Raw genomic sequence first — 288,358 nt, forward strand, 5'->3', positions numbered from 1 at the left:
GCACGTGCATTTTTATCGTTGCTACGCAACAGCGCAGTAAACATTTGCTAAAATAACGACATTATTCTAACGGTTATTTTACCTCACTTCCGACGTTAATTATAAAAAATCTAAAGCCTAAATCAAAATTCTAAGAATGCTATAGCCTATTCCTATCCTTTTTCTACAACCCTGCTAAAAATGGCGAGGTTTCAACTCCATTTGCGAGCTGGGTTTGATTTCACCAGAGGGTCATTTTGAGGTCGATTTTCGGTGTTTTTTCTTCTATGTCCCCGTTGCCGGGGAAATTTTGTCAAGTTTAAATTATAGTATAGATATATAACAATGGTCAAAGTTTGTATCAAAACATTTAAATGTTAATACATAACTGATCGCGTTTTATAATTTGCCACGCCGCGCATTTTCAAACGCTAGGCAGAAATCTTTCTGTAGAATCGAGCGCTACACCATTTCGTCAATAATATTTAACGTTATGACTGTGTTTAACTTTGCCGTTGAATCGAATCGGCTGGTATTCATATTAGGACGACGAGCAGCATGTCGACCGAATTGAAATACGGTGTATCTGCTGTTATGTTGCTGTTATGTTGACGTATTGAATGTCATTGTGCAAATCGGTGCAACTCTCTACGGTCTTTCAAAAGATATAATAATATAATCTTACTATAAAATAATAATAATAATCTAAACTTTTATATTATAGTGGCACAACAACTTAAAATGCACAGGTGTGCCACGAAAACAGTTCAGGATACAATAAAACCTGAAAAAGCAACCCACATTTATATTCTAAACCAGATAAGGGTGATTAGACTTGATTCACTAAATAAACAATAATGTGTATGTGGTATGCCTTTTACAGTATAACCAAATAGGGAAAACTAGGATTGAAAAATATTAAGATACAATATTATGAGCACGTTTGAAAAGAAATGTTTTCAGATACACTTTAAAAGAGTCCAATGTTGTACAATTCTTAATCTCAAATGGTAGTTCATTCCATAATTTAGGGCCAACTTTCTGAAAAGATCTTTCTCCATATTGTGTGTGCACTCTAGGTTCAGTCAAATAGATAAGATGATTATAGTTTGCAAATTTAAACATTGTACTTAAATAATCTGGTCCCATGCCATTTAGACATTTATAAACAAGAAGTAATAATTTGTACTGAATTCTGTAACTGATAGGCAGCCAATGAAGGTCTTTCAGAGTATCTCCTAAATGATCATGTTTATATAGTCCTACTATTGCTTTAGCAGCAGCATTTTGAATGACTTGAAGCTGATGGATGAGGTAGTCACTGATTCCAAAGATATCTGATTCAACACATGAGGTGAGGCAATCACAAGTATTTGGGTTTTTCCTGGGTTGAGTTGTAGGCAGTATTCAACCATCCAGCGCTGTATGGTCCTGGCGCAATTTACAAGTTGAATACCCAAAACATTCACCTGATCACAAGGTTTGAAGGTTTTGTATACCTGGTGGTCATCTGCATATCCTTGCACGTTGAATCCAGATTCCTCTATAATCCTATACAGAGATTGGATGTATATGTTGAACAAAACTGGTCCTAACACTGAACCTTGTGGTACACCAAATTCAAGAATGATTGTATCACTTGTCGTGGAGCCTACCCTAGTTCTTTGAGTACGTCCTACTAAGAAGCTTTTAAACCATTTAAGACCAGTTCCTCTGATATGTAACTCTTCAGAAAGAATCTTGAGCAACTTTCTGTGTTCTACTGTGTCAAAGGCTGCAGATAGATCAAGCATCATAAGAACAGTGGAGGATTTGCTATCACATGCCAGAAGTAGGTCATTTGTTGCTTTCAACAAGATGGTCTCAGTAGAGTGAAACTTTTTATAGGCAGATTGTTGAGGAACATTGAGATCGTTTTTAACCAAGTTCTCATTTAACCTTTTTAGCACAACTCTTTCGATCAGTTTACCAAGAAAAGAGAGGTTGGCAATAGGTCGATAGCTCTTGAAGTCATTAGGATCAAGTTTGTGGTCTTTAATGGTTGGTATTATATCAGCCGTTTTCAGGCCCTCAAATGTACCCTTGGTTAGGGACTGGTTGACCAGTTCGCATAAGACAGGACTAAAGTTTGTGATGTTATCTTTGAGAATCGATGTTGGAAGGAAATCAGATGGTGCACACTTGATCCCACTTTCCTTAATGATGTCAGACAGCTCTTCCTCTGTGCATGGATTTATCCATGCCATTTTACTGACACTACGGCATCAACTTTAACGCAAATTTCCGCAAAAACCATAAAAGATGTACAACTGAAACTTTTTTGACTGGGTCAAATGCTTTAATGGCCTCCAAATCAGTATGAAAAAATAAAAAATTGGCCAAGAAATAGGAGTTTTAGAGCCCAAAATTTGGTACCCCAAGTGGTGTCAAAAACGCTAATTAAATAGGTAATAATTATTTTAGTCTCTTGAGCCTTGACACCACTTTATATTAGGGTTAGTGGTGTCTAACTAGTCCTGCTAGTATAATATAAAGTTTAATATTAGTTTTAGTTTTAAATATTAATATTGATAGTACGAAATTTGTAGAATGTAAAGTGCTTTGTACTTTAAAGATGGATTCTGCAAGTAAGAATCCTACCAAAGATACTCCTCATACAGAGATCAGGAAATAACTTTTACGAGACAAGAGTAGGACTGCCCAACGCGTCTTTTGTGAGTAAAAATGTTTAAATTAAACATGCTTTATCTTACATAATTTTATCAGTAATGATGATTTGGTGTTTTGACACACTCTTGTACTTTAAACGAACAACTGTAAAAACTCTGTGGCCCATGTCTATGGTTGAAATATCATCTATGCGTGATTAAAATTCCGGTACTCTGACCGCGGTAATGCTCTTCATTGATTTCAAGAAGGCCTTCGACAGCGTGCACCGTGGACTCCTCATAAAGATCCTCCTGCCATATGGAATTCCCAAGGAGATTGTAGGCTTGATACAAAGAATGTATGCAGATACATTTGCTCGTGTGATTACCGAGGATGGTCTGAGTGAAGCATTCTTCATCCTAGCAGGAGTGATGCAGGGAGACACTTTGGCGCCCTACCTATTCATAATCGTAATTGACTACATTATGAGGGTGTCCCTAGAGGGTGGGGACTTTGGGTTTACTCTACACCCTAGAAGAAGCCGTTGCTATCTGGCAGTCAAGGTCACTGATGCGGACTTTGCTGACGACCTTGCTCTTATAACAGATAGTGTTGCGGAGGCACAAGATTTCCTCAGGAGTCTGGAACTGGCGGCCAACTCAGTTGGACTCCAACTCAACGAGGGGAAAACTAAGTACATGGGAATCAACATTATAGGAGATGATGATAACCCAACTCTGGTTGCTGGGAGTGGGAAGAACATTGAGAAAGTCGATGACTTCGTATATTTGGGTAGTAGAATGAAGAGTTCGGAGAAGGACTTCGAAGTGAGGAAAGCTAAGGCATGGGGAGCGTGTCACCAGATGAAGCTTGTATGGAAGTCGGATATGCGTAGAGATCTCAAGATACGACTGTTCCTGGCTACAGTCGAGTCCATCCTTCTACAACAAATTTTAAAATCCTGCGGCACAGGATCCTGTTGTTTTCCTACTCTGCCTCTCCCAAACCCCTCTCCTTCTCCTTTCTTCAGGTTTATTCTTCAATTTTTTAAATTAGATAGCAGATATACTTTCTTTCGAATCAGTAATGGCATTATACATTATTTGGTATCGTATGTATGTTGTGTTTAGTGTTTGCTAACTAGGTATGTCCTGTATATTTTGAGGAATTTTGAGGCTCACGACGTCTCGTCCCATGGGTTGAGTTGTAAGCTGAGTATATGTTCAAATCGCCTTACTTCGTATGGTGAAACATCGACAGGTTTGCCTTAACCTTTCGGACGAGTGTTTGCCCACCGGGGATCGAAAAATATGATCACCATGAACATTACTTTGACACGTGAACTTATCAAACGACTGTAATGATTCCATTAAATTTTCTTAGTATATTTAGCTAGTTTATAGTAGATACACACGATCACAGAATAGAAGAGCACAATTGGGCTCTTTGTTCTGCGACCGTGTTTCCTCGGTGGGCCGACAGGTTTTTGTTGTGTAGTAGTGCTGGGGAAAAAACACGCTTTAAATATCAATGAATGTAAATATTGTTAATTGACATTAGTGCCACAGTTTATGTGGTAAAAACAAATTTATGGTCAAACATTATATATCGTAGAAGGGCATGATTTACCCACATCACTAAGCATCTGGATGGATAATTAGCACACAAGGATAAACTGACCTTTAAACATGACCACCAGCTACACCACGTAACCATAGCTCCAAAATAAATAAATTGCTCTACATAGAAACATCTGGCCTGATCTTATCACATTGTGGTCCCCTGGGGTTCGGTAAAGCCCTTACAGGCAACTGGGTCCTTTTACCAGCCACAATAAAACTAGTCATGCCAGTACTGTCATAAACTGTAACCAACTATTTAAAAATAAGATATCTTTTGCTAGAATTTTAAATTTTAAGCCATAGAGCAATCTTCTCAATTTTAAAATTTAAAAATAACATTTTACCCTAACTATGATGTGGTGGCATTTCATACTTAACTAAAATTCAACTTTGAAAGTCAATAGATTATTAGTCACAATGAAATTATAGTTTAAGACATCCATTTTGCATTGTGTTTCCAATATTAGAATTTATGATATGTATTGATTGAATAATTGGTAATAAATTTAACTTTTGTTTTATTAACTTTTGTTTTATTTCTATATGGCTCTGAAACATGGACTGTCAGCCAGACCCTCGCAAAACGTATTGATGGATGTTATACGAGAATGATGAGGATGGCACTGAACATTGACTGGAAAGAGCGGCAGACTAACGCCAAGGTGTATGGACACCTCATCAGAGCATCTGATAAGATAGCTGCACGGAGGATGAGACTCGCAGGTCATTTAGCCAGACATGAAGAACTATTGATTCAATATTCATCAACTTCTCTTCTGGGAACCCCTTCAAGGACATCGTCGAAGGGGAAGACCACATCTCACATACATTGACATCCTTCGGAAGGACACGGGGCTTGGCGACAGCAAAGAGATTAACAAACTCATGCTGGATAGACAGATTTGGAAGAAGACTATTTCTGTTCGGACGCTGAAGCCACCCTAATTCGAGTAAGTCGTACACACACGGATCAAAAATACAGAATATTGCCCGTGTTCAATAATAATAATAATATTCCATTTCTGCTTCTTGTTATTCAGGCTGAAAGTCTATCTTTGGGAGAAACCTCTCTGTCTGGGATCAAACATAAGTTGAAAAAAAAAACAAAAACACACAGGAGAGAAAACTTATTCTTGCACTTTGTGTGATTACAAAGCAAGTCGATCGAGCGATGTTGCTCGTCACAAACTGACACACACAGGAAAGAAACCCTATTCTTGCAGTTTATGTCATTATAAATCAAATCAATCAGGCCATCTTGCTCGTCACAAACAACTGACACACACTGGAGAAAAACCTTATTGGGGGGGGGGGGGGGGGCAACCATATTAAAGTACATTAAATACATTAAAGTATATCCCCGGGTCAAAATCGGAAAAAATCCTACATTTTAATATACATTAATATACCTACAATTAGAAGATTTATATTCTTCGTTAAGATTTACATGATGAACTATATTTTTCACTCAGATTCGCAAGATAAGCCTGTTTTAGGACTAGTACATGAAGTTCCATCCAGATTGGTCAAAAATTGGCTGAGCTATGAGCTTTAAAAAATATGCCCATATTTGGGCATACGCTTTTGCCCAAATTCGCTTTTGCCCAAATTCGATAAAATTTCAATATTTTTTAATGAGACTAACTCTATGTGAAAGATATAACTCAGTGTTTGTTGAATATAGTGGATACTAAGTAAAAAGACCTCCATGAACAAAATTGGGAAAATTGCACATAATATCTCGGTTCGGAATACAAGCCAAAATGATTTCATTAAAATTGAAATAACTCCATCAGTTTTCAATATTTTTTCAAGAACTTTTTGGAATCGATTAAGAATTGCATTTCAAGCTTATTTTGGGCAACAATTTTTGATGTAGGCCTCCAAGGGATATATTAAAGTATATTGTAGGTATATTAAAGTATATTAAAGTATATCCCCGGGTCAAAATCGGGAAAAATCCTACATTTTAATATACTTTAATATGGTTGCCCCCCCCCCCTTATTCTTGCAGTTTGTGTGATTATAAATCAAATCAATCGGCAATCTTGCTTCTCACAAACGGACACACACCGGGGAGAAACCTTATTCTTGCAGTTTGTGTGATTATAAATCAAATCACTCTTGCAATCTTGCTTCTCTCAAACAGACTCACACTGGTTAGAAACCTCATTCTTGCAGTTTTTGTGATTTTAAATCGAATCGATCGGGTAATCTCGCTTCTCACAAACGGACACCCACCAGGGTGAGAGAAATTCCGGAAGAAAAATTTCGCTAGTTAATACATTAAATTATTATAGAGCTTATGTTTGATAAATTTACTTCGACAGAATTTTTATGACCATGGTTAATTTTGATAGCTACAATTTGTGGCTTGATTATAATATATTTTATTTAATAATTTGATGATTGAAATTAGTTACCAATTATAATACACTAGTAGAAACTCGCTAGTTGAAAGCTTTGTTCAAGGACATCTTAAAAATCAGTTATGTTTAATTTCTCTTTATCATCAAGCTCTGTTATACTACTCCTATGGAAAGTAGGGATTTTATTTGACAATGACAACAACGTTGAATTTTGAGATAATGATAACTTTTATTGACTTAGTTATTAACTTAGTCAACCTAATTTAGACAATGTTGTAAAATCTTGCAACCAATGAATTGTTTGAAAAAGGAAGAAAATCCTTATTTAAATCAGCACAAGCAGTTTCACTTCATTTTATCGCTGATAATTTCAATTATTGTCGATAACTTCCAAAATCTTGTTGGTTATCACAAACAAATATTTGACCAATATTGCAAACTTTAGAGTGTACTCTGTTTTTGGTTTATTGCTCAATCAAATTTGAATATATAATTTATTTGGTATTTTTCATGATTGAGTCGTTACAAATTATAGTAAATAATCTTGTTATTTTTAATTCTGTTCGCTTAAGACGTAAAGAACATTGATATGCAAACATTTTTATCAGGAATGTCACTTCTAAAAACAGAAAGGTTTGAGGGGATTGATATCAAAGAAGAGATGACAGACGACCAACAAGTTAACACTACTTCAACCTGGTCATCATCAGTATGCAATTGTAAATGTGAGGAAGACGACGGAAGTAACAATCTGAAAGCTGAAGCCGTGCTGTGTAATCAGCTTGAAGCTAGTTCAGAACACTTCAAGCAAGTAGGCGAAGTTGTAAAGATTGAGGATGTCAGGATTTTCCGTGATGTCCCGCCTAAAGATGAACCTTTGGACTATAAAGAACGCTGAAGCCACCCTAATTCGAGTAAGTCGTACACACACGGATCAAAAATACAGAATATTGCCCGTGTTCAATAATAATAATAATATTCCATTTCTGCTTCTTGTTATTCAGGCTGAAAGTCTATCTTTGGGAGAAACCTCTCTGTCTGGGATCAAACATAAGTTGAAAAAAAAAACAAAAACACACAGGAGAGAAAACTTATTCTTGCACTTTGTGTGATTACAAAGCAAGTCGATCGAGCGATGTTGCTCGTCACAAACTGACACACACAGGAAAGAAACCCTATTCTTGCAGTTTATGTCATTATAAATCAAATCAATCAGGCCATCTTGCTCGTCACAAACAACTGACACACACTGGAGAAAAACCTTATTGGGGGGGGGGGGGGGGGGGGGGGGGGGGGGGGGGGGGGGGGGGGGGGGGGGGCAACCATATTAAAGTACATTAAATACATTAAAGTATATCCCCGGGTCAAAATCGGAAAAAATCCTACATTTTAATATACATTAATATACCTACAATTAGAAGATTTATATTCTTCGTTAAGATTTACATGATGAACTATATTTTTCACTCAGATTCGCAAGATAAGCCTGTTTTAGGACTAGTACATGAAGTTCCATCCAGATTGGTCAAAAATTGGCTGAGCTATGAGCTTTAAAAAATATGCCCATATTTGGGCATACGCTTTTGCCCAAATTCGCTTTTGCCCAAATTCGATAAAATTTCAATATTTTTTAATGAGACTAACTCTATGTGAAAGATATAACTCAGTGTTTGTTGAATATAGTGGATACTAAGTAAAAAGACCTCCATGAACAAAATTGGGAAAATTGCACATAATATCTCGGTTCGGAATACAAGCCAAAATGATTTCATTAAAATTGAAATAACTCCATCAGTTTTCAATATTTTTTCAAGAACTTTTTGGAATCGATTAAGAATTGCATTTCAAGCTTATTTTGGGCAACAATTTTTGATATAGGCCTCCAAGGGATATATTAAAGTATATTGTAGGTATATTAAAGTATATTAAAGTATATCCCCGGGTCAAAATCGGGAAAAATCCTACATTTTAATATACTTTAATATGGTTGCCCCCCCCCCCCCCCTTATTCTTGCAGTTTGTGTGATTATAAATCAAATCAATCGGCAATCTTGCTTCTCACAAACGGACACACACCGGGGAGAAACCTTATTCTTGCAGTTTGTGTGATTATAAATCAAATCACTCTTGCAATCTTGCTTCTCTCAAACAGACTCACACTGGTTAGAAACCTCATTCTTGCAGTTTTTGTGATTTTAAATCGAATCGATCGGGTAATCTCGCTTCTCACAAACGGACACCCACCAGGGTGAGAGAAATTCCGGAAGAAAAATTTCGCTAGTTAATACATTAAATTATTATAGAGCTTATGTTTGATAAATTTACTTCGACAGAATTTTTATGACCAAAATCTTGTCGGTCATCCCAGAAAATATATTTAAATGATATTGCAAACTTTAGATTGTTCTCCGTTTTTTGGTTAATTTTGATAGCTACAATTTGTGGCTTGATTATAATATATTTTATTTAATAATTTGATGATTGAAATTAGTTACCAATTATAATACACTAGTAGAAACTCGCTAGTTGAAAGCTTTGTTCAAGGACATCTTAAAAATCAGTTATGTTTAATTTCTCTTTATCATCAAGCTCTGTTATACTACTCCTATGGAAAGTAGGGATTTTATTTGACAATGACAACAACGTTGAATTTTGAGATAATGATAACTTTTATTGACTTAGTTATTAACTTAGTCAACCTAATTTAGACAATGTTGTAAAATCTTGCAACCAATGAATTGTTTGAAAAAGGAAGAAAATCCTTATTTAAATCAGCACAAGCAGTTTCACTTCATTTTATCGCTGATAATTTCAATTATTGTCGATAACTTCCAAAATCTTGTTGGTTATCACAAACAAATATTTGACCAATATTGCAAACTTTAGAGTGTACTCTGTTTTTGGTTTATTGCTCAATCAAATTTGAATATATAATTTATTTGGTATTTTTCATGATTGAGTCGTTACAAATTATAGTAAATAATCTTGTTATTTTTAATTCTGTTCGCTTAAGACGTAAAGAACATTGATATGCAAACATTTTTATCAGGAATGTCACTTCTAAAAACAGAAAGGTTTGAGGGGATTGATATCAAAGAAGAGATGACAGACGACCAACAAGTTAACACTACTTCAACCTGGTCATCATCAGTATGCAATTGTAAATGTGAGGAAGACGACGGAAGTAACAATCTGAAAGCTGAAGCCGTGCTGTGTAATCAGCTTGAAGCTAGTTCAGAACACTTCAAGCAAGTAGGCGAAGTTGTAAAGATTGAGGATGTCAGGATTTTCCGTGATGTCCCGCCTAAAGATGAACCTTTGGACTATAAAGAACTTCGGTGTAATAACTGTAATCTTGCGCTAACACCATCGAATGTAATACCTGCGAAAAGAAAGTCTTCTTATTTTCCTATACCTACTGAGTCTGATTGTGGTATTCAGGCTGAAACTCTATCTATTGGAGAAACCTTTCCGTCTGGGACTAAACAGAAGTTGAAAAAACAGAAACAAAAACACACCAGAGAGAAAACTTATTCTTGCAGTTTGTGTGATTACAAAGCAAGTCGATCGAGCCATCTTGCTTCTCACAAACGGACACACACTGGGGAGAAACCCTATTCTTGCAGTTTGTGTGATTATAAATCAAATCAATCGAGCTCTCTCGCTCGTCACAAACTGACACACACCAGGGAGAAACGTTATTCTTGCAGTTTGTGTGATTACAAATCAAATCAATCGAGCACTCTTGCTTCTCACAAACTGACACACACCGGGGAGAAACCTTATTCTTGCAGTTTGTGTGATTATAAAGCGAGTCGATCCAGCACTCTTGCTCGTCACAAACGGACACACACTGGGGAGAAACCTCATTCTTGTAGTTTGTGTGATTATAAATCTAATCAGTCGGGTGATCTTGCTCGTCATAAACTGACACACACCAGGGAGAAACCTTATTCTTGCAGTTTGTGTGATTTTAAATCGAAACGATTAGACAATCTTGCTTCTCACAAACTGACACACACCGGGGAGAAACCCTATTCTTGCTTTCTTGCAGTTTGTGTGATTATAAAGCGAGTCGATCCAGCACTCTTGCTCGTCACAAACTGACACACACCAGGGAGAACCCTATTCTTGCAGTTTGTGTGATTATAAATCATATCACCCTTCCAATCAATTAAACAAATAATCAATTAAACAAATAATCAAAGTTTTAGCACATTTTACAGCATAAAATTTAAACAAATGAAAACATATAATGCTCTTAGTGGTAAATGGCCGTTTGTTCTGAGCTGTATGGTTTTTTGACTATCAACTAGTGGGGCAAGGAATGTACTGGCTGGTAGCTTTTGTATACACCAGAACGCTAGTCTGGTTGATTAGTGACCAAATTAGAGGCGTTGATAGGAAGGCAACATAATTTGTGGGTGTAAGAGGGAATATTTGGCATGCATTATTCTAGCAGCTATTTTGTAACAAATGGTCTTTACGATTATTAAGGACGGTAAGTATTTTGGGTGTTCAATACTAAATCATGGCTAAATGTCTAAGTGGGGGCTGGGGGTTTAAATTTAGGGGAGAAAAAGAAATGAATATTGGGTTATAATATTAATCATAGATGTCAACCCTGATATAACTATTGTACTAAAAATTTGATCATAATGCTTAGGGTCTTTATTAGAATTCAAATTGGATACAAAAATAGGATCTCTTTACACTACACTTACTCACTCACACATCATATTTAACTTGACAGAGGAATACCTGGCAGAGTAAGTCGATTTGGTCATGAAATTTTGGAGGTCAGGTGGAATCCCTGCAGGAGCCTACGAAAATGTAAGGTTACAAATATCAAAGTCTTTATTTGTACAGTCATACACGGCATGACAATGCTGGTTGGAAAGTAGTGAAGATTTCAGTTTGGATTTCAGGCAAGAAATACTAACAAAGCAATCAAAGATTTTAAGGTTAGGGGTCATTATATTCCATATTTTCGTTGACCTCGTGTTATGGTTGTCTGGGGGATCCGGTTTATTGATAATAAGCATTGGTTTCCTGGAAGAACGAGAATACTCTTCATACATAGACATAAGAGTAGACAACTTCATGATCTTGAATAATTCTATGTAGCTATGGTAAGTATAAAGATTTTGTACAGTGAGTATCTCGTTGTTTTTAAACAGAGGTTTAGTGTGCTCTTTTTTATAAAATTTACTATCAAGTTTCTGGTCAGTAAATGGTTTGGTTCGAACACACGTTTTGAATTTATCCAGGTAGGCTGCTCTATCACCAAACAAGACCCTCAGACAGTACTTCTGTGCAGTGAATATTGAGCTTATACGATTTTTAGCTGCCCCACCCCATGCTGATATGCAGTACGACAGATGGGATTCAAAAAGAGTGTAGTATAACTGTCTGTGGAGAAATTCTGGGAGGGAGCAGCGTAGACGACACAGAGTTGAGGTGGCATGGTTAAGCTTTCGTTTTAGAGCTATTATATGTTCTTCCCATGTTAGATTTTCGTCAATGACGACTCCTAAAAATCTAGCTGACGTTACTCTTTTAATGGGGTAGTTGTCTATATTCATTATGAATTCTTCTTCAACGTTTGCTTCAGTACGTGACTTAGGTCTAAAGTGAATGTAGCAGCATTTTGACATGTTTATGCGAAGCTTGTTAGCCCGCATGTATGTTTGAAGGTTTGAAAGTAGGGCGTTGCTGCGTTCATATGCTTCTTGTGCAGTTTTACCAATAACAAAAATGTTGGTGTCATCCGCAAAGGTAACAAACGATCCCAAGCTAGAGCTATTAGAGATATCATTTATGTAAAGTAGGAATAAAAGGGGTCCGAGAATTGACCCCTGGGGAACCCCAAATTTTATTGGAAGTAGGTCAGACTTTTCTCCTACAACATCAGTGTACTGAAATCGATTAGTTAGGTAGCTCTTGATCCCAGGTCAAGATCCTTAACTATCTAGCCATCTCCAAGCCGACCAATCACACAAGATTGCCCAGTTTGATGTATCAAACTTTTGTTTTTATTAGTTCCATACGACCAATAATTGGTCGTTCACACGCAAATAATTTCCAATTAGCAAATAAATAGTTTTTCTGCCGCGCTAGTTTTTTATGGTCGTATGGCGACTGAACGACCATATTTTAACTATCTAGCAAGTGCCGCGCTAGTTTTTTTTGGTCGTATGGCGACTGAACGACCATATTTTAAATTTGGCGCCAAATCTAGCTAGTTAAAATTGGTCGCCCGATTTGACCAAATTTACTATATAAATCCGCGATTCTGTAAAAACAAGTTCAGTTGTCATGGTGACGACCAAAACTGGGACAAACAATCCCTCTCCAGCTATAGTGTCTGGTGAATGGTGATAATATAAAGCGGTATTTTAAACTTTAGCATTCAAAATTGTATGGATTCAAGTTGGTTCCTTTAGTCTAGATTCATTTAGAAAATTCTCTAAGTTCGAGTGGTACAGTATTATTAGGGTTTGGCTTAAGGAAGCTTCACATCCGAGACCGATTTTCACAAATCAATTTAATATTGTAGCTACAGCTGTCATTATCCTTTACCATAATTACCTTTTAATTCCCAGGATGTGCTCATGAAATCATCTTGAACAGTGCAAGTGGGAGGGAGGTGAGTCCAGCCACATAAGGGAACTCATATGTTCTAGGTGAAGTAAGCTTTGCATCCTAGAATCATCTAAGACTACAGTGCTAGTGTAAACACCAACAGTACTTTATAAATGCATTTTCAATTTGCTTGCTCCCGCAATGTATTACAACTCACCATTCGGTTTCACAGTTGTTACATTTCGCCCGGACGTTGTAGCATCAACAATTAATATCGTTTGCTTACAAGCGACATGTCTAAAGCAAGCTTCAGATTCAAAAGTCGCACACAAATTCTCAACATAATGCCGAAGTCACTTCAAGAGTGACGTATCATGCAGTATACTGATGTACCAAAACGTGGCCCTCAGTCGATTTAACGAGTTGTAAGGCGCACATGTATACATGGTGGTGGCCTATATAAACTGCTTGAAAAATATATCCTTGCGTTTCAAATAAATCAAAGAATTATCAGAAATTTTTTATCTAATTTCAAAATTTACAATTTCATACTCATCTGGTAATTATTTCAATGAATACACTAAGCACTGTTATACTCTAGATGATTCTAGGATACGAAGCTTGCTCCCCTGCACGTGGCTAGACTCACCTCCCTCCCGGATCCCTCTGGAGAAACTAATAATACTGACACTTAACCATCGGTATCATATGACATATCACTTACTGTGCCAGTTTATCAAACGCACTCACTGCCTAGTGCCTAGTAATAAGTTTCTGAATGTAATAATGTACCATTAGTCGTGAAACTGAAGAGATGTCGTCTCATTTCACGACTACTCAATTAACTTGAAGTTTAATTGTTTAACTGATATCACTCTCACGAGGCTGAGCCAGCCGAAGGCTGGCGAGGCCGAGATTGAGAATGACTTCACTCTAACGAGGCCGAGCCAGCCGAAGGCTGGCGAGGCCGAGTGTGTAAAAACGACCATCAAAAACGCCATAGGCGACCATTTCAAACTAATCTTGACCTGGGCTCTTGATCAGATCGTTTGCCACGCCACGGATGCCATACCTTTCTAGTTTGGTAAGTAATGTTGAGTGATCTATAGTATCGAAAGCTTTGCTGAGGTCGATGAATATGCCTAACACATGGTGCTTCAATTTGATGTGCTTAGATATGAGGTCAACAGAGTAGTTTACTGCATGGGAGGTGGAGTGCGATTGCCTGAAACCAAACTGAGTCTTAGATATTATTCCCTGTGAGCTGACTAACGAATAAATCCTAGAATATATGATTTTCTCAAATATTTTGCCAAATATGGACAAGGTGGATATAGGACGGTAGTTTTCTATTTCTTCTGGATTACCTTTTTTGAAGACGGGTGTGATTCTGCCAGTCTTAAGTATATCAGGGAATATACCATTTGACATCAGCTTGTTTAAGTATCTGCTGACAATTGGTGCAATAACGTGGGACGAAGTTTTGATAACGGTTATGGGAATATCACTGGCCTTTCCATTTTCAAATTCTTTGATTATTCTTAAAACCTCCTCAGGACTGCTGTCCTCTCACATAATAGATCGAGAGTTACTAGGGCTAAGGAAGTCATGGAATGTTTTCATGGGGAGAATTGGAATACCAGAGGACAAGTCAGTTGTGATAGTTGGGAGCAATTGATACGAACCAGGAATTAAAACCATTGGCAATTGCTCTCCGGTTCAAGATTCTTTCATTATTAATGATGAAAGGTGGTTTGGTTGTTTTCCTTCTTTTGCCCCTAAGCTCATTTATTATCTGCCAAGTTTTCTTACTGCTTTCAATGTTTTTATAGATTTCGTTACAGTAATAGGAGCGTTTGTATAGTAGTGTTGAAAGTATTAAAAATCTAGAGTGAATATTCACTTTAGAAACTAGAAATAACTCATTTCGACCAAAAACTTACAAGTTGTTGGAAAGCTTATAGTCGCATCTTTTTGAACACCAGCAAAGTTCATTCTGCACACCTCATCGAAGTAGTCTTGTTAAACCTCAGTGAACACATATTTCGGCGAAAAACTATTTGAATGTCACATCAGTTCTTTAGTTGTACTTCGGTTTTGAAGGTTCTTTCAGGAGGTGACCGGGATTCCCGGTTCCGGGAATCCCGGTACCGGGATTGGCAATTTTGAGCTATCCCGGTCCCGGTCCCGGTCCCGGTCAAATGCTGATTTATTTATTTATGATCCCGGTCCCAGTCCCGGTCCCGGTTAATTCGGGATTCTTGGTCCCGGTCCCGGTCCCGGTCAATCACTCCAATTTGCCGGGATTTTGACCGGGATCTTTTACATAATTTCATTCACTGTGATTTTAAGTTTTTCCTTTCATTCATTGTGAATTTCATCTTCCTCTAAACATCCTCTGAGCCAAATACAACAATGTTTAAAATTGCTAAACAAGTTTGAGTAATAAATTATGATCATGAATTAACCAGTAATCGACCGCAATTCCTGGTACCGAGAATCCCGGTACCGGGATTGGCAATTTTGAGCTATCCCAGTCCCGGTCCCGGTCAAGTCACATTTTTCATCCCAGTCCCGGTCCCGGTCCCGGTAAATTGATAATCTCAGATAATCTCAGTCCCGGTTCCGGTCAAGTCACATTTTGTATCCCGGTCCCGGTCCCGGTCAGGCCTGAAATCATGTCCCGGTCACCTCCTGGGTTCTTTGCTATATTATCCTTGTTTAAATCTATTATGCCATATGATTAATAATGAGTATGAATATTTGGGGGTTTCCAATGTTGAAAAATGGTGAAATGGTACGATTTGAAAACTCGATTCACCATAAAAATCTTTCGCCATTTTTCCCCATTTTTCACGATTTGAATGTTTTGTTTCGAAATATCAAATTGAAATATTAAATGTGTATTCTGGTACTATACGACATACTGAGAGCTCAGTTGTTTCGATGTACCTTAATCGCTATGATCACCAAAAGTTACTACTTTTGATGACCTTACTCGCCATGATCACCAAAAGTTACTACTTTTGATGTACTTATGTTGTAGGGTCATTTTGGCATTTTCCAAAATAACTATTTTGATCATAATCTAACCCTTTATTACAACAATGAATAGAAAGGACCGAAAAGAAGGAAGTGGAGAGAGGAGAATACAGAGATAAGACGAAGGGACGCGCAGAGGAGATCGCGAGAAGTGGAGCCCTAATGGCAAGGAACTCGTTGGACGGTTTAGATTCTTATATAGATTGGCGTTGGGTTTTATATCTTAAGTTTATATGCATGACAGTATTAGTCCAGTATTTAAGGGTAGTATTTTAGGGCATATATTTTTGTACGACATTTAGTACAGCAGGGTAGTGCAGAGAGTTTAGTTTAACACCTCTGTTTTAGTTACAAGGAGGATAGTTAAAGATATTGTTAAGAGCAGAGAGTTTTAGGGAAACAGAAAGTTTATTTTAACATCTCTGTTTTGGTTATCAGAGAGTTCAATTTTACACCTCTGTTTTGGCTATAGCAGGAGAGTTAAGGAAATATTTAGCACATAGAGTTTTGGACGAGCAGAGAGTTTATTTTAACATCTCTGTTTTGGTTATCAGAGAGTTCAATTTTACACCTCTGTTATGATTATTGGAAGGATTGTTTAGGAAATTGTTTATAGATTGCTCGGAAGAGTGGGAGATTGTTAATACTTTCTGGGAAGTAATGATAATTGAAAAGTTCTTAAAACGAACAATGATTACTTTTTGATCGTGACACATACTGTTGATCAATCATAAGTTTCTTGTCAGGGGGTTTTAGACTCATGGAACGTCGTAGAATGTCTTTAATGATATATGAGGTATTATGTAGTCGAAGGGAAAGGAGAGTATAGTTTTTTAATGTTTTCATTCGACGTTCAATAAAAATGGCTTTCTTAATGTTAGATTGTATATAGATTTCTATTTTTTGGACATAGGATTTATTCGCTCTGGAGTAAGGCTCTACATATATAGGTTTTCAGCAGGTTTCCTCCTTGTACGCAGAGGTTATTTTGAGCGGCTGCCAACATTGTAAGGATAGTCATTGTTTGCATTTCTATACAATGTGTAGTTTGGCAAATACAACAGCTTCATGCTGTGAAAGGACCTCCAATTTTCCCGTGTGCAAAACTTCGCACAGTTCTCCAGAGGCGTTACTGAAGCTTGTTGCCGTCACTAACTTAAAGAGTGCGAAGTAATCTTCATCTTCGGGTTGAACCTGAAATCGCTCTAATCATCAATTTTTGATAATGTTGGGTGCTTGCCTTTTTTAACCAGTACTGGTTTATTTGGGTAAGGTCGTACTTTAAACGTTATGTTCTTCCTTAGTTCTCTATTATTTCATGAATTGTTCTCCTGTATCTCCAATCGTGTATGTCCATCCAACGTGAAAAAGGACAAAGAGTGTAACCTCTCGACAGCGAGATCGGGTCTCCTTCAGCAATTTTACAAGACAACAGAAATGATTCACAATGGCACGGTTGCCAAGTTCCTATTTTTGGATGTGATTTCGTGCAGCTGTACGCAAGTGATTAGCTAGGGTTTTTAGCCATATGCCATACTCAAACGAAACTCAGGCCAGAAAAATTGTCTCCACAATTCGGTTTATCGTGGCTATGCGCTCTATTACCAAATGATCGGCCTTGAACTTTTTTCATCTTTTACACGACCCTCCCAAAACCTGTCGGAACTGCTGGGTGCTCCAGGACTCCTGTCACTTGTCTTTCTGAGGACGCTGAGTCACAACTCGTTGTTTCTCACAGTCATGAAGGTGTAAGGTTGCAGTACTTTGCAGACAGAATAACGGGGGAGTCGAACTGAAGGCATCTCCACAAAGCACAACGTCTACACATCAGCTTCTGTTTACTCAGACGGTCGCATATTCCCTCTTCCGGTCCGGGTTACAGTTGTATATCACTTGAAATAGCCACGTTTTAATATGTTTATCAAAAGTTGGCCTGGACAAGGTTGGTAGTTCCATTAGGTTCCAGAAGGTGTGCATGCTTTGAAACCGTATTCCACTATTATAAGAGCACATGAAGTTTTTTACATTTATAGGGATGCCGATTTGATGGGACCAGAGAACAGGTTGAGTCGATCTCCATAAAGTGCACAAGAGCAAAGTAATCTATTGACACGCCATTCACAAACCTGGGTTTAAAGCACGAGATTTGGCCTCCACATTTTATTCTGTTAGAAAGCAGTCCATCACTTGGGGCAAGTCAAAAATACTTAGTATCAGTTGCATCAGTTTGGTTCTGGTCTCCTCCGCGGACAGAGCCGCACAGAGATTCATTTTCCAGTCAGCTGTTCAATATACGCAAAATCTTCTCTGACCTCTTGCGGACGGTTTGCAGAACTAGAGCACATTCTCAGCGATTTGTGCCTGGCCCAAAAAAAAAAATGAAGTCTCATCTCGAATCTGGTTCGATCAGTGTTTGGGTCCGCGTCGTCTTTCAACATTATTTGTTTCTTCTTCAGCGTTTCGAATCTGATTGTTTTTGCAAAGCAAAAGATTGGGATCAAAAATCATCATCTGCAAAATGATCAGGAGCACACCCTTGTAGTTCGTTTAACATCTTCGGCCGGCCTTCTTTGTCTAGTCTCCATTGCAAGAATAGTTTTTTTCATTTTCTCTGGTCAGGCACCTTGTAAAACCTCACAAAATTGCGACATACTATTCTGAGCCCATTTTGAAACGAGCTCTTTCTACCTGTGCATGGCTGTTAGTGCAATCTCCTTCGCCGCAGTGGACCATCGCTTTTACAATTGTATCACTGGTGAACAAATTTTTATTTAGCTATACTTACCTACGTTAATTGCTTACAATTTTATATTGTATAAAACCAATTATTACGTGTTGTGGTTGATAATGCTGATTTATACACTTTCTGATCGGATTTAGTTGTGCAGGAGACACCATTTGTCTAGTTCGGTTACCAAATGTCAATCCAATTTACGATTGATAGCCTTTCGAAACTGGCTCATGAGCATTATGAAGAGTTGCTCACTAACGGTACTAATTAAACTAACCAGAGGTTTAACATTTTTATCGTCTATTTCCCTTAGAAGGGGAGAAACCACTTCTTATTTCTTTTTGTGACCTGAAATTCCTACAGCAATGTTTTCAAGCAATCAGGAGGTACCATCAGAGGACAGCTTCGAAGGGTTGACTAGTGGTGACGAAAGTGATGAAGAAACTTTACGCTGTATTAACGACGATGAAATTTATCAGGACATACGGTTTTGACCAAAGGCTACTGTGAAGTGACACTAGAGCGATGACGAGCCTAGCACGAGGGGATACAATGACGGATACGATACGGACGATGATAATATATCTGCAGTAGCTGAACGAAACGATTGTGTTCCGAGGACAGAGCTTGAGGAGGCTTATTGGTGTAAATGTAGCAACTGTGTAACCATGGGGTTTGAGATTGAATGCTACTGTTGCCGAGAAAGCTCCCTTATTGTTGACTCCGTGTTGAAGGAGACGGACAAATGTGTGACAGAAATGAATGTGTTTAGAAAGATGATAGAAGACACTGAGGTCTTGGAAGTTCAGTCATTTGGTCAGCAGGGAGTTTGCCGACGATATGGAATGGCAAAAATTAAACCAGAAAGCCTGAGACACATTGCTTACGAACTTTTTTGCAAATTTGCTTGTCTTAGGATTATCGGAAAGGGTCGGAGATATGCTCTCCATCATGTGTTGTGACGAGGATAAGAGAACATACCCTTCACCAGACGGTCATATGCTGATTTTCAGGCAAGGTGTAATAAACCACTAGGGTTTAGGATGAGCAATGTCAGTATTTACGGAATTATAATTTTACAGTGTTTATAGTTCGCTTCATCGAACTTGTCACCTCTGCAAATTTTCTTTATTTTTTACTTCAGCACAGTTTCAAAGAAGTACGAAATAAGGACGGTTAACTAAAACGAGGATACAGGCAAAAATATACATCGTTAGGGTATGAGGGCCACAATGCATTATGAATTGATTATAAACTTAATAATAGTGAAACCGGCAAATGACTTAAGTTTTTAATGCAGGAGAATTCATATTGCTGACCTTGCTGTACGGCAAGGACGGAACCGAGGGGTTCCGTTTCGGCCCCTTCACACTTTGTTTCTGTCTGGTGTAATATACCGTTACAATAATGACTTCAAGATTAAGAGTATTTAAAATTTAAACGAACTTGGAATCTGAAAATGCTAAAAATAGTTAATAAGCAGGCCACAAATCCATATCGAAGACTACAGTAACACGTAGACTAATTGTAGGCAGTTAGAAAGCGGGAGACACTTGACGTTTCGATGATTAGGTAAGCAAGCGATATCTAGGTAATTGTGTGCTAGAAGTTCGTTGTTTGATGTAATTATCTTAGGAGACCATTCTCCGGACAGAAGATCCCTCCCAAGTCTAAGATAGTCCCCAACGGAGCCGGACAGCCAGCCCCCTCCTGGGTGGTTCACGACCGGCAGGTTCTTCGTTTCAGTGCTTTCTTCCAGGAGGCAGTGCACGAGAAGAGGGAGGAGAAGTACAGGATCAGAAAGTGAGTTTTTGTGTAATCGTAAATTTAGTGTTTTCGTGTTTCTCTTGGGTAGTAAGGTGATAGAATAATGACGAACTCTTTACTTAAAATTCGGCAAATTTATTATTCAAAAAAAGTAATTTGTATTTATCTAAGAATTATGTACAGCCACATAAAATCAACACCTCACCCTAGTTGCACGATACTCTACTACCTGGAAGACGACAGTATCCAAGTCAACGAAGCCCGTCAGGAAAACAGCGGTATTCCTCAAGGAACGCTGATACGCCGACACCGCATCTCCCAGCCACCACCAAACGACGATCAGTTCTACACAGTGGAGGCGTTTAATGTTGGCAACGCGGTTACTCTTTACGGCAGAAACTTCACCATCAAGGTACTTTAGTCTGAAACTGGTGTTTTGATACATGCTGGATAGGCCACATTTTTGTGGCTCCTAAAATGATCAATATTTGTTTGAAATATCAATCTGTTCTTTGGTTCATAGTTCATTCTTCGGTTCATAGTTCATACACTGTATATATTAACACACTTCATCCCACAGGACTGTGACGAGTTCACCCGTAACTTCCTAACTAAAACAGGAGCTAAAGTACCGGTGGCAATGTCCACTGAACCTGCTGATCCTTACTTTGTACACAGGAAGAACCAAGCTGCCACCATGCAGCCTCATAGGCCTTACGAGAAGTGTGATACACTCAAACAGGTTAAGAAAACTTCCTCTTCCATTATCTGTGCTTTTTCCCGTTTAGTATTCCTTTCTCTTTTTAAATCATCCGCCCTGTTTGTTTTGTTTTTGGAAATATCATGTACTTTTCAGCTTTGATTATCTGAAAGTCAGAATGAAAAAAATTAAAAATAATCATAACATTAAAAATTAAGTTGCACTAATATTGCACTAAAGTTGCACTGATATTGCACTAATATTGCACTAAAGTTGCACTAATATTGCATCGCTGTTGTATAACATTTCCACTTTCCAGTTCCTGGACAACGACAGAAAAGTACTGCGATTCTACTGCATCTGGGATAACTCTAGCGAGATGTTCGGAGATGTTAGGGAACTTGTCCTCCACTACTTCCTGGCTGATGATACTATCGAGATACGCGAGGTGATCAGAGCTAACTCCGGCAGGGACGCCGCTCCTAAGTTCTTGAGGAGGAGTAAGGTTCCTAAGGTAAGAGTGACGAGGAAATTGGGCTGTTACACTATTTGCTCGACTTTTAGTTGATGGGATATTGTCGATACCAACTTATATATGAGTTGTATTTTCTATATGAATGCCCATTGCCCTATCGAGAAGAACAATGTGCATCATGTGCCTTTATCATGTGCCTTTATGCTGTTTATAATAATAACTGTTTGCACGTGCAGGAAGTAGGCGCGCTGCACAAGCCCGGTGAAATAACAGAGCGAACAATCCTGAACGTATTCGGCCCCATGGGACACGGAGGACGATACATCCTGGACTCTCTAAAAACAGGAGCTGTGGACAAGTCCTGTTACACTGATGCTGATCTGACTATTGGAGCTAAGGTTAACGTGTGGGGCAGGGAGGTGACGGTCTGTGATATGGACGAGTTCACTGCTCACCATTACGCCTCTAAGTTCTCCGTTGGTGAGTTTATTTAAATTTATGTTGAGATTGTAGTTTTTAATTAAGGGAGTTGTTCATTGTTTTTCGGATGTTGACATTGTAAATATTAAGAATTAAGATATGTACATTATCTGATTTCTCTCAAGTCCTCTTTCGCTCATTTTTCCCTTAATGAAGTGACCGCATAAAACTGTCTAGTGTATATTTTCGTTTAAATTAAAAACGACCCATCTCTCTCACAGCAAAGAACACCCCAATCCACTACAAACAGACGGAAGCTGCTAAGATTGAACGTGAGATTCCACCTTACAATGGCTGGGGATCCGAAGAGGACTCCAGAGCTAACTGCCTGAAACTCATCGCTCAAGCTCCTAAACGAGACTTCATCAAATTCATGAAGAAAGACAGGTGGGTCACTGCAGATATTTCAACTTAAGGGGGCCGGGGGGGGTCTTCATCAAATTCATGAAGAAAGACAGGTGGGTTGCTGCTGATATTTCAACTTTAAACTGATTATGATGTAAACAATAAGTATATTTAAATATTGATTTAACATGCATGTTGAGAAACTGTATTTCAATAATCTGGTTAATGTGCATATAAAGTGAGTAAATAAGAATCCAAATAAGGACACGTTCAAAAAAAGGTGGCACTAGAGATTAATTTTTTAAAATGCGTATTAAAAATAGTCATTGTTCTTTGTTGGTTGATATATCTATCTATACCTTTAGAAATTCGATTAAATTTCATGATCCTGAAATCACGGAGTCTCTAGTGCTTATATCACAGGAGTTATCGTTATTTGTGTGCCAATGATTCAAATATCACACAATTAGAAATGCAAGATGAATCAACACTAGATAATCTGAAAAGTACTATTCACAAAGACGCCAAAATTGATATGGTGATTATAATGCATGTATGGAATGGAATGTCTTATCTGAAATTGTTATTGGTGCCAAAATGATTCAAAAATCACAACTTAAACGTTGGAAATGAGCCTATTTTGAACAGTGATTATTGAATCATCTTACGTTTTTATTGGCTTTCTATCATTTTTTAGGGTACAAAATAGTATTAAATAGTATTAAAACCAGTTAATATGATTCAAGAATCACATTTTCGTTAAAGGTGCGCTATTAAGTCACACTATAGTAAGCCTTAAATTAAGTGCACGATATGACAATTCATATCCATTCTATGGACTATGATTCTTATTATGTGATTTTTGAATCCATGTCTAAGCTTATACCATATTGAAGGCCTTTGAGCGATAATTTTTGATCTCGGTGCTTAAATGATTCAAAAATCACACAAATCTGGCTACCAAATATGTAATTTCCTTTAAAGTGTGATAATTGAATCATACGTAATGTTCAAGTTGTAATGACATTTTGAAAGTAAAGGTAATGAATCGATAATCACATTTAAAAAATCCGATTAAGTATTATATTAGTGCTTTTCATGCAACAAGTAAAACAAATCCTTTGTGTCATGTTTCCAGGGTTTGGACTGGAATTGCCTGCTTAAAGAACCTCCATCGCATTACATTACATAATTTTCTGAAACATATATTACATTTACAATAAATTATGCAATATCACAACATTACAATCAACAAAATAAATTTAATCGCAGAATCTCAAATGCAAATAATCGTAAATTAAACACAAAAAACAAATTAAACATGCAATAAATGAATATACGAATATACGAATGCAATCATATGTTACTGATATGATTCATTTGTCACATTATGGCGACTAAATTATCATGGCTTGAGCTGTAAAAGTACTTGCCTAGTTTACCCTGTTTAAAATCAGTGTTTGTGATTATTGATTCCACTATTACTCTAATAACGAACTTCTCCATGACCATAAACAAGTGTCACAACAAATCACTGCAGATTTACTATGAATACCAACCTGATATAGAGCCAAAAAGTGATAGATTCCCCTGATACAGCATCATTACAATACATGCTCATTTATGTGATTTTTGACTCATTATTGCACTTTTAACCATCTAAATTCTCTAAATATTAGTTAGCATGCTATAATTGTGATTGATAGAGTTCATTGTTACAATCGTTCCGTTGATATTCATATCACATTCATCATTATAAAACACTTAGTCAGAATTAACCCTGTGTGTGATAATTGCATCGTAACTCCACATTTAACCGGTGATTCTTTGCACTTTTAACACTCAACTATCTCAAAAAGGTTCAATAATCACATTGAGAAGCAGGACACACTCACAGAATGTAAATTCATCATTAGAGGTGCAAGAAATGAATATTTTGTGATTTCTGGCTCATATCTGCACAATTAACAGATATAAAGAGACGAATGACTTAATTATGTGATATTTGAATCTTTTTGGACCACATATTAAAATTTGGTTAACTTTCATAGCATACTCCTTGAGATACAAGTATTTTAAAATGCTTCACACAATTTTGGCAGTGAAAAATCAATCTCTAGTGCCACCTTTTTATGAACGTGTCCATAAGCACATAATTTTAGTATGTTTTTGTTTAAGTAAGATATTTTTTAAATGTCGCTTCATCATTAGAGCCACTTTCAAGTAAGAAATAATCTAACCCTCACCTTTTCTCAGACAAGGACTAGACAGTCACGTGTTACGCTTCTTCGCCAGACTCGACACCAACCGACCCATCGACATGGACCGAACCTTTATCATTTCCTTCTTCCTGTCTGATGATACTATCTCCGTGTTTGAGCCGGAAAAGAGGAATTCTGGTATTGTACACGGCAAATTCATCGAGAGGAGCAAGATAATGAACCCAAGTGGTGGATACTACCAAGCTGAGGTGAGATAGGATTGTGAGAGTGAGATTTTATATTTTGCTCATCGCAAAATTATTGGTTTTTAAACCTTCAAAAGTTGTTGATCATTGAAACCGTTACTACTCTACTGAAAATAACTGCCGGAAAATATAGAAATATTTAAACTGGATACAGAACCCAATCATTCTTAGTCTTAGTACTACAATTATTATTCTCAATTTATTATAAAAGTTCTACAAAAGTAACCTACCTCACATTTCAGGATATTTACGTAGGAGCCGTGGTAAACTTCAGATCGCACCAGTTCGTTATTACCGATGCTGACGAGTACGCTCTTTCTTACGCTGAGCAACACAAGGTAATTAGCTAATTAATTAATAGCTAAAAACAAAGTATTTTGATTATTTCTAGTGGTGATATCTCGTAGATAATATCATGCCCAGCTAGTAGTAGCACATCCCACAAACTGCACTGGCATATCATTGACACCACCACATCCTACACACCACCACATCCTACACACCACCACATCCTACACACCACCACATCCTTTACACCACCACATCCTTCACACCACCACATCCTACACACCACCACATCCTACACACCACCACATCCTACACACCACCAGTCACCACATCCTACACACCACCACATCCTTCACCACCACATCCTACACACCACCACATCCTTCACACCACCACATCCTTCACACCACCACATCCTACACACCACCAGTCACCACATCCTACACACCACCACATCCTACACACCACCACATTATACACATCCTATACTACACACCACCACATCCTACACAACACCATATCCTACACACCATCACATCTTAAAAATCACCACATCCTACACACCACCACATCCTACACACCACCACATCCTACGCACCACCACATCCTACACAACAGCACCAACTTCATACCAAGAGCAAATGTTTTATGGACATACGTTTTCAGGATTGATGAACTTAATCGAGATGCTGAAACTTCAAAATTGAAAGACAAGAATTCAGGAAATTCGGTGTCTCTCCCTACACCCAGTCAAGACAGGAGTGTTCTTTCTTTTCCTTGTCATTTTCTTAGAATAGTAAATTATTTGTCATCGACGTGCTATCAGTTGAATGTTTTGATTAAAATGTTCCAATAGTGATTTCAACTTAATCACATATCACTTAATATCTTTGTGAATGTTCACACACTGAAAGCAAAATTCAGTTTTTCTTTAAACCAACGATTCTTAAATTTATGTTTTAAAGCTTTATTAATTCTACGGGCAAAAAACCTGCACTTGAAGATGTATTACTGGGAAAATACTGAGAACTGTTAATATAATGTAAATATATTAATTAAATAATGAGAGCATCAAACTTTGTTTATATGATTTTATGAAACCTGTGTACTATCTGAAATGTATGTGTACATACAATATAATTAGAGTTTTCAGAAAATGTGTCTATTTTTTGTCCCACTTGCTTGTCAGACGACGTAAAAAGCAAGCAGCAAATTTAGTGAGTGCTGCACGTCCTCCTTAGATCATCCTCTAAAATTTACATGATTCAAACGCTATTTTTAGAACAGAGGCCTATGAAAGAGTAGCATGAATTTATACAAAGCTCCTGGTAAATCCAAATGTCATATTTTAATATCTTGTGTCTTAAATTTAATAAACGGGAAGTTCCCAGAAGCTGATCTGACGAGAATAATGGACGCTCTCTGCGATAGTATCCCAGAAAATGTTCTTAACGAGGAGTTTGCACAGAAAGAATCTGTCTCTTACGTTGACTTTGTGTAAGTTTATTATTTTCTCTCTTATTTTTGCCCTAATTATTATAGTTTTATCTTTTATGAGAGATCAAATTAAGTTTTTTAATCGAAAATTTGGTCAGTTTGAGTCTGAACTAAATCTAATTTGTTAGATCCTGCATTTCCAGTGATTGTAACTTTTAAGTACAATAGTTCAAGGAGTTAACTGTTGTATTGGTTCAAGTTCCAGGTTCTCAAGGTACTAAAATACTCATTTGTTCAGAGAGTTGATAGAAGCGAGCAGTCACATGAAGCTATCACAACACGCAATCCTTGTTATAGCACGCAAATACGCTAACGAGAGTGCCCTGAAGATAACCTATGATCTGGTTCTAAAGCTCTGTCGTTATAGAGTAAGTTTTATAGAGTACTTAAAAAGTAAGTTTTAGAGTACAGCTTAGAGGATATCAATTTGTAAAGTAAGTTTTAAAGTTTATCTTATTTTACCCATTTAAGACACTTTTTATGAACCATGTTGTTTTAGGACAAGTACATGTTAATTTGCACCTCTGTAAAACATCTAAATGTATGTTTAATTTTTTATGACGTATTTTACGTCACATGACATTCTGTTTAATATCAGTATTTTAACATTCACCACAATAATCATTGCAGCTGCAGAAGATGAACTTTGACCGATACGACGAGCTGCGGAAAGCTTTGTCACAATGTCCTTCCGAAGATAACGATAATCTGATAGATCCCGCTGATGTTTATAGAGTGTGTGCTGGTGTTGGGCTGCCTCTCAAAAACGATCTTCTCACAGCTCTCATCCAGAAGTCAGTTTTTGTTAAGCTAAATAGGCGGGTCTGGATTTTTTGATGAATTTGCCGATGCATAAACTGTTTTTTGGTCGGGTTTTGGGTTCACAAAAATGTATTACGTAATAATACCATTTGTTCAATTTTCAGAGTTCCAAAGCCGAATGGTCGTGTTGATTACAAATCATTCGTGGAAGAATTGAATTCAATAGAAGCTGCGGGTGAGTTATTGATGATGATATTTTTTGCTTCCACTCTCATTACCGGACAATCTGCCCCATGTCTACTGTATTATTCCGTGAAAATCAGTTATTTGCGTCGCGCGCTGTAATATTTTATCAATACAAGCACAACTTTTCATAACTAGTAGAATCAAATCGTGCGCGCGTTTCCTTGGTAACCAGTAAATCTCTTAAGCAGCCATATCATAATGATTTTCATCCAGCAAAAGATCAAGTGCCATATTACATAATGTTGTGAGAAACAATTGAGTTATTTACAAACAGCCCAGGCCACATTGGTAGTCTCACATTTCCGTGAGGTACTACAACTGTATGTGACAACTTTAAAGCAAGATGAGATGGTCGGTTTCTCGTGTCTCTTGCTACACTTTGTATACCTCTTCGGCCGCGAAAAGAGGTATACACTATACAGATTACAGCGTGTGTCAACGTGTCTCCAGTCTCTGTGTTTTTATTTTATTTCATTTTTGGTGAGAGGCTTAACCTGGTTGGCCCATAAGAGGAAAGCATAAAGATGCTTTGCCTACCTCTGGGGTGTGGGAACCCTCCAAGGAGATTTTTTTTATTAAATACTTTTCAAATTTTACAGAGTACAGCAATAGATGAATATAAAATAGAATCGTTCAAAATATCGCCCCCATCTGTAAAATATGATGGGCACCCAAACACGGTAAACACATAGTGAACTATGTCCGCAGTAACTTGGACCCATTACATCGAATTAATCTAAATCCAAAAATTTATGAAAAACTATTTAATAACAAACAAATCCATGGTGAATAACTGTGGATATAGAGTCAAAATTTGTATTTCAATACGTCAAATTCCAGATACATTAGATACAGGTCTAAAATGGTCATTAATGTGTGAGAAGGTGTGCGGGTGAAGTGTGATATGATGTTGAAAGTATAGGAAGGTAGATAAAAAAATTAATAAAACAAAAATAATAATAATATGGGGAGCAAAGAGACTAGGCTAGACTGTTGTTTCACTATCCAATAAACATTTCCATAGATGCTTAGTGACCTCAGCTTTGAAAAGATTAGTAGACACAATCTGTCTTACCTGTAAAGGGAGTCCATTCCACAGTATATGGGTTCTGTAGAAAAATGATTTTGCCAGTGGGCTATTTGAGGTACATGTGGTGTGTGAATTCTGACTTAACTTAGGTAAAATTGATGACACAATAGACAGACTGTCGAGGTGGCAACGTCTTAGTCGAGAAGTGCCCTGATATAAAGAGAGATAGCGAGGCAGCGAAACAGGAATTAAATTGTTAAGAACTTTGTGGAAAAAAATAAGATCATTCAAGTCAAACTTTTGAGACAAAGGGAGAATGTCGACAAGCTTGCACTTTTTGACATATTGCTCAGGTGGATAACTGCGGCCCTCTTCAGACAGAATCCATTTAATAGCTCTCTTTTGGAGACTTTCTAATTTATCACTAAGTGATTTATTACAAGGGCGCCAGATTATTGAACAATTTTCGAATTGGCTACGAACCAGGGAGAGGTAAAGCGCCCGGCGACGTTTCTGATCAATGACAATATGGCCATCTCTTCTGACCATACCAAGTTGTTGGCAGGCCTTAGTATAAATTCTGTCGCACTGACTATTCCAACTTAGCTTAGGAGTAACATCGACTCCAAGATCTTTTTCTGACTCTACATACACAAGAGGAGAGCCATCAAGATTATATGCGAATGGAGGAGATAAAGATGGTTTTCCTGAAACAATAAGCACTTTACATTTTGCTGGATGGAATCGCATTTTGTTTCTTAGTGCCCAGTCAGAGAGATAGTCTATATCCATTTGTAAATTAGTATTATCAGAAGATGAATGTATTTTACGCCAGATTTTTGTATCATCGGCATACAAAACAATATCAGTATTATCCGAAAGGCCAAGAGGAATATCATTGATAAACAATACAAAAAGTAAGGGACCAAGAATAGAGCCCTGGGGGACACCAGAATTAACTGAGAGGGTAGATGACATCTCATTACCAATAACCACTCTTTGGTAACGGCCTTGAAGGTAATTGGTAAGAAATTTGAGAAGTGTACCATCAATGTTATATAAGGTCTTTAGCTTATGAAGAAGAATATCATGATTTACAGAATCAAATGCCTTAGCAAAATCAAAATACACAACATGATTGATAATGTTTTCGTTAAGAGACAATGCCAGGCTATCACAAAAGTCAACCATATTGGTTGTGCATGACTTGTGCTCTAGAAAACCATGCTGCCTGGGATCAAGAAGGGTACTTGTCAAAGAAAGCAGTTTACGTTTAACAATGCGCTCAAAAACTTTCATGACTAAACAAGTAAGGGATATTGGTCTATAGTTTTCAACCTCACTTTTCTTACCTTTCTTAAATATTGGGACAACATTTGCAAGTTTCCATTCTTGTGGAATGTAGCCGCTGTTGTAAGATCCACGAAAAATGCATGTTAGAGGGTAAGCTAAACCTACGGAACAATTTTTGAGAATTTTACCGTGTATGCCATCTGGTCCCTGGGCTTTATTTGAATTAATATCTGAAAGAAGCTTACGAACATCCCGATGATCGAAGTCAATATCAAAATCAACATCATTGACATAGGAGATGTCAGTGTCATAAAGTGAAGGATCCGAAAACTGGTTATAAAAGAAAGAATTGAAAAGTTCAGCTTGAGCTTTGGGTTTGAACCGAAGCTGTCCAGAATAACTAACACAATTAGGAATACGGCAGGAGTTAGATTTATACTTAACATGTGACCAAAACTTCTTAGTTATAAGCGCTGGATCATCACTATTGAAAAGATTGTCTCTTATTTTGGCTGATGAAAGCCTCTTAAAATCTTTACGGCTAGTAACAAACTTTAACTCATCAGAAATAGAACCAGAAATTTTAAATTTAGCTCTGAGTCTATCTTTTTTACGGCATGAAGAAAAAAGTTCACTATCGAACCACGGGGGTTGAAACTCTGATTTAATAGTTACTTTAGGAATATGTATATCAACTAAATTCATAATGCAGTCTTTAACTAACTTCCAAGACGAATCAGGATCTAGGCATTCTAGGACTTGCCAATTAATCGAGCATAATTCACGATTAATCATGTCCCAGTTTGCTTTCTTATAATTATAGATGTTACGTTTAGGAGTTTTCTTGCGGGAAAAGGAGCTTTTAATTGAAAAAGTGACAGGAAAATGATCAGATTTACACACGGAATGAGGATCACAGACATTCAAGTTATCGATTGTGTTATCATAATTACTGAGAAGAATGTCTAATGTATTACCACTTTTATGGGTGGGTGATGTGATCAACTGGGAGAGAGAAAGATCACTGAAAGAATCTATGAAGGATTGCTCAATAGGTACGGTACTGGATGAAGATAGCCAGTCTGTATGGGGGAGATTAAAATCACCAATAACATAGATTTTAGGGGGATTCTTTTTGGAAACTAGCTTGCGAATATAACTAACTATGACATCATGATTAGGTAACCCAAGAGTTCCTACTCTATAACAAGTACAGATTACAATACTCTCTTTGTTAGGAAAAGCAATTTTAACGGCAAGCATTTCTGCACCTAGGCTAACTGGTAGTCGGGTTGTAGTGGCATCGAGATCAGACCGAACAGCCAAAAGAACACCACCTCCATTTTCCCTAAACTTTTTAGGGTTATTAGGATCTTGAGGATGAGTCTTTCTCGTGCGGTCATTGCGGAAGATTTCATATTGAGAAGAAGGAAAGATTTCGTTGCTAGAAATAGATTTTTTGAGCCAAGTCTCATTTAGGGCAATTATGTCAGGCTGCTCTATGTTAGCAAAGGATTGAAGTTCGGAAATCTTATTGCCATCAAGAAGGGGATGGGAGGAGCTTAGGTTACTGAAAGGAATAAGACCTTGGACATTTTGGTAGAGTACAGATAGGGAGTTGGGACCTGGATTAAGCATAGAAGGATTAACAAGAGTTATCAAAAGAAAGTTAAGAGAGAAAACCCAAAGAATGAATAAAGATACTAGACGCCTGAGGCGGCTGGAATACTTGACTCTATTCATCTTACCAGGGAGAAGAACATTTCTTATAAACCATGAGGAGATAATTACAAAGAAAAGTTTGATGTGGGAGCAAGCAAGAAATGGTATAAGATAACGTGGGCTGTCAAGGAGTAGAGAGGAATGAATATAAGAATCTAGGGGGAACACGGTGTTCATGGACCTAGTCGTGGAGAGAAGAATTGGGAGAAGGTAAGTCATGATGAGAGAATAGAAGAGAAACATATGATTATGATAATTGTAGTTGATGTGTGGGGTGCATGGAGAATTAAATGTGTAAATTTTGTTAGGTATAAACGTGTTGATATGTATATGTGCATTTCTTGACTGTGTACGAGGCCTTTTGCATGCAAAAAGACCTATTCTAAGTCTAAACGATTCATTGTCTAACATATGGGAAAATGGGCAGTGACCGAATGTACCTGAAATAGGAGGCATAAAATTGAGAAAAAGATTAAATCAGAGATTTGTTTGAGTTTTAATTTTAGGCGCAACGTCTTAATCAAAATATTAAATGAAAGAAAAGATCAAAGATTTAAATTCCCAGAAGATTATTTACAACCCTGTCAAAACTGTGTTCGTTTACAACAAACTTAAGCCAAGTGGAAAGTAAACCTACTCCTCTCATGTTGAGATGAAGCCAATCATGGTATAGAAGTTCATTACAGGATCTAAAGTCTCGAGTTAAAAAGTCTGAGAAACAGTCTAAGAACACGCAATTATTATTTAGGCATAAGTCTTTAAGTAGATTATTAAAATCTAGAACATTCTTTGCTATGTAGGAATATAAACACTTAATAGGAAGACAACATTGGATAATTATAATTGCAGCGGGAAATAACTGCTTAGTGGTGTCAATTAAGTCATTAAGATACTTCCTAAGGAACTGAACCCCATACTTAGAATGTTTTATGTCATTTGTACCAACACTCAATATAATCTTTTGAATATCGTCAGCTTCTGCAGCTGCATGAGTTTTATGAAAATGCTGAATATTTTCAGTGATATCTCTAATTTTTGCACCACTTTGGGACACATTGATAACTTTCCTTCCCCAGAATCCCAACTTATTTGTCCGTACGAATTTTGTCATTGACGTACCAAGCAATTTTGCCAGCGAAATCATTGGGAGGGAGGGGTAGTGTGGCTGGTCGATTGAGGGATGGAATGCCTGGAAGCCGAGACGTTAATACCAAAGCAAAATGAACTAGGCCACTCTGGTCTGATCCAGTGCTTCGGGTACAATAAAACGCTTAGTGCAGTTGGAAAAGTGGACAATATTAATTAGTTAAGTTATATGTTAATTGTTAGTTGTCGAAGATGTCGTTGAGCAATCGCAAATTCGGGACGGTCTCTTCTTCCGCTCCCACTTAATTGCTCGCCAAAATTTTAACACAATTCTTGTTTAAAGGCTGTGTGTGTATGAAAGTAATCATGTTGAATTGGGTGTATTTTTGGAAGCTGATTCCGAATTACCCCCCATGACGTAGGGTAAAAATGCTTCCCTGGAGAGTTATGGGTAAAAAACTGGTTTGGTCACGTGACAGGCTAGTAAAACACGAATTCGATTGTTTAGGGTTAGGGTTGGTGTTAGGGTTATGGATAGCTTCGGGGTTATGGTCAGGATTAGGGTTGGGATTAGGGTTTATGTAAAACCGTTTTGTTCGGCTGCAAAACCATAAAAACCAAAGTCACGTGATAATTTTGGGGCGAGTGAATTAGTATTAGAGCCCTCAGCCTTCTTCTTCATGATCAAACAAGACAGGCACTGGTGCTAAATTTGCAGATGGTACGAAGGTGTTTGTTTTAAGCCCACAGTTTCCAGTGATACGGTGCACTGCAGCTCTGTATTTTAGTCTGTTATTATTGAGCGGAGTGTAGTGTTTTTGTATGATGGTGGCATGTTTTCTCCCTGACCCTAGTGTCATCTTGGTGTGTCTAGGTTCTTTATTGAACTAATCTATATAGTTTAGTTTGGCGACTTTTTCGTCAATCAAAATTGTATTACATGTTACTGATTGGGTGAATAATATAATGTGTAGTGGGCATATTCGTGATATAGCAACAACCAATCCACCTTTAATATTGGACACGTGGGTTAATTACAAACACAAATGACAAAAGTTATCATATTTTCAGAGGAAAACGTCCCATTTATCCCTGATTCTCGTCTCACAGTTCCCGATGAGGTTAGTTTCAAGAACTTTTTAAACTTCAAGATGATCGGGCTCAAAAGCCAAAATATCTAAATGTCTTTCGACACGTACGGATACACTTAATAGAGATAAATTAAAAGCAAGACATTTTTAATTTTATCTAATTTCTTCCCACTTCAGGAGAAGAGTGGCTGGTTTGGACTCCGCAATTTCCACTGTTCCCCCGATGCTATACCGGGTGTGAACATCAAAAGTTTCTATGACGACTTAGTGGCTCTCAAACAGGCCCAGGCACAGTCTCTGTCTCCTAAACCCAAGTCGGTTCACTTCTCCTAGTCAACGTGTTGATGGTGTATCAGTTTTTCAAATCCTGCCGGCTAGGCGTCATTATATTCGACTCGAAATTTGTATTTGGTTTAATTTTAATCAATGTGCTGACAATTAACTTAAAGTGTTCAGATTATTTCCAGAAGTATCCTTATAATTCAGGATAAACCATATTAACCGTGCTGTTTGATTTATGCATGACTTAAAGACTTAATCTCAGACAAATTGTAACGACACAGTCACAATTCTTTTATTAAAGCCGGGAATAAATGGCGTAATAAAAACGACTAGGAGATTTTACTCTTACTAGAAGAAACTATTTTGATGAAACATTTTATGTAATTTTCCAGGCATATTTGTCACTTGACCACTGTCAATTTTAGCCAGCTATGACCTATGTGTATCTATTAATATAAACTTTTTTAGAGGTATATTTGTGGGGAAATTGTAGGATTTAGAACTTGTACCGGTGAACCTGGCCCCAGCTTTTGTTATTCTTGAGCTGTTTATCTGCAAGAGACACCACTATTTGGGTAATTACATATTCTCTCTCTTATAAATGCTAATTGTAAAATTGAGCTAAAGATGGATCATTATTATGGATGAGTAATGAGTATCGATTGTAGATTTTGACAATATTTGTACCACAGATTAAGACCTATTTATCTCGTTTCACTTGGTTCTCAACAAAATAAAATGCTAACTTCATCATTTCCAAATATATCAATTTCTAATTTAAATAATGTTCCATATTCCCAATACAACGCAAACGTAAAGACGTGAGCTATCGTAGAAAAAGTTAAAGCAGAGTCTAATGCAGTATTCTGTCTAGGATCACAACGCTGTAATCATCAAATAATAGAAAGGCGATTAAAATCTCAGAGTGTACCGTGTACGTCATGTCCAGATCATGATCAGTATAAATAAATTGCAGTTTATCCGGAACATCAAAATTGTCTATTTACATAACTTGACAAATATGAATCCAAAATGTTGTCTTTAAATTCCCAAACTGAAATCAAGTTTTACGTTCAATTCTTGGGCTTTACCAACGATGTCAGATAGTTTCACAGCCTGAGGATGATTGATTGATTTAGTTCAATTTTCAAAGTGATGAAATAAATAATTGGCGGAGATTCAGAATATAATAGAAAAAAGCCGCGTTCAGTGTTGCCCCGGAGACTGCCATTCTGAGCATTTTTTAGGACAATATTCATTTTTTGTCTTTTTCGTTCATTCCATGAACCTGGGTAATTTATTTGAGTTTTGATGGCTCTTAGCCTAGTTTTTTTACCTATATCCCATCCTTAGAAAACCGAATTGAGGCTTCCCCAGCACTTAAATCCAGCCAATACTTCGATGTGCCCCGGTTCCAACAAAATCTGGATTCCTCAGGAGGATTATTTGACAAAATGGAACATGTTGAACATTGGTAACATCCGGTTTTCTGGACATGCATTGATTCCCAAACTTTGGTTTTGAGTGGTCCTAGACTAATAAAACACTTTCCGACCAATTTTAAAAAACGTTTCTGAGATTTTTAGGACAATATTTATTCATTTTTGTTCATTTCGTTCATCCATGAACACTGGGTAATTTTATTTGAGTTTTGATGGCTCTTAGGCCTAGTTTTTACCTATATCCATCTTAGAAACAACCGAATTTGAGCTTCCCACACTTACATACGCCCAATACTTCGATGTGCCAAGTTCCAAAAATCTGATTCTCAGGAGGATTATTGTGAGAACAAAATTTGGAACATTTTGAACATTGGTAACATCGGTTCGTGGACATGCAGTGATTCCCAAACTTGGTTTGAGTGGTCCTAGGACAATAAAAACACTTTTCCGACCATTTTAAAACCATTCAGAGCATTTATAGGACAATATGATTTTTGTGTTCATTTTCGTTCATTCCATGAACCTGGTAATGTTATGCTACTTTCGATGGCCCCTAGACCTAGCTTGCAAATAAATCCATCATTTACAATTATTTTTGGCACTATTTAGAGCTCCATTAGGCAAATAAATGCATGGCACACTTTGGCACAATTTGGCACATGTTCCAAAAATGTTCCAAAAGTTCAAAAATCTGGATTCATCCACTCAGAAATTGTACTCCACTATTTTATTCGAATTATAAAGAAATAAATAATAAATTCTAAACAGTTATTACACCTTCGACATTAAAATATACCCAACAAAGATGTACTTTTAAGTCACTCAAGCGAGACTCAGTGTTGAAATACCAAGATTATGGACTTTTTTAAACAGTTCAGATTTACACTTAATCTACAATATTTTATTTGATTTACACGGTGTCCGTTATCAGTAATATTAAATATAAAAATACTAGTCACTGCATTAGTCGCGAAGGCCGTGTTGGCGTGTTGCACTAGCTTCGGCCGGATTTCACATCGCAGTATAAAATTCACATTGCTGTAGAATATTTTATTCGATTTACATGTTTTCCGTAATCAGTAATATAAGAATATTATAGATATTATGTCAATGGAGGTACTAATAAGAATATTAGCTACAGGTGACCACTGCACTGTCAATGGAGGTACCGAACTGCATCGATAGCCCAACATAATGAGTTCTAAATGAACAAGGGCGAAGGAGGCCCCCTCCTCCACCAGCCATTATTCTATCACCTGTACTAGGTGTTCATAAGTTAATTTGCAGTAACTACCGTTTAAGTTCCTACCACATGCCCTACCCTACCTTGAGATATACTGGTTAAGGTTTAACGGTAGTCTTTATCAAACGTTAACAATTTGAATAGACCGCTCAGAATTTGAACTGTCTGTACCGAATTGCTTGATATCCGTACCACCAATATTGGTCACAAGTTAAGAATGTGGTAGTTGATTCCGATGAAATGTTCCGATACCCACTTTATTTGTTCACCAGGTGTCTGCCCTTCGTGCTCCGTGATTCGTATTTCAGCCTAATTTATCTATTTATAACATACGTCGGAGATTCAAGTACCATTAAATGATCGGTTGCTGAAAGCGGGGACCCAGTGCAGTTCTGAGTGCAGTGCACCAGTTGCAGTCCTGAAACCAGCACTAATGTTTTGTCGCACAATTTTCTGTAACTTCATGATTTTCCAAAGTTTGAACTTTAGCAGGAGTTATTCTCGAGGCTTTCACCAACATAAAATCCTCTAAGTGCATTTTACAGAGAATTTTGTAGTTTGTTACACGTGACAGTGATTAAGGGTTTTGATTGGTCAATACTGGGAATACTGGAATCGTTGCCACGTGTCAGAAGAAATATGGTTCACAACTATCTATACTCATTAAACTGGTGGTCAGCTGGTTCAGAGACAAGTTATTAGTCATATGGACATTTAGGAGCTTTAGAGTACAGTCAAGGACCTTCAAGAGCCAGATTGGTAATAAATCACGGCACTGCTCTTTGATTTTCTGATCGTTGCTTAATTAGTTTTCCGATTGACCGCAAATAAGCTTATATCATCGGTCCGAAGTTTTCCATTCCGAAGCTTTCCGCAAAATATACATATACAATAATTGGCCCTTCGCCAAAAATATTATGTAACCCAAAATATTTTAGGAAATGGCACACTACCAAATTCCTTTACGGGTGATAACAATCCTCATAGATGTCATCGGAATAACTGCAAACAGTCTCTCACTTTCCTACTTCTTTAAAATACAAAGTAAAGGACTCGGAAACAAGCTGCTAATATTGCTCAACTCATTTGACCTGTTTGTCTGTGGTTCCAGCTTGGCGACGTCAATATCTGTGCAGTTTTACTTACCAAATCAATTTATGGTTGGATATAATATTTATAAAACCATTTACCTCACCTTTGCCTTCCCCTTTGCTGTATCTTATGATTGTACAGGATTCGCGACATGTCTCATAGCGGTGACGAGAACAATTAAAGTTTGTCGACCTTTCTATATCATCAAGGGTTCATTAACAGTTAGTTTCATATTGTATTTGCTTTATTCGTGTATAAGGGAATTCACACTATACTACTTCGGCTATATTAAGCCGACGGGGAACATGGACAGATTGGACACTGTAAAAAGTTATTACGCAATATTCTATCCAATGGGCACATTGTTGAGTGTCATTACAGTTGTTATTTCAACTGGCATAACATCGTATTGGCTGTTGCGCAAAAATGAACCAGAACGCAAAATAGAAGGAAGCAACGGGAACAGACGCGCTACGATAACAGTTTTAATTCTTTCAGTAGCATTTTTCGCTGTCAACGCATTCATGATATCTGGCCCTGTTATCCAATTTTGTGTTAAATTTTATTTAATTGAGGATAACGCATTCCTATATGCTTATCGAGACATAATTTTCTCGTTATCGACGAACCGCAGCTCAACAGTTAACCCGATTTACTTGACCAGAAAAAGAGAAATGAGACAATTTGTTTATGATATCCAGGGAACGTCAAAGAAAGGCTATCTAGATCTGACCCAGTAGTCAATGTCACGTGTTCTAACGTCACACCACGTGTTATGATGTCACACCACGTGTTATAACGTCACAACATGGGAGTCAATGCTGTGGAGCTGACAATGAGACGTGAAGACAACAACACAGGTAGAGATGAAGAAAACAAGCCCTAAATGAGGAAAACAAGCCCTAAATGAGGAAAACAAGCCATAAATGAGGACAACAAGCCATAAATGATTTTAAGTTGTTTCAAAGTCACCATAGTATAGTCATGAGCATCAGCCTCGAGTGGAAAAACCTTAAACTCTTTGTCTTTTGTCATTTATTTATAAAAGTTGGACGATGTATCTTGATCACCCAATGATCTGGCTGGCTCCGTTCTAGTTAGTGTGTACTTTCTAGTATAGTAATACTATACTATTAGCATGTATAATGTTTTATTGGTTTTAAACTTCAAATTGAATATAACACTGCTATGCATACTGCATAGCTCTAACTGTTATTTCCAAGTGTTGTTATTTCCGCGAATAAATTTTCAAACCTACCTTCATGCCAACAGTTTTTAATTATCACAAAACTCACTCTATAATATATTAATTTATTACTTATTAACTTATTATAAATCAACGATTTATTTATTTAATCTTTACATAAATTACAATATCAACGGGTTTTTGGCAAGGTGATCTGTTAACAATTCTGATTGGACTATTTTGACAGCTCGTAGAAGCCTCTTTAAATTATTATCAATATCATATAATTGTATTAATTGCTAGTAAACTTGATTTCAATTCTAATTCAGATCCTGTCAATTTTATTTACAATTTGTATTTCCATTCTTAAAATTACAACCGCCCATGCCCATTATGAGCCTATTTTTTATCCACCCTTTACTACTTCCCAACATAAAAAATAAGGGCACTAACCTTGTAGTCTAACAATAAGAGGAATCTCAAGTTCGAGGTTAATCGCGGCCATCAAAGAATACTTGAGCATAACGTCCGCATCATCATACTAACCACCAAAAATGTTGACCAATATCGCTTTCACCTGTTCAAGGTAATGAATCACTTATTTAATAATACAATATATAAAACAATATTCAATTACTTAGACTGTATAGATATCCTGAATATCGCCGATCAAATTTAAATGAATGAAAATATAATTGAACTCACAATTTAGGCGGATATAAAAAGCAACCCCGCATACCTTAGGATCAGATGAGATAATTTTGAAAGCCCAGTGGACTGGCGGCGGGTTGCACAGGCTCCACATCAATGGGAAATGGCATGGGATCTCCAACGGGCGTGTGAGATGATCCATTGGTAGGCCATTGCTAGGCGAAGCGTGGACGGCCGTTTACTGCAAAGAGTTATAGTTTGATAAGACATTGATTTAGGTTCCATTCTGCCTAACTATAATTATCCTTGATAAAAACAGAAAAAATAACAAATTTCTTAAAAAATCCTATCAAATTAGCTGAAATTCTGACTATACTCCTCACATATAGGACTGCTAGAGGACGTAGAAGACATACTGCCCAAAACACCCGATACTGCGTCTAGGAACCAATGTAGTTTTGAGTCCGGTGGGGGGGGGTTGGTTATGTTTGCCTCAACATCCTCTGGTCCTCCTGGGTCCAGTCTCGCTTCTTGAAAAGTTCAGGGTGTCGGTACTCAGCGTTATCGTCAAAGTTAATCTTGCAATCCAAGCAGAGAACTGAATATAGATTTAAATTATAGTTTGAGAGAGAGAGAGAGAGAGAGAGAGAGAGGAGAGCGAGAGAGAGAGAAGAAGAGAGAGAGAGAGAGAGGAGAGAGAGAGAGAGAAGAAAGAGAAGTGGAGAGAGAGAGAGAGAGAAGAGAGAAGAGAGAGAGAGAGAAAGAAGAGAGAGAGAAGAGAGAGAGAGAGAGAGAGAGAGAGAGAGAAGAGAGAGAGAGAGAGAGAGAGTGAGAGAGAGTCTATAGGAGAGAGGTTAAAGTTAATCTTGCAATCCAAGCAGAGAACTGAGTATAGATTTAAATTATAGTTCAAGATGTTTAGAGGGTTTTATTGGATACTAGATGAGATTTATGAAAATATAACTTGTATAGGTTTTGATAATCTTGTGTTCATAATATAAACAAGGGCATGACATGGGTCCAGCCAAAAACTATAAAGTAATCCCAGAAACAAGTATTTCACGAATTCCAAGATCACACAAATAATAAACTACACCAAACCTCGACCATCAGTCAGTTCAGCCAGAGGGTTAATCTCCAGAAGTGTTCCATCGTACTTAACAAACAGATTATAAAGTCTCTCCACTGCGAATTTACATTGGTCTCTCTGTTCGCCGCTGAGGCCCAGTGCGTCCGCCACTTGGCTAGTTTCTGCGTCTGATATTCCTGGAGAAGTGTGTGATGAAGACAAAGTTATCAACAATTTAATTACCATCAAAAATAATTACCATTAATTGATCAAATAATTACCATTTATTGGTGAACATGGTGAACGGTCCCAGAGTTTACATGAAAGAACAAGAAGTTCAACTTCTTTCACTGTAGATGTGTAATATAATCTCATAATATAATAACATTATCTCATAATATAATAACATAATCTCATAACATTACGCCCTGAATATAACTTAAAGTGATAATAAAATAGAAAGTGCAGATAAGGATAACATACCGTTATTAATATCCACGGGTACTCTAATTATAGCGTCAGGATTGTCTCTAGCGACGTCTTCGATGTTCATTCCCCCCTCGGTACTGACTATCATACAGGGGCCCTGAAATTAAGCCGGTCATTTAAAAGCGTCGTCTTGTTGTGGCCCTTACTTGTAGATTAGCTAGTAAATTGATGCACATATTTTGTATAAGTGGCAAATTGACTCAAAATTGTTCAATGAACAATATTGAAGTCGCAGATCTCTTGTCGAACTTCAGTACGTGTCGAACTAGAGTCCATGTAGTGCACTCTAGTCGACAGAGTCGAACTTTAGGGTTTGTCGAACTACAGCTCTACAGTGCGTGTCAATAGTTGTAAATACTGGCATAGTAGGAATGTGAACCATTCTTGACACGTGACAATGATTAATATGGCTTCTTTAAAGCTGGTATCTGATGGGGTAAACCCAGTCACATGTGATTAACCTCCCACTAGTTATAGTATCCAGATATCTATGAAGCTAGGGGGGGGGGGGGAGTTTTAGAAGTTACTTACGTTAGTATCACGGTCCATGACTATGGCGAAGTAGAACTCTTTCCTGCAGTAAACTCTCTCACAGACCATGACATCATTACACGGTCTTCCTTGTTCACCTGCAGAAGTTTTAGTTATAAGGGTGATTTACAGCTCTCGTACCTGTAAACACAGGCTCCTAAAGTTGGGGCTTACAGTCGGTTCAAGTTAAAAGTATTATCCTTATTTTGGAATAAAATTTATCTAAACCTCAGCTGCTAAAGTTGCAATAGAGTGAGAGACATTGAGAGCACGGGATTTAGAGGCCAACTCTTCTCGATGAGAGATAATGGGTCTCAATTACGAGTACAGATCCATCACTTACCAGTATGTTTTGTGAACAAAGTGTGTCCTAACATTTCCTCGGATGTCTTGACTGCCTCTTCGATACTGAATATAGAAGTAAGGGATAGGATGAAGATTGTATAAAAATCCAGGAACTACATTAATGTTATAGTACAACTAAAGTTAATGTAATAAATACCAATTTTAACTGAAGCGGTCTCTGCTGAATATAAACCTGTGCTGTAGCATAATTTTGATATACAACTAAGGAAACAATGATACTGCAATATAAGTTGCATACTGTTTGGCCGGAGGAGAACTTTAGAAAAATAAACTTGATTATTATAAAATAATTAAATATTAATTATAAGTCTGCTGAATATAAACCTGTAGCAGATCTGAACTCCTCCTTTGAGACCAGAAGAGAAGTGGCCTTTGCCACGACCACCAGCCAAAACTTGAGCTTTTAACACAGCATCTGTCAAACCTAGTTGGAGTGTAACTTTCAGATTTTATTTAAAATATGACGAAAAATTATCATATTTTATACAGTAATATTGTGTAATACTGAGAAGAAAGTACAGTATGGTATTTTATGAGGGGAATGTATGTAAAAGTTTTGGTGGCAAGTGTGTTTTGTGATGAACATGTGTGATATTCTTCTGCCGTTTTTCATTCAAAAATGGAAAATATGAAGCTTGAACAGTATTGAGTTAAAGGGAGTGATAAAGTTATGCAAGAATGATCAAATGGTAATTTTTTCCAACAAAACCGATGTAACATTTTTACAAAAAATATTGATCAGCCATGTTAATACTCCACTTACCATATCCGTCAATGACAGATCTAACTTGAGCAGGTGAGCTAGCGACAGCTCCACGTGGTACAGGTACACCTTCCTCATCTAAAAGTCCCAATGAATAATGCTCATGGAGGTTCAAGGATCGTGTTTGCTGAAACGTTGCGAATAGTTTATTGATTATTAATCAGAAAGAAATTAAATATTTTCAAATTTTATACTTTTAAAAATCACATTTTTGAAATACAGAATTCATACAACAAATAATAATGAATCACGAAATAATGAACTAACAGTGTTGAGGGGGAATTGAAGTTTGGCGGCCAACACACGTCTGCATCCAGACAGCAGATGTCGAGAATTCATTGCTAAGTCTTTTCACTAGTCCTAACCACAACACTTGCTAAATAATGGAAAATATTACATTTGATGAAATATTTACATGTTTATTGGAAACTTTTTGAAGTACAACAATTATTTATATGAAATTTGTATCAAATGAATTCTTTGTACAATTTAAAGAGTTCAAGCAGTGGCCTGACCTTTCATGTCTGAACACATTTTCCGGGTTACATGGCAAATAAGAAGTTTGTGAAGTACATACATTATATGCACATCGGTTTTAATATTATTACATGGTACTTTTTAGGAATTTCGATTATGTAACTGACAACTGTATGGATTATTATTATTATTTTTTAAAGATTGAATTAACATTGTTATTAAAATGCTCATTGTAGCCATACATTTTAGATTTTCATCATCATATGAGTGTGATCCTTGTCAGCTTAACAATTGGAGACGGTAGAAATTGAATAAGACTAACTGATTTGAATCTTACCCCCTTAAAATACTCACAATGTAATATCATGTAACGAAACTGTTAATTATTCAAAATTACTAGTAATCACATACATACGACAAGAGTAGATACAAGTCAGAGGAACTATTCAAATAATTTCAGTATCAAGCAATTAAGATTAAGAGTAGTGAAATCAATAAAGAACGATGCTGCATGTAGTCAGCTACTGCAGGATAAAAATATAATAAAAACAATGGGAATTAGTATAGTAGTCAGTGTAATAAGCGCCAAGCGCGAGCACAGAACTTTTTTTCGCTCCATTTCGATAAATTTGGTACCAAAAGTTTCTAAAAATGTGAATAAAAAAAATTTTTAAATCCACCGTGTAGCATTCAGCTAAAAATGCTATACAACGCTTGTTTCGCCGCGCGTTCTTTTTTCGCGCAATTTTTATGTTCGGCCTATCACATAATCATTATGGCATCGTAATCAGCCATCGAGACGAAACATTAGTACTAATATTTTAAGATTTAAAGGAAAATTCTTTTCAAAATTTAATCTGAAACACAAGGGTCCCCCCCTTCGTGAAATTTTTGAACAAATTCTTGCAACCTTTTGTGCTTCAAAATATTATAATTTTGAACTAAAAGTGCGTTCTGACTAAGTTCATTACGATTCTGTATGAATTATTTCAACAATCCAATATTTTAGATTTATAGGCATTTTAAGCAATAAATTACCCATTTTCGGTCCTTTGAACAACTCTTGGCGAGGCACAAAGGCCCACATACAGCTCGACGTTATCGTGCTACACGGTGAATTTTCATATTCACACTTAGAGGGCAACTTTTGGTACCAAATTTATCAAAATCAGAGACAAAAAATTCTGTGCCAGCTCATGGCGCTTATTACATGGACTATAGATTAGTTTAGCCCCCTTCCCTCATTCGCGAGGACACCTGAAAAAAATCGGATTAGGCAACAACACAAAAGTGACATGTACAGTATAGAAACCCAGTGGCGTAACGAAAGGCCCTGCTGACCCCGCTGTGCAGGGGGCGCCGTCATAGGGGGGCCAACTCGTCGTTTTGAATGTGGGACAATTTCGAAAACTTAACTAAAGTACTAGCAAAACTGCGCGTTTTGCTCTAGTACACACTTTTTAGAGAATTACCGCGTAGTCTTTAAAATCACCTAAGTTTTCAATTTTTAGGGAGGGGCAACCAAAAGGGGAGGGGCGCCACTCAGTGGGCGCTTTTTTCGGCAGGGGGCGCCAACAGGCAACGTTACGACGCCACTGTAGAAACCCTGTAGAGTGTAGGTGTTAGGAAACAAATATTAGTGAAAACAACAAATAAAATTTTTATCCTTTATTTTACAATCATAATATAATAATATTATATGCCTCCGTTTGGAAAGTTTTAAATTTTAATATATTCACATATGTTGCAACAGGAAACGATATCACTAAAGAAATTCTTGTGAATTTGAGGCAGAATTTGCTTTAGCGCTCGATTTTCATACTACGGTATAAATCTGCGAAAATATGCGCGGCGTAGTTAACACTGAAAATGTTAGTTCATAGTTACAATTTTAAATGATTTCAATCCGTATTTATATTAAATACATTATAGGATTAATATTTTCATGAGATTTACAAAGAATGTGTCCACATACTGCATTACATCAAAGTACCAAGAAATGCCAAAACTTTTTTGGGTTTTGGAATTAAAATAATATTAGATGATAAATATACAATATTAAAATTTTGATTTGTTATCGTATCGGCAGTGTACAATATTATAAATGATTAATGATTAAGGTGTCGATTTGTCATCGTATCGGCAAATAGTACACGCGTGTGAATGGAAGTAGAAAACTTGTCAATTGCGTTACGGAGCGAATAGTTAGCATGGGCACATTAAATGGGCACATTAAATGGGCACATTAAATTGCATAAACTTAAATTTGAGAGCCGCACAAAATAAAATTAACGACAAATGTTGATTCACGATGTCAATCCTTCGCAGCTCGGTGAGGCACAGTGGTGCATCTTGCCGATCTACCGAAGGTTGCGAGAAGCATTATTGGATGCGCGCGCGCGACCCAGTAGTGCATCGCGCTACAACGACAAATGATAATAAAAAAATTTTATTTTCCTTGGTAAAAACTTACTTTTATTTGTTTGGTAAACTTTATAAAAAATTAATTTAAATAAATCTAATCCATTATTTATAAATCTAAATTATTTAAAAATGAAACTAGTACTAATTTTATGTCCGCGCGCACATTTTTGCAAATTCAAAGTAAGAAAATCGAGCGCCACAGCGAATCCTGTCATAATTTCACTTGAGTCGTCACTGAGCGGCGCTCAGCCTGTCGTTCTGCCACACCTTTGGGCTTTGTGAACAGAAAAGCTAGAGGTCTTCAGGTAAATGAGTCGTCCCGTAATATTGTTTTATGTTGGAACTCTTACAACCTCTATCACATATTCCAGTTTAGTGTTGCTGCCTAATCTGATTTCTAACCATGTTTTCATATGTCCTCTCAGTTTAGTTGTCCTCTCCGTATAGTTGAGGGAAGGAGGCTCAACTATAACTAGTCTACACTAATTCCTTGACTATATAGTATTTTTATCCTGCTGCCAGGTCTTCTCTCTGATGCCCCTACAGCTTTTTGTACCCCAAATATTTTCAACACGACGACCAAACGTCAAGTCGGCTAGAATATGGAATATGCCATTAGGGCTTTAAATGTCTCGTATTGCGATGAGATAGGTACTCAATTCACCACAAAATGTGATGTCATTATATTGGTATAGAGAGACCCTTATATATTATGACGCAGTGAAACTATCGGACTACGATGTATGCAGTGGCGTAACGTTGCCTGTTGGCGCCCCCCAGCGAAAAAAAAGCGCGCCCCCTGTTGGCCCCCCTCCCCTTTTGGTGCCCTCCCTAAAATGAAACAAATTAGGTGATTTTAGAGAATACGCCGGTAAAATCTCTAAAAAAGTGTGTATCCGAGAGTACAAATGCGCAGTTTTCTAGTACTTTAGTTCAGTTTCGAAATTGTCACATTCAAAACGACGAATTTGGCGCCCCCCTAAAGACGCGCCCCCCCGCACAGCGGGTCCGCAGGGTAGTCCCTTTCGATACCCAACTGGATTATGGGGACTTGCCACCCCATAGCAACATTAAAATATATCGACTTCGTAACATCATTTCCTATATTCTTATATTCATTTTAATATAGAGGTTTGACTAATAACTTTACGACATGCATCAATATTCTTGAGGAACTGAATCAAATCAGAAAGACTTTATTTTCATGCTGCTTAATTGCTCTTTATCTGTGTTTTAAATTTTCCTAGTTCCACTCGTCACTTTACCTCCTTCATCTTCCTATAGATGTACCCTCCTGGGGGCCATGGGGTTACCACATCCCAGTGTAAGCCATGCTATCCTCTTGTGGGTTAACCAGGTCCTCTGGTTCAGCCTCTCGTAATAAAAATAAACTCCTGCGAAGAACTGCTGGGTAGTTAAGAAACAGTTATCCACAGGGGGAAATATTTATACTATATTATCTTCAGATATAATTAAGATGCACAATTTAGGGATGCCTCCAAATGTTAAGAAGAAGAAAAAGCAAAAGAAGAGTAAAGTATCATCTGCTCTTGAGCCTGCTCCTTCAGTACAGGTATTTCTGCAACTTCTTTTGAACCTGTTGACTAAAATGTTTTTTTTTTGCATTCATCTGGGTTTCTTATTTTCATGACTTCTTCTAATTCCGTTTTGATTTTAATGACTCAAAACAGCTGTTAGTCGTAGTCTACAACTGGCCCACTAAATAAAACTAACTATACTTGATAGTTTTTCATTCAATTTATTACATAGTACATACACAGACCATTAATATTCCTTGTCACTAATTTCTCTCAGGTGAAAGCTCTATTGAAAGCGTACCAATCCAGTGTATATGGCCATTCTACATATGTTAGCCCTTCTATTGAAGAGGACTTGAGACAAGGCATCGACAAGAACCAGTTCGTATCAAAGGTTGGTCGATATTAATTGCTAAATTGTTGACAATTGTCTTGTATAATTACTAAATTTTCAAAATTTTGGCATAATAAAGCGCTTAAATTTTGTAGTTTTTGGTTGATGCCAAGGTGAATATAATTTACTCGGATATAATGATAGGTAAATTTCAGTTTGTGCTGTCAGGTGGTCCTACAAACAAACCTGTTTCCCTGTCATGTCTGATACAGGCCTTACGTGCCGTTTGCTATATGAAGGTAATCTTACAAATTCTTTGTTGGTCTGCTCATTTACTTTACATTTCTCCTTGAACATGATTCGTTAATAAATGAGCCGAGGTTTGAAGTTTTGTTGCTGTTATATATATTCGTTCTTATTAAATGTTCACAGCTAGTAGCTTTAAAATATTTGTTACTCTTCATGTTCTAACTATTTATTTAATAATAAGCTTTTTTATTCAGATTCGAGAGATTTACTGCTGGAGAACACCAATATCAGACAGCGATATAATTGATATGGTCAGTTACCTCCCAGTTACCTCCGCCCAGTTACCTTCACCCTGTTATCTCTCTAGTTACCTCCCAGTTACCCCATAGTTACCTGATACCTCCCAGTAACCTCCCAGTTACCTCCCTAGTTACCTCCCAGTTACCCCATAGTTACCTGATACCTCCCAATTACCTCCCAGTTACCTCTCCCTTCTTTAAGTACCATTCTTGTTTCATCCGATTAATTTCAGCTGTACTGTGTTTAAAATGTCCTTCAACGATGTTCTATCTGCGTTTTCCAGCGAATCCGCAAAATTTGTAAAATATACTGCATGCCGAAACCGGGATTGACGGCGGTTTTACTTAAACGGAAACATTTAAACCATTATAGTACATAATCGAATACGTGAATAAAGATAGGAAGCAATGTAGCTAAATACCGTCCGTCTCACGATTAATGCTATTTGCATGTAATATGTATCATTTTGATACATAACTTTCTTTCCAGGCTCTACTGTTAGAGACCCCTTGTTGGAAAAATGTTTCTACAATAGAACTAATCGATACCGGTCTCTCTGACTTCGCTTTAGGCCGTCTTAGCAGGTTGGTATTTTATCATTTAATATCTGTATTTGTAGGCTTAAAATCTCGTGGTTAGGTTAAACTTTAAAGCAGTGGTATGACCTGTTTGTATTAATTATTAATTGGTATTTTTTGTATTACCACACTTCTACATATTATCATGTCTTGTATGGTGTGACGATGATGATAATAATTCTGTAATCTACAGATATTTTGTATGATGTACTGAGAGGTGTGTATTGTAATTGTTTTTTGTGTTATCGGGTGTTTTTGCGTGCAAGACTGCAAAACTGCTAGCTTGATTTCACGGACACTCTTCACGTAATCAAGCATTGAAGACTAAGGACACATTAAAAGATTTACCACACTCACAACAGTTTAACCTCGGCTCAACCGTGCATGCTACCGTAACTATTGTTTGATGTACAGTAATTTCCAGAAAGTACGGCGGTCAAGTACAAGTCATATTCTGTAATGAAGAACAACCACAGATAATTATCTCCCATCACATTTTTTAAACACTTATTTATAAATTCTCACATCTTTAATAAACAAATGTGTTATAGCCCTCCAAAATGCTCCAATGGAATGTCGTCCGCCAACAAAACGTGATAACTTCGCGGCTTACATGCGACAAATCCATCATGTCAAGAATGATCCACTTAAGAAAATAGATATTTGCCGTGCAGAATGCATTAGCGAAATTAACGATGGCTTTATCATTTGCTTGAAGTACAGGCAGGATATGTTATGGTAAACTCATGAATAACGTATACAGTACACCTGAAGTGGTTATTTGATTGCAAACAAAATTAAGTTCCTTAATTTGTGTATTTTTAACAATTTAAAAACAATCAATGATCGATTCATGATTTGTTGGGCTTAGTTTCTGGCGATAACATTAAGCATGCTTATTGCTTATTATTATTATTGCTTATCTGTTAGCTCTAAAGAAATTTTTAAAGTTTTTGTTTTCTAAGTTGTACATAAACATTGTAGTTGTACATAAACATATTAACCCACTAAGTTTCTGAAGTAAGTTATATATTCAAAATGTAATAACCGACCACATAATATTCAACATGCTTATCACAAAAGCAATTTGATTACGTTGTGCTATTGAGTCTGCATTCTGATCCAATTCACAGTAACGTAAGCCGTCATTTATATGATGTTATAAAGGAGATTACTAATTACTTATCGTAAGTTTATACGTACATATAAACCGGCCTCTTTAGTCTTAACTTAATGTTATAACGGACAACGATCCAAAGAAAATCAAATTTCCAAAGAAAATCAAATTTACATCCACGTTAAGTAATGTAATTCAGGCATGCGACCATATATCATCTCCTTAGAGGAGTTATCAAATAACACGGAATGGTTGTCATGGCAACATATTATCACAGTAACCATCATAAGTTAAGACAAGTCACAGGTGTCGAGTGCACATAGTGTTGTAGGAGCAGTACACTATAAACACTATGATATTACCTGCCAGGTATCTACATTCTACAGGAGCCAGGAGCATGTTGTATAGACTATCTGATGTAGATTGAGTAAAGTAGTAGGGTAGATATCAATTAAACGATTAGAAAATACCATAACATTAATTTCCATGATCAATAATATTTGGACACCCCCCCCCCACAATACAGAAGTTGCTATTAATCCTGAGACCTACCAGTATTTTGCACAGAATGAATTTTAGCCAGATAGATAAAAAGTTATTGAAAAATTACATCCTTGCAAGACTTCTGAACCATCTTCAGTGTGTCTTTAGTTAATTCATCCAGCGCAGTAATTTCCCGCTAATCTTATCAATTAATTCATTGCAGGACCTTTCCCGTTGGAAGATTGAAAAAGCTAGTGCTCGATTACAACAGGTAACTAAATACTCTATAAACTAATACCTTACAAGACATATTTTATGGCGCCTAATTTGCGACCGACTGAAAAATATGGCGATCCGAAAATATGCGCAATGAACAAAAACCGCAAATTCGGACGTCACCAAAAATAAGGGTATCTTTTCATCATGTTTTTGTGTGAACAGTATAACAGTAAGGAAATTTCTGAAATTTCGGTAAAATCATGTTTCAAACTTAGGCAGTATTAAGACATGTAAGACTTTCATGTTGCACATACAGTATTTTTAATGCAAATTTTAAACTGTATTGCTTGACATTCAATTCGTCATGGTTGTGGTGATAATTTTTGTCCCAAGAGCCCAGAATTTAATTATTTTATTTTTACTTTGATATTACTTTTTAGAAACGAAATAAAGCAGTGCAGGCAAAGTCATTGAAATAAGCTAAAAGATAATGCGACGATCTATACGACGACCGAAATTTTTGGCGGTCCGAAAATATGGGCGAAAATTTCGGAAAACCGCCACATTTCGTACATATAAATATTCTTGTACGGTATATCAGTTCTAATAATCAGTTCTTTGTTAACTTATGTAAAACTATTGTAACGTTCCAGTTGAATAATTCCAGATTAATCGCGCGGCAAGAACTGAAGTTTGTTATGCAATGCTTGTTTTGAAATCTTTAAAAATCTACATGTTTTGCAAATAAAAGCAGTTTTACGTAGGATAAATCTATTTTAAAACACTAAAGTAATGAGCATCTGGTCTGCAATATAAAGGATTAAGGATAAAGAATCTCCTTAAAAATAACAATCGAAATGCGGCCTTAGCGCTGTAGCTGTTAATAAAATGAACTTCAAAAGAGCTAGAATATAATTGATTATTGATTATTAGATAACATGTTATTCGGATTAATAAATACAGATGAAATGTAAAATGTAAATATTATTATTCTGATATAATATATATCATGATAGTGTAAGTTATAACTGTAATCAGCCTTTGTGCTCCTCGGATGTAACCAGTTCTAAGATTCTAGATACTGGTGAGGGGGGGGGGGAACCACGTGACAATGATTATGGGTTTTGATGTTTCAAGGCTTGTAGCTGATTGCTAATCACTTTATTGGTCGGCGCCCAAAGTGATCTTTCCATAAAACGCGACAAAACGTTTCGCCAAATGTGGAAAAACTCGAAGTTTTACTTTTACTTTCCACATTCGAAAATTTGACCGGGTTAAACTCAGGGCTCCAATGCTCTATCATGACCACAGCCCCCTACGAAGAAGAAGAATCACCTCCCCACCAGTATCCAGATCTTTAGTTGTGTGCCATTGTATCAAGCCAGACCCCTCTCCTCCTCCGTCAGAAAGTTTACACACTTTTATAACATTACTCCACCCAGACCCCTCTCATCCTCCGTCATAAAGTTTACACACTTTTATAACATTACTCCACCCAGACCCCTCTCATCCTCCGTCAGAAAGTTTACACACTTTTATAACATTACTCCACCCAGACCCCTCTTATCCTTCGTCATAAAGTTTACACACTTTTATAACATTACTCCACCCAGACCCCTTTCCTCCTCCGTCAGAAAGTATACACACTTTTATAACCCCACCTCATATAGTGATTAGTGACGTTATGTGAACAGTAATCATGTCAATGTCATCATTATCAGAGCTATGACGTGATGTTTATCCTTAATGCATGCTGCTTCCATTTCATTGGCTCATTGACTGTAGTAAACTAAAACTTGAAGGATATTGAGCAGAGATTGCTACTCAGACTCACAGCCAATGAGCCAATCCAATAGTATATTGTAATAATTAATAATATGTATTTATAGTCTTATCATCATCACGCTAGCTCCATGTTGACCAAATGTTGACCACACTTCTGGCTAAAAACAACAAATTATAGGCCATGTGCCCGTGCATACTAGATAGCTTATATTATATAGCCACATTGCTGTGTGCTATTAGCATGAGCAATATGTCTCATGTTAGACGATCAACTGAACTGCCAGTAATTTATACTACTTGCCAAAAATAGTATATGAGTATAAGAAGTAGGAGCATAGAAATACTTTTAGAAGTATAGGAATAGTTGTAGGAGGCAGGAGCCGATGTTTTTGTTGGACTGATAACAAATCAAAAAGTAGGTTGATTTTATCAGCGCTTCCTAAAAGTGAATACTATTTGTTATTGGTCAGTGGATGTAGTAAATTAGTTTTGACTCTACTTCACAAAGCGTATAACCCGTGAAATCCAAATGTATCACACAACACAAACCTGGCTTAACAGTTAACACATCACGTGACACTACATCACGTGACACTACATCACGTGACACTACATCACGTGACACATCACGTGACACTACATCACGCGACACATCACGCGACACATCACGTGACACTACATGACCAGTAACAAGCAAGCTGCATCAGCTCTACAAGTTGGTCTGACCCCCGGATTGGAAACAGGTTTATCAGTGCTCCCTCCCGGGCTGAAGTGAGGTGTGAGGTGTGAGGATACATTTCCTCGCATGCTACATCTTATCACGTCTGGCAGTGCAGAGTTACTCGGTCAGTGTCCAGTGACACGTGCAGTGACACGTGCAGTGACACGTGCACTGACACGTGAAGTGACCAAGTATTTTATGATATGTTCTGACGGGGAGAAAGGGCCCCGGGTTTTCAACCCCATTTTAACGAATTTCCTTAATCCAATATTCATCCCAATGTTTCCCTAAAAACAAACTTAAACTTGAATGTCTGTCTCGATTCTCCCCCAAAACACTTACATTGCATTTAAATGGCTACCGGACACCCATTCTACTGGGTACTGCTCTTTTAAGCTGGTTGGTAAATTTATAAGCTCTTCATCGCCTCCCTACTCCTCATCCTAGAAACCATATTACTGATGTGTAATTGCATTGATCAAGTTTTAAGACCGGTAATTAATTATCTCCCGCAGGTTTGGGGACGAAGGGATGGCTAACCTGCTGGTTTGCCTCTCTGGTAACACCGAACTAAAACACCTTTTTCGGTGAACTACTGTGATCTTACCATACCTAGCGGGGCTCTCATTGCTGAGCTTCTCACCAAATCTACTATAGTGTGAGTTTATTAAACACGTCCTGTAAATCACCTTTAAATATTTCTTGTCAGAAAGATGTTCAAACGACATTTAAATATCACGTGACTTTGTTCAATGCCACGGTCGCATTAGGAGCGATTTCTCAGAGCGCAGCAGTGCGTGTTACCTGTGCGGCCGCGGCCTGCAGTGTGATGGTACTGGGGGGGCTCAGCTAGAAGGATGTCCTCTGTAGCCCAGGTATTTTTTTAAAAAATGTTGGGGGCAGGGCGGGCGCGCGCAGGGGTACCTCCCTATTGGAGGCTAACCGTCCCGTCATTAGTGGCTTACGTCTATTGGGTACCCAGGTATTAACTATAGATGTAGAAAAATTAAAGTTGACTCAATGGGTCGTGATTCTGGTGTTTCATTGGTCTAAATTGGTTCAATTTTAACTTGTTCTCTAACTGCCTCTTCTTTTTTTTTCTAAAAATAGCCCTTTAGGACCCCCCCGGCCCCCTTTACATTTACATTGGCGATTCTAACGTTAACTTTATCTCGAAGACACGTGGTTTTGAATATTATAAATCAGAGATTTTTGACAAAACAGCTAGTATTTCACATCACCGTTACATTGCGTCATATAGACGAACAAAATCAGAACGCCGCATATTTCTAAATAAAACTAAATAAAACATATTAATATATATCTATAATATCTAAATATAAATCTGCGGTATTTATTTAATGAAATTATTCTACTTATCCAGGATATCCCGTTGAAGAGCTTACTAATAGCTGATAACGGTATTGATTCTCACGGTAAAGGCAACCAAAGGGTCCCGACACCACACACACCACCACATCTCGTATCTGGTACTCAGAGTGGGGAGGTAACTAACTACACAACCAGATAATTGAATTAATATAGGGGTACTGCTGATTAGTTATCTGATTAGTTATAATTGACAGAACATCCTAAGGGCAGGGTACACAGATTGAGGTTAGTTCTACACATGAGGCTACACGATAGTTATAACTGATTAGTTATAACTGATTAGTTATAACTGATTAGTTATAACTGATTAGTTTATTGTGGAGCGTGAAGTAGTTGAGAAAGCATAGAGCTACCTTATTATAACTGATTAGTTATACCGGAGCGGAGGACGTGTGTGAGAGAGAGCACTGCGAGTTAATTGTATAACGTGTGTATCTCCTCTATTCGTCATGGGGTGATGGGGTAACTGATTTGAGTTTATAAACTGATTAGTTTATAACTGATTTGTAATAGCTGATTATTGATTAGTGAATGGTTATTTTAAACTCATATATCTGGATGGTCTGGCGTTGAGAGGAATACTTAAGACCTTTATTTGACTTACAATTACTAATTGCTAATTACAGAGAGAGTAGAGTCTCGATGCTCGCAGTCCACATGCTCTCTAGACAGCGTGTGTGATTTAAGTGTAAGTGAGGTGCGGTCGGAGATTTGGCCGCCAGGGAGCTTATGGACGTCCTTACAGAGAGAGCACAGTAAATTAATTAATTAATTAGTTAATTAGTTAGGCACAGGTACGGGAATAATTAGTTAAATTATCAATAAGTTGTAAAATAAGTTAAATGGGTAATTAAATTGTTAAGTAAGTAATTTAGTTGTGTTGTATTTAAATGATTTATTAGATTTATTAGAAGATGTAAATGGAGGACTAGATTATTTATTTATTGAAGTATAACCAGTAAACGATCAATTAAAAAACTAACTAATTATTAATTAAATTACAGCGGGGCTGAAGAACATACAGTTGTTGGTGACATGCAGAATAGATGCTGTCATCTACAAAACAATTCAGAGTTTGGCTAAGAAATCAAAGGGTGGTTCGAAAAAGAAAAAGAAACGGAAAAAGGTAATTCTATCTTATCTCGTAATTATTAAATGGTAACGTTTACTGAATCACTTCATGGATATGAACTATATAATGTTGATGTGGATTCTGGTGGAAAGGTGAGGCATGTTTTTTTGACACGTGACATTCTGGGGTTTGATTGGTCAATAGTGGAAGCTGATTGGTTTATTATTTAGCCACGTGTCAAAAAATATGCCTCACCTCCCCACAAGAGTATTATACATAATACATTCTAACAAATGACCATGTTGGTTATAACTAATGTTGTATTAAGGCTTTTCATACAAAGTTACAACAAAGTCTTCATGTTAATGTATCCTGGGTTTGGACAGGATCTATTACCCGCTATTAACATATTCCATTCGCGTAAATAATACTCAATAAATGTAATAGATTTGTAGTGTTGTAATGAAGCGTGAGGAGGTAGCGAGCGGAGACTTTATTAATTAACGTCTTTATATTTCAGAAGTAGTTGATAAAAAACAGAATCCAGTAAAGAGATTTTACACTGCAAATAGTCGCCACCCTAGCTGTAGAACCCTACTATTCGGGCTACCATTTCTGCTCGTACTTCAATAAAATAGATGCATCGAACTATAAACCCATTTTGTGAAACTATATAGATTACGGAACTCTGTGATTTATTAGTTCAACGCTACAGAATGCAGATGAAACTTTTTAAACGAACATGTGACTGATTGCTTAATTAGGACTTTATTAGGAAAATTTACGATTGATTAATCTTTTTTTGGTGAATATTCGTGAATATAATAAATGTGAATATTCTTTGGTTTGTTGACTTTTAGTTCTATTCCTTTAATAAGAGTAAGAAATAATGTTAAATGTTGGGAATGTTGGGAATCTGATATTTTGCCAGATATTTTACCAATAAATTCTCTTTTGGTGACAAACTTAAAGTCGCATTTCTACAGTCGACAAATTGATTTTGATAAGATTAAAAAAAAAAAAATTAAACTGAATGCTGATGTTTTGAAAATGAATAAAGTTACGTAAGTAGTATAGTTAAAAAACCTTCTTATTATCGACTTTAATTGTAAATAATATATTATTAAAGAACTCAGACTCGATTTTACTGTAAATATGCTGTAAATGATATAACTTCGTATTTTTAGAATGTTCTTGAGACACAAATATGCAAAGATTGTGTAGATTATAATATTCCAGCTTTTCATTTAGAATCAAAACAAGTCCCTCATTTTATGGTGTTAGGGTGTGCTACTAAGGAGTCATCACAAATTAAGGGTCACTGTTTTTGGAAATACTTAAGTAGGAGCACTGAATTTTGAGTTCCCAAAATTCTTAAAATATCAAAAATACATAAAATGATAGGGTACGATAAATAATCATTTGAAATTATCCAACTTAAATGCAACCTTTCCTCAATCATTCCGTCCGTAATCTCCCTTTCAAGTACACACTTGCGGGACAAACCTCCCGAATGTCCCCTGACCTATCCGATTAACCATTCGTCTCTCCCGGCTAGGATCACAATCTACATGTGGCAAGGCCACTTTGCCCATGAACCTATTTCCAGCTCCTCTCACCACCATGAAGCTCCCCTCCAACTCTAACTTGATAATCAGCGCCTTACTGTTAGCAGTGAAAGGGAATTTCTCACAAAACGACAGAAACGGAAACACGTTATCTGCTAGGTCTTCCGTACATGCCCCCTCCGCCCCAGTGATATCAAAACATCCACTAGGGTCCATTATATGCTCGAATTCCATGTGCATGTAGCCCGTCTCCCCACCTCAGTAGCGAGAATAACCCGCATATAGAGACTTAGGATGTGGGTTTGGTTGCTGTACAGTTTGAGGTGCTCGAAGTTGTTGAAAGCGATGTGTTTTGTGCCTTCTCTCACTCCGTTTGTGGGGAACACAACGTAGCCGTAGGGGTTGGTTTCTAGGTCGAAACTCTTGACTCTTCCTCTGTTTGCCTGGGTGTTTTCATGGTCGGTGGGAACTTTGTTGGGATTTAAAATATGAAATCTTTAAACAATATTAAAGAAACAGGAATAAATAAAACATATATCTGAAGCTTTTCTTACCTTGCTGCAAGTTATCCGTGCATAAACAACTCCAATCAAGGCAGAGTATACCAGAAATATTTTAACAAAAAGCATAGTTCACAACCTCTGACACTGTCCAACGAACACTGATGAAAATTAAGACAAGGTAGTCATAACATAGAGTACGGAGTTATTAGTGGTATAAATAGAGTTGAGGTAGCTAGAGAGGAGTTTTGAGGAGATCTTTAGTCGATAAATTCAATTATCATAATGACTTGATTTCATCTGATCCTTAGTGTTGCCGGATTCGGCCTCCACATATACAGAATATGCAATAAATTAATGAAGTCAACTCCAGTTTACGCGTGACTACCCTTTTAGGTGCTTGTTGTTGTATCACACAGTAATTCCCAGAAATTCCTCGCCTGTTTACGGGATTACTCTAATGTTATGTTTCTAGAAGCGGAATTAGACTTTTGCAAACAAAATGATTGCAACTTAATTAAGTTATGACTCCAGGTTTGGCCGTTCGACACTGCCTGCTGTCTGCTTCTGTAGAAAAATATAAGACACAGTCTTCATCTATTTATAAACAACAACATTATATCAGCCACATATTCTGGTGGGGAGCATACACGTGACAGGTTGAGTGGTCAATAGTCGAAGCTGATAACGTGCAAAAACATGTCTTACCAGTATCAAGATCTATAGTCTACCTCATTTTCTGCAGAAACTTCAATGGTTAATCAATCCCCTCGGTGTTAAATCAAGAAATAATGGAATCAGATTTGGCCTCGCAAATGCATCCATATTAGCTACGGTATTAGCTATATTATTTGGGTTCAAAGTATAATTGAAGAGTTTGTAATCTTCTGAGGTAACAGCTCTTATTTGCAAGGTGGTGAACTAATAATTATATCAAGCTTGTAAGATAAAGATTGTTTTCTTTCGGACAAATGCCTCTTACTGCACTGATTGGTTTGCAGTCAACTGTTTGTTTGAGTAATCAGCTTTAAAAGGCTAAAACGTTAGAGGCTTAATACGAGTCCTGGGTTGTGTTGCCGAGGTGATGTTTTCGCTAAATTTGTAACGAAATTGTAATATTATTATCATTTTTGTAATATTATTATTGTTATATGCCCCCATCATAATCTGACCGTGCCTCAGTGGCGTAACGTTGCCTGTTGGCGCCCCCCTGCCGAAAAAAGCGCCCCCCTGTTGGCGCCCCCTCCCCTTTTGGTGCCCCTCCCTAAAATTGAACAAATTAGGTGATTTTAAAGACTACGCCGGTAAAATCTCTAAAAAAGTGTGTATCTAGAGCAAAACGCGCAGTTTTGCTAGTACTTTAGTTAAGTTTTCGAAATTGTCCCACATTCAAACGACGATTTGGCGCCCCCCTAAGACGGCGCCCCCCTGCACAGCGGGGTCAGCAGGGCCTTTCGTTACGCCACTGCCGTGCCTATCTAATAAAGTCTCCTTGGTGAGAGTCTTGGTAAAGTCTCCCTTGCTCGGTCGGATATACGTAATCGAATTATGAATGCCAATGACTGTAGTCCAAAGGTCCACAGGTTAGTGCAAACAACAATACGAACCGTGAAATACACCATCTAGAAACCATTTATTCTGTTATACTCTAATACTGTTAGTGGAATAGTAGAAAGGACGATAAGAACCGCAAAACAAACCATCCAGAAACCATCTTAGGGGTTTTTTAATCAAATATTACGAAATTGTAAAATTTTCTGCCCCCATAAATATATATAATAATGCAGATTCAGGATGGGGGCAGCGATACAACTCAGTGAAAACATCCTCTGGAGTTGCCACCACATGCATGTTTAATGGAATGCGCTAGAAGATTTATGATGTTCTCGTTGGCGCAAAACATGTCCCGACCATAATATATAAGCGCGCATGCGCTGCGTGCATTATCATAAGGCGCGCTTATGATCTTTACTTCGCTTGTTATGTCAACAAGCTATCACTGGGACTGCCAACATAAGTTGCGTACCTAAATAATTTTGGTTTAGAACGACCTTACGAAGCACGGTGTGTTGTCAGAATTTGTGCACATCGAAGTGCACGCTCAACTTACAGACGAGATCGTGGGGGGGGGGCTGTCTGCCCAAAAGAACAAATAAAACAGCATTTAAACAACTCTGGAAATAACTGGTTTGGCAAACTGTATGGAACAGCAAATATTAAATAAAGAAAGAACCGTAACTGTTATTTTCTATTGTGTACTCAATACCGGGCATTGTTATCTCACCAAATCTTTTAGCGCGGATAATGAAGTCCATAATAATATTGCTCATGGAAATAGTTCTGTTCAAATGTACGAGTTGAGCTATACCTTACTGTTGTCACCATCGTCATCTTATCATACATATGTATGTACATGTCGCTTTTCTATATCAAACATGAATTGGTCGGTGAGATTTTCCATTATGTACTTTAAATTTAAAAATGAAATTTGTCCATTTATAATGTCCGGCAAGGTTATTGGTCAGCATGGCTTTTGTCAAAGATCTTAATACTCAAAATATTACAACTTTAAAGTTGAATTCCGTTTTTTGGTAAAATACTCTGGGCAATATTGGATCGTCTAGAATGTAAAGAATTTGACAGACGAATCAACCAAGGATATAACAGATTCAAGTTAACTAATGTGAAATCAGCTTTAAACAGTTTGAAATGGTGTTACTTTTCGGATACAGTTAAAATTAGGGGTAAAATAGAACAACTGTCTCTCTGCCATCACGCTGGTTCTTGTTTTCAGAAGTAGTTGGAGTTAGGAGGAAATTAGTAAGGAGTGTAGTGGCTAGCTCGACCTCTGGATCTGAACAGACAGTTGTTTTAGATAAAGAAAATTCGGATATTTCTTTCTCTATCAGGGGATTTAACAATATGTTAATTAGTGATAATCACTATATTCTACGTAGAGACATATATCGAAGTAACGTTAATAATATATCAATTATCAGTAAAATGGTAATTTAAAACAAAGAAAATAAATTGTTAAAAATATTAAAAATGAGTTAAGTTTTCATAAAATATTCTTGTTTTTCTTTTTTTTTGGTAGTTCAACATTCTTTTTTGATCGTTTTTCATATTTTGAATCGTTTTTTACTTTTTTTGCTTTATTCTTTATTCTTTTGCTTGTTGAACTCTTTTTTTGTCTCTTTTTCCACACTAACTAAAAGTGACGTGATATACTACTCACAGTTACCATGGAAACAGACACTCACGCTAGGAATGAACCTCGGCTGCGTCTAATGTTGTCATGAACAGGGCTAAATTTGATAGTTTTCACTGTTATATTACTATTGAACAGGCTCCACAATTGCCCTTCGTTTCAATCCAAAGTAATTTACAACTCGAAAAATAAATGAAGCTCTTTTTCTCCCACACGCTATCTAAGAGGATGCAACGACCATCGGTGAATATTTTGAGTTTAACCTAGAAAACCGTTATATCTTATAAGAAGTTTGATCCTAATTAATGAGGTCTTAAGTCAGATCATCCTCTCCGTGCCCTTCCTTTGCGCCTACACAATACATTTTCATCCTGTAAACATTGACCCAGAAAGACGCGAGACAACAAAATTTCGCGCTGCTGATTTTAAGTAACTCCCTGATTTGTACAGCTAAGATTAAGAAACATACCTTCCCCGACTGCCTCGATAACTGGAACCACCATATCCCGACCCGAATCCAGACATGGGTACAGGTACGTACATCATACCACCGGGCCCCATGAAGCCCATACCACCTCGCCCGAAGCCTCGTCCCCTTCCTCGTCCTCGATTCATACCGGGTTGATTCGTTCTCTTCACTGATACCTGGTGAAGGTTTGTTTGAGTTTCTGGTTGCGGCTATACAGAACAAACGGTATAAAGTTAAATCGTAATTGAATTACACCTTCGTTTGGGTGTAATTTCCAAATACTCAAGTAGCAGGAAGTATTCATGATGGCCGGCAGTGTTACAACTTACACTACTTAAAACTAAAATAAATTTATAGTGATACATTAAAAGCGCGCGCGCACGGCTGTTCTAGCGTGGATTCTAATCCGATAGGATTACGCCATTCCTGGTTGGACCACTGGGAGACTTTGGGGCCGAAAACTGATCCGGCCCCCAAAGAGGAGTCAGATCACGTCACCAATTAGTGACGTATAATTAGTGATGTGATCCATCTGTAGAATTTAATTGGCCCAGAAATAGGCTAGATATATGGTGGATCATATCACTTCGGCCCCAAAGTCTGGCAGCCGGTTGTCGAACCATCACAGGAAACAGATTTTTCTGTGGGGTTTCGACAACCACTCATGGCCTCAAACCGAGTCCGTTTAAAGAGAACCACAACATCAGGACCCGAGAGAGGGAAATATGGCGGTAAGTGAAGTAATTATGCTCACTGCATTTGGTCGATATATTAATATATATATTTATATTGATGATGTCTAGGGGTCGTTCATATAAATACTGATAGTTGGATAACCGGATATTATCAACGAAATAATACATAAGTTCTAATTTATGTATTTCACAGTTGGCTGATGCGGCAATTGTCTCGGTACAGCCTGGAGATGACGAAAGAGAAGAGCGTGAGGATCTCCACGCTGGGGAGGGTGCTGCCCCGGTACCTCAGGCTGGACAACGGCAGAGGGTTCTCCTGGATGGAGTTAGAGGAGGTCGACCTGAGGTACCGGGTCAGATCCTCCAATAGGAGATACGACCGCATGAAGCGCGCTTGGTCAATAAATCCTGACACTCTAGTTGGTTTCTATAGGAAATACTACAAATAACTAGCAATAGGTGCAGTGCGCACGACTCAGGTTCGCAGTGATACCACGGAATCACGAACAAACATTTCGAGAAGCCAACACTTACTTTTATCTGTCGACCTTTGAACAAAGATTCGTGAAGTGCTACAGCGGCCTCTACTGATGCCTCGTCTGAAAACTCGATATAAGAAAACCTGAAACACGGTAAGTTAGGAGATCCATGAAATTGTTATCATAAGATTATGAATCAAGAAATTTTAGTTATTTTAAGTTACTGATTATGTTATTGATTCGATGCATTTGAACTGCCAAAAATAACCAAGATTGTTTGTTTGGGGTAAATTAGATTGGGCAACTCGTGTCCGACAGAGACACCTGCCCTACTCCGAAATTAGGGTTTTCGGACAATAGTCTATGTCGGATCCTACCATACAATTTTTTCCAAACTTTCCATAAAGTATGATGGTTATAGGACGGATAATCTGTGTAGGTTTGGGTGAATTTCTATGTGCCAAATTTGAGATATCACTTCAAACACAAGAAAATAGTGCTGTCGGAGTCGTGTTAACGGTAATTTAAATTTAATTATCACTCAATGTCTACCCCAAACTCCAAAGAACTGTACCGCAGACTTGGTGGTACCATTTCCGGTTTCAAGTTTCATTTGGCAACGCTTATTATGTAAGCCATGAGACAATACTAGAAAACCCCCAATTTTAGGCAAATTTTCTAAAAAGGTTGATTTATCTGGATTGAAATGTAATTGAGGGGAGACTGCAAACAATAAATAAGGCAGTCGCACCTTTCTGGAAAATTAAACTAATAAACATAATTTGTTTTCAAGGACTCTTGCATGGATCTGTTATCAGCCTTATCTCAGCATTCTACAAAAAAGATAAAACTCACCCTTTAGGATTGCCAGTGAACTTATCACAGAGAATTGTTACTCTGTTAATAGTGCCACACCCTCTAAAATGTTGTTCCAGCTCCTTAGCTGTTGAACTGTAATCCACGTTACCAACATATACTGATCTTCTGTCTGCTTCTTCTTTTTCTTCGGGGGTCGGGAACGCTGTAAATACAGGATTAAAATTATCATTACTCATATCTTTACCACAACTTACTATTTTTAAAATTTGACAGTCATTCCCCGATCATCTTTCATCATTGAGAGGGGGTATATTTTTGTGAGACTTGATTTTGTTGACCAACAAACTAGGACCGATGACCGAACTTTTGAGGGGTCTTGAACCCTTACCGCCCACAGGTGCCCATATTTGGTCCCAATTATGCCCAAATTGGCCAAATCCCCCGAACATGTCCAAAACTGAGGTTTTATGTGCTCTACTTGTAGCAGTAGTGGTCTCCTGAACTTTAAATATATAAATTTTCATCCAGATTTAAGTATCCAGTGTAGATGGTTATTATCTCTAGCTTTAGAGTTTAGTAATGTTGAGAGAGTTTATATAAGTTACCTGCAGCTGTAGGAGAGGTACCATTACTCTGCATTCCCATAGTTTTCTCTGTTTCTGCTTGTAATTCCTTCAGCTTCTCCGCCTCTTCTTCCATCTCCTTCACTCGAGCCTGAAACGTTAATACGTGTATCGGTGAGTACAGTGAAATAAGATTATTATTGTGTTGTAAAACAGTGAAATAACAGTGAAATAAGGTTAATGTGTTGTAAAACAGTGAAATAACAGTGAAATAAGGTTAATGTGTTGTAAATGATAAAACACGTGCAGTCTTAAGTTGAGAAATAGTACTGACTGAATTACAAGCTCGCACATCCAGAAAGTCACACTGGATGTTTCTGTGGCCTGCCTGCATTCGAACTGCCCCCACTCCAAATAAAGATTTTCTCAACAAATTTTTAGAAATTCAGGTGTAAACTTCCTTCCTGTTAGGTACCTAGGATTTTCTCCCGAACTAAAATCGCTCCAAATCCGACTCCAGTGTTAATTAGACCGGGAATAATTTAAATATCACATTTAAATACACAGGTTAAATCTTCATTTCCCAACTATGAGATATCACTTACTAGAAACCCGCCAGTCGAAAGCTTTGTTCGAGGAAATTTAAAAAATTTGTTATGTTTTAATTTCTATTCATCATCTAGCTCTGTTATACTGTAGAAATTATGGATTTTTTCGTCAAGTTTTAAATATCAATAGACATATTCTCGATAGTATTGCCTGAATAAATAGTATCTGGAGAGAAGATTTGTAGGATACAATATTTGAGTAGGAACAGTGTGCCTCGTAACGTGTAAAGCTGTAGGTACTTCGCACGACAATAGCTGGATAACGCAACATTGTTCAAACACGTTTCGTGTACCTTCTCAGCTTATCAATTACAGTGAATGGTATATTGACTTTGAGTAGGGAATGTTAGGGCATGATTGGATCTTGTGATATGAAGTAAGAATAGCTCATCGCATGTAATCCTCAACAAGCTAGTATATTTTTACTACAAGCTGACAGGAAAAATGTTTCATCCTTTTATTTTATGCTCGATAGACTCGGCCTGGCCTGGGTCAGCTGCCTTACAGATCGAAACATATCTATTCATTCCTATAGCTCATCGTATATGACTCATATAACATATTCACGCTGTTATCAATCTACCTTTTTGTTCGTATTGATTCGTGATCAAAGGGACAGTTTCAATATTTCGTATTATTACAACCTGTTCCTGACCATACATTTTTCTCGCACGATTTTAAAGCTTTTTGCGAGTATGGGTGTTGTGCCTTATAATATGGTAAACACTAAGTTATCTGCTTACTTAGCTCATAGGCTTTCTCAAACCTGTACATCCGCTAGCTGAAGGCTTTATTCAAGGAAATTGAATATCAGTTATGTTATAGTTTTATATAATAGTTTCTTGCCATCATCTATCTATCTATGATCTAGCTCCGTAATATAAATTGTATGGATTTTTATTTGCCGACAACGATAAGGTTTTATCTAAGTTTTCCCTAATCGATACTTTTTACCGCATCAAAAAACATCAATCACAACCAAAGTTATGGATAGTCATAGCGTAAATTGTAATGTGAGCTAGTTATGACGTATCATAGAGCATGGCAACACGTGCACGCGTTGCTAATCTGTTCTTGCTCGCGCACGTGCAATCTCTTGAAGTAGCTATAATCAGCAACGGCGCAGGTAACCTTTGATGAAATTACGACTTTCAAATCAGCTGATGGATCGGGACATATCTAAAAACTTGAAGCCTAATAACAAACCTGCTGAAACTCTATGTGAGGAGATGAAAGAGTTTTTCAATGATAAAGTGGAAAAGATTTACTCTGCCATTAACAATGATACTGCAGCTGACATTCTTCTTGACCACTCTGAACCATTTCAAGGTGAAGCCTGGAGCCAATTTGAAACCATAAGCGACAATGATCTCAAAAAGATTCTTTCTGACCTTAACAAAAAAGAATGTGAAGAGGATCCCATCCCTCTAAAACTTCTAATTCAGTGTTTTAATGAAGTTAAACCAATTGTGTCATTTATTATCAATGACTCACTTGTCACTGGAAAATTTCCGTTAGTCCTAAAGAGTGCTCTTGTCAGACCAGCCATCAAAGATGATAAAGGAGATGTCAATAGCTTCAACAACTATAGACCGATTAGTAACTTACCTTTCCTCTCGAAACTCATTGAAAAGAGCGTCCAGAAACAGATGACCAAACATCTTGACTATCACAATCTTCATGCTGAGCATCAAAGTGGTTATAGGTCAAATCATAGCTGCGAAACTGCGACCCTTACCATCTACAATGATCTTCTTTGTATCAGTGACATGAAAAGTAAGGTTATCCTCCTCCTTTTGGACCTCAGTGCTGCTTTTGATACTGTAAATCATCACTTGCTCCTAAAAAAACTAAAAAAGGACTTTGGTTTTGAAGGTACTGTTCTCGAATGGTTTACATCATACCTTAATAACAGATCCTTCACAGTAACTATTGATAAATCAAGATCAAAGAGATGCTTCCTTAGAATTGGAGTCCCGCAAGGTTCAATTCTAGGTCCAATTCTGTTTATACTTTACACAAAGGAGCTCAATCAGATCGCAAAGAGACATGGATTTAACATCCACATGTACGCAGATGACACTCAACTGTACATTGAGTTTAACCCACTATTTCGAGATCTCTCAACAATCGAAGAGAGAATAACAAATTGTTTTGAAGATATTAAGACCTGGATGACCCAAAATAAACTCAAACTGAACCAAAACAAAACAGAAGCTCTTGTAGTACAGACCAAGAACAGTTACTCTTCATGTCCAGTCGATTCAATACAACTTGACAATGCAGCTGACCCTGTGGATGCATCCCGCACAGTGAAAAGTTTAGGTGTCCTATTTGATCAATTCCTAACATTTGAAGACCAAATAAATTCAATTATCAGTTGCTGCAACATCCATCTGAGAAACCTTCGAGTTATAGGCTCAAAGCTTAACTATGATCTAAAAAGACAGCTCATTCACTGCTTGATCTTTTCAAAACTAGACTACTGCAATGGACTCTTATACGGTTTACCTGATCTTCTAATAAAGAAACTCCAGAAGGTACAAAATTCCTGTGTTCGATTCTTGTTTGGTTGGAAAGCTATCAAAAAATGGGTCAGTGTCACTCCATTCCTGAAAAAAGCCCATTTTCTTCCGATACGACAACGAATAGAGTATAAGATTGCTCTAACCGTGTTCAAATGCATTAACAACATAGCGCCGGAGTATATCATCAAATGTATTGACATCAAAAGTCAACCTGTACGTGTACTAAGAACTGAAGAAGACTATTTCCTCCTAAATGTTCCTCCTATTTCAAACTATAGTAAAACCGAGAGAAGTTTCAGCTACTGCGGACCCTCTGTTTGGAATAAGCTTCCTTATCAATTGAGAACACTAACCGATATCGTCTTATTTAAAAAGAAACTAAAAACTCATCTCTTTGAAAACGTATTTGTATAAGTATCATGTATTACCTTTCTCATAAAATCCATACTTCATAAAAATAAGTTCTTATGTACATGTTACTCATGAGTCGCTTTAGATGGTTTGAACTGAATCTTTGGGTTTTGAGTTCTTTATGGCTATAAAGCGATGTATAAATTCCTACTTATTATTATTATTATTATTCTTTAAACCTTTATTTTACCTCACTTCCGAGGTTAATTATAAAAAATCTAAAGACTTTATAAAAATTCTAAGAATGCTATATTCTGACTATTCCTATCTTTTTTTACAAAACTGCTAAAAATGGCGAGGTTTCAACTCCATTTGCGAGCTTAAATTGGTGACACCAGAGGGTCATTTTTAGGTCGTTGCCGGGGGGATTTCGTCAAGTTTAAAATATACCTTACAAGACATATTTATGGCGGCCTAATTTGCAACGACCGAAATTTTGGCAGTCCGAAAATATGGCGAAATTGAACAAAAACCGTCAAATTTCGGACGTCACAGAAAATAAGGGTATTTTTCATCATTTTTTGTGACAGTAAGCAATAAGGAAATTTCTGAAATTCGGTAAAATCATGTTCAAACTTAGTCTGTATTAAGACTGTAAGACTTTCATGTTAGCACATACATGTATCTTAATGCAAATTTAAACTGTATTGCTTGACATTCAATTCGTCATTGGTGTGGTGATAATTTGTCCCAAGATGCCAGAATTTATTTATTTATTTTACTTGATATTACTTTTTAGAAACAAAATAAAGCAGTGAAGGCACAGTCATTGAAATAAGCTAAAAGATAATGCGACGGATTCTATTACGACGACCGAAATTTTGGCGGTCCGAAAATATGGCGAAATTTTCGGAAAACCGCCACATTTCGTACGTTATAAATATGTCTTGTAAGGTAGTATAGATAGGTGAAAACTGTAACCCACCTTGATAGCCTCCAGCTCGGCATCCTCCACTGAATCGTTCATTAAGTCATTAGTGTCGTTAAGTGTGTCGTTTGAAGCATCGTACTGCTCTGTGTCAGACATAATGTGGCAGCTATAAAATGGTTATAGGTTAAAATTGTGCATGTTCAACAGAAGTGATCTTAATGTAAACGACTAAATAGAATTTAATGAATACAGTTAAAAACCTCTCAAATATACCCTTTATTTTCCCTATTAGCCCGTGTATTGATATTTCGCAGAGGTGAGGTGCTTACATTTGGTGGTAATGACAGTACATTTTGAGCTGTATTCCATTGCTAAGATTAAGGAGGAAAATTGGTTAGTGGAATGATGAAGATTTAAGAAACACCAATTGGATAAAACACAGAGATAAAGAGCTATTACGCAGCATGAAAATAGGCATAAGGTCTCTCTGATTTGATTCAGTTCCTCAAGCACAATGTTGCCAAATTACTGCCACGGTCCTCTTGAAGATAAGCAGGGCCACTCATCATCCTCCCAAGGATTGACCTCTGTCCCAATTGGGATTCCACCCCTTGAGATATCCTACAAGATGGTCACTATAAAATTGAAAATGAAATCACTTACAAGTGACCCATTTAAGGAAGGGCTCATCTTGCAGCTAGAAGAGGCAAATGCCCACCGGCACTATATTAACGAGATTCGTAAGTTTCTAACGTGAACATTGGACAACTAGGTCCAATGAACTGAACTAGAGCAAAATATACCTTCTGACAAATGTCCAGGAGCAAGGGTGGCCAGCAACTGCGACCCTCAGTGTCCAAATTGTCAGGTATTAGACATCAACTACCACATGAACTGCCAATGAACTGCCAATGAATATGACAAATCACAAGGAATATTTATAAATGGACACAAAATTGTCAAGGTTAGCAACACCAAATTTCTTGGTGTAGTAATTGATGAAAAACTTAGCTGGGGCCCACATATAGAATATCTAAGAAAAAAAATTAGATCCACTACAGGAGCACTTAACAGGATTAAACATTCAGTTCCAGGGGAACACTACCAAAAAATATACTCTGCATTATTGGAATCACATCTTGCTTACGGAATAAGTGTTTGGGGCTCAGCTCTCAAAGACCAACCAAACGATAAGCTGTTCATAACTCAGAAACGTTGTATAAGAATCCTTTTTGGAGACCTAAATGCATACCAAAACAAACATGCCACTTGTGCACGAGCCAGACCTTATACAAAACAGAGGTTAGGAGCTGCTTTTTTCGAAAAAGAGCACACCAAGCCCATTTTTAATCGACTAAAATTGCTTACTGTTCAAAACTTGTACAAATACCACTGTATATCTGAGATATTTCGAATTATGAAATTTCGCACTCCATACTCGTTGTATTGTACTATAGACTCATCAAAACGTGATACAAGCAATGTCATAATCCTCCCAAGAAAAACCAACACTTTTATTTATATAGCCTCCAAATTGTGGAATAGCATACATAAACGGATTCTAAATGAGAATGGGGAAATCCTCACTACTTCTGTATCTTTGGTTAAATTACGCTGTAAAAGTATCATCCTGGGATCTCAATCCATCAACAATAATAACACCTGGACTTACCACAACTTTCACATCGCCCCTCACTCAATCACAGACCAAACCATCTCATCACTCACTCACCAAATTGCCGACCCAATATCTATTGAAGTGGCGAAAATTTTCTAGACAAATGATATTTCGATATTATTGCTGCAGCAGATACAAATACCAACATTATTATATTCCCAAACGTTTGAACCTTTAAATTAACTAGGAAAGTCAATCCTCAACTTGACTTTTACTGTTTTAAACAGATATGATGATATTAACTTAATTTATTATTATTATTTTTTTTTTTTTTACATACTCCTTCTTAGTGTGGTGACTTGGGGTCCATAAATATAACAATACAAGCTGATAAACCAAAAAGAACAACTGGGGTAGGTAGGTAGCCCTGGTGGGTGCGTAAACTTTACGGTCTGCTCTCTCCAAGATCAGCCTGCTTCTCCATTTTACCGTGAAGCCTAATTTCTAGTTTTTATAAAATATACAATGCAAGTGCAGGTTTACTAATCTTAATCTACTTAACAACTCAATAGCCCAAGTCACCATACCCGTAGTATATTCCATGGTAATAGAAGAGCTTTAAAGTTTTTCAAATTGTTGCTATAATTGATTTAAATAAAAATTTGTTGTTTTCTTGAAAAATTTGTTGTTTTCTTGATAATCTTCTCCTGTCCACTGTACAGTTGTTCCTAGATAGAAAGCCTACAAGAGCATTCCTCTAGTAACCAACCATGTTAAGAGATGATAGTGATGACAGCATCACTACCTTCCGCTCTCAACCACAAATTGCAATTGATGAACTATCACAAAGATGACTATTATAGTGCTCTCCCTACCCATCTCCTTGTGACATTACTTCCCCTTCAGTACTGCCTCATCTTCTGGACGTCACTATCCTTAGCTTAGCTAAGTTCTTAACACCCACTTTCAAGTCGAGTACTCTCGACCCCCTTCGTCCACATGCCTTGCAAACTTACAGAACGGTATTTGTGATAGTCCTAAGTTCCTAAGTTTGCCAAAGATGGTTCCACTATAGTCAATCGTAGGAGAAGAGAAAGCTTAGCAGTTAGCAACAAACTGTGTGGCTGCATTTTCTTTTGATTTTAGTAGGTCCTAGTATCAATGTAGTAACGTTATAGTTGTGATTCAAGAGGGGAGAAGGAGGGAGAGAGAGCGAGAGTGAGAGAGGACACACACACACATATACATTTCAGTATCACACTTGGGTCAAGAAATGATGAATTAAACCGCTTACCACCTACCACCTTGATCATCGGGCTTGGTCAGAGTTTTATTGGCGCTGTACCAAAAAAAACCAGACCCTGACTGTTTTCTTGATTAAGCCGCTCGGAAATTGCACGCGAACGAACAGACAAGCACACACCTTGAGATAATTGGTATTCATTATTATTGTGAAATTATGACAGAATTCGATGTAGCGCTAGATTTTCACACTACGGTACGAATCTGCGAAAACATGGGCAGTAGAATTACAATTTTAGTTTCGTTTTTAAATGTTTTCGATCCATATTTATATCAAATATATTTAAATTAGTATTTGTCATGATATAAGATGTACAAAATACAAAAAATATTTTTATAAAATTGCACTTTTTTTCCTTCGAAACAATAAATTCAAACAATAAATACACATAATATAACAACATATAAAAATTCAATATAAAAAGTTAATAAAAATCTTAGACAATTTTATAAAAACCTTTTGTAGAAGTAGTAATATTAGCCAATCCAATTAGTAGGCTCTAAATTAATAGCTAAATCTGTTATCTGATATTTTGACTATATTACCACATTTTTATTCCTCTTTCTTCTTTAAAAGCAATAATTATCGTTATTGGAGGACTTTGCCGCTTCGACGCGCCGCGCGAACTAGCATTCTTGCTTCGCATCGTCGATCGTTGCTCTGCTTCGCAGAGCAACTTGTAGCTCGATGCGCTACTGTGCCGCGCCGAGCTGGGATGAATTTTGTCATACGTTGTATGACCCGCCGCGCACGGGTGCGCGGCTCCCCTGTATCGTCGAAACTCTACAGTTTCGACCGTGTGGTCACCACGTGATACAAAATGAATTGACATCGTCAATTAACAGAGCAACGATCTCGATGGGTCGACATCGTCAATCAATTGTCGTTCTTAATGAGTTTGACGGATGTTACTCGTCTAAATTTCTTCGAAGTAGCGCGCGCCGCTTTCTTCTCAAAATGTTAGCCCGATGGCAAGTGCTACGAAGTAGCGCGCGTCGGGCCAGATCATTAAAAATGCAATGGTCAATTAATGAGTCAAATCTTATTCTTTTCCTAATAAGAGTAATTGCTTCGCTGTATCTTTAACCTGATTTTCTAAATATAGTTGATCAACTAACTTTTTGAAAAAATTGCACTTTTTTGGATTTTTACAAAAAATATTTTTGGAGGACTTCCCCGCCTCGAAAAGTGGCATGCAACGTATGTCAACTTAATCATGCGCCATAGAGCAAGTTTTCAGATACTGCCAATTTTAGGGGGTGCACGATAAAAATAAACTTGCTCGGATTTTTAAAATTTTTGTACCATGATTGTTTTCTAGAGACTGTAAGAATTTTCACAGTACCAAATTTGTTTTACCTTTTTGGAAAGATCAGTGAATTTCGCCTATCGTTGATTTTTGTCGTTTTATTCTGTCATATCTTAATTTGGTTCATTGAATGAGATCATTCTGAAAATTGGCGAAGACCTTCCAATAGGGCTTTCACAACTGTCCGAAAAATATGTTGGATATTGGAGCTGGAGTTCTAGTTGATATAGTAATGAAAATAGGGCAAAATGGGGCAAAATACGCTGTTTTAAGCTGTAACATAATGTTTAATGGTTAGATATGCTTTAAATTTTTCGGACACTTTCCTTGTAAGTTTATATATAAGCTCTAGCTTACCAATTTTTGTTTAAATCGGATCGAGGAAAGGTTACTCAATACGCATTTGTTTCAAGAATTTTGTGCTGGCCGAAATTAGCGCTAAAAAACCATGCTACAGTCGGCACGCGAGGCTCACTGTCGATGGCGCACTACATACCAATATAAGTATTAAATAGTCTAAACACAATCATCAGAGTATTATTTCGCCCTTAGGGGTCGTTCACTTTTAAATATTACGTAATCAGTCGAGGGGGAGGGGGTTAAGTTAATTGACCATTGATAATTGACGATATGATGTCAATTCATCGCAGCTCGGTGCGGCACAGTAGCGCATCTCGCCGATCTTTGTCGTTGCGAGAAGCATAATTGAGTGCGCGGCGCGGCACAGTAACGCATCGCGCTACAAGGGAGGGGGGTTCCCAAATAAAATGATTACGCTAGTGTTATTTTAACACAGTAGCATTAGTTTTGTGTAAAACTGATTACGGAGGGGGGAGGGAGGGTTTAAAATTGTCCAAAAAGTGATCACGCAATTGTGAACGACCCCTTATAAGCAGAAAAAGGTATTTAAGATAAGTGGAGAGAATTCAGAGTACTGTACGTCCTATAGGCCAGGAAACATAGAAAAAGTTTGTCCCGCTATAATGTTAACAAATGAGTTAGGCCTATTTATATTATTTTGTAGGTTCGAGGTTGGACTCTAATATTTGAAACAAATATTTTACGAGTATCACCCGTTAATATATTGTTCTGAGATCTCACACGAGTGTTCTCCTTTACTAAGTGACATGGTAGGTGTCTCACTACACACTTTTATATCCAGCCCTTGATAACCGATCTGAAGGATTAGTCTGAAGGATTAGTCTGAAGTTGTAGTCTGAAGTTGTAGTCTGAAGTTGTAGGTTTATAACCTACCAAAACGCGCCAAGTTGGACTCGTCGACGGTCTTGAAGTCTGAAGGCGAAGAGATAGGGGTTAACTTAACGGGTGATACTCGTTAAATATTTGTCAACCGTCCACGAGTCCAACTTGGCGCGCGTCTTGGTAGGTTATAAACCTACAAGGGTTAACCACCGGACCGATGTAGGTTAGCCACCATGATATTATGTGAATGTCGTATTATACTTATAGAGTGGGGAGGTAACAGTTGTGTTCTTCGTAGAACTAGAAGTGGGAGGACTGGGTCTGGTTCAGAATGATGAATATCATGTAGTAGGGGATCCAACTGTTTGGGTGAAGAGGGTGTTAGGAATGTGTTTACTTTTAGTATATTAATACGTACGTACCTGGAATTTTAACTGTAAAATATTGTGAACATGTAAAATATAGTGTAAATGCAGGAAATAGCGTAAGCGAGCGACCGATTTCATTCTCTGTACCCAATATTGGGTTTCGGTGAAAATATTTCAATACTAACGTAGGTAATTACTCAAACTCAAAGTTGGAAATTTGAATACAATAAACAATAAAACATGAGATGAGTTTTTTTAACTAAACGAAGAGAGACGAGAGTCATTATCGTCAAACGTTTTTAGAGCAGCTGTTTTTGCAAAAGCTGATCATCTCTAGAGTTAGAAAATGTTCCTGCTTTTCCTCTTCTTGACAAGTTCCATTAGTGGTAAGTTATTAAGTTATATTAATAGGTCAAACTATCTAATTGATTCATTTCTTATCCAATTAATTTTATGTTTCTTCAAATTGGCTGAATATGACTGGTTGGAAGCTAAAAAGGATTCAATGAGTAAAAACTATTTTAGAAGTCATAGGAATTTTAAGCGAGAAATTGTTCATTTTTCGTCTATCTAATATGGGTTGGTCTGATACTAATTGCGGGAGAATCCGAGAACGGAAAGCCCAATTAAGTGTCCGGGAATTCCACGGAAATATATTCAGTGAAATTCCTTATTTCACGGAATCTCCCGTAATTACTATTAGCGGTTAGCCTCATCAGACGCAAGTTGAAAGGTTGACTAATTATCGTCTTAGTACAGACAGATCCGTCTGAAAAAAATCGATCTACCGACACAAGAAGCTTTTTAAGGATTTTTGACGTTTTTGAGTCTCATTAGGTGCCCTTTATGGCTGACAAAATTTTCCAAACCTTTCCACTTTTACCAATTAACTGATTGTCTGACGTAAACATTACTTTTACAAAAGTAACTTTTCCTCCTGATAAATGAACACCCTCGATTAATCCGCAAGCTTTTACGATGTTCAAAACTAAAGATATTCGACAAAAAATTGAACTGTAATGTCTTTTCATCTCATCATTGTTCAATCATTGTACAGATATCTGTACAATGATCGACCTGAGACGAAGAGACATTACAGTTCAATTTCATCGCTACATGTTTCTGTGGAATTCCACCGTAAGTTTCGCCGTAATTCCAGGAATTACGGAGAAGTTTGGCTTCTCGGTTGCTGCCTACTTCCTTATCTTTTCGATTGAAAGGTTATAAAATCTAGCTTAAGCATTAAGATGACTAACCTTACAATAAAAACTGTGACCACTACAATTGTTGTAGATAGGGCTCTGATATAAACTGGAGTGAAACTCTTGTTGGCTACACCGTCACCGTTACCATGGTTACGTGCTACAGTCTCTTGCTGTCTATTCATGTTAGCCACGTGATATCTTATCACAAACAACACGTACCTGGAATTTGAACTGTAAAATATTGTGAAAATGTAAAATATAGTGTAAATGCAGGAAATAGTGTGAGCGAGCGACCGATTTCATTCTCTGTACCCAATATTGGGTTTCGGTCAAAATAATTTAATACAGTAATACTACTCAAACTCAAAGTTGGAAATTTGAATACATTCCATAAAACATGCGATGGTTTGAAGTATACTTAGTCGAAATATTGTGATAAAATTTGAAGTCGAAATTCGAAGTCGAAATTCGAAGTCGAAATTCGAAGTCGAAATTCGAAGTCGAAATTCGAAGTCGAAATTCGAAATCGAAATTCGAAGTCGAAATTTTGCAGTCGAAATTTGGAGTCGAAATTTGAAGTCGAAATTTTGCAGTCATAAGCTGTAGAATAAGTAAACGATGGCAGTCATTATTGTCATTACGATGGTAGTCATTATCGTCGTAGTCACGATACAGGTGAAACGACAATGGTGGTCAAGACAATGGGGTCACAACGTGATACAAAAAATTCCAAAAATAATCGATTTAAATCCCATTTAATTAAAATTAAATTGCGAATCCTAGTCCTTTCTGTTTCCATAGGGATTGCCTGGTCATGGTGATTCTGAAACTTAGCCGGAAGGCACTGCTCATCCTACCTATCATGACCCTGTGGAATTGCTCTAGCTCAATTGTTTTAGCTTCAGATGATGCACATTTTAAATTAGATAATACATTTTTTGTATATGCCCCATTTTATTCGCAAAAAATACTACAATATTGATATTATTTTACTTACACAGCACTCAGAGAAGGATTCATTATAAATAGACATTTCAGGATGATGATTAATCAATCTACACTGGCATGGACTGTCACGTGACCTTTTCAACCCGTTCTCTAGCTGGCCCTGAACGACTATTCGAAACCCTATATTATAAGCCTCTAACCCTAACCCTAACCCAATTCCTAGTGCCTAAGTGCATAGGCCTAACAAAAGCATATGCAACCCTAACGAGAAATTATACCAATTTCCTTATACGGTTATATCACGTAATCATGAGGGTGATTCGGATTCAGTGTCCGAAAATACATCGATTTAAGTTGGTTTTAGAAAAATCTCGAATCTCGAGTGTAGAGTGATTTAGCACGCTCGGCCGGACATTTCACAGATAAGAGACTAGTTTAGCACGCTCGGCCGGACATTTCACAGATAAGAGACTAGTTTAGCACGCTCGGCCGGACATTTCACAGATAAGAGACTAGTTTAGCACGCTCGGCCGGATATTTCACAGATAAGAGACTAGTTTAGCACGCTCGGCCGGACATTTCACAGATAAGAGACTAGTTTAGCACGCTCGGCCGGACATTTCACAGATAAGAGGCTAGTTTAGCACGCTCGGCCGGATATTTCACAGATAAGAGGCTAGTTTAGCACGCTCGGCCGGACATTTCACAGATAAAAGACTAGTTTAGCACGCTCGGCCGGACATTTCACAGATAAGAGACTAGTTTAGCACGCTCGGCCGGACATTTCACAGATAAGAGGCTAGTTTAGCACGCTCGGCCGGATATTTCACAGATAAGAGACTAGTTTAGCACGCTCGGCCGGACATTTCACAGATAAGAGGCTAGTTTAGCACGCTCGGCCGGATATTTCACAGATAAGAGACTAGTTTAGCACGCTCGGCCGGACATTTCACAGATAAGAGACTAGTTTAGCACGCTCGGCCGGACATTTCACAGATAAGAGAATAGTTTAGCACGCTCGGCCGGACATTTCACAGATAAGAGACTAGTTTAGCACGCTCGGCCGGACATTTCACAGATAAGAGACTAGTTTAGCACGCTCGGCCGGACATTTCACAGATAAGAGACTAGTTTAGCACGCTCGGCCGGACATTTCACAGATAAGAGACTAGTTTAGCACGCTCGGCCGGATATTTCACAGATAAGAGACTAGTTTAGCACGCTCGGCCGGACATTTCACAGATAAGAGACTAGTTTAGCACGCTCGGCCGGACATTTCACAGATAAGAGACTAGTTTAGCACGCTCGGCCGGATATTTCACAGATAAGAGACTAGTTTAGCTCTCCCAAAAAGGACCCCTCATCGGAATGTAATATTTACTGAAAAAGAAGGTCCCTTGAACCTGCAATATTGGGATGCAATATTCAACAAATTTATCATATTGGACTGAAGTAATATCATTTTGCGTGAGGTTCCTCTCACTAAATTTTAAAATCGACTTTTCGATTCCATTTTAGAATTCCCAGTCGTCTCCTTGTAAATAGAGCTCTGCAACTTCTTATCGCAACGTTTCCAATCGTTAAAAATCGAAATCGTAAAAATGGTTATGTTTTTGATGTTTAGTAGTAAACCCGCGATGGGGTGGCATGTGCCTCAATAAAAATATTACAATCATTTATTATTATATCAATTTATCATTAAATATTTCAAGAATATCAATAACTAAACGTATGGTTGATCCTTCACACTTGGTAAAATATATAAAAATAAAGTTAATCTACACTAGATTGTAACTGTTTGCGTCTCAGGTTTTCAAGACAAGCTACTCCGCTTCCCAAACGACCTTTCCAAAGATAACTATGTGATTATGAAGCCTGATTTCAGCGCTGTACAACGGGAAATCTCCATCTGCTCCTGGCTCAAGATAGGCTTTGATTACACACCCTTTTCAAGTAGATTTGCTGTACCATGGTTCAGCTACGCTGTTCATGAAGCCGACAACACAATACTTTTGGGGGTTGAGTATTTCTTTATGGTTAACTCCGCGGGAAATTCGTACCTAATGCAATTGCCAATAACTATCATACGAGATGAGTGGTACCACTTTTGTTTCACCTGGAAATCTGGAAGTGCAGATGTGTATGTTAATGGAGTTTCAGTGCTCTTTGATGAACAACGTGACGTAAGAGGACACATACCTTTAGGTGGAACTCTTGTTTTGGGACAAGACCAGGATGGCATAGGCTGGTTTGGGGATTATGAACAGGGCGGATCGTTTGCCGGTAATTAAAGAACATATTTTTAGCGAGGAGGCTGCTTCTGTTCTTTTTATAAGTGTCCATCCAAAGTTTTATTGACATGGTAAAATTTTTCTGAGACCTAACATTATATTGCAGGTGACATGTACCAATTGAATGTCTTCAAGAAAAAACTGACTGAGAAAGAGGTGATAGAGATGTATGATAACTGTTGGTGGTGGACAGATAGGAGCCGCAAACTTAACTCTGACGTTGTTTTTAGCTGGAACGAAATATTGAGGAAAGGAGCGATTAAAGGGAACATTACAATGGAGGAAAGTAAGTGTTAAACTTACTAGGTAGGGAGGTATGGAGGTAGGGAGGTAGGGAGGTAGGGAGGTAGGGAGGTAGGGAGGTAGGGAGGTAGGGAGGTAGGGAGGTAGGGAGGTAGGGAGGTAGGGAGGTAGGGAGGTAGGGAGGTAGGGAGGTAGGGAGGTAGGGAGGTAGGGAGGTAGGGAGGTAGGGAGGTAGGGAGGTAGGGAGGTAGGGCGGTAGGGAGGTAGGGAGGTAGGGAGGTAGGGAGGTAGGGAGGTAGGGAGGTAGGGAGGTAGGGAGGTAGGGAGGTAGGGAGGTAGGGAGGTAGGGAGGTAGGGAGGTAGGGAGGTAGGGAGGTAGGGAGGTAGGGAGGTAGGGAGGTAGGGAGGTAGGGAGGTAGGGAGGTAGGGAGGTAGGGAGGTAGGGAGGTAGGGAGGTAGGGAGGTAGGGAGGTAGGGAGGTAGGGAGGTAGGGAGGTAGGGAGGTAGGGAGGTAGGGAGGTAGGGAGGTAGGGAGGTAGGGAGGTAGGGAGGTAGGGAGGTAGGGAGGTAGGGAGGTAGGGAGGTAGGGAGGTAGGGAGGTAGGGAGGTAGGGAGGTAGGGAGGTAGGGAGGTAGGGAGGTAGGGAGGTAGGGAGGTAGGGAGGTAGGGAGGTAGGGAGGTAGGGAGGTAGGGAGGTAGGGAGGTAGGGAGGTAGGGAGGTAGGGAGGTAGGGAGGTAGGGAGGTAGGGAGGTAGGGAGGTAGGGAGGTAGGGAGGTAGGGAGGTAGGGAGGTAGGGAGGTAGGGAGGTAGGGAGGTAGGGAGGTAGGGAGGTAGGGAGGTAGGGAGGTAGGGAGGTAGGGAGGTAGGGAGGTAGGGAGGTAGGGAGGTAGGGAGGTAGGGAGGTAGGGAGGTAGGGAGGTAGGGAGGTAGGGAGGTAGGGAGGTAGGGAGGTAGGGAGGTAGGGAGGTAGGGAGGTAGGGAGGTAGGGAGGTAGGGAGGTAGGGAGGTAGGGAGTAACCGTACATCGTAGTACATTCTAGTAAGAATTTGATAATCGGACTATTCTTTTAGAGGAGTGCCTCAGCAAGACTTGTGAGAGTATAGATCCAGAATGGAAACAACGTGAGATACCCATATGCAAATTTAATACAACTTATGGCCGGTAAGCACATCTTTACAGTTTACATCATGCAAGTTGGTTCTTTTTTCATCCTCAAGTTGATGTGACTGCCCCGAGATATAATTAATAACGTTAACTCCAACCTTCACAAACTTTAATTATTGGTTTTTTGAATATCTCCTTTCTCAGAGAGATGGTGCAAAAGACAAGAGTTGACAGCTTTTTTGTTTTGGAGTCCCTTAGGCTCAGATCAAAGTATGGAATGAAAGATTATGCTGAACGATTAATACTGATATCCTGGAGTTTAACCGTTCTTCTAACGTCTTTGATAGGAGACAGTGTCATTCTCATAGCGACTATAAAATATAACGCCATCAAACATCACAAAGTCATAGTAGCCGTAATGCAGAACATGGCTGTTTGTGATCTCCTACAAAGTGTATTCATCGTGTTACCCCGTACTTTGGTATTGATGACAGATCGTTTGGTAATATGTGCATTTCTCTGCCACATAGAGGCGAACTTCAGATGGATAAGTTTTGCATTGAACGTACTCCTAACATGCAATTTAACTTCACTGAAGCTTCTTACCGTGAAGTACCCCTTGAAAACCGGTCCCTGGTCCTCCAGGTTAGGTTACAAAATTTGTGCTGTTCTAGTATGGCTTCTGGCTGTGGGAGTCTATGGCCCGATACTATTGTATAACATACTTTATTTAAGACATACTATCCACTTTAGTTACCATGACTATCAGTGTAACTATGATTACAACACAATAAATTTGGTGTGGTACTGGTGGTATTTGTTTGCCGGTGTAGGTTCCCTTTGTATAATTTGCGCAATCATTATCGTCTTCTCGTCAATACTTCTGCTTGTGGAGGCAAAAAGAGTAGCTGCTCGCTTTGGAGACACATTGCGGTGGGAGGGTGTAACCACGGTGTTGCTCACTGTTGAAGTAGTGACAATATCGTATCTCCCAAGTTTTGGGATAGCAGCTGCGGTGCAAATTTTGAATATGAACTTCAGAAACACAACCGTACGCCCCATAGTTTACCTGCAGTACTTCAGTATCATGTCTAACTTCTTTGTCTATTCGCTAACAGTACGAAGTTTTAGAGCGTTTTGAGAATGAATACACTCCAGTTTTTCTCCTTTCTCAGATCACCAATACAACAAAGACAAAGAACCAATCGGAGACCGATATGCAATCCAACAACACGATCCATTCCAAGAGGTCCCTCACAAATAGATCTGCAAGGTGAAATGTCCCTTACTCCAGCGATAGAACTACAAGCTGACTCTTACCTTACTCCAGCGATAGAACTTCAAGGTGAAATGTCCCTTACTCCAGCGATAGAACTACAAGCTGACACTTCCCTTACTCCAGCGATAGAACTACAAGCTGACACTTCCCTTACTCCAGCGATAGAACTACAAGCTGATACATCCCTTACTCCAGCGATAGAACTACAAGGTAAAACGTCCCTTACTCCAGCGATAGAGCTGAAAGGTAAAACGTCCCTTGCTCCAGCGATAGAGCTGAAAGGTAAAACGTACCTTACTCCAGCGATAGAGCTGAAAGGTAAAACGTACCTTACTCCAGCGATAGAGCTGAAAGGTAAAACGTACCTTACTCCAGCGATAGAGCTGAAAGGTAAAACGTACCTTACTCCAGCGATAGAGCTGAAAGGTAAAACGTACCTTACTCCAGCGATAGAGCTGAAAGGTAAAACGTACCTTACTCCAGCGATAGAACTGAAAGGTAAAACGTACCTTACTCCAGCGATAGAGCTGAAAGGTAAAACGTACCTTACTCCAGCGATAGAACTGAAAGGTAAAACGTACCTTACTCCAGCGATAGAGCTGAAAGGTAAAACGTACCTTACTCCAGCGATAGAACTGAAAGGTAAAACGTACCTTACTCCAGCGATAGAGCTGAAAGGTAAAACGTACCTTACTCCAGCGATAGAGCTGAAAGGTAAAACGTACCTTACTCCAGCGATAGAGCTGAAAGGTAAAACGTACCTTACTCCAGCGATAGAGCTGAAAGGTAAAACGTACCTTACTCCAGCGATAGAACTGAAAGGTAAAACGTACCTTACTCCAGCGATAGAGCTGAAAGGTAAAACGTACCTTACTCCAGCGATAGAGCTGAAAGGTAAAACGTACCTTACTCCAGCGATAGAACTGAAAGGTAAAACGTACCTTACTCCAGCGATAGAGCTGAAAGGTAAAACGTACCTTACTCCAGCGATAGAACTGAAAGGTAAAACGTACCTTACTCCAGCGATAGAGCTGAAAGGTAAAACGTACCTTACTCCAGCGATAGAGCTGAAAGGTAAAACGTACCTTACTCCAGCGATAGAACTGAAAGGTAAAACGTACCTTACTCCAGCGATAGAGCTGAAAGGTAAAACGTACCTTACTCCAGCGATAGAACTGAAAGGTAAAACGTACCTTACTCCAGCGATAGAGCTGAAAGGTAAAACGTACCTTACTCCAGCGATAGAACTGAAAGGTAAAACGTACCTTACTCCAGCGATAGAGCTGAAAGGTAAAACGTACCTTACTCCAGCGATAGAACTGAAAGGTAAAACGTACCTTACTCCAGCGATAGAGCTGAAAGGTAAAACGTACCTTACTCCAGCGATAGAGCTGAAAGGTAAAACGTCCCTTACTCCAGCGATAGAACTGCAAGGTGAAATGTCCCTTACTCCAGCGATAGAACTACAAGCTGACACTTCCCTTACTCCAGCGATAGAACTTCGAGGTGAAATATCCCTTACTCCAGCGATAGAACTACAAGCTGACACGTCCCTTACTCCAGCGATAGAACTACACGGTGAAACGTTCCTTAGTCCAGCGATAGAACTGAAAGGTAAAACTAAAACGTCCCTTGCTTCAGCGATAGAGCTGCACGGTGAAACGTCCCATACTCCACTGATAGAACTGCACGGATTACAGTCTGCAGTCACCGCAACAAATTCCAAAAAATTTGGTCACTTTGATTTGATGCGATAGCCCATGTAAAGTGTTTTCCATTTTTCAATTGAACATTTTGTTTACTTTATTCAATAAAGTTATATTTATTTGTTCCATTGTTTTGTAAAACAAATAAATTTGATACGGTATAGTTATTTTATTTGTTTTTGTATCTATGATTGAGTAATTTCATGTACAATTAATATCGTTAAACGTAATTGGATTTATTAATTGGACAAGTATTAGTAATTGAAATTCTTTCCCACTATTAAATGTTTTAATTGTATTTCCGTTTCGAATACTTAAAAGATGATCATCGCATCAAACCCATTTTGCTTGTTTCAACTTTAAATCAAGGATCTGAGAATATTCCCGTAGATTTTAGCCCCACTTTTCATTGGCTAAAATCTTGAAGTTTCATATCACAAAAAAAAGTAAAATCCTAATTTTTGCACCAAAATATACGTGGTACTAGTCGTACTTTTCAATTTACGTATTTAATATATACTTTAAGGGTCCATACTTCTCATCTAAGGATCGCAGTATCGTTCGTACTCATTGATCAACAAAACGAGGGCATTGCAGACGAATGGCCTAACTTTATGTTATACAATATAACGGGACTAAGGAAATCAGAGCGCAACATCAACCGTAATGCTAATAATAACTCTGTCCCATAAGCACGCCATCACAGAATCAATTTCACTGCATACCATCTCAGTTACACTGCCATCAATTCGCCAGCAAAAACGGCATGACGCTATGCGACTGATAACAGTCGTTAAATTTTAAAAACTTTGGAATAGCTAGCTAGCAGTAGCTATGCGCCTGTTTCCACTCTAACAACTCTAAAAGCATATTAATATGATAATTTCAACTAAAGGCAACTTTATATGTGCTCAGCTATGTTTTGTTCGACAAGCTCTATTATATACATTTTAATCGTTTTAATGAGATCTAATCTTGTATGAGTTTTGAGTTTTGAGTTTGAATTGATAACACTTATTATATATATTATTTTTTGAGTAAACATTGGCTGGTACTTCGGGCCGGTCCCCAACAAAACAAAAAAAATAGCTCAGATAGCAAGTATATTGCATGATTGTTATAATGGTGGATATGACTGAATGATTTATGATTATTCAGAATTATAATATGAATAATAAATATAAAATAAACAAACGATAGATTTTGAAAGATAAGCGGAAACTGATAGATATGATGGTTAAGAAATAGTAATAAAAAGCGGGAACTCTTCGTACGTTTTGTAATGGTTTGACCAATACGAGGTCGCGTCTTCAGTCACGTGGTCTCTCCACTAATATATAATAGGGAGCTCTATGTGGTGTGATTGGGCAATACGCTGACGAATAAACTCTCCGGAGTCCGGACAGAGTGTTTCCTGATATGATCCGTGTGCTCAGTTCTTCTTTATCAGTTTAGTTGACCGTTACTACATTACTACAGTAATGATCTCATAATTTTGTCGGAGAGTCTACGGTTATAACTATTAGCTCATATTTTCTGATTCTGCCTATTTCCTAGTATAGGCCTTTACCGACTCTATAAAATGTCCAGAAAATTCACGGGCTACTTATTATATTTATTATCATGTCGAATTAATATCTATTTTTGTTGTATTTAGCATTACAATTATTAAATTAATTTGGCAGTTGCGTGTCGTTATTCGTTATTTTCTTTATTAGTCATTTATATTATGTAAAGGTAAGATTTCTGTTTTTCTACCACAACCTAGACATTATGCTAAGTCAACCGTTGATTATATGAAAAATTTTCGATTTAAAAGACTTTTATTTCACTGAAAGATAGATAAAATGAATGATAACACATTCTACAGTAATTTCATTTTATAACATTACAATAACGAACAGTTAACTTTAGTTAAGTGGGTGAAACTATTTGCAAATTAACGCTCAATCTCTAGCTTAATATATTTGTATTGTTATCAGCACAGTGGCGCAATCGGTTAGACATTAGCCTTATTTCACTGTCTAACCCGGAGGTAGCGAGGTCGAGTCCCGACTGGGTCTAAATCTCAAAGTTTGCAAAAATCAGTTATATCGTAAACGTTCACTCATCACTGAGCTGTGCAGTCACACATAAAAGGCTTGTGTATACGTGTTTCATAACAATAGAACTAGTCACCCACTAACGTTATTCCAGTTTCCACCGTAATATAAAATCTAATACCGTATAATACGAGCAATGTTCCTCAGTTTATCTAACAAAGGTAGCATGTAAGGTGTATCGTCTAATGTTTTACCCATACCTGGGCACATAAAAACAGAGCAGTGTACACGTGCTCTTGATAACATTAAGTAAAGTCTACTCAGGTCATTCTCCTCATTGTGCTTCCCCAATCCGCACACGATTATCACAGCAGGCCACTCAGCTGAGTAACTATAATAAATTTTACACACTGAAATCTTACTACCGGTGTTATCATGTCTCATAGTAATATTGTTCTTAGCTAATGATACTGCATCACTACTAGTGACATTACTAGTTACTATACCTATAATATCAGAATAATTTAATTCATGTGTAGCACACAATCTATCTAACTCAATATTAAATACACGTACAATACTATCAACATTGTGATAATTAAAAACATGCATTACAGGTAATGGACCGTGTATGAAGTGTCCTGGTGATTGTGTGGGTAAAACTAAATCTAAAATATCTGACGAGGAGAAAAATAATTTAACAAATTGATCTCTGATTTCAGATAAAATATTCGATAAATCTAACGTATTTCTTAAGTTCATAGATAAAGTAGCCCTTTGATAAGGTTTTAATATATCAATGATTGAATTAGCTAAGTTCAAAATGGTTGATTGAATGTCAGAAATATACCAAACCTGAGTAAAATCACAAGCTATCCACACATTCTTATCTGCTGATAATTCTAATAACTTGTGAATCAGTACAATAAACTTTTCAGCTGTGGTACTAGATTTAATTATTCCCTGTATATCATCAACAAACAAATGATAACCCCTCAGTAGACTGAGTTTATCTGTTAACTGTTTGGTATCTGGATAACATGTTATCTCCACAATAACAACACTACACAAACTCTTTGTTATTAGATCAGCTAATTGTACGGGAGTGGGATTATGTTTTTTACTAGTACTTATCAGTTTGTATTTTATACTAGCGTTATCTAACGCACTTTGATAATGCTGCGAATTGTTTTCGTCTCCAGTAAACTTAAATACCACAACTTTATTGTCTTTATCAGATTGTATTAGCTGTATTATCTTACCACACAATATGACAGTCTTTCCGGTCCCTGCGGGTCCGTTGATCCACAACATATTCTCACTTGAATTAAACACACTATTTTGCTGTGTGGTTAAATTTAGAACCCCAACATAGTTGCTTATGACATCGGGAGCTTTAACAACCCCGGGATTTTGATCACGTCTGTTACTTTTTTTAGGCTCGAAAGTGATGCGACCTTCCTTAAGTTGTTTGTTGACATCCATAATACATCGTCCTAAACTGCACTTGGATTTATCACACGTGTTTCTTTCCGTGGCCCATATGGCTAACAAAATGTTCCGTGCTTTTTCATGAGAATCTTGATCTAATCCAGCTATTGGTATTCCTGTACTCGATACTGTTTTGTTAGAAACTCTTCTAATGGATGATATGCCCTGAGTTACATTGGTTACCCACCAAGCACGAAAATCATATACATCTTCTTCAAATATGATAGTCGACAGTTCATTATCACTTAACCGGAGTTCCGTCATCTCACTAAATTGAAACTCACTTTTAAACCGATTACTGAAATTAGGGTACGCTGTGAACTGAAGAATATTTGCGTCCTGGTCAATACATCTGATCAACTCCACTACCTTGTTTCTCTGTTTAATTGACTTCTGGAACGTACCATTCAATGCTCTCAACTGCTGTTCTCTGTTACACTCAGGTTGCCAGTCCTCGCCAATTGAACACAGGTGGGAGTCTGGTTCACATTCCACGATCTCTCCAACATTTTCCATGTTCTTTACCTCGATAACAATGAAACTGTCCACACAAATAATGAGAAAGTCACATTCCCCGTCCTGATCCCATGCCTTTTTGCATTTAGGACATCCTTTTCGAATATGACTTTTACCTGCACACAAACGAAATTGATGGTGAGTGTATTTGAAGCTGTGGAGAACAATAAAGTTTCCATCTACCTCTTCCAAAGCCCTATACACCTTAACTTCAGTCTCGTAGTCCGACTGATGTCGTTTTTCAAGTCTAAAGCTGGGACCAGGCTGATCTTCATCTGGGTATATATCTATGTAGGTCTGCTCTGGTGCTCTTGGAAGCATTGTGGGCTTGTAATCAGCCGTTGAGCAGTATTCTTCGTATATTTGTTTGCCATTTTCTAAATATTTATCCATTGTTGATCACTCGATATATCTGAAATGAAATCATCTATGAGAGGGATCGATGCAGATTGAAAAATAGAATATTCCAGGATATATATAGGTTCTTATAATATTACACAGCTCTTATAGTACATATTTATCAAACTTAATTTTTCAAAATTACTCACTCGTTCAGTGGTCGTTCAGTGGTCGTTTAGTGCCTTGAAAAAGTTCAATGTACAAAGTTTCTTGGGGTGATAATAGACGAACAGCTAAGCTGGGAACCACATCTTAATCATTTATCTTTAAAGCTGAACTCCAGTATTGTATCAATTAAGAGAATTTGCAAATTCATTCCCAAATCTGAATATTTGAAACTATACAATGCTCTTTTTATGTCACATCTTAGCTATTGTATAAGTTGCTGGGGTGGTATCCCTAAACATAAGCTGAATAAAATCTTTGCAATTCAAAAACGATGTATAAGACTGCTATTTGGTAACATTCCCAATTTTGATCATAAAGAATACTATTTAACCTGTGCACGTTCAAGAACTTATAACGAACATATGGCTAGCAAGAACTACTGTCTTGAACACACTAAACCGCTATTCACTGAGCAGAAAATTATGAACCTGGAGAATCTGCACATGTACCATACATTTATGGAACTATTCAAAATTCTTAAATTTGATGTCCCCCAGTCGATTAAAGATCTTTTCAAGTTCTGTCCTAGAAATGAAAAACTTCGTCTGATTGTCCCATTACTGAGGTTAGATATCTCCCAACAGAACTTTTTGTACACCTCTACGAAAATTTGGAATGACCTCAGCCCCTATGTATTCGAAATTTGTGATGCTAATAAGATGGGATAATAATCCCGGGTTCTTCCAAGAATTCAGACTTGTCAGCCTCGTCAGGTATTATTAAATCTAACCTTAAAAAGCACTTGCTATCCCTCCAAAATCGAGATGACCCTAATACATGGTAACTACTTTATATTATATCTCAAATTCTAAATCCGGTACGGCTCTGCACACATGATATCTCTCTCTGCCATGAAACATGGCTAACCTTTTAAACTATAATTTAAAACCTAAACCTAAACTAAAACTCAACTGGGCTCTCCTATGTCACCAAACTAAACCAATAAGTAATTTTATATTATTATATTCTTCTATATTTGTATAACAAGTATATTGACGTAGTGGATGGTTGAGGGGGTTTCAAGCACAGGTCACTCTCAAATCCTAAAGATAAGCAGTGGCCTTCGGCACTTGAAACCTCTTCAAACCTCCCCTGATTTATTTATTATTGATATTGTTTGATTGTGCCGTAAAAATAAATATTTGTTTTATTAAAATATTTGTTTTATTAATTCAATAGAGGGTCCGAGGTTTGTTTCAGTGGTTCGTTTCCTTATTGTCCTAACAGTATAGTTATAATAGTTGCGTCAAAAGCCAAATATTTTCGAATTATAATTAGGACTAGGAGTAGGAGCAACGTCTGAGCATCAAATAATAAGAGCTGATAAAATGTTTATTACTTTCTTGAAAAGAGACGATTTTTGTTTCTATAAAGCAGTGTGTTGATTCCAAAAATTAATAATATTATTTATTATGCTCCAAGGCAATTAAGTAATTTCATTGTTTTATTATTTGTAACTTTGTAACCCTTTTTCTCCAAAAATTGTGGCGCTTCTAGTTCTACAATAACTATTATACATATAGAATGTAAATGCACATTTCATCTCTATATATATTGCAATAAGTACATAAAATTTATTATATATATATGAGTCTCAGTCAAGTTACTAGCTGGTCGGATTGTCCCCAATTGTGAAATTGCCGTGTTGATTTTAGATTAAATGCTTCCCGGTTATAGAGTTTTCAGATATGAAATTTCTTAGTCCAGATCATTTTTGCTCAGACTAGTGTACTTTCATCATTAATTTAGCATTGGTTCAATGATATTTATTTTCCACCTGAACAATCATTAAAATTATACAAATGAATCATTCTATTTTGGTACCTGCTGTTCAGATCTATAGGATTTAGAGACTGTCAAGATGGAATATGAGTTGGTTGTATCCGCTATTAACTATTTCTTTGAACCGATACCTGAAATATACTCTCATGTTACTTTCAAATGCTTTTACTTTTTAAGCGGCGTATTCATGGCAGCTGTAGTTTGTACAAATATAACATTAGCCATGCCGTAATTGAATCGCAATTAGATAACTGAAATTTAGTATGAAATTGCTAATCAATAATGATTCACAGAAGGAAGATTATTTCGTCTAGATTCTATAAAACGTTTACAAACCTGATAACCTGGGTAGGAGAGTGTCTTCACAAGATAGACTACAGTTAGGAAGTAGTTGCTCGAGTAAGTTGGTTTGATCCTGTACTTCTTATCACTGAAATTTGATAAACTCTGCGTGAGTTTCTTTATCTTACAGCTTTAAAATAGCACGGGGCAGTTATATTCTAAAATGGTACTCATTTAGATGTCCCTCACATAAATCGAGGAATTAATTAATTGATATTAAGTAGGTAATTAAATAATCAAGAACAGCCCCGTAGTCAAGATTATCTGCCAAGGCAGGCGAGTCCCAACAGACAGCTAAGGAACAGACTACGCGGAGCCTCAGGAAACATTTTGAGAAAATTTAAGAATTTTGCCACATTATCTTGCATTCTTTCACGTACCTGCCAAGAAGTTATATAAATGTCTCGTCAACAAAGATGCGTCGATTAGAACAAGCTATCAAATCAGGCCAGGTTTTATAGTGTAAGCTTATAGTGTAAGCTTACAAAGGCACGAGATCGAGAATAAGAAAGGAGTCACAACGTGCTAACGAATTAATGCGCCACGTGCACTTCACGTAACCCGTCCGAGAGAGCTCAGAATACCGAGTTTATATCAGCAGGTAAAGTAACTTGATGAGTAGGGTGGCATTTCATTATATCACTGTGGTGTTATATTACATAATACATACCTACGAATGAGCTCAATACACATACTAGTAGACGGGCCAAGACGTCGAGTGCTATAAAAAGGAATTATTTGAACGATCAATACTAATATCGTGGAGTTTAACCGTTCTTCTAACGTCTTTGATAGGAGACAGTGTCATTCTCATAGCGACTATAAAATATAACGCCATCAAACATCACTAAGTCATAGTAGACGTGATGCAGAACATGGCTGTTTGTGATCTCCTACAGAGTGTATTCATCGTGTTACCCCGCACTTTGGTATTGATAACAGATCGTTTGGTAATATGTGCATTTCTCTGCCACATAGAGGCGAACTTCAGATGGATAAGTTTTGCATTGAACGTGTTCCTAACATGCAATTTAACTTCACTGAAGCTTCTTACCGTGAAGTACCCTTTGAAAACAGGTGCCTGGTCCTCCAGGTTAGGTTAAAAAATTTGTGCTGTTCTAGTATGGCTTCTGGCTGTGGGAGTCTACGGCCCGATACTATTGTATAACATACTTTATTTAAGACATACTATCCACTTTAGTTACCATGACTATCAGTGTAACTATGATTACAACACAATAAATTTGGTGTGGTACTGGTGGTATTTGTTTGCCGGTGTAGGTTCCATGTGTATCATTTGCGCAATCATTATCGTCGTCTCATCAATACTTCTGCTTGTGGAGGCAAAAAGAGTAGCTGCTCGCTTTGGAGAAACATTGCGGTGGGAGGGTGTAACCACGGTGTTGCTCACTGTTGTACTACTACTACTACTATGTCGGAGCTAAGTCCGATCTACGCCAGAAAACCCCCTCCATATATCCTTGTCCCGCATCAGGGTTCGCAGTTCCTCTTTAGAGTTTGTCCCAACTTCCTTCAGTAAAATAGACAAGTAGCTTTGTCTTGGTCAGCCTTGCTGTGCTCTACCGTGCGTAGGTTCCCATAAGACTAAATCACTGGCAAGTAGCTCAGGATGTCGGATGCAGTGTCCCGCCATTTAGTAGTACTAAAGCGAACAACCATCCCCCTGTTCGCTAGGGCCGTTACTGCAGAAAGCCTCACGTCTAGAACAATTGATCATTTGTCGCTCCTGATCCTAGAGCATCCTTGTCTCGTTACTTGTCACATGCACTTTTTCTAAAGAGGAACTGTATAATGATATACAGAAAGAAAATCTGGATTAGATGTTGTAGTAGTGACAATTTCGTATCTCTTAAGTTTTGGGATAGCAGCTGCGACGCAAATTTTGAATATGAACTTCAGAAACACAACCGTACGCCCCATAGTTTACTTGCAGTACTTCAGTATCATGTCTAACTTCTTTGTCTATTCGCTAACAGTACGAAGTTTTAGAGCGTTTTAAAGAATGAATACAACCAATACAACACCAATACAACAAAGACAAAGAACCAATCAGAGACCGATATTCAATCCAACAACACGATCCATTCCAAGAAGTCCATCACAAATAGATCTGCAAGGTGAAATGTCCCTTACTCCAGCGATAGAACTACAAGCTGACACTTCCCTTACTCCAGCGATAGAACTTCAAGGTAAAATGTCCCTTACTCCAGCGATAGAACTTCAAGGTAAAATGTCCCTTACTCCAGCGATAGAACTACAAGCTGACACTTCCCTTACTCCAGCGATAGAACTGCAAGGTGAAATTTCCCTTACTCCAGCGATAGAACTTCAAGGTGAAATGTCCCTTACTCCAGCGATAGAACTGCAAGGTGAAATTTCCCTTACTCCAGCGATAGAACTGCAAGGTGAAATGTCCCTTACTCCAGCGATAGAACTACAAGCTGACACTTCCCTTACTCCAGCGATAGAACTTCAAGGTGAAATGTCCCTTACTCCAGCGATAGAACTACAAGCTGACACTTCCCTTACTCCAGCGATAGAACTTCAAGGTGAAATGTCCCTTACTCCAGCGATAGAACTACAAGCTGACACTTCCCTTACTCCAGCGATAGAACTTCAAGGTGAAATGTCCCTTACTCCAGCGATAGAACTACAAGCTGACACTTCCCTTACTCCAGCGATAGAACTTCAAGGTGAAATGTCCCTTACTCCAGCGATAGAACTACAAGCTGACACTTCCCTTACTCCAGCGATAGAACTTCAAGGTGAAATGTCCCTTACTCCAGCGATAGAACTACAAGCTGACACTTCCCTTACTCCAGCGATAGAACTACAAGCTGACACTTCCCTTACTCCAGCGATAGAACTACAAGGTAAAACGTCCCTTACTCCAGCGATAGAACTTCAAGGTGAAATGTCCCTTACTCCAGCGATAGAACTTCAAGGTGATGCACTTCCCTTACTCCAGCGATAGAACTGCAAGGTGAAATGTCCCTTACTCCAGCGATAGAACTACAAGCTGACACTTCCCTTACTCCAGCGATAGAACTTCAAGGTGAAATGTCCCTTACTCCAGCGATAGAACTACAAGCTGACACTTCCCTTACTCCAGCGATAGAACTTCAAGGTGAAATGTCCCTTACTCCAGCGATAGAACTTCAAGGTGATGCACTTCCCTTACTCCAGCGATAGAACTGCATGGTGAAATTTCCCTTACTCCAGCGATAGAACTTCAAGGTGAAATTTCCCTTACTCCAGCGATAGAACTGCAAGGTGAAATGTCCCTTACTCCAGCGATAGAACTACAAGCTGACACTTCCCTTACTCCAGCGATAGAACTTCAAGGTGAAATGTCCCTTACTCCAGCGATAGAACTACAAGCTGACACTTCCCTTACTCCAGCGATAGAACTTCAAGGTGAAATGTCCCTTACTCCAGCGATAGAACTACAAGCTGACACTTCCCTTACCCCAGCGATAGAACTGCGAGGTGAAAAGTGCCTTACTCCAGCGATAGAACTACAAGCTGATACTTCCCTTACTCCAGCGATAGAACTTCAAGGTGAAATGTCCCTTACTCCAGCGATAGAACTACAAGCTGACATTTCCCTTACTCCAGCGATAGAACTTCAAGGTAAAATGTCCCTTACTCCAGCGATAGAACTACAAGCTGACACTTCCCTTACTCCAGCGATAGAACTTCAAGGTGAAATGTCCCTTACTCCAGCGATAGAACTACAAGCTGATACTTCCCTTACTCCAGCGATAGAACTGCTAGGTAAAATGTCCCTTACTCCAGCGATAGAACTACAAGGTAAAACATCCCTTACTCCAGCGATAGAACTTCAAGGTAAAATGTCCCTTACTCCAGCGATAGAACTGCAAGGTGCATGGTGAAATTTCCCTTACTCCAGCGATAGAACTACAAGCTGACTCTTACCTTACTCCAGCGATAAAACTTCAAGGTGAAATTTCCCTTACTCCAGCGATAGAACTGATAGGTGAAATGTCCCTTACTCCAGCGATAGAACTACAAGCTGACACTTCCCTTACCCCAGCGATAGAACTGCGAGGTGAAAAGTCCCTTACTCCAGCGATAGAACTACAAGCTGACACTTCCCTTACTGATCCAGCGATAGAACTTCAAGGTAAAATGTCCCTTACTCCAGCGATAGAACTACAAGCTGACACTTCCCTTACTCCAGCGATAGAGCTGCAAGGTGAAATTTCCCTTACTCCAGCGATAGAACTTCAAGGTGAAATGTCCCTTACTCCAGCGATAGAACTACAAGCTGACATTTCCCTTACTCCAGCGATAGAACTTCAAGGTGAAATGTCCCTTACTCCAGCGATAGAACTACAAGCTGACACTTCCCTTACCCCAGCGATAGAACTGCAAGGTGAAAAGTCCCTTACTCCAGCGATAGAACTTCGAGGTGAAATATCCCTTACTCTAGCGATAGAACTACAAGGTAAAACATCCCTTACTCCAGCGATAGAACTACAAGGTAAAACGTCCCTAATCCAGCGATAGAACTGAAAGGTAAAACTAAAACGTCCCTTGCTCCAGCGATAGAACTACACGGTGAAACGTTCCTTAGTCCAGCGATAGAACTGAAAGGTAAAACTAAAATGTCCCTTGCTTCAGCGATAGAGCTGCACGGTGAAACGTCCCTTACTCCACTGATAGAACTGCACGGATTACAGTCTGCAGTCACCGCAACAAATTCCAAAAAATTGGTCACTTTGATTTGATGCGATAGCCCATGTTAAGTGTTTTCCATTTTTCAATTGAACATTTTGTTTACTTTATTCAATAAAGTTATATTTATTTGTTCCATTGTTTTGTAAAACAAATAAATTTGATACAGTATAGTTATTTTATTTGTTTTTGTATCTATGATCGAGTAATTTCATCTACAATTAATATCGTTAAACGTAATTGGATTTATTAATTGGACAAGTATTAGTAATTGAAATTCTTTCCCACTATTAAATGTTTTAATTGTATTTCCGTTTCGAATACTTAAAAGATGATCATCGCATCAAACCCATTTTGCTTGTTTCAACTTTAAATCAAGGATCTGAGAATATTCCCGTAGATTTTAGCCCCACTTTTCATTGGCTAAAATCTTGAAGTTTCATATCACAAAAAAAAGTAAAATCCTAATTTTTGCACCAAAATATACGTGGTACTAGTCGTACTTTTCAATTTACGTATTTAATATATACTTTAAGGGTCCATACTTCTCATTTAAGAACAATAAATATAAAATAAACAAATGATAAATTTTGAAAGATAAGCGGAAACTGATAGATATGATGGTTAAGAAATAGTAATAAAAATCGGGAACTCTTCGTACGTTTTGTAATGGTTTGACCAATACGAGGTCGCGTCTTCAGTCACGTGGTCTCTCCACTAATATATAATAGGGAGCTCTATGTGGTGTGATTGGGCAATACGCTGACGAATAAACTCTCCGGAGTCCGGACAGAGTGTTTCCTGATATGGTCCGTGTGCTTAGTTCTTCTTTATCAGTTTAGTTGACCGTTACTACATTACTACAGTAATGATCTCATAATTTTGTCGGAGAGTCTACGGTTATAACTATTAGCTCATATTTTCTGATTCTGCCTATTTCCTAGTATAGGCCTTTACCGACTCTCAAATTTGCAGAAAATTGACGGGCTGCTTATTATATTTATTATCATGTCGAATTAATATCTAATTTTTTGTTGTATTTTGCATATTAAAATTATCAAATTAATTTGACAGTTGCGTCTCGTTATTACCGTCGTGTTTTTGAAGACAATAAAACACATTTTAAATCAGAACAGTCACAGATTATAAATTTTAAATTGATGGTACACTCGCAAGACTTTCACAATAACGGCGTTGAAATCGAATATATTAGTTATTCAGACTCAGTAGATCGGTCATAAAATTATAAACTTGAGAATTTCCTTAAATCAGGCCTGCCGTCAATACGTAATCTTGATCTTTCCGTGATTCTTTAGAAATCGTTAGCAGGTCTTTAGCCGGGATTTGGAATTTGAGCTATCCCGGTCCGGTCCCGGGTCCGGTAAACCGGTCAAGTCACATTTTTAATCCCGGTCGCGGTCCGCGGTCCGGTCAAATGCTGATTTATGTCCGGTCCGGGTCCGGTCCGGTTAATTCAGGAATTCTGTCCCCGGGGTCCCGGTCCTGTCCCGGTCAATCACTCAATTTGCCGGGATTTGACGGGATCTTTTACTAATTTCATTCACTGTGATTTAAGTTTTTTCTTTCATTCCTTTGTGAATTTCATCTTTAAACAACTCTGAGCCAAAATAAAAACAATGTGTTAAATTGCTAAACAATGTTTAGGTAACTAATATCGTTACATAACTCATAAGTGCAAACTAACATTCAAGTTTTTCAACTCGGGCTACGCCCAATTGTCATCAATTGGAATTGGAGAATGAAAAACTGTTGAATAATTTGAGGGATCAGATTGAGGAATGAGAATTGATGGTGAATTGAGTAAATCAGTACATGAAACATTATTGGTGTAGTACATAGGCCCATGCACATATGACGGGTTTTTTTTTATTTTTTTCAATTTAATATTCTTAGTTATTATTATTCAAATTGTTCAATTATTACTGTAAATGAAAGTTGCAGATTCCTATATGAGAATACCTGTTTGGTCCCGGTCATCCCGGTCATCCGGTCAAATCCCGGTCATCCAGGTCATCCGGTCACATACGTCAATCCCGCGTCATCCCGGTCATCCGGTATCCGGTAAAGTGGATTGTTGGTCCCGGTCCCGGTCCGGTCCCGGTAAGATAGACAAATACCAGAAAATTTATTGGGTCCCGGTCCCGGTCCCGGTCACGGTAATTGATAATCTTAGTCCGGTCCCGGTCACGGTCCGGTCAAGTCAATTTGTATCCCGGTCCCGGTCCGGTCGGCCTAAATTCATGTACCGGTCACCTCATGAATATGGAAAATTCTATGAATGCCGGTTGGGATAATATAATGTAATAATGACAAACTGCATATAATAATTAATTAAATCAAGTACGTATTGTTATAATCGTAGTTTACCTAGAATTACTAAGTTTATTGAATAAAAAACATTTGATAGGACCTCTCGATCAATCAAGTTTTTTATTACTGCTACAAATCTACCAAATTTCACTCGTATTTATTATTCAATTCATTTTCTGCTCTACGTTGTCAGTTTGGTGTTCATATTTTGTTATATATAGATATCTTTCCATATTATGCGAACATGGAAAATTAAAACAGCAGCAATAAAACAACTATCAAATTTTCAAACAATAATCGAAACCCGCCCCAACGATGTGTAGTCTCCACAATGTACAGTCTCCACAATGTGCAGTCTCACAATGTGCAGTCTCCACAATGTGCAGTCTCCACAATGTGAGTCTCCACAATGTGCAGTCTCCACAATGTGCAGTTCTCACATGTGCAGTCTCCAACAATGTGCAGTATCCACATTGTGCAGTCTCCACAATGTGCAGTCTCCACCCTGTGCAGGTCTCCACAATGTGCAGTCTCCACAATGGTGTGCAGTCTTCCACAATGTGCAAGTCTCCACAATGGGCAGTCTCCACAATGTTGCAGTCTCCACTTTGGTGCAGTTCAGCAATGTGCAGTCTCCCAATGTGCATTCTCCACAATGTGCAGTCTCAGCAATGTGCAGTCTCCACAATGTGCAGTCTTCACATTGTTGCAGTCTCACAATGTGCAGTCTCCACAATGTGCAGTCTCCACAATGTTGCAGTCTCCAACATTGTGCAGTTAGCAGTGTGCAGTCTGACAATGTGCTGGACTCACAATGTGCAGTCTCCACAATGTGCTGATCTCCACATGTGAGTCTCCACAATGTGCAGTTACACAATGTGCAGTCTCCACAATGTGTAGTTCTCACAAACAGTTCACTTTTAAAACTCAGGATAGGAGGATCTGTAGGGGAAGAGGAGGGAACTTTTTGGTTGTCTGTATTCTGAGTTGGGTGATACTGTACGTACCCACTGTTCTGACAGTGAAATATGTTCTTTGTCTTCAGCGGCTCCGCCTATACAGTAGCGGAGACAGGGTTCTTGATCTGGGTAACCTGAAGTGAAATGGTTCTGAGCTTTCTGGGGGGACATTGGCTATGATGGATTCGGTTTATATAAAGTTAATGAATTCAGTTAAATTGTATAAAATTTACAGTTTTTCAGTTTAAAGACTTTCAATTCAGCAAGAATTGAAGTTTTCTGCACGTTATAACAATTATTAACATACTAAAAAATGTTATTGTTACAGCAAACAAATCTCACCTTGCCACCACAGAGCGTATGAGGTCAATAAGGTCTGTCTGAGGAGGTGCAGTTTCTTATCACAAAGATCAGACCCAGTCTGCAAAACAGCAGATGGCAGCATTCCTTCTCAGCTCTCCTTTCATATGAGTTTTTCGATATGTCCAGATATGTCAACATTTTAATAAATATAATTTTAGTAATGATGGAAAATAAACATTAAACTTTTAAACATTGATGTCGTTGTTTAATATTATTAGAATCTTACCTTCATTATGGGGAAAATCAGAGGTGAGTTGATATTTGGATTCTTTTGCCAACTGGCTTTAGAGGTATAGAGTCAGTAACTAAACGATACCAGAATTAGGTTTGTATATTGTTTACTCTACCATTATTATTACATGTAATACCATGGTTATGAAATGGATGCCATAATAGAACTTAGAAGCTTATAAAAATTATATAAAAATTTCAACGGTGTTGATGTTTGGACGACTCGAGTTCCATAATTGAAACTTAATTTATAACTCACCCAATTTAGAGAAAGTACGTATGCCTCCGTTAATGATAGCCTATAACTAAGTTAATTGTTCTCTTGGGGGTACCATGATAAACATGTGAATGTGTTCTTTATCTACAGATCTAGATACGGCAGCGGAGATAAAACTTGCAGTGGTCCGGACCTCGCCTGGTCGTCTCGGTGGCAGATGGCGGAAGATAACTTTCAGTGAGGATAGTGGAATGATAACAATCTTATATTTTAACATTTAAATTCTATCAAAAAGTTCTTATATGACTATGATGAACTGATAAGTTTGAGCCAGAAGCGATGGTTAAACTAGTTAGGACTTTCACATGATGGGTATTGTTATTAGTCGGCAAGCTTATTTTTTTTCAAAAATTTGCACTCATATTTTAGCAATTAATTTCATTTTAGCAATTTATTTATTTTAGCAATTAATTTATCAAAAGTGGACTTGGGGCCTTGGGTGGAGATATAAAATTTACAAGGTTAATTATCTTACATTCTCGAGAAAACAGCCATGTTCTTGTTTCTCTTGCTAATACTAATATAATGCTCCTTTTCCCTCCTTGCTTTTCTCCTCTTGGAAGGTTTAAACTCTTAAAAAACCATGATTTGTTGGCTGTTCTCTGTCTCTGTATTGTTCGGGATGATTTGGGCCTGTAGTTTCGGTCGCAAGTGACAGTTTCTTTAGAGTTGTACTCACTACTGACCGGTCGATGAACTGAGCAAAAGCAGTGTTTTCCTCACCAACGATTGGTCGTGAGATGAGGTGGAGGTCAGTTTGATTAGGATTTAAGTAAGATGGGAACTACGTTTTTGTCGGGCACTGCCATCGAATAACTATTGTCTGTTTATCAGGATGGTTGGTCTACAATTGGAACATCAAACGAAAGAAGTTGGCTCCAAATTTTTACAGAGATGGAGAAATTTGAAAGGTATCTGGATTTTTTCTACTAATTCTCGTTTTAAGTGTTATCCCATAATTGCATCTTCTAGAGGTGTGTTTGGAGATGGTGGGAGGGGGGGAAAATAGGTAGAGGCATGAGCAGGTAAAATATTGTTTTTGAACATGGTAATTTATAATTTGCCAGTCGCATGTGCAGTTAGAAAAACACTATAATGCAATGCAAATCATATTACTTTTCAATCGTTGTTTTTGGCAGGGATCTAAGAACGGTTGTGTTACTGATGCCACCGACATAATAATTGATTTATCTTGTTTGTACATGCTCAAAGAAGGTGTATACAAATATTGCTCGGTACAGAAAAAATATCAGTAACTATACTAATAGCAATTAGCATCAGGAGGAATGATTATAAAAATAATTGATTTTTTAAAGAATTGGGTATAGTTACAAGAATTGGGAATGTATGTTCTTGAGTTGCTTTGTTTAAACTTCGGGATATTATGCAGTGAATGGCATTGAGTCATGGGTTGGTAATGAATACTTTTTATAAGTCCTCGTTTGGACCGATTTTTATTATGTTTATCTTAATATTATTATGGAACAAAGTTAAAAAGAAACAAAAAGAAAGGGAAGTTTTGCCTGATTCATTCGATGGAGTTGCATTACTATCTGATCTTCTTTTCGTTACTATAGAAACATCATGACAGCTGTATTGCCTTCTTAGTATTCTTTATCTTGTTGAGGGCTCTTGTTGAGAACCTGTTTAGCTGGAGTCTTCTGTATCTGTAGTCGTCGGAACAACGGTGCATTTTTTTCGCCTTGTCAATGGTTTCTTCACATCAGGAGTTTCTGTAGTGCTGTACTCACTCACCGAACATGGTCGGGGCTGTGGGAAGCGTTTTCTTTATCAGATTGTTCGTGCAACAGTGATGTCTCAGCAGTGGTAACATTGGGATTTTGTGCTAGGCTTTTTTGTTGGCTGGTGCATTACAGAACGTATTTAGGGTTAGTCCTTTTCATTCTACAGATTTTCTTGTATCATTGACGCTGTTATCAGATGTTTTAGTGGTCAAAAACACTTTTTGCAGACCTTTTGTGGTGCATAATATATCGCCGTCAGAACATCAACCAGATTGCTATGGCCGACCTCCATCTGATAGGTTGGTCTAAGAGGGGATAAATCGATTACTTGACATACTCATAGGGATTGTGGGGTTTGTTTTAGTGGAATCAGAAGTATTCGAAAGGTATTTAGGATTTGACTTCTAACGTCGACAGATCTCCTTGTACTATTAACACTATCCTCCGAACTTTCTCATGGTAGACCACCCGTTCGCGTTCTGGGAGACCTTCTATTGAGTTGTCATCAACTATATGTCGTCGAATAACTACTGGTGCCGGTACATCTAGATCTTATCTCTTCTGTCTCATTCAGGGGCTTGGTACTTCACATGTTTTTGTGATTTCTCCTGCACGGGAATGGGTATGATATGAATTCAGGATTTGGATCTCAGCCTAGATGAAGAGTGCCTGAGCGTTTGCTCAGTCTTTTGCTGGTTCGGAAGTAGACGTAATTTAGGGGCTTGCACAACATTTGAACTTGTTTACTTGTCCTTAGGCTGACTATTAGCAACTGGGAGGTGACTCACATTTTCATCTTTAATCGGTTCCTCATCATCATTTTAGGTGCTGATCTAGTTTCACATTTCACATACGTTGTTAGCTGGAGGAGAGATTTCAGTGAGTCGAACATTTTCGCAATGTTGTTTTAGTTTTTATGTGCAGCTGATTTTTTTGATTCTGCTACAATTTTTTCAGCTTAAAGCTTTTACTTGTTTCAGATTTCCGCTGTTTTCTGTCTCTCTGTTCGACTAGGTGGGAGATTTATGAGTTTCAGAGCTGTTTATCTCGTCATTATCATTTCTTGTGTCCTGGGCTCTAGAATACAGGGACATTATCGCTATTGTCAGTATAGTTGGGAGTTAAAACGTCAGCATTTTTGTTGGTGGAGTTCATCACACTGACATGAGCAGATTCTTGCAATCTCTTCGTGTCAGTTTATATTAGCTATCGTTTTTTAAATTCTGCCCACTTTACAAACCTCCATGGGTCTGCAGCTTTTACGCTTTCTTGGCTTTTTTCATTTCTCAACTCTCTGGCCACCTCATCATATTCAAAAGTCATGTCCAGAACATTTTTCTGTGTGTTTGTCAATTGGCAAGTTCTTCTACTGGGATTATTCATATTATTCATCTTCTGAATCACTATTAATGATCAGTTAAACCACCGCAGGAACTTTTTCATAGTTGCAATCTATTTGGTTGATGATGTTTGTCCACTGAATAATCAGTTCTTTCAAATGCTGAGTGCATATAAGAGGATAACTGACTGTCCTCCTTGGAATCACTTTCTTGCTTCTTGGAGACATTTTTAGAGATAACAAAGAGTGAGGTGGACTAGGAGCATGATTGAATTTGTCCGTCTTGAGAATTGCTTATTGAGCTGATCAAAAACAGCCAGACCTCGTCAGCTGGAGCCTCCCTGAGATACGGTTTGGGATTACAGACTTGTTAAAATCATAATATTAGCAATATTAGGTACATAACCATCAATAAATGAAACTGCTTCTAGGTGCCAATATCATGTAAATATTTCAATTTGTAGGTGTTTTAAAAATTATTTAATGCTTCATTCATTTAATTTTTCACCTTTTTTTTATCGACTTTCTTATATCTTTCACCAATTTCTCGGGGTGGGCAAGCTAAAATTGTTTTGAATTTTTCAATAATAAAAATATATGGCTTATTGGTTTTAAAAACTTGGACAAATAATGGACCTGAGGTGGGTGTGTAAAATTCAAAGTGACAATTTAATTTCAATCCATCCTTTGTTATCTCACCTAATTCATGCTTCACTGCAATCATCAGATGGTCTGGAGGCCCATGAGCTGAAATTATAGAACATGTCATATGTATGTTGTCTATTTTAAAAAGGTAACAATTTTATTGTGGGTAGAGAATTGCGGAATTTTCCTTATTCGGTACCTCCGGCCGGGGCCTTACAGATCGAAACATATCTATTCATTCCTATAGCTCATCGTATATAACTCATATTCACGCTGTTATCAATCTACCTTTTTGTTCGTATTGATTCGTGATCAAAGGGGCAGTTTCAATATTGCGTATTATTACAACCTGTTCCTGACCATACATTTTTCTTGCACGATTTTAAAGCTTTTTCCGAGTATGGGTGTTGTGCCTTATAATATGGTAAACACTAAGTTATCTGCTTACTTAGCTCATAGGCTTTCTCAAACCTGTACATCCGCTAGCTGAAGGCTTTATTCAAGGAAATTGAATATCAGTTATGTTATAGTTTTATAGTTTCTTGCCATCATCTATCTATCTATGATCTAGCTCCGTAATATAAATTGTATGGATTTTTATTTGCCGACAACGATAAGGTTTTATCTAAGTATTCCCTAATCGATACTTTTTACCGCATCAAAAAACATCAATCACAACCAAAGTTATGGATAGTCATAGCGTAAATTGTAATGTGAGCTAGTTATGACGTATCATAGAGCATGGCAACACGTGCACGCGTTGCTAATCTGTTCTTGCTTGCGCACGTGCAATCTCTTGATGTAGCTATAATCAGCAACGGCGCAGGTAACCTTTGATGAAATTACGACTTTATTCTAACCTTTATTTTACCTCACTTCCGAGGTTAATTATACAAAATCTAAAGACTTTATAAAAATTCTAAGAATGCTATAGACTATTCTTATCTTTTTTTACAAAACTGCTAAAAATGGCGAGGTTTCAACTCCATTAGCGAGCTTAAATTGGTGACACCAGAGGGTCATTTTTAGGTCGTTGCCGGGGGGATTTCGTCAAGTTTAAAATATAGTATAGATAGGTGAAAACTGTTACCCACCTTGATAGCCTCCAGCTCGGCATCCTCCACTGAATCGTTCATCAAGTCATTAGTGTCGTTAAGTGTGTCGTTTGAAGCATCGTACTGCTCTGTGTCAGACATAATGTGGCAGCTATAAAATGGTTATAGGTTAAAATTGTGCATGTTCAACAGAAGTGATCTTAATGTAAACGACTAAATAGAATTTAATGAATACAGTTAAAAACCTCTCAAATATACCCTTTATTTTCCCTATTAGCCCGTGTATTGATATTTCGCAGAGGTGAGGTGCTTACATTTGGTGGTAATGACAGTACATTTTGAGCTGTATTCCATTGCTAAGATTAAGGAGGAAAATTGGTTAGTGGAATGATGAAGATTTAAGAAACACCAATTGGATAAAACACAGAGATAAAGAGCTATTACGCAGCATGAAAATAGGCATAAGGTCTCTCTGATTTGATTCAGTTCCTCAAGCACAATAAGAATGTTGATGCATGTTGCCAAATTATTGCCACGGTCCTCTTGAAGATAAGCAGGGCCACTCATCATCCTCCCAAGGATTGACCTCTGTCCCAATTGGGATTCCACCCCTTGAGATATCCTACAAGATGGTCACTATAAAATTGAAAATGAAATCACTTACAAGTGACCCATTTAAGGAAGGGCTCATCTTGCAGCTAGAAGAGGCAAATGCCCACCGGCACTATATTAACGAGATTCGTAAGTTTCTAACGTGAACATTGGACAACTAGGTCCAATGATGATGTATCGAAAGGATTTTCCCTTTTTTACCACCTTACCATTTTGATTGATTTTGCACATGACTGACATGTTTTAACTGGAGAAAGGGTTCGCACAGTGGTAGTTTTATAAACCACTTTTAATTTATTGACCTATTATACCTAGTGGTAGTTTTATAGACCACATTTAATTTATTTACTTATTATACTTAGTATTTATTTTTGGTGACTGTATCACCCAGTTTTAACATTTGATAATTGTACAGTTTATTGACGACACATTGACTGAATGTTATTTTATATTAATTCATATTCTAGATATTTTATTTATTTTTCAACAGACGACAACTTCCTGTTTTTTCTTCTATATTAGTTACTCATATCTCTTGTACAGACTTTTTTACAAGGACATTGACAGATGATACTCACATTAGTCATTCATTATTGCATCTAAATTATTTCACTTGCATTAGGTTTAGAAATTCATTCTCTGGTTAACAGATTTCAAATGTTTAATTAATTTGTAGTATGACAGTAAGGTATCCTGTTTTTTCTTCTATATTAGTTACTCATATCTCTTGTACAGACTTTTTTACAAGGACATTGACAAATGATACTCACATTAGGCATTCATTATTGCATCTAAATTATTTCACTTGCATTAGGCTTAGAAATTTATTCTCTGGTCAACAGATTTCAAATGTTTAATTAATTTGTAGTATGACAGTAAGGTATATAAGAAGTTATTTAATTTTGCTTGGGCTATTATATTGACTAGGTATTGAGGTTTAATGATGATATGGAATTTGAATTCTATATAAATTTACACTATGTGGTTGGGGCATTTTGCATAGTAAATATGGTTACTACTCATATATATCATATTATTTGATTGGTATTCGATTTCTGATTATTTCTCTAGGAATATGATTATTATATCTCAATTTGGCTTTAGGTAGGGTGCCCCGCTAAAAGAACTGGATTCTTCCAGGAAGCATCCCGTGCACAGAGCTTGGTCTACATATATATTAAATTATTAACCATTCATTCTGTATGTGCACGAAAATTTATTTCAATCAATCAATATAAGAAGTTATTTAATTTTGCTTGGGCTATTATATTGACTATTGAGGTTTAATGATGATATGGAATTTGAATTCTATATAAATTTACACTATGTGGTTGGGGCATTTTGCATAGTAAATATGGTTACTACTCCTATATATCATATTATTTGATTGGTATTCGATTTCTGATTATTTCTCTAGGAATATGATTATTATATCTCAATTTGGCTTTAGGTAGGGTGCCCCACTAAAAGAACTGGATTCTTTCAGGAAGCATCCCGTGCACAGACCTTGGTCTACATATATATTAAATTATTAACCATTCATTCTGTATGTGCACGAAAATTTATTTCAATCAATGAACTGAACTAGAGCAAAATATACCTTCTGACAAATGTCCAGGAGCAAGGATGGCCAGCAACTGCGACCCTCAGTGGAGTCCAGTTGCGGCTCATGGAAGTTGGGGGATCATCTTGGAGCTGGAGAGAGTCCAGAGGCGGTTTACCCGTCTGATTGACGAGGTGGGTACTCTTCCATACAGTCGTCGACTGGAAATCCTCAATTTGACAACGCTGGCAGAGCGGCGAATACGTGGGGACCTCATTGAATCTTTTAAAATGATAAGTGGTTTGGCCAATTACGGAGCTGGTTTGTTCAGAATGAGCAGATCTGGTCTTAATGTGGTATCAAACAGTAGATGCAGTAAAAGTAGCAGTAAAATGAAGAAAGTCCACAGTTCTTTTCTTCCGGAGAGGGTGAGACCATATTGGAACAAACTCCCCTCGGATGTCAAGAATTGTGGGACTGTGTTAAGTTTTAAAATAAGATTAGAGGCTTTCAAAAAAGAGACTATTTTAAACGGATCCGTAAATGATATTCATTTTTGGTATGTTTCGGACGAAGTATTAGGAAAGATTGAGGGATTAAATTATGCTACTAATAAAGAGAAGCACAATGAATATCTTGTGTGTCATCCTCATGTTGCTAAGAAACGCTTTATTAACTTATATAGTAGTGGAAAGTATGTAAATTAGATTCATTTTATCTTGGTTGTTTAGGCCAATAGATTTAAGATATTTTTAAAACTTTAGTAGATATATTTTTGATGATGTGTGATGATGTTTGTGTCATTATATTTTGATTTGATTTGATTTGATTTTTCAGTGTCCAAATTGTCAGGTATTAGACATCAACTACCACATAATCTTCTCCTGTCCACTGTACAGTTGTTCCTAGATAGAAAGCCTACAAGAGCATTCCTCTAGTAACCAACCATGTTAAGAGATGATAGTGATGACAGCATCACTACCTTCCGCTCTCAACCACAAATTGCAATTGATGAACTATCACAAAGATGATTATTATAGTGCTCTCCCTACCCATCTCCTTGTGACATTACTTCCCCTTCAGTACTGCCTCATCTTCTGGACGTCACTATCCTTAGCTAAGCTAAGTTCTTAACACCCACTTTCAAGTCGAGTACTCTCGACCCCCTTCGTCCACATGCCTTGCAAACTTACAGAACGGTATTTGTGATAGTCCTAAGTTCCTAAGTTTGCCAAAGATGGTTCCACTATAGTCAATCGTAGGAGAAGAGAAAGCTTAGCAGTTAGCAACAAACTGTGTGGCTGCATTTTCTTTTGATTTTAGTAGGTCCTAGTATCAATGTAGTAACGTTATAGTTGTGATTCAAGAGGGGAGAGGGAGGGAGAGAGAGCGAGAGTGAGAGAGGACACACACGTCACACACACATATACATTTCAGTATCACACTTGGGTCAAGAAATGATGAATTAAACCGCTTACCACCTACCACCTTGATCATCGGGCTTGGTCAGAGTTTTATTGGCGCTGTACCAAAAAAAACCAGACCCTGACTGTTTTCTTGATTAAGCCGCTCGGAAATTGCACGCGAACGAACAGACAAGCACACACCTTGAGATTATTGGTATTCATTATTATTGTGAAATTATGACAGAATTCGATGTAGCGCTAGATTTTCACACTACGGTACGAATTTGCGAAAACATGGGCAGTAGTATGGTGGCCGAGGAGGGTCATTTTTAAAAATAAAATAAAAACCATACTCACGTGGCCGAGGAGGGTCATTCGGCCGAGGAGGGTCATTTTTTAAAAATGGCCCTGCTCGGCCATGGCCGAGCAGGGCCAAACAATATGACGAAGAAATGGCCCTCCTCGGCCATGGCCGAGCAGGGCCAAACAATATGAAAAAAATGGCCCTCCTCGGCCATGGCCGAGCAGGGCCAAACAAGAAATGGCCCTCCTCGGCCATGGCCGAGCAGGGCCAAACAATACGAAAAAAAAATGGCCCTCCTCGGCCATGGCCGAGCAGGGCCAAACAATATGACAAAAATGGCCCTCCTCGGCCATGGCCGAGCAGGGCCAAACAAGAAATGGCCCTCCTCGGCCATGGCCGAGCAGGGCCAAAGAATATGAAAAAAATGGCCCTCCTCGGCCATGGCCGAGCAGGGCCAAACAAGAAATGGCCCTCCTCGGCCATGGCCGAGCAGGGCCAAACAATATGACAAAAATGGCCCTCCTCGGCCATGGCCGAGCAGGGCCAAACAAGAAATGGCCCTCCTCGGCCATGGCCGAGGAGGGTCATTTTTAAAAATAAAATAAAAACCATACTCACGTGGCCGAGGAGGGTCATTCGGCCGAGGAGGGTCATTTTATTTAAATGACCAAAACATCGCGCGCGCAATGCGCGTCTTTTACTTCTTAACAATGTCACGCACAGCGGCTTACGTAAACAACAAGACAGCGTGGACATTTGCTAGAACACCTCCTCGGACTAAGTTTGCATAATCAATATTTCGGTTCGAATTATAGAACGGACATGTCATTGTCATCATCTTTATACTTGAAATCTTTTTTACAAAATGAAACACAGATGTAAAATAATGAATTTATAAGAGCATTATCCGAGAACCCTTAAACACTGCAATGAAACTCCGCTGAAAAATCTGTTAAGTAGGTGAGAATTTACCTACCATCGGAAAGTTCCAAAATCTGTAGCTAAATCCAAAACGTTTACAATCATACACTCCTTGCACCTTGAGATACGGAGATTGAACAGCGAGACGGAAAATAAACGATGAGACAGATATTGAACACTAGGAGTTGGACGGACATTAAATACAGAGAGAACTATTTAACACGAGATAGAGATTGAAAACTGAAAGACAGATATTAAACACTGCACAGTGAGACGGACAGTCAATACGCAAGGATACGGAGGGAAACACTGGGTCGGTCATCAAACATTGAGGGAGACGGAGAATCGAGAGAGTAAACACTGAGTGACATAAACACTGATGTGCATGATTGTTGAACTACTCAAACTCTTTCCCCATTCAAAACATCAAATAACAAATGCTGTCAGTAGCAGATTGAAAAATAACATTGCATTACTTTAAGATTAAAATTATAACCATTCTGAGCTGCGAAAGTAGCATTTGATGATTTGAAAGTGAATTTCAATCCTCCAACAAACTTTAGTAAAATACACGACGTCATATGTTTCAAAAGATTGTTATATTTTAAGCTACCCTTGCTTATTTAATTAACCTCGTGCTATTTGCTAAAGAGAGAATAGCATTAGCAGATCTAGTTCACGTCTTCATATTTTCATCAAGTCTGCGTGATCTGATGTAATTCGATGAAGCCACAAATCTCACAGAGCTACAGAATTCAGTGATCGTCTACAACACCAATAAAACCTGAAAAAAATGGAAGTTATGATATACATTTTAGAAACTCCATTGCAACATATTGTAATAGATCATCTAATCCGGGGTATAGTATGATGTGAAATTTGAAAAGTATTTAATATAAAAGCAAATTGTTTATCTCGTTAGGAAAATTTATCAAATAACCATGCGAATTGTGATAGCGTGCTACGACACCGTGATTAATGAATATAGTGTTCATCGTTTACTCACAAATCTGGATCCTAATTCTACCAGCTTCACGGAATTTAGAAAAGAACTTTCCTCTGCCACTACACGAAGGCCAACGCAGTAAATTTTAATGCTAAAGATATCTTTCTTCAAGAAGCACTTTAAAATTTGGATCAGAATAATAAACAATGAACCTTATGCCAAATTATTAGACGGAGATCGTCTACTGATATTTCTCCGGAGTTTGCAGTTCCACGACCGGAGACCATCTACGGTAATTTTGTTGATACTGTATGAATTAATCTCCGAGAAATTCCGGAGAGCTTCATCTCCGTCTAATACAGTAGACGGAGCCGGAGAATCATCTCCGGAGATGATCTACGGGAAATGGACCTCCGTCTAATAATTTGGCATAATATCCGGCCATGGAACTGGGGGGTAAACTGTTTTGGAAATATCTGTAAATTTTGAAAATGTTTTTTATAAATGATGGCAACGTCTCGACTAAGACGTTGCCCACCTCGACAGTCTGTCTATTGTGTAATCAATTTTACCTAAGTTAAGTCAGAATTCACACACCATCTGTACCTCAAATAGTCCACTGGCAAAATCATTTTCTACAGAACCCATATACTGTTGAATGGACTCTTTAAATTACAGGTAAGACAGATTGTGTCTGAATTATTATCTTTTATTCAGAGAACGTGTAGACTATATAATATATATTAAGTAACTGCACTTATACAAATTTCTGGAATCATTGCAGTTGTGTGATAAGTTCATGTTTTAACTCTTAAGTAGTGTTCATGGTGATCATATTTTTGGATCCCAAAACTTGGGAGGCACTCAACACACCAGGCTGAAGCAAAACTTTCCCCATTTCACCGTACGAGGTAAGATGATCTAAAAGTATGTACTCAGCTTACAACTTTACTCGTGGGACGAGACGTCCTGACTTGAGCCCCGAAAATTATTGAAATTATATACAGTTAGTAATAAGTATGCACTATGCATACATAAATATAATACCAAACAATGTACAATGTGGTTTGGCCATTGCTATATATTTAAAATAAAATAAATCTGCCATATAATTATAAAAAATTTAAAAAATAAACCTGAAGAAAGGAGATGGAGAGTACTGAGTAGTTTCAAAAAACATACATAGAATTAATTAAATGTTAGACAGAATAAATGCAAGCTTGTATCATTTTATTTTATTTCTCTAGCTCCCAAGACCCGTATTTTAGCCGTTCAATCTACTTTTAGTCATCATAACTGCCATTTATTTAAATTTCTTTTACTTTTACAACTTTACTCACTCCCGCATATTGTCATTCATCAGATCACTGTATAATAATGTGAACGTCTTTAACTAGAATTTCTCCTTCAAAAAATCAGAACTTGAGGTGCTGAAAAGATAAAGAAAACAAGGAAATCAAAGTCGGGGCCAAACACAATGAACAGTACAGCATTGTAGAGTAAAAAATAAACTCTTTAAAATTGTGCCCTACAGATCAGTACAATTAGTTGCACTGAACAGGTGGTATACAGTCCACTACCTCTTCAATCTCCATATCAAGAAGTATAAACAGGTGGCACTCAGTGATAAAGGAAAAACCCCACTAACATTTTTCCTCAACAAAAACAGGTAAAAGAAAATTAACATCACAGGTACTCACATCAGATGGCTAACATGGCTACTATCAGGACACCATCCCACTAGCATACTTCCAGACGGTAGCAAAACAACTCCAATTTCGAAACCACAAGACTGTGAACACTGCCCAGGGGAAGCAGAAACATCACAACACTTCCTATGTGAATGCATCCAGCTGATGACAACTAGAATGAGGATATTTGGTAAACCCATCCTAACAATTGAGGAACTCATCAATAGTAAACTCGACCACATTATCAAATTCGTGGAACAGTCAACAAGGTTTGAGACGATCTATTTGGATAGCATCTAGGACATACACAAGGTTCATTAATAATCATACACTAGACCCACACAGGACTATCTCAGATAGTGACACATATTCAGGTGTGGACCATGCTCGGAAGTCCCTCGCCTGCCCGCCAAAGAAGAACATCTGAAGTGGGGTTTGCTCTGAGCAAGGTAGTAACAGCTTCGAGACTCCAGAGGTCTGTTGCGTTGATATCTATTATTCTATGTTTTTGTATATACTTAGGGAGTCCTGGAGTGTGGCTAGCAGGAGTCACACTCTGTGGGCACGGCGAGAAGGCCTTCCTCTTTACTAGGTGGCCAGAAACCGTTGACCAAAACAGAGAGAGAGAGAGACAGTCCACTACAATTTAATAAAATGTCCACTGAAATCAGGAGCACAATAGCACCAGCTCAAGCTTGTTGACAACTTCTATACAATCATCATTGCTAAAAGTCGCCTAGGAATTCATAAAGCTGCAACATGCAGCCAACAATACAGCATGGACCTCAAGTGATTATGACACCGCTGTTGATTAAAAATAACCTCCATCAACAAAAATGAGTAACCAGAGTAAGTATCGCAAAACATTCAGAAATTGCCATTAAACTTTAGAACTACCAACAACTATTTACAGAATAAATGTTAGAAAAAAGGATAAAAAGTTATTCAAAAAGTACAACTTGTATGGTGACCTTTATTAAGAGGGAACTGCATTGTTATTAATATTAGATATAAATCCACGATCTACATAAGCACTATTACACTCAGGTACTAGCTCATAAATTAATGATTTTCTTAGTGAATAAATAGATACATTTACAGTATACGTAAGTATACGTTAAATTTCGGTTATTCACAAATCACAGGCCGTTAGATTCATTGTCTCCTAGAGTCCTAGTGTAATGTGTAGTGTTTAGCGTGTAAGGCGTAGTGTTTTGTGTCAAATGTGGATGTGTAGTGTTTTGTGTCTCACAGCAACAAATACAAGCGATCATTAATTGTTGGATTAATACGATTATGATCTCAACTTTAATAATCTTAATCATTTAATCAAAACTTGTTCAGTCTGCTCAGTAATATAAAATACTAGCAATAAATCAGTGTTTGGAGGAAAGCTTGAAGGTATACGATTAAAAATAACTATTATAACTAACCAGGTTACAAGTAAGACAGTCAGTATGTTGCAGACTGCAGAGGTTGAGAGGTACATTAATCAGTCACAGTGTGAACTAAAGCATCTGGCTTTGGTCTGACTTCGTTTTCACCGCACTTAGATCGTTGCACTGCTTCAAATCATCTCCTAAACAGTTAAAAACTAAAGCAGTTTACTGTTTAAACGAATAGTAACGCAAAATATTTTTATTAAGAATGGACCACATTAAAATCAATAAATCTTCGGCTGCAACTTCAAATTGCTACATCAATCAAATGGATACTTGAAGAGCCATAAAATGATGACATTATACAATAGACATTTTACAATATTATTTCCCATTATACCTTGAAAAAACTACACAGGGAATTTAAACATAAATTTCGAGATACAATTCGAAAGGTTCGAATATCCAGACAAGATATAATAATAATAATACTGTTAGGTATCTGTGTGTGCACACAAAAATTCTTACGACCTACTGACATTAAGCTAGTTTTTTATTGAAGAGTGAAAAATGTTAAACAGTATATATAATATATATACAATAAATTAAATCAAGTGATGCAATTGGCAGAGCACAAACGTTAATCCTGAGCAATAGATATCGTCTATCCTTCGTAGCTCTTCTCCTCAGGTATCAGGTTGAAGGAGACATTGGATATAGGGGCGGTCCATGCCTTCTTTGGCTTTCCATGTACACCTCTAACTGCTACTAGCACACTCCTCTTTAGTCTTTATTATATCCATGCTCAGGCGTGTCCTGATGTTACACATCACCTGGCTGTAGTCCTCCTTGGTCTTGGTGGCTATCAACACAGCAAGTCTCCTTATAAAACACTTGGCCTCAAGCTCAGGTGCCATTCCTCCTGTAGTGGTAAATACAGGGAGGACAAAAATGACCCTTTCTTCAATTATTGTAGCACACTGTTCATGCATACTGGTTCTATTTCTCATTCTCGTGCAGAGTGTAGAGCTGTGGCATGGTCTTTCCTTGATATGTAGGCGATTTAGGATTGAAAATACGCATGTCAAAGAAAGTCCTCTCAAATGTGCTCCATACTCCTCTTGCTGATATATCGAGCCTAGCCTTATATCAGCATTGTTGCCCTTTTGTTGGAAGTTGGCTGATTCTATAGGTGTTAACAGGGGCTAAATCCTCAGCTCACATCCTTGGTCACCAGCCTAAGGTATTCAGCAACAGAGTCTCTCATGTTGTTATGACGGTAGTTCTTACAGTTGAGGATATGATTGTGATCATTCTTGGCTCCATAATCACAGATTCTTGGGGTGTTAGGGATGTCCCAACCACACCAGAGATGAACAGCATCTCTGAAGTCTTGCTCGCTATAAGCATACCCTAGCTGTTGAATGGGGAGACATGTTAGCCAAGCTCCTGACCCATGTTCTTGTACCAGTTGCAGTGACTCCCTAGTATTCTCATCCACTTCACTCATTATCTCAGCAAGCTCCTTCTTCAAGCGTAATTCTTTAACTAACTTGAGGCTGTTAACTCTGCCCTTTATCTTAATTTTAACCAACTTCATCAGGGATGCTTCCTGGTCATAGATGAGGTCAACCAGCTCCTATGTTATCTTGAGTGACGTCTGGTATTCCTTTTCCGCGATCTCTACTGGCTCAACGCTACCAACCACCCCTCATCTTACAGGTAGCGCAGACATTCTCCTGTGCAGGTCAGTCACATTCCTACCAATAATTGCCGGAATGAACTTTTCTCTTGTACACTTCTCCAATGGGATGAAGAGGTATTAATAGTGTTCTGGATGGTGCGCATCACAAAGGTCCACCGATGACAGAGGGCTTTGGTATACAATGATAGGGCTGCCTGAGGTTCATCAAGAGCAATTTCTGACAACTCTTCTACAGCCTCCTCTCCACCTATCACTGTTCCCAGATGATGCTCCCCATCGCATGTGATATCTATACCAGTATCTCCAAATAAAAACATGGCTGCTGGTAGTAGCCATTTTGGGCCCTTTAGGATAAGAATAGTCTTCACTTTTTTGGGGAAGTAGCCTAACTTAGGACCGTTCAAACTGAGTAAATCCTACAACAGCCCGAGTTTCTTCAGAGAACCTGCTGCTGCAGAGTCATCCACACACCACGCTTGCATCAATTGTAAGCTAGTAGCCGGCTGTTACAGGCCAGTAGTTATCGGGTATAATCCACGATTCTGTATTACATTACCGATTATCAAAGTTTGGTGTGGGTAACTTCTCTGCAGTGGCTCCTAAGATGTACAAAGGACTTCCTGTTACCAGGCAACATATCATTTGCATTGGCTCAATCTTTGGAATCTTTTAAGACTCTTCTAAAATCTTTCCTATTTAGACTGTCCCTTATTCTTTCATCAATGTGTACTCAATATCAATGACAATACGAGAAAACATAGATAGTAATCAAATTAATCGTCGAAAAGATAACCTAATAAAGTGAATAAAGGAGGTTTGAAATGCAACGATAACACTAAAAAATTACTAAAGTATTCTTGTGAAAATATGGCAGTATTTGCTTTAGCGCTCGATTTTCATACTACGGTGTAAATTTTCGAAAATATGCGCGGCGCACCTAAAATTTGGTTCCATTAAGAATTAATTATTTTGCCAGAATTATACTTGATGCATTTAAATTATTTGTTATTAGTAGACATAGAGAGATGAATTTCGAAAATATTGTTATAGGTTATATAAATATAATATATAAATCATTATATGTTATAATTTAATAATCTCTACTATAATTCAAAGAATTTTTTCTGTCTGTATGTCTGTACGACCGCCCACGTGCAAATTCGGCAAAAAGCAAAAGGTTGAAAAGTAACCATGGTAACGGTTTCGTTACACGCACGTGCACGTGCAAAGATTGTTAAAACGGCATTTTTATCGGTTTTGTTGATATTACGTTGTATTTAGTGCGAGCAACATTTTAATCGGCTGTATCTTCAGTTGTGTAGGATATTTTGACGCGATTTAAACTCATTATGATTAACAAAAAATACTATTAGTTTCCTCCCTGTGACCACGGGTTTTCTAGGTATTATAATAATTTAATAACAATTTAATATAATGTATTAATAACCTACCAAAATTAAAATGCGCGCCGAGTTGAACTCATTGACGGTAAAATTTTTGGTTTTACTAGTATCACATGTTAAAATAGCACTTAAGGACTTAATACAAGGTCTTACGGCCAGGAAATCGTACTGGCAGCTGGCAGGGGCCTAAGGCATTGTAGCGCGATGTGTTACTGTGCTGCGCCGCGCACTAAATTATGCTTCTCACTAGTGTCTAGATCGCGGCAAGATGCGCTACTCATGTGCCTCGCCGAGCTGCGATGAATTTAAATCGTCAATTAAGCACGTACACAGTACAGCTGTTGTAGCGCGATTTGTAGCGCGATGCACTACTGGGTCGCGCCGCGCATCAAATAATTCTTCTCGCAACCTTACCTGAGGACCCCAGGCTTTAATGTTGGTAAACAACGAATAGAGATTAGGCGGAATGACAGGCTGAGCGCGGCCCAGTAACTCACAACCGTATGCAGATTGGCGAGATGCGAAGGATTGACATCGTGAATCAATAGCTCGCGATGCACTACTGGGTCGCGCGCGCATCGAATAATGCTTCTCGCAACCGTATGCAGATTGGCGAGATGCGAAGGATTGACATCGTGAATCAACATTGGTTACCAAAAGTTTAAGGTTTACCCAGTGATGCTCTTAAAATTCTTGCTTCAAATATTAAGTCTGTAATAAGAACGTCGACAAGACAGCAGTGAGCAGCAATTATTAGCTAGCTAGCAGTAATATATTTAATATTAGCTTCATATAACCATGTTGCATGTGCTAACTGTGAATTTCACGCAATGCAAATAAAAGGCTTTGGATAAAGCAATTGATCAGCAGTTAGCAGCACTTTCTTTGCTTGGAGGGCTTGGACGCGCCGCGCAAATTATCATTTTCACTTTGTATCGACAAGCGTTTGTTGCTTTGTGCTTTGTAGCGCGATGCGTTACTGTGCAGCGCCTCGCACTCAATGAGGCTTCTCACAGCGACTGGCTAGATCGGCGAGATGCGCTACTGTGCCGCGCCGAGCTGCCATGAATTGACATCGTTAATTAACTTTGTGCTTTGTTTGTTGTTCATAATTCGCAGAGTACCGATATGGAAAGTTTGACGTCGTAATTGTGAATTGACTGACGGACGATGTCAACCCATTGAGATCGTTGCTCTAAGAAGCAGAGCAACGATCAACGATGCAAGAATGCTCAATCGATGATGCAAGAATCAAGAATGCTAAGTCGACGATGCAAGAATGCTAGTTCGCGTGGCGCATCCAAGCGGCGAAGTCCCCCAAACAAAGAAAGTGCTGCTAACTGCTGATCAATTTCTTTATCCAAAGCCTTTTATTTGCATTGCGCGAAATTTGCAGTTAGCACATGCAACATGACATGGTTATGTGAAGCTGATATCAAATATATTACTGCTAGCTGATAACTGCTGCTCACTACTGTCTTGTCGACGTTCTTGTTATACACTTAATATTTGAAGCAAGTATTTTAAGAGGTTATCTTTTCGACGATTAATTTGATTACTATCTATGTTTTCTCGTATTGTCATTGATATTGAGTACACATTGATGAAAGAATAAGGGACAGTCTAAATAGGAAAGATTTTAGAAGAGTCTTAAAAGATTCCAAAGATTGAGCCAATGCAAATGATATGTTGCCTGGTAACAGGAAGTCCTTTGTACATCTTAGGAGCCACTGCAGAGAAGTTACCCACACCAAACTTTGATAATCGGTAATGTAATACAGAATCGTGGATTATACCCGATAACTACTGGCCTGTAACAGCCGGCTACTAGCTTACAATTGATGCAAGCGTGGTGTGTGGATGACTCTGCAGCAGCAGGTTCTCTGAAGAAACTCGGGCTGTTGTAGGATTTACTCAGTTTGAACGGTCCTAAGTTAGGCTACTTCCCCTACTATATTATTGCCCACGTTAAGGGGCCTGTTAATAATTTATTAAATTATTAGCTATTTTAGATTTAATAATAATACTTCCCCAAAAAAGTGAAGACTATTCTTATCCTAAAGGGCCCAAAATGGCTACTACCAGCAGCCATTTTTTTTTTAATTTGAAAATTCAATTAATCATTATATATATAAATCAAGCGTTACATTTCAGCCATGCAAAATTACAATGACATATTTTGATATACTAAATGATAAATGGTACTGCAATATAAGTTGCTTAATGTTTGGCCGGATGACAACTAACGAGAAAAATAAACTTGATTATATAATAATTAATTCGGCTGAACCAACACATAGCAAGAGCCACATTAACGTTGGGGCCGTCTACCAAATTTGAATGACAAACATTAACAAGAAATCAAACATATCATAAATAATTATAAGGATTTTGTTCATTACAATTCCGTCACAGCTGATAAAGAAAAAGAAAAGGACAAGCAGATAGGAAATTGGACGGACAGAATTGTAACCAACAAAAACAAATTTCTGAGCCTCATAAGACTGATGAGCTAATCTGGCCAGACTGTATCGGCAGCCCAGAGGTACTTGATCAGTTTGGCCTTAAAAGTAGAAATCCGCTCTGACTGCCGGATACATACTGGTAGACTATTCCATTTCAGCATAGATCTATGAAAAAAGCTATTTCGGAAGGCATCCGAGCAGGGCACAGTGGTACTCATGTAAGTTGAAGTATCCGACATATCAATTATTTGAGCATTGTGCCTAGTGTATCGGGTGCCCTCTGGACGGCATAGGACTATATATGTAGGGAGCGAAACTGGAATTATGCTATTCACTATTTTATAGAAGGTCATAAGATCGTTATAAATAAACTTCTGTTTAACAGGGAGAATATTTAGTTTCTTTTGCTCTGTAGCAAGTTTATCGTCATTATAACTGGAGTAAGGTTCACCATTGATCCATTTAATAGCCCTCTTTTGGATAGCAACAAACTGTTGAAGATGAGTTGCAGATTGAGGGGACCATATGACAGAACAATGTTCAAATATAGACCTAATTAACGCTAAATAGAACGATCTTTTCTGCCTTTTATCAGTAGTGAAATGACATGTTCTCTTAAGTAGTCCAAGTCTAGAGGTAGCTTTGGAAACAAGCGCTTTACATTGTGCACCCCAATTAAACCTGGAGTTTATTGCGACTCCTAAATCTGACTGAGAGGGCACAAAGTCAATATCACTTCCAGAAAGTTTATAAAAGAAGGTATTGAATGGCAAGTTATCCAGCACGTTTCTTTGCAGGGACACAGAGAGGGCTTTGCACTTTTGTGGGTGGAACTTCATTCGATTTCTCACTGACCAATCATAAAGTCTGTTGATGTCATTTTGGATTATGTGATGGTCAGGGTAACCAAGGATCTCCCTCCAAATTTTAGTGTCATCTGCATAAAGGGCGATATTGGTGCCTTCAGAGACACAGGAGAACATGTCATTTATAAATATTACAAACAATAAAGGGCCAATTCCAAGTATAGAACCTTGAGGGACACCAGACCGAACTGGTAGAGAAGAAGACGTTTGGCCTCCTATCACTACTTGTTGTTGTCGCCCCTCAAGATAGGACTTAATAAATTTAAGCATTAGTCCATCGACATTAAAAATATTCTTTAATTTACTTAAAATGAGGTCATGCGAAACGCTATCAAAAGCTTTCGCAAAATCAAAATATATTATATCAGTCCTGGACCTGTTATTCAATGCAAGTGCAAGATTGTCTGTGAAAGGTATCATTTGGGTTGTGCATGAACGTTCATTAACAAAACCGTGTTGTCGGTCATCCAACAGATCAGAACATGCAGCGTATAATGCAGTCTTTATGCACCTTTCAAAGACTTTCATTACAAGAGATGTTAACGAGATAGGCCTGTAGTTCTCAACCGAAGACTTATCGCCCTTTTTGTGCACTGGTACTACAAGTGCCAGCTTCCAATCAGGGGGTATGCATCCGCTCGAGAAAGACAGGTTAAATAAAACACTAAGTGGGTATGCAAGGCTTTGGGCACAGTTTTTGAGGACTCTCCCATGAATCCCATCAGGGCCAGGGGCCTTGTTAGGATTTAACTTTTTAAGAATCAACAGAACATCTTCTCTACTAAACACAAGACTTGAAAAACAATCATCACGAAAATCTATGTCAATGCCATAATCGCTCTCTTGAGAAAACTGCTCATAAAAATATTCGTTAAAAAGGGCAGCTTGATCAGATGGATTGTTTCGAAAGCGATTATGATATTTGACAGTTTCAGGGATCCTGGTTGACTTTGATTTAGATTTAACGTAGGTCCAGAATTTCTTGGAGATAAGAGCATCATCGGAGTCATCCTCAACACTGAGTCTCATTCTTTCGTCCATCAAATTTTTAAATTTTGTGCGAAATGCCCGAAACTTTTGTTTATGAGACTCAGAGTTGCTCCCCTTATGCCTTATTCTCCATTTCTCCTTATTTCGTAGGAGACGATCACATTCGGAGTCATACCATGGGGGCTGGAACTGAGACTTAATGGTCTTTTTAGGGATCCATCGGTCACAGGCTGCACCGAGAACTCCTCTGAATCGACTCCAGGCAAGATAAGGATCATTACACTCAAATATACTATCCCAATCGATGCTAAATAACTCAGAATTCATGCCCCTAAAATTACCTTTACTATAATTAAAGATCTTTCTTTTAGGCTGCTTAATATACTTGGTCTTAATATCAATGTCAAATGTGATACAAAAGTGGTCGGACATACACATTTCGTTTTGATCTAAAACTTTAACATTCTTAATAAGGTTTTGAATGTTAGTGAACACAAGATCTAAGGTGTTGCCTGACTTGTGAGTAGGGGAGCTAATAAGTTGTGTATGTCCGAGGTCATCAGTGAGAAAATTCACAAAGCTAGAATGTAGCTGGCAAGATGACTGACCATCTGGCCAGGAAATCGAAGCTAAATTAAAGTCACCTACCAGAATGTGCCTTTGCAATTTTCTGGCAGATGCTAAAGTAACAAAATGTTTCTTGAAAGATTCAAAATTATCTAAGCCAAGCGTTCCTACTCTATAAAATGTTGATATACAAAAGTTTCTTCCACACTGAGTCTTAATTATGATGGATAATAATTCAGCTTGAACACTAACTTTAGAGAACTTTAGACTCGAGATATCAATGTCTGTTCTATGGGCAATCAGAACACCACCACCGTTTTTTCTGAATTTCTTGGGCTGGGTTGCATCCACTGGATGCGATCTTTAGGATCGGTCAAGCCTAAATACTTTGTATTTGTCAGGGAGCACCTCATTACTGAGAATGGAATTTTTCAGCCATGTCTCGTTTAGAATAATGATGTGAGGCTTATGTTTGTAGATATAACCATGGAATTCATGTATCTTGGTCATATTTAGTGGTGGTGTTCCTGATGCTAAATCGCGTGTATTTAGGAAACCATGGACATTATTGTAAACAACGGATAAATTTGGTCCAGGGTTCAGTAAGGAACAATTACAAATTACTATCAGGGAAATATTAAGGAGAGATAGAAAAACCAGACCACACCTAGACATGACCCCAAGCCAGCTGCTGGTTATACTGAAAAGTAACTTAACAGTCTGTTTCGGTGACATGGTAGGTGACAGTTCGGTTTTTGTGGTAGATAGCAATTTTACAGAAATTGCAGCTAAGGCTGTCCCAATGCCCGCCTCCCCCCTATACACAAGTTTAAAGTGTCTGAGAAAAATGGTACAAAATATTACCATAAAGTAAAGATTTATGGATGACCTCAAACATGGTACAGAGTGTATTTTAGGTTGTAGGGGAGCACCAGGGAGTATATTAGCATCGATAGTCAAAGAAAATATATACAAAATAACATAAAAATAAAATATACCCAATAGAGCACATAACATATGACGAGACAGAAGACAGGACAACAAATTTTCCCCGTTACCTCTATTACTTTTACTGATGATAACATACCTAGAAAACATACCAGTTGCAACACGGTGTTGTTGAGCCGATATTCCCATGGAACTTTAAAGTATATTATTAACAGAATTGTGTCTCGCCGTTGTGTTTTGTTAGGTATTGTGCTATAATATGAAGTAACATACATTATGCTATTACTTCGTTTGAATACATATAAATAACATCCAAATGATCAGATCCAATAGGATACTGATGCAGACAATGAAAAATTTAAATATTGAATTGAATTACCACATCAGTATCCCAATGGATTAAACCACTTTGAGTGTATGATTCTGAGATAGAACTTTGCCAACACTGGCATCCCAGCTTTGGGGCTGGGATGAATATCATAAAAGCCCCTGTTGTCACATTTAGGAAATAATCTCTCGTTTCTGTTTCCATAGCGGTCTAAGAAAGCCCAAAAAACATCAAGGTAAAACAGTTTATGCCTAGAGCAGCGATCAAAGATCAAATTATTCATAGCACAAACATTACCAGGGATTTTATCTTGTCCGTTGGGGTGGACTGGTGGAATAGCTTGTACAAAAACACGTGCATTTGGATAAAGTTTTTTTGCTGTCTTCATTAGGTCACTCACAGGGGTCTTGAGATGATTGACACCCTGGGTACAGTACCGGATGTCGTTGGCACCGAAGCTTAAGAACAGTTTCTTTACCTGCACAAGAGGGTTCTTTGTATGAAAGGCCTCAATAGATTTCTGTATAGCTGAGATCTTAAGCCCACCCTTAGCTATGTTGGTGACAGTTTCTTTACCTCTACTGAGGCGATCAGTGTCCAATCGAGCAGCAAAGGAGTCACCAGCAATGAGAATGATAGACTTCTGGTGTTTATGAGAGTCTGTGATGGGGGCTTTTGGGGATACTTTATTAGGACTGTCGGATGTAGGAGAGGGAAGAATAGGAGATGAAGGGGAAGAGGACGGTGTGGTTAACTTTCTGAAGGAGAGACTATACCTCCAACAAATTTCATTGTCAGAAGGTGCAACTCCTGGGGCAATCCTGTGCCTCATGACTTGCTGTGCACCAGGCTTCATGATGTTCAGTGTGCCATTGGTGGCAGGAAGGGTGAAGTCTGCGTTAATCAACTCTTGGGCTGGCCTTGACCTAGAGGCCCTAGTTGTGCGTTGTTCTACTTGGGTTGTATCGAGCACAAACTCAAGTGACCGTGGAGCCCCTATTGAGTAAGTGCAAATGGAGCTGGACTGTGATATTATTAGGTCTTCATCGTCTTTATGGAGGCTTAACTTAGCTTGCTGAGTGTCGTACCTAGTAACAAGGCAAGCATCCATGTTGTTGGTGGTGGAGGGGAGGTCATTAATAAGTCCCATCAACTTAAAGATGCTAGGGAAGTTGTTGATGGGATGTGGCTTGTTAACTATGTTACCAAAGCAGTAGTCTTCTGATGAAGGGCTTAGCCATAGGGTGTGGACTTTTTTAGATTTGCCTTCAAGATTCATTGAATCTAATTCTTCTGTGATTTTTTTGAATAGATTTTCATCCATTCCAGGGAGGACTGGAACGTGCTCTACGAGCGTATGTGGGCTATACGAGACATTTTGAACAGTAGTTTCCTTCTTCGTTTTCTTTTCCTTCTTCTTTTCATCTATACGTTCTATTTTAGAGGCAAGCTTTTTCTCTTTCAGACTGTCCAGGATACTCTGAGTAAGGAGGGTATGCATGTGTTGCTTTACTTCAAGAGATAAGTTTTGCAGTAAGGCGAGGAAGTTGGCGGGCAGTGTTAACATCTTGTTGTGAAGTGTGGGAGGATCGGGAGGAGACTGGGTGATCCGGATAAGAGATCAACAGCAGGATGTTTCAGTGGCACCGTTGTAAACCCTAGCAATCTGGATCTGAAACAGTTAATAGGCCAGAGATTTATAGTTCAGAGTGAGAAAAATTTGAATTATAATGAACAGAGGTGTTGTAAAGAACTGTATAGCAAAAAAAAGAATGCAATACTTATCTAAAGGAGAAGTAGCTAAAAGGAGTTAATAAATTTCAAACATCACTAGATCTCTAACAATAAAACTAACCTCGTACCAGACCGCAGGAGCCCTGGTAGTACAAGACTACCAGGGCAATAGGAAAAAACGATTACCACCTCCACAACCTGCCATCTAGCTCAGATCCATCACACCCAGGACACCGGCAGACTTTACTCCAACGGATTACTCATCGGTAGCCATGCCTAAATTATTTGTTATATAGTAGTGTTGAAAGTATTAAAACCTCAGTATCTTTTATTTGGAGATACTGGTATAGAGATCACATGCGATGGGGAGCATCATCTGGGAACAGTGATAGGTGGAGAGGAGGCTGTAGAAGAGTTGTCAGAAATTGCTCTTGATGAACCTCAGGCAGCCCTATCATTGTATACCAAAGCCCTCTGTCATCGGTGGACCTTTGTGATGCGCACCATCCAGAACACTATTAATACCTCTTCATCCCATTGGAGAAGTGTCAAGAGAAAAGTTCATTCCGGCAATTATTGGTAGGAATGTGACTGACCTGCACAGGAGAATGTCTGCGCTACCTGTAAGATGAGGGGTGGTTGGTAGCGTTGAGCCAGTAGAGATCGCGGAAAAGGAATACCAGACGTCACTCAAGATAACATAGGAGCTGGTTGACCTCATCTATGACCAGGAAGCATCCCTGATGAAGTTGGTTAAAATTAAGATAAAGGGCAGAGTTAACAGCCTCAAGTTAGTTAAAGAATTACGCTTGAAGAAGGAGCTTGCTGAGATAATGAGTGAAGTGGATGAGAATACTAGGGAGTCACTGCAACTGGTACAAGAACATGGGTCAGGAGCTTGGCTAACATGTCTCCCCATTCAACAGCTAGGGTATGCTTATAGCGAGCAAGACTTCAGAGATGCTGTTCATCTCTGGTGTGGTTGGGACATCCCTAACACCCCAAGAATCTGTGATTATGGAGCCAAGAATGATCACAATCATATCCTCAACTGTAAGAACTACCGTCATAACAACATGAGAGACTCTGTTGCTGAATACCTTAGGCTGGTGACCAAGGATGTGAGCTGAGGATTTAGCCCCTGTTAACACCTATAGAATCAGGCAACTTCCAACAAAAGGGCAACAATGCTGATATAAGGCTAGGCTCGATATATCAGCAAGAGGAGTATGGAGCACATTTGAGAGGACTTTCTTTGACATGCGTATTTTCAATCCTAAATCGCCTACATATCAAGGAAAGACCATGCCACAGCTCTACACTCTGCACGAGAATGAGAAATAGAACCAGTATGCATGAACAGTGTGCTACAATAATTGAAGAAAGGGTCATTTTTGTCCTCCCTGTATTTACCACTACAGGAGGAATGGCACCTGAGCTTGAGGCCAAGTGTTTTATAAGGAGACTTGCTGTGTTGATAGCCACCAAGACCAAGGAGGACTACAGCCAGGTGATGTGTAACATCAGGACACGCCTGAGCATGGATATAATAAAGACTAAAGAGGAGTGTGCTAGTAGCAGTTAGAGGTGTACATGGAAAGCCAAAGAAGGCATGGACCGCCCCTATATCCAATGTCTCCTTCAACCTGATACCTGAGGAGAAGAGCTACGAAGGATAGACGATATCTATTGCTCAGGATTAACGTTTGTGCTCTGCCAATTGCATCACTTGATTTAATTTATTGTATATATATTATATATACTGTTTAACATTTTTCACTCTTCAATAAAAAACTAGCTTAATGTCAGTAGGTCGTTAAGAATTTTTGTGTGCACACACAGATACCTAACAGTATTATTATTATTATATCTTGTCTGGATATTCGAACCTTTCGAATTGTATCTCGAAATTTATGTTTAAATTCCCTGTGTAGTTTTTTCAAGGTATAATGGGAATAATATTGTAAAATGTCTATTGTATAATGTCATCATTTTATGGCTCTTCAAGTATCCATTTTGATTGATGTAGCAATTTGAAGTTGCAGCCGAAGATTTATTGATTTTAATGTGGTCCATTCTTAATAAAAATATTTTGCGTTACTATTCGTTTAAACAGTAAACTGCTTTAGTTTTTAACTGTTTAGGAGATGATTTGAAGCAGTGCAACGATCTAAGTGCGGTGAAAACGAAGTCAGACCAAAGCCAGATGCTTTAGTTCACACTGTGACTGATTAATGTACCTCTCAACCTCTGCAGTCTGCAACATACTGACTGTCTTACTTGTAACCTGGTTAGTTATAATAGTTATTTTTAATCGTATACCTTCAAGCTTTCCTCCAAACACTGATTTATTGCTAGTATTTTATATTACTGAGCAGACTGAACCAAGTTTTGATTAAATGATTAAGATTATTAAAGTTGAGATCATAATCGTATTAATCCAACAATTAATGATCGCTTGTATTTGTTGCTGTGAGACACAAAACACTTTTTTTTATTGAAATCTTTCAATTATTATCATCAGAATTTATTACAATATCAATGTTGTATAGAATTTCTAAAAATGGACTAGAGAAACCAAAAAATGCCTTGACAAGTGTACAGCGATGATAACAATCAGGGGACACCAATACACCCAAATAACCAAACAAAAGGCCTCGAGAGACCTGATGAAAAGTCGAGCAATTACATTGGGCCCCAAGTGCAGAAGGAGAAAAATGGGCAAATAATATGAGCTGTGAACTTAGGAGGCATTTCTAGGTTTTTAAGAATAATTGCCACAACCCAAAAATTCTCAATTACAATTGGCTGATTTGTAATATTTCCAATGGAATGAAGTTTTAACGATAAAATTTAAATAATTGAATATAAAAGACTAAATCAAAATTGTATCCGAATAAAGCAAAAATGCGTGATGAGTACCTCAAAAAAAAAATTTAAAACAAAAATAATAGAGAAATACACTACCCGTAGTCTGGAGAAAAAGAATTGTCAGGATCTGAACTAGGGTCAATATCTACAGATGCAGTACAAACATGTTCCTTCCAGATGTGTTTAATAAGTTCTGTTTTAAACACACCTGGTCTGATAATCTCTCGAAGGGAAAGAGGAAGTCGGTTCCAAGTGAGATGAGCTCGATAAAAGTAAGATTTAGATATAGCTGAGCCAGGTGGAATTGAAGATATTACTGATAAGTGATCAAGATGTGAGCTTCTCAGTCGGCTTGACCCGGAGAAGAAAGTAAGGTACTGAGGCAGAGTGGTGCATGGGTGGTATTGATGCACTAGGGAATGAAAGAACTTGAGATCATGGTAATCAAACCTGTACTTTAGGGGCAGAATATTTAACTGTTTACAATGGGCATTATAGATTTCCTCTACACTATAGCTTACACCGTAATCATTACGAATCCATTTGAGGGCCCTTTTCTGCAATCCTTCAAGCCTATTGATAGTGCTACTGGACGCTGGTCGCCAAATGATGGGACAGTGTTCGAATATTGAGCGTACAAGAGTAAGATACAAGACTCTTCTCTTGTTCAGATCATTAATAAAATGACAATTTCTCTTAAGCATGCCAAATTTTTGGTTAGCTTTACCATATAGAGCATCGGCCTGGCTATTAAAATTTAGATTAGACGTCATGATTATGCCTAAATCTTTTTCAGAATCTGTATAATCAAGAAGAGTTTGGCCCATAGAGTAAGTGTAACGTGTAAATGGTAAAATGCCATCTAAGGGAGACCACCTCTTAAGTATAGCTAAGACCTTACATTTATCAGGATGAAACTTCATCTTATTAGTTCTTGCCCATGTCATGAGATAATTAATATCGCTTTGAAGTATATGGTGGTCTTCCTCTTGGGATATCTCTCTCTCCACATTTTAGTATCATCAGCGTATAAAAGGATATTAGTGCCCTGAGAAAGTCCAGAATATATATCATTTATGAAAAGAACAAAAAGTGTTGGTCCGATTATTGACCCTTGAGGAACACCTGACAACACCGGTAGGGTTGCAGAGATAGCCCCATTAACAACTACACATTGCTGACGTCCGGAGAGGTAACTTTTCATAAATTGGAGAAGCATTCCATCGATGCTATAATAAAATTTTAGCTTGTATAGTATTAAGTCGTGGTTAACGGAATCGAATGCTTTGGCGAAATCGAAGTAAACAATATCAGATCTAATGTTCTTGTTAAGAGAGAGGGATAGGCTATCGCAGAATTCAACCATCTGAGTTGCACAAGATTTGTGAGGCAGGAAACCATGTTGACGAGGATCAATTTTATCATAACATCTACTCAAAAGTTCATCTCGAATAATTCTTTCCATGACTTTCATAACTAAGCTAGTCAAAGATATTGGCCTATAATTCTTAATGTCATTCTTGGAGCCTTTCTTGTGTACTGGAACAACAATTGCATATTTCCAATTTGAAGGTAGGAAGCCGGATACATAGCACTTTGTGAAAAGAATCTCCAGTGCTGGGGCTAAGGTAAAGGCACATTTTTTAAGAACTTCACCATGGATTTTATCCGGTCCCATAGCTTTTCTAGTATTCAAATTCTTGAGAATATCTACTATCCTAGACGAACTGAAAAGGGTAGATACATAATCAATATCATCCTGTGTGAGTGTGTTATCAACATGTACATCATAATCACTAGGCGATGAGAACTGTTGATGAAAAAAGGTATTAAATAGGTTTGCTTGGTCAGAATGATCACTTTTGTGTACATCTTCTAGGTGAATTTGTTCAGGTATGCGAGTATTCTTAGATGTTGCCTTTACATAGGACCAGAATTTCTTTGTAATTAGATTCGAATCATCCTCGTCCTCAAAGCTAGATGCCATCTTGTTGGAGGCAATTTTCTTAAAATCGCTTCTGCTTTTAGAGAACTTAAAGTACTTCTCAGCCTTGCAGGAAGGGTCCGTGGTTTCTTTATAACTTTTGTGTAGCCTTTCTTTTTCTAGGCAGGCCTGATGAGACTCAGCGTCAAACCAAGGAGGTTGAGCCCTGCCTCCAATTTTAATCTTTGGAATATGTTCATTGGTTCTTTGCTCTAAAACATCCTTAAACTTGTTCCATGATGTTTCCATATTACCAGTGAACTCTGCCTGCCAGTCAATATCTGCAAGGTCTGCATTAAGTGCATCCCAATTTGCTCTTTTAAAATTTAAAGATTCCCTCTTTTGCGATTTGATGCGCTTCACCTTTGATTTCAAAGTAAAGGAGACTGCAAAATGGTCGGACTTACATGGAATATTATGTTCTGAAATTTTTATATCGGAGATAAGATGGGGTTTATCGGTTAAGACTAGATCAAGAATGTTTCCTCCAGTATGTGTTGGACTGGTAATAAGTTGCTCTAAACCAAAGTTACTAAAAGTATCTAGAAAGAGCTGTTCAACCGGATTGCTGCTACAGTAATTCTGCCAATCAATACCAGGTAGATTAAGATCCCCTGCAATTACAATACCTCTAACACCTCTACGTTGCCTTGCCTTCCTAACATAATCTTGGAAGGCGTTATGATTGTTGGCCCCTAAAGTACCTACCCTATAGAAGCTGCAAAGAATTAGTTTACTACCGTCCCTAAATTTGAGTGTTATACCAAGAAGCTCTGCCGGGCACTTGTACTCTAACTTAGTAGATACAATATCAATGTCCCTACGTATAGCAACTAAAACGCCACCCCCATGCTTCCTAAATCTTCTTGGATTCTGTGGATCTGGTGGATGGGTTTGTAAGGAACGATCAAGTCTAAAAACTTTGTACGATTCAGGTATGACTTCAGAGTCAATGATAGACTTTTTAAGCCAAGATTCATTGATCAGGAGGATGTCCGGTTCATGGCAGTGAATATAGTGATGGAGTTCAAATATTTTAGTGTTGTCAAAAGAAGGATTGTCGGACTGTAGCTGTGAGAAGGGAATCAGGCCATGCGTATTAAAAGAAACAACCTTGAGGTATGTAGTAGGCCCAGGGTTAAGTAAGCTTGGGTTGACAATAATTAAAAGGACAGCGTTCAAGGTATGTATCCAAAGCATGCAGCTAACAGTAATAATATTGAGGCAGTGCATAATTAGCTGAATGTATCCGTAACTGTCTGGTTTGTTTTCAAGACCAGTGAAGTTCAGCTTGCCAAGTAAGCCAGGAGAAGCCCCTAATATTTTATAAAGCCACCAGTCTTTTTTGAAGAGAAAAAACAATAATACCGCAGCATAGCTTTTGCTATGACTGTGGAAGAGATGAATAAATTCATTGTCTGAGATGCTGTGGAAGGCTGTGACAGTAAAAGGTCTAAAATGACACTCCAAAGCCATCCCAATCGTCACACTCATCACACATAATGCAAAATAGAGATACAAATAAATCAAAACAAAAAGTCTTAAAGCATCAAGAACCCCGATGTCGGGCACAAAGTTACCTGTTATACTAACCTGCTTAGATCTGCGGTTCTTACTGTTGTTATAAATACCAACTCTTAATCTATATTGACTTAGATCTATCATCTAGTAGCATTAAGGGAACCCTGTTAACCGACATCCAGCTCCAAAAACTTTTAAAATCAGTCTAATATATCTTAAAATTCGAATTATGAAAACTAGCTTGACCCCTAAAGCCCTAATAGTAATTACTGAAAAGTGAATGGGTCAAAAAAGTTACTATGAACCGCTCTCAGATAAAGTTTAGCTAGGACACCCATGCCCCTAGCCTCACTGGGATGGATGTCTCCAGCCTTGAAAAATCTATCATCTCTGATATGAGGTACTCGTGGATCAAAGTATCGTAGAGAAAATGGACGAAAAGCGTCTAACATATGGAATCTTCGATATATACATTCATTCTTGATGACACTATTCATTTTCATAACAAAAGAGTTAGTTCTCCAGTCATGCCTGCTTTTGCAAGGCAGAGGTAAAAGGGACTGAAAATAAACTTTTGAAGAAGTATAAAGTTCTTTGATTAAAGCACATAGACTCTTAAATTTAAGCTTAATCTTATCTAAAGAGTCCGCATATCTAATGTCGTTCGTTCCGACACTAATACATATCTTATCTACAATGACAGACTCATTCTTAGACTTAAAATCTCTAATCTGCTCCATCACTTGATGTATTCTTGCTCCTCCACTGGCAACAGACACAACATCAACACATTTTCTACCAAGTTTTACAGTGTCCAGCCTGGCAGCATAGCTATCACCGGCGATTAGGCACACATGTCTGAATGCTGGAGCTGTGAGGCTACCGTTATCAATATCACTCTTGACGTGACCTGACGGTTGTTCAGCTCCCTTCGTTTGTGCTACATCCGGTAGAGGTGGATGAGGACGCTTTGCCATAGCCCGGAAGGATAATGAATATCTCAGCGAAGGTGTCCCAGGCGCGCCTGATTCACCAGGAACGCGATGCTTCATAACCTCCTGGGTACCAGGTTTCATAAGCACCAGGCTTCTGTTCTCCATTCTGAAGGATCGGACAACCTTTTTGTCAGCATTGGAGAGAAAGTCAATCGTCCGGGGTTCACCAATTGATAGATTACAAATGGGCTGATTTGTGTCCATGGTTGTTTCGTCGTCTGCATGCAGACTCGTACCTGCACTTGTTGAAGTGTACTTGAGTACTAAACAAGAGTCCATTTTGCAATTAAACCTCTCATTAAATGTCTCCATAACTTTACTGAAAGTAGGAAGTGTGGTGATGTCCTTAGCATGATGTACTGGCTTACTATCGACATATATGTAAGGCCTGTCGGTTACACTGAGCCATTGTGACTCAGGTCTTCTGGATGAAGCCGACAAGTTGAGGGAATCACACTCAGCCAACAAGTCGGAACAAACTGTACTGTCAATTATATCTGGAATAAATTCCAAGTGTCCAACCAGGTGCCTAAAATCCATAATCTTCTGAGCAGTTTTAATGAGGGCTGCTAGGTCCTGTGTTGAAGCGGATGAAAGCGATTCAATAGTATCTTTGAGGTTAAACATTGTATTGTACCAAGATGAGGGAGCTGGATTCAGGTTCACTGGATTGCCGTCAAGGTATCAAGAGCAGTCACCACCAGTTGTCAGCGATTAAGTGTAGCTGAGGAAAGAAAGTGAGTTGAATGGTGAAATAACAAAATTGAAGACAAGAATTAATGAGAACAGTGTTAGCAGCGACCAGTGGTCATTATGCTAGCAAGATCATCAAAAAACCATCCTCTCAACAAGAAACTTGCTGAGGATGCAGCAACTGTTATCCTGGACTCATAAAAGAAGAGAGTATTATGGAGGTTGAATAATCGAAACTGATTGAGAAGAAAGTGGTAAAAATAGGTATAACTAAATTTTTATTTAGTCAATATACAACCTGGTAGTGAAGTTAGGAGCCACCCAGCTTTATGCTGGGTGGAAGAGAAGGAGAAACTGGCAGTGAACAACTCAAGACACCCATCTGGCTCCCCAGATCCCCATCATACCCGCCGATTCAGCTGCACTTTGCCGCCATGCTAGCGTACATGCCTAATAAATGTAATAGATTTGTAGTGTTGTAATTAGTTTAAAACTACACATCCACATTTGACACAAAACACTACGCCTTACACGCTAAACACTACACATTACACTAGGACTCTAGGAGACAATGAATCTAACGGCCTGTGATTTGTGAATAACCGAAATTTAACGTATACTTACGTATACTGTAAATGTATCTATTTATTCACTAAGAAAATCATTAATTTATGAGCTAGTACCTGAGTGTAATAGTGCTTATGTAGATCGTGGATTTATATCTAATATTAATAACAATGCAGTTCCCTCTTAATAAAGGTCACCATACAAGTTGTACTTTTTGAATAACTTTTTATCCTTTTTTCTAACATTTATTCTGTAAATAGTTGTTGGTAGTTCTAAAGTTTAATGGCAATTTCTGAATGTTTTGCGATACTTACTCTGGTTACTCATTTTTGTTGATGGAGGTTATTTTTAATCAACAGCGGTGTCATAATCACTTGAGGTCCATGCTGTATTGTTGGCTGCATGTTGCAGCTTTATGAATTCCTAGGCGACTTTTAGCAATGATGATTGTATAGAAGTTGTCAACAAGCTTGAGCTGGTGCTATTGTGCTCCTGATTTCAGTGGACATTTTATTAAATTGTAGTGGACTGTCTCTCTCTCTCTCTGTTTTGGTCAACGGTTTCTGGCCACCTAGTGAAGAGGAAGGCCTTCTCGCCGTGCCCACAGAGTGTGACTCCTGCTAGCCACACTCCAGGACTCCCTAAGTATATACAAAAACATAGAATAATAGATATCAACGCAACAGACCTCTGGAGTCTCGAAGCTGTTACTACCTTGCTCAGAGCAAACCCACTTCAGATGTTCTTCTTTGGCGGGCAGGCGAGGGACTTCCGAGCATGGTCCACACCTGAATATGTGTCACTATCTGAGATAGTCCTGTGTGGGTCTAGTGTATGATTATTAATGAACCTTGGTGTATGTCCTAGATGCTTATCCAAATAGATCGTCTCAAACCTTGTTGACTGTTCCACGAATTTGATAATGTGGTCGAGTTTACTATTGATGAGTTCCTCAATTGTTAGGATGGGTTTACCAAATATCCTCATTCTAGTTGTCATCAGCTGGATGCATTCACATAGGAAGTGTTGTGATGTTTCTGCTTCCCCTGGGCAGTGTTCACAGTCTTGTGTTTCGAAATTGGAGTTGTTTGCTACCGTCTGGAAGTATGCTAGTGGGATGTGTCCTGATAGTAGCCATGTTAGCCATCTGATGTGAGTACCTGTGATGTTAATTTTCTTGTACCTGTTTTTGTTGAGGAAAAATGTTAGTGGGGTTTTTCCTTTATCACTGAGTGCCACCTGTTTATACTTCTTGATATGGAGATTGAAGAGGTAGTGGACTGTATACCACCTGTTCAGTGCAACTAATTGTACTGATCTGTAGGGCACAATTTTAAAAGAGTTTATTTTTTACTCTACAATGCTGTACTGTTCATTGTGTTTGGCCCCGACTTTGATTTCCTTGTTTTCTTTATCTTTTCAGCACCTCAAGTTCTGATTTTTTGAAGGAGAAATTCTAGTTAAAGACGTTCACATTATTATACAGTGATCTGATGAATGACAATATGCGGGAGTGAGTAAAGTTGTAAAAGTAAAAGAAATTTAAATAAATGGCAGTTATGATGACTAAAAGTAGATTGAACGGCTAAAATACGGGTCTTGGGAGCTAGAGAAATAAAATAAAATGATACAAGCTTGCATTTATTCTGTCTAACATTTAATTAATTCTATGTATGTTTTTGAAACTACTCAGTACTCTCCATCTCCTTTCTTCAGGTTTATTTTTTAAATTTTTTATAATTATATGGCAGATTTATTTTATTTTAAATATATAGCAATGGCCAAACCACATTGTACATTGTTTGGTATTATATTTATGTATGCATAGTGCATACTTATTACTAACTGTATATAATTTCAATAATTTTCGGGGCTCAAGTCAGGACGTCTCGTCCCACGAGTAAAGTTGTAAGCTGAGTACATACTTTTAGATCATCTTACCTCGTACGGTGAAATGGGGAAAGTTTTGCTTCAGCCTGGTGTGTTGAGTGCCTCCCAAGTTTTGGGATCCAAAAATATGATCACCATGAACACTACTTAAGAGTTAAAACATGAACTTATCACACAACTGCAATGATTCCAGAAATTTGTATAAGTGCAGTTACTTAATATATATTATATAGTCTACACGGTCTCTGAATAAAAGATAATAATTCAGACACAATCTGTCTTACCTGTAATTTAAAGAGTCCATTCAACAGTATATGGGTTCTGTAGAAAATGATTTTGCCAGTGGACTATTTGAGGTACAGATGGTGTGTGAATTCTGACTTAACTTAGGTAAAATTGATTACACAATAGACAGACTGTCGAGGTGGCAACGTCTTAGTCGAGACGTTGCCATCATTTATAAAAAACATTTTCAAAATTTACAGATATTTCCAAAACAGTTTACCCCCCAGTTCCATGGCCGGATATTATGCCAAATTATTAGACGGAGGTCCATTTCCCGTAGATCATCTCCGGAGATGATTCTCCGGCTCCGTCTACTGTATTAGACGGAGATGAAGCTCTCCGGGAATTTCTCGGAGATTAATTCATACAGTATCAACAAAATTACCGTAGATGGTCTCCGGTCGTGGAACTGCAAACTCCGGAGAAATATCAGTAGACGATCTCCGTCTAATAATTTGGCATAAGGTTCATTGTTTATTATTCTGATCCAAATTTTAAAGTGCTTCTTGAAGAAAGATATCTTTAGCATTTAAATTTACTGCGTTGGCCTTCGTGTAGTGGCAGAGGAAAGTTCTTTTCTAAATTCCGTGAAGCTGGTAGAATTAGGATCCAGATTTGTGAGTAAACGATGAACACTATATTCATTAATCACGGTGTCGTAGCACGCTATCACAATTCGCATGGTTATTTGATAAATTTTCCTAACGAGATAAACAATTTGCTTTTATATTAAATACTTTTCAAATTTCACATCATACTATACCCCGGATTAGATGATCTATTACAATATGTTGCAATGGAGTTTCTAAAATGTATATCATAACTTCCATTTTTTCAGGTTTTATTGGTGTTGTAGACGATCACTGAATTCTGTAGCTCTGTGAGATTTGTGGCTTCATCGAATTACATCAGATCACGCAGACTTGATGAAAATATGAAGACGTGAACTAGATCTGCTAATGCTATTCTCTCTTTAGCAAATAGCACGAGGTTAATTAAATAAGCAAGGGTAGCTTAAAATATAACAATCTTTTGAAACATATGACGTCGTGTATTTTACTAAAGTTTGTTGGAGGATTGAAATTCACTTTCAAATCATCAAATGCTACTTTCGCAGCTCAGAATGGTTATAATTTTAATCTTAAAGTAATGCAATGTTATTTTTCAATCTGCTACTGACAGCATTTGTTATTTGATGTTTTGAATGGGGAAAGAGTTTGAGTAGTTCAACAATCATGCACATCAGTGTTTATGTCACTCAGTGTTTACTCTCTCGATTCTCCGTCTCCCTCAATGTTTGATGACCGACCCAGTGTTTCCCTCCGTATCCTTGCGTATTGACTGTCCGTCTCACTGTGCAGTGTTTAATATCTGTCTTTCAGTTTTCAATCTCTATCTCGTGTTAAATAGTTCTCTCTGTATTTAATGTCCGTCCAACTCCTAGTGTTCAATATCTGTCTCATCGTTTATTTTCCGTCTCGCTGTTCAATCTCCGTATCTCAAGGTGCAAGGAGTGTATGATTGTAAACGTTTTGGATTTAGCTACAGATTTTGGAACTTTCCGATGGTAGGTAAATTCTCACCTACTTAACAGATTTTTCAGCGGAGTTTCATTGCAGTGTTTAAGGGTTCTCGGATAATGCTCTTATAAATTCATTATTTTACATCTGTGTTTCATTTTGTAAAAAAGATTTCAAGTATAAAGATGATGACAATGACATGTCCGTTCTATAATTCGAACCGAAATATTGATTATGCAAACTTAGTCCGAGGAGGTGTTCTAGCAAATGTCCACGCTGTCTTGTTGTTTACGTAAGCCGCTGTGCGTGACATTGTTAAGAAGTAAAAGACGCGCATTGCGCGCGCGATGTTTTGGTCATTTAAATAAAATGACCCTCCTCGGCCGAATGACCCTCCTCGGCCACGTGAGTATGGTTTTTATTTTATTTTTAAAAATGACCCTGCTCGGCCATGGCCGAGGAGGGCCATTTTTGTCATATTGTTTGGCCCTGCTCGGCCATGGCCGAGGAGGGCCATTTCTTGTTTGGCCCTGCTCGGCCATGGCCGAGGAGGGCCATTTTTTTCATATTCTTTGGCCCTGCTCGGCCATGGCCGAGGAGGGCCATTTCTTGTTTGGCCCTGCTCGGCCATGGCCGAGGAGGGCCATTTTTGTCATATTGTTTGGCCCTGCTCGGCCATGGCCGAGGAGGGCCATTTCTTGTTTGGCCCTGCTCGGCCATGGCCGAGGAGGGCCATTTTTTTCATATTGTTTGGCCCTGCTCGGCCGAGGAGGGCCATTTCTTCGTCATATTGTTTGGCCCTGCTCGGCCATGGCCGAGCAGGGCCATTTTTAAAAAATGACCCTCCTCGGCCGAGTGACCCTCCTCGGCCACGTGAGTATGGTTTTTATTTTATTTTTAAAAATGACCCTCCTCGGCCACCATAATTACAATTTCAGTTTCGTTTTTAAATGTTTTCGATCCATATTTATATCAAATATATTTCAATTAGTATTTGTCATGATATAAGATGTACAAAATACAAAAAATATTTTTATAAAATTGCACTTTTTTTCCTTCGAAACAATAAATTCAAACAATATATACACATAATATAACAACATATAAAAATTTAATATAAAAATTTAATAAAAATCTTAGACAATTTTATAAAAACCTTTTGTAGAAGTAGTAATATTAGCCAATCCAATTAGTAGGCTCTAAATTAATAGCAAAATCTGTTATCTGATATTTTGACTATATTACCACATTTTTATTCCTCTTTCTTCTTTAAAAGCAATAATTATCGTTATTGGAGGACTTTGCCGCTTCGACGCGCCGCGCGAACTAGCATTCTTGCTTCGCATCGTCGATCGTTACTTTGCTTCGCAGAGCAACTTGTAGCGCGATGCGCTACTGTGCCGCGCCGAGCTGATATGAATTTTGTCATACGTTGTATGACCCGCCGCGCACGAGTGCGCGGCTCCCCCTGTATCGTCGAAACTCTACAGTTTCGACCGTGGGGTCACCACGTGATACAAAATGAATTGACATCGTCAATTAACAGAGCAACGATCTCGATGGGTCGACATCGTCAATCAATTGTCGTTCTTAATGAGTTTGACGGATGTTACTCGTCTAAATTTCTTCGAAGTAGCGCGCGCCGCTTTCTTCTCAAAATGTTAGCCCGATGGAAAGTGCTACGAAGTAGCGCGCGTCGGGCCAGATCATTAAAAATGCAACGGTCAATTAATGAGTCAAATCTTATTTTTTTCCTAATAAGAGTAATTGCTTCGCTGTATCTTTAACCTGATTTTCTAAATAGTTGATCAACTAACTTTTTGAAAAAATTGCACTTTTTTGGATTTTTACAAAAAAATATTTTTGGAGGACTTCCCCGCCTCGAAAAGTGGCATGCAACGTATGTCAACTTAATCATGCGCCATAGAGCAAGTTTTCAGATACTGCCAATTTTAGGGGGTGCACGATAAAAATAAACTTGCTCGGATTTTTAAAATTTTTGTACCATGATTGTTTTCTAGAGACTGTAAGAATTTTCACAGTACCAAATTTGTTTTACCTTTTTGGAAAGATCAGTGAATTTCGCCTATCGTTGATTTTTGTCGTATTATTCTGTCATATCTTAATTTGGTTCATTGAATGAGATCATTCTGAAAATGGGTACTGAAGACCTTCCAATAGGGCTTTCACAACTGTCCGAAAAATATGTTGGATATTGGAGTTCTAGTTGATATAGTAATTGTAATGAAAATAGGGCAAAATGGGGCAAAATACGCTGTTTTAAGCTGTAACATAATGTTTAATGGTTAGATATGCTTTAAATTTTTCGGACACTTTCCTTGTAAGTTTATGAATAAGCTCTAGCTTACCAAAATCGGATCGAGGAAAGGTTACTCAATACGCATTTGTTTCAAGAATTTTGTGCTGGCCGAAATTAGCGCTAAAAAACCATCCTACAGTCGGCACGCGAGGCTCACTGTCGATGGCGCACTACATACCAATATAAGTATTAAATAGTCTAAACACAATCATCAGAGTATTATTTCACCCTTTGGGGTCGTTCACTTTTAAATATTACGTAATCAGTCGAGGGGGAGGGGGTTAAGTTAATTGACCATTGACAATTTTAATTGACGATATGATGTCAATTCATCGCAGCTCGGTGCGGCACAGTAGCGCATCTCGCCGATCTTTGTCGTTGCGAGAAGCATAATTGAGTGCGCGGCGCGGCACAGTAACGCATCGCGCTACAAGGGAGGGGGGTTCCCAAATAAAATGATTACGCTAGTGTTATTTTAACACAGTAGCATTAGTTTTGTGTAAAACTGATTACGGAGGGGGGAGGGAGGGTTTAAAATTGTCCAAAAAGTGATCACGCAATTGTGAACGACCCCTTATAAGCAGAAAAAGGTATTTAAGATAAGTGGAGAGAATTCAGAGTACTGTACGTCCTATATATAGGCCAGGAAACATAGAAAAAGTTTGTCCCGCTATAATTAAATGTTAACAAATGAGTTAGGCCTATTTATATTATTTTGTAGGTTCAAGGTTGGACTTTGTCATACGTTGTATGACCCGCCGCGCACGAAGTGCGCGGCTCCCCCTGTAGCGTCGAAGACGCTACAGTAGACGCTACTATAGTGAAGCGACCGTGGGGGTCACCACGTGATACAAGGAGGACTGGGTCTGGTTCAGAATAATGAATATTATGTAGTAGGGGATCTTAATTGACGATGTCAATTCATGGCAGCTCGGCGCGGCACAGTAGCGCATCTCGCCGATCTAGCCAGTCGCTGTGAGAAGCCTTATTGAGTGCGCGGCGCGGCACAGTAACGCATCGCGCTACAATAGGGGATCCTAGGGGTTAACTTAACGGGTGATACTCGTTAAATATTTGTCAACCGTCCACGAGTCCAACTTGGCGCGCGTCTTGGTAGGTTATAAACCTACAAGGGTTTTGTATCACGTGGTGACCCCCACGGTCGCTTCACTATACTCATGGGTCTGGTTCAGAATGATGAATATCATGCAGTAGGGGATCCAACTGTTTGGGTGAAGAGGGTGTTAGGAATGTGTTTACTTTTAGTATATTAATACGTACGTACCTGGAATTTTAACTGTAAAATATTGTGAACATGTAAAATATAGTGTAAATGCAGGAAATAGCGTAAGCGAGCGACCGATTTCATTCTCTGTACCCAATATTGGGTTTCGGTGAAAATATTTCAATACTAACGTAGGTAATTACTCAAACTCAAAGTTGGAAATTTGAATACAATAAACAATAAAACATGAAATGAGTTTTTTAACTAAACGAAGAGAGACGAGAGTCATTATCGTCAAAAGTTTTTAGAGCAGCTGTTTTTGCAAAAGCTGATCATCTCTAGAGTTAGAAAATGTTCCTGCTTTTCCTCTTCTTGACAAGTTCCATTAGTGGTAAGTTATTAAGTTATATTAATAGGTCAAACTATCTAATTGATTCATTTCTTATCCAATTAATTTTATGTTTCTTCAAATTGGCTGAATATGACTGGTTGGAAGCTAAAAAGGATTCGATGAGTAAAAACTATTTTAGAAGTCATAGGAATTTTAAGGAGAAATTGTTCATTTTTCGTCCATCTAATATGGGTTGGTCTGATACTAATTGCGGGAGAATCCGAGAACGGAAAGCCCAATTAAGTGTCCGGGAATTCCACGGAAATATATTCAGTGAAATTCCTTATTTCACCGAATCTCCCGTAATTACTATTAGCGGTTAGCCTCATCAGACGCAAGTTGAAAAGTTGACTAATTATCGTCTTAGTACAGACAGATCCGTCTGAAAAAATCGATCTACCGACAAAAGAAGCTTTTTAAGGATTTTTGACGTTTTTGAGTCTCATTAGGTGCCCTTTATGGCTGACCAAATTTTCCAAACTTTTCCACTTTTACCAATTAACTGATTGTCTGACGTAAACATTACTTTTACAAAAGTAATTTTTCCTCCTGATAAATGAACACCCTCGATTAATCCGCAAGCTTTTACGATGTTCAAAACTAAAGATATTCGACAAAAAATTGAACTGTAATGTCTTTTCATCTCATCATTGTTCAATCATTGTACAGATATCTGTACAATGATCGACCTGAGACGAAGAGACATTACAGTTCAATTTCATCGCTACATGTTTCTGTGGAATTCCACCGTAAGTTTCGCCGTAATTCCAGGAATTACGGAGAAGTTTGGCTTCTCGGTTGCTGCCTACTTCCTTATCTTTTCGATTGAAAGGTTATAAAATCTAGCTTAAGCATTAAGATGACTAACCTTACAATAAAAACTGTGACCACTACAATTGTTGTAGATAGGGCTCTGATATAAACTGGAGTGAAACTCTTGTTGGCTACACCGTCACCGTTACCATGGTTACGTGCTACAGTCTCTTGCTGTCTATTCATGTTAGCCACGTGATATCTTATCACAAACAACACGTACCTGGAATTTGAACTGTAAAATATTGTGAAAATGTAAAATATAGTGTAAATGCAGGAAATAGTGTGAGCGAGCGACCGATTTCATTCTCTGTACCCAATATTGGGTTTCGGTCAAAATAATTTAATACAGTAATACTAACGTAGGTAACTACTCAAACTCAAAGTTGGAAATTTGAATACATTCCATAAAACATGCGATGGTTTGAAGTATACTTAGTCGAAATATTGTGATAAAATTTGAAGTCGAAATTCGAAGTCGAAATTCGAAATCGAAATTCGAAGTCGAAATTTTGCAGTCGAAATTTGGAGTCGAAATTTGAAGTCGAAATTTTGCAGTCATAAGCTGAAGAATAAGTAAACGATGGTAGTCATTATTGTCATTACGATGGTTGTCATTATCGTCGTAGTCACGATACAGGTGAAACTACAATGGTGGTCACGACAATGGGGTCACAACGTGATAGTGATACAAAAAATTCCAAAAATAATCGATTTAAATCCCATTTAATTAAAATTAAATTGCGAATCCTAGTCCTTTCTGTTTCCATAGGAATTGCCTGGTCATGGTGATTCTGAAACTTAGCCGGAAGGCACTGTTCATCCTACCTATCATAACCCTGTGGAATTGCTCTAGCTCAATTGTTTTAGCTTCAGATGATGCACATTTTAAATTAGATAATACATTTTTTGTATATGCCCCATTTTATTCGCAAAAAATACTACAATATTGATATTATTTCGAGATTTTTTACTTAGGTACACAGCACTCAGAGAAGGATTCATTATAAATAGACATTTCAGGATGATGATTAATCAATCTACACTGGCATGGACTGTCACGTAACCTTTTCAACACGTTCTCTAGCTGGCCCTGAACGACTATTCGAAACCCTATATTATAAGCCTCTAACCCTAACCCTAACCCAATTCCTATAAGTGCCTAAGTGCATAGGCCTAACAAAAGCATATGCAACCCTAACGAGAAATTATACCAATTTCCTTATACGGTTATTTCACGTAATCATGAGGGTGATTCGGATTCAGCGTCCGAAAATACATCGATTTAAGTTGGTTTTAGAAAAATCTCGAATCTCGAGTGTAAAGTGATTTAGCACGCTCGGCCGGACATTTCACAGATAAAAGGCTAGTTTAGCACGCTCGGCCGGATATTTCACAGATAAAAGGCTAGTTTAGCTCTCCCAAAAAGGACCCCTCATCGGAATGTAGTATTTACTGAAAAAGAAGGTCCCTTGAACCTGCAATATTGGGATGCAATATTCAACAAATTAATCATATTGGACTAGCTCCCAGTCGTCTCCTTGTAAATAGAGCTCTGCAACTTCTTATAGGAACGTTTCCAATCGTAAAAAATCGAAATCGTAAAAATGGTTATGTTTTTGATGTTAACTGTTTGCGTCTCAGGTTTTCAAGACAAGCTACTCCGCTTCCCAAACGACCTTTCCAAAGATAACTATGTGATTATGAAGCCTGATTTCAGCGCTGTACAACGGGAAATCTCCATCTGCTCCTGGCTCAAGATATGCTTTGATTACACACCCTTTTCAAGTAGATTTGCTGTACCATGGTTCAGCTACGCTGTTCATGAAGCCGACAACACAATACTTTTGGGGGTTGAGTATTTCTTTATGGTTACCTCCGCGGGAAATTCGTACCTCATGCAATTGCCAATAACTATCATACGAGATGAGTGGTACCACTTTTGTTTCACCTGGAAATCTGGAAGTGCAGATGTGTATGTTAATGGAGTTTCAGTGCTCTTTGATGAACAACGTGACGTAAGAGGACACATACCTTTAGGTGGAACTCTTGTTTTGGGACAAGACCAGGATGGCATAGGCTGGTTTGGGGATTATGAACAGGGCGGATCGTTTGCCGGTAATTAAAGAACATATTTTTAGCGAGGAGGCTGCTTGTGTCCATCCAAAGTTTTATTGACATGGTAACATTTTTCTGAGACCTAACATTATATTGCAGGTGACATGTACCAATTGAATGTCTTCAAGAAAAAACTGACTGAGAAAGAGGTGATAGAGATGTATGATAACTGTTGGTGGTGGACAGATAGGAGCCGCAAACTTAACTCTGACGTTGTTTTTAGCTGGAACGAAATATTGAGGAAAGGAGCGATTAAACTTTAAAGGGAACATTACAATGGAGGAAAGTAAGTGGTAAACTGTATGTAAAAGAGGTAGGGAGGTAGGGAGGTATGGAGGTAGGGAGGTAGGGAGGTAGGGAGGTAGGGAGGTAGGGAGGTAGGGAGGTAGGGAGGTAGGGAGGTAGGGAGGTAGGGAGGTAGGGAGTAACCGTACACCGTAGTACATTCTAGTAAGAATTTGATAATCGGACTATTCTTTTAGAGGAGTGCCTCAGCAAGACTTGTGAGAGTATAGATCCAGAATGGAAACAACGTGAGATACCCATATGCAAATTTAATACAACTTATGGCCGGTAAGCACATCTTTACAGTTTACATCATGCAAGTTGGTTCTTTTTTCATCCTCAAGTTGATGTGACTGCCCCGAGATATAATTAATAACGTTAACTCCAACCTTCACAAACTTTAATTATTGGTTTTTTAAATATCTCCTTTCTCAGAGAGATGGTGCAAAAGACAAGAGTTGACAGCTTTTTTGTTTTGGAGTCCCTTAGGCTCAGATCAAAGTATGGAATTAAAGATTATGCTCAGTGGCGTAACGAAGGGCCCTGCTGACCCCGCTGTGCAGGGGGGCGCCGTCTTAGGGGGGCGCCAAATCGTCGTTTGAATGTGGGACAATTTCGAAAACTTAAAGTACTAGCAAAACTGCGCGTTTTGCTCTAGATACATACTTTTTTAGAGATTTTACCGGCGTATCCTCTAAAATCACCTAATTTGTTCAATTTTAGGGAGGGGCACCAAAAGGGGAAGGGGCGCCAACAGGGGGGCGCCTTTTCGGCAGGGGGCGCCAACAGGCAACGTTACGCCACTGAATTTATGCTGAACGATTAATACTGATATCCTGGAGTTTAACCGTTCTTCTAACGTCTTTGATAGAAGACCAGGATGGCATAGGCTGGTTTGGGGATTATGAACAGGGCGGATCGTTTGCCGGTAATTAAAGAACATATTTTTAGCGAGGAGGCTGCTTGTGTCCATCCAAAGTTTTATTGACATGGTAACATTTTTCTGAGACCTAACATTATATTGCAGGTGACATGTACCAATTGAATGTCTTCAAGAAAAAACTGACTGAGAAAGAGGTGATAGAGATGTATGATAACTGTTGGTGGTGGACAGATAGGAGCCGCAAACTTAACTCTGACGTTGTTTTTAGCTGGAACGAAATATTGAGGAAAGGAGCGATTAAAGCATAGTTGTTACGGACGTCCTGGACGAACTTTAAAAAGGTGCCGAACTGGACGAATTTTTTAACGAAATAGACGAACTTTAACCGAATTTTTAATGACCTCCCAAAATTCAGATCACTGGACAATTGAAATACCAATTTTCTAAATTTTGCTCACCACAAATTGTACACGGCGTACACGCTATACAATATTGTATACAGCGCACTTGTTTACAAGTGTAATAGTGATCGCACCTAAGCCATTCATTATAAAATCAAAACATATGCCAATAAAATTTACGCAACGAATTTTCACGAATTTTCACGAATTTTTAAAAGGTGCCGAACTGGACGAACTTTTCGCATTTCTTCGACGAACTTAACAACTATGGATTAAAGGGAACATTACAATGGAGGAAAGTAAGTGGTAAACTGTATGTAAAAGAGGTAGGGAGGTAGGGAGGTAGGGAGGTAGGGAGGTAGGGAGGTAGGGAGGTAGGGAGGTAGGGAGGTAGGGAGGTAGGGAGGTAGGGAGGTAGGGAGGTAGGGAGGTAGGGAGGTAGGGAGGTAGGGAGGTAGGGAGGTAGGGAGGTAGGGAGGTAGGGAGGTAGGGAGGTAGGGAGGTAGGGAGGTAGGGAGGTAGGGAGGTAGGGAGGTAGGGAGGTAGGGAGGTAGGGAGGTAGGGAGGTAGGGAGGTAGGGAGGTAGGGAGGTAGGGAGGTAGGGAGGTAGGGAGGTAGGGAGGTAGGGAGGTAGGGAGGTAGGGAGGTAGGGAGGTAGGGAGGTAGGGAGGTAGGGAGGTAGGGAGGTAGGGAGGTAGGGAGGTAGGGAGGTAGGGAGGTAGGGAGGTAGGGAGGTAGGGAGGTAGGGAGGTAGGGAGGTAGGGAGGTAGGGAGGTAGGGAGGTAGGGAGGTAGGGAGGTAGGGAGGTAGGGAGGTAGGGAGGTAGGGAGTAACCGTACACCGTAGTACATTCTAGTAAGAATTTGATAATCGGACTATTCTTTTAGAGGAGTGCCTCAGCAAGACTTGTGAGAGTATAGATCCAGAATGGAAACAACGTGAGATACCCATATGCAAATTTAATACAACTTATGGCCGGTAAGCACATCTTTACAGTTTACATCATGCAAGTTGGTTCTTTTTTCATCCTCAAGTTGATGTGACTGCCCCGAGATATAATTAATAACGTTAACTCCAACCTTCACAAACTTTAATTATTGGTTTTTTAAATATCTCCTTTCTCAGAGAGATGGTGCAAAAGACAAGAGTTGACAGCTTTTTTGTTTTGGAGTCCCTTAGGCTCAGATCAAAGTATGGAATTAAAGATTATGCTCAGTGGCGTAACGAAGGGCCCTGCTGACCCCGCTGTGCAGGGGGGCGCCGTCTTAGGGGGGCGCCAAATCGTCGTTTGAATGTGGGACAATTTCGAAAACTTAAAGTACTAGCAAAACTGCGCGTTTTGCTCTAGATACATACTTTTTTAGAGATTTTACCGGCGTATCCTCTAAAATCACCTAATTTGTTCAATTTTAGGGAGGGGCACCAAAAGGGGAAGGGGCGCCAACAGGGGGGCGCCTTTTCGGCAGGGGGCGCCAACAGGCAACGTTACGCCACTGAATTTATGCTGAACGATTAATACTGATATCCTGGAGTTTAACCGTTCTTCTAACGTCTTTGATAGGAGACAGTGTCATTCTCATAGCGACTATAAAATATAACGCCATCAAACATCACAAAGTCATAGTAGCCGTAATGCAGAACATGGCTGTTTGTGATCTCCTACAAAGTGTATTCATCGTGTTACCCCGCACTTTGGTATTGATAACAGATCGTTTGGTAATATGTGCATTTCTCTGCCACATAGAGGCGAACTTCAGATGGATAAGTTTTGCATTGAACGTGTTCCTAATATGCAATTTAACTTCACTGAAGCTTCTTACCGTGAAGTACCCTTTGAAAACAGGTGCCTGGTCCACCAGATTAGGTTACAAAATTTGTGCTGTTCTAGTATGGCTTCTGGCTGTGGGAGTCTATGGCCCGATACTATTGTATAACATACTTTATTTAAGACATACTATCCACTTTAGTTACCATGACTATCAGTGTAACTATGATTACAACACAATAAATTTGGTGTGGTACTGGTGGTATTTGTTTGCCGGTGTAGGTTCCCTTTGTATAATTTGCGCAATCATTATCGTCTTCTCATCAATACTTCTGCTTGTGGAGGCAAAAAGAGTAGCTGCTCGCTTTGGAGACACATTGCGGTGGGAGGGTGTCACCACGGTGTTGCTCACTGTTGTAGTAGTGACAATATCGTATCTCCCAAGTTTTGGGATAACTGCTGCGATGCAAATTTTGAATATGAACTTCAGAAACACAACCGTACGCCCCATAGTTTACTTGCAGTACTTCAGTATCATGTCTAACTTCTTTGTCTATTCGCTAACAGTACGAAGTTTTAGAGCGTTTTTGAGAATGAATACACTCCAGTTTTTCTCCTTTCTCAGATCACCAATACAACAAAGACAAAGAACCAATCGGAGACTGATATTCAATCCAACAACACGATCCATTCCAAGAAGTCCCTCACAAATAGATCTGCAAGGTGAAATGTCCCTTACTCCAGCGATAGAACTACAAGCCTAGCTGACTCTTACCTTACTCCAGCGATAGAACTTCAAGGTGAAATGTCCCTTACTCTAGTGATAGAACTACAAGCTGACACTTCCCTTACTCCAGCGATAGAACTACAAGCTGACACTTCCCTTACCCCAGCGATAGAACTGCAAGGTGAAAAGTCCCTTACTCCAGCGATAGAACTACAAGCTGACATTTCCCTTACTCCAGCGATAGAACTTCAAGGTGAAATGTCCCTTACTCCAGCGATAGAACTACAAGCTGATACTTCCCTTACTCCAGCGATAGAACTTCGAGGTGAAATATCCCTTACTCTAGCGATAGAACTACAAGGTAAAACATCCCTTACTCCAGCGATAGAACTACAAGGTAAAACGTCCCTAATCCAGCGATAGAACTGAAAGGTAAAACTAAAACGTCCCTTGCTCCAGCGATAGAACTACACGGTGAAACCTTCCTTAGTCCAGCGATAGAACTGCAAGGTAAAACTAAAATGTCCCTTGCTTCAGCGATAGAGCTGCACGGTGAAACGTCCCTTACTCCACTGATAGAACTGCACGGATTACAGTCTGCAGTCACCGCAACAAATTCCAAAAAAATTGGTCACTTTGATTTGATGCGATAGCCCATGTTAAGTGTTTTCCATTTTTCAATTGAACATTTTGTTTACTTTATTCAATAAAGTTATATTTATTTGTTCCATTGTTTTGTAAAACAAATAAATTTGATACAGTATAGTTATTTTATTTGTTTTTGTATCTATGATCGAGTAATTTCATCTACAATTAATATCGTTAAACGTAATTGGATTTATTAATTGGACAAGTATTAGTAATTAAAATTCTTTCCCACTATTAAATGTTTTAATTGTATTTCCGTTTCGAATACTTAAAAGATGATCATCGCATCAAACCCATTTTGCTTGTTTCAACTTTAAATCAAGGATCTGAGAATATTCCCGTAGATTTTAGCCCCACTTTTCATTGGCTAAAATCTTGAAGTTTCATATCACAAAAAAAAGTAAAATCCTAATTTTTGCACAAAAATATACGTGGTACTAGTCGTACTTTTCAATTTACGTATTTAATATATACTTTAAGGGTCCATACTTCTCATTTAAGAACAATAAATATAAAATAAACAAATGATAAATTTTGAAAGATAAGCGGAAACTGATAGATATGATGGTTAAGAAATAGTAATAAAAAGCGGGAACTCTTCGTACGTTTTGTAATGGTTTGACGAGGTCGCGTCTTCAGTCACGTGGTCTCTCTCCACTAATATATAATAGGGAGCTCTATGTGGTGTGATTGGGCAATACGCTGACGAATAAACTCTCCGGAGTCCGGACAGAGTGTTTCCTGATATGGTCCGTGTGCTTAGTTCTTCTTTATCAGTTTAGTTGACCGTTACTACATTACTACAGTAATGATCTCATAATTTTGTCGGAGAGTCTACGGTTATAACTATTAGCTCATATTTTCTGATTCTGCCTATTTCCTAGTATAGGCCTTTACCGACTCTCAAATTTGCAGAAAATTGACGGGCTGCTTATTATATTTATTATCATGTCGAATTAATATCTAATTTTTTGTTGTATTTTGCATATTAAAATTATCAAATTAATTTGACAGTTGCGTCTCGTTATTACCGTCGTGTTTTTGAAGACAATAAAACACATTTTAAATCAGAACAGTCACAGATTATAAATTTTAAATTGATGGTACACTCGCAAGACTTTCACAATAACGGCGTTGAAATCGAATATATTAGTTATTCAGACTCAGTAGATCGGTCATAAAATTATAAACTTGAGAATTTCCTTAAATCAGGCCTGCCGTCAATACGTAATCTTGATCTTTCCGTGATTCTTTAGAAATCGTTAGCAGGTCTTTAGTTACCTAGTAACTAGCTAGTAACCTAGCAAGTCGCTTGTAACCTAGCAAGTCGCTTGGTAACTGGTAACCTAGTAACTAGCTAGTAACCTAGCAAGTCGCCTTCGGTCACAAATCTAATATAAGCTGATCTTTAAACGGGTTATATAGTATGTATAAACTTATAAAGTAATAATAATAATTAATAGTATTTATAGTAATAATTAGAGAATAATATGTTAAGTAAGGGTCGTTCACATATTACGTAATCAGCCGAGGGGGGGGGGGGGGGGGAGTGTAATTTTGACAGTGTAATTTTGACACAATAGCTATGTGTAAAACTGATTACGGGGGGGGGGGGGGGGGGGGGGGGGGGAGTGTAATTTTGACAGTGTAATTTTGACACAATAGCTATGTGTAAAACTGATTACGGGGGGGGGGGGGGGGGGGGGGTTGGGTAAAGATGTTCCAAAAGTGATCACGTAATATGTGAACGACCCCTAACCCCCCGGTAAACACACGAGTAAAAATAAATGCATATAATCAATATCACAAAGCAACAATTAAAAGTGGCTTTTGAATATCAAAAGCAGACGCTGAAATAAATATTGTTTCAAAAACTCGTCAAAATTTGTACGCGACTGCCTTCCCTGGAGTCAATGAAATCCACAATACTTTTTACTGGTAACATGGCTAATAACCAGTTATTAAACTAATAACCAGTTAGTATTCTAGTTAACCATGGTAACGGCTGATAAGAATAGACCTACACAACACATCATTGGGAAGGTGGTCGCATATTTAAAAATCTGTCAAAATCTGTGGTATTGGGGTGAACACTGGCCACACGTGCTCAGTGTTCAGACATGTGACATTTCCTGACCAATAGTTGTCAGGAAAATTTCACGTGCGGCTGAGTTGCTAGGCAAACCAAGTTGAGTTGCTAGGCAATCCAGTTGATTTGCTAGACAATCAAGCTGCACCTCGTTATTGTTACTCAAGGCAACATTTGTTCATTTTTGTCAAATTCTTGCAGCTAGGTCGATTGAAAATTTTATGAGAAAGCAATATTTTGAATTATTTTATATTGATTTATGAATTTATGACAAAAATCTTTCGTTTAGGGTCCGCCCTCAAATCGACCTAAGCATTTTCAATGTTACCAAATCCTTATCGTCGTAGTTTAGTAGTCATTTTCAAGTCGAAATAATCAGCGAAGTAAAAAGTTACTTCGTTAATCTTGTAAAATTACATCCCATACAATTACATAAAATAAAATCAAACCGCCTAATAAAATACAAATTTATTTATCAATATCAACCGATAATCTGAAATCTTTGTAAAATAGTAACAGCGGATCATATCACACCCATCATGGTTACTGCAGTCAATGTAATCACGCGTTGTCAAGGTAATCACACGTTGCCAAGGTAATCACGCGTTGCCAAGGTAATCACACGTTGTCAAGGTAATCACACGTTGTCAAGGTAACACCACGTGATGTTTATATAAGTTTTCTGGAGATGCAGCTGACTGCGGTACAGAAGGCTGCGCACATGGAGAATGGAGACTTGTACCGCACACTGTAACTCCCCTTTTGCCACTTTAGTAGTTGGAAGACCTGGGGAGCGGTGATTATTAGACAACATAACTAACAGTTGGTAACTAGGTTACTAGCTGGTAACTAGGTTACTAGCTGGTAACTAGGTTACTTGCTGGTCCTTGTGTTTGAAAATATCTCGTTTTCCTAAAATATATAAATTAATATTAACATATCCTTGCTTTTAATTTTCCTCAGGGAGTCAATTCATATGCTATGATATAAAACATTTCCTTGTGTTTAAAAATACCTCTATCTCCTGATGTAGGAGCACTACACTGCGAGTGTGGTTGGGATCATCATTCCCCGCCGCAGGTCGGTGTATCAGTCCTGTAGCCTCCACGTACGGGGCAGTGTCGTTCTCTGTCGGAGAACCAGGGGTCGCGGTTCCTGTTAAAGTGGGCTTGTAAGTTAAATATTTAATTAGTTATATACGGTATTGTTGTTTTTTATGATCCAATCTATCAATATAAGATACATCCTTGTGTTTGGAAATCTGAAGAATTCACCTGCAGGTATAATAGGTGGACAGTGAGTAGGCTCCTCTTCTTCAATTATTTAATTAGTTAATTAGTTGATTAGTTAATTAGTTAATTAGTTAAACAAATTTACCTGCAGAGCTGTTGTATAGATGGACAGTGAGTAGGCTCCTTTTCTCAGAGTAGTGCAGACCGTAGAATAACGTGGACTTGTTTCCCAGGGAACTGACCTGTGTAAACTGGTTAAGAGTCAGATCATGCGTTAATTAGGTAATTGATTGGTAATTGATTGGTAATTGATTGGTAATTGATCAATAATTGATCAATAATTGATTGGAAATTAAAATTAACCATGGTAACACAACAAACAAGCAAAAAAGCCCACAACTAACCAGGGTAGTGCCTCTGCTGAGTGGTTTATGAGACATCCTGAGAGCCAGCGTAAAGTTATCACTGTACGAACAGTTCAGCACTCTAGGGGGTGAGTTGCTGTGTCGGTTAATAAGGTTCAGCTGATTTTCATCCGTTCTCATACAGTCGTTTCGTAACATTATCTCGTAGTGTACCCCTAGGGACATGAGGGCTGTTTGTTTGATTGCTCTTAGGGCTACAGCTTCTCCTCCTACCTGAGATGTTAATTAGTTAATCAGTTAATTAGTTAATTAGTTAATTAGTTAATTAATTAGTTAATTAGTTAATTAGTTCATTTGATCGATGATAGTTTAAAGATTGGGTGATTGGGTGATTAATAATAAAAGATTCATTCAAACCCACCCATACAAGGAACTAAGTTTAGATAATAAAACACGCAGTTACTAAGATTGAACAATTACCTCTGCAACCATGAACTGGGCCTCCTGTAGTGAACTAACGCCCCGCACCACTCGTAGAGTACACTGACTTGCGCTGTCCGTGTCAGAGAATACGCGCGGCGTGTTTTTCTGAGGGTGTCATGGTTAGTGGTTACTGTTGTCATGGTCATTGGTTACTGTTGTCATTGTTATTATTAGTAAAGTGGTAGCTGTTACAATAAACATAAAATGAGACCGTCATGCTAATCTAATGTTTCTGCAAATAATAATAACACGAATAATCGAACCTAAATTAAGCTACAAACTTACCGGTAAGGTACGCTTAGTATTTTCAAAGTTCATTCTGATATTAACAGGTAGTTTTGGAGAAGCTGCTTTCTTTTGAAGGTTCGTTACTGCCTGATAAAATATTATAATTTTGCGAAACGTTATCACAATGGTTATTCCAGTACTATTTGTCAAAACCTTCATTTATAAGCAGTTTCAATATTTGTCCTTGGCTGGTATTTTAAAAAAGAATACGTGCTACTAACTGCAATAACACGTGCTACAAACTGTAATAACACGTGCTACTAACTGCAATAACACGTGCTACTAACTGCAATAACACGTGCTATAAACTGCAATAACACGTGCTAATAACACGTGACTGTACCTGACTGGCGAGGAACTCCAGGGAAGGTATTGACTTGCTGACTGTTATATTGTGGACGTGGTTCTTTGTTGCTACCGACAGCGAGGATCTACCCACCCAGCAAATAGCTGAGATAGGCTGAAAGGTTGCTTAGTTAATTAGTTGCTAATTGCTTGGTTAATAAGTCGATAATAGCTTTATTAATTGCTTAGTTAATTAGTTGCTAATTGTTTAATTAATTGCTTGATTAATTGGTTGGTAAAATTTCTTATTTATTAATTGGTAACAGTTTCTGTGAACCTAGAAATTTTATTTTGCTAATTGCTGTTACGCGTGTCCTTGAATGACAAAATCATTGTCAATAAAGGAAAATAAATAATTTAACTTCATTACAAAAAAGTTAAAAATTAGCCAACAATCAACTAATAATTTATAGTAATTTAGTGCTAATTACCTTATCGCAGGGAGTGACGACCCTCTTCATGAGACTCCCTCTATTGTGGTAAATACAGACCATGTTGGCACCCAAACTGTTTACACTACCCCCTATAGCTATCATACCGTCCGTTACTCGCACCGCCATCTGGATATCAATTAGCTAATTAACAGTTACCAATTAGTTAATTAACAGTAATCGATTAATTATACTAATTGTGAAGGCAGTTTGGTGATTATATGATATGACTATTGCATTGAACGATTCGTGTTTAATTGTAGCAAGAACAACTGAACTAGTCTAAATTCTGAAATGTAAATCTTAAAGTAAACAAGTTCCAATTAAAAAAATGTATAATAAATAAATAGTGACCTTGGTAGAGCCGATAGAGAACGGAGTTAACACATGTTGCTCCTCAATCTTGTGGTACTCCGAGTCCAGGTTCATTATAGTAATAGCAGCAGAGGGGTGGTGGACTATTAGCAACTGTCCTCTTTCAGTGCAGTACCATGAGTGTAGCTCCTGTGCATGTGGTTATTACTATTAGAGTATTAGGTAATTGGTGGTAATTAGGTAATTAGGTAATTAGGTAATTAGATATTTAGAAAATTCAAATGTTATTAGGTAATTAGATATTGAGAAAATTCAAAATTTTGTAATTAATGACGTGGAATTTATTTATTTACTAAAACAATTGTGATAGCGACACATTTTCAATAAAATAATGCTCAGAAATAAGAATTAATGCTGTCCACTGGAGAGTCAAGAGTGTAACCATGGCAATTGGCAACTACCGAGAAACCATGGGTAACCATGGGTAGTTCCCATGGGTACTGACTAAACTGAGAGTTAAAACTTACCTCGACCCTGGTATCTATAGGTATTTTGGCGATGATCCTTCTCTCAGCTACACTAGTAACAACAATTTCATTAGTATTCTCCGCAGCACTGTACACTACCTGTAGATGTAACTGATATTAAAATATTTTCTTGAATTGTGTTTCTGTTATCAGGTATCCACAGGGCCTTGTTAAGACTTTACTTATTCTATTTTCGGAGTGAAATGTTCCCTTGTAAAGATATTTCCTTGTGTTTTACCTCGTCATGATGTTCCCTTGTAAAAATATTTCCCTGTGTTTTACCTCGTCATGATGTTCTTTTGTACAAATATTTCCTTGTGTTTTACCTCGTCATGGTGTTCCCTTGTAAAAATATTTCCTTGTGTTTTACCTCGTCGTGGTGGGACCAACAGGAGCTCTTCAGTTTAACTCCCACCTCCGGTTCTATCTCAGCTCCGTTGTAAAGAGCGTTATTGTAATACGCGTCCTGAATAGTTAATTAATTAATTAAATAATAATCCTGAATACTTGTTAGATATGTTAGCAGTAATTAGTTAATTGGGTAATTAGCATATTGACTTTTTGTAATTAGTACTTAATTGGGTGATATAATTTGTACTGACTGATAAGTTATCAGCTATCAAACATTTCCTTTTGTTTTATTTATGGGGAAAGAAATATTGTCCACGCTGATATGATAAAATAATAATATTTCCTTGTGTTTTACTTTCGGAGAAAGAAATATTGTCCACGCTGATATGATAAAATAATAATATTTCCTTGTGCTTCACTTTCGGAGAAAGAAATATTATCCAGGCTGATATGAGAAAAATAAGAATGTTTCCTTGTGTTTTACTTACGGAGAAGGAGATATTATCCACGCTGATATGAGAAAAATAAGAATGTTTCCTTGTGTTTTACTTACGGAGAAGGAGATATTATCCACACTGATATGCGAGCTATTAGTCTCACTAGTCACTTTGACAAGTTTCATAATGCCGTCCTCGTAGGTAATTAACAGTGTTGGTTTGGTGTGAGCCCATCTCACTGTACAGGCTGGCACTATTCTACTAGTATCCTGCGACTCGTCTCTGAGAAGGGGGTCTTGTAGTAACCAGCTAGTTACCTAGTAACCAGCTAGTAACTTAGTAACCAGCAAGTAACCTAGTAACCAGCTAGTAACCTAGTAACCAGCTAATAACCTAGTAACCAGCTAGTAATTTAGGTTACCAAGGGTCTTGTTATATTTGAAGTCAAACGTGAAAATATTACTTAAAGATCATCAATTCATCGTCGTTGGAACAGTTTTAAGGTGTGTTTTTTTTGCATATTTCTGGCATTCAGCAAATGGAACCACCTAAATATTTGTAATTTTTGTGGGTATCTTACCTGATAATAACTACAGGTTTGTTTGTGACCCTGTTTCCATGTCTGTCCCAAATGAGCACGTGGTTGTAACCATGACAACTGGCCAGGAACTGGTACTTTTTACTCCATGACACGTGGGTCACGTCCTTTAGTTGGGGTCGGAGAGGGTGCTGGATAGCGCTTAACACCGCTGAAAGAGAATTAGATTTTGGTAAAAACATCATGTGAAAGAGAGGAGAAAGAGAAGAGGCAGGGGAGAAAGGGAAGAGGAAACGATTGATAAGCACTCAGTTTTAAAATTTTAAAGTTAAGAGAAATTATTATAACGGTATGTTTCATGAACTGGTTGTTATTTGTATCACGTGGTGACCCCCACGGTCGCTTCACTATAGCGTCACTATAGCTTCACTATAGCGTCTGTAGCGTCTTCGACGCTACAGGGGGAGCCGCGCACTTCGTGCGCGGCGGGTCATACAACGTATGACAAGTTGTTATTAGGAAGGGGAAATTAAATTATTAATTAATTAATTAAACACCTACGTTTCAGAACACAGACTTTGTAAGAGTTTGAGTTGTTTAGCTGCTTCTGCTCGTTAACAATAGCTACTGATACGGCTGAACTTGTGTTTCCTGAGGGGGTGATTCAAAAAATATAACCTCATGTTTGAAATGAGAGACGGTGAAACTAAATTGAAATAATTTGCGTGATATATTCCTGTACCAAGATGAATTTCTATTAAATATAACATGATTAATAAACAGATACACAACAATATGCTAATACATAAAATAACAAGAATTGCGCCCGTTGTTTCGTTTTGGCGGACGCTAGATTTCCGTTCACTATAATTATAAATATAAGCTCCAATCAGCTCACTTCATAATAATAATATTGATACACATCAGTACACTATACTACGCATACCACGTACAAATTGGGCTTATAACCTAATACTATACATAGCATAGTATACATTTAAATTCACTCGCGCCGCGCATTCATTGACAGGCTAGCTATATACATCAAATCTCCGCAAGCAATACTCGCGCGCTGCACTGCGCGCTAGTTGTCATGGTAACGGACGGAAGGAATGACACCATATTTTAACCCACCTACTGCTATCTCCAAAATCCACGTTTTTCTGCAAAAACGTCCATTCGTAACCTTTCACTATTGCCTTTTTACAAAAGGGTGAACGGAAAAAATATTCTTTAAAAAACAATATCCTAAATGCAACCTACCAGTAGCCAGCAGACCGCCGCCATCAGGGTCAGGCAGCCACGCCATGCAGTGTATCTTGGCGCAGATAATAGGGGTTGTAAACGGCTCTGTACTGGTATACATTATAGTGGGGTGGTTACTAGGTCACTATCTGGTTACTTGGTTACTAGCTGGTTACTGGCTGGTTACTAGGTTGTGGGGTAGAAGGAGTGTGGTGGAAGGTAGCAGGAGGGAGGAGTGGTTGCAGGATCTACGGCTTTTCTCTTATCACACTATCAAGAGGTAGTTTGGTCAGTTTTAATTGGTTACCATGGTCACGTGATATGCTGTTAAGTTCTAGTTTTAATTATTCAGTATATATTACTGTTCATCTCAAAAACTGATATTGTGTTCATGTGTGCGGAAAAAATGTGTGTGAAAATATCAAGAAACAAATAAAAATCAAGTATACACTTAAATCTAGAATATGCGGCTCTCAGTCGTGGCTACATCACAAGTTCTAACTAGAAATTAGAAATAAGAGAGATCTTTACAATTTATTTTTTCACAACAAAACATTCATTTTTACAAAGAAAATATATTGTTAATTTGTTATTTTGCGTCACAATTACAAAGCAACAACAATTACAAAGCAACAAAGTTTTATATTTGAAATATAAAACACAGCGATGGCAGTGGCGTAACGCACAGTGGGGTCAGTCCCCCTTTTGTTCTGGTCCAGAGCATTAGCCAGGCAGCTTCCCGGTAAATCGAGCGGCTGGGTGGGTCCTGGGCGGGATTGGTGTGGGTTCGTGCTCCTCGTGGTATGGTCTGAGATCTGGGGGTTGACACGGGGTGCGGCGGGGATGGGTGAGTGGTGCTGGCTGGAGGGACGGTTACTATTCATACCGACCAGCTTAAGCAAGTAAAGTTGTTTGCAGTCGGGACGGATGGGAACTTTGAATCGACAGTTAGCATTGCGATCCTGGCTCTTGTCAAACTCTCGGGCCTTGGACCCGTTTCTCGGGGCTAGCACGGGGGGTTTGGGCTCCCGCCTCTCGTCTGGGGCCTCCTGAACGCTTTAGAATTGCTGGGATTATAAGTACGGCGGCGGAGTCAGTCCTGAGCACCAGAGCATTCGTGAAGACTCCGCCCACTTACTCTGATTTATCTGACTGTAATTCCTTTCAACCCACTTCTTGTTCGTGTCTTTCATTCTTGGATTGATTGGAACTGCAGCCTGGAGTCGGTTAAGTGACCTTGACGTGGTAAGGGGGCTTACTCGGCTTCACTCGACCTGCCGAAACTAAGCCGTACTGTCCAGCCGGGCATCACTGGACATAAGTCGCACGTGCACTTCTTTTGGCTATTTAACTCACCTGATCCTTCCTCCCTGAGCACTCACAGCTTTCATTCACATTGAGCTATAGGGTTTTTGAAGTTTAGGGTGTGCGCTTCAGGTCGGGCCCTTAATGCCGATCATTAGCACCCATTTTCCCTGTTTTATTGGGCGGCATTTCAACACTGTCGTCGTAGTATTTCCCAGCATCTTTCTACGATTCGCAGAAAGTGTTAAAACTCACGATACACCCTCACTGATCAACCATTTGCTTTATAGATCGTGGATAGAGTGTGCTTCGGCAAACACGAATGTATGTGCACGGACTCTTGGGTCTGACTCATGCACTTTGTGCACCGTCCACGAACCCTATAAAGTAATATACTGTAACAACACCAAAAACCAACCTTTACTACCAACAGTGGTGCCAACTGGAGGGACGGTCACTATCCATAACGACCAGCTTAAGCAAGTAAAGTTGTTTGCAGTCGGGCCGGATGGGGAATTTGAATCGACAGTTGGCATTGCGATCAGACCAACAACCTACTTTCAACCGACCACTTTTGACTCTCGGCAAGTCTCAATGGTCCAACCGACATACGACATTATTGTGTTAAAAGCTAAAAAAATCATATCTTCGCGCGGGTGCGCGCACCCACGTGAGAACATATGGTCACAAACAAAAGATAACAACAAACACAATATCACACACAAACGTCTATTGAGCGGACTGTGGGAGCCATGTTCAGGGAAGGTCTGGCGGGGGCTGTTTGTCTGGAAGGGACCATGCGTACCTTCTGGAGGGCCAGCTGCTGCTACCCGACCCTGTCCAACTCCTCAGCGCCCCACCGGCAATGATAGGTCATAATACCTGTCTAGGGGGAGGGACGGCTTCCACTCCGCTCAATGACGCTCAAACTAGCACAAAAAAGAAAAGACGCCAAAAAAAGTTAAAAACTACTATTGCAGCACGCAATAAGCAGTCTGAAACTTACTCTGTCACCCAAATTAATCTCAAACGCAAGTTCAATGCATGGAAAACCCTCCTTATCAACACTCACGGCCGGAGAAATCCAATCATTCTTGCAACAGAACCGTACTCTAATAACAAAATCCTAATACCACCCATCAATAAGGATCTCACCCAATATTACTACAAGGTCGGGGATAAAAGACCCCGTGCCGCTATTGTACTGCACAAAAACCTGACAGTAAAATGTTGGGAACTTACACAATTCACAACACCCGATCAAGTGGCCATTAAAATCCAACTCAGCTCGACAGAACTCATTCTGGCAGCTTCGTACATGGATATAAATGGGCCGGTACCGCCACAAGAAACATCACCTCTAGCAAAATACGCAAATGATAACAACATCCCGCTCATTATAGGGTCGGACACCAATTCCCACCACACCCTTTGGGGGAACAAGGCATGCAATAAAAGGGGAGAGGAGCTTCTTGACTTTCTCTCCTCCCTAGGGCTGTCATGTGCCAACAAAGGATCATCCCCAACCTTCCTCAACTCTCGAGGCCACAACTCAATTATCGATCTCACAATAACAAACCAGTTGGGAGGAGATCTCATTAGTAACTGGCATGTTAGTGACCTTTACTCCAACTCTGACCATCGCTATATTATGTTCGATATAACTACAGGGCCAAAGAAGGAACCCAAACAGATCCGACTAGTCAAAAACACTGACTGGGACAGATTTGATGAGATCCTATCGAATAACCCCAACCTTAACAACACACAAATCAACACTACGACTGAAATTGATCACAAAATAGACATAATCAATACTGCACTAAAGGAAGCCTTCGAGGAGGCATGCCCCATTACTTACATCTCAAGTTCCGTCCGCAAACCCCCCTGGCTAACTCAAGAAGTAGAGGAAGCACAGAGGGGAATAAGACAAAAACTGATTACTGCCCGCAAAAAGAAGACTGATGCCCTGTGGCTCGCTCTTAGAGAGAGCAACAAACAATACAACAGACTTATAACCAACTCCCAGCGTAATGCCTGGAGAACTTTTTGTCAGGAAACAGAGTCTGTTAAGGAATCCGGAAGGATGAATAAGATTCTGAAATCCTGTAATGACAACAAACATACACTAGAAGCCGTTTACAAACCAAACGGAGACATCACCAAAAATGCAGAGGAGACATTGGAGGTCATGACACGAACCCACTTCAAGGATAGTGTCACTGATCCGCCAGTGCCTCCACCTGGTCCTCTACCAATCACCACCACCTTACTCAATACCATCTACAGCCCAGACAGAATCGAGGAGGCTCTTAAATCCTTCGATCCGTTGAAAGCTGCTGGACCCGACACCCTCAAACCTATCATCATACAGAAAGCTTGGACACACATCAAAGACATCACCAGAACCATTATGACAAAAAATCATAAAACCCAACACATTCCAACTTTGTGGAAAGAATCCCTTGGAATCTTTCTCCCAAAGCCTGGAAAAACTGACTACAACCAACCAAAGTCATTTCGCACTATCACCCTTTCTCCAGTGATATTAAAACTACAGGAGAAGGTGATACTGTGGCATATGCAACACGACCTTAATATCGCTAAAGACATCAACAAACGACAATTTGGCTTTAAGAAAGGATGTTCAACCGAAGCAGCCCTTCATAAAGTTACTCACACCATCGAGCGCAGGATAGCTAAGAAGGGATATGTCCTAGGCGTCTTTCTAGATATAGAGGGAGCTTTTGATAATGTCTCTTTCAAGGCTATTTCTGACGCTATCAAGACCACGAAAGTGGATCTGGCCACAGCACAATGGATTATCAACATGGTAACTAACAGATTCATCACATTAAATCATAAGGATAAGTCGACAAGGTTTCGGATCCGGAGAGGATGCCCTCAAGGTGGCATCCTTTCCCCTTTCCTCTGGAACCTGGTAGTCGATGATCTCCTGGCCTACACCGCAAGAGACATACCAGGTTATCTGCAAGCTTTTGCAGACGATCTGCTCTCTCTAGCGGAGGGGAATGATTTAGATATCATCTGGAATAGAACACGCAAAACCATCAACACAATAGAAAAATGGTGCCAAACCAAAGATCTATCCATAAGCGCACTCAAAACACAAATAGTCATGTTTACCTGGAATAAGAAATGGACACTAAGACCTGTGGTGGTGGGTAACACCACTATAGGTCTATCCAAATCTGCCAAATTCCTAGGAGTGACCCTCGACAGCAAGCTCAATTTCAATGAACATATCACCAATACCACCAAAAAAGCTACGGCATCCCTTATGCAATGTAGAAGAGCTGTCGGCCCCACTTGGGGTATGAGCCCTAAAACATGCAAATGGATGTACACCGCTGTCATCAGACCTATTCTATCATACTGCTGTAGTATATGGATTAGAGCAACCCAAACAGACACCAACGCGAGGAAGTTCAAACGAGTTCAGGCATTGGCATTGAGAATGATGTCTGGTGCCATGCCTAGTACTCCCTTCATCGCACTGAACCACCTCACTAACACTCCAGATATCATACTTTTCCTGAGAGGTGAAGCAGCAAAGGGCACAGCTAGGCTTCAAGCCTATGGAAGCCTAACCCTCGAAACTATCGCCCCCAGAAAAGGTACCATCACAACTCACACCACTATCAACAAACAATTCATGGTAGATCTCAACATACCACCCAAAGCAGAGAGAGACCTATCTATACCAACCATGATGCTTGAACGACGCTTCACGGTCACCACTCCTGGAGCTGACAACATTGGATATAGAGGCTCACTCCAAAACACCATCGACAACATCCCCAGTGAAACCATCACCTGCTACACAGACGGGTCACGCACAGACTCAGGTAGCGGGGCTGGTTATATTATCACCACAGACAACAACAACACTACACTAGATGAAAGATCATTCAAGCTTCCCGATTATTGCACCGTTTATCAAACAGAACTCACTGCCATCATCGAAGCTTGTAAATATCTATCAACTTATACAAACACACACATCATCATATGGTCAGACAGTCTCTCCTCTATTCAAGCCATATCCTCACCTTCAACGAGGAGTAGGACTACTAGAGACTGTTACGACACCCTCAATACACTCGGATCCACTAACACCTTAGAGATCAGATGGATAGCTGCACACATTGGATTGTGGGGTAATGAAAAAGCAGACGAGCTGGCCAAAAATGGTACAACCAGTGAATCCACTTTGAATTGCCCAATTCCACAATCTTACATCAAACGCCTGATCAACGACAAAGTCACAAAACTTAATCAAGAATCATGGATTACTGATGGTCCCAGACACACTAAACTGACACTTGGACATAAAAACATCAACATCATCAAAAATCTCAACACTACACTCAGTAACAACAGACAAAATTATAGAACTGCAGTGCACCTCATCACGGGACATTGTGGCCTCAACAAACACCTACACACCATTCGCAAATCAGACACAAGTGCTTGTCCTAAATGCGGCGACGAAGAGGAGACTGTCTCACACTTTCTCGGACAGTGCCCGGCTATTGCCCAAATAAGAGGTCAATATTTCCGGGACTACTACCTCTCTGTCAATGACATATTCGACAACCAACACATCTCCACCATTGTCAACTTTACAAACCACACTAAACGCTTAGTGGTGCCAGAGGAGTTGGACCAGACAGGTGTAACATAGCGACTACTTTAACGCCGTCTTATTTCGCCTCTCTCTTCCACACTCAACCACCACTTAGGCGTTTATCTATGACACACCCCACAACACTTACCATCATCCTTGATTACACATCTTGATTCCACTGGCATCCTCCCACAGGACTGCCATACCCCAGAGGTAGGCAAAGCATTCATATGCTATCCTCTCGTGGGCCAACCAGGCCCAGCCTCTCTAAAAAAAAAAAGAAGTGGGGTCAGTGCCCAGTAGGGCCCTTCATTACGCCACTGGACGGTGGTATAAGACCCAACGTATGGGTACTGACTCTTGCCCGATATTTCCCATGATATTTCCCACGATATTTCCCACGATATTTCCCACGATATTTCCCATGTGACATTATCAGGGTATTATTTGACTTTATCAGAGTTATCATGTGACTAAAGGTGGCTTTTATGTCACCAAATTAGTTATCATTTAACCTGATGAGGGGAATCAGGGCTATCATATCAGGGTCAATTAGTGACTTTTACCACGTGACCTAATTGACATCTAAGGATCCAGACAGAAACTGTCATACATTTTAATTAAGTTAGGACTTAGAGTTACATACAATTAAAAGCTTAAAGATTGCAAGAAACAGATTTGTAGTCTAAAAACGTTTCTGCCGCTTAAAATTAATTCTGGGTAACAACAATAGTATCAGAATATGCCGAGAGTAAATTGATCCATTTAATTCGATCAAAATAACTATAAATTCAAAATGCCTGGCCAACTGAAAGGAGGAAGACGGCAGGCAAATTCTACCTAGGTTTATTTATCTTGAGTTTTGGTTATAACTTAAAACAAAAAGTCTGACAAACTATAATTAACATTTAAGCGGTAGTCACTACTCCCTGCAAGTGGAAATAATCGGACAGATTTTTAAAGTCCTAGCAAATCATTCTTCTCAACTCATGGTTTCATAAAAATACATAAAATCGAAATAACGTATAGAATTATTGCAAACTATTCATCTGCGCAGATGTACTTTCAAAATAATCCATTTGGTTGAGGAAGAGAGGACAATGTCGAGAGTTGTAACCATGAAAACAGCCCATAATAACTCTTAGTAACCCATAGTAACTATGGTAACCACCCTAATAACAATGTCGCTATTGAACAGAGGAATTGTTAATATAAAGGGAGATGTTTGAAACATGCCAGTCTTACAATTAATGATATTTGTTTGGTTTGGTACAACGGTAATTTATAACCGCATATAACCGCGTTAACAAAATTTATTTCACCAAGTTTCAGAAAGTTGGATTTTAAATAGGGGTTGTAAAAAAGGTTGGATACTGTTCAATGGAACTGTTTACTGTTCCCTGTTTCAATAGAACTGTTCCCTGTTTCAATGGAACTGTTCCCTGTTTTAATCTAACGGTACAATAAACTGTATTATAACTATACTTAAAGACTTACTTTACAAAGATTTACAGCTACTAAAAGCCAATGTGTTCAAAAGAAACTAAGCTGAGCTCCAAGAACTAGAAAAGAGTTGGCAAAACAGTTGCGCAATTCAAATTCCGGGCAATCACAACTAATATCAAATGATTGAGATGACCTCAACCCATATACTCACACACTACATAAAACTATAAAAGGTACAACATAATTTCACAAATACAGTACAAAGGCAGGTAACTATACACAGCGTAGGTATACAAACACCAGGTACTTCCGAGCAAGACCCCTCTGGGGCATATAAATACACCCTAACTAATTAGACACCTCCACCTACTCACCAATCACAGGTCTCATTACCCGGCCTGCACCAATCAGAGCACGGTATCATGTCACGTGACACCGTTAGTAGATAGTCACGTGACCACGTGGGAAGGGTTTCAGCCAATCAGAGATTAGGGTTAAGTCACGTGGTGCACGTTATCATGGTCACGTGGTGCACGTTACCATGGTCACGTGATGCGCGTGTCATGTTGCAGTTGGGGACACTGGAGATGGAGGGGGCGAGCAATGATTGAGGTGGTAACTGATAGACCACGTTTGATTAGCTGGCGATTAGGCGGTAATGAGGTCATGTGATGTCATAGTTGCCTAGTGTGTTCCATGATGAATGGTACTGCAAGCAAGCGGTACAACCGTCAACAACGGGTGCTTGTCAATTGTGTCCGTTGGTCTGCAGGGTGATGTCTGGTAACATGTAGTAGGTTTAAATACTTCCGGATATTTTATATTCAATATCAAAAGAGTAAGAACAAGCACTAACATAGCCAAACTGTAATACTGTTGTGTATGACAAGGGTTTTGAGAGATTCATTATTTTCAAGAGTTTTACCAGCTTTACTTAACCTTTTCTGATGTGGCCTGGGCCCTGGTGGATTGGAACTTAGATTTATTTACTTGGGGACCTCAGGCTTTAATTGTGTTCATAAACACAATTGAAGATTGAAAATATGGTGGAATGACAGGCTGAGCGCCGCCCAGTAAAGAATAATTCGCATTCGTTGTTTGACTTTACAGTTTACTGATAAGGTTGATGACAAAAATAGATTTCAAACGTAACGGTAAATTAGTCAAACAAACATCGATTCAATATAAAGAACTCCTCACTAAATTTAACGAAATAGTAAATAATCAACAAAAGCATCCACAAGGCGGACAATGGAAATACTTTAAAAGTTTAAAAGACTTCAAAAATTGACTGATCTCAACTAAACTGCAGTGACAACGTCAACTGCAAGAAATACCGCAACGTTCACAAGTACAAATACATCATGTTATCCACACAATATATTATCCACACTAAAACTGAATATTAACGACAGTACACAACATGTAGAAGCAGTTTTACAGTTTTACTGCCAGGCAAACTCTCCGACTTCTGAAGGAGGACTGGCAGATCACTGTACAGACCCCGCCTCATATTCACAAGCCGCAAACTGACGTTATGTTTTGTAGCAGAGTGCTTGCTTGCATTTTTACGAGCATATATGTGGAGATATATGTGCTGTATAAGATAAGATGCAGGGTATTCACAGGGCGTCATTTTGCGGGGTATTCACAGGGCGTCGATATTGTGATCGTCAATTTGCGTCAATAGTGCAGATAGTCATGTTGAAGTACTCATTTTGCGGTTACTTCATCCCATTATATTTATATGCGTGTCATTTGAATCTCTTTGCGTGTCCTAGCAGTTTCACTTCATCCAGCTGTGATTCCCACTATGCGTGTTTGTTTTCGTACGATATGTGGCTTTTGAATTTTGCCCTGAATTTCAGCAAATTCACATCTAACTTATAGAGTTATAGAATATAGACGGTAAACAATTTTTAATTCGAAACTCAATAAATCAACACACAGACAATTGCCAAATTTATGCACCAAAAACAAACAGTATTTAACTATCTTAAAATGATTATTCCATCAAGGACACGTTACACTTCAAGTGTAAAAAGTGCTTCAAAAACTACCAACCAGGCTTTTCTTTGTGAGTTAATGGTCATTCCTGTATGAAAACAAAACCATATCCGCTACTATATCTACAACAAGAAATAAAACCTTGTGTTTAACAACAGTCTCAGATTGGTAATTACTTTACAACGCACGGAAATTGCTGTATTTTAAGTCCTGCTCTTTCACCAGAGCTAGCTTAACTACTGATTGATTGCTTGTAGTGATTAAGTGCCCTGAAGTTACCATGGTTACTAAAGCGTTACTATAGTTACTATAGTAATCTCCTCCGCTACCTAAAGATAAGTTAGTTGTGTGGTTTTAGGACAGCCTGTAGTGATCACAAAGTCTTGGTGCTCCTTAAGTGTAGAGCAACCCACTTCCTCTCTCCAGCTGTTATCTGAAGTTACTATGGTTACTAAAGCGTTACTATAGTTACTGTAGTAATCTCAGCTGTTATCTGAAGTTACCATGGTTTGGTACCAAGTGGTGTCAAAAACGAGAATTAAATAGGTAATAATTATTTTATTCTCTCGAGTCTTGACATCACTTTAGGGTAGACGGGTTCCTGCTAGTGGTTACTAAAGCGTTACTCTGGGGATCAGTTGTATTGTTTAATTTACTTTAGATTGAAATGTAGGGTTATTAGCTGTTAAATGTAGCTTGATTTAGACTTAATTGAGATTTAATTGAGATTTTAGATTGGAGTTTATTGGGTTGAACGAGATGGAATTGCGGCATAGCCTATTTTTGGCTGTTATGAATTACATAATGAAGACATAATTAAAGTTTAATAACCTTCAATGTAGAAATCTAGCGCCCTACAAGCGGATGTGTACGCTGACAGGATACCACAAGCAGGGTCGTGCTGACCTCCCCACTTCTTCATCGAACAGAGATCCTCCGTACAGCTCGTTATGAAGAACTCCGTATCAATCTGTCAGGGTAATAAAGGGGTAACTACAATCTGTCAGGGTAATAAAGGGGTAACTAGGGGTAACAACAATCTGTCAGGGTAATGAAGGGGTAACTAGGGGTAACAACAATCTGTCAGGGTAATAAAGGGGTAACTACAGTGAGGGTAATAAAGGGGTAACTAGGGGTAACAACAATCTGTGGGGGTAATAAAGGGGTAACTACAATCTGTCAGGGTAATAAAGGGGTAACTACAGTGAGGGTAATAAAGGGGTAACTAGGGGTAACAACAATCTGTGAGGGTAATAAAGGGGTAACTACAATCTGTCAGGGTAATAAAGGGGTAACTAGGGGTAACTACAATCTGTGAGGGTAATAAAGGGGTAACTACGGGTAACTACAATCTGGCAGGGTAATAAAGGGGTAACTAGGGGTAACTACAATCTGTGAGGGTAATAAAGGGTAACTACAGTAGGGTAAAACCCAATCTGTGCGGGTAATAAAGGGGTAAAGGGGTAACTACAGTAGGGTAAAACTCGATTTGATTAGACCGAGCTGGTTTTAGTTCCAACCGACTTAAACTTCATCCAACTTTTAAGTTACACTAATAAGTAATATTACTTCAACTTCAATATAAGCACGCTCTTTTTAACCAACTTCAGAACAAGAAACTAACATCCAATGCTCCTGGTAACTAGGTTACTAGCTGGTCACTAGGTTACTAGCTGGATACTAGCTGGTTACTGCAGGTTACTACCGGGTTACTATAATGTTACTCACATCCAATGCCTGACACGGGATAATAAGAGGATGACTGAATATAGCCTGGCATCTATCCTTACTCCTGGTAACTAGGTTACTAGCTGGTCACTAGGTTACTAGCTGGTTACTATGTTACTAGCTGGTACTATAATGTTACTCACATCCAATGCCTGACACGGGATAATAAGAGGATGACTGAATATAGCCTGGCATCTCTCCCCACTCCCGGTAACTAGGTTACTAGCTGGTCACTAGGTTACTACCTGGTTACTAGGTTTCTAGCTGGTACTATAATGTTACTCACATCCAATGCCTGACACGGGATAATAAGAGGATGACTGAATATAGCCTGGCATCTCTCTCTACTCCTGGTAACTAGGTTACTAGCTGGTCACTAGGTTACTAGCTGGTTACTAGGTTACTAGCTGGTACTATAATGTTACTCACATCCAATGCTTGACACGGGATGATAAGAGGATGACTGAATATAGCCTGGTATTTCTCCTTACTCCTGGTAACTAGGTTACTAGCGGGTCACTAGGTTACTAGCTGGTTACTAGGTTACTAGCTGGTACTATAATGTTACTCACATCCAATGCCTGACACGGGATAATAAGAGGATGACTGAATATAGCCTGGCACCTCTCCCTACTCCTGATAACTAGGTTACTAGCTGGTCACTAGGTTACTAGCTGGTTACTATAATGTTTATACTCACATCCAATGCCTGACACGGGATAATAAGAGGATGACTGAATATAGCCTGGCTTCTCTCCCTACTCCTGGTAACTAGGTTACTAGCTGGTCACTAGGTTACTAGCTGGTTACTATAATGTTACTCACATCCAATGCCTGACACGGGATAATAAGAGGATGACTGAATAAAGCCTGGCACCTCTCTCTACTCCTGGTAACTAGGTTACTAGCTGGTTACTAGGTTACTAGCTGGTACTATAATGTTACTCACATCCAGTGCCTGACACGGGATAATAAGAGGATGACTGAATATAGCCTGGCATCTCTCTCTACTCCTGGTAACTAGGTTACTAGCTGGTCACTAGGTTACTAGCTGGTACTATAATGTTACTCACATCCAGTGCCTGACACGGGATAATAAGAGGATGACTGAATATAGCCTGGCATCTCTCTACTCCTGGTAACTAGGTTACTAGCTGGTCACTAGGTTACTAGCTGGTTACTATGTTACTAGCTGGTACTATAATGTTACTCACATCCAATGCCTGACACGGGATAATAAGAGGATGAGTGAATATAGCCTGGCACCTCTCCCTACTCCTGGTAACTAGGTCACTAGCTGGTCACTAGGTTACTAGCTGGTTACTAGGTTACTAGCTGGTACTATAATGTTACTCACATCCAATAGCCTGGCACCTCTCCCTACTCCTGGTAACTAGGTTACTAGCTGGTCACTAGGTTACTAGCTGGTTACTAGGTTACTAGCTGATACTATAATGTTACTCACATCCAATGCCTGACACGGGATGATAAGAGGATGACTGAATATAGCCTGGCATCTCTCCTTACTCCTGGTAACTAGGTTACTAGCTGGTCACTAGGTTACTAGCTGGTTACTAGGTTACTAGCTGGTACTATAATGTTACTCACATCCAATGCCTGACACGGGATAATAAGAGGATGACTGAATATAGTCTGGCATCTCTCCTTACTCCTGGTAACTAGGTTACTAGCTGGTCACTAGGTTACTAGCTGGTTACTAGGTTACTAGCTGGTACTATAATGTTACTCACATCCAATGACTGACACGGGATAATAAGAGGATGACTGAATATAGCCTGGCATCTCTCCTTACTCCTGGTAACTAGGTTACTAGCTGGTAACTAGGTTACTAGCTGGTACTATAATGTTACTCACATCCAATGCCTGACACGGGATGATAAGAGGATGACTGAATATAGCCTGGCATCTCTCCTTACTCCTGGCATCTCTCCTTACTCCTGGTAACTAGGTTACTAGCTGGTCACTAGGTTACTAGCTGGTTACTAGGTTACTAGCTGGTACTATAATGTTACTCACATCCAATGCCTGACACGGGATAATAAGAGGATGACTGAATATAGCCTGGCATCTCTCCTTACTCCTGGTAACTAGGTTACTAGCTGGTCACTAGGTTACTAGCTGGTTACTAGGTTATTAGCTGGTACTATAATGTTACTCACATCCAATGCCTGACACGGGATAATAAGAGGATGACTGAATATATCCTGGCATCTCTCCTTACTCCTGGTAACTAGGTTACTAGCTGGTAACTAGGTTACTAGCTGGTACTATAATGTTACTCACATCCAATGCCTGACACGGGATGATAAGAGGATGACTGAATATAGCCTGGCATCTTTCTTACTCCTGGCATCTCTCCTTACTCCTGGTAACTAGGTTACTAGCTGGTCACTAGGTTACTAGCTGGTTACTAGGTTACTAGCTGGTACTATAATGTTACTCACATCCAATGCCTGACACGGGATAATAAGAGGATGACTGAATATAGCCTGGCATCTCTCCTTACTCCTGGTAACTAGGTTACTAGCTGGTCACTAGGTTACTAGCTGGTTACTAGGTTACTAGCTGGTACTATAATGTTACTCACATCCAATGCCTGACACGGGATAATAAGAGGATGACTGAATATAGCCTGGCATCTCTCCTTACTCCTGGTAACTAGGTTACTAGCTGGTCACTAGGTTACTAGCTGGTTACTAGGTTACTAGCTGGTACTATAATGTTACTCACATCCAATGCCTGACACGGGATAATAAGAGGATGACTGAATATAGCCTGGCATCTCTCCTTACTCCTGGTAACTAGGTTACTAGCTGGTCACTAGGTTACTAGCTGGTTACTAGGTTACTAGCTGGTACTATAATGTTACCCACATCCAATGCCTGACACGGGATAATAAGAGGATGACTGAATATAGCCTGGCATCTCTCCTTACTCCTGGTAACTAGGTTACTAGCTGGTCACTAGGTTACTAGCTGGTACTATAATGTTACTCACATCCAATGCCTGACACGGGATAATAAGAGGATGACTGAATATAGCCTGGCATCTCTCCTTACTCCTAATAACTTCTTCCTCAGTGCACCTGCTCCGGGGAGATGACAGGGACCTCCATTCTGGACACACGCTATACCTGTGGAGAATGGAGAATACTATTAGAATTATGAGGAATCGTCATTGATTATTGATGAATGATGATGGTCGAGCGGATTGCGACAATCGTCTTAATAAAGTAATAAGTACGATAATTGCAATGAGTCAGATGATTTTGTGATAAAGTCTAAAAGCGCATCTACTTTAAACATTCCAGTCCGAACATCACTCACGGGTCTATTTTCCAGCTATCTCCAAAGTCGAATACCCCCAGCTGACTGGGACTATCAGTAGAAGGTAACCAGTAGTTCAGTGAGGAGATCATATCATTAGAGCTGTCACCATCAGCATCCCCACACAGACCACAGTACCGAGTCTTATCTTGCTCTGAGAGCTTTATCTGCGGAGGAAGTGAGGTGTTAGTAGCGAGTCTTATCTTGCTCTGAGAGTTTTATCTGCGGAGGAAGTGAGGTGTTAGTCTTATCTTGCTCTGAGAGCTTTATCTGCGGAGGAAGAGAGGTGTTAGTCTTATCTTGCTCTGAGAGCTTTATCTGCAGAGGAAGAGAGATGTTAGTCTTATCTTGCTCTGAGAGCTTTATCTGCAAAGGAAGTGAGGTGTTAGTAGCGAGTCTTATCTTGCTCTGAGAGCTTTATCTGCAGAGGAAGAGAGATGTTAGTCTTATCTTGCTCTGAGAGCTTTATCTGCAGAGGAAGAGAGATGTTAGTCTTATCTTGCTCTGAGAGCTTTATCTGCAGAGGAAGTGAGGTGTTAGTCTTATCTTGCTCTGAGAGCTTTATCTGCAGAGGCATAGAGATGTTAGTCTTATCTTGCTCTGAGAGCTTTATCTGCAGAGGAAGAGAGATGTTAGTCTTATCTTGCTCTGAGAGCTTTATCTGCAGAGGAAGTGAGATGTTAGTCTTATCTTGCTCTGAGAGCTTTATCTGCAGAGGCAGAGAGGTGTTAGTAGCGAGTTTTATCTTGCTCTGAGAGCTTTATCTGCAGAGGCAGAGAGGTGTTAGTCTTATCTTGCTCTGAGAGCTTTATCTGCAGAGGCAGAGAGGTGTTAGTAGCGAGTCTTATCTTGCTCTGAGAGCTTTATCTGCGGAGGAAGAGAGGTGTTAGTCTTATCTTGCTCTGAAAGCTTTATCTGCGGAGGATGTGAGGTGTTAGTAGCGAGTTTCATCTTGCTCTAATAGCTTTATCTGCAGAGGCAGAGAGGTGTTAGTCTTATCTTGCTCTGAGAGCTTTATCTGCAGAGGCAGAGAGGTGTTAATAGCGAGTCTTATCTTGCTCTGAGAGCTTTATCTGCAGAGGCAGAGATGTGTTAGTCTTATCTTGCTCTGAGAGCTTTATCTGCAGAGGCAGAGAGGTGTTAATAGCGAGTCTTATCTTGCTCTGAGAGCTTTATCTGCAGAGGCAGAGAGGTGTTAGTAGCGAGTCTTATCTTGCTCTGAGAGCTTTATCTCTGGAGGAAGAGAGATGTTAGTGTTGTGTTTCTAGCTTTTTGGTTTTGGGAAGTTACAAGTTGCATTCTGCTCTGATAGTTTGATCTCCGCTGTTATGATAATAATATTGCTAAAAGTAAAGACGATCATTTGAACGGGTGGAACTCCAAGCTGGAAATACCTGAACTCCGTAGAGACCATCCCAAATAATAGTTGCTCCGTTCTCCATGGTAACGTGAAGGTTTAGGTTCTCGTCCAAGTCAAAGTGGAAGTAAGGTACCTGTGTGAGTTATCATAGTTACCATAGTTACTAAAGTTATCATAGTTACTAAAGCTTTAGTTACTGTAGGTTTTTTAAACCTGTTTCCAGTATCATGGTGACTTCTTGTTACATTGCAGATAGCATTGCTCTCAATATTTAACAAATTTGGTTTGTTTGCTCTCTGAGAGCAAGCCATGTTTATTCTTTACTGGTCAAAATCCACAGCTCAAATCAACATTAGGAAAGTGGTAAGGTGACCAAAACAATCGAGTTTCACTTTTGTAAGGTAAAACCCTGATTTACCGCGGCCATCTCCTTCCCCCAAATAGGGCTGAAAATGCATAATGTCAACTATCAAACCCCGGTTAACTGCGGATGTTTCCTCTCCCCAAACGGTAAATAGTGGTTTTACTTTACCTCGTGCTGCTGTAGTAACTATAGTAACGCTGTAGTTTTACTATACCTCGTGCTGCTGTGTTTCAAAGAAGTCTATTTTAGTTCCCAGGTGGTTGATAGACCAGCCTCTCTGCAGCTCGATAGCACTGGATTCGTAAACTATAGTCACTGACTCTAGACAACTTCCTAGTGGGTAGAGAATTAGTAGTAAACATGGTTACTGTAGTTACCTAGTAACCATGGTTACTGTAGTGTTACTATAGTTACTGGTGAGTGGAGATGGTCAGTCTAGTAAGGTGAAATATAATTTTATTAACAATCTCCATGTCCTGTCTGAGACTACTTTTGGATAATTTGATCCTAAGTTTCATTTGTTGAATAGTCACAACAGATTATATTTTAACAGAAGGACTGGACAAATAACTGTAGGAGTATTAATAAGGGCCAATGAAGTATATTAATGCTTTTCAAACAAAGTTACAACGAATGCTTCATGAAGTGCATCCTGGGTTTCGACAGGATATGCCCGCTTAAAATATTTCCATCACGTTACATTACATAATTCTCAAATTATTTGTTATATAGTAGTGTTGAAAGTATTAAAAGTATATTTTACCTTGCATGCCGACCCCTGAGCAGTTCTCGAACTTCCCGTAAACACTCCAGGTAGCTAGCTCACAGTCCATGTTGAGAATATACGTGCACTCACCTGCATTAATAGTAGTTACACGATTGTATTGAAGAAAACAAATTGTGGAATAAGAGATATGATGTTTGGTTTTGAAACTGTTTTAAATGATGAAACTTAAGTTTATCATATTTTATGTTCATCAGCTCTGGGATGCAAGATGCTTCATTAAAAATCAATTATAACTCTAATTAACTAATTGTGTGTTTCTTAGGACTAAATAAACAGAGGTCAAATTCAATTCTTATCTAAGATAAGATCGTTCACAAACCGGGGAAATTAAAGTTGTTCCTATCAAAAGTCATGATGTGTGGGTCCCCGAAGACACGGCAGACTCTGCTCCTTATTTTCTGACTCTTGGTGGACAGGTTGTGCTCCGTCTCTACTTTAGCTACTCTTGACTTGATTGAGTGCCCTGGAATAGACATGGTTACTAAAGTATTACTATAGTTACTGTAGTTACTACCTGGAGGAGGTCGTGACTCGTGTTCAACTGGATTAAACATTTCTCGACGAAAAAAGGAGCTGAATAACATTTCTACAAGAGAAAATGGTACTGCATTTCCCAAGGAGAAGTATGAGAAGAAGTACCTCCTTCGCTGGTTGTCGCTGTAGTAACGGTATAGTAACTATAGTAACGCTGTAGTAACTATAGTAACGCTGTTATAGTAACCACGGTAACTCACCTCCTTCGCAGATAGAAGCGGTACAGTAGTACTCTCCAGCATCCTCCAGCACGGACTCCTCTACTTTGTACTGGGTCCCACTTCCCACTAGATCAGCTCCGCCTGTCTTCTGTAAAGTACATTAAAACATTTATAATCCTACACTAGTGGTAATCTTAACAATATTCGTCATGTTTAACAGCTTAAAAACGTTTAAATTGAAACTCCAAATGACTGATATACGAATTGTATCCCAACGGGGAGCGATTATACGTTGATTTCTACCAAACAATCTTCAAACTTATCTTAGACTATTGCTCTAAGTCTAAACTAATTTATCGTATTAACTTGTAGGTTTATAACGCGCGCCGAGTTGGACTCGTCGACGGTCTTGATATTTGAAACAAATATTTTACGAGTATCACCCGTTAAGTATTAACCAGCCCTGCAGGTACCTGGTTTAGTTTGAACCACTGGTAGGTGGCTACAGGGAAGGAGAGAGCGTGACACTCCAGGATTAGGTGGTGTCCTTCTTCTATCTCTACATCACTTGGCTCCACTGTGAACACCGGCTGAAACGGTATAGTAACTATAGTAACGCTGTAGTAACTATAGTAACGCTGTAGTAACTATAGTAACGCTGTAGTAACTATAGTAACGCTCCACTGTGAACACTGGCTGAAGTGTCAACTGTTTAGTAACACAAGTATTCTCTGTAGTTAACACTTTTAGGGACATTGCTGGTCATTGATGAGGGCAGGTAACGTGTATCGACATGGAGTGGTTAGTAACGGTATAGTAACTGTAGTAACTATAGTAACGCTGTAGTAACTATAGTAATGCTGTAGTAACCACGGTAACTCACCGGCATGACCCGAGGGCAGGGAGCGTGTATCATCATGGAATGGTTAGTTCCCAACTGACAGTTGTCTCGTGCCAACATACAATCGTTCTGGTAAGTTTTACAGTTGCTGCCACATACCATTTCTATAGGAGAATTTGTGAGATAACTAAAACAGGCTAAAATTAATATTTAATCAATCATCAGTCAAATTTATAGTTTTTATATTTTTATAGTTATTTAGGGTTGGAAGATCAGTGAAACGTGCCCTGACTCTGATTCCAGACCTAAATCATGTTCAGCCGAACAGCAATTGTAGGATTTGTAAATAAAGAATAACATAGCCTTATAATATGGTAGCGTTACCATCGTAACACTACCATATAAGGTGATATTATCATAGAGTTAAACAAAATATCGACTAACCGAGATTGTTCTCACACTCAGGACAGGAACAAACTGTTCTTTTAGTGAGGTAATCCGGTAAACATGTCTCGTGACCTTCACATTCCACCTGGTCATATAAATATATTTTGTTGATTATAATACAGGGTATCAAATAACGGAGTAGTTCGCTGTTTATTAGTCTCATGATTGAAATACTGATATCTGGATATTATCCGGTTGGAAGAGACAAGGACAAGTGAAACAAGGAAGTTAGGAGTAAGGGCAAATTTTCGGCGTCAACGCCATCTTCAGGCTCAAATTATTTGTTATATAGTAGTGTTGAAAGTATTAATACTTTCAACACTACTATATAACAAATAATTTGAGCCTGAAGATGGCGTTGACGCCGAAAATTTGCCCTTACTCCTAACTTCCTTGTTTCACTTGTCCTTGTCTCTTCCAACCGGATAATATCCAGATATCAGTATAATACAGGGTGTACCACAGAAAGTGTATATTGTTATGATTGCATGATTTATTGTAAATTTGTTGTATCTCAGTACATTATGTAATGGAATGGAAGTACTTTAACCAGGTCCACACCCTGGCTCCAAAATATGGAGGACTCAATTCTAAATCAAAAGCTCGAATACACGTAATACATAATATTAGTAACGATCACTAGAAATAAAATACTTCATCATTCGCGGTTTCGCATTTGCTGAATAAGTGATGATAAAATTGGTTGGAACCTACATCTTTGCAAAGGTCTGCGATATCCAGGTACATGAGGCTGCGGGCTCTTCCTCCGCCGTTAATAGCCATACACACGTACCATCCACCATCCACCTGAACAGCAATAAGTTACTATCATAACTACACTACTACTCTAGTTCTACTACTGCTCAGACACTCTAAAGTAACTATATAGTAACACTAAAGTAACCATAGTAACGCAAGAGTAACTATAGTAACCCCACCCCCTCGGTATTAACCATACCTGGTCCAAGTGATCTATGGTGAGGAAAGCAGTGATAGCGGTCCTGTCTTCCGACACCTTATCTTTATCTGATCTCCCCTTCTTTTCTCTTTGCAGCCAGCTTTTCTTAGGTTCCCGGGACAATTTGACTGCGAAAGTTCTGTTAGTAACTCTATAGCAACTATAGTAACTCTATAGTAACTTTTAGTAACTATAGTAACTCTATAATAACACTACAGTAACTATGGTAACGCATTAGTAACTATGGTAACACATTAATAACTATTGTAACGCATTAGTAACTATAGTAACGCATTAATAACTATGGTAACACATTAATAACTATAGTAACTCAAAGACTAACATAGTATTACTATTTATACGCTACACCACTTGTGTCCACTTTGTACAATAAATAACTTGGTAATTTTTTATTTTTATATGAAAACTATGGTAACGCATTAATAACTAATGGTAATACGCTTAATAAAAGTTTGGTAACATTAGTATATTCGCTCGCTTTATATATAGTTAGATAGTAACCAACCTACCTATACTGACGCCCATATTCTCAGTTGCTCTCAGCCTCACAAGAGAGAACTGTAGCTTGTCCCACGTAGGCGGATATGTTGTAGAGGGGTCTTGTGATGACGGGGGGAATTATATCCGGGTTCTGGAGGAGAGAGTTACCAATTAACATTAACAGGATATGACTACTTATTAAATTTCGGTCAATTTAAATAATTTTATCACCGGACTAAATTATATCATTGGATTAATTAAAACATGAAGTTGTTATTACTGTATTAAAAAATTCGATTGAACAATTCTTTGCTAAAATTGGGAAAAAACGCCCAAAAAGATGCAAACACGTTTTGGATTTTTAATGGTTTTGAATGCCTTCAATAGTTCGAGCGTTTAATTAAAGGTTCATTCACGCAATGTCCCGTCCAATAAGGTCCAATAAAGTACCTGTAGAGTCTGGGTGACAGGGGGCTGGGTGTAGTATAACCCATCTTGTTGGGGACTAGTAGGGTCTGGTAAGAGGGGACTGGTTGTAGCTACTGGTTCTCCCGAGTAACCCCACTGTACTGCTGAGCGGTACTCCAACTCTGTAAGAGGGAGAGATTAATTAAACAAATTAAAAGTAGTTAACTAATTATCAGTATATAAGAACTAATATTGTTATTGAAATTATGATGTTGTCCAACAGCAAATGAAAATTATTAACTTGATCGCAGAACTTCACAATACAATCGGTTACATTTAACTAACCCTCCAATAGTCGAAGGTCGAAAGCAGGCAGCCCACTGACGAAGTACTCATCTCCCAAACTGTCCAGGTTGATTAGTGACCGGACACTGTCGTCCGGGTTCTCTCCGGAAAACTGGTCCGAACCTGGGTAACCTGTCCGAGATATTTAGTTATAATTTGTAAGTTTATAAATCCGGAAATTTCAAATATTAAACTTTTTATCATTAATCTGGTAATTTTGTTTTTTTCTTTTCATTTCACCAATTCAAAATTCAAATGTTTCAAAATGATTGAACAAACAACCGAGATCAGAAAATAACCTTAAAAACAATTGAAAATAACCCTAAAACACAACTGTTTCAGTTTATGATGTGGTTACTGGTTAAGAGCCTGTTAGCCTGTTAATTGTCGGTTAAAGGCAATAAAAGCAACTGACCTCCGTCCATCATCCAGGGGTCGTACTCTCCGTCATAAGGCGGAGTAAAGAACTCGTAACCATGGTAACCACCAGGTTGGTCAGAGTCTCTGGAATGACTGGAGCCTGATCCGGAACCTTCTGCGTACCCCCGGTAGTTAACTGGTATCTGAGGAGGTATAAGTTGAAAATTATTTGTATTGGTACAATTAATAATGCCAATAGTTGTGCTATTCGTGCTGAATCCGCGAATTATTTGCATATCGCCGAATCATGATTTTGCGTATACAGAATGAGGACAATATACTAATATACGTATCGGTGCAATTTTGAGGCGTCAATAGTATGATTAAAACAGAAAAGTAGCTGCACGACACCTCGTATTAAAAATAAAACATAACCTTCCTTAATCACCTGACAATCGAGAAGAAGGTACATATCCTGTTGGCAGAATTCTAACAACCCTTCTATTTCAGGGGAGCAAGTTTTAGCGTTCTCACAGCTACCACACCAGAAGTCAGGACCCGCTGAAAGTATAAGGAGTTCGCTATGAGGCTATGGTAATTGGTAATTGGTAACGCTATCGCAATGCTATACTATAGACATAGTAATGCTATAGTAACGTTGTACTAGTAACGTTGAAGTGACGCTAAAGTAACGCTTTAATAACGCTGTAGTGACGCTATAGTAACTATGTATTAGTAACGTTAAAGTGTTACTCTGGAAAATAATTGGCAGTAAGTGTTGATAAAGATTATTTTAGGCAGATACAAATAACAAACTCTTCAAATTTCAATACACCTACCAGTTTGACATAATGTAGAAAGATGAACTTGCACTATCAGGGCTGACAGAACCAGAATTACACAAAGCATTCTTTAAATCTGGACGACCAGGGAGAATTTAAAAGTCTGATAAATCCTAGATGAATGCACAACTCGATGGAGCTTTATTTATAATAAGTTGATAATTAGTTGACTAGATATTGGCAGACGACACTACAGTGAAGTTTTGACTTTTAGTTATTTGTTTTAGGGAAATATTATTAGGCGTTGTTTTTTAACTATCCCTTGTTTAAAACTTTTAATTAATAAAGTTGATTAGAATTGTCATTAAAAACGAAATTGGAATGTAGTATGGTTTATGGCATGGTTAACATGCATTATTTCAAAGGGTGTGCACTAGCTATTATAAACGTAGAATTTGAAATTGAAAATCTTGTAAAGATTATGCGTACGAAAACAATTAATGCTTTAAAAAATGGCACAAAGCTGTCTGTAAATGAATTAATACCGAATAACTCCACAAGTGAAAATAAATTGATACTGAATTACACCACAACTGAAAATTACTTTATTTTAATAAATTACTCCAGACCATCGAGTTGGACAAAACTTCAATACCCAATGAACAGCTTGTAATAACAAAATCTGCACAGAGCCTGCACAACTGTCTGCATCTTAATCTAATTAGCTTCATTTGCACTTCTCGCTTGTTAGTGTTAATCAGCCAATTTTACAGGTGTTTTTCCACAGAATATGAAGCAAGAAATTGTCTTGATAAACTTTGTCTCGTGACAGTAGTAGCAGTGAGCACGTACGTGGAAAGAGTTGGCCGCGCATCTGGTAACTATGGTAACTATGGTCACTATCATGGTAACAAACATATTTATTGTGCGCGGCAAGCTTGCAGCATTAAAGCATTAAGGCACTAGCAGCGTAAGGCAAAATTTGATTTTCTTTAATTGATTCCAAATACCAATTCCAAGATATCAGCTATAACATGGTTCACATATTGTGTAAACGTAGTGTGTAGTGGCTATAAATTGGTGAACGACATGGTTCCTCAAATGTTTATCGTAGAATCGTTGCGGTAAAAGTTGTGCAGTTTACTCATACTGTAATTGACGATAGTTTGTACTTAATTGGGGATAACTTTCCCAATTAAATCAGTTGCATGTGGCCCTCCCGAGTCCCGATTTCACCCCTCCCCGATTTCTTTGTTTTTAGATTCCCTTTTTGTAACTTTGATACTGCTCGTATCGGTGGTAACGTTTTATAAGTATAGTTACCATGGTATTAACGAATAATTAGTCCCGAATAATTATATAGTCCCTGGTAAATGGTACTTAGTCCCGAATAATTATAGTCCCTGGTAAATGGTAATTAGTCCCGAATAATTATAGTCCCTGGTAAATGGTACTTAGTCCCGAATAATTATAGTCCTTGGTAACCGTAAATGGTACTTAGTCCCGAATAATTATAGTCCCTAGTAAATGGTACTTAGTCCCGAATAATTATAGTCCCTGGTAAATGGTACTTAGCCCCGAATAATTATAGTCCCTGGTAAATGGTACTTAGTCCCGAATAATTATAGTCCCTGGTAAATGGTAATTAGTCCCGAATAATTATAGTCCCTGGTAAATGATAATTAGTCCCGGTTCCCCCTGGAATGTACGCCACGTTGTTTTTATATAGTACTCAGAGCAACACTAACAGTCTTTATCAGACAGTGGCTCACACTCTGTTGATATCTCTTTAGGGAGTTTTCAGGTTTCTCAACCTTTCCTAGTTGAGTGTGTCCCACAACCAAGCACACTACCTAGAAGTCCGGCGTTATGTTTTATAATGATCCTGCACCTATAATAAGTTGCAAGCTGATCTATATATATTTTTTTAACAAAAAAAAACAGTCCTTCTGTGATGAGTTCCCCCACTTTCCTTTTAGAAACTGTGACACTCTTTAGAACTAGCTAGCTATTATAGAGTATCACTTTTTTACAAATTAAAAAAAAACCTTGCAATACTTTGCTACGGCTTATCGGATTTTATTTGAATGGAAATTATTATAATTGGACGCTGGAGGCCCTAGCGTTCATTAATTATTTTAATTTTCGTTCAAAATTATGTCAAAACGTCCGATAGGGTAGTTTGATAACTAAATCAGAGCAATGGCTCAATGGTGCGAAGATTTCAAATATTCTATTACAATAATTATTATTTAGAATCTTTTAATTTTAGTATCCCTGCACTACATTCACGTGTAATAAGTATAAACGTTACTTAGTAATGGTTACTTAGTAACGGTTACTTTACAGTAACAGTTACTTAGCACCTCTAGCAAGCCCGCCAGCCGGTCAGGTTCTCTGGATCTCTTGCCAATTTACAGCCTGCCTAGAACGAAAATATAAATATTTGTATTACGTTTAAAAGATTGTTGGTATAAAATTACAATGTTTCATTTTTAACATTATCATAGAGTAACCTATAAATAAAGTAAAAAATTGAATAAAGTCACGTCCGAAATGTAACCAAATTACATTAATATAGTCCATAAATGTAATAAAATAAAGTTTACATAACTGATGAAATAATCTGTTGAGTTGATTAAACATTTCTCTTTCAGTTTTTAACATAGCAATTCCCCAATAAGATAAAAACATTCTCGTTCGGATCTAATAATATTTATTATTTATTAATTATTTATTAATTATTTATTTATTATTTATTTATTATTTATTTATTATTTATTTATTATTTATTTATTATTTATTTATTATTTATTTATTATTTATTTATTATTTATTTATTATTTATTTATTATTTATTTATTATTTATTTATTATTTATTCATTATTTATTTATTATTTATTTATTATTTATTTATTATTTATTTATTATTTATTTATTATTTATTTATTATTTATTTATTATTATATTATTATTTATCATTATTATATAATCAGAGGTGAGCCTCTGAAATAATAAAGAAAGTTGTATATCTAGTAGCACATTTCAAGGTTCATGTCTTCGTCAAACCGACGGTAGGAATATTTATCTACCCGTCCTCCGTCACCTTCGATAAGCTCTCTTGATCTGAACAGCACGTATTTCTGAAAAAAAGGTGTGTATACATGAACAATGTTTGCGATAGCGGGGATAAATGTGAGAGCAGGACCGCTGAAGTATCATAATTTCCTTTTTAAAGCATTATATAATTAGAATTTAATAGGGTCAGACCGTTCATTTTTTATTAAGTAAAACAAAATTTAAGTAAAACAAAATTTTTTATTGTGCTCTGTTACTTATACAGGGTGCAGCTCAAAAGTAATTCTGACCACCCGCAACCCTTTAATAACTGTTGTACACTGTTATTAATATGATAACAAGCTAAACAAGGATTTTATCGAGAGCTTTACCTCAGGTGCTTGTTCGCTACCGGTGTAGAAATATCCTCGTAGGAATGCGTCAAAAGCTCCACTCACATGGACTGATTTTTCTCCTGGAAATAAAAAAAAATTGAATAGTGTACGATTTAATAACTTTACAATGTTGAAAAACAATTCATAATGTTCAATGTTCACTAGAAGGTTCTGACTGTCTTACTAAAAGGTTCTGACTGTCTTACTAGAAGGTTCTGACTGTCTTACTAGAAGGTTCTGACTGTCTTACTAGAAGGTTCTGACTGTCTTACTAGAAGGTTCTGACTGTCTTACTAGAAGGTTCTGACTGTCTTACTAGAAGGTTCTGACTGTCTTACTAGAAGGTTCTGACTGTCTTACTAGAAGGTTCTGACTGTCTTACTAGAAGGTTCTGACTGTCTTACTAGAAGGTTCTGACTGTCTTACTAGAAGGTTCTGACTGTCTTACTAGAAGGTTCTGACTGTCTTACTAGAAGGTTCTGACTGTCTTACTAGAAGGTTCTGACTGTCTTACTAGAAGGTTCTGACTGTCTTACTAGAAGGTTCTGACTGTCTTACTAGAAGGTTCTGACTGTCTTACTAGAAGGTTCTGACTGTCTTACTAGAAGGTTCTGACTGTCTTACTAGAAGGTTCTGACTGTCTTACTAGAAGGTTCTGACTGTCTTACTAGAAGGTTCTGACTGTCTTACTAGAAGGTTCTGACTGTCTTACTAGAAGGTTCTGACTGTCTTACTAGAAGGTTCTGACTGTCTTACTAGAAGGTTCTGACTGTCTTACTAGAAGGTTCTGACTGTCTTACTAGAAGGTTCTGACTGTCTTACTAGAAGGTTCTGACTGTCTTACTAGAAGGTTCTGACTGTCTTACTAGAAGGTTCTGACTGTCTTACTAGAAGGTTCTGACTGTCTTACTAGAAGGTTCTGACTGTCTTACTAGAAGGTTCTGACTGTCTTACTAGAAGGTTCTGACTGTCTTACTAGAAGGTTCTGACTGTCTTACTAGAAGGTTCTGACTGTCTTACTAGAAGGTTCTGACTGTCTTACTAGAAGGTTCTGACTGTCTTACTAGAAGGTTCTGACTGTCTTACTAGAAGGTTCTGACTGTCTTACTAGAAGGTTCTGACTGTCTTACTAGAAGGTTCTGACTGTCTTACTAGAAGGTTCTGACTGTCTTACTAGAAGGTTCTGACTGTCTTACTAGAAGGTTCTGACTGTCTTACTAGAAGGTTCTGACTGTCTTACTAGAAGGTTCTGACTGTCTTACTAGAAGGTTCTGACTGTCTTACTAGAAGGTTCTGACTGTCTTACTAGAAGGTTCTGACTGTCTTACTAGAAGGTTCTGACTGTCTTACTAGAAGGTTCTGACTGTCTTACTAGAAGGTTCTGACTGTCTTACTAGAAGGTTCTGACTGTCTTACTAGAAGGTTCTGACTGTCTTACTAGAAGGTTCTGACTGTCTTACTAGAAGGTTCTGACTGTCTTACTAGAAGGTTCTGACTGTCTTACTAGAAGGTTCTGACTGTCTTACTAGAAGGTTCTGACTGTCTTACTAGAAGGTTCTGACTGTCTTACTAGAAGGTTCTGACTGTCTTACTAGAAGGTTCTGACTGTCTTACTAGAAGGTTCTGACTGTCTTACTAGAAGGTTCTGACTGTCTTACTAGAAGGTTCTGACTGTCTTACTAGAAGGTTCTGACTGTCTTACTAGAAGGTTCTGACTGTCTTACTAGAAGGTTCTGACTGTCTTACTAGAAGGTTCTGACTGTCTTACTAGAAGGTTCTGACTGTCTTACTAGAAGGTTCTGACTGTCTTACTAGAAGGTTCTGACTGTCTTACTAGAAGGTTCTGACTGTCTTACTAGAAGGTTCTGACTGTCTTACTAGAAGGTTCTGACTGTCTTACTAGAAGGTTCTGACTGTCTTACTAGAAGGTTCTGACTGTCTTACTAGAAGGTTCTGACTGTCTTACTAGAAGGTTCTGACTGTCTTACTAGAAGGTTCTGACTGTCTTACTAGAAGGTTCTGACTGTCTTACTAGAAGGTTCTGACTGTCTTACTAGAAGGTTCTGACTGTCTTACTAGAAGGTTCTGACTGTCTTACTAGAAGGTTCTGACTGTCTTACTAGAAGGTTCTGACTGTCTTACTAGAAGGTTCTGACTGTCTTACTAGAAGGTTCTGACTGTCTTACTAGAAGGTTCTGACTGTCTTACTAGAAGGTTCTGACTGTCTTACTAGAAGGTTCTGACTGTCTTACTAGAAGGTTCTGACTGTCTTACTAGAAGGTTCTGACTGTCTTACTAGAAGGTTCTGACTGTCTTACTAGAAGGTTCTGACTGTCTTACTAGAAGGTTCTGACTGTCTTACTAGAAGGTTCTGACTGTCTTACTAGAAGGTTCTGACTGTCTTACTAGAAGGTTCTGACTGTCTTACTAGAAGGTTCTGACTGTCTTACTAGAAGGTTCTGACTGTCTTACTAGAAGGTTCTGACTGTCTTACTAGAAGGTTCTGACTGTCTTACTAGAAGGTTCTGACTGTCTTACTAGAAGGTTCTGACTGTCTTACTAGAAGGTTCTGACTGTCTTACTAGAAGGTTCTGACTGTCTTACTAGAAGGTTCTGACTGTCTTACTAGAAGGTTCTGACTGTCTTACTAGAAGGTTCTGACTGTCTTACTAGAAGGTTCTGACTGTCTTACTAGAAGGTTCTGACTGTCTTACTAGAAGGTTCTGACTGTCTTACTAGAAGGTTCTGACTGTCTTACTAGAAGGTTCTGACTGTCTTACTAGAAGGTTCTGACTGTCTTACTAGAAGGTTCTGACTGTCTTACTAGAAGGTTCTGACTGTCTTACTAGAAGGTTCTGACTGTCTTACTAGAAGGTTCTGACTGTCTTACTAGAAGGTTCTGACTGTCTTACTAGAAGGTTCTGACTGTCTTACTAGAAGGTTCTGACTGTCTTACTAGAAGGTTCTGACTGTCTTACTAGAAGGTTCTGACTGTCTTACTAGAAGGTTCTGACTGTCTTACTAGAAGGTTCTGACTGTCTTACTAGAAGGTTCTGACTGTCTTACTAGAAGGTTCTGACTGTCTTACTAGAAGGTTCTGACTGTCTTACTAGAAGGTTCTGACTGTCTTACTAGAAGGTTCTGACTGTCTTACTAGAAGGTTCTGACTGTCTTACTAGAAGGTTCTGACTGTCTTACTAGAAGGTTCTGACTGTCTTACTAGAAGGTTCTGACTGTCTTACTAGAAGGTTCTGACTGTCTTACTAGAAGGTTCTGACTGTCTTACTAGAAGGTTCTGACTGTCTTACTAGAAGGTTCTGACTGTCTTACTAGAAGGTTCTGACTGTCTTACTAGAAGGTTCTGACTGTCTTACTAGAAGGTTCTGACTGTCTTACTAGAAGGTTCTGACTGTCTTACTAGAAGGTTCTGACTGTCTTACTAGAAGGTTCTGACTGTCTTACTAGAAGGTTCTGACTGTCTTACTAGAAGGTTCTGACTGTCTTACTAGAAGGTTCTGACTGTCTTACTAGAAGGTTCTGACTGTCTTACTAGAAGGTTCTGACTGTCTTACTAGAAGGTTCTGACTGTCTTACTAGAAGGTTCTGACTGTCTTACTAGAAGGTTCTGACTGTCTTACTAGAAGGTTCTGACTGTCTTACTAGAAGGTTCTGACTGTCTTACTAGAAGGTTCTGACTGTCTTACTAGAAGGTTCTGACTGTCTTACTAGAAGGTTCTGACTGTCTTACTAGAAGGTTCTGACTGTCTTACTAGAAGGTTCTGACTGTCTTACTAGAAGGTTCTGACTGTCTTACTAGAAGGTTCTGACTGTCTTACTAGAAGGTTCTGACTGTCTTACTAGAAGGTTCTGACTGTCTTACTAGAAGGTTCTGACTGTCTTACTAGAAGGTTCTGACTGTCTTACTAGAAGGTTCTGACTGTCTTACTAGAAGGTTCTGACTGTCTTACTAGAAGGTTCTGACTGTCTTACTAGAAGGTTCTGACTGTCTTACTAGAAGGTTCTGACTGTCTTACTAGAAGGTTCTGACTGTCTTACTAGAAGGTTCTGACTGTCTTACTAGAAGGTTCTGACTGTCTTACTAGAAGGTTCTGACTGTCTTACTAGAAGGTTCTGACTGTCTTACTAGAAGGTTCTGACTGTCTTACTAGAAGGTTCTGACTGTCTTACTAGAAGGTTCTGACTGTCTTACTAGAAGGTTCTGACTGTCTTACTAGAAGGTTCTGACTGTCTTACTAGAAGGTTCTGACTGTCTTACTAGAAGGTTCTGACTGTCTTACTAGAAGGTTCTGACTGTCTTACTAGAAGGTCTGACTGTCTTACTAGAAGGTTCTGACTGTCTTACTAGAAGGTTCTGACTGTCTTACTAGAAGGTTCTGACTGTCTTACTAGAAGGTTCTGACTGTCTTACTAGAAGGTTCTGACTGTCTTACTAGAAGGTTCTGACTGTCTTACTAGAAGGTTCTGACTGTCTTACTAGAAGGTTCTGACTGTCTTACTAGAAGGTTCTGACTGTCTTACTAGAAGGTTCTGACTGTCTTACTAGAAGGTTCTGACTGTCTTACTAGAAGGTTCTGACTGTCTTACTAGAAGGTTCTGACTGTCTTACTAGAAGGTTCTGACTGTCTTACTAGAAGGTTCTGACTGTCTTACTAGAAGGTTCTGACTGTCTTACTAGAAGGTTCTGACTGTCTTACTAGAAGGTTCTGACTGTCTTACTAGAAGGTTCTGACTGTCTTACTAGAAGGTTCTGACTGTCTTACTAGAAGGTTCTGACTGTCTTACTAGAAGGTTCTGACTGTCTTACTAGAAGGTTCTGACTGTCTTACTAGAAGGTTCTGACTGTCTTACTAGAAGGTTCTGACTGTCTTACTAGAAGGTTCTGACTGTCTTACTAGAAGGTTCTGACTGTCTTACTAGAAGGTTCTGACTGTCTTACTAGAAGGTTCTGACTGTCTTACTAGAAGGTTCTGACTGTCTTACTAGAAGGTTCTGACTGTCTTACTAGAAGGTTCTGACTGTCTTACTAGAAGGTTCTGACTGTCTTACTAGAAGGTTCTGACTGTCTTACTAGAAGGTTCTGACTGTCTTACTAGAAGGTTCTGACTGTCTTACTAGAAGGTTTGACTGTCTTCTAGAAGGTTCTGACTGTCTTACTAGAAGGTTCTGACTGTCTTACTAGAAGGTTCTGACTGTCTTACTAGAAGGTTCTGACTGTCTTACTAGAAGGTTCTGACTGTCTTACTAGAAGGTTCTGACTGTCTTACTAGAAGGTTCTGACTGTCTTACTAGAAGGTTCTGACTGTCTTACTAGAAGGTCTGACTGTCTTACTAGAAGGTTCTGAATGTCTTACTAGAAGGTTTCAGACTGTCTTACTAGAAGGTTCTGACTGTCTTTCTAGAAGGTTCTGACTGTCTTACGAGAAGGGTTCTGACTGTCTTACTAGAAGGTTTCTGACTGTCTTACTAGAAGTCTGACTGTCTTACCAAAGTTCTGACTGTCTTACCTAGAAGGTTCTGACTGTCTTACTAGAAGGTTCTGACTGTCTTACTAGAAGGTTCTGACTGTCTTACTAGAAGGTTCTGACTGTCTTACTAAAAGGTTCTGACTGTCTTACTAGAAGGTTCTGACTGTCTTACTAGAAGGTTCTGACTGTCTTACTAGAAGGTTCTGACTGTCTTACTAGAAGGTTCTGACTGTCTTACTAGAAGGTTCTCGACGGTCTTACTATAAGGTTCTGACGTCTTACTAGAAGGTTCTGACTGTCTTACTAGAAGGTTCTGACTGTCTTACAGAAGGTTCTGACTGTCTTACTAGAAGGTTCTGACTGTCTTACTAGAAGTTCTTGACTGTCGTTACTAGAAGGTTCTGACTGTCTTACTAAAGGTTTCTGACTGTCTTACTAGAAGGTTCTGACTGTCTTACTAGAAGGTTCTGACTGTCTTACTAGAAGGTTCTGACTGTCTTACTAGAAGGTTTCTGACTGTCCTTACTAGAAGGTTCTGACTGTCTTACTAGAAGGTCTGACTGTCTTACTAGAAGGTTCTGACTGTCTTACTAGAAGGTTCTGACTGTCTTACAGAAGGTTCTGACTGTCTTACTAGAAGGTTCTGACTGTCTTACTAGAAGGTTCTGACTGTCTTACTTAGAAGGTTCTGACTGTCTTACTAGAAGGTTCTGACTGTCTTACTAGAAGGTTCTGACTGTCTTACTAGAAGGTTCTGACTGTCTTACTAGAAGGTTCTGACTGTCTTACTAGAAGGTTCTGACTGTCTTACTAGAAGGTTCTGACTGTCTTACTAGAAGGTTCTGACTGTCTTACTAGAAGGTTCTGACTGTCTTACTAGAAGGTTCTGACTGTCTTACTAGAAGGTTCTGACTGTCTTACTAGAAGGTTCTGACTGTCTTACTAAAAGGTTCTGACTGTCTTACTAGAAGGTTTCTGACTGTCTTCTAGAAGGTCCTGACTGTCTTACTAGAAGGTTCTGACTGTCTTACTAGAAGGTTCTGACTGTCTTACTAGAAGGTTCTGACTGTCTTACTAGAAGGTTCTGACTGTCTTACTAGAAGGTTCTGACTGTCTTACTAGAAGGTCTGACTGTCTTACTAGAAGGTTCTGACTGTCTTACTAGAAGGTTCTGACTGTCTTACTAGAAGGTTCTGACTGTCTTACTAAAAGGTTCTGACTGTCTTACTAGAAGGTTCTGACTGTCTTACTAGAAGGTTCTGACTGTCTTACTAGAAGGTTCTGACTGTCTTACTAGAAGGTTCTGACTGTCTTACTAGAAGGTTCTGACTGTCTTACTAGAAGGTTCTGACTGTCTTACTAGAAGGTTCTGACTGTCTTACTAGAAGGTTCTGACTGTCTTACTAGAAAGTTCTGACTGTCTTACTAGAAGGTTCTGACTGTCTTACTAGAAGGTTCTGACTGTCTTACTAGAAGGTTCTGACTGTCTTACTAGAAGGTTCTGACTGTCTTACTAGAAGGTTCTGACTGTCTTACTAGAAGGTTCTGACTGTCTTACTAGAAGGTTCGGTCTTACTAGAAGGTCCTGACTGTCTTACTAGAAGGTTCTGACTGTCTTACTAGAAGGTTCTGACTGTCTTACTAGAAGGTTCTGACTGTCTTACTAGAAGGTTCTGACTGTCTTACTAGAAGGTTCTGACTGTCTTACTAGAAGGTTCTGACTGTCTTACTAGAAGGTTCTGACTGTCTTACTAGAAGGTTCTGACTGTCTTACTAGAAGGTCCTGACTGTCTTACTAGAAGGTTCTGACTGTCTTACTAGAAGGTTCTGACTGTCTTACTAGAAGGTTCTGACTGTCTTACTAGAAGGTTCTGACTGTCTTACTAGAAGGTTCTGACTGTCTTACTAGAAGGTTCTGACTGTCTTACTAGAAGGTTCTGACTGTCTTACTAGAAGGTTCTGACTGTCTTACTAGAAGGTTCTGACTGTCTTACTAGAAGGTTCTGACTGTCTTACTAGAAGGTTCTGACTGTCTTACTAGAAGGTTCTGACTGTCTTACTAGAAGGTTCTGACTGTCTTACTAGAAGGTTCTGACTGTCTTACTAGAAGGTTCTGACTGTCTTACTAGAAGGTTCTGACTGTCTTACTAGAAGGTTCTGACTGTCTTACTAGAAGGTTCTGACTGTCTTACTAGAAGGTTCTGACTGTCTTACTAGAAGGTTCTGACTGTCTTACTAGAAGGTTCTGACTGTCTTACTAGAAGGTTCTGACTGTCTTACTAGAAGGTTCTGACTGTCTTACTAGAAGGTTCTGACTGTCTTACTAGAAGGTTCTGACTGTCTTACTAGAAGGTTCTGACTGTCTTACTAGAAGGTTCTGACTGTCTTACTAGAAGGTTCTGACTGTCTTACTAGAAGGTTCTGACTGTCTTACTAGAAGGTTCTGACTGTCTTACTAGAAGGTTCTGACTGTCTTACTAGAAGGTCTGACTGTCTTACTAGAAGGTTCTGACTGTCTTACTAGAAGGTTCTGACTGTCTTACTAGAAGGTTCTGACTGTCTTACTAGAAGGTTCTGACTGTCTTACTAGAAGGTTCTGACTGTCTTACTAGAAGGTTCTGACTGTCTTACTAGAAGGTTCTGACTGTCTTACTAGAAGGTTCTGACTGTCTTACTAGAAGGTTCTGACTGTCTTACTAGAAGGTTCTGACTGTCTTACTAGAAGGTTCTGACTGTCTTACTAGAAGGTTCTGACTGTCTTACTAGAAGGTTCTGACTGTCTTACTAGAAGGTTCTGACTGTCTTACTAGAAGGTTCTGACTGTCTTACTAGAAGGTTCTGACTGTCTTACTAGAAGGTTCTGACTGTCTTACTAGAAGGTTCTGACTGTCTTACTAGAAGGTTCTGACTGTCTTACTAGAAGGTTCTGACTGTCTTACTAGAAGGTTCTGACTGTCTTACTAGAAGGTTCTGACTGTCTTACTAGAAGGTTCTGACTGTCTTACTAGAAGGTTCTGACTGTCTTACTAGAAGGTTCTGACTGTCTTACTAGAAGGTTCTGACTGTCTTACTAGAAGGTTCTGACTGTCTTACTAGAAGGTTCTGACTGTCTTACTAGAAGGTTCTGACTGTCTTACTAGAAGGTTCTGACTGTCTTACTAGAAGGTTCTGACTGTCTTACTAGAAGGTTCTGACTGTCTTACTAGAAGGTCCTGACTGTCTACTAGAAGGTTCTGACTGTCTTACTAGAAGGTTCTGACTGTCTTACTAGAAGGTTCTGACAGTCTTACTAGAAGGTTCTGACTGTCTTACTAGAAGGTCTGACTGTCTTACTAGAAGGTTCTGACTGTCTTACTAGAAGGTTCTGACTGTCTTACTAGAAGGTTCTGACTGTCTTACTAGAAGGTTCTGACTGTCTTACTAGAAGGGTTCTGACTGTCTTACTAGAAGGTTCTGACTGTCTTACTAGAAGGTCTGACTGTCTACTAGAAGGTTCTGACTGTCTTACTTAGAAGGTTCTGACTGTCCTTACTAGAAGGTTCTGACTGTCTTACTAGAAGTTCTGACTGTCTTACTAGAAGGTTTGACTGATACTAGAAGGTTCTGACTGTCTTACTAGAAGGTTCTGAACTGTCTTACTAGAAGGTTCTGACTGTCTTACTAGAAGGTTCTGACTGTCTTACTAGAAGGTTCTGACTGTCTTACTAGAAGGTTCTGACTGTCTTACTAGAAGGTTCTGACTGTCTTACTAGAAGGTTCTGACTGTCTTACTAGAAGGTTCTGACTGTCTTACTAGAAGGTTCCTGACTGTCTTACTAGAAGGTTCTGACTGTCTACTAGAAGGTTCTGACTGGTCTTACTAGAAGGTTCTGACTGTCTTACTAGAAGGTTCTGACTGTCTTACTAGAAGGTTCTGACTGTCTTACTAGAAGGTTCTGACTGTCTTACTAGAAGGTTCTGACTGTCTTACTAGAAGGTTCTGACTGTCTTACTAGAAGGTTCTGACTGTCTTACTAGAAGGTTCTGACTGTCTTACTAGAAGGTTCTGACTGTCTTACTAGAAGGTTCTGACTGTCTTACTAGAAGGTTCTGACTGTCTTACTAGAAGGTTCTGACTGTCTTACTAGAAGGTTCTGACTGTCTTACTAGAAGGTTCTGACTGTCTTACTAGAAGGTTCTGACTGTCTTACTAGAAGGTTCTGACTGTCTTACTAGAAGGTTCTGACTGTCTTACTAGAAGGTTCTGACTGTCTTACTAGAAGGTTCTGACTGTCTTACTAGAAGGTTCTGACTGTCTTACTAGAAGGTTCTGACTGTCTTACTAGAAGGTTCTGACTGTCTTACTAGAAGGTTCTGACTGTCTTACTAGAAGGTTCTGACTGTCTTACTAGAAGGTTCTGACTGTCTTACTAGAAGGTTCTGACTGTCTTACTAGAAGGTTCTGACTGTCTTACTAGAAGGTTCTGACTGTCTTACTAGAAGGTTCTGACTGTCTTACTAGAAGGTTCTGACTGTCTTACTAGAAGGTTCTGACTGTCTTACTAGAAGGTTCTGACTGTCTTACTAGAAGGTTCTGACTGTCTTACTAGAAGGTTCTGACTGTCTTACTAGAAGGTTCTGACTGTCTTACTAGAAGGTTCTGACTGTCTTACTAGAAGGTTCTGACTGTCTTACTAGAAGGTTCTGACTGTCTTACTAGAAGGTTCTGACTGTCTTACTAGAAGGTTCTGACTGTCTTACTAGAAGGTTCTGACTGTCTTACTAGAAGGTTCTGACTGTCTTACTAGAAGGTTCTGACTGTCTTACTAGAAGGTTCTGACTGTCTTACTAGAAGGTTCTGACTGTCTTACTAGAAGGTTCTGACTGTCTTACTAGAAGGTTCTGACTGTCTTACTAGAAGGTTCTGACTGTCTTACTAGAAGGTTCTGACTGTCTTACTAGAAGGTTCTGACTGCTACTAGTTCTCTTACTAGAAGGTTCTGACTGTCTTACTAGAAGGTTCTGACTGTCTTACTAGAAGGTTCTGACTGTCTTACTAGAAGGTTCTGACTGTCTTACTAGAAGGTTCTGACTGTCTTACTAGAAGGTTCTGACTGTCTTACTAGAAGGTTCTGACTGTCTTACTAGAAGGTTCTGACTGTCTTACTAGAAGGTTCTGACTGTCTTACTAGAAGGTTCTGACTGTCTTACTAGAAGGTTCTGACTGTCTTACTAGAAGGTTCTGACTGTCTTACTAGAAGGTTCTGACTGTCTTACTAGAAGGTTCTGACTGTCTTACTAGAAGGTTCTGACTGTCTTACTAGAAGGTTCTGACTGTCTTACTAGAAGGTTCTGACTGTCTTACTAGAAGGTTCTGACTGTCTTACTAGAAGGTTCTGACTGTCTTACTAGAAGGTTCTGACTGTCTTACTAGAAGGTTCTGACTGTCTTACTAGAAGGTTCTGACTGTCTTACTAGAAGGTTCTGACTGTCTTACTAGAAGGTTCTGACTGTCTTACTAGAAGGTTCTGACTGTCTTACTAGAAGGTTCTGACTGTCTTACTAGAAGGTTCTGACTGTCTTACTAGAAGGTTCTGACTGTCTTACTAGAAGGTTCTGACTGTCTTACTAGAAGGTTCTGACTGTCTTACTAGAAGGTTCTGTCTTACTAGAAGGTTCTGACTGTCTTACTAGAAGGTTCTGACTGTCTTACTAGAAGGTTCTGACTGTCTTACTAGAAGGTTCTGACTGTCTTACTAGAAGGTTCTGACTGTCTTACTAGAAGGTTCTGACTGTCTTACTAGAAGGTTCTGACTGTCTTACTAGAAGGTTCTGACTGTCTTACTAGAAGGTTCTGACTGTCTTACTAGAAGGTTCTGACTGTCTTACTAGAAGGTTCTGACTGTCTTACTAGAAGGTTCTGACTGTCTTACTAGAAGGTTCTGACTGTCTTACTAGAAGGTTCTGACTGTCTTACTAGAAGGTTCTGACTGTCTTACTAGAAGGTTCTGACTGTCTTACTAGAAGGTTCTGACTGTCTTACTAGAAGGTTCTGACTGTCTTACTAGAAGGTTCTGACTGTCTTACTAGAAGGTTCTGACTGTCTTACTAGAAGGTTCTGACTGTCTTACTAGAAGGTTCTGACTGTCTTACTAGAAGGTTCTGACTGTCTTACTAGAAGGTTCTGACTGTCTTACTAGAAGGTTCTGACTGTCTTACTAGAAGGTTCTGACTGTCTTACTAGAAGGTTCTGACTGTCTTACTAGAAGGTTCTGACTGTCTTACTAGAAGGTTCTGACTGTCTTACTAGAAGGTTCTGACTGTCTTACTAGAAGGTTCTGACTGTCTTACTAGAAGGTTCTGACTGTCTTACTAGAAGGTCTGACTGTCTTACTAGAAGGTTCTGACTGTCTTACTAGAAGGTTCTGACTGTCTTACTAGAAGGTTCTGACTGTCTTACTAGAAGGTTCTGACTGTCTTACTAGAAGGTTCTGACTGTCTTACTAGAAGGTTCTGACTGTCTTACTAGAAGGTTCTGACTGTCTTACTAGAAGGTTCTGACTGTCTTACTAGAAGGTTCTGACTGTCTTACTAGAAGGTTCTGACTGTCTTACTAGAAGGTTCTGACTGTCTTACTAGAAGGTCCTGACTGTCTTACTAGAAGGTTCTGACTGTCTTACTAGAAGGTTCTGACTGTCTTACTAGAAGGTTCTGACTGTCTTACTAGAAGGTTCTGACTGTCTTACTAGAAGGTTCTGACTGTCTTACTAGAAGGTTCTGACTGTCTTACTAGAAGGTTCTGACTGTCTTACTAGAAGGTTCTGACTGTCTTACTAGAAGGTTCTGACTGTCTTACTAGAAGGTTCTGACTGTCTTACTAGAAGGTTCTGACTGTCTTACTAGAAGGTTCTGACTGTCTTACTAGAAGGTTCTGACTGTCTTACTAGAAGGTTCTGACTGTCTTACTAGAAGGTTCTGACTGTCTTACTAGAAGGTTCTGACTGTCTTACTAGAAGGTTCTGACTGTCTTACTAGAAGGTTCTGACTGTCTTACTAGAAGGTTCTGACTGTCTTACTAGAAGGTTCTGACTGTCTTACTAGAAGGTTCTGACTGTCTTACTAGAAGGTTCTGACTGTCTTACTAGAAGGTTCTGACTGTCTTACTAGAAGGTTCTGACTGTCTTACTAGAAGGTCCTGACTGTCTTACTAGAAGGTTCTGACTGTCTTACTAGAAGGTTCTGACTGTCTTACTAGAAGGTTCTGACTGTCTTACTAGAAGGTTCTGACTGTCTTACTAGAAGGTTCTTACTGTCTTACTAGAAGGTTCTGACTGTCTTACTAGAAGGTTCTGACTGTCTTACTAGAAGGTCCTGACTGTCTTACTAGAAGGTTCTGACTGTCTTACTAGAAGGTTCTGACTGTCTTACTAGAAGGTTCTGACTGTCTTACTAGAAGGTTCTGACTGTCTTACTAGAAGGTTCTGACTGTCTTACTAGAAGGTTCTGACTGTCTTACTAGAAGGTTCTGACTGTCTTACTAGAAGGTTCTGACTGTCTTACTAGAAGGTTCTGACAGTCTTACTAGAAGGTTCTGACTGTCTTACTAGAAGGTTCTGACTGTCTTACTAGAAGGTTCTGACTGTCTTACTAGGTACGATGACTAGAGTTCTGACTGTCTTACTAGAAGGTTCTGACTGTCTTACTAGAAGGTTCTGACTGTCTTACTAGAAGGTTATGACTGTCTTACTAGAAGGTTCTGACTGTCTTACTAGAAGGTTCTGACTGTCTTACTAGAAGGTTCTGACTGTCTTACTAGAAGGTTCTGACTGTCTTACTAGAAGGTTCTGACTGTCTTACTAGAAGGTTCTGACTGTCTTACTAGAAGGTTCTGACTGTCTTACTAGAAGGTTCTGACTGTCTTACTAGAAGGTTCTGACTGTCTTACTAGAAGGTTCTGACTGTCTTACTAGAAGGTTCTAATTATATTACCTGACTGATAAGGCCATGACTGTGGCTCTGCGTACACACCAGTACTTGGAGTCCACAAGTAGTACTCGCTCTCGAACAGAAACAAAACGTAGTCACGGTAACTGTGGGAATAGTGTGAGTTGAATGTATCTATTATGTGTATATATATGTTATATGTAACTATTATGTGACCATTATCTCGGAATGACTTTTTTCAGACAGTTCAATAGATACATTTTATGCCAAGACGTTTTGATGTTAATATGAGTTAAAAAACACAGCTCAAATGCGAACGCGCGGCTCAAACGAACCTAGCAATCCCCTTGATTTCCGTCTGAGGAAGAGGAGCAAAGACAGTGTTTTCCTCATCTTCTCCGTCCATCTCCATCCTAGACTCGTTCCAGTTCCAGCAGTACACTTTCCTTCTTCTGAGGTAATATGTTGTTTTAAAATGTTATTACTTGCATTTATTAGCATTGATTAGCATTATTTAGCATAAATTAACATTAATTCTTAGTATTAAAATATCTTAACTGATTAGTTAGAAACTATAACAAGTTTGCTTTTTCAAATACGTCAGCTTAAAATAATTAAATCCCTCCAACTTGAAAACGACCCTTTTGAAAAGTGTATTCAAACTCACGGGTAGCTGTTAACAAAGAAGAAGGTCCTGCCATTGTCGTAGTCTGTGAAGGCTGCGTCTACTTCACCCTCCACTCCCGGCCATTGTTCAGCTACATTCTGGGGGTACCCTTCTGATACAACCGGCATGTTCCTGGTTAGTTTGGTTAGTGTAGTTAGTGGGTTAGTGTGGTTAGTGTGGTTAGTGTGGTTAGTGTGGTTAGTAGGGTTAGTGTGGTTAGTGTGGTTAGTGTGGTTAGTGTGGTTAGTAGGGTTAGTGTGGTTAGTAGGGTTAGTGTGGTTAGTGTGGTTAGTGTGTTTAGTGTGTTTAGTGTGGTTAGGGTGGTTAGGGTGGTTAGTGTGGTTAGTGTGTTTAGTGTGGTTAGTGTGTTTAGTGTGGTTAGGGTGGTTAGTGTGGTTAGTGTGGTTAGTGTGGTTAGTAGGGTTAGTGTGGTTAGTGTGGTTAGTGTGTTTAGTGTGTTTAGTGTGGTTAGGGTGGTTAGGGTGGTTAGTGTGGTTAGTGTGGTTAGTGTGGTTACTGCATGGTTTCTATGGTTACTGCATGGTTTCTGTGGTTACTGTGTTCAGGTTCACATTACTTTTTAAGTCAGCAACGTTTTGTCTATTTTTGACCTCTCTGCCACCCCTTATCATTAAACAATAAACCCTGCTAAAACTGTGACCCACCTTTCATCAGCCTCCAGTCTGACGTAATAAACCCTGCTAAAACTGTGACCCACCTTTCATCAGCCTCAAGTCTGACGTAATAAACCCTGCTAAAACTGTGACCCACCTTTCATCAGCTTCAAGTCTGGCGTAATAAACCCTGCTAAAACTGTGACCCACCTTTCATCAGCCTCCAGTCTGGCGTAATAAACCCTGCTAAAACTGTGACCCACCTTTCATCAGCCTCCAGTCTGACGTAATAAACCCTGCTAAAACTGTGACCCACCTTTCATCAGCCTCCAGTCTGACGTAATAAACCCTGCTAAAACTGTGACCCACCTTTCATCAGCCTCCAGTCTGACGTAATAAACCCTGCTAAAACTGTGACCCACCTTTCATCAGCCTCCAGTCTGACGTAATAAACCCTGCTAAAACTGTGACCCACCTTTCATCAGCCTCCAGTCTGACGTAATAAACCCTGCTAAAACTGTGACCCACCTTTCATCAGCCTCCAGTCTGACGTAATAAACCCTGCTAAAACTGTGACCCACCTTTCATCAGCCTCCAGTCTGACGTAATAAACCCTGCTAAAACTGTGACCCACCTTTCATCAGCCTCCAGTCTGACGTAATAAACCCTGCTAAAACTGTGACCCACCTTTCATCAGCCTCCAGTCTGACGTAATAAACCCTGCTAAAACTGTGACCCACCTTTCATCAGCCTCCAGTCTGACGTAATAAACCCTGCTAAAACTGTGACCCACCTTTCATCAGCCTCCAGTCTGACGTAATAAACCCTGCTAAAACTGTGACCCACCTTTCATCAGCCTCCAGTCTGACGTAATAAACCCTGCTAAAACTGTGACCCACCTTTCATCAGCCTCCAGTCTGACGTAATAAACCCTGCTAAAACTGTGACCCACCTTTCATCAGCCTCCAGTCTGACGTAATAAACCCTGCTAAAACTGTGACCCACCTTTCATCAGCCTCCAGTCTGACGTAATAAACCCTGCTAAAACTGTGACCCACCTTTCATCAGCCTCCAGTCTGACGTAATAAACCCTGCTAAAACTGTGACCCACCTTTCATCAGCCTCAAGTCTGACGTAATAAACCCTGCTAAAACTGTGACCCACCTTTCATCAGCCTCCAGTCTGACGTAATAAACCCTGCTAAAACTGTGACCCACCTTTCATCAGCCTCAAGTCTGACGTAATAAACCCTGCTAAAACTGTGACCCACCTTTCATCAGCTTCAAGTCTGACGTAATAAACCCTGCTAAAACTCACTAAAACTGTGACCCACCTTTCATCAGCCTCAAGTCTGACGTATGTACCACCTGAGATGACGTAGGCATACTTTTCCGTGGGGTGGTTGAAGGCTGCGTGGATCTCAGATAGGCAACCTCTTCCATCTTCTGAAATGTAGTGATGTTAGTAATCTGCACTCTAGGGGATGCTTGCCTAATAAAACAATTCAGTAGATTATCACGATAGTTTAAAGTTTTGGCGTGATTCTGTATAACGCTTGAATATCACTTATATGAATGTACTGATAACAAATTGATATCAATAAAACTTTTACCAGATTCTGGAAAGTCTCCAATTTCAATGTTGTCAGGTCCAATTCCTTCAGTGGCTCCTTCTTCAGAGTCACTGTCCTCTCCCTCAGAATCATCACCACTGGATCCACCGAGTGGCCTTACCGCACCGTTTCCTTCCCCTAATATAATCCCACATTATTAACGTTATAACATATGTTAAGCGTTATAAAATTTCAATATTTCAACTATGTTCAAATTAAAAGTTATTGCAATTATCATATGCCAGATATTCGGTGCAAAATGAATAACGTTTGCACGTAATCTACTGATCAGCTTCTAAATTTTCGTACTTAATTTTACCACTCTAGAAAATTAACTGTCCACTAATCTAATAAAACACGAAGCGTTAAATAATCGTCAATCGTACAAATAAACGTTTATTTTACTGCAGCATGACTTACCGAAAAGAGCTCTGGCTGCTGTAATGTCATCATCAGTTAAATCAATCTCTGTCTTGTACCCTGAAATCAAATAGGTTTTAAAACTAGATTCATGACACATATCAAATCACACATTTGTCATTTTCACAGCAATTTAAAGCCAATTCAGAGTTTTTCAAATCAATTGTTGTTGTTTTTGTTGGCCATAACTTGGACCATATATAAACTTAGAAGTTTCACATATTTTGATAAACTGAACAGTAAAGAACTGCTATTATCAGAAGTCAACGACTAAACAGGGTTATTGTAATGAAAATGAAATGATGGCGTCTGGACTTGAAAGTTTCACTTTCATTTTCAGCTCGCAGTATATTACATTATATATACCAGGATAGTAAGGTCCCATCACAGCTTTCTTCACGTCAGTGTGTCTGATACCTAACACGTGACCAAACTCATGTGTAGCTACGTAGTAGAGATTGGTTCCGGAATACTGGTCAGCAGTGAACTTCTCATCATCATCAAAATGCATCTGGGTTGTTATTGTATTGGTTACTGTGGTAACTGTATCTGGGTTGTTATTGCATTGGTTACTGTGGTAACTGTATCTGGGTTGTTATTGCATTGGTTACTGTGGTTACTGTTGTTACTGTGGTTACTGTGGTTACTGTGGTTACTGTGGTTAATGTATATGGGTTGTTATTGCATTGGTTACTGTGGTTACTGTGGTTACTGTGGTTAATGTATATGGGTTGTTATTGCATTGGTTACTGTGGTTACGGTGGTTACTGTGGTTACTGTGGTTAATGTATATGGGTTTTATTGCATTGGTTACTGTGGTTACTGTGGTTACTGTGGTTACTATGGTTACTGCATATGAATTGTTATTGGATTGGTTATTGTGGTTAATGTGGTTATTGTGGTTATTGTGATTACTGTTGGGTTGTTATTGCATTGGTTAACAATGCGAAACAAGCAAGCACACAGAAGCTAGACCGTCGAACAAAATTTAGGTAAAGAATGCATTTTCTCACAGTAATCAAATTTAATGAAATCAAATTTAAAATGAAATAGTCAAATAATTGAACCACTCACTTCTCCTTTTCTGGGATAGTAACCGTGTGCTAGCACACCACCAGGTCCTGAAAAAGCGTACTTATCTCCGTGATTTCCAGAACCAAAACCTATTGACACATCTGCATCATCTTCATTGTCAACCTGGGGAGAGAAAAATCTTAAAAAGATTGCGCTCTATTTTTCAAATGGCTGATCTCTGTCGGTTTATTCCTATGCACGTATAAACGGTAAAGATTGGGTTTATTTAGCGTAAACAAACAAAAAATCCACAAAAAACCTCTATGAAGTTTATTTGAGCTACTTCCGTCCATTCCCTGAGCCCCCTTTCAATTTCTCTTCTCTGAATTTCTAGGGAGAGGTCCTCTGTGTAAGATTCGAAGAAATACCTGAAAGATTATGTAAAAGAGAAAAATAGTTATAGTAAAGGTAACGGTAACGGAATATTTGGCCACCCAAAACAACAAAAACAACTTTTATGATAGTGCAGCCTGCGAAAGAACATCCGAATCATGAATACGTACTTGAAATCCCCGCTTTTCCATGTCCGGCCGGAAACAACTTCCCATCTTTTCTGTCTGCTCAGTGATCTCCTTCTTCTATCAAGATATTCTGAATTTTCTTCGTTTTCCTGTTCAGCGATACAGTCAGGAGTTTCTGTGGAAAAATCAATACGGTTACCGGTTGATTACCTCTTCATAACCTTTTTATCGATATCAGATTAAAGAGACTATAAGATAGTAGTCTTAAGTTTAATTTAAACTCACCACATAAAATGAAAAATATAATAAACTAGTAACCTTCTCAGGACATATTGCGCACATACACTCAGTGTTTTATATTATAATTTTTATGGAATAAACACACATAACTGGTGACCTTTGCGTCCCTGTGGTAACCTGAGTAGCTTTAAATTCCTAGCGTAATCTAATAAGCAGGATTTGCAGGATATTCAGCCTTGCAGAATGCTGCGATCCTATTGGCTAGTAAAAAGGTTCACACTCCCTTCTCATTCGATAACGAAGTTAGCTTCCTCACTGATCTGATTTCTGCTGCAGTATTTTAAAATATATTCGCCCTGCTGTTAATGTTATTATGCAACGTGTCCATTATATTCCTGAAGGTAGCTCTAGTACTGGGTTTTTCGTTATGGTTCCCAGGGTACCATTCAAACTCAGTACACGTAGCACCACAATTTTACAATTAATGGTATTTTCCGGCTTTGGATTTACTATTTCATTCTACCCTAATGCATATTCACTTTGATAATGTTAATCGTTTGTTTTTGATAATTTTAGGCTTGTCTCTCGATGCGGACACCAATTATCATGGTGATCCGGCTGGAATGTTATTGTTCAAACGTGCTAGCTTTTATCGACTATCACTGTGTTTTAGACGTATTATAACTATAATGATTTTGCATATCCTTTTTCTGCCAAGTTTTCAACTCCATTTAAGAGAATTGATTTTAACGGAGAGTCAATTTTTGGCCAATTTTCAGAGCTTTTAGCCGTTGCCGGGGAGATTTTGCCAAGTTTAAAATATAGTATCGATAGAAGGTAAAAACTTACCACATCCAACATCAGGATTGCCACACCTCTCTTTAGTCATCAGTTCCCTGGTTTCCTTGGTGAGCCGTCCTGAGGGTTCCAATTTGTTGAACACTTGGAATTCCTTGATAGCTTGTGTGATCGCACATGGGGGTATCTAGGGGAAGGTTGTTTGGTTACGTGGGGAACACGTGCAGTCACACGTGCAGTCACACGTGCAGTAACACGTGCAGTCACACGTGCAGTCACACGTACAGTCACACGTGCAGTCACACGTGCAGTCACACGTGCAGTCCGATACATTTTAATATATTTGTAAGTGTCGAAGTACTAAAGTAATAATAAAATCGATAACATTGAATCCACATTATAAAGTTATAACAAAGAAGTACATACTTATTATCTAATGATTGAATATATTAATTATTTAATGATTTTCTTACCCCTCCTTGGTAGTTCTCAAGTTTGTTGGGTGACATTCCTAAAACCTTGGCAAAGAAACCGAACGTTCTGAGGTAACCCTGAGAAAGGATTTCTGTTTTTAAAATATGTTAATTAAAATTAATTATATTATATATATGTATATATATATTATATATATATTATTATTATACATTTATTATCATCTTCAATCTTCATTTGACAATAAAAAAGACTTTACGATTCCTTGGTGATTTTAGTTATCCTGTCTTCCTGTAATCTTTTAATAAAGCTTACCACGACAGTTTTAGTCTCCCCAAATACTTTAGTTATCAGGGAGGTCAAGGGTCCAGACACAGGTTCTGTGATATCAACATCTCCCTCATCAAAGTTCTCGTCTGCAGGATCTTGAATGAGTCGTCCTAACATTCTCCGGAACATGGAGTCAGCTGCGAGTTTAAGATTGGTTATTATAGTTACTATGGTTAGTTAATATAGTTACATGGAGTCAGCTGCGAGTTTAAGATTGGTTAGTATAGTTACTATGGTTAGTTAATATAGTTACATGGAGTCAGCTGCGAGTTTAAGATTGGTTATTATAGTTACTATGGTTAGTTAATATAGTTACATGGAGTCAGCTGCGAGTTTAAGATTGGTTACTATAGTTACTATGGTTAGTTAATATAGTTACATGGACTCAGCTGCGAGTTTAAGATTGGTTACTATAGTTACTATGGTTAGTTAATATAGTTACATGAAGTCAGCTGCGAGTTTTGCGTTTATCAAATTTTTGGATGAAAAATGGGTAAATTTTCATTGCTGAAGGGTGTGGGAAGCAGCATTAAACGTTGCAGCTTTGCTTACGTTTTTTAATATTCCTTGCGATTACTTTGCGAATGAACCCTCCCATTGCAGTACCCTGAATCTTCTGGATAAGTTTATCAATCGTGTTCTGTTCAGTCGGGTCTGAAATTAGTTTAAACTTTAAAATAGGTTTAAAATAGGTTTAAAATAGGTTTAAAATAGGTTTACCAACGCATTGAGATATCGTTTGACTACTGGGGAAAATGAAAGTCTATTCATTTTGAAACAAGATACGTCGATATATTGTCAACGTTACGGGTATACATGCCTTTGTCATTTCGTCCTCAGTTTGACAACAAAGAAACAAATTGATGGATTATACGAGTTGACACACGGACTGACTTACCGACACCAATAAAGTTAACAACACAAACAAACATACACACTGACTTACCGACACCAATAAAGTTAACAACACAAACAAACAGACGCACTGACTTACCGACACCAATAAAGTTAACAACATGAACAAACATACACACTAACTTACCGACACCAATAAAGTTAACAACACAAACAAACAGACACACTGACACAATAAAGTTAACAACACAAACAAACATACACACTGACTTACCGACACCAATAAAGTTAACAACACACAAACAAACAGACGCACTGACTTACCGACACCAATAAAGTTAACAACACAAACAAACAGACACACTGACTTACCGACACCAATAAAGTTAACAACACAAACAAACAGACACACTAACTTACCGACACCAATAAAGTTAACAACACAAACAAACAGACACACTAACTTACCGACACCAATAAAGTTAACAACACAAACAAACAGACACACTAACTTACCGACACCAATAAAGTTAACAACACAAACAAACAGACACACTAACTTACCGACACCAATAAAGTTAACAACACAAACAAACATACACACTAACTTACCGACACCAATAAAGTTAACAACACAAACAAACAGACACACTAACTTACCGACACCAATAAAGTTAACAACACAAACAAACAGACAAACTAACTTACCGACACCAATAAAGTTAACAACACAAACAAACAGACATACTGACTTACCGACACCAATAAAGTTAACAACACAAACAAACAGACACACTAACTTACCGACACCAATAAAGTTAACAACACAAACAAACAGACACACTGACTTACCGACACCAATAAAATCAACAACACAAACAAACAGACACACTAACTTACCGACACCAATAAAGTTAACAACACAAACAAACAGACACACTAACTTACCGACACCAATAAAGTTAACAACACAAACAAACATACACACTGACTTATCAACACCAATAAAGTTAACAACACAAACAAACATACACACTAACTTACCGACACCAATAAAGTTAACAACACAAACAAACATACACACTAACTTACCGACACCAATAAAGTTAACAACACAAACAAACATACACACTGACTTACCGACACCAATAAAGTTAACAACACAAACAAACAGACGCACTGACTTACCGACACCAATAAAGTTAACAACATGAACAAACATACACACTAACTTACCGACACCAATAAAGTTAACAACACAAACAAACAGACACACTGACACAATAAAGTTAACAACACAAACAAACATACACACTGACTTACCGACACCAATAAAGTTAACAACACACAAACAAACAGACGCACTGACTTACCGACACCAATAAAGTTAACAACACAAACAAACAGACACACTGACTTACCGACACCAATAAAGTTAACAACACAAACAAACAGACACACTAACTTACCGACACCAATAAAGTTAACAACACAAACAAACAGACACACTAACTTACCGACACCAATAAAGTTAACAACACAAACAAACAGACACACTAACTTACCGACACCAATAAAGTTAACAACACAAACAAACAGACACACTAACTTACCGACACCAATAAAGTTAACAACACAAACAAACATACACACTAACTTACCGACACCAATAAAGTTAACAACACAAACAAACAGACACACTAACTTACCGACACCAATAAAGTTAACAACACAAACAAACAGACAAACTAACTTACCGACACCAATAAAGTTAACAACAGAAACAAACAGACATACTGACTTACCGACACCAATAAAGTTAACAACACAAACAAACAGACACACTAACTTACCGACACCAATAAAGTTAACAACACAAACAAACAGACACACTGACTTACCGACACCAATAAAATCAACAACACAAACAAACAGACACACTAACTTACCGACACCAATAAAGTCAACAACACAAACAAACAGACACACTAACTTACCGACACCAATAAAGTTAACAACACAAACAAACAGACACACTAACTTACCGACACCAATAAAGTTAACAACACAAACAAACATACACACTGACTTATCGACACCAATAAAGTTAACAACACAAACAAACATACACACTAACTTACCGACACCAATAAAGTTAACAACACAAACAAACATACACACTAACTTACCGACACCAATAAAGTTAACAACACAAACAAACATACACACTGACTTACCGACACCAATAAAGTTAACAACACAAACAAACAGACGCACTGACTTACCGACACCAATAAAGTTAACAATACAAACAAACATACGCACTGACTTACCGACACCAATAAAGTTAACAACACAAACAAACAGACGCACTGACTTACCGACACCAATAAAGTTAACAACACAAACAAACATACACACTGACTTACCGACACCAGCAAATCGTTCATCGTTCTCGTCAAACTGACAGCTGAGTACCTCCTCCTCTGAAGAATCGCCAGAATTAAGTTAATAACAATAAGAAACAATATCAGACTTAACCTTGGCTAGATTTGTTACTTTTTCATGTTGCAGATTTTGGAGCTCAACAATGACGACGAGGTACCCTAGGAGAAATTCTTTTCAAAAACAAGGTGGGAAGCAGAACAGTGTTTACAACTTTACGAGCAACCCAGAATGGAACCTAACAAAAATAAAAACAATCCAGTGTTTGTATATTTTTAACATTTTATCCACAATTTTATACCTTCATACCAAAACTTTTGAGCTTCTGAGTTCACTTTTACATTAAAACATTTAGCCATGATGATAAATGTAAAAATAAATAAGAATTTTAAAGACGTAAAAATACATATAAAGTAATAACAAACCAGGAGCTTCAGGAGCTTCAGGAGGAGTTTCAGATTCTGATTGAGGAGCTGCCGAATCTGCAGGAGCTGCAGAATCTGCTTCAGCTTCAGGAGCTGCAGAATCTGCAGAATCTGCTAATTCATCTACAAAATCAAGATCTGCTTGAGAGAGCGCCCCAATGACCAGTAGCGAGAGCAGTGATATCACCACTACTACCTTCATATTGTTCTACAAGGGTCGCTTAGTTACAATATGTAAAATGTGGACCAGTTAAACTATCGTTTATAAACATATAAATATGCGTTGTTAATTGAAAATAATTATCTCTTGCAGTCCCAAGCTTTAGCTGGATATTTGTGTAAAAAGGTGCCCCACGGTTACCACTTACACTCTCATAGGTGAATCGGTTAACATTTATAAAACCAAAACGAATATAGTTTACTACCACACATTAAAAAATCAGACCATACCAGTAGGTTGCATATTTAAAAATTTTAAAAAAAATAATAAAAAAAACAGACCAGTCGGAGAATCAATTTCGAGATTTCCTCTTTAAAGATGAAAGAATGTATAATGATAAAATATTGTTTGCTGTAAAAAATGTTTGACAATGACGATAATTGTGCTGATCGAGTAAAACGTCAAAGTAGGAAGAATGCTGAAGCAAAACATCACAGTGCAGTGTGTAGCGCCCCATTAAATATTTTATGAATATTTTATAAATATTTTAGGGAATGATCCCCTATTAATTACGTTGATCGGATTATCGTGTTTATGGAGATTATATGGGAGGTTAATAATCGTGTTACCGTGTTTATATGGAGAGACATGTCCAAAACATTTACCAGTTGAACATTAGTAAGCCATCATTAGTAGACATTTAATGTTATTCAATACGGAGTACGTAAGTTTCAACAGTATAATTATATTTAAGAAATTCATAAATGTAAAAGGTAGCTTATTAAGTACGATAAAATTTAAATATAAAATTTAAGTGTAAAATGTAAATGTGAAATGTAAAAATAAAATGTAAATATAAAATGTAAAATAATCAGCGAATGACTAGATATTGGACGACATAAACGAATTATCCCGCAATTTCCAACAGGAAAAAAAAGTGCAAACGGTAGGAATGTATTCCATGGAACTCTGTCAGATTAATCATGATGTGATTTGGGGACAAAAATATAACCGATTTTAGTGCTTCAGCCTTGAAATATATATGCCCGGAAGATTTAATTTTGCAGCCTTGCAAATTTTGTAATCAGATACTTCGTTAGGCTCGATCACTGTTAGGAGATTAAACCAGGAAATGTCAGAGTCAGAGTCAGAGTCAGAGTCAGAGTCAGAGTCAGAGTCAGAGTCAGAGTCAGAGTCAGAGTCAGAGTCAGAGTCAGAGTCAGAGTCAGAGTCAGAGTCAGAGTCAGAGTCAGAGTCAGAGTCAGAGTCAGAGTCAGAGTCAGAGTCAGAGTCAGAGTCAGAGTCAGAGTCAGAGTCAGAGTCAGAGTCAGAGTCAGAGTCAGAGTCAGAGTCAGATTCAGAGTCAGAGTCAGAGTCAGAGTCAGAGTCAGAGTCAGAGTCAGAGTCAGAGTCAGAGTCAGAGTTAGAGTCAGAGTTAGAGTCAGAGTCAGAGTCAGAGTCAGAGTCAGAGTCAGAGTCAGAGTCAGAGTCAGAGTCAGAGTCAGAGTCAGAGTCAGAGTCAGAGTCAGATCCGTGACCCTGTGCAGTACTCCACAGTTTGGTATTTGCAGGTTTTATCTTTTGAAAAATATACACAATACATTTGTGCTGTTTTTGATCAAAAATCCAAAAATCTGTGACTTTATCTCCGGCTAGAAATAAATCGTTATGTTTTGCAGTGATCATGAAAGAAGCTGCTTCGTCTCAAGTGGTTTTCAGTTTTGTGCTCCAGCCCAGAGGTAACGAGGACATTTTAATTAGTCTCAACGAACATTTAATACTTCAATATTATAAAGATGGTTAATAAAATGTAAGACTAGAATCGAATTACCACAATATCCCAAATATCATACATATTACGAAAAAAGGAGAGAACGGAAGAGACAGAGAGAAATGAGAAACATCAGGACGTTTGAATTTCCGACTTTATATCCGAGTTGCAACTTGAAGAACCGTGCAGGATCACCCAGCACCCAGGAGTAAACAATGATAATTCCAGTTCCTATAGCCATGTGATTTGAGCTCCTCCTTGGTTTCACACGCAGCAAATCATGCATAATCTTTTAGTTGAGGTTCCTCAGAATTAAACAAATTGAGAATATTGTTCGATTTTATTTCCAGAATTATGCATTTAAGACGCTTGATTTCGATTATAGATGGTTAAAACGAAAATAAAATGAAAAAATGTAGCCGAATCTTGGCGTATTATACCCACAACTTCAACAATATAAGCATCAAATAGAACATCATTGAATGAACTTGTTGAATTTCTATACGACCCCTATTATAGTTTAATATGAATGAAATGGATTTGTAATAGATACCGCGGAGGATTGCAAATTCACAGAGGACTACGAACTGATATTTTCTGACTGATAACAAGGTGACGCCTCTTCCACAACCCTCTCCTTACCAGGGTGGTACTACAGACGCCTCTTCCACAGTCCCCATTGCGCCTCCCACACGGAGAATTCTTGCAAATCATCAGAAGTGTGAACACAATGACTTCCTAGATGTGCAATATTATCGAATTTTATTTCATTTATGGTCATTTATCACCTCTGCAGATCCTTTGCTTCAGCCAGTTGATTCGGTTAACTTTAGGAAAAATGTTGCAGGCCTTTCAAAACTATATACTATATATATATATATATGAATATTTCAAAACTGAGTACATGAATATCGTTGCTCTGAACTTGTTTCAGCCGATCACAGAAATCAAAGGTACAGTTAAAATTAAAGCAACGACGGTTAAGGAAGTGAATTCCATAGTTCATACTGCTGATATCTGGATATTATCCGGTTGGAAGAGACAAGGACAAGTGAAACAAGGAAGTTAGGAGTAAGGGCAAATTTTCGGCGTCAACGCCATCTTCAGGCTAAAATTGTTATAAATGTTAGTATATATTTTTCATACTGCCTTCACTGCATTGTGCTGCTATTCATTTAACCCACCTTTACATTTCCGATCATTCGGCTCAGTTATACAAATCACAAATGCATGTGATATTGCATAAATCCAACGGAATCCTTAACTCACTAGACTAGGGGACGCCCAGATTCGAACCACCAATCTCCGGGTTATTGAAAAACGATACCACTCGGCGACCCAGCCATAAAAACATTGAAAAATGTTTGTCCAATGTTTGTCCAATGTTTGTATTATGTTCTGCCCAAAATTTCGGTTGAGTCTTTAGTCTTATTCAGGTAGCAAATAGCATTATTGATCGTAAGCTGTTAGATATAAAAAAAGTGAATAATGTGTTATCATCATAACATCATATTTCATATTAACATTGACTGAAACATAAAATACGTGAATCAAAAGCGTTACTTCTACAAGTTTAAATAACATGACCATGAATAATTGAATATTACTGGCCAGCTACTGAACGTCCACAATTTAGCTCGTATTATTAGTAATTATCAAACCGGTATTTAACTGTGATACAGTTTTGTTGATTCATTGGCAAAGAATTTTGCGTTAAACTTCTTTAAAAAAAATCCCGGTTCGGTCCCGGTCACAATTCGGCATTTTGGCTGGGATTCCCGGTCCCGGCCGATTTTTGAACGGGACCAGAATAAAGCTAACTCGGAGACAAGTTTCACAAAAATTCAGGCTGAAGCATATAACTTTCAGAATATATTCTAAGGACCATTTAAAGGAGATTATAGACTGAACGAACATTTTTTATTCGTTTTTGAAAATCTCGGATCTCAAAAAATCTCCATTAAAACGATTTGAATGCTTACGAATTAACATGAGATGCCTATAATTTTTTTAGACAAAGATTTCTTGGCAAAGTGAGATAGCACTGTTTACAGTTAAAATGATTCGGATGTTTACAGTCAGGAAAAATGTTTGAACAAATCATCGGACCATCTTTGAATAAATTCGAAGCAGGCGTTTTTCTGCAGTTGTTGTTGTTGTTGTTGTTGTTGTTGTTGATCTATGTTCGAAACTATCTTTAGTAATTATCAGCCATGAACTAGAACCACGGTAATTTTATAATCATTATTACATTCTAGGATACATTTTCATTTTCATTATCCCGCATTTATTTTAGAGTGTGCTGATAATGAAAACGAGTAGATTCGGAATCTGTAAAATCAAGTCTTGTGCTGTAATTATGTAATTATGTAATTATGTAATTATGTAATTATGTAATTATGTAATTATGTGAGAAAATACTACAATATAATCAAGGTACGATGTTGGATACCTGAGTTCTATATCTTTCGATAGCAACTCCATCTATGTATCTGCTTAGCTTCCATCACTGATCCTGGTACTTGAGATTCCAGGTGTGGCTTTAAACAATGTTTTAAGGGCCCAACACTCAGCTCACTCAGTTGATGGTAGAACAGTGGGTCTTTGTGCGATGTTGTAGCAGGGACTCCACTTCTTGTTTTCTCTTGCTAACCAGATTGCATAGGAACATCTGAGAGCAACCAAAGCCGCCTCTTGGAACACTGCTTTCTTTACTCTCTTTGTAACACCAAAGTAGTTTAGTAGGGCTGGTAAGGTATGATGCCAGAAGCCTCTACACCCAACCTCTACCGTAAAAAGCTAAGCTTTCCACCCACTGCCATGCAGCCCAGGAATAAGCTCTCTGTTGTAACGTGCTTGTTTACGTTCTACATGGTGACTAAAGTTACTCTCGTCACCAACTGTCAACTCTACTAATATGACCACCTTTCCTTTATCAGACCAGACTACAATATCGGGACGTTCTGCAGTTCCGTAGTGTATGTAATTATGTAATTATGTAATTATGTAATTATGTAATTATGTAATTATGTAATTATGTAATTATGTAATTATGTAATTATGTAATTATGTAATTATGTCATTATGTAATTATGTAATTATGTAATTATGTAATTATGTAATTATGTAATTATGTAATTATGTAATTATGTAATTATGTAATTATGTAATTATGTAATTATGTAATTATGTAATTATGTAATTATGTAATTATGTAATTATGTAATTATGTAATTATGTAATTATGTAATTATGTAATTATATAATTATGTAATTATGTACTTATGTAATTATGTAATTATGTAATTATGTAATTGTAATCATGCTTAATAATAATTTATCCTGGAATCCAATGAAATATAGTGTGTATTATATCTTTTAAGATTGATGATCTGATGAATTAGAGTCAAACTCTTTAAAACCGTGTCTATGAAACGTTTACTCCGACAAGTTCTCCAAATTTATTTAACCAGGTTACAAAGAAATAGTTCCAATATTAACAAGAAATGCGGCCGCTTTTCTTTTGTGGATGGCCGCTCAATTTCCCGATCCGTGATGGCGTATTTATTATATTCCATCATCCATACAACCTGGGGACGGCCCAGTCTTTACTGTTTATATAAACATGCAAATATGGCGAAGTGACATGCCGACTGCCGAGCGCCGCCCAGTTAATATAATTCTATATTGAATTTGAAAATCGTGTATACTTTTATGTAACCACATGTTTATTGTTTATGCAACCTGACACGGATCTGTGCAAAATAGTAATACTAACTCAAAATAATAATAATATGCTATCAATTAGTGCCTAGTGGGATACGCACATGATGAAATTAATAATGTACTTGGTTGGTTCAGCGCCGCGCGCCAACAATTATATAATTCAGATTATCACGCAAAATAACTTTGCGCAGGTAGTCACGTGGGCGATAACAGTGCTCGCAAGCACGTACGGTGGTCGCACACTCGCAGGTCGCAAAGCTACCATATTTTAAAAAAAACCTCGATCGCTAACCCTTGTCCTTGACTCTTTTGTGCCTTCGGCACGAGTCATGGATCGGGAAAAAATACACCAAGTCCTGAAATTGCAGTTATAGTTGGAATTTGACTCTTTTCCGTCAACGACAGGGCTGATAGGACAGTCCCAAAAATAGAAGAAAGGCTTAGAACGGTGTTGAAGATCTTAGCAGATTGTTCTCCGAGGTTACTATTGTCCAAACTCCACTTTTTGTAAAGGTAGAACTTCCTGGGGGTATACAGGTTAAGATGACACGCCTCCCCTATCCCCATTAGAATCAATCCTATCAACAACTGGTGTGTAAATTCCAAGAATTTGAAATCACATGTTGTGGCTCCGAATGCAACTACTGCTCCACAGTGATAGAAAAAGCTTCCAATTGCCATTGTGGTGATGACATTAAGCGTTTTGATTCTACCAGCTATAAAGCTCAATGTTAACGCAGAAATTAATGAGGCAATGTTAGAGATGTGCACTAATTGTACGGCTAACGAAAGGGAAATGGTGGTGGAATTCAAGATCCTTGCCGGAAGCACATACAGTATGAGATCACTTAACGCATTATTCAGGAACAAGACTATATCGGGAAAGTATAATGCGATGTTTTGTGACCAAAGTGGAATAGACTGAGGGCCGATGCTGTTACTTCGATCTGTCAATTCTGGGGACTCGGTGGAATCAACTTTTTGTTCATTATTTTCTTTCACCTCTATATTTGTTAGGAATGGAAATACTAAAAGAGGGAGGATGTTGAAGGAGGCTATACCAAGACCAACTAATACCCACCCACCAGCTACAAATAGCTCAGTGCCCAATATTGCTGAGAGGATTGCCCCAACTTGCATGAAACTGCTTATCAAGATCATCGCATTTTTATCTTCCTTAAGATACAAATCTATAACCTCGCCCTGAAATATATCATGAATAACTGTTCCTGCAATATAAAAATATTAATAATTCTAAATTTGCAATTTTTGGAAGCTGTAAATCATATGCTCTGCACAGTATAAAATATAAATTAGAAAAAACAGATGGCCGCGCAGATGGAATAAATATAATTCCTCACCTAAACAAACACATGCATTATGCCAATTGCAAACCCTTGAATACCCCTCAGTAATGCTATAGTTCCAAAAATAATAGGAGCATCACAGTTCATATCAATGAATACTTGAATCAAAGCCATCATGGAGGAGCAGGTCAGGTTCAAAAGGCTCGCACAAAAATATCTTTTGAAAAGGGACGCGTTTATGATGGTTTTTGGAAGAAAGTTGTAGATGTATGGGCCAGCAGGCGAAGTTATTAGAGCTGCAGAAATGGAAACAGCTTGCCTGAAAAAACAGTGATTGTTTTTTACTTTAAATTTTATATAATTGGTTAAACTCTTGAAGAAGTGCTATAGGTTTTCTACTTTTAAATTAATATAATTTCACTTGAGTTTAAACTCTCGATGCATCTTCCTTGGAACTACAGCTTTACGTAATGCAAACATTTTTATGCTTGGAAAATCTTGAAGCTAATTAAATATTAAATATGTATTATTATCAATATTCAATGAAACAAGAAATTTTAATGAAACAAGAAATTTAATTTTAGCACATTTTACAGAATAAAAAGATGTAAAACAATTTATAAAATATAAATATAATGCCCATTTGGTGTATGACTTTTTGTCCTTGACTGCTAGTTTGGTTTTGGAAGGACAGGTAACTAACGTGGCAAGGAATGCGCGTGCCTGAAAGCTTTTGCACACACCGAAACGCTAGTTTAGTTACGTTTTTTAGAGACAAGGCTCATATTAGCCATTAGGACTAGAAGAACATTGTTAGCAGACATTAGGGGTTCTGTTTATAGTTGTTACTATAGGTTGCAGTCTTGTTGTGACAAAAAGTCTACACTATAAAACATGCTTTAGTTTATATTGTGTAGTTCAAGGATATAAAATGCAGCTTCAAGGTGGATATTGGAGAGCTGGCGAAAGATTATGACCTTTGTATCAATGGTAATAATAAATATTATATATTGAATATTGAATATGTATTCAGCCGCTTTGAAATCGGCAATTTTTATTTTTACTAATATTGGTTGCTGATATGAGCAGGATACAAATGCTTCATTTCATTATGTAATCTCAATTACCTATTATGGTACTGAAGCCAGATTGTTTAAGGAAGTCTAGATAAAATCCGGACGGATACAGTCGGGTCAAAAATACGACGTACATTCCAATGCAGGCAAAGATCACTATAGTCATCCAATGGCATGTTGTCATTTCTGCAAATGTTATAGTAATTGATATGAAGGTAATCTTAAATATTTATAATTTGAAGAGATACGACCGGATAACTGATGCAATGAACGAAGTTTGGATGACTCGGAGCTAGGTAATCTAAAAAGTAAAACTGAATACAGGAGAGACTGAGTTAGTTAAATACATTATCAAGACTGTGTTAAAGAACAATCTCCCTCAAGCAGAAGTGAATATTCACCATTCAGTTTATTGATAGCAAGCTGGAAGAGTCAAGAGATATAAGACTCGCCACTTTCTCGAACCCTTCTTGATAGGCTACGTACCAGTGGCGTAACTTTGCCTGTTGGCGCCCCCCCCCCCCCCACCGAAAAATCGCCCCCCTGTTGGCGCCCCCTCCCCTTTTGGTGCCCATCCCTAAAATTGAACAAATTAGGTGATTTTAGAGGATACGCTAAAATCTCTAAAAAAGTGTGTATCTAGAGCAAAACGCGCAGTTTTGCTAGTACTTTAGTTAAGTTTTTGAAATTGTCCCACATTCAAACGACGATTTGGCGCCCCCCTAAGACGGCGCCCCCCCCCCCCCCCGCACAGCGGGGTCAGCGGGGCCCTTCGTTACGCCACTGCTACGTACACGATATATCAAAAGAAATAACCTTAACTTCGTATCGCTGGTAGTGGTAACGTTTTACTCAGACCCAGGTATTCTAGAATCTAGATGCAGATGTATATCAAGAATGCAGAATGATCACGAAGTAAACCTTGATATGTAATTACAATTCTCTGCGAAGAAACAATAGGCCTTAGAGAACATTTGTCGATGAAATATGGGCTTGTTAAAGGACAATGCCAATATTGCAATTGATTCTACAACAAAGCATTAAGCAATAAAGCACACAGTGGTCGACCGGGGCCCCGGCCCCGGCAAAAATCACAACCCCCGGCCCTTCCTGGCCCCGGCCAAAATTTGGCAAATCGCCGGGGGTAAACCCCGGCCCCGGCCCCGGCCAATAAATTTAACCCCGTCCCCGGCCAAAAACCATGCATTTGCTAGAGGCACAGCCGGGGATTTCATGAACGATTTTGGCACATTTTTGAAAGAAATCAAACACAATTTAATGGTAATTATGAAATTTCAAAGTTGAAAAATTTATTGTCTACGCTGAGTACGCTTAAATATTTATATAGAAAAATACAACATACGGCTTAAATTAGATGGTATTAGATGGAAGAGTTGAAGGATGCCAAATCTAATAGACGACAGATCTTTGCAGTTTGGGTGGACCTAATGAACGCTTACGGCTGGGTTCCCGACAACTTGATAATATATGCTCTAAGACATTATAAGTTCCCAGACTGGCTCATAGAATATATGTTTAAGTACTACGATGAGCTGATTGTGAGAGTGGTGACAAAGGACTGGAAAACAAACTGGTTCTTTTATATGTTAGGTCTTTTTCAGGGCGACCCTCTATCGGTTGTACTGTTCTTAATAGTTTTCAACCTACTATTGGATCTCCTGAAAAATCAAAGCGACTTGGATTACAAGCCGTCTTTTAGTTCTGGCAGAACGTCAAGTCGTGCTTTTGCTGACGACCTAACGCTGATGTCTCCCAGGCTGGAAAAGATGAAGAAGCTATTAGCTAATAGATGTGATGGAAAGATTTCGTACTTGGCCAAGGAAAATGAAAGCCAAGCCGAGTAAATGTGTATCCCTGGGGATGAAGGTTATAGATGGAAGGTATGTGTCCTATGACCCTGAAATTTTCATAGATGGAGCTCAAATCCAGTTTATTGGAAATACACCGATGAAGTTCCTTGGCCACTGGATATATGTGGATCTGGGCCTCAAAGATACCAAGAAGCTGATAGAAGACAAACTGATTACACTGTTTCAGGCAGTGGACGGATCAGGCCTTAATGGAGTGATGAAATGCTGGATTTACAACAACCTCCTAAGTCCTAACCAGCAAGCTCTCCTGGGACCTGATGATCTACAATCTCCCGGTTAGTTTTGTCAAAGATCTTGAAGCAATATGTACGAAGTATCTGAAGAAATGGCTAGGTGTAACAAAGACAATTACTGTCAGTGTGCTTTACAGAAATAAGGATTGCTTTGGATTAAATCTTAAAAGACTATCGGACTTATACAAGTTCCTTCAGGTGTCCAAAGGTTACTCTCTAAAGAACAGCAAGGATCCTAAAGTTAAGGAGGTCTACGAGCACAGGGCCAAGAAACAAGAAGGGAGCAGTCGGTGGGGTTACACTAATGCGCTGAGTGCTAGAGAAAGAGATCTTTACTTCAGAGAGTTAGTAGGGGTAACAGTGCAAGGCAGGATGGGCCTGGGATCCAAGAGGAGTTTATCCAGTGAAAAGGAAACACTGAAAGAACTGGTATCCCACATCTCAGAGCAGGATATCCTGTTGACACTGGTAGACAAGGGAGTTCAAGGACAATTCTCAACATGGGAAAACACCATGCAGCTAGACCTAGGTTGGAACAACCTTATTTACAACTACAAGATGAGCCCTGCTCTTCTTAAGTTCCACCTCAATGCAACCCATGACGTTGCAAATACTCCAGCAAACATGAGCCTGTGGAACTATGCTGACACAGGACACTGTCCACTTTGCGGATGGAGACACTGCAACATTAAGCACATTTTGGTAGCTTGCAACTTCTCGCTGAACAACAAACGATACAATTGGAGGCATAACAACGTGCTGCGGGTCATTGCAAAATCCCTACTGGATCAAATAGAGAAGTTCAACAACAAAGATTTTAAACTTGAAGTTCAGGACTGGACAGGCTTCAAGTCATCTAGCAGCTGTTACCAAAAACCAAAGACGAAGATGAAAAGAGAGAGCCCTTTTGAGAAAGACCAAGATCGGCAGTTTATCTGGGACGAAGATGACCTCCCGGCACAGTTCCCCCAGCACATCTACGGAACTGCATAACGTCCTGATATTGTAGTCTGGTCTGATAAAGGAAAGGTGGTCATATTAGTAGAGTTGACAGTTGGTGACGAGAGTAACTTTAGTGACCAAGTAGAACGTAAATAAGCACGTTACAACAGAGAGCTTATTCCTGGGCTGCATGGCAGTGGTTGGAAAGCTTAGCTTTTTACGGTAGAGGTTAGGTGTAGAGGCTTCTGGCATCATACCTTACCAGCCTTACTAAACTACTTTGGTGTTACAAAGAGAGTAAAGAAAGCAGTGTTCCAAGAGGCGGCTTTGGTTGCTCTCAGATGTTCCTATGCAAGAGAAAACAAAAAGTGGAGTCCCTGCTACAACATCGCACAAAGACCCACTGTTCTACCATCAACTGAGTGAGCTGAGTGTTGGGCCCTTAAAACATTGTTTAAAGACACACCTGGAATCTCAAGTACCAGGATCAGAGATGGAAGCTAAGCAGATACATAGATGGAGTTGCTATCGAAAGATATAGAACTCAGGTATCCAACATCGTTCCTTGATTAAATTGTAGTATTTTCTCGGCTAGTAACATAAAAACCGTGGTTCTTCCTCAGTATGATCAGACTTTTCAATTAATCGTCTCCGAGAAATTTGCGATAAAACATACGTAGAAACTAGAAAGTATATAAAAATACTGCACTGCAGCTAAAACTTGATCGTGTGTGTACCAATATATATTTTGTAGGAGTAAACATTTTTATGTGAATAAAACTCCAATTTTGTCCTGCTCTATCATAATATATTGTAACTGTATGTATATTGGATTTCAAAAGAGAATATTTGAAATTGAATTGCTTAACTAAGTTACGCTGTAAATTATGCTTATCTGCCGAGTCCCAGTGGTCGACCGGGGCCCCGGCCAAAATCACAACCCCCGGCCCTTCCCGGCCCCGGTCAAAATTTGGCAAATCGCCGGGGCTAAACCCCGGCCCCGGCCAATAAATTTAACCCCGGCCCCGGCCAAAAACCATGCATTTGCCGGGGGCACAGCCGGGGATTTCATGAACGATTTTGGCACATTTTTGAAAGAAATCAAACACAATTTAATGGTAATTATGAGATTTCAAAGTTGAAAAATGTATTGTCTACGTTGAGTACGTTTAAATATAGAAAATACAACATACGGCTTAAATTAGACTACGGCTAGTAACATAAAAACCGTGGTTCTTCCTCAGCATGATCAGACTTTTAAATTAATCGTCTCCGAGAAATTTGCGATAAAACATACGTACTCGTAGAAACTAAGAAAGTAAAAATACTGCACTGCAGCTAAAATTACGGCTCAACGTAAACTACAGAGCCTAACATTTATGGTAAATTTTTGTGAACCGAGCCATATTTGGATGTGGGATTAGTTTTAAATCCCGAGGTCCAGATAAAGTAACAGCTTGAGGATTAGAAATTAAGTATGGATCTCAGGATAATGAGGATTATCCTGAGTTGGTTCACAGCACGAAGTTGCGGTTTAATCCTCAAGTCGGTGAGGATAAGCCGCACCTTGAGTTTAATCCTTCCCGATTGCATCACACCAGCCTAAATTATTATCAAATTCATGTTTCAATTTCTGACTTCAGTTTGGTGAACTACCCCCGGCCCCGGCCCCGGCAAAATGGAAGATTTCCCGGCCCCGGCCGCGGCCAATTCTCAGTGGTCAGCCCCGGCCCAGACCCCGGCTATATTGGGGCTCCCCTGCCCCGGTCAGAATCCTGCCCCCGGTCGACCACTGAAAGTGAAAGCACACGATAATGCTATCAAAGTTTTCTATTTTAATCTTCGAAGTTCGAATTTTACCGATATTCATTTTATTTATAAGGATTTGTCATGACTCCAGACTCAATATTTCTGCATTTTTGGAAATTTTATTCAATTAATGATATTGTAACTAATAACTATATAATGATGATGTAACAAGGTTACATAGCATAGAAGCATAGTTCAAGTATGCAGAGTGCAAAAAATATTAGTATTACTTCTATTATCTTGCCAAATTTATCGCCGATAACCGATATTCTCTCATGATCAGTGTGTAACTGTCCATAATGTAAAAGTTGTTATCTCACTCTTGTTTACGCTAATATAATGCATTAAATAGGGGTGCAATAACTGGGAGGGCAATAACTATTGTTATCGCACTGGTCCATCCTTATCTCTTAAAATTGTTACAGGTCGCTGAGATGTTGCTAATTATTTTAAATTGGTCAAATATAAGCTCAGTGAAGCTCACACTCACACAAAACTTGCCACAAATGTTTGACTACTTGTTATTGATAACATGAGTTACACAGCTCGGTCAAACCTCGGTAGTGTAACTCGTTTTATCCAACTCGTCAAACTCGTTGGATAAAACTATTTTCACAACTCAAAGTTGAGAAAATAATGTTATCACATTATAAGCAGTGATGTAACTGCTTATTATCGCGATAATTTTGAAAAAGTCAAATTATAAATTTTTTGGCGAGCTTCGCGCCAAAGCCTGAACCAAAAAATTGTCGGGTAAGGTCAAGGACAAAAGGAAATTGTGGCATGTGCGGAATCGCGATTTTTTCAGTTCTCCGCGACAAATTGCGCATTTTTCTTTAAATCTGAGGACCAAATTCGCGTATTTTCCTTCAAATCTGCGGGCCAAATACCACGTTTTCTATCACCTTAATAACACCAGGATGTGTGTGTGTCTGTCTGTCTGATCGTCTGTGTGTCCGTCCGTGTGTAATTTCCGGTCGGTTATACAAAAAAAAAACGGTAAGAGTTACGGGACTGGTTTTTTCGGTATAGTGCCGACAAAACTCTGATGAAGCCCATAAGAAATTTTTTTTTAAATCGGCCGGTGGTAAGTGGTTTAATTGATGGTTTTGTACCACAAATGTTACATAAAATTGCTTGAGCAGAACGGCAAGAGTTACGGGGCTTCCTCTCTCTCTCTCATTACTGTATGATATGTTATAGCTGCATTTAAGTAGCGTCATAATTGGATTAGCCCGGAAGATTCGCTGTAATTTTATACCATAAGCTTATTAGGGGATGGGGGACTGTTAGTGTTTGGGGTCTGTTTGGACTGCAGAGAGAGAGAGAGAGAGAGAGAGAGAAAGAGAGAGAGTTCATACGATAATGTTATGCGTGTTTTCAAATATAATAGGCGGGTGTGGTGCGGAGTTAACAAGGGTTAATTTCTATAACGATTTAAATAAAAATGGAAAGCGGTTCAAGACGGGAGTGATGAGGTGTAATAGTCGGTGTTCAGACCTTATGATCATGTAATGTGGTGCCTCATGGCTAATAATGACTTAATTATCCACAATACAAGGAATAGCTGATTATGAGATTATTGTTTAAGAAACTATTGGGTCACCTAATGCGGGTTTTGACTCAGCGGGTAATTACTCCTACCCTTTTTAACTGCGGCAGTGAAATCCCGGCCGAAGGCCGGGTTACACTAGTAAGTATATAAAACCAATCACATCAACAGCCTTCCGTAAGTTCCGAATGTAGGTACGGACTTCAGAAATCCGAAAAAATATTTTCGGCTCATAATGATCAGGGTAGCACGAAACATAAACAAAAGTAGTTTCCAAGATGCAAGAAAACTTTGAAAATTTTTGACTTACAAAATTTTTAGTAAAAAAAACTCGAAAAATTATTTGTTTCCTAAAAAAGTTTAGAAAAAAATATTTTCGGTTCATAATGATCAGGGTAGCATGAAACATGAACAAAAGTAGTTTCCAGAAAAACTTTGAAAATTGTTGACTTAGAAAAATTTCGGTCCGAGTCATTCTCGATACGTACCTCTGAAGGCAGAGCTCCCGCTTCCGAGATCGCATTACAACACACATAACCCCGGCAAGCGCAGGGATTATATTTCAATTTTTCCCGCGACGCGCGGGAAAAATTTATAATAATTTCGAGTGCGAAGCACGAGGGATTATTATGAAAATAACCCCGACGTGCTTTAGCACGAGGGGTTATTTTAATATAACTTAAGCGTGCCGGTTTTATGTGTTATAAACCCGTCCGGGTTAGTGCTAGGACCAGCAATTTGACATTTTACTCTTAATTCTAGCTATATGAGATCAGTATGGAAAATATGAAATGGAATTGGGGACTACCAAATAAATACAACTAAGGTACTATGACATTTGAAATTGGCGTTATATCTAAACATTATTCCTCAGTCAGAACGTTGAATGAATATGAATATTGATAATATAAGGGGCGTCGAGTTAAGCCTGGCAAGCGATAAAAGGTGGAGCTAATAATGATATCGTGTCATGAAGTTCATCAAAATAGACGACTATAGGTATATAATATAATACATGGCTTATAACAAACACGACAAAATTAACCGGACAAAATCAAATGTAACCGTCGAGACAAGTTCTGGAATTGGTCCAATTAATGTAAGAGTTTAAGTAATGTAAGCAGTGTGCTGGAGTTTTGCCAGCGCCTGCAATTAGACCGATACGTAGATCAAGTGTATTAAATAGTTCTTACGTTAAGCCATAGGTCACGTGACATTTTTTACCAATGCGCGTCGTAGTAGTTAGTCACGTGATACACGTCATCAAAACACGTGACAGTGCGCGGTTGAAATTATCATGTAATATCAAAACAGAACAAATCTAGTTGAGCCAAATAACCGGGGCGGGATTATAGAAGCTGTGCCGGGGTTATTTATTCAGCGGGAAAAAACTAACAGCGGGAGCCGGGATTATCAGAATCTATTTAGCGGGAGCCGGGATTATCAGAATCTTATTCTGACCCGGAGGGGTTTATAAAGGGGAACCCTCGAACCCAAAATCGTATATCGAATTAAGGGGTAGGTGTGGACAATATTTTTGGCTCATAATGATCAGGGTAGCATGAAACATGAACAAAAGTAGTTTCCAAGAAAACTTTGAAAATTTTTAGAAACCTAAATTAAAAATTCGGCCCCCTCCCCGCTTCCTACACCCCTGACCATGAATATTACTGGCCAGCTACTGAACGTCCACAATATCAATTTAGCTCGTATTATTAGTAATTATCAATTTAATTAATTGTATCGATAAACTCAAATTGTCCACGTAAAAATCTGGTAAACTTTTTTCAAAGCTGGGATTTGTCACATAAATGCAAAAAATATAAAACACTGTTCAATATTTTCATATAAATCTGATCATTGCCAATTTTGCGACAATGTAATTGTCATAAGACAGTAATGATATGGCAATATTTTAGGCGAATCACTCTGATAAGTCACAGACAGTACTTGCAGCCTCATAACTCAACATTTATCTCCTGGGAACAATCATTCCTCCCCTGAAACGAAATTAATATTATAATATCATCACTGAATACTTGCTTTAGAACCATTTCCAATGTTTTACAACATGGTCGGCTTTAAAGATAAGTATACCAATTTTCCCTTTAATATGAATAATCCTGGACCAGGCAAAAGTCCTGCTCACATTGGGACACTGGCTAAGTTTCTCGATGTAATCCGACTTATATGACCCTAAATAACACAATTGACTCGGGTACACTTTTTCACCAGTGGGCATTTCTCGGAATCACGCCCTTTTTGACCGCACCCATATCGCGTCCCCCACTATAAATTATCTCGGCTTCTGATTGAGATACAGACCTCAGCCATGAACCAAAATGTGCCTAAGATGCATGTTTATATTAGTGCTATGAAGAAACTTAAGGCCTAAGAGACTTAGTTTTTGAGAAATCGCCAAAAATCCGATTTTACTATACTATCAGTCTCGAGAGTAACAATTATCACACTTATTTCAAGATATCTCCGCTTCTGATTGGAGCTAAGCGCTCATCTTGGGCATTAAAATGGTCAGAATCATCATATTAAGTGGGGTATAGCATGGTTTCAAAGTCTTCAGACTTCAGGTTGTTCAGTTATTAGGTCAGATCCAATTTTTACGCTCTCGCGAATAGCGATTGATGCACTTATTTCAAGATATCTCAGCTTCTGATTGGAGTTTAACGCTCATCTTGGGCATTGAAATGATCAGAATCATCATATTGAGTGGGGTAGAGCATGGTTTTAAAGTCTTCAGACTTCAGGTTGTTGAGTTATTAGGTCAGATCCCATTTTTACGCTCTCGCGAGTAGCGATTGATGCACTTATTTCAAGATATCTCAGCTTCTGATTGGAGTTTAACGCTCATCTTGGGCATTGAAATGATCAGAATCATCATATTGAGTGGGGTAGAGCATGGTTTCAAAGTCTTCAGACTTCAGGTTGTTGAGCTATTAGGTCAGATCCCATTTTTACGCTCTCGCGAATAGCGATTGATGCACTTATTTAAAGATATCTCAGCTTCTGAGTGGAGCTAAGCGTTCATCTTGGGCATTGAAATGATCAGAATCATCATATTGAGTGGGGTAGAGCGTGGTTTTAAAGTCTTCAGACTTCAGGTTGTAGAATTATTAGGTTAAAACATATTTTTACACTCTTGCGAGTAGCGATGGACACACTTATTAGAAGATATCGCAGCTTCTGATTGAAGCTAAGTGCTTATCATGGGCATTGAAATAGTCAGTATGATCATATTAAGTGGGGTAAAGCATGTTCCTAGTGCTAGAGGTTTTAGTGACATTTTTACTGATATTTCTTGGCAAACAACTTTTTCCTGGCGATTAATTACAGTTCATTTAATAAATATTTTCACCATTGCGACCATTCTTGCGAGAGCATAAAAATAGGGTTTAACCTAATAATTTAATAACCTGAAGTCTAAAGACTTTAAAACCATGCTCGATGCTACTTAATTTGATAACTTTTACTATTTTAATGCCCAAGATGAACGCTTAGCTCCACTCAGAAGCTGAGATATCTTTAAATAAGTGCATCAATCGCTATTCGCAAGAGCGTAAAAATGGGATCTGACCTAATAGCTCAACAACCTGAAGTCTGAAGACTTTGAAACCATGCTCTACCCCACTCAATATGATGATTCTGATCATTTCAATGCCCAAGATGAGCGTTAAACTCCAATCAGAAGCTGAGATATCTTGAAATAAGTGCATCAATCGCTACTCGCGAGAGCGTAAAAATGGGATCTGACCTAATAACTCAACAACCTGAAGTCTGAAGACTTTAAAACCATGCTCTACCCCACTCAATATGATGATTCTGATCATTTCAATGCCCAAGATGAGCGTTAAACTCCAATCAGAAGCTGAGATATCTTGAAATAAGTGCATCAATCGCTATTCGCGAGAGCGTAAAAATTGGATCTGACCTAATAACTCAACAACCTGAAGTCTGAAGACTTTGAAACCATGCTATACCCCACTTAATATGATGATTCTGACCATTTTAATGCCCAAGATGAGCGCTTAGCTCCAATCAGAAGCGGAGATATCTTGAAATAAGTGTGATAATTGTTACTCTCGAGACTGATAGTATAGTAAAATCGGATTTTTGGCGATTTCTCAAAAACTAAGTCTCTTAGGCCTTAAGTTTCTTCATAGCACTAATATAAACATGCATCTTAGGCACATTTTGGTTCATGGCTGAGGTCTGTATCTCAATCAGAAGCCGAGATAATTTATAGTGGGGGACGCGATATGGGTGCGGTCAAAAAGGGCGTGATTCCGAGAAATGCCCACTGGTGAAAAAGTGTACCCGAGTCAATTGTGTTATTTAGGGTCATATAAGTCGGATTACATCGAGAAACTTAGCCAGTGTCCCAATGTGAGCAGGACTTTTGCCTGGTCCAGGATTAGAATAACTATTAATATGGTGCGTTGGGAGCTTAAAACAAATCCAACCGAATTGAAGATTTGAAAAGACAGGGAGTGGAGGCGGAGCACAGCCCCTGTTTATGAGAATGCATTATATTATATTAAATGATTATTAGATGTTGAATAATTAACATAATATTACCTTCCAACTCTTCAGAGTACTCGAACACTCGCACCTCTTTCAATTCCAAGCATTTTCTTTTGTTCCATTTTTCCTTTTGTACAATTTTCACGGAAGTTGCTGAAATCATACGAAATATTGTTTTACACCATACATTTTTTAATCGGCCACTTGCTGTTAAGTAATTAACCAGTTAATAGCCGGTAATTAGCCATTAATTAACCAGTTATTAGCCGGTAATTAGCCGTTCATTAGCCATTTATAAATCAGTTATTACTTATTAGCCAGTAACAAACCTAATCTGCCCCCACAGTTGACCGAGTAAGTTTGCCCCTCTGTTGAGGCTACTTCTGTTACTTGTACTCTACCACACAAAAACTTTTCGAACCCGTGCTCACCGTAAACCTGCAAAATAGTGAAGTAGTTATTATCATGTAATAAAGCTTACTTTGAAGATTTACTGGAAGAAAAAGATGGGAGATTAAATCATTTCTCGTTGGTTTGAGTATTAGTATACTCTTATCTCCCGCAAGTAATTCAGGGGCCAAATATTTTATATTTGTTTACTTGGACACTTGAGTAAAATGCGAAAACAATGTACCTGCTTTGAAAAGTAAATTAAAAAGAAGCAGTTAAATTACCATAGCTTTGTCTAGTTTCCCTCTCTTTTTGTCATTATTTCCGTTTACTATTTCCACTTTTCCAACACTGTGTGGTTCAGCTAGCTGCAACCAAAGATTAATTAGTAGCCATATCAGTAATAGTAATTAGGTAATTAGCAGAAATGAAGTTATTAGTAATAATATCAGTAGTAGTAATTAGGTAATTAGCAGAAATGAAGTTATTAGTAGCAATATCAGTAGCAGTAATTAGGTAATTAGTAGAAATGAAGTAATTAGTAATAATATCAGGAGGCTAATCGAGAGAAACTATAACAAATGATCTATAAGATAACTATATCAAAATAAACTGTATAAGTTCAAACTCTAGGTAAATACTAAATATGTGTTAAGGGGTTAACAATTAATACAGAATATCAAGCTATTAGCGATTAGATTCGAACATGATGAATTGGTCCCCATTTAATTTAATCGCGATAAATTGGCAAGAATAAAACATGAAACACCGCTTTTTTGCATCTTTTGAAGATTTACAACGGATCTTAATTTTTTTAATGCTTACAATTACATTGATAAATAGTTATTTAAGAATGTTTTTGTACCGTGTATTTGAACCAGGAGTTAGCTTTACCGGTACATCCGGTTTGTGACCTGCAAGAGGGTATTTGTACAGATTTCATTGTGAGACGAGATAAAAATAATATAATATGGTTACCGAGAATAGCTTACTGGTGGAATTTCTATTTAAGTATTAAAGATTATTTCATTCTACTTAGAAGAAGCAGTTTTGTTGAACAAAATTAAAAACATCACTTACTTGGTGTCAAGGTCACCATCAACTGCCAAGGAAGCTGACAAGGATTTTGCTGTACTGCTTTGAGACACCTCAAAGTGGGCTGAAAGTGAAAGCGAAAGTGAAAGAGGGAAATATTGATTTAATTGTTAGATAACGAAACCATTATTTTTAAAAACTTTTCATTCAAATTTTAAGTTAAATTGATAAAATAGAACCTTGCGTTTGAGATAATGTAACTTACGGATCAGTTGTACCACGTCCAATCCTGTGAATATATCAAAGTTCAGTTTTATGAAAATATTAATATACAATATAGAAAAGCCTCCACAGAAACGGCGATTCTAGACTGTAAACTCTGCATTCTTGCCAATATGATATGAATACAATAGTCTCTTTATTTATTTTGGGCACATAAATCTATAAATTTATTTAAGGATATCAAAGACTCGATAAGAAAATAACACTGAAAATCAATAATTACGTATTACACCTACCAGGCAAAGTAGGACACTCTTGTGTATTACAGTTCCTAGTCTCTGAACCTGCCCCCACACAGTCAGCACCACCGTTTTTAGGAACCGGATCTGTGCAGGTTTTGCTCCTGCTCTGAGTCCCTCCCTCGCACTCTGCGGAGCATTCTGACCAGTTACTCCAGTCACTCCATCCGCCGTCAAGAGGGACTGAAACGTTTTGATGTTATCCATAATCAAGAGGTACTGAAAAGTTACCAATACATTTGCCGAAACAAGGCCTAATCTGTGTGGGTGACCCTTAAACCTACCAATACATTTGCCGAAACAAGGCTGAATCTGTGTGGGTGACCCTTAAACCTACCAATACATTTGCCGAAACAAGGCTGAATCTGTGTGGGTGACCCTTAAACCTGCCAATACATTTGCCTAAACAAGGCTGAATCTGTGTGGGTGACCCTTAAACCGACCAATACATTTGCCTAAACAAGGCTGAATCTGTGTGGGTGACCCTTAACCTACCAATACATTTGCCTACCTACCAATACATTTGCCTAAACAAGGCTGAATCTGTGTGGGTGACCCTTAAACCTACCAATACATTTGCCGAAACAAGGCTGAATCTGTGTGGGTGACCCTTCACAGTCTGCACCTCCGTTCTCTGGTACCGGATTAGTACAAGTCTTAGTTCTGGTTTGGGTTCCTCTTCCGCAGTCGACTGAACACTCCGACCAATCTCCATACTCACTCCAACCACCATCAACTGATAATAAGTAATTAGTTATTAGTAAGTGGTACCATTACTCACTCCAACCATCATCAACTGTGTTTATTATCTGAGATACATATTTTGGAAGCATTCTGATGATTAAAATTGTCTAACATATCTGGATTTACTGCCGTATTATCACTAAAATATCTCAACACAGAAAATATCTCCACACAGAAAAACATATTTCTTACCAGCAGGAGGCCCTTCATCGACATCAGGCTCCTCTACATCTGAGAGTTAAAAAGTATGGAAATTCAAGTTGTATAACTCGAATATATTAACAAATATAACTATAACTACTTCTTTTTGATAATGTGGAAATTCGATTATTTCTTTAAAATAAATTGATATTAACCTCCGCTGATTCCGTAAACTTTAACTTCCTTTAAATCCAAGCAATTTCTCTTGTTCCACTTTTGCTCTTGTACAATTTTCACAGAAGTCGCTGAAACGATTAAACTTAGTACATCTACTTTGAATATTCATGAAATAATAATGGTTAATTCATAGTTGTGAGACTATTCAATAAAACAAACCTTAAACTGAAGAAACCATTATAAGATTATACACATTAATCAGTCCCTTCCACCCCATCATAAAGCAGCATAAAGAACTTAAATGACGTACCAACTATGCCCCCACAGTCGACAGTGTAAGTCTGGCCCCTGGTTGAAGTGGTGCTAGTAACCGCTATCCTTCCACACTCGACCCATTCCGACCCGGTCTCCGCGTATACCTGTACAGAGTGGTGTAGAGTATAATAGAGTACACACTATAGTTATTATACATATAAATAGAGAATATATATACATAGATAATACATATACATAAAGTATACATATACATAGATAATACATATACATAGAGTATACTTATAGTATACATAGTGATGTAGAGTATAATAGAGTATACACTATAGTTATTATTCATATACATAGAGAATACATATACATAGATAATACATATACATAGAGAATACATATACATAGAGTAAACTTATACAAAGAGTATACTTATAATATACATAGGTATAATGACAATGATTCTAGGATTTCATTGGTCAATAAAAAAAACTAATACTAAACAAAATCAAAAGTCAACTGATTGACTAAAATTAAACTAAAATTAAACTTAAAATAGACTCAAAGTAAATCTCAAATCGACTTCATCATTTGCCGGAAGAAATGGCGGAACTCCGTCAAGAACTCCGAAGCATATGGTAGTTTCCACAGTATTGGCTCGGATCACAGAGTAGTCGTAGCAAGGGTAAAGCTTAGTCTACGGATAAGCAAGACGGAGAAGAGGGCTCCGGTTCTGGACTGGTCTAAACTTAAAACTGATATCGCTCTACAAGAGAGGTACACAGTGGAAGTTAAAAACCGCTTTTCCATACTTGAAAAGGATGATCAGACGGCAACAGAAAGGTACCAATGCTTTATTGATGCGAATAGGACAACTTCTCGACTTTTACTACCTGAAAAGGAGAAAAAGAAAAGATGTAAAATCTCAGCGACTCCAAGTGTTGAGATTGCCAGGCTGAAGCTGAGGGAATGTAGCATAAAATACCACTCAGATGCTACAGAAGACAACCGAATAGCTGTTCAAGAGGGCAAACAGAAGCTAGGCGATGCTTATCAAGCAGCCAAAGAGCACCTGCTAGAGGGGCAGGTCCGGGAACTGGAGGAAGCAAGTTGGCAGGGCCCCAGGAAAAGTTACCGGCTGGTGGTGGTACTAGAGTTGGTTTAATTTAAACAGACGGCTCGACCTCGCGCGCGACAACGAGCATGATTTGCACGCGTGGCGTATTCCAATGTTCAAGCAGCTACCATGTGACACAATTCAGCCAACCAGAGTACAGGAATCCGCAAAGTTAAAGTTGCAAACTTTTGATCGGCCCGAAAGGGGACTTTTCTGGAGATTTTGAGATAACTCATTAATTACGTTGTCTTGAATTTTCCTCCTGGAGAGGTAACGTTACTTTTAAAAGAGGAACATGTTACAAAAAACCGGAAGTCTCCAACTCTTTTACTTTCAAAGTTAAGCCCCATCCGGTCAGGGTTCCTGGGTGCAGCTGGCTGACGCCGAATAGGGTGTTTTGGCCGTTCTAACTTAAGACTTTTAAGAATTAAAGCAGCCGTATTGATCTTCCAAACCTACAACTTTCAAGGGCTAGAATTCGCTGTATTTTGCCGTTAAAACACAACTTGTACTGTTTCACTTCATGATTGGGCCGTAATTCAAAAGCAAATTGGCAAGAAGTGGTGCTCACGGTCTCACTTAACGTCACTTATCGCTCAGTTAAGAGCGACCATGGTCTTAAGCGACAGACAGCCTGCAGGCATATGATCCGAATACGAAATATCCTTGTGTTCGGCATTTAGTAGCCCTAATTGGTTACTTCTTACCCAGGAAAAGTTACCGGCTGGTGGTGGTACTAGAGTTGGTTTAATTTAAACAGACGGCTCGACCTCGCGCGCGACAACGAGCATGATTTGCACGCGTGGCGTATTCCAATGTTCAAGCAGCTACCACGTGACACAATTCAGCCAACCAGAGTACAGGAATCCGCAAAGTTAAAGTTGCAAACTTTTGATCGGCCCGAAAGGGGACTTTTCTGGAGATTTTGAGATAACTCATTAATTACGTTGTCTTGAATTTTCCTCCTGGAGAGGTAACGTTACTTTTAAAAGAGGAACATGTTACAAAAAACCGGAAGTCTCCAACTCTTTTACTTTCAAAGTTAAGCCCCATCCGGTCAGGGTTCCTGGGTGCAGCTGGCTGACGCCGAATAGGGTGTTTTGGCCGTTCTAACTTAAGACTTTTAAGAATTAAAGCAGCCGTATTGATCTTCCAAACCTACAACTTTCAAGGGCTAGAATTCGCTGTATTTTGCCGTTAAAACACAACTTGTACTGTTTCACTTCATGATTGGGCCGTAATTCAAAAGCAAATTGGCAAGAAGTGGTGCTCACGGTCTCACTTAACGTCACTTATCGCTCAGTTAAGAGCGACCATGGTCTTAAGCGACAGACAGCCTGCAGGCATATGATCCGAATACGAAATATCCTTGTGTTCGGCATTTAGTAGCCCTAATTGGTTACTTCTTACCCAGGAAAAGTTACCGGCTGGTGGTGGTACTAGAGTTGGTTTAATTTAAACAGACGGCTCGACCTCGCGCGCGACAACGAGCATGATTTGCACGCGTGGCGTATTCCAATGTTCAAGCAGCTACCACGTGACACAATTCAGCCAACCAGAGTACAGGAATCCGCAAAGTTAAAGTTGCAAACTTTTGATCGGCCCGAAAGGGGACTTTTCTGGAGATTTTGAGATAACTCATTAATTACGTTGTCTTGAATTTTCCTCCTGGAGAGGTAACGTTACTTTTAAAAGAGGAACATGTTACAAAAAACCGGAAGTCTCCAACTCTTTTACTTTCAAAGTTAAGCCCCATCCGGTCAGGGTTCCTGGGTGCAGCTGGCTGACGCCGAATAGGGTGTTTTGGCCGTTCTAACTTAAGACTTTTAAGAATTAAAGCAGCCGTATTGATCTTCCAAACCTACAACTTTCAAGGGCTAGAATTCGCTGTATTTTGCCGTTAAAACACAACTTGTACTGTTTCACTTCATGATTGGGCCGTAATTCAAAAGCAAATTGGCAAGAAGTGGTGCTCACGGTCTCACTTACACCCCGGCGAATGCCGCGGGCTTCTTGTTGCTACGCGTGTCGCAGAAATTTTTGGACAGAAATTCGTCAGAAGATTGGTTGTCATTTCAGCTACGAACCTTTTGGGGATATAAGAGAACTACAGTTCCTTTCCTTAAATGATTTGCAATAGTGGCATTGAAAAATAAAACATCAAATTCTGTCATCCGAACATAAGTGGAGGTCCTAATGAAATCAAATCAAGACTTCAAATCGCGTACAATCATTTACACTAAAGAAGTATTGTCAATTGTGATTCCTGATCACAGCAAAGTATATAATGTTGTATGCAAGCTATAATTAGGAGAAAACATCATGATAGCATAATATTACAGCTTTACAATAATAAATATAAGTATAATATCAAAATTTAACTATTACTCACAGTTAATATAAAGACTAGCTTAGCAAATTTAAAACTGGCGGATCTTGAAACTAATCCGCAGCTTCTTTTTTAATGCAACAAAAACATTGAACAGTTATATACATCAAACAGTAATTCGAATCTTTAAAAGAGATCTCACACTATTAGTCATTACATATTATGACTATATAAATAGATCGTACACATCAACAGCCTGACTAGCTTGAGCGCCTAATTTCCTAGGCCGAAACCAGAGATGACTGGTTCGATGCCAGCCGTTGGCCATCTACATTTTTTTGAAAAAGTCGCTGTTTAAGAGGGTCCAGTAGCTCATTTTCTCCCCACATAACTTATATTGACTGTTGAGTCTCAACAAGATCTATCGTATTTTCCAGGCTTCAAAGAGTATAGTTGTTCCGTGTCCCAATTAATTCTAACTCTTCGATTTTAATATCAGCGATCGAGTCCTGAAATATCAATGTAACAATAAGTATCCATCTCAGTTAATTTTAGATCACAATTATATAGCTATTGTGTTAAAATATAATGATAGAGTAATTATTTAAAAGCCCCTCTTATCTCAAACTCCTAGTTGTTCATTTTGAATCGGGAGACCACCTTCTCCAAGATGGAATCTGATACAATACAATTATACTCCTATAATAGTCAGTGATTTAGCGTACGATTTTCTTGAAACTTTCCATAAAGAAAGGTGGTTATAGAACGGATAATCTGTGTAAGTTTGGGTGAATTTCTATTGGCCAAATTAGAGATATCACTTCAAACACAAGAAAAGAGTACTGCAGACGCCGTGTTACCACCAAAAATGGCGCGGCGCGGCTCAAAAAATACAGCGCTGCGCTAAAACTCTATTTGTTTGTTTGTAATTATATCAAATTCTCGAAGAATCCAGAAGATGCCAGTAGATGAATCCATAAATTTGGGACATGGGCACATCGCAGTATTGGCCGTATTTGAGTGCTGGGAAGGCTCAGTTCGGTTTTCTAAGATGGATATAGCCGTAAGCTAGGCCTAGGAGCCATTAATAGTCGTATAAAATTACCCATGGAATGACCAGAAATGAACGAAAATGAACATTCTTCTCAAAGTGCTCAGAATGGTTTAAAATTGGTCGGAAAGTGTTTATATTAGTCCTAGGACCACTCAAACCAAGTTTGGGAATCACTGCATGTCTAGAACCGATGTTACCAATGTTCCAAAATGTTCCAATTTTGGGACAATAATCCTCCTGAGAATCCAGATTTTTGGAACATGGGCACATCGAAGTATTGGTTGTATTTAAGTGCTGGGAAGGCTGAGTTCGGTTTTCTTAGATGGATATAGCTGTAGGCTAGGCCTAGGAGACATCAAAAGTCGTATAATATTACCCATGGAATGACCAGAAATGAACGAAAATGAACATTCTTCTTAAAGTGCTCAGAATGGTTTAAAATGGGTCGGAAAGTGTTTACATTGGTCCTAGGACCACTCAAACCAAGTTTGAGAATAACTGCATGTCTAGAACCGATGTGAGGGTGGTTCCAATTTTGATTTTTGTAACCATTTTGGGAAAATTGGGACATCGAAGTATTGGATGTATTTAAGTGCTGGGAAGCCTCAATTCGGTTTTCTAAGATGGATATAGGTAAAAACTAGGCCTAAGAGCCATCAAAACTCAAATAACATTACCCAGGTTCATGGAATGAACGAAAATGAACAAAAATTAATATTGTCCTAAAAATGCTCAGAACGGTTTAAAATTGGTCGGAAAGTGTTTATATTACTCCTAGGACCACTCAAACCAAGTTTGGGAATCACTGCATGTCTAGAACCGATGTTACCAATGTTCCAAAATGTTCCAATTTTGGCACAATAATCCTCCTGAGAATCCAGATTTTTGGAACTTGGGGACATCGAAGACCGAAGTATTGGCTGTATTAAGTGCTGGGAAGCCTTAATTCGGTTTTCTAAGATGGATATAGGTAAAAACTAGGCCTAAGAGACATCAAAAGTCAAATAAAATTATCCAGGTTCATGGAATGAACGAAAATGAACAAAAATGAATACTGTCCTAAAAATGCTCAGAACGGTTTAAAATTGGTCGGAAAGTGTGTCCGATTTGGAAACATGTTTTTGGCTGTGTATGTCCGTAAACAGAGTTGGATTTACACTGGTATGATACAGTAACTAGAGTACTAACATTTTAAGCTTCCTGTGAAATATTTCTATGATTCATAGAATGAACAAAATGAACAAAAAATGAACATTATCCTAGAATTGCTTAAAATGAGCTGAAACCGATTGGTATCGGTTGGTATTGATACCAAATAATTCTGCAGCATCTTGCCAACTCCTTTCATATGCGATTATCTATTACCTACTGCAATTTTAGCTGTTGTCTCTCACTGTTACATTGTTACTTTTCAAGCAATCAGAGAAATTCGTATTAAAGTGTACAGTGTACAGTGCAGTGTACAATGTACAATGTACAATGTACAGTGTTCACTGTACACTGTACAGCTAATCACAATTGACAGCGAGTACACATTATAGTGACTAGCAGGAACCCGTCTAATCTAACCCGTATAATCTAACCCTCAAATCAGAAGATGAATCCGAGTTCGTGGAAACATTTGTGTCCGATTTGGAAACATGTTTTTGGCTGTATATGTCCGTAAACAGAGTTAGATTTACACTGGTATGATACAGTAACTAGAGTACTAACATTTTAAGCTTCCTGTGAAATATTTCTATGATTCATAGAATGAACAAAATGAACAAAAAATGAACATTATCCTAGAATTGCCTAAAATGAGCTGAAACCGATTTGTATCGGTTGGTATTGATACCAAATAATTATGCAGCATCTTGCCAACTCCTTTCATATGCGATTATCTATTACCTACTGCAATTTTAGCTGTTGTCTCTCACTGTTACATTGTTACTTTTCAAGCAATCAGAGAAATTCGTATTAAAGTGTACAGTGTACAGTGCAGTGTACAATGTACAATGTACAATGTACAATGTACAGTGTTCACTGTACACTGTACAGCTAATCACAATTGACAGCGAGTACACATTATAGTGACTAGCAGGAACCCGTCTAATCTAACCCGTATAATCTAACCCTCAAATCAGAAGATGAATCCGAGTTCGTGGAAACATTTGTGTCCGATTTGGAAACATGTTTTTGGCTGTATATGTCCGTAAACAGAGTTAGATTTACACTGGTATGATACAGTAACTAGAGTACTAACATTTTAAGCTTCCTGTGAAATATTTCTATGATTCATAGAATGAACAAAATGAACAAAAAATGAACATTATCCTAGAATTGCCTAAAATGAGCTGAAACCGATTGGTATCGGTTGGTATTGATACCAAATAATTCTGCAGCATCTTGCCAACTCCTTTCATATGCGATTATCTATTACCTACTGCAATTTTAGCTGTTGTTTCTCACTGTTACATTGTTACTTTTCAAGCAATCAGAGAAATTCGTATTAAAGTGTACAGTTTACAGTGCAGTGTACAATGTACAGTGTTCACTGTACACTGTACAGCTAATCACATTTGACAGCGTGTACACATTATAGTGACTAGCAGGAACCCGTCTAATCTAACCCTAAAATGGTGTCAAGACTCAAGAAAATATAGTAAGATTTTCATTTAAGAAATGTTAGTACACATGTCCCTCTACCATACCAGATCGATTTCAAGTCAGTCCAGGCATAATTGTAAATTGCGGCTACAAAGGCATGTTTCCAAATCGGACACAATTCTGACACAATTCTTTTTTCCTTAATTAGGCTTAATTGTCACCTCTAATTTTGTTTACTCTACACTCTACAGACATGTTTAGTTGTACCCTATCTGGATGATATCTATTCTTATCACGTGACCGGCCTACGTGTTTTCCGATGCTAATTTCAGACCTACTTGATCAGGGGAACGCGAAGGGTAGTGCTTCAAATGTTCCAAATCTGCTGTTTAAATTATTAACTATTTTAGATTTAATGATAATAATAATAATAACTTGTTCTGAAAGTACGGTATTTTTATTTTTATACTATGGGGATATCTAATCAAAGCATGCTATTCAAAATAAAGTACATACCATCGTTCAAAGTCTCCAATATCGGACGGGCTGACGATCGTTATTGTATCGGCTGTGATCTCATATTCGAGCTAATTTAAGATATAAATGCTTATATATCAAACAATTTCATGGTGCATTATCTCCAATCATCTCGATATACACAGTATAGTTGCTGTAAGCAGCAACAATCAATAGCCACAGTAAATGAAAGATCGGCCGAGAGTAAATTAGATTGCAAATATAGCGTAAACCTATTACCAATGACCAATGCGCAATTACAATGAATGAACAATGACGCGCATTCAAGAAAAATGACTGCAGAAGCAAAGAGATGGAGTCTGAAATCGAATCCATAGCAACAGAGTTCTATTATCCAACGCGAAATACCAAGCATCCCTATATCTTCAAATTTGCGCAAATCATAACATCCTTATGCGCGGCACATTGGTTGTAGATTTTCAAAATTCAAATCATAGCCAAAGTTATGGTTAATTTTAAAGCAAAATTTTGAACCAAATTTTGCGTGTAAATTATCCATTTTTTGTTCATAATTGCTCATAACTTGAACAACTTACGTTGAATCGAATTAAATTCTGCGGTATTTGATAAATGAAACAATTTTCTTCAAAACAAAATAATTTTAAACCTAAACATTCACAATTTGACTAAACATGAGTTTAAGGGAAATTCTAAAAATAAAATTTACGCGTTTTGAGCGACGTACGAAGCCCGCGGCATTCGCCGGGGTGACTTAACGTCACTTATCGCTCAGTTAAGAGCGACCATGGTCTTAAGCGACAGACAGCCTGCAGGCATATGATCCGAATACGAAATATCCTTGTGTTCGGCATTTAGTAGCCCTAATTGGTTACTTCGTACCCAGGAAAAGTTACCGGCTGGTGGTGGTACTAGAGTTGGTTTAATTTAAACAGACGGCTCGACCTCGCGCGCAACAACAAGCATGATTTGCACGCGTGGCGTATTCCAATGTTCAAGCAGCTACCACGTGACACAATTCAGCCAACCAGAGTACAGGAATCCGCAAAGTTAAAGTTGCAAACTTTTGATCGGCCCGAAAGGGGACTTTTCTGGAGATTTTGAGATAACTCAACAATTACGTTGTCTTGAATTTTCCTCCTGGAGAGGTAACGTTACTTTTAAAAGAGGAACATGTTACAAAAAACCGGAAGTCTCCAACTCTTTTACTTTCAAAGTTAAGCCCCATCCGGTCAGGGTTCCTGGGTGCAGCTGGCTGACGCCGAGTAGGGTGTTTTGGCCGTTCTAACTTAAGACTTTTAAGAATTAAAGCAGCCGTATTGATCTTCCAAACCTACAACTTTCAAGGGCTAGAATTCGCTGTATTTTGCCGTTAAAACACAACTTGTACTGTTTCACTTCATGATTGGGCCGTAATTCAAAAGCAAATTGGCAAGAAGTGGTGCTCACGGTCTCACTTAACGTCACTTATCGCTCAGTTAAGAGCGACCATGGTCTTAAGCGACAGACAGCCTGCAGGCATATGATCCGAATACGAAATATCCTTGTGTTCGGCATTTAGTAGCCCTAATTGGTTACTTCGTCTACCCAGGAAAAGTTACCGGCTGGTGGTGGTACTAGAGTTGGTTTAATTTAAACAGACGGCTCGACCTCGCGCGCAACAACAAGCATGATTTGCACGCGTGGCGTATTCCAATGTTCAAGCAGCTACCACGTGACACAATTCAGCCAACCAGAGTACAGGAATCCGCAAAGTTAAAGTTGCAAACTTTTGATCGGCCCGAAAGGGGACTTTTCTGGAGATTTTGAGATAACTCAACAATTACGTTGTCTTGAATTTTCCTCCTGGAGAGGTAACGTTACTTTTAAAAGAGGAACATGTTACAAAAAACCGGAAGTCTCCAACTCTTTTACTTTCAAAGTTAAGCCCCATCCGGTCAGGGTTCCTGGGTGCAGCTGGCTGACGCCGAGTAGGGTGTTTTGGCCGTTCTAACTTAAGACTTTTAAGAATTAAAGCAGCCGTATTGATCTTCCAAACCTACAACTTTCAAGGGCTAGAATTCGCTGTATTTTGCCGTTAAAACACAACTTGTACTGTTTCACTTCATGATTGGGCCGTAATTCAAAAGCAAATTGGCAAGAAGTGGTGCTCACGGTCTCACTTAACGTCACTTATCGCTCAGTTAAGAGCGACCATGGTCTTAAGCGACAGACAGCCTGCAGGCATATGATCCGAATACGAAATATCCTTGTGTTCGGCATTTAGTAGCCCTAATTGGTTACTTCGTACCCAGGAAAAGTTACCGGCTGGTGGTGGTACTAGAGTTGGTTTAATTTAAACAGACGGCTCGACCTCGCGCGCAACAACAAGCATGATTTGCACGCGTGGCGTATTCCAATGTTCAAGCAGCTACCACGTGACACAATTCAGCCAACCAGAGTACAGGAATCCGCAAAGTTAAAGTTGCAAACTTTTGATCGGCCCGAAAGGGGACTTTTCTGGAGATTTTGAGATAACTCAACAATTACGTTGTCTTGAATTTTCCTCCTGGAGAGGTAACGTTACTTTTAAAAGAGGAACATGTTACAAAAAACCGGAAGTCTCCAACTCTTTTACTTTCAAAGTTAAGCCCCATCCGGTCAGGGTTCCTGGGTGCAGCTGGCTGACGCCGAGTAGGGTGTTTTGGCCGTTCTAACTTAAGACTTTTAAGAATTAAAGCAGCCGTATTGATCTTCCAAACCTACAACTTTCAAGGGCTAGAATTCGCTGTATTTTGCCGTTAAAACACAACTTGTACTGTTTCACTTCATGATTGGGCCGTAATTCAAAAGCAAATTGGCAAGAAGTGGTGCTCACGGTCTCACTTAACGTCACTTATCGCTCAGTTAAGAGCGACCATGGTCTTAAGCGACAGACAGCCTGCAGGCATATGATCCGAATACGAAATATCCTTGTGTTCGGCATTTAGTAGCCCTAATTGGTTACTTCGTCTACCCAGGAAAAGTTACCGGCTGGTGGTGGTACTAGAGTTGGTTTAATTTAAACAGACGGCTCGACCTCGCGCGCAACAACAAGCATGATTTGCACGCGTGGCGTATTCCAATGTTCAAGCAGCTACCACGTGACACAATTCAGCCAACCAGAGTACAGGAATCCGCAAAGTTAAAGTTGCAAACTTTTGATCGGCCCGAAAGGGGACTTTTCTGGAGATTTTGAGATAACTCAACAATTACGTTGTCTTGAATTTTCCTCCTGGAGAGGTAACGTTACTTTTAAAAGAGGAACATGTTACAAAAAACCGGAAGTCTCCAACTCTTTTACTTTCAAAGTTAAGCCCCATCCGGTCAGGGTTCCTGGGTGCAGCTGGCTGACGCCGAGTAGGGTGTTTTGGCCGTTCTAACTTAAGACTTTTAAGAATTAAAGCAGCCGTATTGATCTTCCAAACCTACAACTTTCAAGGGCTAGAATTCGCTGTATTTTGCCGTTAAAACACAACTTGTACTGTTTCACTTCATGATTGGGCCGTAATTCAAAAGCAAATTGGCAAGAAGTGGTGCTCACGGTCTCACTTAACGTCACTTATCGCTCAGTTAAGAGCGACCATGGTCTTAAGCGACAGACAGCCTGCAGGCATATGATCCGAATACGAAATATCCTTGTGTTCGGCATTTAGTAGCCCTAATTGGTTACTTCGTACCCAGGAAAAGTTACCGGCTGGTGGTGGTACTAGAGTTGGTTTAATTTAAACAGACGGCTCGACCTCGCGCGCAACAACAAGCATGATTTGCACGCGTGGCGTATTCCAATGTTCAAGCAGCTACCACGTGACACAATTCAGCCAACCAGAGTACAGGAATCCGCAAAGTTAAAGTTGCAAACTTTTGATCGGCCCGAAAGGGGACTTTTCTGGAGATTTTGAGATAACTCAACAATTACGTTGTCTTGAATTTTCCTCCTGGAGAGGTAACGTTACTTTTAAAAGAGGAACATGTTACAAAAAACCGGAAGTCTCCAACTCTTTTACTTTCAAAGTTAAGCCCCATCCGGTCAGGGTTCCTGGGTGCAGCTGGCTGACGCCGAGTAGGGTGTTTTGGCCGTTCTAACTTAAGACTTTTAAGAATTAAAGCAGCCGTATTGATCTTCCAAACCTACAACTTTCAAGGGCTAGAATTCGCTGTATTTTGCCGTTAAAACACAACTTGTACTGTTTCACTTCATGATTGGGCCGTAATTCAAAAGCAAATTGGCAAGAAGTGGTGCTCACGGTCTCACTTAACGTCACTTATCGCTCAGTTAAGAGCGACCATGGTCTTAAGCGACAGACAGCCTGCAGGCATATGATCCGAATACGAAATATCCTTGTGTTCGGCATTTAGTAGCCCTAATTGGTTACTTCGTACCCAGGAAAAGTTACCGGCTGGTGGTGGTACTAGAGTTGGTTTAATTTAAACAGACGGCTCGACCTCGCGCGCAACAACAAGCATGATTTGCACGCGTGGCGTATTCCAATGTTCAAGCAGCTACCACGTGACACAATTCAGCCAACCAGAGTACAGGAATCCGCAAAGTTAAAGTTGCAAACTTTTGATCGGCCCGAAAGGGGACTTTTCTGGAGATTTTGAGATAACTCAACAATTACGTTGTCTTGAATTTTCCTCCTGGAGAGGTAACGTTACTTTTAAAAGAGGAACATGTTACAAAAAACCGGAAGTCTCCAACTCTTTTACTTTCAAAGTTAAGCCCCATCCGGTCAGGGTTCCTGGGTGCAGCTGGCTGACGCCGAGTAGGGTGTTTTGGCCGTTCTAACTTAAGACTTTTAAGAATTAAAGCAGCCGTATTGATCTTCCAAACCTACAACTTTCAAGGGCTAGAATTCGCTGTATTTTGCCGTTAAAACACAACTTGTACTGTTTAACTTCATGATTGGGCCGTAATTCAAAAGCAAATTGGCAAGAAGTGGTGCTCACGGTCTCACTTAACGTCACTTATCGCTCAGTTAAGAGCGACCATGGTCTTAAGCGACAGACAGCCTGCAGGCATATGATCCGAATACGAAATATCCTTGTGTTCGGCATTTAGTAGCCCTAATTGGTTACTTCGTACCCAGGAAAAGTTACCGGCTGGTGGTGGTACTAGAGTTGGTTTAATTTAAACAGACGGCTCGACCTCGCGCGCAACAACAAGCATGATTTGCACGCGTGGCGTATTCCAATGTTCAAGCAGCTACCACGTGACACAATTCAGCCAACCAGAGTACAGGAATCCGCAAAGTTAAAGTTGCAAACTTTTGATCGGCCCGAAAGGGGACTTTTCTGGAGATTTTGAGATAACTCAACAATTACGTTGTCTTGAATTTTCCTCCTGGAGAGGTAACGTTACTTTTAAAAGAGGAACATGTTACAAAAAACCGGAAGTCTCCAACTCTTTTACTTTCAAAGTTAAGCCCCATCCGGTCAGGGTTCCTGGGTGCAGCTGGCTGACGCCGAGTAGGGTGTTTTGGCCGTTCTAACTTAAGACTTTTAAGAATTAAAGCAGCCGTATTGATCTTCCAAACCTACAACTTTCAAGGGCTAGAATTCGCTGTATTTTGCCGTTAAAACACAACTTGTACTGTTTCACTTCATGATTGGGCCGTAATTCAAAAGCAAATTGGCAAGAAGTGGTGCTCACGGTCTCACTTAACGTCACTTATCGCTCAGTTAAGAGCGACCATGGTCTTAAGCGACAGACAGCCTGCAGGCATATGATCCGAATACGAAATATCCTTGTGTTCGGCATTTAGTAGCCCTAATTGGTTACTTCGTCTACCCAGGAAAAGTTACCGGCTGGTGGTGGTACTAGAGTTGGTTTAATTTAAACAGACGGCTCGACCTCGCGCGCAACAACAAGCATGATTTGCACGCGTGGCGTATTCCAATGTTCAAGCAGCTACCACGTGACACAATTCAGCCAACCAGAGTACAGGAATCCGCAAAGTTAAAGTTGCAAACTTTTGATCGGCCCGAAAGGGGACTTTTCTGGAGATTTTGAGATAACTCAACAATTACGTTGTCTTGAATTTTCCTCCTGGAGAGGTAACGTTACTTTTAAAAGAGGAACATGTTACAAAAAACCGGAAGTCTCCAACTCTTTTACTTTCAAAGTTAAGCCCCATCCGGTCAGGGTTCCTGGGTGCAGCTGGCTGACGCCGAGTAGGGTGTTTTGGCCGTTCTAACTTAAGACTTTTAAGAATTAAAGCAGCCGTATTGATCTTCCAAACCTACAACTTTCAAGGGCTAGAATTCGCTGTATTTTGCCGTTAAAACACAACTTGTACTGTTTCACTTCATGATTGGGCCGTAATTCAAAAGCAAATTGGCAAGAAGTGGTGCTCACGGTCTCACTTAACGTCACTTATCGCTCAGTTAAGAGCGACCATGGTCTTAAGCGACAGACAGCCTGCAGGCATATGATCCGAATACGAAATATCCTTGTGTTCGGCATTTAGTAGCCCTAATTGGTTACTTCGTACCCAGGAAAAGTTACCGGCTGGTGGTGGTACTAGAGTTGGTTTAATTTAAACAGACGGCTCGACCTCGCGCGCAACAACAAGCATGATTTGCACGCGTGGCGTATTCCAATGTTCAAGCAGCTACCACGTGACACAATTCAGCCAACCAGAGTACAGGAATCCGCAAAGTTAAAGTTGCAAACTTTTGATCGGCCCGAAAGGGGACTTTTCTGGAGATTTTGAGATAACTCAACAATTACGTTGTCTTGAATTTTCCTCCTGGAGAGGTAACGTTACTTTTAAAAGAGGAACATGTTACAAAAAACCGGAAGTCTCCAACTCTTTTACTTTCAAAGTTAAGCCCCATCCGGTCAGGGTTCCTGGGTGCAGCTGGCTGACGCCGAGTAGGGTGTTTTGGCCGTTCTAACTTAAGACTTTTAAGAATTAAAGCAGCCGTATTGATCTTCCAAACCTACAACTTTCAAGGGCTAGAATTCGCTGTATTTTGCCGTTAAAACACAACTTGTACTGTTTAACTTCATGATTGGGCCGTAATTCAAAAGCAAATTGGCAAGAAGTGGTGCTCACGGTCTCACTTAACGTCACTTATCGCTCAGTTAAGAGCGACCATGGTCTTAAGCGACAGACAGCCTGCAGGCATATGATCCGAATACGAAATATCCTTGTGTTCGGCATTTAGTAGCCCTAATTGGTTACTTCGTACCCAGGAAAAGTTACCGGCTGGTGGTGGTACTAGAGTTGGTTTAATTTAAACAGACGGCTCGACCTCGCGCGCAACAACAAGCATGATTTGCACGCGTGGCGTATTCCAATGTTCAAGCAGCTACCACGTGACACAATTCAGCCAACCAGAGTACAGGAATCCGCAAAGTTAAAGTTGCAAACTTTTGATCGGCCCGAAAGGGGACTTTTCTGGAGATTTTGAGATAACTCAACAATTACGTTGTCTTGAATTTTCCTCCTGGAGAGGTAACGTTACTTTTAAAAGAGGAACATGTTACAAAAAACCGGAAGTCTCCAACTCTTTTACTTTCAAAGTTAAGCCCCATCCGGTCAGGGTTCCTGGGTGCAGCTGGCTGACGCCGAGTAGGGTGTTTTGGCCGTTCTAACTTAAGACTTTTAAGAATTAAAGCAGCCGTATTGATCTTCCAAACCTACAACTTTCAAGGGCTAGAATTCGCTGTATTTTGCCGTTAAAACACAACTTGTACTGTTTAACTTCATGATTGGGCCGTAATTCAAAAGCAAATTGGCAAGAAGTGGTGCTCACGGTCTCACTTAACGTCACTTATCGCTCAGTTAAGAGCGACCATGGTCTTAAGCGACAGACAGCCTGCAGGCATATGATCCGAATACGAAATATCCTTGTGTTCGGCATTTAGTAGCCCTAATTGGTTACTTCGTACCCAGGAAAAGTTACCGGCTGGTGGTGGTACTAGAGTTGGTTTAATTTAAACAGACGGCTTGACCTCGCGCGCAACAACAAGCATGATTTGCACGCGTGGCGTATTCCAATGTTCAAGCAGCTACCACGTGACACAATTCAGCCAACCAGAGTACAGGAATCCGCAAAGTTAAAGTTGCAAACTTTTGATCGGCCCGAAAGGGGACTTTTCTGGAGATTTTGAGATAACTCAACAATTACGTTGTCTTGAATTTTCCTCCTGGAGAGGTAACGTTACTTTTAAAAGAGGAACATGTTACAAAAAACCGGAAGTCTCCAACTCTTTTACTTTCAAAGTTAAGCCCCATCCGGTCAGGGTTCCTGGGTGCAGCTGGCTGACGCCGAGTAGGGTGTTTTGGCCGTTCTAACTTAAGACTTTTAAGAATTAAAGCAGCCGTATTGATCTTCCAAACCTACAACTTTCAAGGGCTAGAATTCGCTGTATTTTGCCGTTAAAACACAACTTGTACTGTTTCACTTCATGATTGGGCCGTAATTCAAAAGCAAATTGGCAAGAAGTGGTGCTCACGGTCTCACTTAACGTCACTTATCGCTCAGTTAAGAGCGACCATGGTCTTAAGCGACAGACAGCCTGCAGGCATATGATCCGAATACGAAATATCCTTGTGTTCGGCATTTAGTAGCCCTAATTGGTTACTTCGTACCCCAGGAAAAGTTACCGGCTGGTGGTGGTACTAGAGTTGGTTTAATTTAAACAGACGGCTCGACCTCGCGCGCAACAACAAGCATGATTTGCACGCGTGGCGTATTCCAATGTTCAAGCAGCTACCACGTGACACAATTCAGCCAACCAGAGTACAGGAATCCGCAAAGTTAAAGTTGCAAACTTTTGATCGGCCCGAAAGGGGACTTTTCTGGAGATTTTGAGATAACTCATTAATTACGTTGTCTTGAATTTTCCTCCTGGAGAGGTAACGTTACTTTTAAAAGAGGAACATGTTACAAAAAACCGGAAGTCTCCAACTCTTTTACTTTCAAAGTTAAGCCCCATCCGGTCAGGGTTCCTGGGGCAGACATGCTAAAAGCTGGACCATGATCAACAAGATCACAGGTAAAGCTCCATCATATACTGGCAAAATCAAGGGAAACTCACCAACGGAAAGGGTTCAGAAATGGAAGGACTATTTTGCTACTCTTCTCGGCTCACCACCGACGGTAGAGAACGCGGAAGAGGATATTGATCCAGTCCACCCACCTCTGAATATCGGAACAGAACCGTTTACGTTGGATGAGTACAGGAAAGCAAAGTCCAGCATAAAGGAAGGGAAAGCATGGGGGGACGACAACATAGCCCCAGAAGTCTTAAAACGATGCGACCTTGATCAAATTGTCTTAGACTTCTGTAACAATGCTCTATTGAAAGGTGAGAAACCAGACCAATGGTCAACTGCCAACATCATACCAATTCCAAAGAAGGGCGACCTTAGCGAACCAATGAACTATCGGGGAATAAGCTTGTCATCCCTAGTTGCCAAGTCTCTAAACAAGATGGTTCTAAATCGGTTGAAGCCAGAAATCGAGACAATTCTGCGTAGAAACCAGAATGGATTCAGACCAGGAAGGTCAACAACTCAACAGATATTGGTACTGAGACGTCTTATAGAGGGTGTCAAGAGTCGGAAATTGCCAGCTGTTCTGACATTTATAGACTTTAAGAAGGCTTTCGACAGTGTACATCGTGGGAAAATGCTAAAGATTCTAGAAGCTTACGGCATTCCAGTCAAAATCGTGCAGCTTATACGGCTCATGTACGAGAAGACAATGGCCAAAGTCCTAACTCCAGACGGAGAAACTGAATTGTTCGAGATACTTGCAGGTGTGTTACAGGGTGATACCTTAGCACCTTACCTCTTTGCAATAGTCATCGACTACTGTATGAGGCAAGCCATAGGCGATGATGCGGAGCGACTTGGACTCACCCTCGAACGTAGAAAAAGCAGAAGAGTGGGGCCCAAGATAATCACCGATGTGGACTTTGCAGATGATATAGCACTTATATCTGAGGACATGGACAAGGCTAACGAGTTCCTGCTCAGAGTAGAATCGGCGGCAGCAAGCGTGGGACTACACATAAACGAAGGCAAGACCAAGGTCATGACACTGAATATGGAGGATCGATCTAGCGACCTACAAAGTCGATCCGGGGAAGCCATAGAAAATGTAGATGATTTCATCTACTTAGGCTCCTGGATTGAGAGCACAGATAGGGAGATAAGGGTTAGAAAGGGAAAAGCGTGGGGTGCCCTACATAGACTGAAGGATATCTGGAAATCCAAACTCTCAAAGAGCCTAAAGATTAGATTGTTCATAGCGGCTTGTGAATCAGTACTGCTCTACGGATCAGAAACCTGGACACTGACAAAGGCTCAAGAGAAAAGTTTGGACGGGACATACACAAAGATGTTGCGTATGGTGCTGGGTATCTCATGGAAGGACAAGGTCAGCAATATAACTTTGTATGGTAGCCTCCCAAGGCTGTCAAACAAGTTACGAAGCAGGAGATTAAAAATGGCGGGACACTGCATCCGACATCCTGAGCTACTTGCCAGTGATTTAGTCTTATGGGAACCTACGCACGGTAGAGCACAGCAAGGCCGACCAAGACAAAGCTACTTGTCTATGTTACTGAAGGAAGTTGGGACAAACTCTAAAGAGGAACTGCGAACCCTGATGCGGGACAGGGATATATGGAGGGGGTTTTCTGGCGTAGATCGGACTTAGCTCCGACATAGTAGTAGTAGTAGTAGTTAAAATAGACTAAAAATAAACTAAAAATGAACTAAAAATAAACTTGATAAACTATGGATATTGGATAATCTATTAACAGACTATAAACTTATAAATATAATATTACATACCACAGCATTGTCCAGCTTATACCGCTTGTTGTCATAGTTACCGTTTACAATCACCACCGTCTCTACTTCACTTGCTATTGCTAGCTGCCGAGAATTGTAATTCATATAAAGTTAAACAATTTTATTCATATAATATAATTCATATAAACATTTTTATGCGTTTAATTTGCCTATTTTAAACGTGAAATATGCGAAGAAATGGAAATTTAAAACATGTCCAAGTATAGTGCAAGATCAAAGTGAGAAGAAACAGCGGCCAAGAAAATTAGATCATTAAAATACCGTGTATTTGAACCAAGCATGTTCCTTTCCTGAGCATTTAGTTTGCGACCTGACAAATAAAAGCTCATGTTAACCATCTGCAACCATCTGCAACATAAATAAATATAGAAATAAAATCCGAGTGATAGTAACTAGTGACGACAGCAAGGAGATAAACAAACTCATGCTGGATAGACAGATTTGGAAAAAAACTATTTCTGTGCGGACGTTGAAGCCGCCCTTAGTCGAGTAAGTCGAGTAAGTCGAGTAAGTCGAGTAAGTCGAGTAAGTCGTGATAGTAAACAAATATATTTAATTATATCAGTGGGCCGGTGGGGAGATGCACTATCTTCTTCTGTCTAGCAACAGTGATTACCAAATCAGCTTCTAGCAGAACCCAAAATCACAGCCACGTGTCAAAACAAACACGTGTCAAAACAAACACGTGTCAAAACAAACACGTGTCAAAAAAAACATGGGCTCACTTCTCCTAAACCTTATGAATATGATCATGAGTAAATGAAAAGCTCACTTTGTCCTCAGATCTCCGTCCACAGCGAGGGAAGCATACATTGTTTTAAGAGTACCACTTTGTGTCACCTCCCAATGTGCTACGACAGTGAAAAGGTAAGGTTTTTCGATACAAGGAACAAGAAAATAAAATAAACTATGCACTTAACAAGTATGAATTCAAGACTTCCTGTATAGCTATTACTGTATAGCAATTACTAGTTTTTGTTGTTGGATAAATCTCACTTACGAAGTAGACCAGGTACACCAGGTTCGACAGGCTCCACAGCTTCTGCGGATATAAAGAATCTCAGCGCTCATTAATTGTTTTTACCGATAGCTCAATTTATAATGACAGACATAACACGAAAATGGAAATGCAACGTGTGCACTGTGCAGGGTGTTGTAGGTTTATAACCTTATAACGTACCAAGACGCGCGCCGAGTTGGACTCGTCGACAGTCTTGATATTTGAAACAAATATTTTACGAGTATCAGTGATCACCCGTTAATGCAGGGTGTCAAGGTAACAGATATCAAAACTCACCAGGACATGCTTCAGTATTACAATTCCGAGTCTCAGAGTCCCCTCCCACACACTCCTCACCACCGTTCTTAGGAGGAGGATTAGAACAGGTCTTAGTCCTGGTCTGAGACCCCCCTCCACACTCTACTGAACACTCCGACCACGCCCCGAAATCGCTCCACCTTCCGTCTATTGGAACTGTAATTGTTAGCGGGAATATTATTTTGTAAATGCATGTGTTTGGGTTTCAGAGAAGAAATTAAAACTTTATTTTCTCTCTCTGTATTCATTATTATTCAGAAGTTATAACAATCGTTTTCTACTGAATAACATTAGATAACTAAATAAAACTTACCAATACAGTCCACCATATTGCAAGTCCTCATCTCGGTACCATCTAGATAATAACATAAACCCGCCACGCAAAGGGTTTATATAACAGATCATCCCGCGCTAGCGGGATGATCTGATAAACACATACGAGTGCGCGCAGCGCACGAGTTTTGTGTTAATATGTAATCCCGAAGCGCCAGCTGAGGGATTACATTTATTTAGCCCTGAGCGTGAAGTGTTTATGGATTATAATTATCTCCGGCGATTTCGACAAGGGATTTATACTTTAGAAGAGATTGGAAAGCAGTTCATCAATCTGAATGTCAAACCGATCTGTCATAGTGGAGCAATAGCTTGAACGTTAGCAGGAACAAGAGCTGCATGGAAGGAGAGCAAGCAAAACAATACTATTTTTAGGGCACGGACAAGGGTAGCTGGCTAGTCGCCAACTTCTCACGCCACGCGTTGGAGAAATTCCAAGAATTAGCTGCTTTGGCAACGTTCCCAGGAATTTGCGTGTATAAGAAGTGGACGGTTACGATGTTTCATATCACGTGGTGCGCTTTCGTGTCACGTGGTATAGACTCGGCGTATGCTATTGGTGGCACGTGGTACGCACGTGACGCGCCCACGTGATCGCGCGTCTAACTGTTCTACTATTATCGAGTTCTAATCAGCAGTATCATTGATTATTGTAAGTCGGAGAATTGAATGATAAACATCAGTTACGACTAAAAAGCGGGCCGGGTTTATACAAATTTCCGGGGCGGGATGATATCACCTTGAGATGTTTATCTAACAGCGGGCCGGGCTGAGTGATAATATGATCCCGCGTCGAAATCCCGGAGATATTTATAACTAAATAAAACTTACCAACACAGTCCACCATGTTGCAAGTCCTCATCTCGGTACCATCTAGATAACTAAATAAAACTTACCAACACAGTCCACCATATTGCAAGTCCTCATCTCGGTACCATCTAGATAACTAAATAAAACTTACCAACACAGTCCACCATATTGCAAGTCCTCATCTCGGTACCATCCCCCGTACACTCTGCCCCACCATCCCCAGGTACTGGGTTGGTGCACGTTCTCGTCCGGGTCTGTACACCTCCTCCGCAGACTGTGTTACAATCTGACCAATCTCCGTACTCGCTCCATCCACCGTCAACTACTAAATAAAACTACCGGTTATAATCTAATTTTCAACTGCTTAGAGTGTATTCGCTCCATCCACCGTCAACTACTGGATAAAACTACCGGTTATAATCTAATTTTCAATTGCTTAGAGTGTATTCGCTCCATCCACCGTCAACTACTAAATAAAACTACCGGTTATAATCTAATTTTCAACTGCTTAGAGTGTATTCGCTCCATCCACCGTCAACTACTGGATAAAACTACCGGTTATAATCTAATTTTCAATTGCTTAGAGTGTACTCGCTCCATCCACCGTCAACTACTAAATAAAACTACCGGTTATAATTTAATTTTCAACTGCTTAGAGTGTATTCGCTCCATCCACCGTCAACTACCGGTTATAATTTAATTTTCAACTGCTTAGAATGTCAACTACCGGTTATAATTTAATTTTCAACTGCTTAGAGTGTCAACTACCGGTTATAATTTAATTTCAACTGCTTAGAATGTCAACTACAGGTTATAATTTAATTTTCAACTGCTTAGAGTGTTTTGAATTTTCATTTTATAACGATTGTTGGGTTAAATTTTGGCATTAAGAAATAAGAAGAGTTCATTTTTTCGACTTACCAACAGTTTCGGTTTGACGATCGGTCAACTAGGTTTGAACTTGAATTTTTCGATTGTCAATTTTTTAAGTGTTTAAACTTTTATTTTTAATGCTTTAAGGATTATTTACAGTCATTAAGAAGTAATTAAGGATAGTACAGCAATGAAAACATACTTCAATTTTTTCTCTCGACTTACCAACAGTTTCGGTTTCACGGGCACCTGAAATAGTAATGTGATCCCTTATCTCGAACAATAATTTTAAATTGGAAGATTGTCACTTAGTCAGTAAGATCCTAGTTCAATTTGTTACGGAGTTTTATGTAAACAGGAGGTGATGTAACATAGTAGAGGCTCTTACGGGCAAAAAGACGTGTATTCTGCTACGAGTTTAGAGACCTAACCGCTAATTAGACACAATGGTATGATGTCTAAGGATCGATAATATGTTAAGAAGTATAAATTTGGCCTTATTAGTCACGTGCTATACCAATGCGCGTTTTAAACTTTGACAGTCTATTACTCTAAGGCAAATAGAGTAATTATATTTATATTTTTTCAGCAATAAGATCACATTATTTTCTATTTGGTGTGAAAATATGAGCTAGAACGGACATAATCTCGCTGAGTTATAGCTGTTTGAAATTTATGATGAACGCGCGGATGCCAATTGATAACAACTAAATGCTTTTGCGCGTAGTGCGCGTCGAAAATTTGGCAAAAACGCTTGCGGAGTGAAAATATTCAAACTTCGATAAAGTATATGAAGTGGGTACTTCTCGGAAAGGAAAAATTTAGGCAAACACGATGTGACTATTTTTGGGTTGATTTAATATAACTGCAACAAATTATTCAAACTTCAAGCAAAAAAGTCAAAGTTTTTACCACTTTTTTGGATTTTTAACTGCGCTAAAATAGAGGGATTTGTTTTATTTTTATACCATCTTGTGCAGCTGTCTTTTAGCTATCTTTATGCAAGTTTTGCCGACATGCCAACAAAATGAACTTGCTCAAATTATCAAAAAACATGGTTTTTTGGCCTATTTTTGGCCCAAAAATCGGTTTTTTGCGATTTTAACCGCGCTAACTCAGTCCAATTATCTTGAAACCACTTTTAATCGATTATACGGTCAAAAATACGGCTAGTAAGGTGTATCTGGGGTCCCTAGCGTATCGTGCAGACAATGCCCGTAAGAGCCTCTACTAACAGAGTCGATATATTTTAATGTTGCTATGGGGTGGCAAGTCCCAATTTATTGTAGTCTAATAGTTTCGCTGCATCCAAACATATTTTGTTAAACTCTCCAAGATTGAAATATTCACAGTTCTTACCAAAGAGGGTTACTGCAGCGCTGATATCGTCTTCAGTAAGATTTATCTCCTCTTTAAATCCTGGGATATGACAATTAATTAATTAAGAAGGAGCGCTTTTTCGGTATTTTATACGAAAAATCGTCCAATTTGGCATCAAAATGTACCGGATCCCAGAAAATATTTGGGCCTACAAAAAGCTCCATTGTTTTTTAAATATCGTTTGGACATGAAGTGGTAAATACTACAAGTGAGTAGACTCACCAGGGTAACAAGGGTAATACAGCTACAACGTATTTAAACTAAATACTACAACGAGGGGACATTTACTCGCATTTTTATTGTAGATCAATTTCTACGGGGTATAAAGGCTGACGATCGTTCTTGCCAGCATTGTGATCTAGGGGTTAGATTTAGTAGTACATTCACCTGGATAGTAAGGGTACATAACAGCTCCCTTAACGTTCGTGTGTCTGATACCGAGCACGTGGCCGAATTCGTGGGTAGCTACGTAGTAGAGATTGGTTCCAGAAAACTGGTTAGCAGTGAAAAACTCGTCGTCATCAAAATGCATCTGAAAAAGAGAGGATTTGGCGTCATTTTCTGATTTTTAGTTTTAGTTTTTAGTTTTAGTTTTTAATTTTTAGTTTTAGTTTAGGTACGTATAAACCTCAGGTTTTTCAAACCTGATGCCTTCGGTATTGGCACTGTTGAAGTAAGGAATCCTTAATGATAAGTAAAAAAGTGAGAACTGTAATCCTTGAAACATGTCTGACTGTTGTGGAGTTAAGGTCAGAAGTTTACTAAGTTTTTCATTGTAACTTTGTTAAATTCAGACGCGTGAATGTAGTTAGCAAGTTTTCAGAGTGAATCAAACATGTGGAGTGACATTGTTGGCTGTGGTAGAGTAACCAGCACTTTGAAGTTTAAACAAAAGAAAATACTGAGTCGAGAACAGCTTAGACAGAAAAAGTTTACAGAATTCCAAAAATTATTAAGCTGTTATATACTCATTACTCACGTGTGAAACTATCAGAGAACAAACTTCTCAGTCAACAACAAAATAGTTTTCTGACATGGCAGAGGTAACAAAAACAAGTGGAGAAGATTTGTTATGATGGTGTGCTAAGTGCTTAATATGGCTATTATGTTGAGCTGGAACAAAGGAAAAGTGTTGAGGTGCAAGTTGTAACAACCTGCCACCTGGATAGCCCAACACGCTTTATAAATCAGCCCCTTCTTCAACTCAACATCACAATCTGAATCCAGCCTTCTAGACAACTATACCTAGTGGAAATGATGCTCGTTCTAATTCTTGCCCTGTTTGGTGCCTCTTTGGCAAAAGAATCCTACCTGAAAGCTGTCCTGCGATCCCCTAAAGAAACCCTGAAGCTCTATGACAATTTCAAGGCAGAGCAGCACCTCGCATTCGACCGAGTTGAGGATAGACTGAGGTTCCGACTGTTCCGGAAGAACGCTGAGATGGTAGCAGATGAAAACTCTGTGGACGAAGAAACTGCCGAATTTGCTTTGAACTTCTTCTCTACAATGACTGAATCGGAGCAGATCTCATACAGAGGTCTCAATGTAACAGGACACAACAAAAACGCTAAACCTGCCTTGAGGAGCAGTGGAGAAGATGCTGCACCTGCAAGCAAACTCTGGACAAATGAAGGAAAGGTCACAGCAGTTGAAAACCAGGGACGCTGCGGATCTTGCTGGACTTGGGGAGCTGTTGGTGGACTGGAGACGAGATACGCAGAGATGTCAGGTGTGCTGAGAAAGTTTGCTGAGCAAGAGTACTTGGACTGTGTGTACGAGGGATCTAGAGACGGCTGCAACGGTGGATGGCCTGATGACTGCTATAAGTACTCAGCAAATAACGGAGGAAGACTAGCTAGCAGTGCTGATTACGCTTACACACAGAGAGATGGTTCCTGCCAAGGTTCCAGAAAACCAGACGCTATGATAGCTGCTAAAATCAGAGGAGTAAGGAAGGTAGGGAGCACTGAAAAAGCCAACATTGAAGCTCTAGCTTCAGGATCTCTCTCTGTGGCCTTTGAAGTGACCGACAAGTTTCAGCAATACTCCAAAGGTATCCTAAAAGACACAACGTGCACAGGCAGGCCCAACCATGCCGTCACCGCTGTGGGGTACACCGAGGATTACGTACTGGTAAAGAACTCCTGGGGAAATACATGGGGAGACAGCGGATACGTTAAGTTCGCCAGGAACCACCACAACTGTAACCTGTGGGATTACAGCAGCTACCCTGTACTTGCCTCTACTGGTGCCTCTGATAACGGAGGTAATGATGAAGCAACTAACTACCACGCTGATGATGAAGATGATAGTGGTCCTGCACCAGATCCTGACTGTGTGGACTCCTACTCACCTTGCTACGAGAGCTGGTGTGATACGGATTGGATTGTGGAGGACTACTGCCAGAAGACCTGTGGAAATTGCGGTGGTAACGATGGGGATTGTCTTCCCGGTACCATCAGGTGCGATGACGGAGTCTGCAGGCACGAACACATGTGTTAGACTCACACTCTTGACTTGGTTCTTATGTTTCATTAGAATCTTACTTTGCATTTACGTCCTTCGTTTTACTTTGTTCATCACATGAAAATTATTATCCCAACGTCCAGGGAAAATATAGGTACAACCTCAATTAATTAAGATCAGTTGTTTATACAATTAAAAATCTGTCGCCGAGGTTACGCCACACACGAGTAAATATTCCTACTATTGGCGTTACTGTTTAAATCGATCATTACACTTACAGACAAACAACCTTATGGCGTAATTGTGGCATTTGCTGCACTATAATGAATAAATTCGCCACTTTTAGAATATAAGGACACTGGAAAGTAATGAAACCTGAAATGTACTTGTTGAAACCTGGAATGTACTGAAACCTGAGGACGGAGTCTGCAGGCAAGAACACATGTGCTAAATTCTGAACGTGATGCCCATTTTTATTTACATTTTATCTTGCATTCATATCTTCGTTTTCCTTTGCTCACAGTTATATCTTAATAATCAACCCAGCAAATTTAAGCATCCCCCCGTTGGCACAAGCAATCACAATTAAATAAACATAAAACTCACATCTCCTTTCCTGGGGTAGAACCCATGAGCTAAGACACCACCAGGCCCCGAGAAGGGATACTTGTCACCATGGTCCCCACCTCCAAAGTCAATCCTGATATCTGATTCTTCTTCAGTGTCTGTCTGAGAGTTAATACTTAGTTTCTTATTATAATACTTGGTTTGATTTGAAACTTTTATCAAATAATACAAAAATATATAACATACAAACTTATGTTGTATTTTTGGGAAGAAGGTTTAAAACTTTAAAAGAATGGGAGAAATATTGTTTTATAATGTACCTCGTAAAAGTTAACGTTTGCAACATCTGCCCATTCCTTGAGAGACCTCTCTATTTCTGCTCTTTGGACTTCTTGAGTCATATCATCAGTGTATCCTTGGTAAAAGTACCTGCAATAGTAAATAATCAGCATAACCAAGATGTCACATTTCTGTGCAATCACTACAGTCAAAGAATCAACAATGATATGCAGATGTGAACACCTCAAACGTAAAGAGGTAAAGCAACTATCATCACACATATAGTGAACTTTACAAAAATTGGAGGACTTCGCCGCTTCGACTAGCATTCTTGCTTCGCATCGAAGATCCTTAGCAGAGCAACGCTCGGAAGGGTTGACAACGTCAATCAATACAAAAAAACTTTAATCTTCCGGACTCACTTGAAATCCCCGCTTTTCCATGTTCTACCGCTCACGACCTCCCATCTCTTCTGCCTGTTTAGTGATCTTCTTCTTCTGTTAAGATATTCCGAAGCTTCCTCTGCCTCTTTATCAGCGATACAGTCAGGAGTTTCTGAGGAAAAATTAAAGTTGGTTACCTGTAGAATATCCATTACCTCGATTTGATAAGATTCATCACAGTCACACCCACAAAACGAAAAATTATATATAATAATAAATTGGAGATAAAAACTGACCACATCCCACATCAGGATTACCACACCTCTCCTTCTTCATCAGATCCCTGGTTTCTTTAGTCAGGGTTCCAGAAGGTTCCAGGTTGTTGAATAATTGGAACGCTTTCACTGCTTCTGTTATAGCACATGGAGGTATCTGGGGGAGGAAAGTGTTTACTGTTCAGTGTTAAGTTACATTTTAATTTATTTATAAACTTATAAAGATGAGTCAGTAAGTTCAGAGCTAATGTACTATACCATTATATACTTCAATGAACAGTAACTAATAAAGCTTCAATTATACATAACTCAAGTAGGTCGGATTAGAACCTGTAAAACTCAGGTAAATCGAGGACGTTCAAAAGGTGCACGATGTTCAGCGCGACAAAATACCGGTGGAAAATATTTCGTAGGCCCTAAAATGACTCCTGCAGATCCAGTTTTAACCTTTAATTGGTTATTGGACATAACTCACTCGCTGAAGAAGCTCTGCAGATACGTATGACTGGCCTCCAGCTCGCCATTTTTGAGATTCAAGCAAATCGAGGACATTCAAAAGGTGCACCATGTTCAGCGCGACAAAATATAGGTGGAAAATATTTCGTAGGCTCTAAAATTACTTTCCAACTTTATAATCACAATGCTGGCAAGCATTACCGTCGCCCTTATATTCACAATACTATTTACCCCCTATACTATTATATCCCCTTTATTGTTTTCCAGGCATCAAGACTTTTTCGAAAGTAGTTCAGCAGGTACATTTAAGTTCAAAACATTCTAATTCAATGTTAAAGATGACAGGAATAAGAAATAGTTATATGGAGGTTTTTAAGAAATTTGCGCAAAATACGCGCCAGCATGTTATACGAAATTAGGTAAAAAACCCAAAATCGCCATATTCAGGTGCCTTAAAAACCATGTTAAAATTGAGTTAGAGATCTGAAACTTTGCAGGGCGTCTAGACCTTGCCTAAGTCGACAGTAAACAAATTTCATGTTTCAGGAGTATCGGGAAGTGGGTTTTCTGGAACCCCTGTTTTACAACAGATTGTCGTGAAGATATATAATAATATGTATAGACGCTTTTTGCAGTCAATTGTAGCCTACATTTAGGTGTCCGTAGATTCAAAAGTATAAAAGATACAGTCATTTCGAACCACAGGTTTTAAAGATAATCGTTTATACTTTACTTTACTTTATATTGAAAAATAATTTATCATCATCATCATCACTTGATGACGTCATCAATTTAAGTGTTTTTAAAACTTGATTTTTGACAAAACAACAACTTTTCAAATCGATTTTACACCATTAAAGAGTAATTTTATTCAAAATCTGAGGACATTTTTACCTTAGATAATTGTTCAAGCATTCAAAAAATCTACCGGAAAAGTTTCCTACCTTACTCCTTCATAAAGATATTTGCTATTGAAGTTAGTGCTTTTTTGAAGAATAATTTTATAAAAACACAAAAGTTGTGAATTAGTATTCTCTGGTGTTGGGCTATCCCTTGGGTTGTGGAGCTCAATTTTGCTTCTTAAAGGTGTAAATTGTGTTATAGGCTAGTTTTAAAGTTAAAAATCGAAAAGTTGCACACGTGGGGACACGCCCAAATTGATTTAAAATAGCTAAAATCACTACAAATTTTGATTTTCACGATTTTTATCAACTTTGGAGTCCCGTTGTGATCCAAGTTCTTTTTGAAATCTTCTGAAACTTTGCATGCTTATCAAACTATATATTAAATACCACTATGCAAAAATTTACGGTGATTCAATATTGTATGCGCACGCAACGTCCGCTCAAAGTTTGCACGTGCGAAAGGTGAGAATTTTGCTCATTCGTGATTTCGAATATATTCTGCTTTCCACGATATTTAAATGGCATTATATATGAATTTAATGCCAACTTGAATGAGTAAAAAGTGCCATATTCAGTCGGTTATCGACAGATATACCTAACTAAACACAAGGAAACGTTTTCAAAGGCAGAATTTCGAAATCGTCGAAATTACCTCCTTGTTAATGAAAGAATGAAGTTTCGACTAGCTGTGTAAATTATCCTGACATGATAATCAAAAAGAGATGATATTTGACCAAAACCCATAATCATGGGTAGAGTGTACCGCTGCCAGTGTCTCTCTTTTCCAAACAAAAGGAAATGATATTAATTTGAGGAACAGTCCGCTAATGCAAATTGATACCGAGAATGAAATCGGTTGCTCGCTTTTTCCATTCGATCACGGCTCACGAATTGTAATAAAGCTTATTGATTTGAAAAAGCGAGCGACCGATTTCATTCTCGGTATCAATTTGCATTAGCGGACTGTTCCTCAAATTAATATCATTTCCTTTTGTTTGGAAAAGAGAGACACTGGCAGAGGTACACTCTACCCATGATTATGGGTTTTGGTCAAATATATTAACAACGATATATTATGTAATAATTTGGTAACATGATGAATTAGTACGTCATTTAACTTACCGATCCTTTATAGTTTTCTAGTTTGTTTGGTGACATACCAAGGACTTTACCGAAAAATCCAAACGCCCTCAGATAACCCTGCCAAATAATGCAAATTTAAAACTCATTCCAAAATAACGAATAATCAATTACATTTATTGAGGCTATGTAACTAGTTAACGAAGCCATAACCTCAATAATTGTTGTCTTGCTGAGTTAAAATAAGAATAGGTTGAGTTAGCATGTTAACATGATGCTAACATTTTAACACAATGTTAACATGATGCTCACATGTTAACACAATGTTAACATGATGCTGACATGTTTACACACTGTTAACATGATGCTGACATGTTTACACACTGTTAACACGATGCTGACATGTTTACACACTGTTAACATGATGTTAACATGTTACCACAATGTTAACGCAATGTTAACATATTACCACAATGTTAACGCAATGTTGACATGCTAACACAATGTTAACATGTTACCACAATGTTAACATGTTACCACAATGTTAACACAATGTCACCACAATGTTAACACAATGTTAACACAATGTTAACATGCTAACTCAATGTTAACATGATGCTGAAATGTTCACACACTGTTAACATGATGTCAACATGTTATCACAATGTTAACACAATGTTAACACAATGTTAACACAATGTTAACACAATGTTAACACAATGTTAACACAATGTTAACACAATGTTAACACAATGCTAACATGTTAACACAATGTTAACACGATGATAACATGCTAACACAATGTTAACATGGTGCTAACATGTTACCACAATTTTAACATAATTTCAACACAATGTTAACATGATAACACAATGTTAACATGATGCTCACATGTTAACACAATGTTAAGTAATCTTCACTGATTACATCCCCCACCACTTGTCCTAGCCCCCTGGGAAACGTAACACTCACCACAACAGTCTTTGTTTCCCCGTATATCTTAGTCATGAGACTGAGAACCGGACTGTACACAGGTTGCGTTATACCCAGCTCCCCCTCCTCAAAGTTCTCATCGTTGGGGTCTTGTGCTAGACGACCTAACATCCGCCGGATCACTGAATCCTCTGTGGGGGTTTTATTTTGACTTTTTTAAGGAATATTTTAGCAAACAATTTGAAATGATTCTCTTTATTTGATAAAATTGTGGAGAACATGCCATATTAGTACCATGTCCTATCAAGCTTTATCAAAACCGTCCTAAGACAATAAGACTAAAATAACTCCTCCCCTCCTCACCCACACCCCTCCCATCCACTCACCTCCCCTACCCCTCCCTTCCTCCTCGCCCTTTCAACTTACCTCCCCTCCCCTTACCTCCAATTCTCCCCCCTCCCCTCTCCTCTCACCTCCCCTCTCCTCCCCCTCCCCACCCACCTCCCCTCTCCTCCCCTCCCCCTCTCCTCCCCCTCTCCTCCTCTCTCACCTCCCCTCCCCTACCCCTCTCCTCCCCCCTCTCCTCCTCTCTCACCTCCTCTCTCACCTCTCCTCCCCTACCCCTATCCTCCCCCTCTCCTCTCACCTCCCCTCACCTCCTCTCCCCCTCTCCTCCCCCTCTCCTCATCTCTCAACTCCCCTCTCCAACTTACCTCTCTTAATAGCTCTTGCAATGACCCTCCTGATCAGTCCCCCAAGTCTACTACCCGACAGTTTCTGGATCCACTCGTCTACCTTGTTCTGTGTTGTTGGATCTGAGTTAATTGAAGGTTAGCTGGTTAACTCGAAATTACACGATATTAGGTTTTTGACAAGTTTATTTGAAGTTTTACCAATGATAAAAACTGTTACAAGCTGGATATCGGAGCATTGACAGTAATCGCATCTTTAAATCTTTAACAAAACAACACACCGATGTCTTCGAACCCCTCAGGAGTTACATCACAAACTAGCTCTAGCTCATCTCCTTCTTCAGTAGCGGATGTCTTGTCTTCAGTAGCAGATGCCTCGTCGTTACCTGCGGATTTGTATCATTCAAAAGAGTGTATTGCTAAAAACCATCCTACAGTCGGCACGCGTGGCTCACTGTCGATGGCACACTACCTAGTATTGCTAAACTGTAAACTGAGCGGTTAGGTAAGTAAACTGAGCGGTTAGGTAAGTAAACTGAGCGGTTAGGTAAGTAAACTGAGCGGTTAGGTAAGTAAACTGAGCGGTTAGGTAAGTAAACTTAGCGGTTAGGTAAGTAAACTGAGCGGTTAGGTAAATAAACTTAGCGGTTAGCTATAAGTAAGATGAACGGCTAGCTAATAAGGTAAATTTTATGCTTATAGTAGCTAAAAACTGCCAACAGGTCATAACATGCTTGAATTTTTGAAGAATAAAAATGTGGTTGAAATGTTAACAGTGTTAACATTCTAAAGTAAACACTTTTAGTGTTGATCCGAAATTGAACTTCGTAAGATATGGGTGATTGAAACAGTTTATGAGCTTTAGAACACCGTCAATAAATGGTACGAGGTTATTAGAGAATAGAGGGTCATATTAATAGGGATTAGATAAAATAAACATTCCATCATTAATGTAAATAACAGTGTTCGTAGTATACATACTACAGAATGGGGCTGGGCATGGAGACGTTACTCTAATATCCTAACATAATTATCAGTACTCGGAACCGTTAGCTATAATGTAACATTTCAACGTTTACCAACGTTTATTTCGCTGCAAAACCTGATGGCTAATGAAACAATATGGAAAATAACTGAGTAAGTTAGTTAAGGATTGTTTCAAGTTAACCTGTATTGTCATCAGCCTGACTGTTAACTGGTGTGAGGAGAAGTAGAAGTGACAGTAACACAACCCTTCTCATCGTCATCAACTAGTGGTTTACTAGTATAAACACTAGTATATACTTAGTTAAGGATTGTTTTAACCTGTATTGTATACACAACCATTTATATACATTAGTGGTTCACTAGTATAAAAACTAGTATATACACTAGTATATACACTAGTATATACACTACTGGTTCAAGTAAATAAATTAGAAATATTCACAATTTAACACATGAGTTTGTAAAGTAGTCAGTCTTGATTCGCCCAAATGAGGTCCGATAAGGTATAATTACAAATAAAAGGTACTGAGCTGAAACTTAAATTTCGCCTGTCAGATGTAAGTTCTTAAGCCCGTGAGAGAAAGAAAAGAAAACTAAACAAAAACACCACAAACTTATCAGAGGAGTTCTTGGGGTACAGATTACAGTATCATGAAGTTAAGTGAAATTGTATCCTTAATGAGATCTAATCTAGGTATGGAGATCCCTAATTTGAGTTTAACAACTCCAGAGTATAACGCAATTTGTTTCAAACTTTAATCTTATAAACAAGTAGCGAGAGATTAACTATTAGTGCTTTTCAAACAAAGTTACAACGAATTCTTCATGTAGTGCATCCTGGGTTTGGACAGGATATGCCCGTTCAAAATATTTCCATCACGTTACATTACATAATTCTTAATAAATGTAATAGATTTGTAGTGTTGTAATTAGTTTATGATAGCCTCGGGTTTCAGTAATTGAACGTGGATTTGGGTCACTGATATATTGGGTCACTTCGTTGTAAAGGCCATTTTATTTTTTGTCAACACAGCTACACAATAAAAGTATAAACAACTACCAAAAGTAGGTTTATATGTAATATCCGGATCAGAACATAATTGTTTATTAGTCGCATATTTAGTGATTCCGTTTATTGCGACAAGGAAAAATGATCTTTTTCAGGAAAAGGACCTGGTAGACGTTTCAATGTCACAACAACCGAAAGTAGGGTTATACCGAAGACAACAATTACAACAAGAAATACCAAACTAGAAATACCAAACTAGAGTGTGACAAATGAAATCGGATCAGTATTTCTTATACGATCATTAAAGTTACACACACGATAAAAAACAACAAATCCGGAATTTGGGGCTCCTAGATCAAGCCACCAAACAATTAGATGCCTTAGTGCTTTAGTGTGAGGGTTGTAGGTGAGACTCCTACCGTACCACCCTCGTCTAGAATTGACCTTAGAGCCCCACTGCAGCCGTCAATAGCCCACTCCAGCGCCCTTGCGGTAGTAGTATAATCGGTTTCCTAATTGTTATCTTAGCTGTCAACTGTTATTGATTATAGGTTCAGTTTAATCGGTTTAACTTCCCAGGTAATCTTCAGTAGGAAGAGAATAGTTTGTACGGTTTACGTACCGGACTGTTGGTTTTTAGTGGCAAATGACAAAACTTCTGTGGGAAACAGCCGCTGAAACTTCATTAGCGGGCGAGCCCCTACTCACTTATTTGTTTAGAATTGCTAATGCTATGACATGCGCTAAGTTACTAAGTTACGCATTGTAATAATACAGTGTTATAATCTATAAGGGTAAGAACTGGAAATTTTAAGGGGTCGAGATTGAGTATGATTTTGAGATTCTTATACGTTCAAGGTTGAATAATATACCCGAACTTTAAACTTTTAAAGACGTTCCCCTCCCCCCATCCGAACTCGACACATCAACATTTCCAGCTCATGCTAAGTGGAAGAGGCGTTCACAGAGCAGCTCGGGACGGAAAGTGAGCCGTGTGGAAGAGGCGTCACTTTGCAGGGTTATGCAGCTTACCTGGTGACGTGGCAAGGATCAGTACTCCACGCTCCACCCGCTATTACTGTGCGGTTTGTGATTTCGTCAGCAATTTAGTGTTTGTCATGCTGTGTAGATAATTATGAGGTTTGTTTGACAGTCTTGCGGTAGAGTTTGCATGGTGTTTACTAATGGGTTTCCATCATATATCATACAAACGTGCCGAATCTCGTAGTTTTACATGTACAACTTGCTCCAAAGTCCAACTTTAGTAAATATGTTACCACTGATGGTATTATCTCCCGTAAAATGTAAATTGATAGATGCAGATTGGTACTTCAAATGGTAAAGGTGTCAGGTTCCTGTACAATCTGTAGCAGTAACAACAAGAAACACCCATTATTAAATTATAAATTATGGAGCACAGCCAAGTGCTTTATTATCCCTCAGAAAGATTACAATTTGAACACCTCATTAAGAGATAAAGACACTCAATTAAGTGATTAAAACACCCAATTAAATGATAAAAACACCCTGTAATCAGGATGGGTTCCACTCTACTGGCCCTGGTCAGCCTCCTGGTGGTAGCAGCTCACTCAGACGAGGTGTACGTGAAACCTAAGGAAGCCTTCATTTTCGGAGGAAACGGTCAGATCGGTGCAGCAGTTGTACAGGTAACCAAAGCTCCATAGCAACAGTATACATTACCTGACCTTATATGGTAATGTAACTATAGCAATTCAGTATACATTACCCGACCTTATATGGTAATGTAACCATAGCAACAGTATATATAATCCGACCTTATAATATGGTAATGTAACCATAGCGACAGTATACATTACCCCACCTTATATGGTAATGCATAACCATAGCAACAGTATACATTACCCCACCTTATATGGTAATGTAACCATAGCAACAGTATACATTACCCCACCTTATATGGGAATGTAAGTTGTAACTGCAGGTTTGGAAACCTCGAATTATTTTCCGAGTTTTCTGAAATTCAATTTATGCAGGTCGTTCGTCCGGCTTTTCTGCACTGATCTATGATTAATTAAGCACGATGTTCGGCAAAAATCTATTTGTCAAGACACGTAAATTAATTAAAGTCTTCATATGGAATATACAAGGGGATTAATGGATAATCACTGATTTTGGCCATCATAGATATCAAACATATTAAAACTAAATCTTTTCCCATTCTTTTCATTTTCAATGTATCGACGCTTTCTCCATGAACAAGAATTGCGCCGGTTAGCGGACGCTAGATTTCCATCGCCCGTAATTAATTACAATTAACAATCGTTTCATATTGGTTAAATTACCAAATTTCTTTGGGGCGTTACAGAGAACAAAATGGAGGGATTGCCGTTGTCAATTATTTGAATCGAAAGTTAAACGACCGGACACCGTAGCGCAGCCTGTGCGGTGATATGCATGATGCAGTTAAAAGGACATCTGTCCGACAGCGACTCTTGTCCGACTTAATATGTTACCAGAAAAAAAAGACATCTGTCCGAAATTGTGATCTAATTGCGATACGACACATTTCCATTTTCCAATTAGAGACATGATCTGAACTGAGATATGACCTGAGCTGAACTCTACCATAGTTTATTTTCATTTGATGTCAAAAATTGGACAATAGTTTAAATGTTATATAAATAACTGATCTCCATACCGCTCTCCTGTGTGTAATGTAGGCTGTGATGTGATTGGCAGCTTGTTACAGCTTGTTAGTGTACGGCTAGCATGATCCTGTCCTCAAATAGTCAATCACGTATCGATGGATCAGATCTCAATGGATCAAATCAGCATTATATTAGGACTGTGGGAGCAACGTCACAAGATTACACGTGAGCTTGTGAAATACGAACGTGATCTGAAATTGCAAATGTGATCCGAAAGTTGGACAGATGTCGCCAAAAACGACTCCTATCTGACAGCGACTCTTGTCCGAAACCGGTAATTCGACTGTCGGACAGATGTCACCCAATCAAATCTGTGGTAGTTAATACAATGTGAATCATAATAAAATGTATCGTTCATTTCGTCTAAATATAATGAATCAATCTATGGGCAATCATGTTCAACATGATAGTCATAACATCATAATTTATACAACAACATAACGGATTACTAATATCGGGTTGCACCAAGCACCCACAACAAAATGAGAAGTTTGTATCGCATGAAGTTAACGAAAGCTTAAACGACAAATATCAATGCGAATCAAAATGTATAATAGCGAAAAGAGATATACATGCGCGCCGTACACGATTTATTAGCTCGATTCTTGGTATAGAGTACACCTTGACATAAAAGCATTGTAAAATGCGCGCGCGACCATCAAAAGATAATTTGTAAAGGAGCACGTGTTTGCGGAGGTTAATGCATGTTTTGCTTTGTGACACGACGAAAAACCTATACCCACTATACCCATTCTCAAATCCTACCACTTCTAACCATCTATTGCCTTTTTAGGCGATGGAAAAAATCTAGCTTCCAGTACCTCCATCGTCTCTCATCATACCATTAATTAACCACCCTTATTAACCTCCCACAACCAAGCACCATGCCTAGTAGTCACTAGTCAGGCATTATAATGATCCTGGACCTAAGTGGCAAGTAGCTATATATTTATCTAAAAAATTAACCACCTTCAGATGCTACTAAAGCAGAACTACCAGATAACAACACTAAACCGGGGGAGCGACTACTACAACTCCAGGAATACTAAATCCCCTAAAGTTACTGTGCTTGAGTGCGATAGGTTCAAGGGACTTAAGAAGCAGTGTCCTGCTTTCATGGAATACCTTGCTGCTAATGCACACGTGAGTTAACTAGTATTTACAATAATTAACATGTTATCAAACTGACATTGACTAATATTAATATGCCGAATTTCTATATATAATTTGAAAAGTATTTAATAAAAAAATAGACAAAATTTTTTCAAAAAGCACAACCATTTTTTCAAAAAGCACAACCATGGGAAAATACATGTTTTATAATCGTGATCATTATTATATTGACATTTAAAACAGTCTATGATCTCCCAAATAACACAAGATTCTCTTTAAAAAGTAAAAAAACCAACCTTAATAACACAGGTAGACGTGGTTGTAGATCTCAACGCCTTCACTACTAGATACATGAAGGAATCCGCCGACCTTTTCAAAACTATAAACGTAGGTAAGATCAGCGTGTTAACCATTTTCGTTTTTTTTTCATTTTTGTCGCTGACATTTGTTTAGCAATATTTCTTTTAAAACTATAAACGGTGAACGCAGATTTTCAGATGACGTTATTCCCTAACGTTTTCTTTTTCGACAGGGGTATACCTGTTTATAAGTCCAGATAATGTGTACGATGTAAGCATAAAAAGACATCACGGTCCGACTAAAGAAACAGACACAGAAAGACCTGTTGACAAGGTACGAGAATTAATTAGCTAATTAATGTTTTTTTGGTTTTTTATAGAACCTGTTTCCAATCTCGTATTGGAAAATGACCCAACTTAATTCTGAGTATAAATACGGATGGTACCTTCAAGGGTAGCTCATTTATAGTTACAGTTAACTCATCTATTGCCATTTACTTATTACTTTATTAATATCTTATTGTAATGAATAAATCGTGCAGTCATGTAACGGTGACTAAGTTGTTTATAAAGTCGGATTTAATGCAGACGTTATCCGAGCGGACATTGCGTGACCAGACATAATTTTAAACGAACATTAGAATTAACGCTCAATGAGCCATCTACTTAGAACGTCCACCAATATTTGAACGGACAATTAAAGAATTAATGGCTCTAGCGTCCAATTAATGTCCGTTCAAATAACATCCGATAAGGTAGCTAAAATTGTGTGATATATAAACTAACATGGACTAGGAGGAGTACGAGACGTACGCTGATGTGGACAGGTTCGGTCACTACAAACTGCTTGCGGAGGAATATCTCGCCTCCAGCGGACTAAACTATCTCATCTTTAGAGCCCCTGATGTTATCGGTAACTTTTATTAGATTATTTATTAAAATCCCAATATTCTGTTCGATTTGCACCCTGTAGGTATTATTATTATAACGAATTTTTGAAAATATCTATTGTGTTCAGTGTCTTCGTCTTGAGAACCTGAGTTACCTTAATGGACAAGAACTAGTATATTTACCAAAGCCGTTTTTATTTCATCCCTTCTTGAAAGTTTCTCCTTTTAATTAAAAGCCTGGATAATTTATGATAAATTAAATTATATCTATTGATGTTTTTCATACAAACAAGTTAAAACAAATTCTTTATGTCGTGCATCCTGGGTTTGGACAGGATATGCCCGCTTAAAATACTTCCATCGCGTTACATTACATAATTCTGAAACATATATTATATTTACAATAAATTATGTAATAGGAAATATGTCTATAAACATGAATATAGCCATGGTAATAATAGAAAATGTAATACTGTATTTTTATGAAAGACATGTGTGATTTTAATTTTCATGTTGTATCCCTTACATTTCCTCACAGTAACATCCCAACCGAGGTTGGCTACAACGTTTTTTCAAGTCAAGTTCTTAGATATGGTAATGTTTGCACTAGATTGGATATCTTTACCTCCCATCTTCACAAAATATTCAAAATTCTAATTGATAGAGGATATAGCCGTAATAGACTGATTAAAGGCATTAAACGTTGTCTGAGGAAATATGATAACGTTTTCAGGAAGTTCGGTATTCTAGATGACCATAACATTATTAAAGAACTCCCCTGATATCTTTTGATTTATTGAAACACGGGTACTAACTCTGCTAAACTTAACAAATTCTGAAACTTAGGTGAATAAGTGTACAACGTGCTAAACCGAAGTTCAGACTGACCAGTGAAAATGGGCGAGCGTACCAAGTGTCATTTTAATTAGAAGTTTTAGTCAGTGATTTATTATTGAAGCTTGTAATTACAATATCTAATGCTCCTATAAATACTTTAATTAATTGTTTGTTCCGTTATTCTTTTTCCTTCCTCTTGTCCTTGTCATCCCCTTTAGTTTTAAGATTCTTGCTATAAATGGCTACAGCTAACACTATTAATGCTAAGTACCAAACAACAAGTGGGAGGGGGATCGTTGGTATACCATTAAATCGATTTAACACCGCAATTCCAGTCGCAAGCCTGGGACCACTACTAGCATAGTCACAACATCTACAAAGCTGCCATATAGCCTGACTGACAATTTTCTCGACTGACTGACAATGTTTCTTCTTTTCCCCATTTAGAATACAGTGATTTATTATTGAAGCTTGTAATTACAATAACTAATGCTCCTGTAAATACTTTAATTAATTGTTTGTTCCGTTATTCTTTTTCCTTCCTCTTTTCCTTGTCATCCCCTTTAGTTTTAAGATTCTTGCTATAAATGGCTACAGCTAACACTATTAATGCTAAGTACCAAACAACAAGTGGGAGGTGGATCGTTGGTATACCATTAAATCGATTTAACACCGCAATTCCAGTCGCAAGCCTGGGACCACTACTAGCATTGTCACAACATCTACAAAGCTGCCATATAGCCTGACTGACAATTTTCTCGACTGACTGACAATGTTTCTTCTTTTCCCCATTTAGAATACAGTGATTTATTATTGAAGCTTGTAATTACAATAACTAATGCTCCTGTAAATACTTTAATTAATTGTTTGTTCCGTTATTCTTTTTCCTTCCTCTTTTCCTTGTCATCCCCTTTAGTTTTAAGATTCTTGCTATAAATGGCTACAGCTAACACTATTAATGCTAAGTACCAAACAACAAGTGGGAGGGGGATCGTTGGTATACCATTAAATCGATTTAACACCGCAATTCCAGTCGCAAGCCTGGGACCACTACTAGCATAGTCACAACATCTACAAAGCTGCCATATAGCCTGACTGACAATTTTCTCGACTGACTGACAATGTTTCTTCTTTTTCCCCATTTAGAATACAAAGATTAGTTCATTTTAGCTTATGATTAATATTATATTTTTACCTATAGTTTACCTAGATTCAATTTTCAGGTGCATAGTTCAAAAGGATCAAACTAGGTTGTTCCTTTTGTTAGATATCTAAACTCCGTTCACTTGCAGGAGCGAGGGACACTTCGTCAAAGTTTTGGATATACCATATGTGGGTGAAGTATTACGAAACCCTCAACACTCCAATCCACATGCCTTATGAGATCAAGTAAGTTACACGTGCACGTGCATTTAATGCTGTTGAATATGCATAATTGCTGTTCAATGTGCAGAATTGGGACTTTTTTGAGCCATGGCTTCGAGGAATCAGCCGTTCTTTTAGTTTTCGCGAACGAGATACATCCAACTATAATATATTCGTTCGGGTTCCTGAGTGAGAATTAGTGGGAAGGGTCGCGGGATTCATACCTCAAAATAAAACTATCCGGTTTTTCATCTGACGACTATAAATTTATTTCACTTTTTCAGAGAGCTGGTATCAAGTTATGTCTATCTGGACGATGTTGTTCAGGCGTTTAAAAAAGGAATAGAATCAGAGGTACGAAATGAAACTTTCAACATAGCGTTCAAGGAGCCAGTTACCTTGACAACATTGCTTCTGGAGATATCCCACGTGCTAGAATCGGTAAGTTAGTAAAGTAGTATAAGTACTGACTCTTATATTAACTCTTATATAAACTCTTACTATAACTATAACTAAAACTCTTACTATAACTATAACTCTTACTATAACTATAACTATAACTCTTACTATAATAAATATAACACAATAATACTCTCGCGCTCTCATGAGGGCCGCGTATGATAACGCCCGAACGTAGTGAGGGTGTTTGCGCGGCCTGATAGAGTGAGAGAGTATTATCAGTTATAACTATACCTAGCTGACTTATCGACTGACTCGGTAAGGTGTAAACTTCTCGGTCTCCAATTGTTTTTCGGAGTGGGGAGCGAGCTTATTATCTTTTTATTGCTGATGGGGCGTTTAGCAGGGGACCCCTGCTAAAGAGGTTTTCCCTCGAAATATGTCGTATATTTATATGCGAAATATTTAATGATATTGACCTGGGCCAGGGGTGAGGAATGTGGGGGAAGTTTTAGAGAGCGTTGAAATAATTCAAACAAAAGTATCGGCCTGATTGTATCAGTACTTCGCTTATTGTTGTACTAGCTATCTGCTATATGTTGTATCCTAGCTATCTGCTATATGTTGTATCCTATAGCTAACAGAGCTCGACCCCTTGTATCCTAGCTATTATATTAATTGGTACTAGTTTCTGGTGGTATTTACAATAATCATCTGTACTCTCAGCCTATAAAGTTCAATCATGAAGTCACAACCGACAACTCCTATCATCTTTACCCATCATCAGGTAAATATAAGCGCTACATTTACATTTTATATGTAATCTTTGTAATCGATGTTTTGGGACAAAGTGAAAGCCTCCACTCAGTTTTTCAAACAAATAGTTGTAGTTTTAAACTGATTACAAGACTACAAATCTATTACAGTTATTAAACTATGTAAGAAATTAAGAAGTAATTGTTACGTCTCGTCCATTGTTACTCTCAGTGTCCCAAAACATCAATTATATGATCGACCCGCTCAGGCGCTCAAAAGAGCGAAAACAGATTATTATCGTTGTAATCGTCGTAATCTTTGTAATTGTCGTTGTAATCGTCGTTATCGTTGATAATCGTTGATAATCGTTGATAATCGTTGTAATCGCTCATGTAATCGTTGTAATCTTTTTAATATTTGTAATCGATATATTCGCTATAATCGTTGTAATCGTAAAACCCTGATTTACTGCATCTATTTCCTTCCCACAAATTAGGAATTAACATATTATTAATGTGACAATTTCAAAACCCCGATTTGTCGCGGAACCTGCGTACTATCCGCGGTGTTAAGTGTTAACCTTTCCCCAGACTGATTCAACGTATGCTAGAGAATGAGAGTTCTAAAAAACGTTACCGTTTCAGCACGAGGACAGCTAGATATCAGCAAAGCGGAGTTTATGCTTGACTTTAAACCAACAAAGCTTACCTCAGCCGTTAAAAAAACTGTTAACTATTACGAACGTGCCCAAAAATTGTGAGTAGTTAAATTTATTTATTTAAATCGGGCCAGATCTTGAAATCAATATTCAATATTTACATGGGATATATGGCCTGATCGGTGCTTTAATTTCGAACTGTATAAAACATTTCTAGTATGACAGCTTGTAACTGGTAACACTAACAACACGAGGTTCCACTTGTAAATTGACATGCTGACAAAGGTTGGAGTGATACAACGTTTAAATAAATACCATCCCACATCTTAAAACTGTTCAATTTTCAACAGCAATATTGTAACGTCAGTTATCTGTTTGAAAGCAATTTGAAAGCAATTCTAACGTTTATCTTTAGGTTTTGAATAGAAATTGTAACGTCAGTTATTTTCAGGTTTGACAGTGAGCGGAGGAAAGTTATGGAGGAGCTATCCAACAACATCGCTACTGATCAAACAAGAGTTAAGTTCATGAGTATGGTAATGGCTGAGGCGTTGTCAGGGAGACGAGATGAACTCTGAGTTATAATGAACTAGTTCACCTAGCCATGAGTCTACGCGTACTGCGTGACGCGCTTGTCTCACAATCCTGTGCCGCCTTCGGCGGTCGCGCGCTACTGCAAGCGAGAGGGCTCTGAATAGAGCAAATGAACTAGCTGAGTTATAATGCTTAACTAAATGCTAAACTAAATTATTGGGTTATATATATATATTTATCAAGTTTATATACTTGGTAGTTTTCTTTTCGTATCTCAGAGCTTGATCACCGCCAATCTCTTTTCAAATCCTAATCAAATCTTGTGACTGGAACTTTCAAAAGATAACCGATAACGTAAATTTTATTATTTTCCTTTTGGTTGTGAATATAACCAGCCAAACATTTTGAATCAATTTGAAACATGAGTTTAGTTGTTTTTTATTTTTTAGGGATGTATTTTGTCTTGAATTTTATCAATTTATAATTCACCATGTTTCCTCGAAAGTTGAACTTGAATCATTGATTGTCGTTTATGCATTATGGCTTATGGAGGTAATTTCGAGATCAAGTAGAATTAGAACTCAAAAAGTTGAATGTAACTATAATTTATTGGTCCATTTTCACAACTAACAAATTAAACAAATAATAATAATATTATACGATCATATTACTATGATCATATTATAACAAAAACAAACCAAGAAATTCGTATTAGTTGCGCATTATATTTAATATTTATACGTTTGTTGTTCTCCCTCCCCACTCTTTGATCCCTCACTCCCTCTCTCCTTCTCTCAACTGTTTTAGACAAGGGTTTATTCTAATAAAATGGTGCGAGGAGGTAAAACACCCCCTTAGTTAAATATATTACTAAGGGTTTAGTTATATAATATATAAATAAGGGGTTATATAGTATATACTATCCATAGTATATAAATATACTATTACTAATACTATGGAGGGTACACATTACGCTAATCACACGCAAATATCTTTGTTTATAATTATATGTGCGAATATATCATGTAACATCAGCGAGTATGGAGCACGCGGCACGCACACTTATAAATACAGAAACTATAAAACAATGTGTGTTTATACTTATACTGCTTTTAATAGATACTTACTGACTATAACTGTTCCAAATTGGTACGTGTCCTATGGTCCGTCAGAAAGTCTTGGCATGTTTCGTATCCGTACAAGTTGAACAGAGAGACAGGTAGTGGTAGTTATTGAAATGGTACGGCTTCCACAATTCATTTCCCTTCTCGTGCTTATTCCCATTCGGTTAATTCAATAATTCCTCTGCACCATTCCGGCCACTGCGGCTCTAACTAAAATATTCCAGTTATGAACCTTGACATAAACGACATTAGTCACCATGGTTTAAAGAAACTCGATAGCATACTTCAACACATAATGAAACCCTTAATTCAACTACTCGCAGTAGTGAAACTATTCACACCTCAGCTCTGCTATTGTAGATTCGTCCGGGTGTTAATAAGTGAGAATAGAACTGATCCAGCTGTTGTTGAGGCCGGCACTGCTTTTACGGCACTGCTTTTACAGCTTTTAAAGTGTCCATCAGTCATTATTCAATTTGTTTTTAGATATTTCGTGGTTGTATCAAATCTTCAAATGTATTGTCATTTGTTGAGTTCATTGAGTTACTTTATCCTTTGATCCTTTGTTCGGGTATATTCAATATTCGACACTGCCAGTGCCACCATGTAACAGGATTTAATGATTTAATGGATACAGACATTATCAATGTAGAAAACCTAATAGCTAGTATTAGTATTAGAGTATTAGTATAGAAGCTGCATGAGTGACGCGATAACGGATAGCTTCCGGTACCGTTACATTTGATATGTTGCAAAACCGTTGTAGGGTTTTATATCATGGTCTTGAACAAATTTATCAACAATCAAGTCCTTTTTTTACAAATGAAAAATATTCATCTTTTTATTTTTAGAGAGTAACTGATCTTTACCGAATATTATTATATTATAAAACAAATGACTTTTGACCCTCAAAAGATCTATGATCATAGTTTCGTTTGAACTGTGAAAATGGCAACTATATGTCAAACTGAGGAAGTAAAATTCACATTTTAACGCAAGCTTCATTTTTTCCTAAAAATTGAAGATCTAGATCTAGAGTTGATACATTAATTCGTATTTCATTAATTATATAAGCGGCAAATATAAATGAAAGTTGTTCGAGTTGCGCAAATCACAATTTTAAAACTTTTGCATCTTTATTCTTTAATCATACTATTTAATATCACATGATATAAGAATAATCCAATCTGATATACAGAGTGTTCCAAGTACGTGGAAATCCGACCGCATGAAATCTTTAATTCTCATATAAATAGACCCTCTTTAGCCAGTTAGTCTCTACGTAATAAGTGTTGAGAACTTGTAAACATTCTTTCTAAAATCCAGCATCTGGTGACAGGAGCTCACGTGAAGAGTCCTCTCTAATATCTAGATTGTGCTGACAGGAACGTGCGTGATGATTGACAGAAACGTGCAATATGACTGGCAGGAACGCGTGCGATGACAGTAACGGGTAACCGCCAGTATAGCGTTTACAGAGTACAACTTCACGTTTCTGTATATAACTTAATCGGATATAATTGTTTTGTTGTTGTTCTAGCACTCTCTCCTCTGTAATTATCCCGTTTATATTAAAGAATACTTGTCATAATATAACTCAAATTTAATGTTGCTCGTGAGGCGTGAGCCCGGTAAAACCTTTGAATATGCGTCGCGTCGTTCGCGTTTATGATTTATTACACGATAGTACCGGTAGTACGTGTTTATTTGCCTGGTGTGAGCCTAGTCTGCTTTATATTTTTTGTAAACATTAATTATATGTAACCTCATAGCCGCCCGGGGCAACACTCTCTATACTCCTGTTACTCAGTACTCTAGTTTACGTGGACCTATTGAACTTATTGCAGCTCTTTGGTGCGCCTATATTTTCACACTAACATACTACAATATATTCAGTCACAAAGAGCACACATTAATGCTCCTATCCCATGTTACATGATAAGTCCATTGTTAGCTATTCTCCCTGCAAGTGCACCACTGTAGGAAACGTAAAGAGAGAGGGAGAGCTGAGAGAGAGAGAGGGTTCACAAGGGACGAGATGGTTATAATGCCTGGTGTTACCTTTGTTAACTGTAGACCCTAGACTCTAGCTGAGGTGTACTCATCAGGTTGTTTGTTGCGGTTAGTTAGATTAATGTGTATTGTGGTATGCGGTTTTAGAGCTTTAGCGGTATTTTGGATTCATCTGGATTCTGGAGTATATGAGAAAATATATTTTCATCGATAAGGTTTTACAATAACAGTACTTGTAGAGCTCAATAGATTTGTTATTACTTATAGAGCTCAATAGGAATTGTTAATTATGATAATATGCTGTTAAGATTGTTTGTCATTGTCCGTGATCAGAATTGGATGATTTGATTAAAATTCCGTTTGTGATATTTCATTACCATGTACTTATATACAAGCCCTCAATTGTAATATTAGCTGCAGACCTCTATCACTATCAGGTTGCTATTTGAATTTCCTCTGATCCTGTTTTTCCGGTTTAGCTTTATCGCCTGATCCAGAAATCCTGAGGAATGTTTATTGAGCCTACAGAATGTTTATTCGGCTGATCATTGTTCAATGTATCGACCGTGGAATACCGAAACACCTTTCTTTTCGCTAAGATGAGGCGATTTATAGGCTCATAGAGATGCCTAGTTATTAGGAACTATTTTACAAGTCACGATTCACGCACTCGTCAACTGCAAAGTTCGCCGAAAATCACGCACTCTATTTCGAAAACTTTAGGTTTTGACGAACTGCAGTACGTGCATACTGTATACTATAGATTGGGGAGGGGGCTATTTGGACTTTGGAATTGGACTGTTGAAAGGGAGCTTGCTCAAAAACAGCGTCCGTAGATTATATTTATAACTATATTTTTCTGTCGCGGCAGAATCGGATATAAACTTGTTAAGTCGGAGAAGCGTGTTTAACTCAGAACCAGGCTTATTATAGTAACGGTTTCTTCTTCAATTTAAACGTTTAGCACAAAAGTGTGTGATTAGCTAGTTAGTTTACATGATCAAACCCAAAATTGGGATGAGTAGACTGTTTTGTGCAATAATTTCCTAATTAAAGTATTATTGACACTGTTATTAGTAAAGTTAGTCGCCCGCTTTTCTTTCAATCTTTTGACTCATGCAGTTAAAGTCATGGTTGGTCAAATACAGTAAAACCCAGATTTACCGCAAACCCTGATTTACCGTGGCTGTTTCCTTTCCCCAAACTCTAAATTGAGGTTTTACTGTAGTTGACAAGAACGTACACAGATTCTTTTGTCAAAGTCAGGGCTATTATTATAGTCAGGGTTATAAAGTCAGAGGTTGATCAAAAGGCATAGAAATATTTTGTAGTCAATGTGCAGTTGTGCTGATCTATAAAGATCACGCCATCCCTTCCAGGAAAACCTGGCTATGAGCCAAGTTTTCAAATATTTATCATTCCAGCTCAATTAACGTAGCGCTCGTATGATAATGATAACGATCATAACATATTGTTATTCTTCTGTTTGCACACTATGTTAACCAGTTAACCGTTAACAATTTTCGCTCCGCAGAGATTTTTGTCATGTTGGATTTGTCCTATTTGGATCAAATATTTTGAATGTTTATGGTAATGATTTATATTATGATGATTACCATGGTTATGATGATTTAGGGTGAAACATGTAACCCTTTTGTAACCATTTGTAAACTTCGCGAAGCTTTAAAAACTTCCAAAACATTAATTAGTGGGGCTTCCACAATCAACAAGTGAAACCCAGCAGCAATCAGCATAGACTATATAAATGTAACTCAACCACCGATAACTTAATATTCTACCCAGGAATGAGATGAAGGTATTAGTTTGAATATTGTTTATTCGGTCACCGCGCAAGAGTATTCCACTTTAAAACTTTAATAACCTTTTACTTTTAACTCAATAAATTTCCGTAATTTCAGTAATCGAATATAAAATAGTATGCTCACATACTGTCTTTGAAAAAACATTATTTGTCCATTTTTCCGGTTCCTATAACTTAATAATTCACACTATACTAGTCAGAACATGAGACGGACACATTCATTTACAATTAGAGCACACAAGTGATACTTGTCACGGCAGCCAAAATAGAGAATGTTTGCTTGACTATGTTAGCATGGTTTACACTTTACAGAGTACGTTTAACTTATAAAACATAAGTTTTTCTTTTTATAATGTGAGCCTAGATTAGTCTCGAATATTCAAACTTCTAGAACAAGGCTTTTTTAAAATATAAAGACGTTCAAATCTAAACTGTCTAGAATAAGGCTTTGCTTGATCTTTCTGCGGTTTATTTTTTATTTAACATGTGAGCCTAGATTAATCTCGAATATTCAAACTTCTAGAACAAGGCTTTGCTTGATCTTTCTGAGGTTTATTAACAATAACCCGACAGGTGTTAAGTTATTAAGTAGCTTTAAATTAGCTGATGTAGTAAATCTTTGTAGTCCGTGCCGAGAGCATGCAGGAGTAAGTTCACTAAAGCTTTCTTCGGTGGTCACGTGACTAGAAAAAAGGGTAGGGCTAAAAGGCACATCCATTTGAAGCTATAACAATATACATCTCTTCAAACATCAATGTGCCATTAATGTGTGCTATTATGTTGCATATGCGAGATTTTCTTGCTCATTTTCAGATATATTTCGGCGCGAATTATTTCAGTGTATTAATCATCAACTTATACTTTCATTCATGGTGTGTAACCCTGTTGTTAGTGACACATGCCTCCCCCCTGTTGTTAGTGACACATGCCTCCCCCCGGCCCCCTTTACATATACAAGACAAGCCCCCCGCCCCCCCCCCCCCCCCTTGTATGAGCACCCCTTTGAACAATGTGCAATAGTCACATACCATTGTAATACCTGTATACAACCCCCTACCATTGCTTATCGACTGCAAGGAGCCGGCCCTTTTATATTATTCTGTTATGTTATGTGAGTGAGTTTAAGGTAGACTAGGTTACCTTGTTACATGTTGGTACCATGGTAACAGACCCATGTTGTTACACGCGCGGACGATAGCTTGTTGTAACGTGTTTAGTTCAGATAGACTCTTCTCACTAAAACACCCGGACGAATCTATAACGTGTTTATTATAATACCGCTAGACTACGCGTGCTTGTATGATCGTACCAACTTTATATAAGAGTAGTTTAGAAAATGTTTCCTTGTATGTACGTTAGAAGTAAGATCGCGTGATTATGTTCCTCTTTGTATGTGAGGCGCCTGAATTGACAGAATCACGAGATGTTGTTTTCCTTACTGTATACTATAACGTGTTTACTATTATACCGCTAGACTGTGCTTATAATCGTGTCAGCGTTATCTTATCGTTAGTCAGTGTTAACCAGTTATAGTTTCTTTCTTGTCTCTTCCGTCAAAGTGTAAAACGTTACTGAATTTTTACGGAGAGTTTGAAAAGAATACCGCGGGAGGTAAAGAGTTTGGTTAAGTCTTAGCTGGAATGTGATCTGAATCTGCAAATAGATACGAGTCTTCTATAAATTAGTTAAATAATTAATAACTTTAATTGTGTTGATAAAAGGATCATAAAAGACCTGCAAGTGTAAAAACGAATCAGTATCTATTTCATTTACAATTTTTACATTCCATTATTTTTATAATTAAATTTCTAAAAATTCCAATATTTTCTAGTCATTTTCAACTCGATCAAATATATATCGTTCCAAAATATTTGCAGTGTAGATATAAATATATTTTTATAAAACTCGTAATTTGATTAAAACTATAAAACTTAAACTTCATACTTTATAGTTTGTCCAAAACAAATAGGTGGCGTGCGCTGGCAGTCATATTTCCCATATTCAATACGTTCATAATATATATCAACAGACTATAATTTGTTGTAAAGTTGTAAAGTTGTAATAGACAACTTAATAGACTTATGAATCACTTTTCAACTTGCAGTTGCAGTTCAAGTTTTCTTTCGGGCAGTTTCAGGCCACCGCGCGCAGACCGCAAGGTCGTTCGCCCAATTCTCAGTTATATTAATATGGTGCGTAGTGTTGATTGTTATCGTTATTTTTTTGCACCTTTGTAGAAAACCCCCCACCCCCCACCCCCCCCCCCGTTAGATTTCCGGTTTTCTAGTTGTCTCTGAAAAAACATGCTTGACTTCAAAGAAAACTGAGCAAATTTAAAAAATAGTTCGATGTTCCTCTTTTACGTCTTTAAAATCTTTTTAGAATTATTTTACCTCTTTTTATGAATAATCATAAACGGTCCCTTAAACAGCAACTATACTGTGAGCGAATCTGGCGGTTTTTCAGATAATTGCCACTGCAGCAGAGGCAACATATAAGTGCGGTGGGTCCGGAATCGCACTATTGACCCACATACCGAACTGTTTCGCACCATAGGCTGCTATTTGTTCTTTTAGATATGTGCATTTGGTACCGCTGTGTACTATGACAGTATGACTTATGAGATAAGGTCGTCATGCCCACAGCTATGATTAGGTTTTTTGCGCGCCTAGGCCTAATTATAAAATATGGGGGTCTACGGGCCCCTTTGCTACACAACAGAACGTAATCCCTCAACAGATTGAAATTGAGTCACTTTAGTCACAATTGTATATATTAGTTGGATAATATTATAGTTATAGCAGGAATTTTAGCTTATACACACAATGTATTGGAATCTAATGTTCTAAAGTTACAATAATTTACTCAGTACTTATGCTCTGAAACTAACATCACAACTACAGTTGTACCCTCATCACTAAAGTGTCGCTATTATATTGTAGAGCACGTCCATATCTCATTTTCAAACATTCTAAATATCATCCTCATTGTCATTACAGTATTCATGCAGTATTCATGTAGTTATACAGGTCCACATTAGGGACAAAAGGAAATCGGGGCATGTATACGGGATCGCGATTTTTCCCATTATTTGCGACAAACTTTTTGTATAGTTTTATGTATAGTCTGTCAAAAATAATCGCGATTTTCTTATGTTCCCGGTCCACATCTAGTTGTCTGTCAACTCCTAATCTGCTCTTAGCACACCAACTGATGTCATTTCTCTACGTTTTGGAACGTTCTCGATTCTCGTGCGTATATCAATATGACTACTGTAACAATATTCCAGCATTAGTGAGAGTATTGTTTCCATGTAAAAATGTCTAATATAATTCCGTAAATGCGACCAAGGGAAAATTTTTGGATACAATTTCTTGTCAGAAGCAGCACAACAATGCGACTCATAAATAAAGTTCCTATCCGATATTGCGTATATGAGTACACGAGTTAAAATATTTCAGCAGGCCCAGTAAGCAGTATTGTACTTAGCTTTGAAATGATTCTCAGAGTTGGGCACTGTATTATACAGTAATAATAGTGGTTCTTAACCAGACTAATCTCCTCCACCTTTCTATAATAGCCCTCATTATGATCACTAATTAGGGGCCTCCACCAAAGCGACAACTCCGGAAGAAAACCAGTGCTGTGCTAGATGCATCCCTAATTCCACTTTACAATTGTAAAGCTCCTAATGGTACCCATATCTACCAGCTGAATAATACGGGGGTATCTATAAGGGGGTATTAAGGGGGTACTTATACGGGGGTATCTAAGGACCAAATACAAGGACTTCTTAACAGGATGTGAGGACTGAGGACGAAGTACAGTTACTTCTAATTGGGATGAACTGCAGATAATGATATACTTACTACTCTACTAGTGGGTCAGAACTAAGTCCGAATCAGTCCGATCTCTACACTAGATAACCCCCTTCATATATCCCTGTCCCGCATCACGGTTCGCAGTTCTTCTTTAGACTTTGTCCCAACAAAATCCGTCAATAAAATATTATAGAAATTATTATGTCTCGGTCGGCTTGCTAATGAGCTAATGCTATGCCCTACCATACACTCATACGACGTAATATAAGATATCCTGATCACAGTTGATTATTAATTGACTGTCGGGATACCTAAACCCTACAGTTCATCTAAATAATTATTCAAATGCACTGTATGTATCCCGAGCTAATGACATTTGGCTGGCACGGTAGTCATGGTATTGGGGAGAAGTATTGTTTATCTTATAGAGGAGTACTACTACTTATATAAATTAGGAGTATAATAATTGGAGTATATACTTTCATTAGTGAACCATACTTTCATATTATATTCCGGTAGAGTATATTTCTTTTTTGATAATTTCTTTCTGAATTGTTTTCGCGACATCTGACTTACTCTTGACTTAAGGCGGCTTCAGCGTCCGAATATTGATGCGCTGTCTCCATAGAACTCTATCCGCCATAAGTCCGCCCATTTCTCCAGTGTCGTTGAGACCTGTGTGAGCTCGTAGGCTATCAACATAGGTCATGGCTGGTCTCCCCCTACTCCGCAGTGAGTTGGTTCCCAAAGTAGCAAGCGGTTAGGGACTAGTTCTGGGTGCCGGTTGATTGATTATTTAATGGTCTTCCTCCAGGATCAGGTTATCTTCAGTACGCCCCACATAAATAAACTCAAATTATTGTTCAGCAGTGGAAGAGTCTGAGTGAGTGAGTGGCACAAAAAATATTTATTTGCCATATTTATTGTTATTTGTCTCGAATCCCAGTTCTTACACCCAATATTTCATGACTCACATAATGTAATCTTAGATCACATACGGCAATTCTACAAATTTGATTACAAATTTGATTACAAATTTGATTATAACTTAACGTAATTCCTTTTGCAAAGTTGCTTGGTCGGCCACGTTCGTGGAAACTAAAAACTTAGTCATATCAAGCTGTCCCCTTATTTAGAGAAATCCCTCCGCATGCAGCCAGATCAAACTCCTCCGCATGCATTCAGATCAGGCGTGATGGTTGGCCCCAGTAAACCAGTATATGTGACCACTGAAAGATTATACAAACAATTATGCTTGCATGCAGTAACATCAGGTTGCCCCCAGTAAACCAGTATGAAGTTGGGGGAGGGGCTGGATGGTAAGACAAAGGAAAAAAAGGGGGGTTGCCGGGGGAGGCGGCCAGGGGGACTGGGGAGGTGGAGAAGGGGGGGGGGGGGGAATTAATAAGTTTCGCCATGGTACTATTGCAGCTATTGTCAGCACACCCAGCAGGTCTGCAGAGCTAATTAAAATATAATTAGTTAATTGAGGTGTAATTAGAATTGTGTGCAGTGCTTGGAATTTGCAAAAGAACGTGCAGCTTCTTAGGTACCTATAACGCTAATTATAATTCTCCGTGTATTAGTTATTTTCATGCGGTGAAAATATGTAAAAAATCTCTGTTTTTTCGATTTTCGGCTGTTAATTCTTTTTTAATTGTGCGGCGGAGAAATTTGTCATTTAAACAATTCTGTGCTAAATACCGTTTTATTCAGTTCTTTGAATTCTGTTTTTTAAAGTACTGCAGATAATTCGTCCTGGCTCATGTCAGTCGTCACCAAATCATGGTGGCCAGCTCTTTTTAAAACTCATTTTAACGTATTAGTACGTAATATAAATAGGACATTATTTCTGAAACACCCTGTTTAAAGATATCCGTAAGTCAACACACATTAGGTTGTTTATCAAGTTAGGTTGACGAATAAACTTGCTGCTGCAAAGTTCCGCGGGGCTCGTCTAGGATACGGGACAAATTCAACCTCCCTCCCTATCCCAGAGAAGTGAACACCTCACTATTATAGTAACGGGTGTTTGTCACATCATAATATTATATTATATAAGCTCCAACTGTCGATTATGCAGCTCCACTGATTATTCGGAAGTTTGCACCATAATTTAGAGCTCCAGACTAACACCCCAGGACTGTGATCATACCCACTTTGGCATAAACAACATGCTTTATCTATAACATTATATCACATAATATATAACATTATGTGTATAACATAATATATATATATTATATTATATGTAATGTTATATACTGTCCACCATTACAAGGTTGTGCTTCATGTGATAATGACAAGTGCCTTGAGTTGTTGTTGAGGACATTGCACTTGTTTCAAGCCCAGTCCTTGTAGAAACATAACTTATACTGGGCTATCATTATACAGTCTTTAACTGCTCAACATTGTGCTCAACAGTTAACAGTGTGTTCAACATTCAGCATTGCAGGGTTATATACTCTTAATCTAACAAAGGTTAATTACTGCGTTGAGTGATGCACCTGTCCTAGCTAATTCCTTGTTTTGTTATTGTACACACTATCTATTCAGCGCTGAACAATGCCTTTTTTATGGATCGTATTTCCTCTCTCTCTCTCTCTCTCTCTCTCTCGTCTTCTCTCCATCTCTCTCCTTCTCTCTCTTCTTCTCTTCTTCTGACGAAGAATTAATGAAGCCGGAGAAGGTCCATCAGATGTTTAAGGAAGCAAATAGACCTAGTTAATAGTGATGAAATATGAACAGTGAAGAGTTCAGTCAATTTACTTGCAAAATCGTTATTTGAGTATTTGGGAGAAGGAAATTGATCCTGTAAATCCAGGAATACAGTAAATAGAAACTTAGAAGCACATAGAGAAGCCTCTGTAATTTCTTGTAATTTTACTGTAATTTGACTGTAACGATTACGCGGGTTTTATAACCTTAATTGTGTAAACTCCTGTAGACTTGTAGAGATAAGAGGTTAACTAATTTGCAACCTTATGATCAGCTGCTCGTTACTTGTAGCAATATAACTTTGCGGAGGGCGGTTACCAGTAGCAATATAACTTTGCAGGCTTCCTCCGTACTCCCTCAGGAGCTTTTTAGGTTTCCTGATTTCCGGCCAACTATCAAGTATCTTTTGTGTATATCCGGTTATTAAGTGCGCGTGTGTGTCTGTGTAGATTAGACTTTAATGTATCTTTTCCGTTATTTGCTGCTTTATTTCTTATCATCCGTATCTCAATGTTTTATTTTTGATTTTAGTTGTACTGGGTAGTCACCCTGAAGCTGACCAGGAATTACTACTACCCACTAAAGCCGCATTGGGCGGAGCGCACGTCATAGCAGTACTTTTATTGGAGTCCACGAACTTAAGATAAAGACTCAAGACGTGAAGGGCATAATATGGTGGTAGTGGTTGAGGTAGTGGTAGAGGACATATATTGGTGGTGAAGGTGGCAGTCCCATTTATTTTCATATTTACAGTTCGTACGTATTACTATTATTCCTGCAGAGCTACATACTGTAACTTGGGTATTACTTCAACAAATCCAAGGTTGCCAGGAAACCAGCTACATTTATGTTTATAGAGTCCTTTGTACAGAGCCCAGAGGGCTACACAGTACACTCCAACTGAGAGAAACACAATATTACTTTACAACTTAAGAAATATCTTTTCATTTCTTATATTAGTCTCTGCCTCACGCACATGCTCGGATAATGTGTTGATTTGAATATTATGATCATAATATTATATCAGTACTGCTTTATTCGTTTCAACATATTAGGACGAGTAGTTTGTGCTTGCTAAAGCGATGGTTCAGATCGCTGAGAGAATTGAATCCCCGCCATGGCTCTATTTGCAGATTTTTCCGATTAATCTGTAAATTCTAATATCATCACAATCAGGATGACCAGATGCCTGATCACACCTGGAATTTTAAATTGTTCCACTTTACTTTGCAAATTCTATGTTATATCCGGATAGAAACATTATTTATGAGTCGCATAATTGTTATGATGTTTCTGATGACAATTTTTGATGATTCCGTATATGCGACAGGGCAAATTCTCTTTTCAGGTTGAGGAAATTGTTCATTCTGAATTCTAATCAGGCTAATCAGGTCCGCACGCCTGGAACTTCAAATATTTCCTTTTTGCTTTGGCTACGCTATATTGTTAAAACTTGAATAACTTCTCCTGTTTAATATCCAACATGCCAAGAATTTGTTAAGACCTCAGTTTATTCTCAGCTATTATATATCATATCATGTATCAAGTATCAACTGTATTCCAATGTTAAAAGTGAAGACAGGAATTCCCGAGGTTTTCTCATTAATCACACCTTTACTACTTCTTGTTTATAATATTACTAGTTGTTAAAACTTTACTTTACTCATAGTTCACTGATCAGACATAGTCTGTTCCTATTGTTTTTATCCACCCTTCCTGTTCATTCTACAAGTACACTTTTTTTTAAACCGTGTTTTTATTTGTAGACTTGTGATGAATTATTTCCATTTTCATTACCGAACTGACAAGCGCGACTGCCCTTTTTCTATCCCCTGCACTCTAGACTTGAACAAGGAAGGTCTTACTGAATTCAGAATATTTAAAATTCTCAAAATGAAATTCGTCTAAAGGTCTGATAACTTGATATTACAAAGTGAGTCTCGATATAATGTATATATTGGAGAGTACTAGTACATGACAGATACAGAACTTAAGTGTTTCGTAAGAATTAGTATTCCGAATAATATGGAAATTAACATAAATATATATTACCATACCTCCCCATGCTAAATAAGGCCATATCAGTCCTCTGAATACATTGTACTCATCCTCAAAACACAATTCTGGAAGTGGGCGACTAGAAGTGTAACTATGGTAACTAAAACGTCTCATCCTATAAACGTTTGTATTTTGTCATAATACGTTTAGCGTAGGAATTTAAGATTTATGTGTTTATTTTTCCGCTCTTTGAGTGGTACGTGCTTTATGAAATATATCTTTACGCAGCTGCAACATATGAAGATGTTGCAGAACTTTAGCAACATTTTAATAAATGTTGTTAAAATGAGTATATACAATATAACTAGCAAAAGCCTACAAATGTTTTAACTAAAATGAAAATGTAACTTGTAATATCGTGAGAAATAAACAAACGCTAAAGAATCACGTTGAAATAATCCACATTCCCCATCATCACAAAGTGGGAACAGTTAATAAACTAGGAATTACACATCTTAACATAATATTTAAACACATATGGAAAGTATAAGTATGGCACATTCATCGCACTTCTGACTGAATCGACTAAATGAATAAAAGTTCCTTACATCACTTTCTCACTTTCCAAGTGTATCTAATCCAATATCCCTCACTTACAATAGAAGAATAGACTGAGATAACCGTGTTGATAGCCGGATTTCTGCGTTTGATGAGTGCTGGCTGCCACAACTGCCACAAGTTAATAGCCTTTACATCATTTGCGTACTGTAAAATATTGGAGTGGTATGTTAGGGCATTGTCTGCATGTTCCTCTCGGTAATGCGTTTCCCCATGATTGCTGTTGATTTGTTGCCGTCCCTCACAGCTTTGCAGTGTTTCCAGGCTCTATTTCTTTTGAACCTGTCAGTAGGTCTCCTGGTAAACCTAGCATTTTAGTTGTTACCACACGATTACACATTTTAGTTGGTAGCGGATGTTTTTGCAGGATCTGTCGCACTGGAATTTATTTTTGTATGGAATTTTTACTTAATAAGTATATATTTTATTGTTTTGCTAAAATTATTTAATATATTTTGAAATCATCAAACCTTTTAAAAGTTTGGTTACGTGTAAAATGATTTGACATTTCGCGAGTGCGGTCAGGAACAGGTGAGGTCCACAAAATAAGGGTATCAAAAGGTTTAAAAAGGTTTAAAAAGAACCTGCCAAACTGGCAACCTGCCAAAGCCCACGGTGCGCTGGTGTGAGAGGGGTAATTCCGAATATTTGCCACTATCCAAGCTCTGTCGTGTTTTTGTATAAGGCCACCATGACTGGCTGTCACCACTTACAGGTGTATAATAGAGGTCAGACTTTCTTTTGTCTTTATATTTTATTTGTGATTCCCATTTTGTACTATCTGCTTTGAGTCAAATTTTATCAAGGTGCACATTTTTCTAGTTCTCTCCACGTTCAATCTCTTAGATTTGCAGGTATCCTGATTTATGTCACTATCAATACATAGTACATAATGTCTGTTAAGCTCTATTCGGGGGAAAGGAACGGGTATATCGGGGTTTTACTGTAGTACGCTGTTAAATATTTTACTATTTCTAGATAAGTAGATAACCAAACCCCGGTATTATACGTACAACCTTGTGTAAAACATTATGCCATGTTTAAAACCTTTTGTCCAAAACATTACTTATGAAATGACCATCACTTGGTGAACAAATTTACCATATCTGCTCTATGAAAGTATGAAGTTACCGTCAATTGAAAAAAAAACAGAGCCAATATATTTAAGCCTTTACCACGTGCTTTAACCCATTAGGGACGATAGGGTCGTTTACGACCCACCTTTTCTAGAGGCTATAGAGGACAAACCAAAATACTAAACGCCACGAATCTTTCGCACATATGCTCAAAATTTATTGGGCTACAATATTGACTTTCCAGTCGAGACCCAATTAATCACTAACAATTAAATAATTAGACTAATTAGTCGTCATAATTGGAAAATATTTAACTTAACTTCTTGCCTTGATTGGGACATTAAAACTTTATGTAGGCTTATTTTTTTGAAAACAAAATAGTTGCGGGCAACGATTTCCTTGGCACAAATGAAAAGCCCGTGATAATCAAATGTTCACAAACAGAGCTAGACGCTGTTTACTAACTGCGGTCGCATACGACCCACTCGTCCGGGTCGCAAACGACCCATCACGGTTTTTCGGCTATTACTTCTGAAACAAAGACGTTAGGATAAAATAAAAACTGTAGCATAAGTTAAAAACGTATGGTCAATACTGTGTGACTCTAACTTTTCAAAAATAGAGAATTTGGGTCATTAACGACCCACTCGGCTCACTTGCTTATTACTACATTTGTCCATGTAACTTCTTGAATTCAGCCTAAAACATGACATCATAAGTGCAAAATCGCCTCTCAGCAAGTGATTATCATCATAAACTGCGAAAAATCGGTTAAATGGGTCATTAGCGACCCACTAGGACCACAAAATTGATTAATTAAATATAATGTTGTCAAACTTTTACAAATATTAGTATAAAAACATATTATATCTTGGTCATTACTCCTGTACGTTGATTTAACTTCTTAAATCGATCAACTGGGTCAATAACGACCCACTCGGAAGTTGAACCACTTCATTAATTATCAGTATCATGCTGTTCCACCATCAAGAAAGACACTCGTAGGTCTTAATTCCACACAAACCACGGTGGCTGACAACTAGTCCTTCTGAGATCCAGGGCCAACTGAAGGGCAGTCATCACTCATCAAAGAGCTGCGAGGATAACACGACTGCATATGCCTGGAGTTGCGTCCTGACTATGGTGCGTGGAAATCTGTACCGAAAGGACCGTGGCCGTGTCGCAAAAGAAAAGGAGATCGGCCCTCGTTCCTAACTTGCTAGGTAATAGCCATGCTGTTGTTGTTGCTTATTAGATTCTGTTACCTTTTTCGTCAATTTCGAATCTTGGTAAACGACCTGCTACAACTCACCGCTTGAGACCCAGGGTCCCACGGTGATCAGATCATGTCACTCAAGAAAAATCCCCTGAACGAAGTTTACGAGATATCCTGTATCCTTGGGTAAATACTGAAAGAAGAGCGGTCAAATTGCATATTCTAATCCAACATGCCAATCTGTTTGACATTCCTAGAAAGTACAAGAATAACTAAACAACTGCTGCATTCAGATGGCTAAATCTACAGCTCTGTGAAGAAGGACAAGGAAAAAGCCCCCCCCCCCCCCCATCTGGCTGGCGGTGCTGCAACCTGCAATCTCTCAGACAACTACTTCGTTGTGGGTAACAACCCCGCAACAACGAGGCAGCTTTCAAAACGAAACCAAGTATTACGTAATCGGCCGAGAGGGAGGGGGGTTTCCAAATAATTACGCTAGTGTAATTTTGACATAATAGCTATGTGGTGAGGGGCGGGGGGCGGGGCTAAAAATTGTCCAATAAGTGATTACGTAATATTATGTCAATGTGAACGGCCCCTAAGAAGTAAAGAAAGGCAGCTGCGAAATGAGTAGATGCAGCCATCTGAAATCTGAATCCAGCAGTTGTATAGTTCTTCTTGGACTTTTTAGGAATCGGGAAAAGATAGGCATGTTGTTTGTTGTCTCACGACATTACGGTCGTGTACTAACAGCTGATAAACTCACCTACCTATCAATCCAATTCTGTCCATTATTCGTCAGTGATTGGGTGACGTGATCTACAGATCACCTTGAGACTCCAGATCTCAGGAGGGCTAGTGGTCATCCACCCGTGGTTTGCGTGGAATTAAGACCTACAAGTGTCTTTCTTGATGGTGGAACAGCATGATACTGATAATTAATGACGTGGTTCAACTTCCGAGTGGGTCGTTATTGACCCAGTTGATCGATTTTAAAAGTTAAATCAACGTACAGGAGTAATGACCAAGATATAACATGTTTTTATACTAATATTTGTAATAGTTTGACAACATTATATTTAATTAATCAATTTTGTGGTCCTGGTGGGTCGCTAATGACCCATCTAACCGATTTTTCGCAGTTTATGATGACAATCACTTGCTGAGAGGCGAGTTTGCACTTATGATGTCATGTTTTAGGCTGAATTCAAGAAGTTACATGGACAAATGTAGTAATAAGCAAGTGAGCCGAGTGGGTCGTTAATGACCCAAATTCTCTATTTTTG

The 288,358-nt window shown here is 38.5% G+C and overlaps 10 protein-coding genes and 1 long non-coding RNA gene across 16 annotated transcripts; 5 read left to right on the top strand and 6 right to left on the bottom strand.

Annotated features, from left to right (window-relative positions):
* The first annotated feature begins 20,632 nt into the window (after positions 1 to 20,632).
* LOC134824957 (EF-hand domain-containing family member C2-like) lies at positions 20,633 to 35,211 on the top strand. Its single transcript, XM_063836984.1, has 14 exons — positions 20,633 to 20,780; positions 20,955 to 21,156; positions 21,325 to 21,486; positions 21,764 to 21,958; positions 22,156 to 22,399; positions 22,621 to 22,786; positions 25,001 to 25,214; positions 25,454 to 25,549; positions 26,884 to 26,996; positions 27,235 to 27,364; positions 27,627 to 27,790; positions 27,923 to 27,993; positions 34,207 to 34,256; positions 34,404 to 35,211. The coding sequence occupies exons 3-14, from the start codon at positions 21,385 to 21,387 to the stop codon at positions 34,557 to 34,559; spliced, it is 1,701 nt and encodes a 566-aa protein (XP_063693054.1). The 5' UTR covers positions 20,633 to 20,780; positions 20,955 to 21,156; positions 21,325 to 21,384; the 3' UTR covers positions 34,560 to 35,211.
* A 5,393-nt stretch (positions 35,212 to 40,604) lies between these two features.
* Positions 40,605 to 56,489, bottom strand: LOC134824748 (succinate--CoA ligase [ADP-forming] subunit beta, mitochondrial-like). Its single transcript, XM_063836722.1, has 10 exons — positions 56,460 to 56,489; positions 43,608 to 43,716; positions 43,341 to 43,467; positions 42,902 to 43,001; positions 42,555 to 42,619; positions 42,212 to 42,309; positions 41,675 to 41,777; positions 41,224 to 41,388; positions 40,955 to 41,007; positions 40,605 to 40,700 (listed from the first exon to the last, which is right to left on the bottom strand). The coding sequence occupies exons 2-10, from the start codon at positions 43,677 to 43,679 to the stop codon at positions 40,605 to 40,607; spliced, it is 879 nt and encodes a 292-aa protein (XP_063692792.1). The 5' UTR covers positions 43,680 to 43,716; positions 56,460 to 56,489.
* On the top strand, positions 47,732 to 54,217 carry LOC134825550 (uncharacterized). Its single transcript, XM_063837782.1, has 7 exons — positions 47,732 to 47,814; positions 48,057 to 48,173; positions 48,329 to 48,412; positions 48,617 to 48,673; positions 49,152 to 49,246; positions 51,064 to 51,111; positions 54,081 to 54,217. Exons 1-7 carry the CDS (start codon positions 47,734 to 47,736, stop codon positions 54,154 to 54,156), a joined length of 558 nt encoding a protein of 185 aa, XP_063693852.1. The 5' UTR covers positions 47,732 to 47,733; the 3' UTR covers positions 54,157 to 54,217.
* A 3,771-nt stretch (positions 56,490 to 60,260) lies between the features above and the next one.
* LOC134824959 (uncharacterized) lies at positions 60,261 to 173,032 on the bottom strand. Of its 2 annotated transcripts, none has more exons than XM_063836988.1 (7): positions 173,013 to 173,032; positions 103,777 to 103,888; positions 64,376 to 64,484; positions 63,807 to 63,972; positions 63,007 to 63,094; positions 61,778 to 61,953; positions 60,261 to 60,951 (listed from the first exon to the last, which is right to left on the bottom strand). In XM_063836988.1, the coding sequence occupies exons 2-7, from the start codon at positions 103,876 to 103,878 to the stop codon at positions 60,915 to 60,917; spliced, it is 678 nt and encodes a 225-aa protein (XP_063693058.1). In that variant the 5' UTR covers positions 103,879 to 103,888; positions 173,013 to 173,032; the 3' UTR covers positions 60,261 to 60,914. The 2 variants fall into 2 exon arrangements, with proteins under 2 accessions (XP_063693058.1, XP_063693057.1); XM_063836987.1 differs by lacking the exons at positions 103,777 to 103,888; positions 173,013 to 173,032 and adding exons at positions 68,806 to 68,918; positions 102,446 to 102,449.
* On the top strand, positions 125,676 to 136,015 carry LOC134825254 (uncharacterized). Its single transcript, XR_010161522.1, has 2 exons — positions 125,676 to 125,835; positions 135,190 to 136,015. It is a non-coding gene; the product is annotated as an uncharacterized LOC134825254 (long non-coding RNA).
* On the bottom strand, positions 128,135 to 129,600 carry LOC134825379 (uncharacterized). Its single transcript, XM_063837557.1, has 2 exons — positions 128,287 to 129,600; positions 128,135 to 128,143 (listed from the first exon to the last, which is right to left on the bottom strand). The coding sequence occupies exons 1-2, from the start codon at positions 129,598 to 129,600 to the stop codon at positions 128,135 to 128,137; spliced, it is 1,323 nt and encodes a 440-aa protein (XP_063693627.1).
* On the bottom strand, positions 149,723 to 156,365 carry LOC134824958 (uncharacterized). 4 transcript variants are annotated; one of them, XR_010161471.1, is made up of 16 exons: positions 156,112 to 156,365; positions 155,410 to 155,499; positions 154,891 to 155,059; positions 154,427 to 154,592; positions 153,893 to 153,988; positions 153,523 to 153,621; positions 153,035 to 153,184; positions 152,681 to 152,809; positions 152,248 to 152,364; positions 151,902 to 151,991; positions 151,614 to 151,721; positions 151,173 to 151,406; positions 150,914 to 151,010; positions 150,552 to 150,664; positions 150,140 to 150,322; positions 149,798 to 150,082 (listed from the first exon to the last, which is right to left on the bottom strand). XR_010161471.1 is itself a non-coding variant. In XM_063836986.1 (15 exons), exons 1-15 carry the CDS (start codon positions 156,212 to 156,214, stop codon positions 150,206 to 150,208), a joined length of 1,905 nt encoding a protein of 634 aa, XP_063693056.1. In that variant the 5' UTR covers positions 156,215 to 156,365; the 3' UTR covers positions 149,723 to 150,205. The 4 variants fall into 4 exon arrangements, 2 of the variants coding, with proteins under 2 accessions (XP_063693056.1, XP_063693055.1); XR_010161470.1 differs by having other exon boundaries at positions 149,910 to 150,082; positions 150,914 to 151,019; XM_063836986.1 differs by having other exon boundaries at positions 149,723 to 150,322; positions 150,552 to 150,691.
* An 8,343-nt stretch (positions 173,033 to 181,375) lies between the features above and the next one.
* On the bottom strand, positions 181,376 to 205,864 carry LOC134825297 (collagenase 3-like). Its single transcript, XM_063837460.1, has 18 exons — positions 205,661 to 205,864; positions 205,220 to 205,276; positions 202,488 to 202,589; positions 201,921 to 202,072; positions 201,647 to 201,724; positions 201,225 to 201,360; positions 200,178 to 200,310; positions 199,934 to 200,042; positions 199,675 to 199,797; positions 198,967 to 199,111; positions 198,601 to 198,660; positions 198,181 to 198,318; positions 197,902 to 198,013; positions 195,955 to 196,086; positions 195,623 to 195,739; positions 195,333 to 195,433; positions 181,876 to 181,958; positions 181,376 to 181,569 (listed from the first exon to the last, which is right to left on the bottom strand). Exons 1-18 carry the CDS (start codon positions 205,860 to 205,862, stop codon positions 181,459 to 181,461), a joined length of 2,091 nt encoding a protein of 696 aa, XP_063693530.1. The 5' UTR covers positions 205,863 to 205,864; the 3' UTR covers positions 181,376 to 181,458.
* Positions 205,865 to 221,887: 16,023 nt separating this feature from the next.
* On the bottom strand, positions 221,888 to 260,404 carry LOC134824699 (uncharacterized). 2 transcript variants are annotated; one of them, XM_063836670.1, is made up of 30 exons: positions 260,298 to 260,404; positions 259,411 to 259,515; positions 259,151 to 259,252; positions 258,477 to 258,628; positions 257,547 to 257,624; positions 255,085 to 255,220; positions 254,828 to 254,960; positions 254,447 to 254,555; positions 254,166 to 254,288; positions 251,481 to 251,625; positions 251,073 to 251,132; positions 249,939 to 249,962; positions 248,992 to 249,165; positions 247,677 to 247,853; positions 247,380 to 247,421; positions 247,152 to 247,230; positions 246,641 to 246,689; positions 246,359 to 246,442; positions 227,986 to 228,094; positions 227,714 to 227,803; positions 227,550 to 227,588; positions 227,182 to 227,349; positions 226,611 to 226,796; positions 226,358 to 226,381; positions 226,138 to 226,216; positions 225,923 to 225,971; positions 225,342 to 225,425; positions 224,997 to 225,105; positions 224,722 to 224,820; positions 221,888 to 222,128 (listed from the first exon to the last, which is right to left on the bottom strand). In XM_063836670.1, exons 1-30 carry the CDS (start codon positions 260,374 to 260,376, stop codon positions 222,118 to 222,120), a joined length of 2,898 nt encoding a protein of 965 aa, XP_063692740.1. In that variant the 5' UTR covers positions 260,377 to 260,404; the 3' UTR covers positions 221,888 to 222,117. The 2 variants fall into 2 exon arrangements, with proteins under 2 accessions (XP_063692740.1, XP_063692741.1); XM_063836671.1 differs by having other exon boundaries at positions 221,890 to 222,128; positions 248,992 to 249,162; positions 260,298 to 260,375.
* Positions 252,308 to 253,649, top strand: LOC134824700 (digestive cysteine proteinase 1-like). The gene has a single exon (XM_063836672.1). The coding sequence runs from the start codon at positions 252,348 to 252,350 to the stop codon at positions 253,593 to 253,595; it is 1,248 nt and encodes a 415-aa protein (XP_063692742.1). The 5' UTR covers positions 252,308 to 252,347; the 3' UTR covers positions 253,596 to 253,649.
* Positions 260,405 to 262,061: 1,657 nt separating the features above from the next.
* LOC134824701 (uncharacterized) lies at positions 262,062 to 271,185 on the top strand. The gene is made up of 11 exons (XM_063836673.1): positions 262,062 to 262,210; positions 262,663 to 262,792; positions 264,791 to 264,958; positions 265,238 to 265,319; positions 265,461 to 265,561; positions 266,023 to 266,140; positions 268,247 to 268,343; positions 268,604 to 268,760; positions 269,445 to 269,505; positions 270,119 to 270,230; positions 270,584 to 271,185. Exons 2-11 carry the CDS (start codon positions 262,664 to 262,666, stop codon positions 270,708 to 270,710), a joined length of 1,152 nt encoding a protein of 383 aa, XP_063692743.1. The 5' UTR covers positions 262,062 to 262,210; position 262,663; the 3' UTR covers positions 270,711 to 271,185.
* The last annotated feature ends 17,173 nt before the right edge of the window (positions 271,186 to 288,358 follow it).

Source organism: Bolinopsis microptera, chromosome 13 (assembly GCF_026151205.1).
Source record: "Bolinopsis microptera isolate Bmic1 chromosome 13, MBARI_Bmic_1.0, whole genome shotgun sequence".
NCBI lineage: Eukaryota > Metazoa > Ctenophora > Tentaculata > Lobata > Bolinopsidae > Bolinopsis > Bolinopsis microptera.

Coding starts and splice junctions, on each gene's coding strand:
- LOC134824957 (XM_063836984.1), top strand. CDS start 21,385: ATGTCCACTGAACCTGCTGATCCTTACTTTGTACACAGGAAGAACCAA. Junction 21,487..21,763: donor AGTGTGATACACTCAAACAG/GTTAAGAAAACT, acceptor TCCACTTTCCAG/TTCCTGGACAACGACAGAAA. Junction 25,215..25,453: donor GTGGATACTACCAAGCTGAG/GTGAGATAGGAT, acceptor CTCACATTTCAG/GATATTTACGTAGGAGCCGT.
- LOC134824748 (XM_063836722.1), bottom strand. CDS start 43,679: ATGAATTCTCGACATCTGCTGTCTGGATGCAGACGTGTGTTGGCCGCC. Junction 42,620..42,901: donor GGAGTTCAGATCTGCTACAG/GTTTATATTCAG, acceptor TTCTATATTCAG/TATCGAAGAGGCAGTCAAGA. Junction 41,389..41,674: donor ACCCGTGGATATTAATAACG/GTATGTTATCCT, acceptor ACACTTCTCCAG/GAATATCAGACGCAGAAACT.
- LOC134825550 (XM_063837782.1), top strand. CDS start 47,734: ATGCCTCCAAATGTTAAGAAGAAGAAAAAGCAAAAGAAGAGTAAAGTA. Junction 47,815..48,056: donor AGCCTGCTCCTTCAGTACAG/GTATTTCTGCAA, acceptor AATTTCTCTCAG/GTGAAAGCTCTATTGAAAGC. Junction 49,247..51,063: donor GCTTTAGGCCGTCTTAGCAG/GTTGGTATTTTA, acceptor AATTCATTGCAG/GACCTTTCCCGTTGGAAGAT.
- LOC134824959 (XM_063836988.1), bottom strand. CDS start 103,878: ATGTCTGACACAGAGCAGTACGATGCTTCAAACGACACACTTAACGAC. Junction 63,095..63,806: donor TTCACTGGCAATCCTAAAGG/GTGAGTTTTATC, acceptor ACCGTGTTTCAG/GTTTTCTTATATCGAGTTTT. Junction 60,952..61,777: donor TATCGAGGCAGTCGGGGAAG/GTATGTTTCTTA, acceptor CTGTCTGTTCAG/ATCCAGAGGTCGAGCTAGCC.
- LOC134825379 (XM_063837557.1), bottom strand. CDS start 129,600: ATGCTTTGGATACATACCTTGAACGCTGTCCTTTTAATTATTGTCAAC.
- LOC134824958 (XM_063836985.1), bottom strand. CDS start 156,214: ATGTATACCAGTACAGAGCCGTTTACAACCCCTATTATCTGCGCCAAG. Junction 153,989..154,426: donor TGGATAATATCTCCTTCTCC/GTAAGTAAAACA, acceptor TTAACTATTCAG/GACGCGTATTACAATAACGC. Junction 152,365..152,680: donor TCGTCACTCCCTGCGATAAG/GTAATTAGCACT, acceptor GCAACCTTTCAG/CCTATCTCAGCTATTTGCTG.
- LOC134825297 (XM_063837460.1), bottom strand. CDS start 205,862: ATGAAGGTAGTAGTGGTGATATCACTGCTCTCGCTACTGGTCATTGGG. Junction 199,798..199,933: donor CTCAAATAAACTTCATAGAG/GTTTTTTGTGGA, acceptor TTCTCTCCCCAG/GTTGACAATGAAGATGATGC. Junction 181,959..195,332: donor GTCATGGCCTTATCAGTCAG/GTAATATAATTA, acceptor TTTTATTTCCAG/GAGAAAAATCAGTCCATGTG.
- LOC134824700 (XM_063836672.1), top strand. CDS start 252,348: ATGATGCTCGTTCTAATTCTTGCCCTGTTTGGTGCCTCTTTGGCAAAA.
- LOC134824699 (XM_063836670.1), bottom strand. CDS start 260,376: ATGACGATGAGAAGGGTTGTGTTACTGTCACTTCTACTTCTCCTCACA. Junction 259,516..260,297: donor TCAGGCTGATGACAATACAG/GTTAACTTGAAA, acceptor ACAAATCCGCAG/GTAACGACGAGGCATCTGCT. Junction 227,589..227,713: donor AGTTTACGGAATCAGCGGAG/GTTAATATCAAT, acceptor TTTAACTCTCAG/ATGTAGAGGAGCCTGATGTC.
- LOC134824701 (XM_063836673.1), top strand. CDS start 262,664: ATGGGTTCCACTCTACTGGCCCTGGTCAGCCTCCTGGTGGTAGCAGCT. Junction 262,793..264,790: donor TCGGTGCAGCAGTTGTACAG/GTAACCAAAGCT, acceptor AACCACCTTCAG/ATGCTACTAAAGCAGAACTA. Junction 268,761..269,444: donor TATCCCACGTGCTAGAATCG/GTAAGTTAGTAA, acceptor CTGTACTCTCAG/CCTATAAAGTTCAATCATGA.